This window comes from Chiroxiphia lanceolata, chromosome 5 (genome assembly GCF_009829145.1).
Source record: "Chiroxiphia lanceolata isolate bChiLan1 chromosome 5, bChiLan1.pri, whole genome shotgun sequence".
In the NCBI taxonomy this organism is placed as follows: Eukaryota; Metazoa; Chordata; class Aves; order Passeriformes; family Pipridae; genus Chiroxiphia; species Chiroxiphia lanceolata.
The window spans coordinates 48645375-48917985 of NC_045641.1; the positions used below are offsets into that span (position 1 = coordinate 48645375).

At 44.9% G+C, this 272611-nt stretch overlaps 43 protein-coding genes, 3 long non-coding RNA genes and 1 pseudogene across 59 annotated transcripts in view; 30 read left to right on the top strand and 17 right to left on the bottom strand.

Moving 5' to 3' along the window:
- Nucleotides 1–1248: 1248 nt before the first annotated feature.
- Nucleotides 1249–9814, bottom strand: PDE6H (phosphodiesterase 6H). Of its 3 annotated transcripts, none has more exons than XM_032688319.1 (5): nt 8702–8847; nt 8175–8332; nt 4971–5157; nt 4664–4704; nt 1249–3793 (listed from the first exon to the last, which is right to left on the bottom strand). In XM_032688319.1, exons 3-5 carry the CDS (start codon nt 5108–5110, stop codon nt 3717–3719), a joined length of 258 nt encoding a protein of 85 aa, XP_032544210.1. In that variant the 5' UTR covers nt 5111–5157; nt 8175–8332; nt 8702–8847; the 3' UTR covers nt 1249–3716. The 3 variants fall into 3 exon arrangements, with proteins under 3 accessions (XP_032544210.1, XP_032544213.1, XP_032544211.1); XM_032688322.1 differs by having other exon boundaries at nt 8170–8332; XM_032688320.1 differs by lacking the exons at nt 8175–8332; nt 8702–8847 and adding an exon at nt 9754–9814.
- An 11216-nt stretch (nt 9815–21030) lies between these two features.
- ARHGDIB (Rho GDP dissociation inhibitor beta) lies at nt 21031–29847 on the top strand. Of its 2 annotated transcripts, none has more exons than XM_032688760.1 (6): nt 21031–21324; nt 24920–25108; nt 25664–25747; nt 26619–26695; nt 28200–28263; nt 29054–29847. In XM_032688760.1, exons 2-6 carry the CDS (start codon nt 24931–24933, stop codon nt 29251–29253), a joined length of 603 nt encoding a protein of 200 aa, XP_032544651.1. In that variant the 5' UTR covers nt 21031–21324; nt 24920–24930; the 3' UTR covers nt 29254–29847. The 2 variants fall into 2 exon arrangements, with proteins under 2 accessions (XP_032544651.1, XP_032544652.1); XM_032688761.1 differs by lacking the exon at nt 21031–21324 and adding an exon at nt 24099–24215.
- On the bottom strand, nt 22092–23149 carry LOC116787280. Its single transcript, XR_004357238.1, has 3 exons — nt 22929–23149; nt 22532–22783; nt 22092–22445 (listed from the first exon to the last, which is right to left on the bottom strand). It is a non-coding gene; the product is annotated as an uncharacterized LOC116787280 (long non-coding RNA).
- Nucleotides 29848–30534: 687 nt separating the features above from the next.
- Nucleotides 30535–48331, top strand: ERP27 (endoplasmic reticulum protein 27). Its single transcript, XM_032688762.1, has 7 exons — nt 30535–30628; nt 30838–30938; nt 33592–33729; nt 37142–37255; nt 40340–40465; nt 46959–47156; nt 47820–48331. The coding sequence occupies exons 1-7, from the start codon at nt 30535–30537 to the stop codon at nt 47859–47861; spliced, it is 813 nt and encodes a 270-aa protein (XP_032544653.1). The 3' UTR covers nt 47862–48331.
- Nucleotides 48332–64507: 16176 nt separating this feature from the next.
- MGP (matrix Gla protein) lies at nt 64508–70598 on the top strand. Its single transcript, XM_032689425.1, has 5 exons — nt 64508–64595; nt 67222–67370; nt 68152–68187; nt 69285–69360; nt 70221–70598. Exons 2-5 carry the CDS (start codon nt 67310–67312, stop codon nt 70357–70359), a joined length of 312 nt encoding a protein of 103 aa, XP_032545316.1. The 5' UTR covers nt 64508–64595; nt 67222–67309; the 3' UTR covers nt 70360–70598.
- A 2677-nt stretch (nt 70599–73275) lies between these two features.
- LOC116787693 (osteocalcin-like) lies at nt 73276–80262 on the top strand. Its single transcript, XM_032689515.1, has 4 exons — nt 73276–73419; nt 75301–75336; nt 77187–77256; nt 78849–80262. The coding sequence occupies exons 1-4, from the start codon at nt 73353–73355 to the stop codon at nt 78976–78978; spliced, it is 303 nt and encodes a 100-aa protein (XP_032545406.1). The 5' UTR covers nt 73276–73352; the 3' UTR covers nt 78979–80262.
- A 1891-nt stretch (nt 80263–82153) lies between these two features.
- On the top strand, nt 82154–85691 carry ART4 (ADP-ribosyltransferase 4 (Dombrock blood group)). Of its 3 annotated transcripts, none has more exons than XM_032688488.1 (3): nt 82154–82698; nt 83976–84702; nt 85544–85691. In XM_032688488.1, the coding sequence occupies exons 1-3, from the start codon at nt 82609–82611 to the stop codon at nt 85672–85674; spliced, it is 948 nt and encodes a 315-aa protein (XP_032544379.1). In that variant the 5' UTR covers nt 82154–82608; the 3' UTR covers nt 85675–85691. The 3 variants fall into 3 exon arrangements, with proteins under 3 accessions (XP_032544379.1, XP_032544381.1, XP_032544382.1); XM_032688490.1 differs by having other exon boundaries at nt 82154–82689; XM_032688491.1 differs by having other exon boundaries at nt 82154–82476.
- A 105-nt stretch (nt 85692–85796) lies between these two features.
- Nucleotides 85797–94363, top strand: SMCO3 (single-pass membrane protein with coiled-coil domains 3). Of its 3 annotated transcripts, none has more exons than XM_032688494.1 (3): nt 85797–85825; nt 90801–90851; nt 92573–94359. In XM_032688494.1, exon 3 carries the CDS (start codon nt 92587–92589, stop codon nt 93262–93264), a length of 678 nt encoding a protein of 225 aa, XP_032544385.1. In that variant the 5' UTR covers nt 85797–85825; nt 90801–90851; nt 92573–92586; the 3' UTR covers nt 93265–94359. The 3 variants fall into 3 exon arrangements, with proteins under 3 accessions (XP_032544385.1, XP_032544383.1, XP_032544384.1); XM_032688492.1 differs by lacking the exon at nt 85797–85825 and adding an exon at nt 86682–90307 and having other exon boundaries at nt 92570–94363; XM_032688493.1 differs by lacking the exon at nt 85797–85825 and adding an exon at nt 86682–90307 and having other exon boundaries at nt 92573–94363.
- Nucleotides 94364–97357: 2994 nt separating this feature from the next.
- WBP11 (WW domain binding protein 11) lies at nt 97358–108052 on the top strand. The gene is made up of 12 exons (XM_032688487.1): nt 97358–97482; nt 98591–98708; nt 99512–99543; nt 100168–100261; nt 100645–100841; nt 101687–101820; nt 102496–102695; nt 103498–103692; nt 104226–104327; nt 105117–105434; nt 106072–106254; nt 106938–108052. Exons 2-12 carry the CDS (start codon nt 98645–98647, stop codon nt 107369–107371), a joined length of 1953 nt encoding a protein of 650 aa, XP_032544378.1. The 5' UTR covers nt 97358–97482; nt 98591–98644; the 3' UTR covers nt 107372–108052.
- Nucleotides 108053–110943: 2891 nt separating this feature from the next.
- LOC116787003 (histone H2A) lies at nt 110944–111440 on the top strand. The gene has a single exon (XM_032688214.1). It carries the CDS (start codon nt 110965–110967, stop codon nt 111352–111354), a length of 390 nt encoding a protein of 129 aa, XP_032544105.1. The 5' UTR covers nt 110944–110964; the 3' UTR covers nt 111355–111440.
- A 2034-nt stretch (nt 111441–113474) lies between these two features.
- On the top strand, nt 113475–114308 carry LOC116786994 (histone H1). The gene has a single exon (XM_032688206.1). It carries the CDS (start codon nt 113510–113512, stop codon nt 114164–114166), a length of 657 nt encoding a protein of 218 aa, XP_032544097.1. The 5' UTR covers nt 113475–113509; the 3' UTR covers nt 114167–114308.
- Nucleotides 114309–115534: 1226 nt separating this feature from the next.
- LOC116786995 lies at nt 115535–116135 on the bottom strand (annotated as a pseudogene). Its single transcript, XR_004357128.1, has one exon. The product of XR_004357128.1 is annotated as a histone H2B 1/2/3/4/6-like (transcript).
- A 2960-nt stretch (nt 116136–119095) lies between these two features.
- On the top strand, nt 119096–119496 carry LOC116787015 (histone H4). The gene has a single exon (XM_032688228.1). The coding sequence runs from the start codon at nt 119123–119125 to the stop codon at nt 119432–119434; it is 312 nt and encodes a 103-aa protein (XP_032544119.1). The 5' UTR covers nt 119096–119122; the 3' UTR covers nt 119435–119496.
- A 445-nt stretch (nt 119497–119941) lies between these two features.
- Nucleotides 119942–120418, top strand: LOC116787013 (histone H2B 7). Its single transcript, XM_032688226.1, has one exon. The coding sequence runs from the start codon at nt 119974–119976 to the stop codon at nt 120352–120354; it is 381 nt and encodes a 126-aa protein (XP_032544117.1). The 5' UTR covers nt 119942–119973; the 3' UTR covers nt 120355–120418.
- Nucleotides 120419–120471: 53 nt separating this feature from the next.
- Nucleotides 120472–148866, bottom strand: LOC116787389. The gene is made up of 6 exons (XM_032688956.1): nt 148432–148866; nt 133324–133333; nt 132030–132046; nt 130127–130546; nt 121031–121470; nt 120472–120981 (listed from the first exon to the last, which is right to left on the bottom strand). The coding sequence occupies exons 1-6, from the start codon at nt 148715–148717 to the stop codon at nt 120646–120648; spliced, it is 1509 nt and encodes a 502-aa protein (XP_032544847.1). The 5' UTR covers nt 148718–148866; the 3' UTR covers nt 120472–120645.
- On the top strand, nt 132388–133136 carry LOC116787002 (histone H2A-IV). Its single transcript, XM_032688213.1, has one exon. The coding sequence runs from the start codon at nt 132522–132524 to the stop codon at nt 132909–132911; it is 390 nt and encodes a 129-aa protein (XP_032544104.1). The 5' UTR covers nt 132388–132521; the 3' UTR covers nt 132912–133136.
- LOC116787021 lies at nt 133932–141133 on the top strand. 3 transcript variants are annotated; one of them, XR_004357131.1, is made up of 4 exons: nt 133932–134268; nt 134571–134675; nt 137599–137636; nt 139185–141133. It is a non-coding gene; the product is annotated as an uncharacterized LOC116787021 (long non-coding RNA). The 3 variants fall into 3 exon arrangements; XR_004357129.1 differs by having other exon boundaries at nt 134574–134675; XR_004357130.1 differs by having other exon boundaries at nt 133932–134264; nt 134574–134675.
- On the top strand, nt 144623–145168 carry LOC116787016 (histone H4). Its single transcript, XM_032688229.1, has one exon. It carries the CDS (start codon nt 144648–144650, stop codon nt 144957–144959), a length of 312 nt encoding a protein of 103 aa, XP_032544120.1. The 5' UTR covers nt 144623–144647; the 3' UTR covers nt 144960–145168.
- On the bottom strand, nt 145819–146253 carry LOC116787020 (histone H3). Its single transcript, XM_032688235.1, has one exon. It carries the CDS (start codon nt 146248–146250, stop codon nt 145840–145842), a length of 411 nt encoding a protein of 136 aa, XP_032544126.1. The 5' UTR covers nt 146251–146253; the 3' UTR covers nt 145819–145839.
- On the top strand, nt 147115–157602 carry LOC116786996 (histone H3). The gene is made up of 2 exons (XM_032688207.1): nt 147115–147525; nt 157590–157602. Exon 1 carries the CDS (start codon nt 147115–147117, stop codon nt 147523–147525), a length of 411 nt encoding a protein of 136 aa, XP_032544098.1. The 3' UTR covers nt 157590–157602.
- Nucleotides 153912–154506, bottom strand: LOC116787005 (histone H2A.J). Its single transcript, XM_032688217.1, has one exon. It carries the CDS (start codon nt 154426–154428, stop codon nt 154039–154041), a length of 390 nt encoding a protein of 129 aa, XP_032544108.1. The 5' UTR covers nt 154429–154506; the 3' UTR covers nt 153912–154038.
- LOC116787010 (histone H2B 1/2/3/4/6) lies at nt 154730–155256 on the top strand. Its single transcript, XM_032688223.1, has one exon. It carries the CDS (start codon nt 154756–154758, stop codon nt 155134–155136), a length of 381 nt encoding a protein of 126 aa, XP_032544114.1. The 5' UTR covers nt 154730–154755; the 3' UTR covers nt 155137–155256.
- Nucleotides 156370–157293, bottom strand: LOC116786992 (histone H1.10). Its single transcript, XM_032688203.1, has one exon. The coding sequence runs from the start codon at nt 157259–157261 to the stop codon at nt 156596–156598; it is 666 nt and encodes a 221-aa protein (XP_032544094.1). The 5' UTR covers nt 157262–157293; the 3' UTR covers nt 156370–156595.
- A 12248-nt stretch (nt 157603–169850) lies between the features above and the next one.
- LOC116787017 (histone H4) lies at nt 169851–170578 on the top strand. Its single transcript, XM_032688231.1, has one exon. It carries the CDS (start codon nt 169864–169866, stop codon nt 170173–170175), a length of 312 nt encoding a protein of 103 aa, XP_032544122.1. The 5' UTR covers nt 169851–169863; the 3' UTR covers nt 170176–170578.
- Nucleotides 170579–170980: 402 nt separating this feature from the next.
- On the top strand, nt 170981–171631 carry LOC116787001 (histone H3). Its single transcript, XM_032688212.1, has one exon. The coding sequence runs from the start codon at nt 171124–171126 to the stop codon at nt 171532–171534; it is 411 nt and encodes a 136-aa protein (XP_032544103.1). The 5' UTR covers nt 170981–171123; the 3' UTR covers nt 171535–171631.
- A 4232-nt stretch (nt 171632–175863) lies between these two features.
- LOC116786998 (histone H3) lies at nt 175864–176338 on the bottom strand. Its single transcript, XM_032688210.1, has one exon. The coding sequence runs from the start codon at nt 176307–176309 to the stop codon at nt 175899–175901; it is 411 nt and encodes a 136-aa protein (XP_032544101.1). The 5' UTR covers nt 176310–176338; the 3' UTR covers nt 175864–175898.
- Nucleotides 176339–177563: 1225 nt separating this feature from the next.
- Nucleotides 177564–197898, bottom strand: LOC116786997 (histone H3). 2 transcript variants are annotated; one of them, XM_032688209.1, is made up of 4 exons: nt 197759–197898; nt 195811–196345; nt 192825–192839; nt 177564–178163 (listed from the first exon to the last, which is right to left on the bottom strand). In XM_032688209.1, the coding sequence occupies exons 2-4, from the start codon at nt 196137–196139 to the stop codon at nt 177851–177853; spliced, it is 657 nt and encodes a 218-aa protein (XP_032544100.1). In that variant the 5' UTR covers nt 196140–196345; nt 197759–197898; the 3' UTR covers nt 177564–177850. The 2 variants fall into 2 exon arrangements, with proteins under 2 accessions (XP_032544100.1, XP_032544099.1); XM_032688208.1 differs by lacking the exons at nt 177564–178163; nt 192825–192839; nt 197759–197898 and adding an exon at nt 197127–197483 and having other exon boundaries at nt 195630–196345.
- On the top strand, nt 178289–185962 carry LOC116787022. Of its 2 annotated transcripts, none has more exons than XR_004357133.1 (3): nt 178289–178389; nt 179627–179758; nt 181261–181553. It is a non-coding gene; the product is annotated as an uncharacterized LOC116787022 (long non-coding RNA). The 2 variants fall into 2 exon arrangements; XR_004357132.1 differs by lacking the exons at nt 178289–178389; nt 181261–181553 and adding exons at nt 185241–185281; nt 185875–185962 and having other exon boundaries at nt 179734–179758.
- LOC116786990 (histone H1.03) lies at nt 187143–187898 on the bottom strand. The gene has a single exon (XM_032688201.1). The coding sequence runs from the start codon at nt 187879–187881 to the stop codon at nt 187201–187203; it is 681 nt and encodes a 226-aa protein (XP_032544092.1). The 5' UTR covers nt 187882–187898; the 3' UTR covers nt 187143–187200.
- On the top strand, nt 193285–193668 carry LOC116787018 (histone H4). The gene has a single exon (XM_032688232.1). The coding sequence runs from the start codon at nt 193289–193291 to the stop codon at nt 193598–193600; it is 312 nt and encodes a 103-aa protein (XP_032544123.1). The 5' UTR covers nt 193285–193288; the 3' UTR covers nt 193601–193668.
- On the bottom strand, nt 194232–194831 carry LOC116787007 (histone H2A type 2-C). Its single transcript, XM_032688219.1, has one exon. It carries the CDS (start codon nt 194811–194813, stop codon nt 194424–194426), a length of 390 nt encoding a protein of 129 aa, XP_032544110.1. The 5' UTR covers nt 194814–194831; the 3' UTR covers nt 194232–194423.
- LOC116787006 (histone H2A type 2-C) lies at nt 197791–198386 on the top strand. Its single transcript, XM_032688218.1, has one exon. It carries the CDS (start codon nt 197809–197811, stop codon nt 198196–198198), a length of 390 nt encoding a protein of 129 aa, XP_032544109.1. The 5' UTR covers nt 197791–197808; the 3' UTR covers nt 198199–198386.
- Nucleotides 198387–198954: 568 nt separating this feature from the next.
- LOC116787014 (histone H4) lies at nt 198955–199350 on the bottom strand. Its single transcript, XM_032688227.1, has one exon. It carries the CDS (start codon nt 199332–199334, stop codon nt 199023–199025), a length of 312 nt encoding a protein of 103 aa, XP_032544118.1. The 5' UTR covers nt 199335–199350; the 3' UTR covers nt 198955–199022.
- Nucleotides 199351–207816: 8466 nt separating this feature from the next.
- LOC116786993 (histone H1.01) lies at nt 207817–209381 on the top strand. The gene has a single exon (XM_032688205.1). The coding sequence runs from the start codon at nt 207837–207839 to the stop codon at nt 208494–208496; it is 660 nt and encodes a 219-aa protein (XP_032544096.1). The 5' UTR covers nt 207817–207836; the 3' UTR covers nt 208497–209381.
- A 14-nt stretch (nt 209382–209395) lies between these two features.
- Nucleotides 209396–209910, bottom strand: LOC116787019 (histone H2A-IV-like). Its single transcript, XM_032688233.1, has 2 exons — nt 209830–209910; nt 209396–209724 (listed from the first exon to the last, which is right to left on the bottom strand). The coding sequence occupies exons 1-2, from the start codon at nt 209908–209910 to the stop codon at nt 209521–209523; spliced, it is 285 nt and encodes a 94-aa protein (XP_032544124.1). The 3' UTR covers nt 209396–209520.
- A 48-nt stretch (nt 209911–209958) lies between these two features.
- Nucleotides 209959–210730, top strand: LOC116787009 (histone H2B 1/2/3/4/6). The gene has a single exon (XM_032688221.1). It carries the CDS (start codon nt 210256–210258, stop codon nt 210634–210636), a length of 381 nt encoding a protein of 126 aa, XP_032544112.1. The 5' UTR covers nt 209959–210255; the 3' UTR covers nt 210637–210730.
- A 6671-nt stretch (nt 210731–217401) lies between these two features.
- On the bottom strand, nt 217402–219711 carry LOC116787008 (histone H2A-IV). The gene has a single exon (XM_032688220.1). The coding sequence runs from the start codon at nt 219206–219208 to the stop codon at nt 218819–218821; it is 390 nt and encodes a 129-aa protein (XP_032544111.1). The 5' UTR covers nt 219209–219711; the 3' UTR covers nt 217402–218818.
- On the top strand, nt 219365–220069 carry LOC116787011 (histone H2B 1/2/3/4/6). Its single transcript, XM_032688224.1, has one exon. The coding sequence runs from the start codon at nt 219543–219545 to the stop codon at nt 219921–219923; it is 381 nt and encodes a 126-aa protein (XP_032544115.1). The 5' UTR covers nt 219365–219542; the 3' UTR covers nt 219924–220069.
- Nucleotides 220070–221374: 1305 nt separating this feature from the next.
- LOC116786999 (histone H3) lies at nt 221375–221929 on the top strand. Its single transcript, XM_032688211.1, has one exon. It carries the CDS (start codon nt 221407–221409, stop codon nt 221815–221817), a length of 411 nt encoding a protein of 136 aa, XP_032544102.1. The 5' UTR covers nt 221375–221406; the 3' UTR covers nt 221818–221929.
- A 12755-nt stretch (nt 221930–234684) lies between these two features.
- On the top strand, nt 234685–235461 carry LOC116786991 (histone H1.10-like). Its single transcript, XM_032688202.1, has one exon. It carries the CDS (start codon nt 234685–234687, stop codon nt 235354–235356), a length of 672 nt encoding a protein of 223 aa, XP_032544093.1. The 3' UTR covers nt 235357–235461.
- A 456-nt stretch (nt 235462–235917) lies between these two features.
- LOC116787004 (histone H2A-IV-like) lies at nt 235918–236343 on the bottom strand. The gene has a single exon (XM_032688216.1). The coding sequence runs from the start codon at nt 236305–236307 to the stop codon at nt 235918–235920; it is 390 nt and encodes a 129-aa protein (XP_032544107.1). The 5' UTR covers nt 236308–236343.
- On the top strand, nt 236293–237518 carry LOC116787012 (histone H2B 1/2/3/4/6). Its single transcript, XM_032688225.1, has one exon. It carries the CDS (start codon nt 236642–236644, stop codon nt 237020–237022), a length of 381 nt encoding a protein of 126 aa, XP_032544116.1. The 5' UTR covers nt 236293–236641; the 3' UTR covers nt 237023–237518.
- A 2804-nt stretch (nt 237519–240322) lies between these two features.
- LOC116787475 (histone H2B 1/2/3/4/6) lies at nt 240323–241377 on the bottom strand. Its single transcript, XM_032689103.1, has one exon. It carries the CDS (start codon nt 240939–240941, stop codon nt 240561–240563), a length of 381 nt encoding a protein of 126 aa, XP_032544994.1. The 5' UTR covers nt 240942–241377; the 3' UTR covers nt 240323–240560.
- On the top strand, nt 241240–241775 carry LOC116787474 (histone H2A-IV-like). Its single transcript, XM_032689102.1, has one exon. The coding sequence runs from the start codon at nt 241276–241278 to the stop codon at nt 241663–241665; it is 390 nt and encodes a 129-aa protein (XP_032544993.1). The 5' UTR covers nt 241240–241275; the 3' UTR covers nt 241666–241775.
- LOC116787473 (histone H1.10-like) lies at nt 241471–242832 on the bottom strand. The gene has a single exon (XM_032689101.1). The coding sequence runs from the start codon at nt 242830–242832 to the stop codon at nt 242197–242199; it is 636 nt and encodes a 211-aa protein (XP_032544992.1). The 3' UTR covers nt 241471–242196.
- Nucleotides 242833–259734: 16902 nt separating this feature from the next.
- APOLD1 (apolipoprotein L domain containing 1) lies at nt 259735–262964 on the top strand. Of its 2 annotated transcripts, XM_032689421.1 has the most exons (3): nt 259798–259825; nt 261572–261701; nt 262025–262964. In XM_032689421.1, exon 3 carries the CDS (start codon nt 262030–262032, stop codon nt 262768–262770), a length of 741 nt encoding a protein of 246 aa, XP_032545312.1. In that variant the 5' UTR covers nt 259798–259825; nt 261572–261701; nt 262025–262029; the 3' UTR covers nt 262771–262964. The 2 variants fall into 2 exon arrangements, with proteins under 2 accessions (XP_032545311.1, XP_032545312.1); XM_032689420.1 differs by lacking the exon at nt 261572–261701 and having other exon boundaries at nt 259735–259825.
- A 4621-nt stretch (nt 262965–267585) lies between these two features.
- Nucleotides 267586–272611, top strand: part of DDX47 (DEAD-box helicase 47) — an 8197-nt gene continuing 3171 nt past the window's right edge. The window contains exons 1-8 of the mRNA XM_032689242.1: nt 267586–267708; nt 268300–268393; nt 269850–270038; nt 270738–270809; nt 271324–271442; nt 271957–272028; nt 272151–272267; nt 272429–272575. Of these exons, the coding sequence (XP_032545133.1) occupies nt 267622–267708; nt 268300–268393; nt 269850–270038; nt 270738–270809; nt 271324–271442; nt 271957–272028; nt 272151–272267; nt 272429–272575 (897 nt within the window). The 5' untranslated portion in view covers nt 267586–267621. The remainder of the gene's footprint in view (nt 267709–268299; nt 268394–269849; nt 270039–270737; nt 270810–271323; nt 271443–271956; nt 272029–272150; nt 272268–272428; nt 272576–272611) is intronic.

Here is a 272611-nt window from a genome sequence, read left to right on the forward strand (position 1 = left end):
AAGCATCTTCAGATCTCCTGAAGAATCCAACTTACACTGAAGGTTTAGATTTTTTTTAGTTCATTTATTTTTTAATTTTTTTATTTTTAATTGAGATTCCTGAGGTGATTTAGATACTGGGTGGGGAGGGGGGCTGTGAAAGCAATACAAGTGCTTCTCACTTTTCCAAAGGTTTATTCTCCTTTTCTTGCAGAGATTTGGGTTTAATTAACTTTCTCACTAGAGTCAGAAACTGAGGTCAGTGTGGATGGGACTCTAAAGTTGCAAGAAGATGTTTTTCTGGCTTTCAAAGTGTTTTTGGGAAGGGATTTATAAAAAGCCCCCACAAAGTCTCTCCTGGACAATTCACATTTGTATCTTATAGGACAGAGAACATTCAAAGACAAAAGATTTTCAATTGGACATTCAGTGATGAGTTGCAAGAAAAAAACTCCAAAGACGGCACAAAAGAAAACCTTTCTAAGACTGAGACTTGACAGCATAACACCAGGAGGCAGTTGAATTTGACAAACTTGAAACCCTTATGAACACTTAGAAAGTTCAGCAATGGCAAGAAGCAAGAGGAGACAAGTGTTTGCATTCACATTTGTCATTTTTTGCTAGAGGGTAGAAACATGCTGATGTTCAGTTGCAAAAAGAGTCCCAGAAGAGGTAACTGGCCAAAAGATTTCAGCCCTAAGGAAACCATATGCACCACTTTTGGGAGAACACACCAGTCATCACTCAGAGAAAAACGGTTTCTCAGATGTTATCAAAGTCAGTCTTTATTGGCTATTGTTTGGAGATAAATAGCTGGTTTTCTCCAATGAGAAGTGATGAGTGACTTTCCGAGCTTTCCTCAGGAAAGTATTTCAGAGTGAAAAGCTAAGTCATCTGCCTTTCTCTGGTTATATTTTTTAAGCAAGTAAGACTACATTCCTAGGATTTTTAAAACATTTTTTTGTTAATTTTTATTCCTTTTGACATGATTTTTATAGTAAAAGAACAGAGAATAACATATTACAATGTATACAGACTGAAGTCCTTCAACAAGATACTTCTAACACATTTGCTTTCTTGCACCATAGCTATCTCTCACTGAAAAATGGAACTTTCAGGAATTATAAGTCATTAGAAAAAACTCAGGACCTCAGACAAAACAACTGTGAGGGTGTTTTAAGACTCCTAAGTCTCAAAATTCCTTACAAGTAAAGGAATGAAAGCAATCCCTATTAATGAATAGAAATTATTTTTAAAATAACTAATAAACTGTGTTGACTCAAAGCATCCATCTTCTGATACAGCTCAACAGCCAGGCATGAGAGCTGGGGTGTGTGTGCATTCTTGTTGGACTCCTCTAGGAAGGAGAATGGAGTAGTTCTCTGATGGGAACTAGGGATATGGCAATTAGATGTGGAACTACACCAGAACCCTCCCATTGGCTCGAAAGCGTCAGTTCCTAAGCGTCAGTTCCCGGATTAAGGAGAATTTTGCTTTTACTCCAGTATTTTCTGACAGAGTATGTCACTATCTTTGGCCTGTTTTCCCAAGGCCTAAGATGAAAACAGAGGAAAATTTTCTCCTCTCATTGTTCTCCTGCTTAAAAAACCTTAAAAATGGGGAAAACGCAATGATAATAGAGGCAATCAGCTTGCAGGATCCAAAACTGGATCCAGTGGGTCTTTTCCCAGAGAGAAGAGGACAGACTGAGAAGGTGCAGTAAGGATCATATGATACAGGATGGCATAATTTGAGGGAAAGCATGAAAGCATTGCCATAGGAACTACATCTAACTACAGAAAGAGAGGGCTAGCACATGAGCTTGGAAAAAATGAAATCAGTCCCCTACAGTAAAAGCTAAATAAAACATAATCTACATAAAGAACACTTAGAGAAAGAAGAAAAGCACTAAAAGGTGAGAAAGGCAGGAGAGATTGGAAGTAAGTGGAAAGGACAGACTGCTTCAGGAAAATAGCTGTGGGCTGCAATTAGCTAAATGGTACATGACTTCTGTGCTGTGAGAGTGTTGCGGTTCTGAACCACTCTGTGGTTTACTAGTGTTTCTAATGGCAGGAGTGCTGAATAATGAAAGCTGTACTCTTGACCGCCAACAGGAATTAATTTCCTTTAGTTTTTGGTGATGAAGCTATATTTTAACCAAAAGCGGCTAGCTTTTGTTTCTGGAATAACAGTAGCAGATAACTATAGCACTGCCATGGATTTGTAGTGATGCTTTATGTGTGGGGATCAATCGTTTAGACAGGATTTGCTCTCCTCTTCACAATCACTGCTTGCTCCCATGAACATGTTCAGCATAGGAAAGATAAGATGTGGGGAGGCAGTTCTTATGCAATGAGGCTTGTCAAGCTAAAGGCAATGATTAAAAATTTTATCTCCTCTTATGCATATTATGTAGCTACAACAAACCTGCTCCTTGCCTACAAACAAAACAAAAGCCTTTCCTGAATGGCAGGGCAGTAGGGAATCTTGGTGCCTTCCCCAAACATTTAAGTGGTTATGGGTGCCTCGCCACTCCTCAGCATTCAGGCTACCAGAGACCAGGAGATACAGATCAATAGCGTTAAGTGGATTCACTCCGTGCTTGCCTGCATGTACTCATCCTACCCTTCTTTTGCCTCCTCACTTGCTCTGCTGTTACCTCTCTCTGGGGGCACCATTTGCCTGCTTGTCCAGACAAGCTCCAGAGCTTGAAGTTGCCAGAGGAAGAGAGAAAAGCCTTCCTGCTTATGGGGGGCAGTGTGAAGGGAGACTTGTACCACGCTAAATACAGGGAAGAGGGAGCAGTTAATGCAATACCATCTTCTGCTGGCACAGTCTGGTGACAGATCATAATGATTCTCTCTCTTCCTAACCAGCAGCAAGCATGTCCTGGGGAGCAAATGTCTCATGTAAGTATGTGTGGGCATGGGGACAGTGCAAGTGTCGTACAGGGCATCCCATCAAAGGAGAGGAAACACAGCATCATTTGGAGTGCTGCTTCTTTGGAATTGCAACCAAAAAGGAATGAATAATACGATTAATTCACTTAGCTATTGATCTCAGACACACACATTTTCACTTAACATTATTATAACAGCCAGACTTTCATGGCTTGTGGGCAGTACAGCAGATACAGCATTTGCAAGCCCTTATCCCCATTTGCTGATGAGGTAAATCTTAGCAGCACATTCCTTATGGTGAACCCCTGGGGAAGATTCTCCTATGGAAAGATTGACTAATACCTGGACTGGTGACTCTAAAGCTGTTCTCTACAGATGTACTCTCAGCAAATGATTGGTGGCCCAAATAACATGGAGACCTACCCATGGAAATTCTATATAGAAAGCTGTCAGGGAAGGAAGGAAGAAAACAGAATAGGCTTGATATAATTAGATCTGCACACAATGTCTCAGCTAATCAGGGACAAAGTTCAAATACAGCCTCCCTGTATCTCCATAAATATTGAATATCTATGACAGTGAGAGAGGAAATAATATAGTGCAGGGAGACATTAAGACATTTTTCATAGTTTCATCACATGGAACATGAGGTCTGCTCAGGGTCCCAAATAACTTTGCCAAATTAATCTGCAAAGGACGTTCTCATAACTAGCTCTTACAAAACCACCCTGCCCATAAGTGAGTGGATGCAAGGGCCAAAAATAAGTGTCAAAGGTGGTGAAGACCATGCTGAAATCTGTGGAGTCACCAGGTGACACCAGTAGAGATGCTGACACATTAGATGATCCCAAACTGGGCCAGCTCGTGCAGTTCCAGATGGCTGAAAGCTTCCCATGGGCAAATCACTGTGATATCTGCAAAAGAGAGAAAATTAGAAATGAGTTCTGGTCCCTGTATTCCTTGTATTTATTTTTTATTAAGGGAAAGGCTGATTTATTCAGGAAACATTAAGAAGAATGAGACTCAACCTGAAGGTTAAATGAGCAGCTGAGCATTTCAAACCTGATACTACCTGTCAGACCAAACCAGATCAGTGTATTTTTCTCTCTGTGAGAAAAAGCAAGCCAGCATTTCCTACAGTCTCTTCAGTGACTATGTAAACTGGTGTAAAAATTCATTCCAATTATGTGGTCTCTACTATTCTTATAAACTACCTGTAACCAAAATGTGATCTCCTTGAAGATGTGCAACTTTAACTCTGATGATGAATAATTTGTTCTACTAGTTCTGTAACTCTCTTCTTATCAATACCTACAAAGCTCTGACTGGCTACAGCTCATCCAGTGCATGTTTCTCAATCCCAGATGGGTACATAAAATTCTTAAAATTAGGATTCTGATGACAACACAAATACTTAACCATCTGGGATTTAGTTCCTGTGATTTTTGGTATTAATAGCTTGGCATTTAGCATTTCTTTGAGAACCTCATGCTGCTGAAATTCTTAGCTAGAGTATTAGCAGAAAACAAACAAGCACTTTAACAGCCAAATGTGAGTATTGAGAAATTGAAGCATGTCTAAATGGCCTTTCTGTCTAGTAGTGTATGAGAGCATAAGCATGAAGGTGGCAGCTTGCGGAGGTAGTACTAGCCTTCCCTGGTGACCCTGAGAGCTGCAGAGAAACCAGGGAAAAAAAGAGGTCACCCTAGAATCCTCTCTCATCATTAAGTTTGTCTGCACTTGTGTTAAAGCAGGGCACGACAACAGCATCCTGCACAGCTTACCTGTGCCCAGTCCCTCCATGCCTGGGATGTCATCTCCAAACCTAGGAGAGAAAAGAGCAGGTAAGGAGAGAGTTTGGGCCAGCAGCAAGGATAGGGGAGCTGCCCTGAACCCCCAGCCAAGGAATGAGAATGGTGGGTGGGCAGCAGAAGAAGGGAAGCAGCTCTAGGTTGAAGAGCTGATGGCACCAAGGGGCAGGAGGAAGCCTTCTGGCTCCTTGCTTGAGCAAAGATGGTATTGCAGAAGCCCAGCTTAGAGTGGGGAGGCACCCAACTAGCATGGTTTCTTCTCTTTCCAAAATTCCCTTACCCTCTTACTCCTTTTTTGGGAGGCTTGCTCTTGAACTGCCTTGTCTGTCTCTGCTTGAACTTGGGAGGCCCCTTGCGTGGTGTGGTGGAACCAGCTGGAGCATCTCCAGTGTTGAGGGTGGCAGCTGGGGTCTCACTCATCACTGGGCTGTGTGCAGCAGGCACGCACCTCTCTCAGATCCCTCTGTCTGCAAGATAACAGCAAGGACTGACACAACACTGTGCTTATCTCTGCTTATCTCTTCTAGGTATCAGTAGTCAGTTGACAGAATTATGGAAAATATAATTGTGACAGGATTAAAGTTAATGATATTAAAGATAAAGAAAGATTGTAATGCATACAAATTAAGCAGGGTAGCACTGCCTTTCATCTGGCATGCTAGAATTAAGATGGCAAATGAAGAACACTTGAGCTGAGACCAAAAATCACTTAATCCCACAGTGCAATGACTTGCAAAGTCATGGGGACTCACACCTTCTTTTGTCTCAAACACAGCTGAACTCTTGGAGACAGGTTGATGCAGCAGCTTGCCCCACAGTTTTGGTAAAATAGAAAGCTTAATGCTGATGTTGTTTGTTTTCTAGTTAGCCTTGGAATAGCAGTGCTGATGTTTTTACTGACTAGGAACAACAAAGACACATGCATGGCTTAGAGAAATATCCTGTCTTTGGGAATGATCATGATATACTTCACCTTTTCTTATACCTGTGCCTAAGCACTATCTGATGAACACTGATGGACATGGGATGTTGAGCTAGATGGGCCCTTTATCTGGGTGGAGCTGCTGTTAGAGTTTCATGATTGTCAATACCAAACTTATGGGAAATAGCACAGAATTGTTGAAAGATTATAGAGAAAGCTAAGGCTTGGAGACAGTCTTTTATGAAGAAGTTAATTACGCAGGATTTAGCAGAGTATTTAGAAGAGTAACTTTCCCCGGGATGTGGCCATTTTGGTATTTTTGAAAATTATATTACATATGCTGACCTCTCTTCATGACACTGTACATGAGCCAAGCTCCACTTCACAGGGGCTAAACAGTTCTTAGGGAGCAATTTTTGTTTGGGAGACACCTCTCCTGCCTTAGAGGGCCGAACTGCTGCACTCTGAACTTTTTGCTTCCTTCCCTGAGAAGACAGCAAAAAGTCTCAGAAGTGCCCAAAGGGGAGCTTCCAGCCCTTCATTAAATTTTGTCTAATTAGTATGGTAGAATGGTCTGAGCAAGTGTATTTATGGATAAAAATAAATGCAATTTTTTTCTCCCTTCCTTGAAGTCACGTTCTTCCTCACGACTGCTACATATCTCCTATCTCCAGGTGTTCGTCCCTGTGCATCCAGGCTGATGGAATTGCTGATGGAATTAACTTCAGGATTTGGTACTAAAGACTAATCTCATTATATCACCATAGTACTCTGGCTTAATCCCAACATCACCTGCCGCGACACTCGGGACTTTTAATCTCAGAACTATAAATGCCATCAAAGATTTTCTTTTCCTTAATCTAAAGAGGGATCATGAATTTGACTGTCCAGAAATAGCCAGAGTGCTGGAAAGCAAAGCCTGAGATAGAAAGAGAAAGATCATCTGAGCAATCTTCCTGTGTCACTTGCACATCAATGCAAGGTGAAGAGCCATATTTCTGTATTTGTGGCAGTCTAGGAATACTTCACCCAGGACATCTTTCCATCTGTGGTGGCAGAAGGATGGTTCCAAATGATAGTTCTTCTGTTGCTTGTGGTCAGGCTTCTGTCTCAGCTGTAATATCCCAAGCAAGAGACTGGACAGGTTCCAGCAGCCCCAAATGGAGCAGCAGATGGTTGTGTCTGCAGCTGAAGTATGCACAGATGCTATTCCTCCGCAAGTAACACAACGCTTCCTAAGCACACGCTGTGCCCACAAACACAGGGATCAGCTCAAACTGTAGAAGTTACTTCTTTGCCTTGCCATCTCTGAAACACCTGAACAGTCTCCCAATATTTACAGCTTTATCCCCCCAGCAGGGTGTTAGGACAGGCAAACAGTGTCGCCTTCATCTATTACAGAATGAGATTGGTGGTGCAGTGATAGGTATCACCTGGACTGCACTGCTGGATTTCATCCTTGCTGGTGATGAAATCTTTTGACTCACGGTTTTTTAAGGCCAAACTGAGAGGTGAAGGCACTTTGGCTCAAAAACAAAGACAGAATTTGGTGCCTCACTGTTACTCAGCATGGGAGAAATTCAGATGGTACTGCCCTACAACAAAATGCTTTGCATCAAAAAATTGCTTCATTTTTAGCACGTCTGCTAATGCCCAAAGTATATTATTATGCTGCTGTCTCAGGTACAGTTCTCATTGGTAGGTTGTCTGTCTGCATTAGATACCCTTCCTGTACTACAAGGCACACGCATCCACTTTTAAGCACCATGTCAATCTGACATCAAAGATACCTAGCATCCCTCTCAAGGGCTACTCCCAAAAGTAAAACAGAAAAAACCCCCCAATTAACAGATTTCCATCCCTTAGGACTGACATCCAAAATTTGCAAGATGCATTTGAGCTCCATCTCCAACTGAATTCTTGCCCTGCTTCACCAACCCCTGCTGTCTGCCAGCATGATACCTTAATCACAAAAATGTCTTTGAGGGTCCACACCTTGTCCCTGACCTTTACTTAACAGACAAATAGCTAAGGGGAAGATTCAGTACTTGGAGTTTCCTTTTACCCCAATCCAAACTAGTTGTATTCATCTACCAGCTACTCAATAACCCAGGATTTGATAGGAAAAATTATCTGCCCAAATCACACTTCATCCTCTCTCACCTGCATGAATTCAAAAAAGAGCACTCAATGAAACTTTCAGTAAGGGACAATTCTAACTTCTCCCTTACTAACTTCCCTCTACCCATTCTCTCCATGCATCACTAAAACATTTGACTGAGGATGGAAAGCAACCTTAATGCCACAGAACAACCATATTTTGCAGTAGGAATCAAGCTGCTCTCTCACCACTGAGCTAGTGGGACTCACTTGCCATTGTGCACAGTCAAAGATTTCTCCATTCATGCTGGAATGGGCCCTGACCCACAGCATGGAATCTACCCCAGTTCCCACATCTTGGAAACCAACTGCCCCTACACACAGCCAGACCAGCACCCCAGGATCACAGATATGAAAGAAATGCCAATAGCAGCTTCTTCACAGCCTTTTGTCTTACCGTACCTGGTTACTCGAATAGTCCTTGGTATCAGATCAAATGTTTTGAGTCTCCTCTAGATCTCTGCAAGTGCTATGATGATTCCTCCCAGTGCTTCCTTGGCTGCCAGATCTCTTTTGCTTCTGCCAGCACTGGGGTGCAGCTCCTGGACAAGAGCTGATGGCTGTGGATGCAAAGGCTGTTGAGGCATAAGATCCTCTGCCATGCACTTCCTCTGCCCCCTCCTCTAACAAGGTGTTACTTAATTGCCCCTGACAGCAATTCTGCTCAGATCAGGGTTTAATCTTCTGGGCAAGAGCTTTGCTTGCGTGGGAATGCTAATTATACCTAATACACATTAATGGGCTTATCTCAGTTGCATCAGAAATCCCACCTCTAGGTTGTTGTCCAGGTTAATCATCCTTATTTTAATTTTCTTCGAATTTAAAGGGGCTTGAATACTACTGACAAATGCTGACTCTTTAATCTGCCCTGTCCTTAATCTAAGATTCTCTGTGGAAAATGTCCCTGGCAGATAATGTAGATGCCTCACTTGATCTTCTTCAGACAGTTTTGGTGTAGGAACTCATCTTCCCCTGTCCAAAACATTCAAAAATACAGACTTCTCCATGTGTGCTTGTCTTATGCTGTCTCAGGGGTGTCAGACACAGAACCTCCCTGAGCCATGGCACTCCATTCAGGGATACATGGGAAGTAGACAGCAACCAGGAGGAAATACCCTTGTTTGCACATTCTTTTTGATGGACTTCTTGCATGCTCAGCTCCCGACCTCATAAGAGCCACTAGCATCATCCTTGCAGGCAGGCTTTCAACAGGAAGTATTGTATCCAGTGTAAGATGCCTTTGAGGAGTCTCATAGCTCCAGTCTCAGTTGCTTGAGCTTGCTAATCATAGTGATGGAAAAAGTCCACACAAGTCCAGCCCTTTCTGCTCCTGTGTTTTACACAGGATCTCAAACCCTTCATTCTAGTAGCTGTTTTAAGACCAAGAACAGGTGAAAGAGAATGCACTCTGAAAGACAGAAACTCATTCAAAGTAGAACTGTATTCCCAAATGGAAATAATTCAAAAGACTATCCTAGTTGAAAGAAGGGATTCAGTAACACCAGAGGTATTACATCACAGGTTACAAACTCCCCACTGATGTTTCCTGCATGTACAGCTGGGCAGCACAGCAGGAAACACCAGCTGCCTGTCCTAGCTGCTCCTCAGGAGCCCCCCGATGCTGCTCACATGTAGGCTCAGCAAGTTGCAGACACAAGCCAAGGGGGTTCCAGGGAACCCTGACCAAGGGGTGCCCAGCATGGGAAAATAAGCAGCCTTGCAGAGAACAGAGCTGCTTGTACAGCCAGGAAACTGAGCTCCAGCACCTGCCCTAATACTAGAGGAAACAGAAAACAAACACAGAAGAACCAAAACTTCCTCTCCTAGCTACTGGATCTGTTCGTGCTCTCCAAGTTCAAACATCCAGATTTTCTTCCCCATAGGGTTTTATATGGACTTTTCTCTCCCTTCGGTTTTGTAGCCAGTTCCTTTTTCATCCCCCTGCCCCCCTTACTGATTAGAGCTCCTGGAGTACACTTACATTACCAAAGGCTCCTCTTCCAAATCATTCAACTCCTGTCCTGCAGCCTGTGTAGAAAGAGTCTCGAGGTGTCCTTTCTCCTCCAGATATACCCTGCCACCAGGTGACATCAGGACATCAGTCGTGGGCGGGTGCCTACGTGGTGCAAGGAGGTGGGGGGAGCACTGGAAGACCAGCACTGTGCAGGCACAGCTCCGGCAAGGTCTAGGGGATCAACAGAGCCTTGGCACACTCCTGAGGGATGATGTACCACTTTCTGCAAGAAAAGTGGCTTCTCTGGAGCTCCTGGGGTGAGATCTCTGGAGAAGCAAAGAGAAATAAAGAAATAACCTGCCCTTTGAGCAATGCTGCTGCTTGGGAAAACACACACACACACACTCGTGTCTGCAAGTGTCAGAGTAGGAAGGATTTGGTCCTAATCACCCCCTATCCCTCCCCTGTGCTGGTGAATGCCTGGAGAGGTTTCCAGTAAAGTTCTCGGCAATGCTGCAAAGGTGAAGACACACCTTACAGAGCAATGTATGCAATCAACCCAATGTCAACAGCGCTGAGTCTGCTCAAGGGAGTCATAGGGAATGCTGCTGAGATGCTATGCAGGGTCTTGGTGAAGCAGCTGGAAAGGCAGGGAAAGAAGGGGGAACCTTTGTGTTGCTCGTGGGTGGCCAGCCAAGGGGGTGGCCTTTCACCTCTGAGACCCAAGGTGCTGGGCTGAGGGTAATAGCTAGGTTGCGTCTGGGTACCAGTTGCATTGCTACTGTGAGGATGTTGCTGAGAAAGGGAAAAGCTGGTGCCTCAGCCCATACTCCAACCCAACAAAACTCCATGCATGGTAATGCACACTATTTTATTGAGTGCTTTGCATCTCCAATGTATTTTAATAGCCTTTTGTAACTGCCTGAGAGATCAGTGTCAGAGATGTAGAAATAGTCAGCAGAGAAAGAGTCAGAATGAAAAGAGAAGATCCAGAGTCCAGCAAAAAGGTGCTGGAAGATCATCCTCAGCTGTAGCAGCATCTCAGTCATGGACTGTAACTGTCTGGCTTGAGGCATAGTGACAGGGTTAAAAATCCTGTGGTGCCCTTGGTTCTGGCAAAGCACCTCTCACTTACCCTCGTTGACCATCCAGCTCACAACATGAGATCAGGGCCAGCAGGGTTGAAAATGGTCCCAGAAAAGGGAGTAGCACTAGTAGCATCAGAGCTACAGGGTGCAGAAGGAAACCAAAGTGTGGGTTTGTGTATGATGGATGGGATTTGTCTTCGGGTGAGGCGGGAGGAGGGAATTTTGGAGCAGCCATGCCAGCCAGGGGTATGACTGTGTGTGACCAAGAAGGGACAGGCTCTCTCTGATGTGACAGACCCTGGCAGTGGGCAGCAGTCCAGCACTGCGCTGGTGCTGAGCTGAGGCCTGTGGCCTTTCAGATGGTTGAAGTTAGACAAGACAAATCCTTCAGTGAGACTCTTAGCTTACATTAAAAAAATCGATAAGGTCCTAGCCCTTGAGTGGGAACTGAGAAGCCGGGAAGTAAATCCTAGATGTAGCCGAGAGCTTTCAATCTAGCAGAGAGGGAGCAAACACACATTCCCACGTGTTTGAAGATGATTACAGAGCTTTCAGAAGCCTGTGCAGTAATTTCTGGGCACAGGAAAGAGGACGGGGGCAGCATCGTGTTGGCATCCTCTCTTCCCTGTGATGACTACAGCTTGTATACAAATGCTTGGAGATTGATTGCACTCAGCCTCCTCTGACAGCAGAAGTGATTACTGTGGGCAGGGACCTGCTTGTGTGGATATAAAGAGGTGCAGCCTGCTGGCAGCAGACTGCACTCCCATCCTGGCTGCTCATTCCCATGCCTCCATCTGCTGCAGCCAGGTTTCCGGGTGTTCCTCCTCCCCTTCTGCTTTCTATGTAGGTAGCGTTGCTGGGGAAATCATCTCTACAGCCCTCTGCTCCTCTTTTCTGAACCTTAAAAATTTACACATGTTCAGGCTGTTTGTTTTCAAAACACTCCTTTTGTTCTCCTGTTTTCCCAATGAAATCTGTCTCATTTCTCTTTGACAAAAGCGGATGTGTGGGAAAAAAATTTCCATGGTGTCACATGAAGCTATTTTTTTGCCACTGAAAAAACATGACAGAAACTCCCTAAAGGGCCCCACTTACCATGTTCTTATTATCAGGTCTCTCTCCATACATCCTCTCTCTCTCCTTTCCCCTCAAAAAGTAGGTGGCATTTGCTTTGCAAATGTGGGTGCCCAGCTTCTTTTCAGAGCAACAGGCACCTGCTTCTTGCTCACACCTGGCTTCCACACCAGATGGATGACAAATCCTACTCAGGGACTGAGTACCTGATCCCTGTCCCTCCCTGCTGAGGCTTTTCCTCCCTTGGCCCCAGAAAAGCCAGTGCCGTCCTTTTTGGACATGACAGCTGCCATCTGATCCAGACCAGAGCTGCACCAGAAGCCAGGGAGTCCAAGGGGTTAGCAGGATTGCAGTCCTTGTGGTCTCAAAGGAAAACTCATGAGCTTTGTCACCTCTGGCCAGATTATTTCCTATTCCAAGGAATCACTTAAAAAAACATCTCCAAGGTTTCTGACGCTATTTATGAGCTGGTGTAGCCATGGAAACTGTAGTTATACCAGAAATAGCAGCTCACTTGAATGACAAAGAAAACACAAGTTTACAAGACAGTGATTTTTCCAGAGGCTGGCTGAGCTCATGGGACTGTGGGAGGAAATCCCAACTGAGGCACAGGGATGTAGTTGATGAGGGCTGTGGCTGGCGTGGGCCACAATAACTGTTTTGAAATGTATCTCTACAAGCTTGTGCCAGATACTTGGGAGACTTTGCGCCTTATTGATAAAGCTTTATCACTTGCCACACAGATACACCTGACTGGAAATGAGCAGAGAATTAACCAGGCATCTGCAATTAAACCTTGGTTTCTCTCCTGCAGACAGGCAGCATACCAACTGCTTCTGGATCTCTGGTGAAAGGACCATTGTAGGACCTGGATTTAGAGTTAGATTGTTTATTGGTCTTGTAGAAGATCAGAGGTTCTCATATCAACAGCATTTTTGTGAAAAAGTTGGTGCAGTAAGATACCTGCAGAAGACTTGCATGCTGTAATCCTCCTCCCCCAGTGCCGATCATGTTTCTAAGCTGTATGCTGTTCGTGCTAGTGAAAAAAAGAGAAACAGATACAGAGGATTGAGCTTTGCCTGGCACAGATATTTAGTTGTTGGAATACATGCAAATCAGCCCATCAAAGATGCAGAGAAGGCATTCTCATTGAGAGTTTTATTGTTTCTCCTTCAGGAAATCATACACAGCTATTTTGGTGTCAGGATTAAGTATCTGTAACAGCCTGCAATAAACTGGGTGTGTTGACTTTGGGAGTCTGTGCCTGCTGCTGGATAAAAAGTTACATTCAGTGTCCCGGAGCTCAGCTTGCAGAAGAGCCTGGTCTCAATATTCATTTCTACTCATGCCCTGGAGGCTGCTCTGGCAATGGGGCAGAGATTAAAGAGCCTGAGGTCTGTTTTTCCACTGCCAGGGCTCTAGAGAGAGAATTCCATGATCAACTTTGAGAAAAGGGTCCTTTGAGGAAATATAAATCAAGCCATAAGGTTTTGCTGAACTATCAGCAATGGCCCTGTCTGTGCTGGAAACTAGGCAGCGCTGGGGATGACTAAGTCCTCAAGCCAAATGGCCATTGTGAAGATTTTTTCAAGAAAAAGGAAGTCCCTGCTTTTCTGATTCAGTCAAGGGTGCTCTATTTGTGAATGTCATAACATCATTACAGGACCCAGGCTTTCATGCCCGAATGCTTTAGGACATTCTTAGCCTTTTTATATCAGATGATATAAAATTGTGTAACACTTCATTAGTTACTAGAGAGTTAAATTTTCTTCTGAGTAGTGAGCCTAGCCTTTCCTGGAACAGATAGTTGAGTCTTACCATCTCACACTCACAAGACTGCCATGTTAGTATGATTTTATTAACTTACAAGAACTTTTCCCTGATTGGGATAAATAAAATGAAAATCAGAAAGACTTTTCTTTTTTTTTTTAGATAACACTTTTCACCTTCAGATCTTGAAAGAGAGAATGAAGCTTTCATCATCCTTATTTGTAAATACAGAAGCTGATTCACAGAAAGTTGATAGACCTGCAGATGAGACTCAGACACCCAGACATCTGCTGTGGGGACTGATGTGCTTAGCCATGCAGCACAAAAAGCTCAGTCCTTTATAACTGCTTTGTGATTCATTGTTTAAGAGTATCCCCCACTCATTGCAGAGTTGTCCCATGAGAAAGCAGTATCATTAGTGAGCATCCTTTCCATGCACTAACTTTGCTTAATGTCTACATCCAGGCTGTTGGTAATGACACAATGGGACTGAGTTTGTTACAACATTTTAGAAAGCATGCTTTTTTTCTTGTTTTTACTCTGCCCACAATTAAAATATCTTCTTTTTCTTTTGTGAGATTATTTTTGCTCCTGAATGACATTTACAGAACAAGCTCAACATTATTATACTGAACCAAAACTTAGCATTTTCTCCTTCTTTTATCAAACCCAGACAGTTAATTTTGTTATCTATGTGACTGCCATAAATCAGAGCATGTGGTTGCTCTTAAAAATGTACCTGAATCACACAGCTTCCACAGTATTGTCTCAAGGGTCTTATTTAGATTTTTGTTTTTCCGTAATTGATTCCTTCTGTATGAATGACATGCCATATACCTGCGAACAGTGATTAAACAGTCCATTAGCACTCTCTAAAATGATCATACATTGAACAAAACACAGAAGTAATACTGCCTTGTTAAAAAAAAAAAAAAAGACTTCAAGAGTGTCTTTTCATTTAAATAGAAATCATATAATTCTAGACCTTTCTTCTTCTGGGTTAAGAAGAAGAAACTGTACACAAGTCAGCTCCAGATGTCCTCTTTCCTGACAGCTCCTTTTCTCATCTTTTTTTTTTTTTTTTTTAAAGATCAATTCTTTCTCCTTGGTAACCAGCAGCCCAATAAAGGAGGACTTTTCTAAACATTTTGGTAAAATGTTTCTTTCTTCTTCTTTTCCTATGACTTTCACATCATGCAACAGACATATTCTTCTTTCCTCCTCCTACCACAAAAAAGCACTGCTGTGCAATCTCATCCAGTTCAGTTCTTTGTCACCATTATTAAGATTTTTTTCATGTAACAGCTGAGGCTTTCAAAAAGAAATGATTGCTTCTGGGGAGCATCTCACACTCTCCTTGGGAACATTTGACTAATGGGCAAAGGAGGCAGATCTTCCTGCTCCATTATCTTGTCTCTTGGGTGGCTGCTCACCTCCTAGACACACAGATGCTAAATGCTCTAGCTGCCATGTGATAGCAGATCCCTGATGGAAATAACTGTGGGAGGAGAAAAGCCAGAGGATGAAAATCTGAATCAATTTTTTAAAAAATGTATCTTCTCCTTTTATTGCTCAGGTGCATTGCAAGTACTAAGCCTTCTGTCCACCCTCAGGATCTTGCAAATGTGTAGAGCTTAATGTTGTTTGTTTGTTTGCTTGTTTGTTTGTTTTTGGTTTTGTTTTTAATGGCATTTCACTGGCAGATTCCAACCTTTTTGTTTAATTTAGATCCTCTACACTCTTGCTTTCTACTGGAGGTACACATCTTTATAAAATGCATTCAAGCTTCTTACTGGGAGGCCACTAACAATATTTTTGTGTCAAGAACCTGTAATTACAGCTTGCTTCCTCGTCCAGTCAAGCATCATAAACACATCATAGACTAAGTGAACTGTTTAGTAGCCATCATTGCATGTGGGGCATGCACTTGGTGCACAAAGGATGTTCTGGCAGTTTTGTATAAACAAAGATTTATTTGTGGCACACTGATAGCTGAGGGAATGCTTTGAATGTAACGGTGAAAGTTATTTCTAGAGAAAAATGAAAACAAAGGAAGAGGACAGTGAAAAAGGGAAAATTTCCCCACTGGCCGGCTGGGAAGGGCAATGATGGAGTCCAGTAGGACCATCCTCCTCTGAGAACTCTCTCCAGTGCAGCAGGTTATGACAGTTCAAATGATGAATATGATGATTTCTCGCCATGTTTTCCCTTAGTCTGATATACTTTTCATCAAGACCCACTTAAACTCCTATTGGTTATTCCTGGTTGTGATTCTATTAGCTCTGGGAGGAGAACGCTCATCATGGGTAAATGCTGCACATTCATTGCTTGTTGAGCTTCTGTGAATATATAATATTGGATAATATTTACTGAGAATTTAAATAGCCGTTGGCTCTTTTGTTGAGCACCACATTTTTTTTCCTCTTTTATATACTAAAATTTACAAAACAAGAAAAAAAAAGGAGTAGGAGGAAGAGCAATTCTCTCACCAGCTCTTCCATGAGAATCTGCCATAATAAGGTTGTGGGGGTTTGCAGAGGCAAGGCTGTGAGAGCAATAATATGAGAACAGCACAAGTGCAATAAAAGAAAAATGTTGCCACAGAAACACTGGTAATTACTGTCTCACGGCTTCAGAGAGAGGTTATATAGCTGCAAGGAGCACGCCCTGAGCACTGCCTTGGTAAGGAACAAAGGCACATAAGGCACCCACGAGCTAGGTGGAGTCTGGACACAGCCTGACAAGGAGACATGAATTCCAGTATCTAATCAAGTTCCCTGTCAAGAGTAGTGTTTAGCACAGGAACGGCATGGTGCAGCTGGCAAGGGAGATTTCCTAAGGTCAGCAGAGGAGGAGAGGATGGCACAGCTCTCTTCCTAATTTAGTCCCAGCTTCGGATCTGGCTGTTTCAGAGGAAAGTAATAATGCAGGGAGGAGCGCTTGAATAACTACCTCCTAACACCCTGACTTGTGATCAGCTTAGAAATGAGATTTGATTACACTTGCTGAGATTTGACCTTACATAACCACCTGTTTTCTGAGAGGTCCTAAAATAATCCAGTCCTCTTTCAAATCCAGCTCTGGTGGGTGACTTCTCTAGGACACGTCCCTTGGATAATGCTGAGTTCTGCCATGGTATCTGCTGAGGGATGGAGAGCAAAAGCTGCTTTCTCCTCTGTGGGGCTCTGGAGTGCAGGGGACGCAGAGAAGACACCCCTGCTCCCTGATAGCAGGCACCTTCTTCCCCTGTCCTGTCACTTACCCCCTTCCAGCTGCTTAGCTCTCCCTCTCCTTCACTGAGCTGCTCTGTCCATCTTCAGACTTTCTCAGGTTAGCCTCTGAAGGAAACTGGCTCTGTTTTGCCCCTACTCTCTCACCCCCGACCAAATCCTTTTCCTTCCTCTGTCTTCTTGTTCCTTGCTTCCTCAGGAGTGACATGTGAAATCTTTGCACACCTTCAGTCTTGAGATGGGTGTTATGAGATTAGCGCTTTAACAGGCCTGAAAGCTGCTTAGACTACTAAATCTTCAATCTTCCCTCCATCTTGCAAAGAAATCACTTCTGGAGGAGCTGGAGAGATGGAGCACACAGTCATTTTTTCATGGGTCAGCTCTTCATCCATCTGAGAGCCTTTGAGTACTGTGACTGGGTGGTTTGAAGAGATTCCCATTGGACTGGGGTTGGGAAGCCCAGCTAAACCCGTACCAGGGGCTCTGTGTTGGCACCTCAAAGTGTCTTCTCCTTCCTTCCTCTCCCTGCTGAATATTGGCTCCCTTGCCTGGCACCTTGTCTAGCCTCCATCCCTTTCCTCCCTTCCCACCCCATCATCTGCACACTCCTTTGCAGCTCTTTAGGAGGAGTGAGTGGCACAGAGTAAGAAGAAAACGGGCACCACTTGTTCTAGGCACAGCACGATCAACCTTAGGAGGCTGACTTTTAAAGCCAGTCATGGGACAACGTGTGCCTGTATTATTCAAATGGAGAGAATTCATGCTTCATTGTCTGTATCCCCATTTATCTCACCTAAATGGGAGGCAGAGAAGGCAATGCTGGGATTACCAAGGAGTTGGGTGGCACCTCGTGATGCAGTGAATGCCCCCTCCTATGGCAGAGAAAGGTTTTGTGTCTGAGCTCCCTGATCTGTCACCTTCCCCCATTCTCATCACCTCGTGACTGTCTCAGGAGCAGATTACCTCCTCGTGTCTCTGCAGGGAAGAGGATCTCTGTGTGTAGTGAGGGACACCATCTGGGGACATCTTCTAGGGACCAAAACCGACACTTACCTTGCAGCACCCGTTGACATGAATTTGCTGCACAGTGAGGTTGTCTTCCCAGCATATCACCTGTAGCCTTTCTGGAGACTATAAAAAGCTTGAGGAGGAGGCAAAACTCATGACATTGTCAGGATTCATTAAAGAGAAATCTAAGTTAATAACACTATGTATTGAGTTTAGTGAAAATGCAAATTAGTAGTTCCAAAATGAACTGGTTTACAAGAGCAGCATTAAAAAATATTATACTGTTGATCCTCTTAAAATTACAAAAATGGATTCCCTACCTGTACTGAAATCTCTTCTGATTTTTCCCCTCAGAGCTTCCAGCCTGGGAAATTTCACTCCAAATTAGGCAGTTTTGGAAATTACAAGTAAGTGAAAGTACAAGATTCTAAGAGGTGAAGTTTTTCTGAACTAGTCACTCCTAAAGGCTGTAAAATAATTCTGTTCCTCAAATGCAGCCACCTGTTCGACAGAAGATGGCGATGACATTTAGCAGCACAAAGCTGCAATATACCATCACTTTAAAAAATTCAAATCCAGAAATACTGGACTGATTATGGCTGCAATCCAAATTCAAACAGGAAAAAATGCCATACCTAGTTCTTTTTAATCTTATGGTTTTAAAAAAAGTCAAGATTTTTTGTTTCCAATAAGGCACTACAGATATATATGACTGCTGAGAATAAAGGCTGTGTAGTTGAAGGATATGTTTTTAAAAATTTGCATAAGCTTTTTGAAATAAGCTTAGTGGTTTATCAGACGTATTAATTTGGTCAACTAATTGTGATCAGTGGGGTAAAAATAAGTAAGATTGAATCATAATATTTTAAGTAGAACATATTATTTTCCAACTAAGAACATATTTGAGACTTTACCATGTTTTTTGCTACAAAGCAGGCACACTCTAGCTGTTGTCCTCGCCTCCTTCTGTCATAGAAAAAAGGAATTGGCTGTGGTTGGACAACGTCTGCCAAGAGATGATCTTCATTGCATGGCATCAGTTTGTCAGAGATTAAATACTAGGTTGTAGAGATTTGCTTTCAGTGATGTTCTGCTCCAGCGTGGTTCAAAACCTTCCTTTCTTCCAGCAGAGCAGTGACGTGGTTCCCCAGCAGGATGCTGGGTATGCTGACCCAAAGGATGATGACTGGCTTCTAAGTTCCCATCTGCTCCACATGGTGCGTATCCGACATCTACAGCTCTTTCTCACATTGCTTACCAATAGGGAGATGAAGCACAGAGCAATGGCATGATTTGCCCCTGATTACATACTGACTAATTTCTAATCTAGGACTAAAATCTATTTCCCCTGCATGCTAGGCAGACGTGCCCATATAGGCTGAGGGTACATACATACGGTGGCACACAGCTATACACCCCTATGCCTTTATGCATATTTGTGGATATACTGGTCTTGATTTCTGCTCACATGCATTTAGAAATAGTGTGTAAATAGCTACAGAAAGGCACATGCAGTCTGGTGTTTAATTAAAAAGAAACCCACAAAAGAGACCAAGCTAATCTCAACTATGCCTCAGCAAGAATGATCACCATAATGCTAGTTATGATTGTACTGGTTTCGCTCTACACAGCTGCTAAACCCAAGGAAATTTCAAGCCAAGCCATGAGTGAACAGGGATCTCAACCCACACCTCCTCCCATCTAAACAATTTTCTGATCTCCCAGTATGAACTGGGAAGTTTGCTAAAGTCAGAGTGTTAGTCCAGACAGCAAAGAAACCCAAGACAAGCACTTGATGTACAAGACTCAGTGGCTTCCTCAGAGCTCTCCACAGTTATATCCAATTCTTCACAGCTTTCCCAGGCCAGGACTGTTCACATGAACAATATGAGCCACCATGAAGTGGCACTGTAGTTGAAAGAATTTGCTCTGCCCTTTCCCCATCCCTATGCCACACAGCCACTTCCCTGGTGCTGGCATAAAGGTTTAGCCACATTTGTCTGTTATGAACAAATATTGGGAAACCTATCTGATTGACAACTCACTGGTATATAATTATGCATTTGCTTACATGTTTTTGCCCAGTGCCGTTTAAAGTCATCTCACTGCTGTATTCAACTCAGTTTTCTTGTGCTGGCCCATGGGGAGGGTTAGCGTAGGAGTGAAAAAGAGCAGAAGAGAACAAAATTATTTCTCTTGATCATGAAACTAATTCATGGAAGCTTAAAACGCTTCTCCGGCTGTAGCCCCTGCTAAATGGAAATCCACTGTCAGACAGACATATGCTCTGTTTGTCCCTTGAAATGCATGAGCTAAGAATCATTGTGCAACCCATAGCCTAAATGAAAGCAACGTCAGGCTGGGAGAATCAGTCCCCTTCCTCTGAGATCTGTTTATACCCGAAGAAGAGCCCTTTCACTCAGTTGTTTGCAATCTTTAAAAATTTGTGTACAATAAATGTTTTCTAATGGACATGTGGATCCCGGGCAGTGAATTTAAGCCCATGGACAATAGATTTGCTTTGCTTATTTTGCTTCTGTAAGTGCATTAAAAGCAGTGTATCAGTCATTGCAGGTCCAGATTTGTTGGTTGCAAACCAGTGATCTAATTTGCTGTACACCAAGGACTGTGTATGCGAAGGATTTATGTGACTGAAGAACTAACTAAGTGGGCACTGCGGGAGTGGAAAAGAAAGAAGAAATCTGCTGATATTTCAGAAAGGAAGAGGTATAGAATCTTTTGGATCATTTAAGCAACCCTGGGAAACGAGAGCTTGTTCTTCCTAAGGTAGCTGATCTTTGAAACTGCTTGTGTGAGAATGGGTGGGAGTTGGGAACAATAAACTGATTTAAGTGCAGCAGGTAGCAGGAAAAATGAGATTCATAATGACCTCCATTTGCACTACCCCTTATCTTCCCACGTATGCAGGAATACACAGCCTGATTCTCCGCATATTTTATTTGGTATAAATCAGGGCCAGCTTTTGAAATCGACCTTAATTACACCAAGAAAATAAACAAAACAAAAGCCTGCGGCGAAAAACAAAGACATACCCCCCCTCTCGCTCCCAGGCACAGCAGCCCTCTCCGAGAGCCCGGAGCCGTGCACGGGGAGCACTCCCGCGTCCCTGGCCGGGCTCTGCTCCGCAGACAAAGCCCTGTGCACCTCTGCGCAAAAAGAGCGCAGCGCGGCGCCGAGCGGGCGGGAGCGCAGACAAAGCGGGGCAGGCGCCGCAGCATGCGGGGCCGCGCAGCGCTTCCTCTGCGAGTGGGCTGCTGCCGCGCTCCTTTTTTTTTTTTTTTTCTGCGTGTGAGTGTTATTTTTTTTTCCTCTCTTCACCAACTTCCTTCCTGCTCCAACTGCCAAAGCTCGAGGCTGAGCGCTGACAGCAGAAGAGGACCCCAGCCGCAGGCGCCGCTCAGTCGGTGAGTACGAGGGGCGGGCAGGGGGGAGCCGCGCAGGGACAGCGCAGCGGGCGCACCCCCGGCTCGCTCCTCGCTGGCGCCGTGCAACTTAGCGCCTTTGTTCCCGGTGGCTGGCGCCGATGCCCAGTCCTGCCCGGGGAGACTGGCAGGGCCCTGCCAGGACCCGAGGGGGAAGCCTGTCCACCCGAGGCTCCGCGCGACGTTGGGGTGGAGGGGCAGGGGAAGGAGAAGCGGCCCCGGCGCCCTCGGGGTGGCGGCGGATGTATCACTGCGGGGTGGTACCCGCGGTCCCCGGGCAATGGGCGCTCTTTCTATCCCCGCACCCCAGAGGGGGTGAGATGGGGGCGCTGCTGAATCCGGTGTGTTTCTCCCCCATCGCGGAAAATTACTTCCTCCCTGCTAAGCCCGCTTCCTGGAGATAAGCTCTTGGTTAGCGGATGGTTTGGAGCAGTGATACGCAGAGGGAAGGCAAGTGAAATGCTGCTCCTGTGACACCCCTTTTTGTGCTCCATGGCGGCATGGGGGGGCGAGGAGGTGCCCACCATCCACCCTGTCACTGGCCCCTCCTGCTGCAGGTGCGAGGGCAGCCACCCAGCCACGGCACAAGCAGAACTCAGCTGCGAGACGCGTGCACCCCTCGTCAGGTCCTCCTTCGCCTCCTGCAACCTACTGTCTCTGGCAGGCATCCCTAACCCTTACCCTCTCCCTGCTGTTTCATGGGTCCTGCCAGGCCTCAGAATTGCAGGTGATGCAGGACTGTGGGTTGGGGCTGCAGGAGCACAAGAAAAATGTAGCAGAGCAAGACAAAAACCACAAAGATTTCTCCTTGTGTAGAGCAATATAGGGTTAATTTTCTCATTTTTAATGAGCCTCCTGGCCTGAATGGGGGGCTCTATCTTAGTCCTTGGCCTGGGCAGTGGCACAGAAGCTCGTGGACTGCGGCAGCAACATGCTTTCTCTGGGGAGGCGCTGGTGTCTGAGCCCAGGCACGCGTCTCAGCTTGCAGAGGGGACCAGCTCCAGAGCTGGAGCAAGTAGAGGCAGAAACAGTTGAGATGGGAGCTTTCGTCTTGGCCACCTTCTGCCTGGGAATTTGGCAGGAAGGTAGGGTCAGGTCCATGGCTTCAGGAGAAATGACAGAACGGGGTCTGATCAGAGCCATCCTGAGGTGCACGTGAGCCAGGAGTTGTTCATCCCAGACAGCCTACCTGGTCCTGTTCCCTGCAGGATCTTACTGTTGGTATGACAGGCTGTCTGTCCATCTTTCTGGGAGGTTTTCAAAGTCTAAAAGCATTCCCTCTCAAGTGTGCCACCCCCAGAGGGTGGCGAGGAGAGACTTTGTGTCATGTATGATGCAAAGGGAAGGTCTGAGGGGTGAGGAGCAATCAGTCCTGACTCTCTGCCTTTTCTCTGCGTGTAGCCAGAGATCTCTCTTTCCATCTCCTGGGTCTGTCCCTCTCCTATGATAAACCACAAGCTGTGGATGGGGGAGGACAGGGGCAGACAGGCAGGCAGGCAGGCAGGCACCTCTGCTCTGTGCTTGTAGTAGTGGCAGATGCAGCCTGCTATCATGAGAGAGCTTGGGAGAGTTGAAATTACTGAGACCTGCAGCTGGAGCCCAAGTGGAAGGTGACACCTGGCAGTGGCTGTCATGGCTCATCACACCCTCTTCCTGTGCTGAGTGTGGAATGGCACTGAGGGGACTGTGAGGCTTTCTAAGGTGACTGTGCTGAGGTCACAGAGTGGTGGGGCATGTGTGATCATTGCTTTCGTGAGAGAGCTTTTGGTTTCCTTACTCGTGAGGACAAGCTCAAGGGCCTTTCCTATGGTATTTAGGTACTTCACACTCCTAGAGTTGGGTGTGAACTCAGTCCAGGTTATTCAGCTGCTAGGACCTGCTTTCTTTCCTGTCCATTTGAGTTGAGATTCCCTTTTATTTCCCACCTGCCCACTCTGCACTAGTTTTGCACTCATCACAAAATTGCAAAGTTGTCTTGCAATAACCATTTCCCATTAGCATGCCCAACTGAGTCTTCTTGTTCCTGTGCTGCTCAGTTTTTGTAACATGCCTCTGTCCCTTTGTAATATGCCAATATATCACTCCTTGATTATTTTTTCCCCCCATTACAATTACTCTGGGAGGTGTACATATTACTCATTGTTGCCTGATTCACTCACTCATGGCTAGGCTTCGCGAACGAAGATTAAGGATTAAGGTGTTGCCTGATACCACTTGCTGATTCACCCTGAAGAGTTGCCTTTTTTTTTTTTTTAATATTTCCTTTCAGTTTTAAGGAAGGAGAAAACTATCCCATTAGCTCCCGATTTAAATTTTGGGAGCAGGGCAAATGTTAAGACCACAGCTGCAGAGAAGGATGAAGGGTTTGTTTGGAAAATTGCAAATAAGCAGGCAAAAGGGGAATTTTTGGTAGGGACAGCCTCAAAGAAAAAGTTAATATAAGGATAAGTGGAAGTGAACTGAATGATCTGTGTAGCTTGACCAAATTCCCTTGCTGCCAAAGATCAAGTAATGGCTTGGTCATTTGTGACAATTGCCACTGTAGTGGGGCACCGCTTTGTTTTTCAGCCTTTCTCTGAAGAGTGGGAAGGTGGCTAGGACAATGTGGCTGGCTCCATGAGGCAGGCAGCTAACTAAGGGTAACCTGGCATAGCACTGCTTACCTCTCCTGCCTGTCTCCTGTCTCCCCATCCCATACCCTGTTGCCCATCAGTTGATCTTTATCTGCTGTGGTTGCTATTTGGGATGCCACCCAAGCAGTTTTGCTGCCCTTCTGAGTTCAATAGTGCATGTCCCAACCATACTGGCTGCGTGGTTGCAGGCTCCAGCTCTCCTACCTCTCCTTTGCAAGAAGCCCCACTGAAAAAACACAGGTATGCGTGGCTGCTCTGTGGTCATCATCATGCTTCCTTCCTCAGGGGGAAAGAGTCCTGATCAGTACCTGAAGGGATCTGTTCCTGGGAGCACAGGGGATGCCAGCAGATAGACTAGGGGGTTCTCTTCCTTGAGAGCTTCAGCTGACTTGCTAATCTAAGGGAGTAGCTGTCAGGTATTTGATCTTTCTGTGAAATGTGGCTTTTAACCCATTATGAGAGGGTGAATGAAACATCTGTCCCTGCCTTTATTTGTATATCTCTGTGCTCCAGTGTGTGGCAGTGACTCTTTGTGCGAGATAGCTGACGAGCACTGAAGCCTTGTACAGTGGCTTGTAATTGCGGGGTTGCCGGCCACAGCCATGCTGCAGAGTGGCTGTAAATCACTCTGGTTTCAGCCTCTGCTCCTGCACCTCCTCCCTGGGAGGGAAGAATGGTGTAAGTGCGTGTGCGCATGGTGCCTGCAGGGAGAGAGGAGCGGGGGTAGAGGGGGTTTGTGTTCAAGCCAGAATATCAGCACAGCAGTGTCGGGATTGCAGCTGATCACCGTCGCCATTTGCCTGTAACAATCCTGCTGCCTTTGGCACTGGGTGTGTGCTTGCCTAACCCGGAGACTGAGCCACACTGTGCCCAGAGTGACTGCCCCTGGGGACACTACCCTGTCCAGAGCAATCTCATTGACTGCCCCCTCCTCTGCTACCCAGACCAAGTGACCATGACTGAGAAGACCCAAGAACCTCATGTGGAAGAAGATGATGATGAGCTGGATGGGAAACTCAATTACAAACCTCCTCCCCAGAAAACCCTGCAGGAGCTGCAAGAGTTGGACAAGGATGATGAAAGCCTTGCTAAGTACAAGAAGTCCCTGCTGGGAGATGGACCTGTGGTAGTAGGTAGGCTGGGGCACACTGATAGGGAGGGACTGGGGAGATGTATCACAACAGTGTGCTGTGGGCATGAGGCAAGGTTGCCTCAAAGAAGAGGGACCTTGTTTGACCAGGGACACGCGCTGCTTCTGGTGGAGGACTGGGGATGGACAGGTGGAGAGACGCATGTAAAGGAAGCAGGGAAGATGCTCTGAGCATTAAGAGTAGGATTACTGGGGAGTGCTGGCAACAAAAAGGGACTTGTGGTGGGAGGTGTGTCAGTCTTGGAGGACTCCTGGGGGGTTAGGAACAGGAGGGAACCAGCCTATGCTGAAAGGGAGTCTTGTCTTCTGCAGTGGAAAGACATCCTCTAGGTATTGAGATGGACACCAGAGGGATCCATGTTTAAGGACTGGGGTAAATGTGTGGTCCTATTGTGCTAAGAGAAGCCTGGCGTTACTGGGTGTTCCATGAAATGCAGTTTCTGTGTGGGAAGGCATCCCTGTTTCTTCAGTGTCATTCCCCTGTGATTATATTTAGTTTTGCAAGCTGACAGCTTCCCCCTGACTTTCCTACCCGCAGACCCAACAGCTCCCAATGTGGTGGTCACTCGACTCACTCTGGTATGTGACTCTGCTCCAGGACCGATCACTATGGACCTTACAGGTAGGCACAGGCTCTGTCCTTGATCATGAAGGGGAACAAGTGAAGGCCCTGGCATGCTTTAAGTTAAAAGGAAGTTTGTCCTTGGGATGCTACAGTGGGCTTTAGAGGAACTCTGAGGGCATCTTTACCTTGTTTCTTACTTTAAAGTATCCACATACGAATAAAAAAGAAGGAGGTGTAGCAGAGGAAAATATCAAGGGTCTTTTTCTTCATCTAGACTGCTCTAGGAGCTGGGTTTCTCCTCCATCTCTGCTTACTTCCTTTCAATGAGACCTCACAAGCACAAGGCATGTGCATGCATTCGGTAACAGGCTGTTTTGAAACTTCAGAATCAAGCAATACTGCAGTTCCGGCTCCTGAGAACATGGGGAGAGAATCAGGCTTCACCTTATATGGGCTTTTCTGAAGAGAGAGGAAGCTGGGCTCAGAGAGGCAGAGAGGCTTCCTGTTCAACCAAAGCCACACAGAACCCTGCAGAGCCCAGGCAGCCTTCCAAGCTGGGCAGGAGCTGTGAAACATGCTCCACTCACCCAAGACAGGGCTGGGCATGGATGGAGCATGCACACACTCCTTCAGGTGCCCAACAACAAGTCTATGCATAAACATCTTTATGTATGTGTGCCCAGACCTGTGTTAGTTTAGGCATTATCTTCACAGATGTGGGCACAGACACGTACGTACAGCCAGGCATTTCTGTGTATTTGGTCTCATGGTGCAATTGCTTATACAGACCTCCATGTACTCATTTTGCAGGTGTTGCCAACCTTCAAACAGATGCTGACCTCCAACACCAATCTCAGCCCCATCCTCCCTCCCACGCATGGTCTCTCCTTGCTGTGACAACTCTAATGGCTTGATCCTCTCCTTACAGGTGACATTGAAGCACTCAAGAAAGAGACCTTTATATTAAAGGAAGGAGTGGAATACAGAGTTAAAATCCACTTCAGAGTGAGTTGTTTTCCTTCCTGTTGCTTCTCATCAGTTGCTGAAGCCAGTCAGCAACAGTCTATCAGATAACTAGTGCCAGGCAGCATGCCTTCCCAATAGCTGGGCCCTTGTAAAGCTTCCCTAGCTTCAGGTGTTGTTCTACCCAACAAAGGAACAGCTATTTCCAGGGAATTACTTCTGTTTGCTCGCCCCTTGGAGGAAATTGATTTCTGTCCACTCACACTGGTGAACAATAAGTGGTTTGAAAGCCAGATGGGTAGTTTTGGCTGAGTTTGATTTGGCTTTTTAGCCACCAGAAAACCTTTACTTCACACAAAGTGGAAATGGACAGGGAGGAGAAGACAAGAGATAATGGCTTTTCATGAAGTACTGATTCAGTCAGTGTTACTGGGCTTCATGTACACATTAAAAGGATTTTTAATATTGTAACATCTGGCTGAAGATAGCTGAGTTCTTCTGAGTCATGCTATACCCAAAAGGGCTCATTTCTCCTTTCTCATTAACCAGTGTGTCAGCCATTTCTTCTGTTTGCAGCTGAAAACAAAACTTGGCCACGCTGCAGCGTGGCATCCAGCACTGAACTGATCATCTCCACAAATGTTTGCTTCAGACAAAGCTAGGCTTGGCAGAGAAGGCAAAAATGGAAGGAAGGTAGTTCTGAGGCAGACAAGGGAGGGTGTTAATATTTTGGGTTTTGTAGGGCAGATTTCCCTTCTCCTCCAAGGTTTGCTCTCTCAGAGATGAATGTCCCCCGATGCTGTCCCTCGAGACACCTCCACCTCTCTTTTTGCTATGAAGTGTTTCCATCTGTATCTGAGCCCCGTTGACAGGATATATCTGGAGCCAGACAGGTTATTCTAACTCTCTCCCTCAGTCCCATGGCTGGTAAGAGCTGGCATCATGTGAGTTCTCCCCTATGATATAAAAGAATCTGTCCATCTTGTTTCCAGATTAAGTAGTGTACACTTCAAGAAGGCAGTGTATGCTGGAAGGGAACAGCAAGGGATACATCCAAGCTATTGATGGGAGGTTTGAGGAACGATTATGAACAAAACTCTGTCCCTCTGTCTCTTGAGGAGAAGCTTGCCAGCTCCCCATGGAGCTTAGAGGACAGCTGGCAGTGCTCAGCTAATCTTGCCCACCCATTTGTATTGGAGGGATGACTAGTTACCCACGTATGGTTTTCAATATGAAAATTGTTAACTGGGAACTCCCTGCTTCATTTTTCTTTGTCCTCATCAGCCTGTCTTGAGAACATGACTGATGTGCTCCAGTCAGCTTCAAAGTCAGGCAAAGGATGGAGAAGTGCAGGAGATGCACAGAGGATGCTGTTGGTCTCCAGGTGCCTATGGAAAAGTTGTATTAGTGCTCTCTACAATGTGTCCTGTTCTGAGCCTCCCTGCTATAGGGAGTCAAGATGGGTATGTCTCTAATGAGAGGGAAAATCAGCAGATACAGAACTAAAACCCTTCTCCTGACACTTACTTCTGGTAATTTCTTTTAGGTAAACAGGGACATTGTGTCAGGACTGAAATATGTGCAGCACACCTACCGGACAGGGGTGAAGGGTGAGTAAGAGTCCTTCATGCCCTGCACACCAGTGCTCCTACCTCTGTGTTCCCTCTGCTCAAAGAAGTGTTCCTGCAGCTCTTGGCTGGGATAGAGGCTCCCTTGGTCCCAAGTCCCTCCCTGCAGGTGCACCTCCCTGCCGTGCAGGAGGTGACTTCTCAGCAGTATGCATAAACCTTTGTTGCCCAGGACAATTGTTTCTTGTCCCATGTGAACTCAGTATGAACCAGCTCTGCTATCTGTGTGCTAAACTGTCTGCAGCAGCAAAGTCTGCAGAGACTCTGCTTAGACAGTGCTTGCCACAGATTTCTTCTCCATACGAGCTCTTCACCTCCCCTCCACCTCTCCTCCTCCCCAGAGGAAAGCCCCATTTTGCACACACACATCCCACAGGCATTTTTGCATGCAACCACCTCTAAGGCTTCAGCATCCTGTTCAGCACACATAAGTAAGTGGTGTCTTCTCATCAGGAAAGAGAAGTAATGAGGAATCAAGGTAGACCTTGAGCTATATGCTGTGTGTAGTCACTCCCTTCTAGCAGCATATAGATGTGACAGGGTATAGACTGAGTTGCCTGTTCACCTGCCCATCCACCCATCTTATCCTTCCAGCTGTCCTTATGCTTCACTAACTCAGTTTCCACCAGTTCTGCTCCCCTTTGCTGACATGGACTGTCCCTTTCTCTCCCATCTTCTCTCTGCCTGTGATCTGCACTTATGCTCATGGCTTCTTCTCTCTTTACCATTCCACATCTGAGGGACTCATCTGCTGTGGATTGTTTTCTCCTAGTGGACAAAGCCACATTCATGGTTGGCAGCTATGGGCCACGGCCAGAGGAATACGAGTTCCTGACACCTATTGAAGAGGCTCCTAAGGGTATGCTGGCTCGAGGCACCTATCACAACAAATCCTTCTTCACGGATGATGACAAGCATGACCATCTCACCTGGGAGTGGAACCTGTCCATCAAAAAGGAATGGACAGAATGAGTTCACCCAGTTTGCCTTCCCCCTTCCTGTCCCCTTGCCTCCTGCACCAGTCTCCAGGTGGGCCATGCCCACCACGCTGCTCCTTCCTGCCACCATGGCTGGCCACAGCCCTGGCAGCCCTTCGCATGAGTGCTGGGGCTCTGTGCCAGCCTTGGTCAATGCACAGCCCTGCAGGCGGCCTTTGCTGCTTCTTCTGATACACTGAAAACAACCCAACCGTTCTCACCACCGCCCCATCATGACACATAATGGGTTAAATTGGGAAGCATCTCCCTCCCTCTCTCCCAATGCTTCCTCCTGTCACCACCATCCCTCCTGTACCAACTCCGGTCCCGGAAGTGCCTTTTCTAGGAAACAAGATCACCTGGCAGGGCAGACTGGTCCCTGGAAAATCCCTATCTTGAGTTACACTTGCCATTGTGCTCTGACTCATTGTAAATGGTTACTTACCTCTCATGATGGTCTCCTGGTCTGTATCTGGTGCCCTACCCTGTTAAAATCCATCCTTGTGCAGGCAAAACCAGTCAGGGGGAATGCAGCTAGTTGCTGTAATAAGACTTTGGTGTCCCAAGAATAAAACCAGTTTCTTTCTTCTTTTTTGCTTGAGTGTCACTTCTTTTCTAGAGTATGTTTTTCAGTTATATGTATATGAAGAATACATTATAGGAAGGCTTAAGAGCATATTTCAGCAGGGAAATAGCCCTCCTCCTTCAAAACATCAGCCTTACTCTGTAAGCAAATTATTTCAGAACTGTTTCCTTCAGGGATTTCATGAATCCTTTGAATCCCAAAGTCTAGGCTGTGATAGGGAGTTAGACAGCCTCCACCTCTCATCCCAGATGGCAACTGAATGAGCCAGGGAGCTATAAAATAGCCTTCTCATGTTTAACACCTGCCGTAGCAGCTGTTCCCCAGGGCTAATGCAAGAGCTCCAAGTCCCCGTGGCTGGCCTGCTGGGACACAGCACTTGGAGAGGGATGTTCTTACTCAGCTGGGGTGCCTGGTCACAAAGGCATGGGGCAGCCGAGATGTCCAATGCTGTGGATGAAGATGTACCAGTGGCAGTGCTGGTGAAGCTCTCCAAGGCTGGTGCCTACACAGCAGGGAGGGGCTTTCTCCAGCCAGGCGGTTATCCCAGGAGCTGAAGGCTTTTCCCTGGGCCAGCTGCTCCTTTCCCACTAACCCCAGGAGCGGCTGTGGGCCCCCGTAGCAGCTGACGTGTCTCTTGCCAAGGAGAGGACTGGAGCGGGTGGCGTGGTGAGGAGAAGGCAAGCTGGTACCATGGGCACGTCTGTCTTCCTGTGTCTCTTTGTTTTCCTGCTTACCAGATGCTCCCCATCTGGATGTGCTGGAGATGTTGACTCTGCATCCCACAGTAAGTGAGCTTTCTTCCAGGCTCAGGGAAACACTGGGTCTGCTGCAAGGAGTCTTCCTTATCCAAGGTATGCACAAACATTGTGTTGAGCTTGCAGGAGAGGCGTTCAGGTGAGTTTGTAAGGTTGGGATGCTTGTGTGTATGTTGGGGGAGCCTCTTTGAGCTGCTCTTTGTGTACCCTCTGCCCAACCCTGATCTTTCCTCTCCAGGCACAGCCAGCACCACAGAGAAACCTGTCCTGTTAAACAACATCGCAGATGCTGAAGCCTTTGTCAGTGGTGCAGAGGTGGCAGTCATTGGATTCTTCCAGGTGTGTTCACAGCACCTCCCCTCTGCCAGTTGTGATCCCTACCCTACACTGATGACAATCTGGGGCTGGATGTGGTGTGAACACCTGCCAAAGGCAGCTATTGTCCCGAAAGGTGCTGGAGCTGTGACAGGCATGTGGAGGGATTAGGTGACATGTCACAAAGGGAATACAGGAATTATGGTCTCTGTGTGGAAAGGGAGATGGAGTAAGGGAGGAAGGTGAAGGAGGTTGTAGGAGCCTTGGAGCAGGAGAAAGGGAAATGCTGCAGGGGAAACAAAGCAAGAATGTGGGTAGCATAGAAACAGTGTTAGTGAGGGGTGAGTGGGAATGTCAGTTTTTTGCTGTAGTCAGCAAAGACAGAGTAAGGCACTGCCTGTGTGATGGGGCTGAGGAAGCTGTCTTGGAGCAGCACTGGTGAGGGTCCTCTGAAGTCCAAGATGGCTTGAGCTCAGGCTATAACCTCCTCCTAGGGAGGGTGTAGGCATGGTCTTTGTCTCACTGCTTCGTTCCCCAGAATATCCTTGAGATCTCTGTCTCTTTTTTTATCTAAATTCAATTGAATTCAAAGGTGAATGATGGGTACAAGCCCCTTGCCCCCTGAGCATGCATATTTTTCCTCAGGAAATAAGACAAAAATATTTATTGAGTTAGAGCACTCTAAAACAGAGGCCTCTTTGACAGGATACTTATTACTTTTAAGGTCCTCAAATTGCACCTTTTTCTGCCTTTTCTTTGAGCTCTGCTCTTCTGCTGCCCACACACTGCCTCATGTCAGAGAAGACTTCAGGCTTTCAAAAACAACTACTTCTGCAAGCACCTTCCTATTTCTGTCCTGTGCCAGAGGACAGGCCTGGGCTGGAGGGCAGCTAGGGAGGGCATCATGCCCTCGGAATAGTGCACTGACATCTCACATCCCAGCACAACTGTAAGCAGCAAGTGCGTGAGTGCTGGAGGCTTATGCCCCAGGGGCCTTAAGCACTGATCACAGAGCGCCAGCCTCGAGTTCAGTGCCTGCAGGCATTTGGAGCTTCTTGGGGGTTGCTCTTGCAGCGCTAAAGCTGTGCAAACCAGCGAGGAAATCTACACACACAGAATGAAAGTGCTGAGACGCCTACTTCCCCCAGGGTAGCTGGCTGGGCTTGTGGCAGGGCTGTACCCAGAGCCTCCTCCTGAGCTACAGCAGGGACATGGCTTCTTTTGTCTTGTTCCACAGTGACCTCCCTCCCGCTGCAGGGTTTCATTCTTCAGAGCCAGACAGGAGGCTGCTGCCGTATGGCCCCAGCTGCCAGGAGCACGAGGCTGCAGCCGCCAGCTGCATTCAATGCCTGAAGCACGACAGGGCTGCATTTGAACAGTAGATATGAACAGCAGATAAAGACGTATGTGTACCATGAAGGCTTGGCCCTCTGCCTGAGGGTATATTCATCCAAATAATGTCCATGTTCTGTGTTTGCCATAAATTATTTCTCTGCTGCAGCCTTTCAATTCACTGCAGTATGCGGCTCGGCAAGCTTCCCGTATAATGAGCATGGCCTCCCTGACTGGGAACAGCATGCCATGGTGGAAAAACAGCACACTGCTCCAGAAACCCTGCGTGTCTGCGAGAAAGGGCCATGCTTGGCCTGATTAAACCCCAGCTTTCTCAGGAATGCTCCAAAACTCTGGGAGATTATTCCCACCCTAGGCTTTAGTGCTCTTACCAGAGTAATGTTGATGTTCTGGCATTTCCAAAACAGGTCGCGAGAGATGACTTTCTTTGGAATGAACAAAGAATTTTGTTTTCCATTCACTCTGGGCTCGCAAACAGCTGAGCTGACAGTTCAAACTAAAAAGAAAAACAAACCAATTTCCAAGCAGAGACCATGTTTTCAGAATTTATATCCAGTAACAGAAATACATCACTGAAAAGTCGCGAAGGGGAATAGCAAGGGAGGCTTTAATATAGGCTAGGGCTGTAGTTAATGCTCTCGCTGCAAGAAAGAGAATGGACCTCAAATTGCTGAGAAATTGCACATTTCTATCCTTTGATATAAGCTGAATTAGCCTGAATTAGCTACTTTTGAAAGGATAGATTTAAGATATCTTTTTAAAAGGAGACAGGACACTGATAATGCAAGGCGTTCAAAAAATTGTAAACCCCTGACTCTAGAATCAAGGTTAGCTTAAAAATTGTGGGGGTTATATATTTATTTTACACACACACACACACACACACACACACACAATTAAATGTGCTACATCCAGATTCTGGGTTTGTCCCCTTCCTTTTGAGAGCCTAAGGGCTCTTCACTGTCTTGGTGTGTTCACCGTGAGCGTGGGCAGCGAGGTTTGGGAGGAGTGCAGGGCAGGGTGCACATCCTGCCATAATTAACTGCAGGCCGTAGGTTGGGACGGAAGGGGCGCTTGGCACCGCCGCCTGCTGACGGCCCCGGCAGAGTGAGGTCGGGGGCCGGCGGGGCAGGGGCTGTGCGGTGACCCCCGCACCCCGCCGGCCCCGCAGGACGCGCGGGGGCCGCTCGGGGCCGTTGTGCCCGCGGCGGCCGGCAGGTGTCGCTGTCGCTCCGCCCCGGGCGGGCGGCGGGGTCGGGGAGTGCCCGCGGGGGCTCCGCCCGTCACCGCCCGGCCCTTCACTGCCCTCCCTCTGCCTCCGCAGGAACCGGAGAGCGCCGAAGCGTCCCAGTTTCGCCTGGCGGCCGGCCGGATCCCGGAGGTGCCCTTCGGCCTCAGCACCAACCCCGCCGTCCTGTCCCACTACGGCGTCTCGGCGAACACCGTCACGCTGTTCCGCAGGGTGCGTGGGCACTGCGGCGTGGCGTGGGGCGGGGGGCACACACAACCTCGAGCAGCTCCCGGGGAACACGCTGCCAGGCAAAAAACTGTTTCTCAGCGTGAGCACTCTGATTTTGGGGCTCCCTCGAGTTGGCATGGGTGAGAGGGGCTCTAGGACAAGCACTTTCAATGTGCCCGCAGTCACGGCACAGAAGGGAGATCTCTGGGAGGTACTGGTAAAAAACATTGAAGCTGCTCACCTCTCCTTAGAGCAAGCCAAAAAAAGGCTTGTCGTTGGCAGTCAGGCTGTCTGCCCACCTCAAAGCACATCGGTATAGCTTCCTGCCCCAAAGAGGGCTTTTGCTTTTGGTTTGCAGAGTGCCCGTCACTGAGACCTGGAACATTTATCACATCTGATGAGACTCGCCTTTTTAAGTGTTTGCCCTATGGATCTGGTTCAGCACCCAGTGCTCTGCAAAGAGCAATGTCTGTGTTTCTGCATGACCTGCCTGGAGCTTGGCGTTAACTTGGATGGGCTTTCTGTAGTTTTGGAAAGGGTCCTGAGACACATGAAAAGTGTCTAGAGCCCATGTTACAATGGATCAACACAGCAGGCTTGATATCAAATCTTGCCAAGTGTCACTTCAGGCAGGCAAAGCTGTCTCCTAGCATACAAAACTTTTCCATCATGACTGAAAACAGATCCAGCTGGGTCTCTGCAGTTACAGATGCTCTGCCACCAAAAGAAATCCCAAATGCTCTTTTCTGCACTGTGGTTTGCAGACTTATTCCCTAAATGAGCTTTGGTCATGGACCCATTAGAAATGTTACTATAGAGTTTCTTAGGTATGGAGACTGTGCAAGATCAAATTTTTGTTGACCCCACTGTATGTGCTGGTGCTTCACTGTAGCTATGTTTGCTGAAATTTAAGGAGACGATACTGGAAATGGCCACGTACTTGCTTCAAGAATACCAAGAAAAGCTAAGAGCAAATGTTCTACTGGTTATATCAATTTCCTTGTGTTGCCCCTTTTCACACAGGCATGGCTCTTGAGGAGAGGTAGGTATATCTGAAGAGCAAGGGGGCCCCAGGTAGCACAAGAAGTCCTAAGAGCCAGTGAAGTGTTGTGTCACCAGAGCTCTAAGTGCATCGGGTGAGGAGAAATGGGGACACACTACATGTTATAGGGAAACTAAATATGTCAGCTTGGCCAAGTTCTAGATCTAGGTTGTACAAAGATTGGACAAAGACAGTTTGTTCTCTGTTCTTTCTCATCATTTCCTGCACTGTGTTTACCACTGGCATTATCCAAATAATTCAGAAAGAATGATCTAAGAGTGAGCAATAGGTAGGCAGGTCCTTTTATTTAACCATTTATTTACTGTGTGTAGATGTTGCAATTTCTAAGGAACACCCTTTTCAGTTTTGGTTTTTAGTCATGGTGGTTTTCTTCCAAAAGTACTGAAAACATCCTTTGTTTTCGTGCTGTGGCAGATAGTGAGGATGACTGCATTGGAAGAGTGTTTGATAAAAGAAAGTGTTTGGATTCTTGGAATTTAATTATATTGAATATTCTTTGTTTGGAATCCAGTTTTTGTGACTGAACTCTTGTTTAATAGAAAAAAAAAACAGCCAGGAAAATAATACACTAGTCAGGTTTAAATGTGGTAGACAATTCACTTGTCTGATTGTCAATTTTTCTTAAATTATCAGACACATTATTTTTCATTTCATCTTGTGCTGGATAATGTGTAGGAGTTAGCGGTCAGAGATAAAAAGGAATTTTAAAAGAACGGATACAGGAACTTGGAATCAAATACTCATTTGAACAATACAAAGATGCATGACCAGGATAGAAGTGAATCAGAGGTGTAAATTAATTTTTTCTTTGCTTTTTGCGGAGTATGAAACACTTGTAATGCTTAGAAGTTTAAGTCATAATTACAGTAGTAGGAGGGACTGCTGTCAACTGGTGAAGCTTCTCTGCATATAGCGTAAGGAAACTGATTTATTCTAGTGAGGAATCTGGCCTGATGGACCTAAAAAGAACATAATTAACAGATGCTAACAACGTAATTATATGGAGTGATAAAGACATTTTGACTACAGCTTCAACTATTAGATGCAGGCTATTTTCCATCCTTATTTTCTTAAGAACATAAATGTTGGGTGCAGATTCAAAATGTTATTATCCCAAAATGGAAATCAGGTGTTTTCAGAAGCCCGTGAAAGTCAAGAGAAGACTTTCTGTAGAGTCCAGGGTGCTTTAGATTGGTTCCCAAGGCCTGTCTGATGTCACCTGCCCAGGTGTTGCACTGTCCTGATCTTACTTACTTGAGCAGAACTACTGCTTCATGTTATGCAGAAGGAAAATCTGAGAGCTATTGGGCCACACAGTCTGAAAAGCACCAGCCTGAGTTGTCATACAGGGCGGGTGATTGATATAAAAGACCTTGCCAGTGACCACAGAACAGCAAAAATGACTTTAAATGTCTGCACCCCACAGGAAAAACTAACACAAACACTTTCAGACGTTGTACAGATGTGGGGAATAAAATCTGGAGTGTGCATATGGGTCTCTCCTTAGCCCCAAGAACCTCATCCAACATGTGTATCAATGGCCATCAAATCCCAAACTTTAGTCCTATTTCATGCCAGGGCCCAGTGTCCCCATGGCTTAACTCAGTCACTTCCTGTGCTGGTACTGCACAGGAACTCTGCCCCTAAACTCGTATGGTTTAGCTATCATTCAATGGTTACCTGCTTCTTTTGTGTTTACCAGGTCATGAAAACCTCAATAAAATCACATCGTTTTGGGATAAAGGAGTGTGGAAAGATATGCGGCAGGATGGATTTTCCTCTAAAGCTAAGACATGCTGGACTTGATTTTTTTTATTTTTTTTCCTGCTGTGCTGGAAGAAAAATCCTCTTTTTATTGGAGAGATTTCTTACTTGCACAATGTTTCCAGGAATTCCATACAGGTCCATGCCAATGTTTATTACTTGTAGAAGAAACAGACTAAGCAGACAAAGACTTTTTAAAAGGGATGTAAAGCCAAAATCTATGTGAGGAGCTAGGCTATTTAATGAACTCTTTCCACAGTGCCTAGAATACTTTGTCAGCTAATCCTCCCTCTCTCCAGTGCAGCAGAAGGTGATAATGTAGGGATGGCTGGAGTCCTAAGTGATGAGTTTGCCTTGTACATGGGACACTGAAAAAGGATGGAATATCTTAAAGTGCAGGCTGGCCTCTGTAGGTTCTAGACCTCCAGAAGTGGTGGTGGGGAGAGGTGGGAATTATGTTGTAATGGAGAGAGGATGGCAGTGTCCCAGAGGGTGGGTGCGTCTGTGAGTGAGTGCCATCAGTGCCTCTGGAGGGGGCGCTGAGATGAGAGGACAGCTGTGACTGTAGGTGTCTTTACATGTCTTCAGGTAGACAATGACCGGAGGGATCTGGATATGAACAACAAAGATGTTGATACTGAGAAGATGACTCGTTTCGTTCGGATGAATGACCTCCGCCTGGTGACAGAGTACAACCCTGTGGTAATTAGCAGCTCCCTGCAGCCCTCACCCTTGCACTTGGCTTTCTCATGGATGTCCCTGGGCCCAAGAATTTGCATACCCAGATGTGTGTAAGGGTGGATGGGGTTGAGGGAGCCGTGCAGCTTCTCCATACGTGGCCTGGAAGCAGATGCTTTGCTGGAGTGTGTGGGTGGGGTGGGAAAGGAAGGGAGTCATGGCAGTTCCTTTAGCCTTCCAGTAAATTTGGGATGTTGATGAGCAGAGGGCTCCATTCCTTACCACTCCTGCAGGCAGTGCTGCTTCCTCACATGGACATTTGCCATGTTGTGCCATGCCTGCAGACTCACCTCAACCAGAATCTCCTCTCTTTGGCTTAGAAGCCTTGAGAAACATGGAAACTCAAATGACCCACTCCCAGAAGGTAGGCTTTTCTTCCTCACTCACTGGACAGGGTTTGATGTAAGCCTAGATATTTGACTGCATATTCAAGAGCAGGTTGGAATCTTCCCAAGCAAAATTTTTCACATCCCCTCCATCCCTTACTCCAGAATTCATCTGTTCAACAACAACAACAACAACAACAACAACACCCCACACCTGCAACACACACACACACACATACACACACAAACACACACTCACACACACTCACACACACACACACAAAATCAGGCTTAGGATGCTTCCATGTTGGCCATCTTCTCTAGCTCACCCATCTGACTGCCACTGGCAGGGTCACAGTGGTCCTCCCTGCTGTAGAGGGTGACCAAGGATTTAGGCTTCTCTGAAATCTCAGCAGTTCAGGGGGCTAACTGCTGTGGAGTCAATAGGTCTTAGAAGCCCCAGTGGCTGCAAGGCTGAGAATTTATCATTGCTGATGGGGTATTTTGTGGCCTTCTGGATAGCTACAACAGTGCTGACTAGGCTCATTTTAATCAAAGGAGAATGGCCCAACCTGTTTCAGAGCTATACCTTTTCAAGTTGATCCCAAGGATCATCTAAGAGAACTGATACAATATGCATTTCAGTCACAGCCTGCAAGTAGGAGAGCTTTTTTCTTTGAAAAGGTAAAATTTTTGTTTCCACAATGAAATACTGTTGAAGTTTGTCTTTTTTTCTTTAATAATAAAACCCAAAACAAAAACAAAACAAAACAAAACCCCAAAAAACACCTCCCAAAGAAGTGGATTTGCTTTCTCATCTTCATAAGCGATGTGAAAAATGCATTTTAAAATAACAGAATGTTTCTGGGGACTGCTATATCCTGCCCCACTCTCCTCACAGCCCTTTGAGAGCACCCAGGTCATGTTGGTGGGGATGTTCTTGATAGCTCTAAAATTGCCCAGACCTTCTTAACCTTTGGAACCTCCGTTGCATCCGTTTGTAATTCATTAGATCATAAGTCTTTCTTCATGTGTTTCTGCTGATGCTTTGGGTTCTCACTGCATGGTGTCCTGTTTGGCACCCAGGCTATGTCCCTGACCGAGAAGTCATGAGCTGTTCAGCTGGTCCCCTCCACCCTGACTGTCAGTGCACAAGTTGTTAGGTTTTTCTCCAGACACTCTGGAGTGCTATCAAGGTGCTGCAATTAACAGTGCCTCCTGCAGTCTCTGGCCCAAAGCCCTCCTAGCTCCCCTAAGGTAGCCTGGGTTTTTGTAAATATTTTTTCCCAGTGCATATGTTGTTTGCATCCAAGAATGCTGCCGGTCAGCAGAGGATGGGGTCACATGGATTGCACCGAGTGCTGCCAAGAGTTTCACTCCCCATTCTGGGGCCCTTACTGTTTCTCTTCCATATTTGAGGCATTATTAGGCAATGCTTACCCTGTGGGCTTACCAGGAGAGTCAGATATGACCTGACCATGTTGATGAGCTCTGCTAATTGCTCTTGCACAAAGTTGTGTGGACAAGCACACCTTTGTGTGGAGCTGCGGGAGGACCTGCTGCTCTAGCCCTGTCCACTGTCAGCCCAGCCTTGTCATGGCCCTTGGTGCTGTCTGACTTCACCCTCACCTTCCCCCTCATCCTCTCCCATGAGGTTCCCTAATGTTCTCCAGCCTTATTTTGCATCCCTTTTACTCTCCCCTACCTCAGCTGTGCACCAGCAGAGGAGTGAAGGAATACAAAATGACTGATAAACATTAGGCTAACAGCAGAATCTCGTCTGCCAAAAACTAGATGCTCTGTAGTGCACTGCCTTTGCCAGCATGCACTCCCTGACCCCTTCCTTGTTACTCCTGGAGCCTGTGGAAACTTTCTGCTCCTGCTGGCCGGGAGCTGTACAGTCTGTGCCTCTGTGGTTTTGGTGGCACGGGGGAGGCATCAGGTCTGGCCCCGTTAGTGTTTAATTTGAGGGAGAGGCTGCAGGGCTGCAGGAAGCAGATGGAAGGAGAAGTGAGATGACGAGTGAGTGAGTTCATCGAGATGGTGCGGTGGCTTCTTGGGCAATGCCAGCCCTGCCTCCTCACAGAGGGCCAGTGTGTATTGATTGCCTGCTTGGCCCTTGCCTGGAGCGAGAGAGAGCTGGCTCCAGGTCTTCTCTCACTGTGGGACTGCCAAGGCAATTTTAACCCTCAGCACTCTGGAGTGCCCAGGCCCTGGGGTTGCTGAAACTCTGGACTCATTCTCATCCCATGCACAGACTAACACTAAAGAAAGGAAGTAAGGGGAGACACCAACCTTGACACAACAAATCCTTCCCACTTTCTTGCTTCCGTTTCAGCTGGATGCTGGACCTCAGGGATTTAGAACACCCTTATATTCACTGTTTGCTGGCCTTTACTCTCCACATCCTTGCTCTAGTCTTTAGCTTGCTTTATATAGGCGGTCCCCCTACCTAATCACTAACTTGAGGACAGTGGTGAACCCTTGTGGTCTTCAGATACTCATTTTAGGAATAAGCAAAATCAGGGGATTAAGTGCTTCCACAAAGAACCCAGAGTGGAACCCTCCTGCTTTGAAGAAACCTGTCCTGCTTGTGATGTTGATTTGCAAAGAAACCTCAGCCAAGTCAGGAGGACTGATGTCCCTCTGACACTGCATCCAATACAAATTGAATGTTCTCAACCTCCTTGTCTGTATGTGTTCTTCTCTCTGTGATGGGCAGACATCAATAGGTGTGATGCAGAGTTCGCTCCAGTTTAACCTCCTCCTGATCACAGACAAGATGTCCCCAAAGCACCCTGAGCGAATGCGCAAGTTTCGGGCGGCAGCAGAGCTCTTCAAGGGAAAGGTGAGTCCAAACAGAGACAAAGAGGAGTTCTTAGGGAGAAAAAAAATACAGTAATTTCTGCCATGAATGGGGAGGGCATAATCTCCTCTGTACATTGTGAGAGCAAAGATCAAGTAGCAGGAAAAGAAGATTATTTGGGTAATTAAGTGGAGGAGTCGGTTCTGTTCACCTTTTGCCAGTTTACCTCCTTGTGGGGAAAATATCCTCTCTATCTTGCTCCTCTTCTCTCTTGGTGGAACATTGTGTATTTCATTGCTTCTGGTCCAGTTTTGTTCCCTTGTACTGGATGATGACAAACAGCTGCTCTACTTCAGTCTGGCGACGGTTGCATTCCACTGATGTGAGAGGTTAATTTGTATATACAGCACACAAGATGCCAAGGAGCCTTATGTAAGTGACCAGATAGCAAATAATGTCAGTGCTTCTTAACCCTTAGACTTCTGGTTGGATCCTGTTGAAATGGCTATTTTAAAGGAGTTGGAAGTGGGTTTCTTGAATTTTGCACACTAAGGCGATGAGATAGATGGGATGTTTGAGAGAAATTTTGCCTAGTTCCCATCCCTTGTATACAGAGCTCCCCGAATAGTAAATCAACCCATGGCTGATTCTCTGCCAAGCAGCTGGATTACGGAGGAATTTGTGTCTGGGGAACAGAGGAATGAACCGGCAAGCAAAGGAGAATTTGGAGCAACAAGAAGGCATTTGGGGAAGATGGAAGTGGGCAGAAGATCACAGCAGTGAGGCCAACTGAGCTGACAGGCAGGCAGAGATCTTCCTCTGAGAAGCGTGGAGCTGGAAAGAGTTGGGGTTTGATAACTAGAACATCTGCATGCCTCTTTTTTTGGCACTAAATGGGCAGATTAGAAATCAAGTATATCCTCACCTTCAAATTCTGGGGCCATCTCAGGACCGTGCACTCCCAAAAGTCTTGAGACATGTCTATGGCAGGACTACTTTGGACCTTGCCATCTTCCCTACCCATTGGCAAGAGACTAGGCAGAAACTTTGCATCAGAGTCAAAAGGTCCCTTTAGAAGGGTTTTGCTTTGGTGAGAATGTAGTGATAAAAACCCCCTCATTTATCTGAAAAATTCTATTCATCTCATGTGAGATTTTTGTTATATTAATACTATTGTCACTGTCCTTCATGAGCAACAGTCTGATACAGGTCTCCCCCAAGCAGCTAAGTCTTCTAACAAATTGCTGTTTAGCACTGCTATCCTTTGCTGATGCAGCTGCATCTAGTTTTTGTGATATGCCTAGATCTGAGAAAAGGGGAATAATTTTCCTAGAAATACTTCACAAAACATTGGATAAAATGTTGTACTGAAGTCCAGATAGTTTATGAATTTTCAGCAAGCCAAATCTAACTTTTTTTTATTCGTGCAGGCGAGTTTCCCACCAAATCAGTCTAGAAGTTTGCCCGAGTAAAATATAAAGAATAAAGATGTGGGAATTTGACTAATTATTTCTGCTTTACTGCAGTGTTACTGCAGGACACAGAGATGAAAATAAGTTGTTTTTCCCGAAGGAATGGCACTCTGAGGAGTAAACCGTGTTTTGAACTGCCCTCTTAGAAAACAGCAAGAGAGCTATGATCCCTCTGTTTGGCTTTCAGATCTGGACAGCAAGGAGTAAGCAGGGTCATATGCCCATTTAGGTTTGTCTCCATTGTTCTGTTATGTAGAAAGACATGAATTAGTTTGTGTGTCAGAAGCAGCCACTGCATAATACCATGATAATCTCTGCTAGCTAATTTTCCTAAATGGAGTTGTCTGTTGTCAGGACTACCAAGTTAACTGAGGTTTACTTCAAAACAAGTAAAGAATTGAGTAGAGTTTGCCTTTTTGTGGCTTGCAGATTGTCTGAGAATTAATGCAAGATTATTGACTTGAATTTTATTAGAGATTACCAGTGAATGATTCATATCCTGTGGGACAGTGGTGGAAGGCTTGCTTGTGCTGCAGGGTTAGTGCTGTCAGTAGTTTGAGCAAGGAATCATTGCTGTGGAGTGGAGAGGTGTTCAGGCTGCCTGTGAGCATGTACCACTGTATAGTGCTTTACAGCCAGAGTGCCAGAACAGAGTGGGAACGCTTGGTCTGTGTTGCAATTTCTCTACAGGCCAGTGCAAAACACAAACAGAGCCTTGAGAGGGTTCCCAAGCAGGAGAAGGGGTACCTATCCCATCACACATCTCTGTTGCCATCTGATGGAAGAATACTCCTTGTCATTATTATCACTAGTGGGAGGGAAAAGAGAAACTTGTTGCTTGGATTGATGGAGAGGTGAAGAGGAACTACTGCTGCTGCTGAGTGGCTGACCCCAAATAGTGAAGAAAATCAGGGAATCATGGAATCATTTTGGTTGGAAAAGACTCTTAAGATCATCAAGTCCAACCAGTAATGGTGATTCACTTGCCAGTTCCTGGATTATGGTCTTCCTTTCATCTCTGGTTTATGATCTTCTCATTCTTGCCTGAGAGGAAGCTGAGATTTTCAGCTGGACGATCCATGAAGCTGTATGGTGAGGACTGTTATTTGAAAACAACCTGAACTTCACCCTGAGCAGCAGTGAGGGCCTGAAGGCAGTCTAGATTCCTCTAGATTTTATTGTGGAACCTGGATGCTGTAAAATGCTGGAGAGGAAAAAGCAAATGGTAGATGATGCTAAGCCAGCATAAGCTGACAACAATAAGAAGAAATATGGTAGTTTTCTAGCAGACTTTGAGAAACAATTGTGAGTGGATAACAGTGAACAGAGTTCAGAGCACTGCAGCTGCAGGAGTGAATCCACCAGCCTTCTTGGACGGATCCCACTGCAATCAAATACATGCTATTTTAAGAAAGTACTGCCAAGAGTCCAGGTTTTCTACTGGAAAGAAAATGTCAGGGTTTGCACTGCTGGGCCAAACTAGCATAATAATTTTCAGTTTTCTTGCTACAGGATCAGAGTATAGCATGATAATTACAGCTGATGTATCTCATGGGTATTGGCAGAAGTTTCAATAGGGTGATGTTGGGAATAACAAAAGCAGCTTTTGCTGCAACTGATGCAATTGGTTTCCGATGTGAAAATGTTTTGGGTAGAGATGTTTGCAAAGTCCCTTTTAATTTGTATGTTGGTCCATTTAGAAATGGGTTCTGAGAAACTCCTGAGTGTCCTTCAGGACTTCTTCCATGGAAATGAAAAGGTGATGCCCTTTCTCTTGCAGACAGTCATCCATGCACTTTTTATTTTTCTTATCAGACATTACTGTCTCCAGAACTGAGAGAGATAATATTTAGAGATGCCTCTTTTAGCAATAAACAGAGGAGCCTGTAAATATGGATTTTCTATGTCACTTAAGATATCTACAGTAAAGTTGTTTCTACACTTTTTTTTTTATTCAAGACCGATGTTTTAGTTTTGCTTTGATGCAGTTTGTAAGCTATGTAAGACATTATTCAAACTTCAGAATTGATCTTTTTGCTTATACAGTCTTCTCCAAGAATGACGACTGCAGTTCTCTGAAGTTCAAAGTCAAACACTGGATATGAGGCTTGCTCATCCTTCCTGTTTATCTTTGTTAGAAAAAACTAAGCAGTGTTAGATTGGTTTTCAATTAACTTTAATTCCTTGGGCAATAACATCATTCCATATCTTAGTATTTACTAGGAACTTGATGTTCTAAAAGCACTGGGCTAGGAATCAAGTTGTCAACACACCAAAACAGCATCAGTGTACAAATTTTCTGAAAGAGAGCTTATCGGAGGTGACAGTGCAAAGATAATATCATGTGTGGAGTAGAGAGTTTGTGTCAGGAGTTCGTCATCCATGAAGGATATCCATCACTGCCTGTAGCAGCAGACCTCTGAAATAAGGCAAGAAGTTTACCACAAAATGAAACAATTTCATGGAAATAATTTCAGAATGAAAAAAAACTCAACCAATTATTATACAGGAGAGTATGAAATGGAAAGTGAACTTTCTGTTTGGGATGGAACTAACTGGTTTCTAGCAATGATAAAAGAGTTGCAACTATAAGTGGTATTTTTGTTTTGATGAATTATAGCTTTGGTGAGTTGTCTGAGCAAAGGTTTTAGGCTCCTTTCAGCACTGATTGAGAAGGACAGCCATATCTTCCCTTCCAAAATAGGTGGAATAAAGTGCTTGTCACTTTATTGTAGAGGTTACCTAAATGGCTGACTGAGACAAGGTTAAGATCTGGATGGCAGAGGTTGGGCAATATGAATCTTGCCTCATGGTCATTATAATTTTCCATGATCACTGCATTTATTCTTTATGAATAGAGCTGGATGGGAATCTCGGAATAAAATAAATTCCTCAGTTTGTGTGTTTCCATTTGCTTCTGTAAGGAAGAAGGTATTTGAAATTCTAAACCCCAACCTTTTTATTCTTTTATTCTTACTCTATTTTTTGTATTCATGGATAAAATGTGTACAGCTTTTTAGTTTTTGGGGTCTTTAACAAAGACTGGAAGCTTGATAAAGTGAAGAATATTGACTAACATTTATTTATATTGCCATTTTAAAATGTTATTCATCTGTTTTAAAGGTGAAGGAGGTTTTGTATAGAAAATGGCACCATTTATGAACCTAAATATTCTAAATGCTAACCTCCTGTTTAACATTTGACTGAAAAGATACGGTTGTCTGGGGAATCTTTCATAGAGAAAACCAAAAGTTTGTAAATGAACTGCTGAAAATGTGGTACCATTTCCTGTATCAACCCCCTGAAAATGCTTCCTCTCCAGCAATGGCTTCTGTTTCCAGCTTGCTGGTTGGAAGGAGAGCTCTAAAACATTAAGTATGGCTGTTCCATCTGAAAGCCACTTAGCTTAGGTCCTTAGACCTGCGAACTTCAAATTTGTGACCATTCTTTAGCTTGGTGTTTTATCCTACAAGAAAGATGAATTAAACACTCTGAGAGGAGTTCCCCACAACCTGTCTGTTCACTAACTTGTTTCCCTTGGGGCACACTTGGCTTTTGAAAGAGAAATTGCAAGTGGTAAATATCACATATCCAGTGCAAGTATTGTTCCTGTTTCTGTATCTCTCTGTATAACTGCAGTTAAACCACACAGCATCCTAACTATCCTTCCTTTCCATAGGCTGTTCCCTAGGAAAGTTTCCAGATTTATTTCCTTTTTTTTGTAGAACATAAATTTAATAAAATATAGAACTGGAGATTTACCAAGTTTATTTTTAGAGAAGACAGCAAGTTTTGAACTAACTTGAGTGTTCTTCATTGAAATGATAGAAAAACATGAGTCACAGCCTGGGAATTAGGCACATCATCTTCACATTACAATTCTTTTCTTTTATTAAACTCTTCTTTTTTCTTGTGTCAATTAAGTCATAGCTTTGTCCAAAAGTACATTGAATATGCTAGCCAAACAGACTGCACAGGAAAAAAAGGAGATAAAATGACACATGCTAGCTGGGTGTTTATTTCATTGACTTGGATCTCAACTGCTGAGGGATGCTATTTAATGAGGTCACTGATTAAATTGTTTCATTGATGTATTTATTTTCTTTTATAAAATTTATACATAATTTTTGTATTTAGCATTAATAGATAATTTAGCAAAGATTTTTGAGATAGCTGTATATTTTATTGGTAATATTTCAGATTCTAGAATTTTAAGTTTATGCTAATTCCTACTGCACCTCTACAATCTAGGCTGAAACTTAGCTTTTAAACTGAAATCATGGAGTTGATCACCAATTATGATAAATTTGTACTGTTGAATCATCCCAGAATAATCCTAATCCTTGGCTTGATCTTGTTCTCCAAGACTATCTGGGAGCACAGAAAACTATAGGTCATTCTCATCCTGTCTTATTCATTATTGGGCTTCTCTCCCCAGGTCTGAACAACCCTTCACTGAGTTGGGCTGTATGGAAGTTGGTGTCTTGACAGCAACTTCTGTTTCCCAAATGATTGCATCTTCATTTATGTTCACTGCAGCTAACTTAAATACATTTTTTGTGTTTGGTGCTTTCATCTTCTTATCCTTGCTGTCCTGTACTTCACTCCCAGGTTCTTGCAATTGAGTTTGATTCTTCACACACCAAAACATTTTCTGCCGCTCTTGGTCTTGCATGTCTGTGAGCATCTTATGCAAATAACATGCAAGTAGAAGAGTCAACTTCTTTGATATGTGCTGCTAAGATAGGACATCTTGTTTCCTTATCTATTAAGAGAATAGAAGTGGAGACTGCCTTCCTGTCATACTGCAGATATATTTTTAAAGAAGGTGAAAGAAGACATTTTGGTTGGTAGTGTAAGTCTGGACTTGATAAAATACAGAAAAACGCACTGCATGGAGCTGCTAGATTGTGGCAGAGGAAAGTGTTGCTCTAACAGAGACAGTTTTCTCAAACTCTTTTATAAAAAAATCACTGTTAATCTTCATATGATCACTGTTTGGGGATCTGTTCTCTCTCTCATCTTTTGTTTTTCTCACATTTCCTTTCCTGTTTCCATCACAGATTCTCTTTATCCTGTTAGACAGCAATTTGAAGAGCAATGAACCAGTAGTGTCATACTTCCAGCTGAAGAAGTCGCAGCTGCCAGCTCTGGCTGTATTCCACACCCCAGATGATGAGCATGATGTGATGACTGTGGATGAAATCTCCATTGAGCGTGTGCAGGACTTCTGTAATCGTTTCATACAAAGAATGAAGAAGGTGGGTCCTATATGGGAAATCGGCATCTTGTAGGATGATGCTGTTGTTCACAAGGGTCTTGAAGAAGATGACTTCGGTTTCTTGAACTCCTTCCCATCCCTGCCACCTTCTCTTCCACATACATTTGCACCTGAATATGAGTAAAGCATTAGATCTAGGGCAGAACAGAGATGGATATCTTTGCAGAGCCTCTTTCTTCATCTACAACAAGAAGATTTCACTGACCTCTGAAGGTCTCTGTGAAGCATCTATCATATAGGAAAAGCAGCTGGGGAGACAAAGTGAAGGGTGCCTTTGAATGCTGAGAATGGGATGGTGAATGGCCGCATATGAGAGTGGGTGAGAGAAACAATGGCATGGATAGGAATGAAATCTATCTGGAAGGCTACAGAACAGAGTATACAGATGGGGGCTTAGGACTCTAGTAGAGGTCTCTACTGGGAAAGGGGCAATTTAATCTCCATGTTCATTCAGTGTTAAGAATTTTCTCTGTTAAAATTCATCTTCCTATAGCACAGAGGTTTTGTGTTGTAAAGTGGAAATGAGATAGGCAGGGCAGTGGCACAGACAGCAGAGGGAGGCATTTGAGTTATTTTCCTTTTATCACTATGCTAAGAAACCGAGTAACATCAAAACTGATTCCATGCCTCTAATGTGTTTTAGAAAGAAGACGAATCTGAGAAGCCCCTCAATGAGGAACTCTGATTCTTTCTCAGCCAACAGGATGACTGTGCCCAGAATCATCTTATTCTGGTGTATTAAGGGTTCACTTCACCCTGCAGCTCGACAATTTCTGAACCGAGTTGGTCATGTATTCCCATCACCATTCTATGTATATATATGCTGTCTATCCTCTCCAGAAATCTCTTATCTCTTCTCATTCATTGGCTCCAGTTCACTTCTTTTCAGTACTCCAGTACCTTTGGTATTGTCTTACAATATGTCCTTCCATGCCACTCTTTTGGAACAAAGAGTGGCGTAGCAAAATGGTAATATCAGAGGTAAAGCTAGTAGTTCCCAGGGATCTGTTTCCCTCATTCTCTTGGCTTTTGGTGATATGCTGGGATCCACTGTCAGCCTTTCCCGACACTACAAATGGATTGGTTGCATGATGTCACATGAACTTTTCCATTTATTTTACTAAATAAAGCAGAAAGCCTGAATTTTTACTCAAATATGTTGTTTCTCACTCCTCTTGTCTTTCACTTGAGGATGAAGTCTCTGTATTTCTGAGTAAGCTTAAAAAATCTACTTTCTCTGAGTTAAACTTAGGCTTAGCAACCAACCAGGTTGACCTTGGCTGGACACCAGGTGCCCGCTCAGCCTCTCTATCACTCCCCTTCCAGAGGGACAGGGGAGAGAGTAAGGTGGAAAAAAGGAAACAACTCATGGGTTAAGACAGTTTACTTAAAGCAAAAAGCAAAGTGAAGCTTGCTCGCACAGAAGCGAAAGATAGCAGGGTTTATTCTCTGCTTCCCATGAGCAGTGATGGTCGGCCACTCCTGAGAAGCAGAACTTCAGTATGTGTGATGGTTTCTCAGTAGGCAGCCATTAGACAATGAATGCCCACCCTCCTACTCTGTGCCTTAGCTTTTATATCTGAGCTGACATCACATGGTATGGAATATCCCTTTGGTCAGTTTGGGTCAGCTGGCCTACTTGGGTCGCCTCCCAGGGTCTTGCCCTCAACTAAGGAAGGAATGTTACGGTGTTAGTGCTGTGCTCAGCAGTAGCCAAAACACCGGTGTGTTATCAACACCCTTCTAGCTGCCAATGCAGAGCAAAGCACTGAGGGCTACCATGGGGAAATGAACTACAGCTCAGCCAGACCCAATACAGATGATTTTGAATTCCTGGTTTTATACTAGTCCTAGAACGTGCAGGGCTGTGTCTCCTGCCAAGAATCCTGCTCGCTTTCTCTCAGTTGGAAAACTGCTGCTTTTTATGGCTATAGCTTGTTCCTCTCTGGGAAGGGTTATATTCCTTCCTCTGCAGTATGGTAAAGAGGGAAGATCTGCTGCAGAGACATCTGCGAGGAGTCCTGGCATTGTAGATGTTTCCAGTGTCATGCGTGTCTGTGGTCCAGACCAAACAGTGTGGGGGGACTGGCCTACTGCACAGGTGTCTGAGGTACATGTCTTGGCCCTGTGTGAGCACAACAGCTGCAAGAATTGGGCACAGCGACGTGACTCTTCCTCAGTGCTGGAGGGAAAAAACCCAGGACATGAATGAAGCTCTGGTTCTGCAAACAAGCCTGGGAGTAAGAGCAGTGTCCCCAGTGACTGTGTTCACTGTGTACACAGCTAATTATAGGGATAGCTTTTCATGAGCTTCATTGTGTACACTGGGGAGTTTAATTCCCTCTGCACCTTGCAGAGCTCTGCACCTAATTGACAACCTTGGGAGCCACAAGGACACCAGAGGAAAGGCCTCCTCCTCCTCCTCCTCCAGCTGTTCTGTGGGACTTGCACAGCATGGACAGTCCTAGAGTGCTGGGCACAGATGTGCTGGTGGTGGAGTCACCTTAATCCCTGTGCTCAAAGGCTTCTGCAATGCAACTTTGGTGGGCTTAACCACTGCAGTGGACCATTTGAGGGAGAAACCAGATGCACAATGATGTTTGTTGTTTCATTTTTTGTTGGGTTTTTTTTTGTCCAGTCGTGTTATCTCTGACCTGAATTTGTGGTGTACGTGGCCCAGATGTTTTGAGCTGTCTGGGGGACCTGGTTTGGTTTTCAGTGGGAGGAAGTGCTAGATGCAAACTGACAGAGGGCAGGATGAGGGGGTTCCCTTTGCCCTCAGTATTTTGGAGATACTGTGATGTGAGAACCTCTGCTCTGCAGCAGCACCTGCACTCAAGGGACATTCAAAATACCTAAGAAAACAGCTGAGTCTGCCTAAGAGCAAAGTGAGGCTGCAGAGGCATGTGAGAGCTGCTGTCTTTGCCCCAGGGAACAGGGAATTGGGTTGCACTGTGGATGATGCAACTTTGCATTCATCTTTGGTGAGAAAGGATTTGAATGCCTCCAGAAGCAGAATATTACAAAGACTTGGAGGTTCAGCAAGGGGACAAACATTTTCATTGTGTGGGGCATAAAATAAGTAAATGTTGCTTAGAGGTGAGGGCTGGGTCCCAGGGGTGCTCCCCACCTATATTCCCCAGGCAGAAAAAAGCTGCCAGGTCCTAGTGGCACCATTCAGCTCTCTTGGGCACTTCTCTTTGGCATTTGCAAATGCCCTTGAGATGCAGATGTTTATGTTACAGCCCTCTCCTCAGCATTTCCTACTGGTTGGTGGGCTGTTTCCCTGTGAAGTATTCAGATTTCATCAGCATCTCTTCTGGATATACACATCCCTCAGGAGTCTGCTGGGTCATGTATGTCAGCAGGCAGCAAGGGACTTGAGGGATGAGTTGATGCTGAGAGTTGCTGCTCTTCTGTCTCGAAGTCCACAGGGCAAGGCTCAGTTCTCTGTTGCTTTATTCCTCTCTTTTCCAGCAGCTGATGCAGTGCCAATGCCAACTTCATGTAAATCATACTCATCATCAGCTTGAGCAAGGCTATTTGGGGAAGAGGGGCTTTAACAGGATACATGTGGTGCATCAACTGTTTGTTGCCATCTCTCACTCCTGTGCTTCAGCATAGAATTTTTCTTCCTTTTGTGTAGTATGGGCCCAAACAAAAGTCTGAACACTGCTGAATGTAGGGGATTTAAACCTCTGAACTAGCCCCCATGTGCTGCAGGTTGAAGCAAGACTTTCAGTGTGAACGTTTGCCCTCAGCTCCAGTTTCACTTCACACAGAGTTCTGGATCTGGCTGTGAGTGTCTACTGAGCTGTGGGGAATCTGACAGAAGAAGGACCAGAACAACCTTTGCACCTACACTGAAGAAGAGGAGTGGGCACTGGTTTCTGTATGTGAGTCTGTCTGGTTAGCATTGCTCCTGCTCTTGAAAGCGGCCGGGAGATGCTGAGAGCCCTCTGACTGCCAGCATGAAGGGAAAAGACATCTCACAGGGCATGCATCCCTCCTCCCTTATGCATGCAGAAAACAATCACCAGCACAAGGCAGGATTAAACCTTCTTCCTTTCTTCTAGGGACTCTGCTAGGCATCAGGACTCTGCCAATTTTACTAAGCAATTTTAAAATCTCTCCTCTATTTACTGGAATACATACCATAGGATGAGCTTTATGGTGCTTAAGTCAGATCCCATCTCATGCACATAACTCCAGCACTGAGCTGGGCCTAAGTTCCCAGGAGTGATGATTTAGTGCAAGATATGGTAGGAACCATTGTCCTTCTTATAATAAAAGGAGGAAGTGCATGACTGTCTGACACCTCTGTTTACAAAATCACGGAATTGGTAAGGTGGGAAGGGACCACAATGGATCTGGTCCAACCTCCCTGCTCAGGCCGGGTCATCCTAGAGCACATGGCACAGGACTGCATCCAGACAGTTCTTGAATATCTCCTGTGAGGGAGGCTCCACAACCTCTCTGGGCAATCTGTTTGAGTGTGTAGTCACCTGCACAGTAAAGAAGTTCTTCCTTATACTCAGGTATAAGGAACTTCCTGTGTACCAGCTTCTGCCCATTGCCTCTTGTCCTATTGCTTGGCACCACTGAGAAGAGCCTGGCCATATTCTCTTGACACCCTCCCTTCAGATACTTACAGATATTGATAAGGTCCCCTCTCAGTCATCTCTTTTCAAGGCTGAACAGGTCCAGCTCCCTCAACCTTTCCTCATAAGAGAGATGCTCCTGTCCCTTAATCATCTCTGTTGCCCTCTGCTGGACCTGTTCCAGGAGCTCCATTTCTCTCTTGTACTGAGGAGCCCAGAGGAGTTTGTCTGGAAGGAAGCTGAACCAATAAATCTGGGCAGCAATATTAGAAACAAATCCTCTCTTGCGGGTGGACAGATCACAGGGCTTAGTCGTGCTGCACCTTGGCACAGGATGGGTTCCCCTCAGTACCACTAATGGCAGCCCACGGGCTGGCAAAGAGGTGGGGACAGTTGACACAGGAGGAGGAAATATTGTCTGAAGGATTCAACTGGGGAAGTGGTTTGCAGGACCGTGAAAGAGGAGAGCAAGGAAGAGCCAGAGGCTGATCTGGGAGAAGGAAAGGACTTGCCCAAGGGGGAATGTGGCCAGCAACGGGTAAGGGTCAGTGAGGGAAGGTGCTGGATTGGTACCACAGAGAACTGACAGTGATGAGAACATATAAGTGTTTTTTTTAGGGCTGTGAATCAAATACCTCTTTGACCCATTTTGGCTCAGTCATAAAGGAAACTTCAGAGGAACATTCTCAGTGGAAAAACCTGCAAAACCACAAGATGCACATTGAATAAGAGAGTACTTGTTCCCCCATTTGAATTTCTCCGTTCTCTGCTAATGTACCTAAAAATCCAGGCCGGCAGCTTCCACGATCTGTAAAGCAGCATATATTTTCAGGTTAGAGGAAAGGCCCATGCATAACTGCATCTCTGCCTGCACCAGGCCTCCACATATGACGGCTGTGCGGAGTTGCCCGCTGTATCACAGCTGCAAAGAGCACCATGTCCTCCCCACCCCACGTTCCCCAGGGCTTAAGCCATTGAATCCTCCATGGATCACAGTAGCCCCTGCAGAACCCCATATCCTGTCCACATACAGGTTGAAAAGTCAGACCCATCCACTTTCCAGCCTAAACACATGGATTGTTTGTGCACTCCAGGTTTCTCCCTATCCCTGTATTATGAGTATTATATATTCTTCATGTCTCCCACCTCCCTCTCTTCCTAGGCCAGAGCCCACATTTCATTACCCTGTTAGGGGCTTAGTCTGACTCTGTGCCACCTATGTCATGTGTTTTGTATAATGTCTACATCACAAGCATTATTTCTTGCCTTTTATCTAATAACTGAGGCACTGGTAGTATTGCTATCTGTACCTTTCAGAGAGGCTGGAGATAGTCCATCATTACTTCCATAGGTACCAGAAGACATAGCATTGGTGCAGTCCAGTGCTATGTGGGCAACTGCAGACACATGTGAAATCTTTGGGTCTGCTAATCAACTATCAGAAGAGCAGGATGGGATCTTAGTTTTCCTGGGATTTGTTTTGTTGCTGCTAATCACTGGAAGGAATAAATTGATCACCTTAAGAAAAAATGTTCAGTCTGTTTTCTTATCCACTAAATAATACAGGGCTGTATGCCCGAAAGGTTGTGTTTTAAAATACAGATATGATGTTTTCAGTATAAATCTGTTGTGCTCTAAGTATTCTTTGGCATTTTGAAATTCAATGTGGGTGTTGATCCTGGATGTATCATGACTTCCTATTGCAATCAAGACTTTATTTTCCTTGGCCAGATTTTTCTGTTCTTTGGCTGAGAAACAGAAGAGACAGACAGTGACTTACCCCAGATTGTTGATGAAGCCCGTGGGCAGAGCTGGAGAAAGAACCCAGATCTTCCGCATCCAGATCTCCTGGACTTTAGCCATATGGCCACACTTTCTCTTCATTCTCCATCTCCCTGTGACTCTCAGTGGCTATTTTCTTAAGTTGAAATGGCAGCCTTTCACCGTGTATCAAAGGTTGCCTTGTTTGGTTGCTCTGCTTTGGCACACCTGAAGCTTATCAGATTTGGATAACTGCTTTCTCTCCATCTCTCACTCCTTGCCAGTGAGATCTGTCCTCCTGCACAAACTGCCGTATCCTTTTGGGGGCTGATGGTGAATGTGCTTCCTTTCCACATGGCTTTCCCAAAGCAGTTGTAGTGTTTTCTTGGATCCCTGGGCATCCTGGATTTCAGACCCCCATCTTGTAGCAACATTTTCAGGTTTTCTGCTCTGTTGAGATTCTAGCAGTAAAGAAAATATTATGTTATGTAGATATTAGGAAGATAGATTTGCATAGTAAATGTTTTAATATTATTTTAAATAATTAGCAAATATTGGAATATTATTCTATTTAAAATACTTTATTGCAAAGATACTAAGAAGATATCTTTACATAATCAAGAAGCGTCTATGGCAGGTGAGACGAAAATGTGAATGAGCCCTTGCTTGGTACATTTAAATCTTGGCAAGACAGTAGCAGAAAGGAAGGTACTGTTAAAGTGAAAGGCTATTTTGCATGCTATAACGGAAGTAGTAATGCTTATATCAAATGATTAACTCTCTTTAAGTGTTTGCCAGTCTTCTTCTACAGACCCATTCTGTCCTCCAGGAATCTGGATGCTGCCATGGTTAATGGCTCTTCCAACTGCTTCCATCTGGCAGGTTCCTAACCTGGAAACAGCACATCTTTGGTGTCTCCCCTGTGACCTGATAACTCACAGCCACCACACAGGGACACAAAGTACTCTGGAAAGAAACACTGCTCCCAGAGAGGAGTGGAGCAGGCAGGAATAGAGGGACCTAAGAATCATCCTGTTAGGTTTGTCCTCAGTATCCCAAACCAGGGGCTCTTCTTTCTGCCTTGATTTCTGTTCAATAACTTGGAGACTCTCAGTGGTACAAGATACTCCACATGTCCCCTCTCAGTCTACAGGGTAGGGCTGGCTCTAAGTGCACCCTCCTCCTCCCTGCTGGCTCCCTGTCTCTGTGTGAGTGACAGGGCTCTCTGATGCTGGCATGATTTTATTTCTCTTTTTCCCCATCCCATGCACTGAAGGCAGCTCTGTCCCAAGCATAACCTTGCTGCTCCTAGGGGAATGTGTTTGTCACATTGCACCTGCCCCAGGCACTCCTTTTAAAGAGAATAAGAGAGAAACACCCACCAGGCACTCTCCATCAGAATGGTGATAAAGCAAGACTTCAGTAACACAAGAAAATGGATTAGCTGCCTTGCCCTAGGGGCCCTGTTCACCTTCTGAGTCTTGAAACTGGTATTTCAGAGGAGTCCTTCTTGGCAAGACTGGCCTTTTGATCTAGGATAATAAACCCCTTCTTCTTTTAATAATAAAGATAACTGTATCCAGGACATTTCAAACTTGAGAAACTGCTTTACCAGCATTTTACAAGATAGGGTGGGATTATTTCTGTGGCTGTTCCTATGGAAATGAGGTGCTTTGTATATCTGCTTGTCCTGTCCCCACTTTCAAATGATCAGACACACCCATAGCAGGGCAGTGGTCTCTAATGTATTATGGTACTCCTGGTTTTTTGGGACTAGGTGTTGGGCAGAGGGGGAAAGTCCCAAAACCTGCATCATTAGCTTTATTATGCTAGGGGCACTGTAGTCTTTATCATAACATGCCCTCACATCGTTGCTGGGACCTTAACAACCCCAGGACGAGCTGCTTGGGAGCTGCTCCTTGCTCCTTACCCGTTGCCTTGAATGGCACCGGTGTTCTCCAGCTCATTTCAGTGCCCCCTTCTTGAAAATTCATGCAGGATTGTTTATTTTGATTTGGGATGGGTTTATCTGAACATCTGTCCTTATGCTGGGAATCCATCAAGCATGCAAACCCAAAGCTCCTGAAGTAGTTCACTTCTATTTCTAGCCAAGACGATCAGCCAAAGACTTGGTGCTGCTTTATTTATGTTTAATATATTAAATCTGTCTCTGTGAATTTCTCTGTGACAGACAGACATGCCACAGATGGGCAACATGTGTGGGAGGGAAGTCTGTTTCTGGACAAGCACCATCCCCCTCTGCTTCTCCCCCAGCCCCACCACCCACTTAGCAAATTCCCAGGGAACATAATTCCCAGGTCACTGACAAAAGCAGCAAAAGCTCCCACTGAGAGCAAGAAGGAGAGGGCTAGGAGGAAAGGCAAGGTTATCTGTCCTAAAATGCTCCCGAATGGAAAATGGAGACACCAGGGTCCTGAGATGGGACTCAGGGAATCAAGACCTCAATTTGCTTCTTCACTGGTTATGCAGCTGCTATTGGTAACTGCTTTGTTCTGTCATTTGGGCTTTGTTGTGCATGTTCCCTCTGCCCCTATCCCCAGCAGCTGGGGCCACTCTGTGAAGCTTTCCTGGCCGTGGCACCCTCCTGCAGGCTCCTCCCTAGGGCCGAACAGGGCCTGGAGCAGTTGGGAGGTGGCAGTGCCATATCCGTGGTGAAGGGGACAGACAGCCTGGAGAAGGGGATGGGGCTGGTACCACAGTGTATCCCACTGGCCATGTGGGGCAAGCATAGAGAGGAGAGGAAGTAGAGTGGGATGGGGGGAGCTAAGGCTGGCTGTGGGCTGTTTTATAGCTACTGTTATTCAACCCTGTGGCTGAAGCATGGTGGGCAGGTGCAGAATGAGGAGCCTGACCTCTCTCCTGCCCAAGGCTGCTGTTCCTGTGTTATGCTGCTCTCCCTGCAGTGTTGGAAGCCCAGTTCTGGAACCAACACCAGGCTCGACTTGGTCGTGAACATCAGCAACTCTACACATAGAAAAGGGCCAGAGGTATACTCTGGGTGTCACTCTGCCTTTTGATTCAGTTTATGGACAGCAAGGCAGATCAGGTCAAAGAAATGTATGCTCAGGGAGACACATAGGCATGCAGCTACTGTGGGAGAAGCTGGGGTGCTCAAATGAGTGGTGATGGACATCAGCTTGGGGAGTGGGGTTTCGTGTCACCAAAGGAGTAGCTGCAGGATAGAAGTGCAGAAGAAACCCTTCCTGGGGCCAAGCAACTTTTCAGGGAGCTCACACAATTCATCCGACTGCAAGAATAAAGGACAGCAGCCACCAGGCAGATAGGGATGGGCAGGAAACAGCCTCAACAGTAAGATAGCAGGAACATTTTTCTCAGAAGCAGCTTCAGGTGAACTTTGTGCTGCAATGTTGCATGTTGCATGGAGGAGGCAGAAGCCTGATCTGAGATTTCAGGTGCTTGTTGTCAAGAAAAAGAGAAGGAGCTAAAGCCAAGCCCTCAGCTGTCACCTCACCCTTGCAGATCTCTCTTTAGTGGCAGTACAGAGCTCCTCATAACACTTCTGTTTTACTTATGGTGACCCTCTACAAAAGTGCAAACCCAGTGAGATAAATTATATTCTTATGTTCTTACTAACTCAAGATCTCCCCAGATAAGTTATAATGACAGCAGATTTCTGTTTAGCAATCCACTGTCTGCAATAGTGGATGGGGTCAGAAACAGATCATCATTAGAATGATAGCACAGAGGAGCCCAGAGAGATCAGGTAATACAGAAGAGCTCCAGGAGCTGAAAAACAGAGTGAACTTTGGACACCTGTGTATCATCTGTCATCACCAAGCCCCAGGCTTGGGAAGGCCAGGCAGTGATAAGAGTCCTTGGCTGAGGAAGGTGCTCCTGCCAGAGAGGCCTCTTCTCCTATGGAGAGGTGAGGACAGGTATGTAACCACACATCTCTCCCTTCTGGGGCTTGTACAGCACTTTGCACAAGCAGAACCTTACTCCTAATGAGGTACCAGGGTGACTCTAAAGAAATTACTGTCCTTACTGCAGTCCTTACTGGAGTTAGCTGTTCATTTCAGGTCTCAAAATAGACAAGGGTCTTTTTAGGAGCTAGTGAATATGTTTTATTTATTGTGTAGTACTGGTATTTTATCTACTGGGTCCTCCAGCAGGTTCACTAGTTTCTCCTCCAGTTCTCTAGTGAAATGAGCATCAAGAAAGAAGACGCCTACCTCAAAGAGATGAAGTGACAGATAGATGGTTGGCCAAGTAACATGGGGGAAGGTGTGTTCTACAGATGTGTACGGATGTTTGGTATATAATATATGCACAGCAGAGATTCTCATTCATTGTCTGCTGTATGAAAATGTATGGTATTAAAGAACAGTGTCATTAATCTTATGCTTAGCCAGCCAGCAGGGTTGTGTACCCAACATCTGACTCATGCAGTGTATTTTGCTGATAAATGTACAGTAACGTTTTCCAGTGCAGGCATTGATATAGGTGGGAGACAGTGAGAACAGAAATCCCAAATAATACAATCTGGTTGGTGACAGCAAGTGTTGTAAGCAGATCCTATTACTGGAACAGAGTGAGGAAAGCATTAGTTATAACCCAGGAAGGACAAAAGTGTCTTTGTTGGCAAGAATATTTTAAAAAAGAATATTAAAAAAGAATCTTTTAAAAAAGATTCTACCATGGAAAAAGCTCTATGCAGCTTCTAGGATTGATACATGCTTTAAGTCATATGTATGCTTTTATGTGATTTTTGGCACCTGTATTGAGTCTTAATATGACATCCTTTATCATGGATGTAGAGAAAAAAAGATAATTTCAGCAGAACAGACCAAAACTAGCTTTGACCAAGCAAGCGAAGGAAAATGTTGAATCCAAAAGCGTCACCTCATGCCTGCAGCGCTGGAAGTGTCACCTCATGCCTGCAGCACTGGAGTCACTCATTTTCTTATACATCTGTCCTGGGTTTCCTCCCACTACCTGGCTAAAAAGACAATGAGACAAAAGGGAAAGAGTTCTGCTGGGATTTTAATGATATGCTAATCCAGGTACCATCAATGTGTGCTGTTGTTATATCCCTTATGCCTGCCTTCCTAGTGCTTCCACACCTAGAACTCTTCTTTGTTCTCCATTTATATTTTTTTATCACTTCCTTTATAATTTAAAGGAATTTATGACCACTAATGACCCTGGCAAAGTTGTGACTTCTGGAGTCCAGTGCCATTTTAGGAAGAAGGAAAAACTAATCTAAAAGATCTGATTTATCATAGAATCATATAGTATACTGAGTTGGAAAGGACTCATCAGGATCATCGAGTCCCACTCCTGGCCCTGCACAGGACACCAGAGGAATCACACCATGTGCCTGAAAGCACTGTCCAAATGCTTCTTGAGTTCCTTTTATCTTTCCTTCTCCTTTTAAAATTCTTTCCTGCTTTATGAGAACACAAAATTTCTGGATACAAATAATCAGTTGTCAAGTTTAATACAAATAAACAATAAGTACATATCCAAAGAGCATATAATTAGTGTGTGAAATTCATTGCTAAGGAAGGTCGTCAAGTTGAATGGTTTGACTAGCATGTGATGTTAGCAACATTAATATAATTTGTAGTTATGCACAGGAGGATAAGAGTAGTCAGATTTAATGCTTCAAGAAATAAGAATGTCTTTCTTCTTGCCACAAACAGCATTTCACAATTAGCTGGGTATTGTGCTTTTCCCCCCACCCCCTAGCATTCCTTTTTACTCTATCAGATATTGACAACACAGGCCGAGGCCAACACCAGGGGCTTGATGTGTCACAGAAAAAGTTATTTACTTACTAGAGACAAAATTTATGATCCTTTAGATACTGAACTCGAGATAGAACAGAGAAACATATATAATACTGCAGGGATACTTGTAAATATTTCAGTGGCATCCTGCATTCAAGACAGATGGAACACAAATATTTCAGTCCAATCTTGGCTTCAAAAGGGCAGGCAGATTTAGGATCTAAGATGCTATCAAAGCTTGTGCTGAAAAAAAAAGAGGCATTGCTGTTATTTTTTTATTTACCAGATGGATAAGAAGAGTGCAACCACAACTGCTTTCTTATCTCTCTACATGTCTGTACAGGAAATAAGGCGGGTAAATCTCATCTGATCCCAAAGAATAAGTCAGGTCAGGACATTTTTGTGTTCATGTGGTGAAGCAAGGGAAATGAGGGTGGAAAAGGAAGAGAGATTTCTGCTGCCCTTTCCCGTAAGAGTACAACCCAGAAGCATGCTCTGTTTATATAAAGTTCGAACCTTTTGCTCGCTCAGTTTTTCTTAGGATACCTGAAGTACAAGCAATTCTAGTTACTTAGATGGGTTATTTAATCCCTACCCAAGAGCCTCTCCCAATTTTTTCAACAGCCAAATAATATTAACATTATCCTGTGTCTTCCTTCCTTTCCGGACTGAAAGAGAAATATGCTGATCAGTGTATGTGAGCACATGTGGGTGGGTGTGGGTGAAGCCAAAGGAAGCAGCAGAGTTAGCTCTTAGCCCAGAATGTTTTGGTTACTTTATTCAGTGAACTGAATAACCTTGGTCTGGCTTCTGTGAAATTTTAGTCTTCTGTGCTCATGAACTTCCTATTGCCAGTAATCTTCTTTCATTGTTTCAGCCAAACACAGCTGTTCTGGGAAGTCCTGGCCAAACAGAGATAGTCTTTAAAGTAACTCAGTGAATCCCATGAATGGTGCTGAGTATTGGAATTGAAGGCTTGAGCCAGGCTCACTTTTTTGCAGCAAGCAGAAATGGAGAGCAATGAGCTTCCATTAGGTTGTACTGCTGACTCCAAATACTCCTGTATTCATACCCAGACTGCGACTTTTCTAGGATATTGGCCTTCATTTTGAAGTCTGATGGATTACAAGGAGTAACTTTGAGGATCACAACTGCATAGACCATGGCTGTGAGGTTTTATCTGGACACTAATCTCTGAATTTCAGTAGATTAAACATCTGCCACCAACAACATAATACAGTGGCCAAAAAAGTCCTCAGTTTACCAACCAGCCAACGAGCCAAACCTGACAGCTCATCAACTGTAAATTTCTTTTTATGGTCATGACTAATGTGGAGATAGGACCAAATTCTGTAGGCCAGTGCAGGTAGAAGAAGAATTGTCCTCTCACCCTCTGTCTTTCTTCAGGGAGGAAGAATCTGGGCCCCTTTATGGTATTTATTTTCAGTCCTGCTCCTTGACACTGGGATACTGAGCAACCCGTTGTCCCAGAGCCCAGAGTGACACCCTTCAGGCTGCAGGTGTACTCCACATCCATGGGCAGGAGAAAGTCACTGGAAGTCATTACATAAGATGGAAAGGGGAACTTCTAAAGTGCACCTTAGCCCACAATGTTGGAGAAAGCAGGGAAGAAAATAGCTGTGAGCTGGTATGGGAACCTTCCCCACACACAGGAGACTGACACTGACTCTAAGCTTAGATGGTGGTTTTCACAGCACTAAGATATGGATTCACTTTGTTAGAACCAATACATATTTTCGCACTGGAAACTTTTATTTTTGCAGAACGTTGTAATGCTGGGGGCAAAATTTTTCTCAGGGAAAAGGTCAAGACAGGTTTCAAATATATGTGTTTAAATATTTTTGAGGAAAAAACTCACCACTTACTTTTTATGAAATTACTTTTTTTCCCCATCCCCACCACTTATCTGTTATGAAATTACTCTCTTCTCCTCATCTCATCATGGAAATGGAAACTAATAATTTCAGTTATTTTGCAAATAATGTTCGATTGCTGTGAAACTAGATTTCTCCTGTTTATGTGCTTCCCCGTTCTCTTAACCTTTGGAAATTTTTCAGTCTGTTCTTGAAATATGTCTTTCCCAGGTTGAACTAGCATTTGAACTAGTTTTAGGGTTAATTTCGGGTAGCTGAGTAAGTTTGCTGCCAGAACTAACACACGTTCTGATATGTATATTGAGTTCTTTAAATGTCTGAAATGCGTTCTATTTATTTTTATTTTATAGTCTTTTGACTAGCTTCTGTGTTTAAAAAACATCTCTCTTTCTAAAGCTTAGTGTCAGTATGCTAGTTTTCAGCACGATTTATTCCATGAGGTTGTTGACTTTAATTAGATTGTGGATACTTGGACACTCTTACTTAATGGCTCAATTATACTTTCTTCTTGGATCAGTTCCGAGGTATTACTTAGGACCAAATGAAAAAATAAAAATAAAATCTTGTTTTCTCATGTGCTGTAGAACTAGTTGTTCTAAAAAGCACTTGTTTGTCATGTTGAGAAATCTCTTCCTAAGCCATAGACTTTATGGTTGCTGACTAACTTCCATCCTGAAACATAGGATTAAGCTTGAAAAGGACTGTCCAGATTGATGAGTCCAGTTATTTGTTACTCCAGGGTTTGGAAACCCTGCTCTGTTGCAGAGGTGATAGGGTTTATTCCCTTACTGTAGTGCTCAGCAACTCTGCTGAAGTCTTCCTATCATGAGCTGGGCACTAGGTGAGGGACACATAGATATGGATCATGGCCCTAAAGACACAGAGTCTGGAAATGAGATTTATCCTAATCATGAGAGCTGCAGACTCTGAAACAGCCTCTGGAGGGGTACTGGAAACAGAATGTAATTGCTAGTTCATTGTCCTGCTGGAAAAGCCTTGTGGACAATGCAGGGGTGGAGAGGCTTGGTGCTTCCCACAGGCTATGGTCTGTCATTTTGGGTGTGAGTGCAAATCACCTTGTCTTGTTAGTCCTCATCTATAACACTTCCCACTGAAATTATTCTTCCGTGAACAAAGGTGACCTGGGCCATACAGAGGGATCCTGCTGAGTTCTCCCTGGCAACTTCTCCAATGGCACTAATAGATGCCCATCTCTGCAGGCACATTCTCAGTAGACATATCAGAATCAGTATTCTGTCATCAACTTTATGATTGTTGGTTCATACTTGTTCCTTTTATTAACTGTTTACTTCCAGTTTTTGAGCTTTTAATTTACAGTAGGATTCTTTCTGCTAATCCCAATGGAAGACCTTGCCTTTGTGCTGCTGCATATTATCCTGTTTCTATTACTGCAGCTTTCAAGGTCCTTCTTTTCATCCTGTATAAGCTCTCATGCCTCCTTTTCACTGCTGTTGCTTTCTTGCTTTGTGTTATTGACAAAATTCCTCAACAAATATTCCTTTTTAAAGCCAACCATTAATGGAAGTATTCAGTAAAACTAGTCCCAAGAGAAATTAAATTAGTGGTTTCTCAACATTTCTCTTTTTCACTGCTTAAGCTTCCACCCCATTTGTCTGGTTCCTTACCATCTCACAGTTTTGGCTTTAATGCCCATTTTCTCCAACTTAACTAAAAGTTTGTCAGATGGCACCAGGGCCAAAGGTTTACCAGTACCTAGGTAGATGAGGGTGACCAGATCTTCTGATCTCTTTCAGGGTGCAGCATGTCGTAGGGCCGAATATTCAGATGACCCTGATGGGTGGTAGATTAGGACAAGAAATGTCCTCCTGTTTGCACAGCTTTTCAGAAGTGGTTCATGATTAAGTGTCCTATACCTTGGAAACAGTTCAAGGTTGATGTTCTCAGGCTCTGAGGACCAATAGCTGCTTGTACGAGGACACGAGTAACATGGTACCTTGTTGCCACGGAGAAGTCTGAACTTTCCCCAAACTCATAGAGCACTGTAGGAGCTAAAGAGATGATCATTGGACTGTTCTCTGTCCAAATGTTTGGAGGTTCTTTAACTCCACGCATATGCTATCATTTTCATTTTGCAACTGAGACTGCACATCAGACCACACTTGATCTTTTTCTGGACCAGGCAAGCCACACTCACCAGCTGTTTAATTAATGAATAATGTGATGGGTTTTATTTCTTAACTTCCCAAACCACTAATTTCTGCAGCTGGTCATCCCTCCATTAGATATTACAATGAAGTTCTTTACTGTGAGGGTGGAGAGATGCTGAAAGGTGTTGCCCAGAGAAGTTGTGAATACCCAAAGACCAGGGTCTTGTGCTGTCTGGATGGGGCTTTGAGCAACCTGAGCTAGTGTAAGGTGTCCCTATCCATGGCAAGGGAGTTGGAACTAGATGATCTGTAAGGTCCCTTCCAGCCCAAACCATGCTATGATTGCACCTCTGCTGAGCTCAGTCTCTCAGTCTATGCCTACCCTTACTTAGGGACTGGACCTGCCAGCACCTTTGCTGAGCATGCACCAGGCATGGATTTCTGCTGAGGGAGGGAGCACTGCTGCAGGTTGCTACTCTCATGGGTTCAGCATCCCAGTGTGGTGTCTGTGTGCTCTACATGCACCATGTGCTAGGTGGTGCAGACAGGATTAGAAGCCCAGTAGCCCTGTCCAACAAGTACATGTCCTAGGCTGTCCAGCACCGTTATGGGCCTGGTGTGAACGGAGAGGGTGCATCTCAGGGGTTAAGTTTGTGTAAGCCAACTCACAGGGTTTTGTCACTTTGGGGTTTTCAGAGCTACATCAGAAAGCAGACACCTTTGTTACGTGAATTTTCAGTCTGACATTAGCCTGCCACTAAGAGAGGGGATCAGACAGTTGTAAAAGCAGCATGAAGAGAGGGGGAGAAGGCTTCTGGCTTCCTGTTTCCTGTGGAAGAATAGGTGCCCTGGCTAGCAGTATGGCTTGAGCTAGAGCACAGAAGGGGAGGAGGGGGTGGAAGAGGGAGGGTCTTGCAGCGAAGACTGGAGCTTGCTCTCAGATCTCTATCCACTCACTGCTCCTAGGCACAGAAAGGTAACCTGGATGTGGCTGTGCCCCCACTAGTCCCTGGTGTCTGCTCTGGCTCTCTCCCTCTTGGCTCAGTTCCTTGAGGTTGTTGATTTCCTGGCTGTGAGCAGAAGGTATTTCTGATGGAGAAGGTGGTACCCTTGGGGGTGGATCAAGAGTGGGAGAGGGGAGGAGTCACTGATTAATGCTAATAAATAAAAGGTCCCTTTTCTTCAGTCCAGGGTTCAGGACAGTAGAAGAGCTGCACCGCCAGACAACAGCTGCAGGCTGGCAGGGAAGCAACACCTTAGTGAGTATGCAGGGACCGCCTTGCTTTTACTGGACAGCTGCTTGTTATTATTGCCTTGCTGGTGCTTCACAGCTGCAAAATGTTAGGAGTGGTTGCTAAGGCATGCGTATAACGTTGTGAGTCTCCAATCCAGCAGTAGACAGATCAGGGCTGCTTTTTTGATTCCCCCTTTATTTGAGGGACTGCAGAGATTTCCCTGGCATGTGCAGGTGATTGTCTTAGCTCCCTTCTCTGCTTCTAACCTGTGGCTGCTTCTAGAAAGCAGAGGGATTGGACTCACTGTCTTGCATGGTATGTTACCTCTGGGGCAGCCCACTATTGCTGGGGAGGGGAGATGTGTGCTGGGGAAGTATGGAGTTCAGGGGGAGTATAAAGGAGATGTACTTTTGCAAGAGAAAGCATTCCCCGAAGGAGATTTGTTGGTATAGGGCTGTGTTGCTGGCATGTTCACCCTTGAAAAATGTATTGCCTCTGTGGTGAAAAATGAAACATTTGGGTTAAAGTGGTGTTTGTGGCTCTTCTCCTGTGGTTGATGCAGGGTATGCTCCAGGCATTCTGGGATCACATCCTCTGAAATGGGAACAGAGTCTTCTAGGGAGCAGAAAGCTCTACCTTGAGTAAAGATAAATAAAGAGGGTTTGGCTGGAAAGCATGTTGGAGTTTCCCATTGTGCAGCAGTACTTTCATTCCAAAGTACTCCCAGCATCTCCCTCTCTCTGCCCCACTATTTTCCCACTGGGGTCCCTCCTCCAGTCTCTCCCTCAAATCTCCCTTTCTTAGTAGCTCCTGTACAAGACACTTGGGAAATCTATAAAATCCACATTCAACAGTAAGTCCAAAACTATGAGCTCTAAGGAATGAAAACAATCACAGAGCAGATATTTTCCTTAAAGAGGCTGGAGTGGCAGGGCATGGAAGGGGAGCATAAATGTCTCGGTTCCCTTCTGACCTTCTGTGTATAGCAGACGTTTTTTCCCTTAGTTTTCCTCCTCATTTCAGGCTAAGTATTGATGGCACAGGACTGAGGTGATCTCTACATGGGATGGGATAATGGGGAAGAAAAGCAATTCTATCTCTTTGATCTGTAGTTGAAGACCCTTCTCAATTTCTCTCCCAGAAACCAGAGGCTTCAGGAAAGGGCCATGAGTTTGGCATTGAAAGGCTAAGTTGTAAATATTAATTTAGTGAGGTTAAAAGAGTAATCTTTTTTCCACTGAAGTTTCACTCCTTGCTGGTGAAGGGTTAGGCTCTGGCTAGCTGACCCTATAGTTCTTGGCTGTGTTACCTGCAGTGTGGTTTCACGGATTGGCCTCTGAATGTAACAGCAGTGACAACACCACAGTGGTTTGGGGAGAATGTCCTGCACCCAGAGTGCATTCGCTCTGTACCCTGACAGTGAAGAGATCCTGATGCCTGCATGGAGAAAACAGGTGGTCATCACAGCTTGGATCACAGTTGAGAATGGTTCCTATGCCCTAGGCCCATCCCCAGGCAGTGTGCAGGGTCCCAGGCCCACCACTGCCATTATGCAAGGGCTGGCAGGCACTGGGTACCCACTTTCCCTCCCTACCTTTCCTGTAGCAAACAACTCCTCTTTGCCTTTCACCCAGCAGGGATGGCCACCTCTGTAATTCCTTCTTTCTTTCACTCCTTTCTACTTTTCCACAGAGCTGCTCAAGAGTTGAACACTCAATATTTTGTCCGTCTCTGCTGTCCTTGATATTGTCCCAGGCAAAGTCTTGAGTTGCTTAAAAAGCAAGGTAATGCTGCCAGAGACTGCTGGCCTTGGAGATTTGTCCCAGCTGAAAAGCCTTTCATTGACATCTGATGTCAGTGACTGGTGGAGCAAGGACTGCTAGTGCTAGACCAGACAGACATCAGTCCTGAGAGATATGGTTACCTCTGCCTCCACCAAGATGTCCTTCCTTGGTCTGGAAATGGAGTGTAGCATCAGTACCACACTGAGAGCCCTCTGAGAGAGAATTATGGGTGTCATCTTAATGCAAAAATGATGATCCCTTCGGCAGAAGGGATTTGTTTAGGTTGCTGCTTGTTACTCCTGGAGCAATAAAGTAGGAGACAGGAAGGGGCACTAGGATTGTGTTCCTCCTCTGATGACTGGTGGGCTGGCATCACAGCAAGGGCCACTGGAGGGAGGGGCACTGAGGGAAGCAGGAGTGTTTGAAGCCTCAGTCTCCACATCTCCATCGGCAAAGCTGACAAAACAGTTTGGGCTGGCTCTATCCAGATGGAATATGGTGGGGGCAAAGAGGGCAGATCAGAGGAAAAATTAGAAAGGCAAACATTTGCATTTGGGGTCAACACGCACCTCTGCCTTTGGACCCCTGGCAGTCTCTGAAATTCCTTTTCTGAAATTCCAAAAGCAGGCCAGCTTTTATGAGTGTGAAGTGCTAGTGACATGTTTGTCTCTGGATTATGGCCCCCAGCCCTGAGCTGGGAGAGGAAGGGGGATGCATTCCCAAAACTTGATTCAATCTGCTAATAGAGGATGTTTTGTAATGGCTCCCTAGAGAGTGTACCAGCTAGCCATCGTCTTGCCCAGGCCTTTCATAGGCCCCCTCCTAACTATGTTTTCTTAATAAACATTCCACTGCTAATTTTGCAGTCAGCCCAGGATCTCCAGCTGCCCTCAGTGGGAAGAAAGCAAAACACAGCAAGAAAGACAGCGAGAGATTCCTCCCTGCACTGGCACAATGCGTACTCTCATCATCCTTACGTTTCTGGCTGTCTTGGTGATGGCTGCCACTTGCTATGGTAGGTGACCTTTATTACTGGGTAGAATGATAACTCCAAACCTGCAGATATTTTTGGGTCTGTTCAGATATTTGTTATGTAACTTTGTGTCTTCTTTTCTCTTAACCTAATCTCTTGCCTGCTTTGTTGCCCTTGCGTCAGATCCTCCTATTCCTGTTCCAGAGCTGTTGGCTCCAGTCACTGGGATTTGTGGTCCAGGATGCTTCAGCCCCTTCCTCTCTGTTCCAGCTCACCTCACAGACTGCTCCTCTTTTTGTCCTCTTGTTGTCTGGACTACAATTAGAGTATTTATTCTTAGTTATTCCTTGTTAATAGGAAGATTTCCCTTTTTTCTTTTGTAATGTTAGCCCCGTTTTCCTGTGAGGCACACAGTTCTGTACTGGTGGAATTAACATGCTGCTTTATCCAAGAGTCAAGTGTATTTCACTGTGCTAATCCATTCCCTGAGAACACTTGAAAGCTTTGAAGGTAAGCATGTGTCATACCCACTGTAATGTCAGGAACAGAAAGTGAGGAACCATTCTTGAGAATCAGACTGGATGACCGAGCACGTCTGGAAGTCCTGACTAAAACACCACATGGCTCCATATTAAACTCCTGAACACTCTAAACTTGAATAAATTCTAGGTCACACCTCTGGTCCCTTTCTCTTCCTTTTAAACAATACTTTAAAACCTGGCTTCTCTGATTTGTATGTGTGTTCTATTGATCTGCAGAGTGTGAAAGACCGGTTCCTATCAATACAGTGTCTTACCACATGTTTTACTCTTTCTTTCCCCAGAGTCCCAAGAGAGCATGGAGTCCCATGAGCATTATTGTAAGACTGCTTTACTATTTTCTTGGGTTTGAAATGTGCTACAGATGTGCCCAAGATCATTTCCTTGTACTTTGCTGTAGGGATTAAACACTCAGCCCTAGGAAACTGAATTTACTGGGAGATGGAGTTTCAGGATAAAAAGGGAGAGATATATCAGCACGTGTTCATACCACCATTTTGCATTGAATATAATGAAAATTGGAAAAGAAAATTGGCAAACAGATCTTAGGTGTCTGTTGCACGTACCAAAACCAGGTTAACTGACACTAGAAAAGGACATTGCTCAAAAAGCTCTGGGATGAGCATGGAAAGAGGTACTGCAGAAGCCAGTTACAAAATTTATTCTCTCCCAAGGACAAGGAGAGCCTTGCCTAAGCGCCTTGGAAGCAGGTGGGATGTATGGGTAGGAGGATCCTTCTGCTGAAAGAGAGAGTGAGTGTCACAGGAAAAGCATGAAAGGGTGGAGAGTCTCACTCTGGAGCAAGCAATATCCTGGAGAGGTTAGAGCACAGATGATGGACCAAAACTAAAAAGAATTTGGACATGTAGAAGAAGGGCTTCACAAAGCAGATATTTAGAAGCACAAAGGCACATGTGCGAGCCAATATCCACAGACTCCTGAACTCTGCAACAGGACTGTGATGTTTCTCGAAAGTGAAACTTTCAGTGACTGCCTAACCTTGGAGGCAGAGAGAATTACTCAGCCCTTCCTGTTTTTACCTGTAATTTCACTATTCTTGTAATTCTGAGTGTGCTCAGACTTCCCACGGTCTGTGCAGCTTGGTGCCTACCTCTTCTTCGCCAAGCTCCACTTACTTGGAGGAACTGTGGCAGCAAAATCACAGTAGCATTCCCCTAGGTGACTTGAGTAACAGCAGAGCAAGACCAGCATGTGCACTTCCATACAGGCTGCTCCAACCACAGTGAGAGCCTGTGCACGAACCAGTGGGGGCGACAGGAGGGAGTTTAAAAGGTCCTGGGTTTCACTGTGCATAGGAGGGCAGACAGAGGCTGTTATGAAGGTGAAAGCTAGCTTTTGTTGCAGTCTGGCATTGAAAAAGTATCTCTCTATCCTGAATAACTACTTGCCTTCTCAGATCCCTTCATCAACAGGCGAAGGGCCAATGACTTCATACAAGCTGACACGAGACTAGGAGCCATCACTCAAGAGAGGTATGTTATGGACTAAGGACACTGAGGATGGGAGTGGGGAGAGGTTTCTCCTTGCCAAGCCCAGGCTGGTACCAGAGGTACCAGAAGCCTCAGTCCCTCTCTCAATGTGAGGTATCCCTGAAGTCCCCAGTCCTGGGAGAAGTGAGAATTCAGATAACAGAGAACACATCCTTTGGTTTGGGGACATGTCATGTTCTGGGAGGACTCTGATTAATTCTTCTAAAGGAAACACGAACAGAAGGAGAGGGAATGAGTGTGGGATGATCAGAAAGAAAGCTCAGTTTGAGATCTTATTCTAGTCTTCAGATCTCAAGCAGAACTTGCAAGACCTTTTCTAAATCACAGGGCCATCTGAGGGCCTCCTTGCCTCCTCTATAAAATATGGATATAGGCAATTTCATGCGTCATGCAAGGCTTGTGAAAATTAAGACTGAAGCACAGAAATCATCTCTTAGCGAGGCATCAAAGCAAACCTCCTCAGTACCAGGTGGCCCCTTTGCAGGGTGTTTTAGATCTTTGTTCCATGTGTGGTTTTGGGGAAGAGCTGAAGGGAATAGGTTGAGGTAGGCTGCAAAGGGAGGACCCTTCCTCAGACTGAGGCAGGAGCCATTCCCCTCTCCCTACCACCTTACTTAGCCCTGAAATAAAAGATTACCTGAGGAGGCAAAACATTCCTGCTGTAGTCACGTCACTGCCTGGGTGTAGTAAACACAGGAGCTGGTGTGCCAAGATCTTTGTAGCTGTATAATGGACTCTGGTGAGGGACCCTTAATCCTGGTTGGGAGCTGTGGTACAGGAAAGGGCTGTAGGCAGATATTTGGGATGACAGCACTTACCCCTCATCTCTCCTGCTTTTACAGGATCAGGGAGCGTACTAAGGCACCCCATGAACGTCAGAGGGAGATCTGCGAGGACTACTACCCTTGTGAACTGTACGCTTATCGCCATGGCTATGCTGCTGCTTACAAGCACTATTTTGGGAAGAGGAGGACTAAGTAAAGGATGACCTGCCCCTATCCTGGGGCCTGGAGTCCAGGGTATCCTCCCAAAAAATGCAATGGCTCTGAAACATATTCAGTTGCTTGTGTCCTTGTATGTTATCCAGCCTGCTGCTTCTCTCCCATGTAGCCATGGATTCCTACACCGTTGTAATTAGTGCTGAGCTGATGTAGCAGAGATCAGAGTGAGTTCAGGATGTGGGTGTTTACTACACAATAAATTGCTGGTTTGATACTATCTTCTCATGAGTCAGAGTATTTTTAAAGGGGGTGTGTAATTTTCCATGAAGAAGCTGAGTTTGTTTATCATAGATTGTGGGGAAAAAATTACTACCTTGCAATCATAAGAGTTTGAAAGGATCTACAGTGTTTTTGTTGCGGGGTCTACAAGTTGCTTCTTTCAGAGGTCACTGGCCAATCTCAGCTCCCAGTCTTAAGCCATCTTATAATGCTATGGTGTTCAGAAGGCACTTTTTGAAAATTAAATCTGTAATATCTTTCATCAGTTGGGAAAACAAAATTTAGAAGGCATCTATTTAATCTTAAAAATAAAGTTAGAATGAGGGTTGATGACAGAAAATGCCTGTAAGTTTCTTCTTGTTTATCCAGTTACCATCAGGTCATGATGTAGGGTACTCCTGTAGAAAGGAGTGTGTGGTTCAGACTTAAATCATATTTCCTTTTGCAATCCCCTTTCAAAACCCTTACTTCCACTTGAAATGATTCCGGTAGCACTAGAAAGCTACAGAAACCAAAGGCAGAGAGGGGTCTTGGTGGCAAAAAAAAAATAAAAGAAACCCAGGTTTTGGGGTCAGGCCCAATTTTGTTTGTATAGAACAATTTAGTTTTACTGTTCACAAATCATTTGAAACCAAGGTGTGTTAACCCTGTGCACTTGTTACTGAGCACCTCCTGGACCACTGAGGAGTGAGCATGACTGCAGTTGCGTTGTCACCACCACCAGCACCAGGACACATTGCAGAGCCTGTCCCCAGACCAAACAGCACCAGTGCTGACATGCCTGAGAATTCAGTACTGTTCTGGGCTGGTCAGCAGACACAGCAGCTGGGACACTCCTTGGTGTGTGATGTGTAGGGGACATAACATCTATCTTAGCTCAGCACAGATGGTTTGAACATTTACACCTCCAGGCTCACACGGGCACCTGCAAATTACAGGGAAAGGTTCATGACATGCTATCAAAGGCTATGAGGTGTAAAGTATCAAGCTGTTGACTAATCTGTGAAATAAAGTCTAGAGCCAAATCTACCTGGCACATTATAAATATGCATCTTCTTCCAAAATGTGCCTCAGAGCTTTGCCAGCTTTGAAATTGAACCTTTGGAAAGAAATGCGATTGATTTATTTATTGAAAACCCTTCTGATAGGAAACTCCATCCTGCCAGTTGCTAAAGTTTTGCCCAGGGGAAAAAGTGAGAGATAAATGCATTTAAGGAAAAAAACCTATTTGGGTTAGGTATATTCACACCCACACTTGCTCTGCATGTTCCCAAGGAAGTAAATCTTATAATCACCAACTGGAGCAAACTTGCATACCCTAAAATCAGCAAGTCTGCAGTGTCTGAGTTTGACTTGACACTGTGAAACTACCAAAACAGAAGACACAGGGCTTGTGCTGTCTGAGTCTGTGTCCAGAAATATCTTGAGATTCCAACCTCCAGTTGAGCAGTATAAATATTGAATAACACCGGAGATTTCTGTGGGATCTCATTAGTGTGAGCAACAACTTAACAGTTTTAAGAGACTACATGCTGGTTAGAAAGCTTGGGAAAAGCTCGGAGGACAAATAAAGCTGTTTGGATTACTCAAATTGTATATTTATTTATTTATATTATTTCAAGTATTCATCTGGAAGCATAACTTTCCTAGAATACCTTTTATTTTTAGATATTTATTTATTTTTAAACTGTTGCTCTTTTGCTGGAATAATACATGTACAACAACTTTTACTGGAAGTTGTTAGTATATATATTCATCTTTCCTGGGCTGTAGAGAAGTTAACTTTGGGTTTTTTTAATCCTGAAAGTTCTGTAAGATAAAAGACAGTGTTTCTAATAATTAGCAAAATCCCTGATGGCTCTGACTGCCCTTCGGAGCCTTTTAAACTGTACTTCTGTAAACCTTGGAAACATCCCCTGCATATGGGTCTGAGAAGGACTGGATAGAAGGTGGAGGAAGATTATGATTCCTGTGCTGTTTGTGGGACATGGCTTTGGGAACTTGCATAGTGGGTTTGGGAGTGTGCGGTCATTGATAGATAGGCTGTAGAAGAGTCCATGCAAGGCTCTTGATGTACCAAGCAACTTTAACCATTCAAATCCTGAAGAATAAAACACTTTTAGAGTCTAAATGTTTATTTGATTTTTAGACAAGAAAAGCCAAAATAAAGCTTTGAAACTAGGAAGATTTCCAGGAAGAAAAAAAAAGACCCTCCCTCAAACTAGCTTCCAAAGTTCTCAGCAATATAAAAATCTCATCTCTCCAAAGTGATTTGGTGAAATTGTGAAACTGTCCGAGAATCTAATGTGTTTGCCCTATGCAAACTGTTTTACAGGTTTCTTTACCTTCAGGGGAATGAGTCAAGGTGGGGTGGGGAGAAGGGTCACTACCGGGTGTGCCTGGTATCTCTCCTGCCTTTCCAACACAATTGAGTGACTCTGAAGTTTATAAGAAAGATGACTTTTTTTTATCCAGTTGTTTTTCTTCAACAGTCCCATTCAAAACCTCTGATAAAATCTTCTGGAAATGCCCCGAGTACTGAGATGGATGTCAAAATGACTGCCAGGATCCAGTATCCCCTGGCCCAAAGGACGGGCTTTGTTTTGGAGTGCAGACACAGGAACACAAGCCAGATCCCTGATCTTTCCAAGCAATCACAGGATATAAACTGCTGCCCAAAAGCAAGCCACGGAGAACTTCAGTAACCTCCAGGAAAACTCTGAGGTTAGAGAGACTAGCACAGCCAAAGAAGACATGAGGAGTCTGCTGGCACTGCTGATTGTGACTCTGGCCCTGGCAGCACTCTGTTGTTGCGAGAAAGGTAAGGGGACATCTTCCCAGGAAGGCTCTTTAGATCACTGCTCAACCCTGCAACTTGCCACCAGCCTCCCTTTAGTCTGGGAGAAAAGGACAGCTTTGGGGGGGAGGAAATGTACCACCAGTCATTGCACAACTTCAGATCTCTGCTAGAGAGACAGAGTCAGGGATGAGAGAGGGCTTGAGAACAGAGAGACCCATCTTTTGCCAGACACTTTCTTCCACTGGTCAACACCCACTCACCCCCCACCTCAGTTGCTTATTGAATTGCAGCAGAGAACTTGAACATTTTAATATGTTTAAGAATTAAACAAGTTTATCATTTGGGTGAAGTGGCAAAGGTATGCTGGATGCTCACTTTTGAGTAAGACGGTTGAACTGCAGGCAGATTTGTGTCAGCCATAGGGAGAGGATTTTGTGCCTTGCCAGTCCTGGAGTGCTGTAGGATCACAGAGATAGGCACCAAGTCAAGCTTCCCCCTGCAGGTAAATGTGGGATGTGGAGAATTGGAGGCAAATACACCTTCCTATTCATGTTTAAAAAATGTACTTGTCCCATTGAAATGAGCACGTCTCATTTGAAGGTGATTTAGTGATGGTGACTGCATGATGGAAAGATAGTAATGTAGTGGCAGCTCTATAATTGATGAAGAGAGAGGGAAGAGGGGAAAGATCTGAAAAATGAGTGCTTTCCTTTACATCAAAAAATGAAGCTGATCAGGAGATAGGTCTGTGTTTTCCTGTATTACCTCATTAAGATTTAAATTCTGTTCAGTCCTTGGCATTGATATTGTCATGATTCAATTCTGGCAAATATATTTTTTTAATCAGAGTTTTTCTTCTGTCAGTCTCTTTCTTACTTTTTCACTCGAGTATATATCTGCCTTTTTTTAGTCATTATTATATTTCAGAATGCTTAATGGCCTAGGAGTAACTCCTAATTTTATTTTATTTTAAATCAAAGGAGTGCATACATTGCTTAAAAATAGAACTACACATAACACTTTTCACACAAATTTTTTTTTTGGCTTTTTTTTAGTGTGGGGTTTTTTGGGTTTTTTTTTGTGCTTTTTGTTGTTTGGGTTTTTTTTTTGGTCTCTAGAGTCCTCTTTCTGCCCATAAATACACTTGTGCCAAATACCTGGTAACTTGGGTGGAACCTACACTATTGAAAAAAGATATGGTGAAATAGTGAAAGAAAAAAAATTGTGAAATAGGGCAGTGTGTGAGACCCCAGGTTAGGAACTCTTAGAGGATGCTTTTCTTGGATGTTTTCGGGGGCATCAAGGATTAAGTTCAAGACTGAACACAGAAATATTGTGTGTAAATTGCTCTTGAGAAGGTTGGTGAGCCAGGTACCTCAACCTTGTGCCAGAAAGCTGTGAGGACAGAGTTGTTACTAATTTTTTGATCTATTTCTCTTCTCTGTCAATGGCTTGTGATTTCCCCCCAGAAGAAATGTATCTTTTCAAAGATAGAGGAGACACTAAGCTATATTCATGTTCTGTCCAAATTTGGGGTTTGTTCAAATGGTCCCCTAGTTCTAGTTGTCCCTACTCTTAGCAAGGGCGGGAAGGGTGAAGGAGGAAGGTCTTCCTCCTCCTTCCACAGTGATTATACATCTCTTGTGTCATTTAACCTGTCTCAGAGGAAGCTGAAATTAAACAAATCCAGACATAACGGATTAATTTTGCCATTATGGTGGGTGTTAATAAATGGTGGGTGTTAACAAAACCCTTCTGGGAGAAACAGACCTTCTAGGCAAGTGGGGGGAGCCGGACCCAGCTAGTTGGTGGTAGGATTCAGTTACAGAGTACAGCAAAGGAGGATAGTCTAAATCAGCCCAAGCAGACTCTTTTCTGTCTGTCTGTCTGTCTGTCTTCCAGATCCCAAAGAGCCTTCAGGATCTCTCAGCGCTGACAGTGAGTATATCATTGTGACTGGTGCTCAGCTCTATTCTACTGCATCTGCCTCCTTTTCCCCCTTTGACAGGTTCGAGGGCTGAACAAGAACCATGCTGAGTCCCTCTAGCTGTTCCCTTTTTGCTCCCTGAGTGCTGCAGTCCCTGAGGTGCAGCAAACAAGGGGGCTGCCTTTCACACATGAGCAGGTGACACGAAGGAGGTCAGTGTCCCTGCAGGCCAGCATTACTCTGGGTGTGCCAGTGTCATAGCCTGCATCTCCACAACCCCTGAGCAATCCCCTGGCAGCACATGAGTTCTGCAGCTTGTTAGCAGCTGGATGCATCTACCCTCTGTGAAACTGGGTTGTGTTGGTGGAGCAGCATGGCCTGTTACCCTGCTCAGAGCTGGCTTTATAGACCTCTATCCAGAGTGATTGCTGTATCCCCAGATTTTTGAGAGAGTAGAACCTGCCCATGGCAAAGGGCTGTGACATCCCTGCCAAATCCCACAACATGAAGGATTTGCAGTTCCTCTCATCCGTCACCTGGGACATGGGGATTTGCACACCTTGAGATGTTCACAGGTTTTGCAGCAAGCTGATCCTGGCAGAAATCTGTATGGAAAATCCCTTTCGTTCTCCCCGACTCTCCTTTCTCACATTTTAAAGGATAACATTGCTGCTGAGGAGCATGAAAGCTGGTATTTTTCCAGTGAGCCAATACAAACACAGATTGGGAAAGAGAAAAAAAGAAGTGTAGAGAGTGTTCAGGGAAAGGTGGTGGTTTCTGACAGCTCATTAACTGGCAGTTTCTGTGTAGTCAGTATTTTGATTCAGACTAAACCTCAGCTCACAAGAGAGGGCATACCTCTCACCTCCAAAGAGAAACACAGTCGAACATTTAATGGGGACAAGGGAAGGAACAAACTTCCCCATCTCCCCACAGGCAGAGATCTTAGATTCTTCTTCCCCCCAGTGACAGCAATGATTGACATTCCAGTTTCCATGCTGAAATGAATATTGGTGTGCAGCTGCCTGTGTTGCTGCTGTGCCAGCATTTGTGCACACCTCTGCTGGTGTGGGATGATCCCGTGGAGCGAGGCTGTGCTGTGATGACCCTGGATGGGGATGGGGAATGAAGTGCTTCAACCTAGTGTTTGTGGGGTGCTTCACAGCACCATAGTGTTTGCACAACCACGAACCAAGGCAGCCAACAAGCAACAAGTAACGGTGTGTTAGTGTAGAGCAGGGGCAAATGCTGTCATGGCTGAAAGGCCTCTCGTGTTCTCCAGGTCCTGAACACTGGGATCTTGTGTATTTCTCTCTGGGTGTATTTCTGCCTGTGTGATGTTTACCGTCGCTATTTTGTACTCTTTACCTTTCGTGGAACCCTGTACATTTGAGCATTGGTGTTTCTGTCTGTTGCTCATGGCTTATTGGAAGCATTTTAAGGTCTGGTTGTTGGTATCCCATATTACTCTCAGTTGAATCACAACATAGAAAGAAAGCCAAGACTGAAGTTAAGCAGGTCAGGGAGAGAGGGTGCCATTCTCTTTTCTCCTTATTCATATTTTATGCCTTCTGCACATTTGCTGTGGATTCAGATCATGCTGTATGATAAGGGAATGGAGTTTATGACAGAAAAAGCCCTTGCCCCATGGAGATGTGAAGGCTGCAGCAAGGAGAGATCCCAGCTGTTGGGTTTTCAGCAGATAGTGGGGTGGGGAGAGATGAACAGGCCATTAGAGTGGTTTGTAGCAGTCATCCGCTTGTGAAGAGAGCAGACTTTCCATTTTCAGAGGTTAGATTGGTCTCTGTGTTTCACAAACCATGGCCCTGCATCTCTAACCTGCAGTGTTCTCTCTTGGTAGGCATCAAGATTAAAAAAGAAGTTGCCAATGCCTTTGTGAAGAGGCAGAAGAGATCCAGCCTCTATGAACGGTAATGACTCAGGAGTCAGGCTGACTGCTGGACTCTGTCCCTGTTCTGAAGAGGGGGGGGAAGGCAATAGGACAGGACAAGGCATTATTTCGTAGTACATCTATGTTATTACCTCCACACTTTGGAGGAAAAAGGCTGTAGGAGACACTCAGTGATGGATAAATGGTTCTTTTTTCATTAATATCCTTTGGAGAGCTCATAGCTGGACTCCAATATTCCTCCCAGGGAGAAAGACTCTGCTAGCTGTCCGGGCTATCCATGGGGACAGAAGGATACAAGTTAGAAGCTGCTCTAACGTACAGGATCATCAGAACCAATTTCCAGGAAAATGAGAATCACAGAAGCTTGGTCATTGCCTCTGGCTTCCTACAAAGGAAGCACAGCTCTGTTGCAGGAATAAGGCTAGATCGGATTGGCTGTTCTTTCTGAAGCTGTAGATCATACATCTACTTTTGCAGAAATCCCAGACATAAAGATTTGGAGAAATACTAGCTATTTGAAAAATTTGAGGTAATGCAAGGGTGTTCTTCATATATTTCCTGGGAGGGTTTGTTAAGCTACTCTCCCGTGTGGGCCTTTGGAAAAAGGATTTTTTATTCAATCCATCTTTGGACTGAAAGGATAATGCTGTTTTTAGACAATAGAAGATTGGGAGGCCTCATCTGTAGAGGAAAGGATCACAGTATTGTAGCAGATGAACGGGCTGATGGTGAAACCTGCAGTGATTAAAATCAAGATGAAATTCAGTAACAGCAACTGTACTGTCTGTACCAACAACCCCCTTACAGGTGGGGCATTGTAAAAGTAGCTTCTGCTCTAAGCATTAATCAGGAAGGACAGAGGCAGACAGACATCCTGGTGTATTATTCGATAATGAGATAAGGTTGATCCAGAAATATGAATTCGACAACATGCAATGGGGTATTTCTAATATAGAAATAAAGTAAAAATTCATGAGGTAGTGGTGGGACTTCTGTGATGTTGTGTACAGTCTTCAGGAAAGATTAGTCAAATCTGGAAGAGGAGCTAAGAAGGGCATCCAGAGCTGAGACTAAAAGATTTGGGCATGTTTAACTGGCAAAAAAAAAAAAAATTAGCTGCATGGGGCTAGTGTTGTTGTCTACAACAGAAGTGAGGATGATGAGAGAAAAGTGATTAAACTAAAAGACAATAATAGCTAGTGGGAAAGTAAGTAGAAACTGAACAAAAATAAATTCAATCAGGAAATAAAAAATAAATATGTAATAAAAATAAATAATACTAACAACAAAAAATATTCCTGGGTAGTTGGGGAATGGGAATGAAGGCAAAGAAACCCTCAAACCCTAACTGCTTCTGTGGTCTCCTTTGCTGATAAAACTTGCAGAGCAATTGCTTTAAGCTGAGTTCAATCTCTTTTTTTTTTTTTTCCCCAGCATTGATTAAGTAGCCTGTTTGTATGTACGTAGGTAGATATTTAACTCAGCATGAGCAATCCCCTGTTGGGGTACCCTGGAGAATCACTCCTTTCATGTCAGTGTCAGGTGTGTGAACCATTTCCAATTGCATTGACTGAATCTGCAGAATGGTATCTCTGTCTTTGTCTACTCCAGGTACTTCGAGTATTATAAAAATCCAATGGAGCAGATGCATGAGCGCTGTGAAAACTATCCCCCCTGTGACTATCTCTCTGACCAAATAGGATTTTCCTTGGCCTACAACCGTTTCTTTGGGAGATACTAAGGATTGGAAGGTCTCTTCATTTGTTTGGCTTGGAACACTCTGAGCCCCACAAGAGAAAGAAGGTTGTGGGTGGAAGGAGGGAAGGGAAATATCCAAACTGGCATCTACTTCCACTGTCTCCTTAACCAGCTGGAATGCAAGGCAGTAATTATCCTACTTGTTGAGCTTACATTAGCTTTCTTCCTTTCATCAAAAACAGTCTCTCTTTAGACATCTCCTGTGGTATTTTGAGCTTCACCAGAAGACTCTGTCTTACCTCCTTCCGTCTGAATCCCCAGGACACAATAGGTGAAAAAAATGGTGATTGGTCTCAAGAAAACTATTGCATGCCTTAGAAACAAAACTAGACCTCTTATACTTTTCTGAAAAATGCAGGGGGATTATAGAAGAATGTCACAATTATGATGTTGTTACACAATGTGCGTAAATGTGATGGATCTGATCCTGGGATGCTCACTGGGAGGGAGGAAGGAAGAACAGCTGCCTCCTGTTAGAATTACTGGAAAGTTCAGTATTTTCACATAGTATAATCACACTAAGTATGCATCACACTAGGATCACTTTATAAAGACAGAAGCGCGCAAATACTAATGCATAGACAGAAATCAGGTTCTGGTACATTCTTCTGGTTATTCTGTCACAAAAATTGCCCATATAGCAACAACAAAGAAATTCCAAAAGGAGTGTTTAAGGAGTGTTTCCTCCTTTTAGATGAGCTCTTCCATTTGTACACTGAATTCGGTGACTGTCTGTAAAAAGCAACTTGGGAATCTCTTGTTGTTTGTGGGGTTTTTTAACCAGTTTCTGGTGAAACTGAACATACCCAAGCAGAACAAAAAACCAACCTGTTTGTCTCTAGTGCTATAGCATTTATGCTTGAAACTAGAAGTGTCTAAGCAGCTAAAAAAAAAGGGTTATGAAATAAACAAAAAGAAAATTGATTCAAGAATGGATTGAAGTTGGTCAGCATTTCATTTATTCAAGACAACTTGTATCTAAATATATATATGTAATGTATGTGTGTATTTATATACGTATTATCTTCCCTCTGCACTACTTCATTCTGTCCTCTGGTATTAATAGTATACCTTAGCACTTTCTGCACAGCTTCCTTAATATGCTCTGTCAGCTTTCCTTCCCTGAGAGGTAGATGGCAGATCACATCTCCAAGGACAAGGACTGCTGATCCTCAGGAGACTGACAGAGATCAAGTCTCTGGTTACATGTAAGCTGGTGAAACCCTCCTCAGCTGCAGATTGCAATAAACACTGCTTATGTAAAGCAGGTCGGTGTGCTGCTTCTCTCTGTTCCTCTGTACAACCTTTACCTGTGGTTAAAGAGGTGCCTGGAAGGTACAGCCTGCTTTTGTGAACCCTGAGGAGCAGGAACCCGGTGCATGAGTCTTCCTCCTCCCCTCCCGTGTCCCAGTGTGAATCAGAAGTGACTATATCGAAATTCAGGTTGTAGTTCCAGCACTCTGTGATGCTGAGGGAAAGGAGGGCCAGGCTTTTCCTGATTCACCATCTACCCAGTTCAGTGTTTTCCTGAGAGACCTAGGCCTGAAGTAAGGACACAGGATAAGTCCACAGAGATGGTTGCCAGAAGGAGTGTGAGCATCTTGTTTGGCAAGCTGCTATGACTTGTACCAGTTATGCTGATCTTGGCCAAGGAGAAGACACTTAATAAATATCTCTGCATGTCTTGGTCAAACACCTGTGACCTGTGACTGGTTCCTCTATTGGCATAAACTGATGGGGCTTCACCGCTCACAGCAAAACTCTCCTCTGAACACCATCTAGTAAAAATGAACAGAGTGCTTATTGGAAGAAGTGAAATTTTTGCTTGGAAAAATACTAGAGAGATTAGTGAAATCCTAATGTCTGGTGTAATAATAAAATAAGGATTTTGTTGTTGTTGTATGGTTTTGCTAGCACAAAAAGTTTCCTGCCTATGTTTGGATCATTCTGTTAGTTTTATATTTTTTCTCTCCCTTTCAGTAAATATTTTTTTCAAGCAAGTTGTACTGGGAGGCCTCCATTACGTCATCTACTTTGTGTCACCAGATCCCTACGTGGGCTGAAGTCATGACCTTTGGGGATCCGAGTGCACAGATCACATTACAAATTTACTGCTGAAATGGAGGAATTCGATTTTTGCTTGGTTAATGCAGCTCCAAGTCTAAGTTCTGCTACAAATCTTCTGCTGCCATCTTATGGCCATTGTATTTATTGTATTTAATAGTACACTGTTTCTTCTGAAGCGTTTGAAAATGCAAATTCAGTGGCCTTTCTTCCTGGTTCCCTTCAGACTAAACATACACTAAGAGATCAGAAGGGAAAACCTGGGACATAATCTGCAACTGGATTATATGCAGCTGCATTGACATCTAAGCAGGGCTTTTTATCATGATTGCCAAGCTCCCACGGGAACACATCTCAGTTTATCTCTGTTTTATCTCTACATAAACAGAAGAGGAGACGCCTCAGTTAATTCACAAACCCTTCTGTGAACTCACTTTGAGCCGTCAAACAACCACTTTCTGAAATCAGCCCAAAATAACAGAGAAATTCCAAAAAGGAGAAGTAGGTAGTCTTCATCTATCACTTTGTATCATTCTTCATGCCATCATTTTATGTCCCCAGTGGCGACAGATACTGTCAGCAGCATCAGCTGCTTTGGAAGCAGCCCAGTGTGAGACCTTTATGTCGCCTCTCACCCTATTTCAGCAATATTTGGCAGATGCTCTCTGTCCACAGAACCTAAGCATCTGCACAAACATCTCATCTCAGGAAATCACGCTATGACTGGAGGTGCACCTCTCACCCAGCCTATCACCAGCAGGCCATGGAAAATGGTTTTCACTTCTCTGTGATCAGAACCAAGGCCCTGACAGCTCTTGCCTGTTTTTCCACAAAGAATAGTTATCGGAGGCCATGGGGCTTTGGAAGGGAATAACTCTCTGCTGTTATTTGGAAGGGGTCTGGAAATCAGCTGCTAGAGAGGGGTTTGACTCAGTACAGAATCTGCATTTGCGCACTCATTTTGCATGTACCCAATGTAAACAGTCCAACAAGGTGGACTGCAGTGGTGTAAGGGTAGGATTGGTAACGCAAGATTAGAAACCAGGGGGTGATAAGGAAGAGAAGGACAGTTAGGTTATCTCTGCTTCCAGATGGGATCCCAACCTACCCTGCATTTCTGCGTTGGCTTTATGAAAGCCAACTTCTTTAAAAGGGCTTTTTAAGGGCTCTTGACCAGGGAGTACTCATCCTGACACATCACTCCTCAGAGGACAACTGCCTTAGACTTCTCCAAGCCATGATTTTCTTCCTTTTTGCAAGAACAAGAACACCGGATACCTTGGAATTAAAAGAGCTATTAAGGTGACGGACACTCGCATCAGCTGGAGTTGGTGCAATCAGACCTTTCCTTATGGATTGTGGGCACACTTCTACCAGTAAATTGTCTGCTTGGATGATTAATGACTTCTGAATTGCTGTAAGAATCTGGTGAATGATCTTTGGTTGAAGAACTGTCACCAAAACCTGAGTGCAAATTACAAACTGCAGAATTTTCCAATTCAGGAAAAAAGGGAAAGCAGCAGATGTAAATGACCTCTTCTTGAACAAAATGTTCTTTCCAGTGCCTTGGGTGGACTCCAGGAAGCCAGTGCAGCTGGGCAGCCTCCTGTTGCTGATCTCACAAATATTGGTAAAAAGGGTAAATGTTCTTTATTTGAAATGGTGAAACTGCTTACCTCATTGAAATAAGTTTTTAATTTTTTCCCATTTGAAACAGTTTCTTTAAGGAGCTTTTAGTTAATTTTTAACTTTTCTGCTTTCAGTTCTTCTGTTCCATTTCTTACCTGTCCTAATTCTTTTAACCACTTGGTTGGAAGTTTCCTCTTGTTTAGAGCCAGATGGTTTCCTACAGTGTGTTTATGAGTAGACCTCATAGTCTCCTCTCCTTCTCCCACCTGTCTCAGCTGAGGCTCTGACAAAAAGAGTGTGTTGTTAGATGGGACGGTAAAAATATTGTTCTGTGTATTTTGATGGCCTTTTGGCTTTCCCTCAAAACAATTATGATATTCAATGAGAAAGAAATTGAATCCCTGCACAGTTTATGGGCCAGTATAACTTCAGAGGCTAAGAAAGGTGTCAGTTTGGTTACATGTCTAGGATGAATATTTGAGATTAAAGTGAATATCTAGCTACTTGTAGAATTCAACTATCAACTGACTACAGCACTTGACTAGTCTACTAGGTGATCAAAAAGCAAAAGGAACAATACCATAACTCGCACAATTTCTTAGATCTTATTACACAAGGTTTTTATTAATTAGAAATGCTAGATACACATAATTAGCTGGTTGTTTCATAGACAGAATATATTAGAGGTTGTTTTCCTGTTATAGCACCTAGTTGTGTGAATCCTTACTCATGTTTAATGTTTATTTACATGACACGTCCAGCTGGTCTCACTGAGACAAACGGGATGAACAGAAGTTTTGTCACACTGCTACTACATTGTCCTTTACATTATTCCCTGGAGCCAAAACATGTCCAAGAGATTTGGAAGGACAGGAAGAAGAAATTCACCTCTGAGTGTTCAGGTTACACTGCTCTAGCACATTGATTTGCTTATTCTTTCCCTCTTCAAAACCACTTAATAATCCTGGGCAGAATATTGATATAAGTGGACCATGGGTCTGTCCTACAGGCTTTATACCATCACCCTCTGAAGAGTCAACTCTCCTGAAGTTTTTAATGTGACTGATCCACATCAAATGGCATCCTGACTGGCATTTGACTGAGGTGATGTATAGGTGATGAGGTTGCTCAGAAAGGTCTTTGCCTAAGTTGCCTACCTGCCTTGCTTGCTCTGCCAGTGATGACAAAGCAGCGAGAAAAGGGTAGAAAAAACTTGGCTTGCATTTATAGAGATACACAAGAAGTTCATACTTCTGATGCTAATCTTAATTTGGTTTTATGTTGCAGGCTATGTCCCACATCCTGATGGATATGGCTCTGAATTCTTTTGATGACCAGTATCTGGGGTGCAGAGAGGAAATGATGGAAGAACTGGAGCAAGGTGACTATTTTCAAAAGGAAATAGCTGCTAACAAGGACTATTTGAACCTCTGGAAGAAGGCTCAGGAGGCTTTGTTAAAAAGCCCTGTAGGTCTTCTGAGGGAGATGCATGACAGCCATGCCATAGTCCTCATGGCTTACACCATGAACTCTTCCCTGCACTCTCAGCTGAACTGGGCTACATCTACAGCAGGAATCTCTCCAGAGCACTACAGACACAACTTCAGTTTCAAATATTTTCACTTTTACCTAACAACTGCTATCCAGATAATGAAGGAATGGCAGAGCAGCAAGGAAAGCATGGGGAAACGTAAGTGCTACCAGGTGCACAGGGGTGTAAAAGACTTATATATCGAGGCCACGGTAGGCAGCAGGGTGCGATTTGGCCGTTTCACTTCTACCTCCCGCCTCAGGAGTGAAGCCCAGAAGTTTGGGAATGAAACTTTGTTTACAGTGACTACTTGCCTGGGAGCAGCTATGCAAGGCTTTTCTTACTACACAACTGAGAAGGAAGTCCTCATTCCCCCTTACGAGATATTTCTTGTCAAAAGCTTCATTCAGACACAGGATGGTAACCGACTGCATCTTCATTCTGTGGGGAACTACAGCAAGTACCACTGCCAGCTGGTGGAAGGTATTGTATACAGCCTCTTATACGTGGTGGGGGCACAGGACAGTCTGGTCTCCACTACCCCAAGCAGCCCTCACCAGCTGCACCTACACAAGGTCACACTCAAGGGCAAATCTGTAGCTTGCCCACTATATTCACCTACGAGAGCCACATGATCCAGATTTTACCCATTTGCTGTGAAACCTGGGAGAACCCCACAGGTCACTAAAGATGAAGCCACCTGATACACATCAGGTCTCAGGGTTCTTTGCAGCCTCCATTTGTCCCAGGTGCCTTTGCAAGGACGTTGTAGGACTCACGCATTTGGGTCCCCAGTGTTCTTATTGCAAAGGCAGGTGAGATTTGCTGGCAGTTTGAACCCAGATATTTATGCTGGTGGTTTGCAAGGCTGCTACACTCCCAGCATCAGGACTACTCTAGTCCACTACCACTTTGTGAAGCTACTACTTATCTCTGTCAAGCTGAGGTTAGTGTAAACAAACTATTGGTGCTTTAGCTGTGATCTCTCTCCTGAGACAGAAGGGAGAAAAGGTATCCTTTGGCAAGGAACACACTGAGTTTCCTGGCTATAGGGATAACTCTGTGCTGGAAGACCTCATTGGGCCTGTTCCACATCTCCATCTTTCTGTAAGTCCACCACCAATACTGGACTCTTGATTTTGTCTCTTTGGAGGGTAATGTGTCAATGCAATCTTTGAACTTGAAACAACCATTCAGGAACCAAGCCAAAGTAGTAGATATAGTTGAGAAAATGGCTTTTCTGGGCAAAGGTTGTGTTAGTAAATGCAGAAAGCTTTAGGAAGTGAAAAGAGTCCTAAACACTTCTGTCTTGATTTTTTTTCAGCTTCAAGATGTAAGAACAGTGGTTCCACTGCCCTCGCCTCTGCCATTCTTCCTAGCGTGGTTGCAGTTTCTATGTGCTTGGCCCACAGTCTTTGGTTCTCTGGCTGCATCCAGCTGTATACTTGTGAATAGCAGCCAAGAAGAGTTCACAGGCATTCAGTCTCTGGAGTTCCTGTTGCTACAGAAGGTTCAAACTTCCCTTTGCTTTCAGCTGCAACTCCCCAGCTAAGACTGGAACATTCAGTCTGGTTCATCAAAACAGATATTCCCTGGACCCATTCAGGTAGGAGGAAAGTTATCTATGGCCCTTCTGAAGATTAAGTCTGGGATACCCTTCACTGTAGGTAGCTTTTCCCTTAGGCATTCAGGAAAGACACACAGGGACTTTGGACCCTTTATTTAGTACCTTTATTTTTATTGAGAAAGAGTCTGTCTGTGGGTTGTGAAAGGCACCACAGTGGTAAAATCAAGTGGGTAACTGTGCAGCCTTGCATATCTCCTTTGAGTGCAGGGTCCCAGGAGACAGTAAAATCTGTGGCACAGCAGTTTTTTCCAGCTGCATGATGCCATGCACCAATACCACAGCTCTCATCTCAGGCTGACTGTCTGCATCTCACACACAGGGGACAGAACCATGAAGCTGTGCTGAGACATGAACTTACCAGCAGAGAATCACAAGACTTGTCTTCATCTTGTTCGACTTTAAAATTCCTTTTGAAAAAACCAGACAGGTCCTGTGTTCTCTAGTGGCCAATAAATGCATGCTGGTCATTTCACGTTGAAATGAAGGATAGTCTGTGGAGTCTTACTACTGTCTTCACGGGTGTTGAATATGACTGAGATTTGTTTACCTGCTTTTCTACTGTGCTGTTCTGAGTAATGTCTAATGCTGGAGGTTGAATCAACATCATAAATTGAAAATGGAACTTCTGATTTAGCTATAGATTCCTCTCACTTTTATGCATTCATTTGGCACTTCTGGAGCCTTAAACACCCAAGGCTTAGAGCTATGGAGTTCTCCTATCTTCAAAAAATAACAGTGTGGAAATGATAAGGAATATTTTTTGCCTGCAATTCCCCTTTCCAGCATGCCTTGCTTCTTCACCCCTGGTCCTTCAACCCTACTGATGCTAGCCCTGGGCTGAGGCTATGGTCAGTGGGGTTATCTTACTGATTTAAGAAGACCAGTCACGGTGGTTTAACTTTGCAGTGGAGTCATCAATTGAGCTGAAACTCACTGACACATTTCACAGATAATCCGAGCTTTTAGGTACTGATGGTCTTGGCAGGAAGCTGGAGTTCAGTATTCACTTCCCTGTCTGAAACAGTAAGCAACAACTTATTGCTGTTATCCAAAAAGATCTGAATAGAACAGGACTGCACAAGCTGCTGGTCAGCTGGCTAGTCAAAAGTAAGGACTGCCAAAAACACCTATATGAACTGCTTGACTCTTGAAGCAGCTCCATATAAGCTTGGTGCTCCCATTTCCTTGGAAATCTTGCAGCAAGGAATACAGAATTTAGGTACAAGAGAAATATTAGCATTAGAAATGTAGACACTTAAGGAATTTGGATGTCACCAGGTTTTACCGGATTAAAGGGCAGATCACTGGGATGCAGGCCTCAACCATTTTAACAAAGGCTTGGAATCCTTCACAAGGTGGCTTCAGCACCCTGAAAGCTTCCTCTGAGTAGTTAGCTGCTGTTTTCAGGCTTTTTTTTATGGATCTGTGCTCTTGAGGGATAGGCTGAAGGAAAACACAAAGTGAAGAGGAGGATAGAGAGCCAAGTCTGAGGTGTTGCGATGTTCAGCTCGAGGAGGAGCTGCCTTCTGTGGTATTTGGTGTTCTCATTTTGTTGCAGCATTTTCACAATATTGGCATAGTCTATGAGAAGTTCTGATCTTGAAGGGACAAGACAGGTGAACTCAGTAACTCTTGAATAGCAGACTCTACTGCTTCAGGGAAATTGTCATGTTTCAACATCACTGCAATAGATGCACTGGTGATGTTTTCTAGTGCCCCCTTGTAAATCCCAGAAAGTTCCTTTACTGCAGCAGTCTTGTCCTGCAGGGAGGTGATAGGACCAGGAATCTTAGCCACAAAGTGTGGCCGATGCTTTCCTGTACATCTTTGTCATCTGTTTCCATGGTGACTTGCATATCTCTCAAAGCATTGACCAAGAGCTGCAGCTTTTCTTTAATGCCGAAGTGTTCTTTCACATGATGGGGAAGCTGGTGCGAACTTGCACATTGAAGAGTGAGAATATTGTGTTGGTTGAAGTGACATAGACATACATTGCCATGCAGATTCCGGCAGACCCTGAACAGCCTTTTTTTATTACTATTAAAGCCAAGGTGGGTTAACGTTTCTGGAGTAGAATCTGACTCTGAAAAGCAAACAGAAGTAATACAGAAGATGTTAATACAGTGGAGTTGCAGGGGAATAAAAGTGGATATATTTTTGACTACATTTCTGAAACCAATTGTGCAAATTACCAACCCACCTGACGCATCCTTCTCCAAGACATTAGTTAGAAGAAAACACAGAAAAAGCTCTTTGACAGCCTTTTCAGGAGTCTTACCAAGCAGGCCACTAAAATGTGATGTAAACAGCTGCAAGTGTCATTACTCTTCTGGCTGCAGGAATTATGACTTTGACCTTCAGCATGCAATCTTTAAAGTAAGAGAAGTGCTGTAGATGAATTATGCTTGTGTTTTGATGTTTATTGGTAAATTTGTGTGAGTCCTAGACAACAATCTACTTTACATCATCCTTAGAACTATAATCCTTCAGTTTGTATATACTGGTGGGTGTACACAGAATTAAACTCATATTCTTGGGAGGAGGGAGTAAACACAGCAAAATCAAATGCATGACATTACATTCAAGAGACAAAGCAATTGAAGACTGAGTAATTCAATATTTTGTCAGGCTACAGTGCTCTGAGAAGTGACCCTTATCAGTCAGTTCATACAGCAACTAGATGATGCAAGCAACCCTTGATAGGTGGAAGCACAAAACATTCTCCTTGCTTGGGGTCCCATCTTGATGCCATTTAGTCTGCTAAGAAGTTATGCCCTTCTGCTTGCACCTAAAAATTCTCCCAAAGCCAACTGCAGATACAGTCCTGGAATAGCATGCTGTTGTTTTTGCTTGAGCCAGACTTCTTTAAAGCCAGACTGGTTGCAGCTGGCACAGATATTGCTGTGGTTAGATGTGCAGATAGATGTGTCTTAGCAGTTGCAACTTCCCATCCCACTGTATACTTTCAAAGACTTTTTTCTCAGAGCTCAGTTCAACCCTCTGCCTTTTCCTGCATTTCTTTCCCATGGCAAAAGTAGTCTGATATTTTGTGAAATAACAAAATTGATTTTAGCCTCCACTGCTGTTCAGAGCTGGATGTGGGTCTCTGCACCACTTCTTCCATTCTCATGGCACCAGAGACCTGGCAAATTGCAGTAAAAAAGGGTGACAGACACTCCAAATAAAGTCTTTCGCTCAAACTTAATAGGCCTGAAACAATAGCTAATAATTTTCCCTAAAGACTCGAAGTAAAGCAGAAACAAAACTGCTTGCATACTTTTCAAATTATTTTCTGTCATGTTCCAAGTGATAGAGGCTCTAGAAGAGAAGAATTTGCATCCATTGCAAACACTGAAGACATGAAATCAGTTTCCAGCCTATAGAATCAGACACAGAGGCAGTTACCAGCCAGATCAATTCAATTCAATTCAGTCCAATATCAGAAGATATTCAGGACTACATGGCATCCTCAGTTAAAAGAATAGGAGTCACAATTAATTGACGATTCCAGAATTGTAGTAGTTAAATCATTTAATGTTCTCTCTCAGCTCATCTTCTCATGCCTACAGCTCTGACAAGAGAGTTTGGCACTCTGTATTCATCTGGGTTGAATACAGCAGCTCAGCTTTCAGATGAAATCAAGTTAGCATCACAGAGTATTCATTATATGCTTGATTTTATGCTTTCATCTGAGAACTCAACTATTCTCTAGAGGGGAAGCAGTATTCCTGACCAGACTCCTGTGGGCTGCAGGTCCACCTTTCTAAGGATCAGAGCATGAAAGATGTTTTGTTTGGTTGAAGACAGAATTACAGCCTCATCTTGCTGGGACAGACAAAGCCTGTTTTCACTGCCTGTGGTATCTATTTTTCTGTTTTTGTGGGACTGTTCAACTTTTCTTCCATAATTCACAGATATAAAAAAACCAGTCATTGTAAAAACTCATTATTTCAAGACATAGTTGCAAACATGAATATTTATATTTCTAAACAATAGAAATTTATAAATCCCAATGAAAAACTTAATCCTGTGTCTATTTGAACAAAAAGTGCTGTCCTACACCTTTTGTGTTTTGAGAACAGAAAGTAACACCATCCCCTTTCAGCCATTTCTGTAGGTACTTGTGAGGGTACCTCTGTTAGGAGGGATTTGTGCTGTACCTATTCCCTCCAGGAACAGAAGGTCTCTGGAGGATCTAACAATTGGGAACTAGCTTTAAGTAAACTGAATTCTGTTAAAATTGGAAGGAAGGGGAAAGGAGGAAGAAAAATAGATGAATCTGGGTAAACATCACACAATAGAATTAATGACAAGCAGGCAGGCAACAGGACGGAGCTGAAGCCCAGCCTCCGGATCCCTAACTCATCACATGCTGCTGGAAAACACCAGACGAACACAGGGGAAAGAGGCTGAAGTTACTGTCCCATACACATTTCATCAGGAGCATTCAGACAAAATCAGGTAGGCACTCTAAATGTTTAATTAGAAAAGTTTCTGCAGAAAATCTCCCTGGAGCCAGAGAAATTGTCAGAAATATATGTGGCCTGCCTAACTCTAGAAAGAAAATGTAAAAACTAGCAAAAGTGAAGACTAAGAAGTAATCTTAGCATTAAGAGACATAAAATCTAGAGCAGCTATAAGAACCTGAAATAACCATACGTAAATAATAGAAGCTAAAAGTCTCCTCCACACCTGTCTAGAATGTGAAATGTTTGCTGAAGTGCTATTCCTTCTGAAGCATTTTGTCTTCTCAGTTTCTACAAATAAGTAAAGCAAATTACCTTACAATAAAACACTAGTGGAGTAGAAAGGTTCTAATATCACACTGAGTCAGAGAGCAAGTCAGTGGTATCCCTGAGGCAGGAGTGATATGAAATCATAGCTTGCACTGACATGGCTTTATGTTTCCTGAAAATCACAAACCTTTACAGTATATGTACTTTGCTCCCTACAGCTTGAAGAAAAAGATGTGTTAAAGAGTTTAATCTCTTGACAGAGCTACAAGGTAAGTGGCTGACAGAAATGCACAGTACTGTGCAAAATATTGTGGGAAAAAATCTCTTCAGACTGGCTTATATTTCAATACTGAGATTAAAAGTTGGCAGGGGACTGTTGAAATCATTCTGGTTTTCAATTGTGACTTTGTGGGGGAGGGTGTGTTTAGTAAAATACAGCTGGGTCAGTGTCAGATGATTTGCAGTTAACAGATAGTGCAAGAATTACAAAGGACCAATATGGCACAAAGGCATCTTTTTAAGAAGAAAAATCTAGGTAGTTCCCTACACATAACTATTTGTAGTTCTAACTGTGATATGTAGGCACCAACAGCAAGAAGAGGTTTATCTTGGAAAAATGCAAAGCACTTGCCACAAAAGTGGCCCAGATTTGCAATAAAGGGCTGAGAACATAAAAAGTACCAACAAAGAAATGAGTCAGCCTACTCATTCATAGTTTGCCCCTGTTGCTAAGATTTTTGCATTTAAGTCAAAACCATGCTAAAGCATTTTCACTTTGCAGCTGGTGATGGGGTCAAAGGGAAGTGGCACTGTGTTGTTTATGGAGTCTTAGTGATGAGGAGTAACTCCATGATCACTGGGAACTCAGTCTCTTTGGACTCTGTGTATTGACATGCAGGTTATGAAGAAATATATATTAAATATGCCCTTTTGTTGGCAAACCAGCAACAGCTCAGAGAAGAATGGTGACCATAAAGATTAGACACAAGGGGAGTTAAATTTTGTGCTCTGGTCTGTACAGTGATAAGAGAGGGCCAGATTCTGCTCAGTTATGTCCTAGGAGCTTGGTGAGCATCTGCAGACATTGGCTCTGCATGAGACACCCTGGGAATTGAGGGAGTGAGGCTGTGCAAGCAAGGCAAGCTGCTCCAAGGCAGTCTGCCATCAGAGACAACCTGGTGCAGGTGCACCTCATGGTGCTTACACAGTGTGCTGAACGTCACAGGGCTGTCTGCAGTGGTTTGACATTCAGAGTGAAAAAACAATGGGAAATCAATTACAACAGGTGAATAAACAATGAGGGAACAGGCTAAATATCAGGGAAGGAAATACAGTGGGAAATGTGTGTAAGGTGACATAGGTTAGGATAGGTTTATCATAGATAATTTTACTGTTCTGTATGAATTCCCAAGGGTAGGTTTATTAGTAGAAGCAAAGAGTGCTTATATAGTAACATTTTCTCTTGAATGTTAGATGAAAAAAGCTACACCAGCATAAAACACCCTTATGGTGATACAGACCATGTCCACTCCACCAGTCATCACAGTTGCTGAAAAATCAGATGCCTCTAAACTGAAAAAACAGGCTGGTACAGAATTGTGCCTAAATCAAGCCTTTAATTTTCCCAGCTTATTTTAGATTTTGCTGATTAGATGAGATTGTTCCATTTTTTAGTGAACTAGTTCAGCTTCTATCATCTAGGTTCCAATTTCAGTTTCAATCTTCAGTTTTCAGTAAACCATGTTCTATTTATGCTAATTACATATTTGTTAGCTATTTTTGCTGCTCTGAGTATACCCAGTGTCTTAAAAGGTCCTTTTCCAATTATTTGTCTAAAGATCCAAACCAAGAATTAAGATTTGTAAGATATGCCTTGAGATTTGACCTGCTGAGTATAAAAAGAACCAGTGAGGCAGAGACAAAGCACATTTTACTGCTACAGTTATGGGTGTTGAACAGAGTAAAAGATTTCTTTTCTCTCTTGAAGTAGCCTTTTTCTGAAGAATGGCATTGAGCGATCTTCTTTACCCAGACAATCCCAAGAGAAAGCAAGAATTGATCCATTTGCATCAGAAATTGCTTGAGTGCATGTCCACAAATTTCCGTGCAACAAATGAGCTGGTTGGAGTGCTGAATGAACACCTGGGCTGTACCATTTCCCACATTCAGATGAGAGAGAGCAGCACTGTCAAGGAAAACTGTGACATAATCATTCAAGTGATGAGTGAGATTCAGCATCAGGTACAGAAGATTGATAGTGACATGAAGGAAAAGCTCGAGCCAGTGCTGTACCAGAAGCTATATGATATCAAAGAGCCTGAATTGGAGAAAATTGCAATAGCCCAGAGAGTTTTTTCCATTATTCTTGGAGAAGCAACTTCAACAGCTGGGATGGTAGCTGTCAAACTTCTTGGCTCCAATCTTCTAACTTTCACTGTGAGCAAGCTCATCGGTCTCCTTGCACAGATTGGGGCATCTGTTCTTGGGGGAATTAGCATTACCATTATTGGCCTTGGCATTGAAATGATCCTCCATGCCATCCTGGGAGCTGTGGAGAGGAATGAGCTGCTGACAGCTGTGAGAAGCTACGAGAAGCACCTGGCTGAGTTTAAAGCAGCCTCAGAAAAGTACCAGCATGCCATACATGAAGTGACTTCTTTGGTGAGACAACAAGTTCAGTGAATGAAGTCAGAGTTCTCTCTTCTCCTGTGACAGTGGCTGCAGCAGCTATGCCTGAAGTAACCTTTTTGATTCATTATCGCAAATGAACTATTGATGGCTTTTTTTTCTTATTAGTGGCAGCAGAGCAAGAGATGTGACAATTTTGGGAACTGGCAATGAAATATATTAATAGGAAACTGGCTTATAGGTGTTTTTGGGAGGCAATGTTTCAGATACTTTGTACCTTTCCTTCACTATTTTCTGGAATGCATTGTAGATAGCCTTGAACTGTAATTCATACTAGTGGCAATAATACTCACTGCTGGAGCAGTGGTGGTGAGGAGGTGTGATTTTTCTCTATGTTTCTATATACATATACATATATATATATTTATCATATACAACATGATGGGAGAAAACAATTTCAACAAGGCAATCCATGCCAACGTCTGGAGGCTTCATCAGGACAGCTGTGGTTGCCAAACTCTTAGTGTGGATTAGTGCTAAATCTGATAGACTGGATTCCCTGTTCACTGAACTACTTATAAGGACTAGCTGAATCATATTTAGCTCCTATTTCCTGTCCCATCCCTGCCTAAGGAGCCAGCCAGAGATCTTTAAATAAACTCTAATCCCAGTAGATTGGCAGGTAAGAGAAGCCTGGGCCAACAGGTACACACACACAACCTGGCCCCACAGCTGAGAGAAACCAGCTGCCACGTTCCAGGTGTGCCTGGCTGTGAATAACCTCTTATGCTTGTTAATGCTCTGCTCCTACAAACTCACAGGTAAAAACTTCTTTGCAAAGCTGCTGTTTTGTTGATTGAAATGGAATAATACAAATGTACAAGTGCCTGTAGGATTGCAGCCCTATTAATGCACTGAAGTTATTTTCGAATGCTTTACCCAGTCCCACTAATGTGAGACTGCCAAGAGTATGCTCAGATTCTTCATTTCACAATATGCTACCAAATGTCCTTATTTTTTGGATTTTAAAACAAAAGCTGGAAAGAAGAACATGATTTGTAGTCTCTTGCTCTGATTTGCTGTGGATTGCTTTCTTTTGATTTTAGAAAAAAAAAGGTAATTTAAGATTTAATAAAAATGTGCATATTGTAAGACCTTTCTTTTCTGTACTTTTTTTTGTTCTGAAAACCCAACCTTAAATCAAATAATGAAAATATTAAAATCTTCATTATAGATGCAATTTATAAATTTTATAATTTTTTATATCCATGATAGACTGATCTAGTTGGATTGTGTATAGCTTCTTCTTTTAGTACCAGCTTCCCCCAAACTAAGAGCATGTTCAAATTCATACATGTTTGTTAATATTCAATATTAGCAATAGTAATTTATTAATAACTAGATTATGCCTATGAAAGTAAAGAAATGGGTGAGATTACAAAGGGGATAAAAGCCTAAATAGGCTGTACAACCCTTCCATTATGGGGTTCTTTTTTTTTCCCCCTCCCCCACTGGTCTCACTTTAATCATCTTTTCTGACTCCTCTTCGTTTTTGTGCTCAAAAGCCACTAGATGGCGATGAAACTGCTAGCACTCAACAGCTCTGCCAGCTCTGCCAGTCATCGGGGAAAAGTCCAGGCTTCAGGAACACGGGTGGGTGCCAGGAACTGAGAAACTGAGACCAGCACAAGCCGCACACTAGGCTATGTGCATCAGGAAAGGCAATTCAGAGGAGGCAAAAAGCGCTGCCTTGCGTGCATGAGATATTGTGGCGGATGACATGGTGACCTGAGGCATCGTTTCTCCAAAACGTGACGTTTTCTGTCTCCTGACACAAGTGGCACTCAGTTTAGAGGCACTTGTGTAGAGGCAAGAGATTGTCAATAGGCAGAATAGCAATATTTTAGTGTTGGAGAGGTAGGAGTTCCTGGCACCCGCTTTCTATGTGCAAATGTATGTTCTAAACTAGGAAGAAAAACCACCAGCTCTTTGTGAGATTCCCAATCACTGCTGTACAAGAATAGTGGAGTCAAATAAAACTGAATCTCTTGTATTTTTCAGGCAGTTTGTCCACATTTTCTTGAAAGCAAGTACTAAGCAGTGTCAGGGGAAGTGGGATACACAATGAGGAACACAGAGATATACAATTTCTACTCAGCTCTATGCATATCCTTGTTCCTAGTGGACTTAAAGGAAAGCAGGCTTCCCCACCACAGAATTAATCCCTGCTCTCTAACTCTCTGTCCAGCCTTAAACTTGGTGCTCCAAAGGTGTCATAACCCATCTATTGATGTTTCTTCTCTACACTCCTTGGAGCTGCATCTTGGTGTGACAGAAGTATCGAGTGAAAAATGTGAGAGAACTACTGTCCAAGTCAGCAGACACTTTTGGGAGAAAGCAGTCACAGCTGAGGCAGCACCTTTGTCCCCACTGAGCCCAGTGTTCCCATGACAGAAAGCCCCAAGCTTTGCAAGGTGCAACTAATCTTCAAAAATTCAGCCGTCCCCCTCTCCAGTGACATGGTGCATGACAGGGATGTGCATGGCCACAGCTTTACATCACATCCCCTCGAGCATTCTCCCTTTGCTCAGGCTGCTGTTCTGGACAAAGGATTAAGAATTAAAACTGTGATATGTGTGTTCCAAGTCAGAACAGCCTCAAGGAAGAAAAGAAACTAAACCAGCTCAAGCCAGTCTAAGCTGCTTTCGAACTTGTGTGGAAAAACAGTATGGTTGCAAGCAAAATCTGCCCTGCAGAAAGTTCTTTCTGGTAACAAGAATAATGTAAAGAGAACAGGCCAAAGAGGCACAAGGTGGGGATGACTCTGCTCTGTACATGGTTAGCAAGACTCCCTAGGCACTGAGAGCTCCTGAAGCCTTGGCTCCGAGGATTCTCCTGGACTAGCTATCTGCTAACTTGGATTTTGTGCAGTGTGTGATGGATGTTGGCATTATTACGATACACAGCTTATAGTCTTTTACCCATCCTGCAATGATCCTTCATAAACTTCCAAGTTTGCCAACTGAGATTCCATTATCTGAAAACCTGTAACAACATTGTCTTGCGTGGCATGTTCACCAGGAGCGGGGCGGTCTACAAATCCTGCTCAGAGCTCTGACCACCTCTGTTCCCAAGTGCTGCCTGTGCAGAGAAAACTGTCCTTCCTACACCTCTCCCTGGCATGCTAATTCTTTAATCCTACACCTATATTTTATTGCTTGCACCCTGATGTTTCATGTATCTTTATCCTGGTTCTTTGTGTGCTGTGGACTTTTGCTAGAAGTTGTACTTTGGACAATGACGCAGAAGAGCTCCTACAAGGTGTTCCCCAGCCTCACCAGTTCACCACAAGGGGAGCTGCAGGAAGAGCCAAGTAACAGAGTAGCTCCAGTGGTCCTTGATGGGACCAGACTTTCTCCTGTTCCCTTAGTACAGCCTGAGCTCCCAGATGAACGTCATCAGTCACTTTTTCCCAGTAGTCCCGTGGAACGGCGGCTTGCCAAGGATCCCAAGAGAGGGATGCCAGCCCCGCTCACAGGGCAGCAGCGCTGCCTCGAGGCCAAACCCTACAACAAACCCATGTGACAGACCTGAGGCTGTGGGCAGCTCCCTCCTGCTCCCGCAGCACTTTGCGTTTATTCCCCATGGACAGAGAGTTCTCACATGCCCTTTGGCTCTGCCTTGTTTCAGGGCGGGGGTGGTGGGCACTTTGTGGGATCTCCCCTGGAGAGTCCGGGAGAACAGCGCCCTCGACGACCACGTTCACAGGCCTTCCCTTCTGTCCCTATTCCCTTCTGTCCCTATTCCCTTCTGTCCCAGTCCCTATTCCAATCTATTTCCAGCACTGGCCTTGCCGGCGTAGGGCTCTCTCACCCGTATCCCTCCCGAACTCTGTCTTCACCTGCTCTCAGGGCTCGGCTGGCTGGGCACAGCCTGTCTCTGCCCCTGTCCCTTTCCCTATCCCTATCCCTGTCCCCGCCCCTGTCCTTCTCCCTGTCCCTATCCCTGTCCCTGCCAGTCCCCGCTCCAGCCCCGCCTCCTGGCCCCGCCCCGGTCCAACCACAGAGTCGGAACCTCCGAGGGGAGGGAGGGGCGGCGGAACCATAGAGTTGGGGCGGCCCCTTCCGGAGCCCAGTTCCGCGCGCAGCCACACGGTGCCGGGGCAAGATGGCGGCGGAGCCGCGCAGGCGGGCGCGGGGCTGAGAGGCCGCGGGGCTGAGAGGCCGCGGCTCCAGCGGGAGGGAGCCCGGCCCGGCCCGGCCCGGCAGAGGGGTGAGAGCGGTGGACGGTGCTGGGTTGCGAGGAGAAAGGAAGGGAGGAGAAGGCGGTGGTTTGCGCTCCCGCCTTCTCTTCCTCCTTCTGTCGGGGGAGGAGAAGGGAGGGCTTTCTACCCCGTTCCTCAGTGGCCAAAAAAGTCAGAAATTTAGTGCTTGATTTTTATTTTTTTTTTTCCACCTTTGTATGTTAACTTGTTGCATTGAAACTCTTTACTTTGAGTCCTAAGAAGATTTGGGATCGAGGTTTCAGAAGTTTGTTCTCTTTCCCTTTACCCTTTAAATGGTAGAAATGTGGGAAATACGGGGTGTAAATGTAACTGCTACCTCTGTGTGGTGAGCTTCCCACCTAAAGAAATGATAGCGTCTTGCAAAAAAACCCCAGTATTTTGTCAGGCAATTAGGAGTGGAGGTAGAGGGAGAGCAAAACTGAGAGAGAAGAAACATAGTTTCTGTAGTTTGAACGCTTAGGTAGTCATCTGTAAGGTGAAGAAATGTCAAAAGACAGGAAATAATCTTTTCCAGAATAACCCTTTCTTTGGTCATCACAACACAGCTTGAAATAATGCTGATGGAGACAGAGAGCACAAGTGGGCTCTGGGGAGGCGAAGAAGACATGGATGTGTGCAGCACACCTGCTGATGGATACAGTGGGTACTGGGGAGGGACAGCAGTGGCAGCTTAGAATCTGAGGAAGGGAGGAGATTTGGGGGGAAACATTTGCGACAGAGGTGAAAACTGGAGAGCTCTCGTGAGAGTAAATGAGAAGCTGAACTCTGATATGCTCTTAGAAAAATAGAATATGTGTTTCTGCCTCCCCTGCACCCCTTCACAGTGTAAGCACAAAGCTTCTTGGTTTGCCTACTAGTGTGAATAATGACAATTATCAATTAGTTTAAAATTATTTCTTAGTGAAGTAGTAGTAAGTAGGTACTTAGTTAAATTAGTAGTATTTAATTAAAGTAGCATGAGCTCGGAGTTGGGTGTGAGGACCTTGCAAGTGTTTGAGCTATTTGAGGGTGCAACCTCAGTGCAATGAAGAGAAGAGAAATAATCATAATTAAGCTTTCAGTGCATAGGACCTGAAACCGTATAATCTTTTCCAGGTCTCTTCCTATTTTTTAAGTTCGTTTTTTTGAGGCAGAAGAAAAAAGATCAAAATGGGGCGGAGATCTACATCATCCACCAAGAGTGGGAAGTTTATGAATCCCACCGATCAGGCCCGTAAGTATCCATAAAAGCTAAGCAGATGGGAATGGGGGGTGCCTTTGAAAGCAGATAAAAAGCTTTTTCTGAGGATAAGATCCTTGCTCATGAATCAGAACTGAGTGTCCCTAACTTGAAAAACATCTCAGTTTTGGCTGAGAAGGCTTCTTGCTTTCATGCTGTTGCTTCTCTGAGTATTTCTCTCTTGGTTCTCTCTGTGGTTATCAGTTTGTATTTAGCTGTTAGTTAAACTGCAGGCTGCTTCCTGGGACAGAGTTAATCTGACTGAGATTGGAATTTGAGGAACATGTAGGTGTTTTGTAGGTGCTCTGGTTAGATGAGGGAGTTGTTTTAACTGGTTTTTTTGCTTTTGGTGACATGTCAGATGTTATCAAGTCTAAGTACATAAAGAAAATCTAGACTTACATGGTGGAAATGCTTTATTTCAGATGCATACTCAAAGCCTAGATATTTTTCGAGTGTGTTGTCTGTTGACTCTGTTTCAGCTTCTGTGCAGCAATCTTTTCATGGTTGCACGTATTACTATGACTTCTGTTGCCTGTTGTTCTATTTTTTGTATGGAAAAAGTTCTACTTCTGGAGACCTGAAGACTGCAGTATCTCCTTTTTTTTCTGTATAAAACACTTGAAACAGAAATCTATTTCATGCTGTATTTCTCTCTCAGTGGGAAGTTGAGTTAAAGTTACAGTCTTTGAAGATGAGTGAGCTGTTGAGAAACAGCACTAGTCTTGATGAAGGAAAGATTCTTCCATTTGATTGTGTCTTTCAAGTTGTTATTTTCTTTTTCTTTCCCCCTCTAGGGAAGGAAGCTAGGAAAAGGGAACTAAAGAAGGTAAATAAAGAGATTGGGAACATTTAGTTGGCATTTTCTGTACTGTGTATCATGTTTGTGACTGTAATGGGCTGTGGCTGATTACTAGACTACAGATGTTTTGGTTGGTATCCTAAGATTGACTTTGGAAAATACTATCCAAACAAGTAGTTTAAGAAAACAGAAATCCTGTTTTGAGTAAACATGTCTCATCACCTGCTGGTTTTTAACTTGTAATTTTTTTTGAAATATTATTGTAAGTAGTTAGGAGTAAAATTAAAAAAAACAAACGAAGCCAGCAAACAAGCAACAAGCCCAATACAAAAAAAAACAAACAGCAAATAAGCCACCCGAGACTCACACACTTTTTAGCATTTTACTCTATTTTGTCAGTTGGTTATTGTGTTGATTGTATGTGTCTTAATTGAATGAATTATAGTAGCATTTGTAATTATCAAGATAGTGGAATTAAAATTACCAGGAGTTTTAGTTACCTTTGCTTCTGATTTGTGCCATGGTGAACATTTGCAGGGCATTTTGAGGTGTGTTTTTTTTCTCCAGACTGGAAATATTGAGAAAGGGTAACAGATGTTCTATGTCTTTCTTCTGTGACACTTTTCTGATCTGCTTGATCTCTGATCTTAGAACAAAAAGCAACGAATGATGGTACGAGCAGCTGTACTGAAGATGAAAGATCCAAAGCAGATTATCCGGGACATGGAAAAATTGGATGAGATGGGTGAGTAAGAGGTCCCAGGTGTTGGACTTAGGCAGTGGTTCATGTAGATGTATGGCTTAGTTTTAAGGGATGACTGGGGAGACTAAATAGAATATTTCCTTTCCTGTTAGAAGGGGGGATGCTGTTAAAGCTGGAGATTAATTACAATTTAAGGTGATGTGGTGCCATCAAAAAGGACCTTTTTCAAGAAGATGTCTGATAAAAAGAATGAGTAGTGTGTGTGATATAACTTAGAGTTGAAGGAGAGTGTTGTCATAAGGCTGAAGACTTCCTGAAAATAGGGTTTGAAGATGTTTTTGCTTTGAATTGATTTCATTCATCACAGTTGTGCAGTAGAGTAATTTATGAATTTTTTTTGTCATTTATTTACTGTCTTGGATCAGAGTTTAACCCAGTACAGCAGCCACAACTTAATGAAAAAGTGCTGAAGGATAAACGCAAAAAACTCCGTGAGACTTTTGAACGTATCTTGCGGCTCTACGAGAAAGAGAATCCTGACATCTATAAAGAGCTGCGCAAGTTGGAAGTGGAGTACGAGCAGAAGAGATCACAACTCAGCCAGTATTTTGATGCTGTCAAGGTGATGCTTAATATATTTCAGTCCTGTAGCTGTTGTAGTGTTATTCTCTTTGTCTGCTCATTAGGTGGGACAGTTACAAAGGAAGGAGGTTTATTAGAGACCAGTGCCATGTAGCCCATGTGAAATACTTACAGTAATTTGCACAGTACCTCCAATTAGAGCATTTCAGTGAGGACAGTTTGGCTGTTGTCAAGCCACTACTTGTCTCTGATATACTGATCTCATTCAACATGAAAGGAGGAAAGGGAAATTTATGTTGCAAATCAACAATATCAGCATTTTGTTTTCTGTATTAAAGAAAGCAAGCCTGTGAGTGTGCAGTTGATATATCTGTGAATTTCTGCTAAATCTGTTGCTGAAAATAATGAGAAGCCTTTGGCATTCTTTTAAAGATCTTTCTCTAACATTCTTCTCTGCTGTATTCTAGAACATAGTGTTGTGCAAATACAAGGATCTGTAAGACTTCTTGGTTTTTTTCCTTTGGAATATGCATCAGTGGGGGATTTGTGCTTGCTGAGTACTCAAAAAATACAGCCATACTTGTCTACAGCCTCTTAGTTTTGGAGACTGAAGGTCTAAAGGGAAATAGAAACATGAATACTAAAGCCTTTTATAAGTGCATTGCATGTGCTTTGTTTTGCATTGAAAGCTTTTACTGCTGACACTTTCCCAAATTTCTTTCATAGGCTGCTGCAAGATAACATGCCCTAAGAACAGACACCTTTGACAAGTGATAGCAGGTCCCATGTGTTCTGTCCTCTCTGAGGTAATGAGGTTGTGCGGTAGCTTCTATGGGAGTAACCCGTTCTTTCTCTCTTTTTTTTTTTTTTACCCCTCCTTTACAGAATGCTCAGCATGTTGAAGTGGAAAGTATCCCCTTACCAGATATGCCTCATGCTCCCTCCAACATCCTCATACAGGACATTCCCCTTCCAGGGGCCCAACCACCTTCTATCCTCAAGAAGACATCAGCCTATGGGTAAGTGGAAAAAGAAACTTAGAGGGGAAGCACTCCTGTTACTGGGAAGGAGCTAGGGGCAGAAGCAGAGGTAATATTGACTTGCAGAAGTCATGAATTTGGAACCAAAGTCCTTTTTAATCTTTCCCTACTCTTACAGGTTTTTGTTTAAATTCATTTGAGTTAAATACTTTGCCTTCTAGTTTTTGGCTTTTTGCATATCGGTAAAACTTAAAACCCTGCCACTTTGAACATCAGTGCCCCTTAAATTGCCATATGTCTGTTCTTTTGTCCTGCTAGCATATTCAGTTTATATGAGTAGTTCGTATAAACTCCTAGTTTGCTTGTTTATTATTTTTTTTCATTCTACTACTAGTTTTTTCTGTTTCCTTCTGAATAGCCTTCTGTTTTCACCAACTCTGTGATTACTTCATTCCTCTTCTGTGGTAGGATTCAGTCTTTGCTTTTTTCAGTGTTCTCTTCAGTTGCTTTCTGAGAAGCTTTTGTCTGATCTTTAGCAGTCATGTCTTTGTATGAGGTTGTAAAGTCCTCGTGTCAGATCTATACTTTCTAAATGTTCACGTTTCTTTTTAGAAGGCTGCTGTGCAAGCAATGATGCTAAATAATTCTATTAAGGGCATGTTTGCTTTTGTTTGTTTGCATTCCTACATTTCTCATTTCCTTTCTTATTTCCAGACCACCAGTTCGGTCCATTTCTGTACTTCCTCCTCCTGGGCTTGGTGTTCCACGTTTACCTCCAGGCAGGAAGCCCCCTGGACCTCCACCGGGGCCACCCCCACCTCAGGTCCTGCAGATGTATGGCCGTAAAGTGGGTTTCACCTTGGAAATGGCTCCTCGAAGGAGAGAGGAGGAGATTTCTTACAGTTCTGAAGCAGGTAAGAACTTTCCTGTTACTGTCTGGAGTTTTCCTTGACCTGTTTTGCTATGAATGTAGTGTGCCCTAGACAAGGTATTCTCTTGGCAGTATGGGTGTTAGTACTACTCGAAGGGCTTTTCTTAAATGAGTGCACCTCTGAGGTGATTCTGATATATTCATAATATCTGCAGTTTTGTTTACTAGGTATATTTTTAAATGTTGAAAGTTCTAATTACATTTTTCAGGGGTTTTTTTTCTGTTAGGTTGCACTGACTGGATATATTCCCATGTGGTCTTAACAGTGCTGAAAGACTGTACATATTATCCCTTCAAAAACCCCAGCTATTCTCAGAGAATTCTTCCTTTTAAAAAACCCACCAAATAAACAAAAATCCCAGACCAACCCACCTCAAACCAAAATCACAACAACAAAATCTCCAGCCAACCCTGAGTGTGCATTTGCTAGGAGAACCTAGGTCCTCCTTTTCACACAGTTGCTGTATCATCCTTAGAAACTTTTGTGAATGTATGGATTAGCTTTATTTCATGCCGGAAAGCATCAAAGTATTTCAGTGGTGGGCAGTTGCTGAATAGAAGTTAGTGAGTTGCAGTAACAGTTGCCAGTTAACCAGCATGCTAATAGGAAATCTTATAAATACATTCTCCAAAATATTCTTTCAGAATATGTGCTAAGCAGTAAAGGGATGACAGTTTGTCAGTGCTGTTGTTAGGGGGAATTTTCTTACTGTAGGCATACAAAATGTTCTTTCACAGCAGCGTATCTGGATTTTATGCATTTCCTAATACTTTGCTTTCTGCAGGACAGCGAGGGCATGATGATGATATGTCCAGCACTAGTGAAGATGAAGGTTATCCTGAGGATATGGATCAAGACAAGCATGATGAGAGCAGCGATGATAGTGACAGCGATAGGTCAGATGCAGACAGTGAAGGCGAGGACTTCCTGCATCGTGACAATGACAAGGAGAGGGAAGGTGGTGAAGAAAAGAAATCAGGTATGGGGGGGAACTTAAAGATTGGGTTTAATTTTTCAGAAGGAAAACACTACTTGGTAGAGTTTATCTGCTCTCCTGACATGATGTGTGTGTGATTTATTTAGTCAGCTACTCTGTTCTAACTCACCTAAATTCCAGCTGAAGGATTTTTATTAATAGATGAGTCAGAAGGAAGCACTTCTAGAATGGTCTAGAAGTGGAGCAACTTTCAGATAAACCTGTTTTCTTAAAAGTTGAGTTAGCTTATAGCTCGTAAGCCATTTTTCACCTGAAGGATTGCATTGGCAGGACACCCTACAAAATTAAGCCTCAGTATAAAATATGCTCACTTGCTTGGGGGAGACCAATTGATAAAGAATACTAGGCTAGCAAAACTTCAAATAGTTAGGAACACCAATGTTAACTCTTATGTAAGGAGCATCATTATGTTAGAATGATACGTTATCCATAACAGGTGTAGACGTAACTCTATCTGATTTTTATTATTTTCTTCCTACGTCCTACCACCCTTGTCCATATTTTGGTTTCCCCAGGTCATAGTGTCCGGTTTGCAGACATGCCTGGGAAGTCAAGAAAAAAGAAAAAGAACATGAAAGAACTGACTCCACTCCAGGCCATGATGTTACGAATGGCAGGTGAGTAAGATGGATATAGTATGAGGTGATATGCCATTATAGAGTAAACATTTTACTGTCTGATCTGCTTAGAGTATCAGCTGTGGTTAGGTATTTGGTTTTGTTATTTGTTTGGGGGGGTTTTAATTTATTTTTTGTTAAGTACTTTATGCACTGTGCATAGCAGAGCTGAAGTGAAGAGTAGGAATTTACTGGGTTTTTTCTTCTCAACCTTTTCTTGCTTAACTTTTAAACAATTGCTAAAATGAAATATGAACCTATTGGTGAAAGAGAAAGGGTAACATTGTGTGCTCAGCCTGTAACCTGCAAGGGTTTGTACTCCTTAAAAATACCCTTTTACTGAAATAAGTTAACCAATAAAGATTATTTCTTGTTTGTTTCAGAAAGAAACTCCAATATCTTTCAAAGGTGTGGAAGTTTCTTTTACATGGGGACTGTGTTTATTTTGAGACTGTGTCTCCAACCCGCTGTCCCTGTTGCCTTACCTCCACACAAACTCCCATAAACCGTAGATCAAATAGCTACAGTTTGGTTTGGTAGTAGAAGCTTCAGGTCTCACAGGAACAGATAGCTCTTGTTCTCAGAGCTCTATCTAGAACAGTGATGATTCTTCTATTATTATTTTTTGTTTATTTTCATTTTCTGTTTAACAATAAAATGTGGTCAGATGTCTGCCCTTTGAAGTAAAGTGTATCTTTCTCTTTCTTCTTCTTTGTGTGCTCAAGATTCTTTGATGTTCACAAAGATGTTACGTGTAGACAGATTTTATAACTATATGCCCATATCCAGGTCAGGAAATTCCAGAAGAAGGGAGAGAAGTGGAGGAATATTCAGAAGAGGAGGAGGAGGAGGAAGAGGAATCGGAGTCTGAAGAGGCATCACAACAACAGCAGCAGCAACAACAGCTCAGTGAGGAAGCTCTGGCAGAGACCGGGTCATCTACTGCAACTTCCCAGACACAACAGCAGCAACAGACTGCGCAGACTGTTCCTCCAACTCAGATACAGGCACCTCCTATGCCTGGGCCTCCTCCGCTAGGACCACCTCCAGCCCCTCCACTGAGGCCCCCAGGCCCACCCACCGGCCTTCCTCCTGGCCCTCCACCAGGTGAATACTTGATTTACTCTGGTTTGAAGGATGCAGGCTCTCAGTACTACGGGCAGTGGTATCAGTTTGGGAGCTTTGAAGCTGCAGAACATGTTGCAGATGGAGTACACGTGCCCAGTGTGGTAATTACTGAGGCTGTATGGTCTGTCAGCAGTCTCTTGATGCTGTACCTTGCTTTTGAGGCATCAAGCTCCTGTAGCTGAGTCTATCTGATGGGTTCTGTCTTTGTCAGAGGCAACACAGGCTGCAGCAGAGCCAGTGTGTGAAGTGGAGTAAAAGAGCAAAAGTACTTATTTTTAGGCCAGAAGAACAATGAAATGCCACAGAGGAAAGTTTTCTAGCTGTTTAAATTCTGACAAACTCAGCTCAGTAGCTGTTTTCAGTTACCACTTCATTATGTGGGGAGGAGTCTTTTTTCCAAGTAGGAGAAGATACTATTTGACTGTTATGAAGAACCTTTAACTCTGTAACTGCTGCCTCTTTTTGAGATTTTTAAACATTCTATTTAATCTGGCAGCTGGCTAATACAGCTTTCAAGTTGCTGTTGAAGACCTTTAGTATTAGCTGATGACATAGTTGCTGGGGTATTTTTTTAACTATGAATTAAATTTCTCTTTCGTTGTACGCATGCTTTCAGGAGCTCCTCCATTCCTGAGACCTCCCGGCTTACCAGGATTGCGTGGGCCTTTGCCTCGACTGCTGCCACCAGGCCCCCCACCTGGACGACCACCTGGTCCTCCCCCAGGCCCCCCACCAGGTCTGCCCCCAGGTCCTCCTCCACGTGGTCCTCCTCCTCGTCTGCCCCCTCCTGCTCCACCAGGTAAAGTGTTCTGTTTATTTCTGTGCCAAGTCTCTTCTTGCTTTATTTTCCCAGTTTTTGCTGTGGTTATCAAGCTGGTGAGTATAATTGGTGGCCAGTTAACCTTTGTTCCTGACTGTATGGCTGCGTAGTGCTTTATGCTGTTACCCTTTTCTGTGTAATAACAACAAGTAAGTGCTGTGTATAGTTTGGTGGCAAGAAATCTATCCTGAAAAAGGGAATTTCAGAGTTTAAACTTTTGCTCTGCTGGACTCTTTCTGAGTAAGCTCTGCGTGCTATAGTGGTTTTCCAATAAATGAGTTGAAGACTGGGATACTTATTTTTTCTGCCTGGGTCAGACATTTCTGATGACTGAAATTGCAGTGGGATGGATCGTCAAGAAACTTTTATTTTCAGATTATAACTTTGAAATTTGAAATGGAGCAATAAACAAGCTCCTGTTGCTTTCAGAGTCTGAAGAGCAGCATTTTCAACCCAGCATTTGGTGCAGGGTTGAAAACTTTTTTTTTTTTTTTTTTTACATTTTGTTTTTAAGCCAGTGCTACTGCATCTTGTTGAGGGTTGCTTTGTTTTGGTTTTCTTTTTGTTTTTTTCTTGGCATTCTGAGCCTGTGCACTTTTTTTATGAAATAATTTAAAATTCCCAGGTGTGGAGACAGCTCACGGTTTCTTTTCTCCTTACAGGTATCCCTCCTCCTCGCCCAGGCATGTTACGGCCACCTCTGGTGCCCCCACTAGGACCTGCCCCACCTGGGCTCTTTCCACCAGCTCCCATTCCAAATCCTGGGGTACTGAGCGCCCCTCCCAGCTTGATTCAGCGCCCCAAGGCGGATGACACCAGTGCAGCCACCATCGAGAAGAAAGCCACGGCCACGATCAGCGCCAAGCCGCAGATCACCAATCCCAAGGCAGAGATCACTCGCTTTGTGCCCACTGCCTTGCGAGTGCGCCGGGAGAATAAAGGGGCTTCGGCTGCCTCCCAGAGAAAACAAGATGATGAGCCTGCCCTCCCGTTAACCAAAGCTGTCCCCAAGGCTGGATCGTCTGCCCCTATCTCTGTACAGACAAAGGATGATGTGTATGAAGCCTTCATGAAAGAAATGGAAGGTCTCCTGTGACCTGTCATAGTCCTAGTCAGCTTTCCTGCCCCTCTGGACACGGATCAGATCACTGTGGAGGGAGGAGAAGGGAAAGTCCTCCTGCAAGCAACGAAAGGGCTCACGTGACAGGGAATAGTTCCCTACCCCCAGGTTAACTTGCCAGTGTGCTGTGAATAGAGACCGCTACAGATGGGGTGTGGCTGGGGACCTCCTCTCAGAGCTAGAGCATTTCCACTTGGTGAAAGGAAATCACAGTAAAGAAGGCAATGCTGCTCCCCTGAAGTCCTCCCCCTTCCTTGGAGGGAGATAATGATACTCTGGGGAGGGGAGCGTGGGATAGAGGGGTGACTATGCTCTGCCTGAATCCTTACACACCCCGAATGCTCTGGTGAGGGTAGTGGAACAGGTTTTTAAGGAGCCAGAAAAGTGTTAGCAGCATTTCATACACAAATGGTTGTCCAGTTTTTGTTTTCTGTACTGGTTGTTTTTTCTGTAAATATTTTATAATCATGTTTTTTAGTTGCAGTGAGGTTGATGAATCATCTTTCTTCCAGGGTGGTCAGGGAGGTAATTTGTTGCGTATACTGTACACTGGAATTTTGCACCCTATCCCCTTTATGGTCATCTTGATGGATTGTCATCGGCTGGGGAAACTTCATGTTGTCTTATGAAAGACAATAAATGTTCAGTGTATCAAAATACTGGTTTCCTTGTGATTTGTGTAAAATTAGCAGGCAGGTGGAAAGGAGGGAGAGTTCTTGGCTGGCCTTGAGAGACAATAGAGGCATTCTGAACCTCAGGAAAGAAAAACTAACTACATTGTAAATAATACATACTTTTTTTTTCCACTGAACTTCTACTATATTCTTGTTGTTTAGTTCCTAAACATCCCTTTCAACCTCTAGCTAGTAGCTAAGTAGTTTCTAGTAGCCGATAGCATGTAGAAACTGAAGTCCTGTAGTATTACTAATAATTACAAAATGATTTCTTCTATATACTCTTATTAAAAGGTTTGCTTCATATCAAGGCTCAGATAACCACTGGATGCATCATGGACAGGCTACCAAGTAAAAATTGGTTAACAGTTTTAATGTTGAGATTAACAGATAATTTTACTTGTGGATAATATTAGTATTAAGATACCAGACTAGCATCTACCATATTCTCTATGTGGATGAACCCTTCTCTGTTGGGGTAGAGTGAACACTTACCTGTTGCTGTACCCATCCTCTTCTGGCTGAGGCAAAAGGCTTTGAATTTGCTACATGTTAAATGCGCTCAAAGAGGGGGTTAAAGAAGGTGGGTAATTTCCCTCAACTGAGAGACCTCTAAGATGGCTTTGGGGTGTGTGTGGAAAGGGGAGGTGAGATGGGAGTATGTACTTATGATGGCACTGGTCATGGACACAATCATGTGATGCCATCTTTACTGCTTCAGAACAGATGTTCTCAGCTCAGGACTACTGGTAACATAGGCCCAGGCCACCTCTACTTTTTTTTTTCTATTGTGGTGATATAGGGTTTGGGATTCTTCTCTGTAATACAACCTCCATCTTGTGCTCACATTTTTCATCTGTAGCTCTGAGTAGTGTTCACAGAATAAGAAATGATCATGGGGAGGAAATGGGCTGGGAAGGGGCCGAGACACCGAGCAGTGATGTGACTTGCCCAATGCACCATTGAAGGTTAGTGACCACATAAAGATGGAAATAGAAAACAATGCCTAAGATGAATCAATTCATTATAATCCATTGAATCATATCATTAGGCAGAGATTCATCTGAAATGTTATTAAACCCTCAGAACAGGGACCCGGATTTAGTTACCCGGAAGTAAACAAATAGTGACAGTACTTTGTGTGTGCTATGAACAACTTCTTATTTTGCTTTGTTTGTAATCCTGCTGCAGCTGGCGTGCCCTGTACAGCTTAGATCAGAATTCCTGTTATTGTACCCTTCTGGAAAGAAGGATGTGCTTCTCTCTTGATCTCTGAGTTGCAAAGTTTAAATGCAATCTTTTGGGGGTTTAGTGTTTTTGTTTGTTTTTATTGTTGTGGGGTTTTGTTGGAGTTTTGGGTTTTGGTTGTTTGTTTTTGGTGGGGTTTTTTTGTTGTTTTTTTTTTTTTTTTTTGAAAGGGTATCATGGATAGCCTGGTGGGAGTCATGTCTTGGTCCTTGCCTGAATCTATTACAATGGTAGCACTCAGGGTAAGTAGCACAGTCTTGCATGCACGTTACCCCACTGTAATTTTATGATACCCATATCATAAGATCTGTTGTGCATTAAAAAGAAAAACCATTTAGAATTAGATTTAGAATACAAAAACGTCAAGGAATGAAGATGGGAACAACATAAAAAAACCCAAACAACCAAGTAGCCAGAATTTATGGAAACGAGAAAGCAGAATCCCATGCTATGGGGAAAATGGAGGAAGAGCCTGTTGTACAACACTGGTGTAACAGAAGGACGTGATTAAGTCCACTATCTGCCCTTGCTCACAATGTATGGAACACGAATCTCTTTATCGGTAAGACAGGGCTAGGTCATACCGGATAAACATGCTAAATGTTCAGGAAATCACTTCAGCTTACAGGTGCAGTGAGCTATTCTCCACTTTCAGTAACAGTGTGACAGCCTGACTTCTAATGCTCTTCAGAAAAGCCTTGCAGTTATTGTGGCCGATTTTAGAGTCTAAACTAAACAGAGTCTAGTTTAGAAAGCAGACATTGATTATTCTATGCAGGGTACAAGGTGGAGATTTCCACAGATCAAGCACACCAAGCAGTAAAAAGTTACATCTTTCATACATTAAAATTTACATGAACCCGCCTATCTAATAAATATTCTCCGCCCACCTAATACATATTTATGTATGTGATGTAATATTACGCAATGCTTGAAACACAAAGTGCTTTTCTTTATTATTTGTATTGTAGAAGTTATTTGACGACATCAGCACGTTTACAAAGGGTGAGAAGACTCAGCCTGGAAACATAATTCAGCTTGAAATCATCAATACTAGTTTGATTACAGCAATATTGGAGTAATCCCTCTCTAATATCAGAGAAACCTCCTGTATTACGTGTTCCTGCCTGGTGTCTACACATATCGGCAGTGCTGGGTTCCAGTTGTTCCTACTGAAACGAAAGTTTCTCTTTTATAGTAATAATAACAAATTTTTAAGGCAGCCCTGCAGTAGCACTTCTGAGGTTTAAAACACAGGACTGTTTCTAAAACGACAGCGATGGTTTTAGCAGAGATGCCCCCGTTTCCGGGAGGAGGCTGCGCGCCTCTGCTCTCCCGGGGCAGGCGCGGACACGTTTCCCTAGGAGGCGGGCTCACGGGGCGCTCGGTGCCAGCGCTGCCGGTGCCGGGGCGGTCGCGGGGCGCGGGCGGAGGTTCGGCCCGGCCCGGGGGCGGCTCGGCCGCCGGCGACTCCCATTGGGTGGATTTGGATCCGCGGCGCCATTGGTCGGAGCGGGAGAGAACGCGGCGCAGCCAATCGACGAGCAGAGCGAGTCGCGCGGGGAAGCTATAAGAGGGGCCGCGGGCGGGGTGCGGCGGCACGTGATCACGTCACTTCGAGCGGCAGCGGTAGCAGCGTCGGGAGCGATGTCCGGGCGCGGGAAGCAGGGCGGGAAGGCGCGGGCCAAGGCCAAGTCGCGCTCGTCGCGGGCCGGGCTGCAGTTCCCCGTGGGCCGCGTGCACCGGCTGCTGCGCAAGGGCAACTACGCGGAGCGGGTGGGCGCCGGCGCGCCCGTGTACCTGGCGGCCGTGCTGGAGTACCTGACGGCCGAGATCCTGGAGCTGGCGGGCAACGCGGCCCGCGACAACAAGAAGACGCGCATCATCCCCCGCCACCTGCAGCTCGCCATCCGCAACGACGAGGAGCTTAACAAGCTGCTGGGCAAGGTGACGATCGCGCAGGGCGGCGTGCTGCCCAACATCCAGGCCGTGCTGCTGCCCAAGAAGACCGACAGCCACAAGGCCAAAAGCAAGTGAAACAAACCTGAGGAGCGCTCCCACCTCAAAAGTAACCCAAAGGCTCTTTTCAGAGCCACCCACTTTCTCATTAAAGGAGCTGTACATCCTAGCAAAAATTAAACAAAAAAAAAATCTCCCAAGTAGTTCCCCCAAAAGCCTAAAACAAAAACAAGTCCAAACCAAAAAAATGCCACCCCAAGCTCTTTATTTTTGCTCTTCAAAACGAAATAAAATTTAAAAAAAATGTAATGTCAATTGCTGGTAGATACATGCCAAAAACCGAGATTTGTGTCATGTGAAAGGAATCACTTTTCTCGGGGGGGTGTGTGAAAAAGATGAAGTTTACTAATACTGTGTGAAAGAACCCACAACCCCATCAGGCCTCTTTTTTTCAGCTCATCCCTATGTGAAGCTCAGGTAACTCACTGATGTCTTGAAAAACAGCCCTTCCCCTCTAAACAATCTTCAGGCTTACAGACTTTTTCTGGTTTCGTTTTCTGGTGTTTTGGTTTTGTTGTTTTTGTGGGTTTTGTTTGTTTGTTTATTTATTTTGTTTTGTTTTTGTTTTAATCAATGGGCATTCTGAATTATCAATTTTTAGTTATATTTTTATTTTTAAAAAGTCTTTGATCTGTGAGACCATTTTCTGCCTCAAATCTGAAAGTTTGAGAATAATTGGTAATCACACTGGGCAGGCAGTTTGAGGTGAAAAGGACTGTTACCAGTTTCGATTCTACCTTATACATGGTGCTGAACATTGCCATAATTATGTTGAAATAGAAACAGGAAATTTCTGTTATTGGTCAAAACCCATATTTTAATAATTATCCATTTGAAAATATAAATTACTGGAATCATAAATTCTAGTATCACCAACAGTTACAATAGCAAGAGGCAACAAGGAGTTTATAGGCCTTTGGCAAAACAAAGGGTTGTACTCACTAATTAACATACCAGAGAATTCTTCTTTTAATTCTCTGTACTCAGAAAAATAATGTGCATTTATTTTGGATTGAAGTGTGGTCTTGGCAAAATGCAGCTGAAGAGATGGTCCTCCTCTTGCTAGCACAGCCAGGTGTTTCAGTAAAGCAGATACATCAGCTGGATAGGCTGTTTTTAATATTACTTCCAGTGCAGGAATCAGTCACTGAACAGTAAGAAAATGGAATATTTAGGAATCTGCCGTGAAACAGGAGTCCTAGTGGATCACTTGAGCATGTTTTATTGTATAGAAGTATGGGAAAAATCAGCTGCAGCAGTGTCTCCTTAGGTAACCATGACTCAGATTTTCACCAATCAAGCTGTATCAAAATAAAAACACTGATGAATTACCAAGTGTTAGGCCACTGATTATGATTATTAACAAAAACTGGCCGTGTTGAGTTCTTATGTTACCTAATTTAATAAGAAATTAAGTATTTCTGTAGCAGAGCATGAGGGAACCATGTCTGTATTGTGTACACTGAGCAACACAGTACAAGCTGCTGTGCTGTAAAAAGTCATCTCCTTCTGGGGCATGAACAACCCTTCACAGGACTTTAATCTGCTTCTTGCCTTGCTGCATAATGCACTAGTTCAATTTATTTTAATTATTTTGAAAGAAGTGAAGTATTTTGGACAAAGGAGCTAATTTCTAATCCATATTCAGTGCTCAAGATGAGCCTGTGTTACTTCCTCCTCTTTGAAATCAATTTGTGACTAAAATATTGATTCAAATTCCTGTTTTTCAGTTTAGATTAAGAGAAGACCCTTTAAAGAATATTAAATAATTACTTTGGAAATTTAGTTCCCCACGTCGCGGATTTTATTTAGAAGGAAAAACAAAAGTTTCTGTCTCCCGAGGTCTGTCCAGGTCCAGGACTCAGGGTTTATCGCCTCTTTTTTAGCTCACCCGTTGCCTCTTCGAAAGGAAACTTTGCCGAGGGGGACAAGAGTCTTTCTTTTCCACGCCTCTGCGAACTGGAGGGGGGTCGGTGGCAGAAATTCTGATAAAAACAGGCTTTTTTGGCTCCTAAGAAACACAAAATGAGCGGGGAGAAGGGACCTTTCTGCCGTGCATCGGGGCGGGCTCTGCAACGCACCAATCACCGCTCGGCTCCGCTCTATAAATACGAGGCAGCCGAGGAGCTCCAGGCCCAGTGGTTTCCCGTGGATCGTGGACGAGGCTGACGCGATGTCGGAGACCGCGCCTGTTGCCGCTCCCGCGGTCTCTGCGCCCGGCGCCAAGGCCGCCGCCAAGAAGCCGAAAAAAGCAGCGGCCGGCTCCAAAGCCCGCAAGCCCGCGGGGCCCAGCGTCACCGAGCTCATCACCAAGGCCGTGTCCGCCTCCAAGGAGCGCAAGGGGCTCTCCCTCGCCGCGCTCAAGAAGGCGCTGGCTGCCGGCGGCTACGATGTGGAGAAGAACAACAGCCGCATCAAGCTGGGGCTCAAGAGCCTCGTCAGCAAAGGCACCCTGGTGCAGACCAAGGGCACTGGCGCCTCCGGGTCATTCAAGCTGAATAAGAAACCGGGTGAGACAAAAGAAAAGGCAACCAAGAAAAAGCCGGCAGCCAAGCCCAAGAAGCCGGCGGCCAAGAAGCCAGCCAGCGCCGCCAAGAAGCCCAAGAAAGCAGCAGCCGTGAAAAAGAGCCCTAAGAAGGCTAAAAAGCCGGCGGCTGCAGCGGCCAAGAAAGCGGCCAAGAGCCCCAAGAAAGCTGCAAAGCCAGGCCGCCCCAAGAAGGCAGCGAAGAGCCCGGCCAAGGCAAAAACCGTGAAGCCCAAAGCAGCCAAGCCTAAGGCAGCCAAGCCCAAAGCGGCCAAGGCGAAGAAGGCGGCGCCTAAAAAGAAGTAAGGTGACAGAAGAAATTAGGAGTCCACTCATTGAAATAAACCCAAAGGCTCTTTTAAGAGCCACCCACTCCCTCTCAAAAAGAGCTGAAACACTACGGTAAATCACAGCAGCTAAATCTTCTAAAGGTTTAGCAGGAGTTTATACGGAATAAAGATTTAAGGTTTTTGGTTACGTGCACGTTCGGTACAGCCTGCGTGGGAGACCCGAACTTCCCTAAACAGGAAGTGTGTCCCTACACTTCGGGGGCCCTGCGATTACAGCGCCGGTCGCTCCGCCCCCTCTTTGTTGCCCGGCGCAGCCCAGATTCGCGGGAGGCGGCGGCCCAGCGAGCGCCCTTCGCTCCGGTGCCCGGGGGGGTTTGAAAGTGGCGCGTTGGGCCGTGATTGGCCCCGCACCGCCCAGCCGGCCCCGCACCGCCTCCCCGGCAGACCCCGCCTCCAGGGCGGTGACCTCCCGCTCCGCCGCCGCTGTTGTCGGTGCCGGCCCTACGCCGGGAGCGAGTGCCGGTCGCTGGGTGACGCGCGGCACCGCATCAGCCCCCGCTCGTCTCAAGGGTTCCAGGGCCGGGGAGGGCTGGGGGAGGTGGGGAGGGCAATGGACCAGGGATGGGGAAATGTGTTTTCGACGGCAGTTTGTGCAAAGCGCAGCTCACAGCGCTGCGGCGGGGCGGCAAGAGTTGCGTCCCCACACTACCATCCTCCCCAGTACCTTGCACGTCACTGATGGCCCCCGTTTTTTGCTTTTCCGTGCTTTTTTTTTTTTTTTTTTTTTTTTGCTTTTGCTTTTTTTTTTTTCTTTTCTTTTTAAAGAACCAAGTCCTGCATAACTTTGGACGTCGGTGTTTTAAACGGGAAACCCCTTCGTCAAGAAAATCCTTCCCTGTTGCCTAATCGAGTGCGGAGATCCTTGAATAATAAAACTGCCAGCACTGGCCGGGGCAAAGGGAGTTAAAGGGTACAAACGAGGAAAAACAAAGAAAAAGCTATTAACACGCCTGAAAAATTAGCCCACCGAGACAGAAATAATATTTTAATTTACTGATATAGCGGAAACGCTCATTAGTTGATAGGATTTTTAAGTAAAAGGAATTGAAACCCTTAGAAAATTTAAGACCTTCACCTACCTTTCCCCGCAGGACTCACACTTGGAAATATTGCTGCTTTTTAGTCCAATTCAAGTCCAAAATGAATTATGTTTACTAAACTTTAAACAAGCAAGTTCACTCTATATGAAGAGCATAGGTCACTTACACTGAGCCCCCCCTTCCCGTCGAAAAATTAGTAGATACGTTTAAACGTGAAGAAACGAGTACCTGATGTACTACTTGCGTGCAAAAGAAAAACCTATTACATACCTTCCAGTAATAGCAGTGATTCAGCCCTTTTATTTGAAAAAATTGGTGGCTCTTAAAAGAGCCTTTGAGTTGAAAGTGACGGTCCGAGACGCCCTACTTGGAGCTGGTGTACTTGGTGACAGCCTTGGTGCCCTCGGAGACGGCGTGCTTGGCCAGCTCGCCAGGCAGCAGCAGCCGCACGGCCGTCTGGATCTCCCGCGACGTGATGGTGGAGCGCTTGTTGTAGTGCGCCAGGCGCGAGGCCTCGCCGGCGATGCGCTCGAAGATGTCGTTGACGAAGGAGTTCATGATGCCCATGGCCTTGGAGGAGATGCCCGTGTCGGGGTGCACCTGCTTCAGCACCTTGTACACGTAGATGGAGTAGCTCTCCTTGCGGCTCTTCTTGCGCTTCTTGTCGCCCTTCTTCTGCGTCTTAGTGACCGCCTTCTTGGAGCCCTTCTTGGGCGCGGGCGCGGACTTGGCCGGCTCGGGCATGATAGCAAACACTTCCTGACTGCTCTATCGCACCGGAGTGCCCGAGACCGCGATTGCTCCCTTATTTATAGGGGCCTTATGCAAATCCCTGGTATCAGAAATCAGCGCTTCCATTGGACAGAGCGTCAGTGACGTCACCTCTCACACACGAAGTGCTTCGCTATTGGTCCTTTTTAAAAACCTCGCTACTATTGGACAATGATTCAAATTTCACCAGCCAGTAAGAACGAGCCCTTTCGATCCCACCGTCCGGCGGCGAAGGTCGGCCTGTGCCGCCCTCGAGGTTACCCGGAGCGCTCGGACCGTGTGTCCCCCGCGGCTGCCAGGGCACGGGTTCGTACCGACCAAATGTGCTTATCGGCAATTTCTCCAGGCGAAAAAAAACCCCAAAACTATAGAAAATTGCAAAGAGGTTTGCTACTGTTGGGTGGGTTTTTTTTTCCCTTCAAGTAGCAGCATACCTTCTCATAAAAATCTGCTTTTCTAACAGCCACGAGATAGATATTAAAGGGAAAAAAACGAAACCAGAAAAGATAGAAGGACTGTGGAACACAAACACATAATGGTATTTCAAATTAATTCTTTTGGCCCACAGAACATGGTTTCTTTTTCAGCACTTTAAATGAGATGGAAGTTCTGGTTTAATTTGTAACGTGAAATAATGTGTATTTCTTTTGAGATGTAATAAATACTGGATGGTAGTATCTAAGTTAAAACCAAGATAATCCTAGAAATTAAATGTGCTCTCTAATCTGTAGTTTGAATGTATAATGGACCAGAAATTCCAGCTGTTTTATTGTTAATATGACTTCATTGTGTAAGGAGAAAGCACTGTTTAGACAGAATATATGGGGAATTAATCTAGGCAGTTGTATTTCTCTCAACAGTCTAAAAAAACCTCTTCACAAAACGGAATAGTTGGTACTCCTTAATACCCTGTCACTCATCTCACTTCAGTAAGAATTGAGTTTCCAGTGATTGACCAAAGCTTTGGAGCATTGAAAAGAAATAATAATGCAGAATCAGAAAATCTAAGTGTGAAGGGAGGGAACAGAGAAAAGATTTCATCAGCAGCTCTAGAACAACTAAAAGATGTCAGAGCTTGATGGAATCACCAGCCTATGTCGTGTTATGAAACAGTATGAATTGTGGGACTCTGTCTCGTTCCCCTGGATGGTTTATCTCCTCCACGTGAACATGTGCTACAGGCTGACAGTTTTCTCCTGTTCAGGTAACTGTTCCAGCTGGAAGTGTCCAGGAAGCAATAGCATTTCATAAAGGCAAAGCTACTGTTAGTGTTTTGCCAGTGCAGCTCCTGGGTGAGCCCTACACAGATTTTTCTGGAAAATTCTCTTTCTTATTCTGAAATGTCATGTCAGAAAGACAATTCTTTTCTCTCTGTGATTATTACCTAAATAGGCTCCATCCAAAAAATGGAATTTTTGAGTAGTATCTTGACATTAATATCCCACCTTCTGCAGTCTCTCCAGTCAGAAATGCTGAAGGACAAATCATCTGATGAAGAAGAAGAGCCAGAAAGTTATGTATTTTCTTGGACTTACAGAGTGCACCTGTGAAAAGCAGAGTACACCCAAAAAACAAAGCAAGAGAGAATATTAACCAAAGTAAACAAGCAAAGATAAAAATGTAGACTTTTAAGCATAGTAGGATAAGCAATGGAAATTTAGATTGATTTCTGAGCATAATTTCATTTTGGTCTGGTGTATTCCTCTGTGTGGAACACAGAGAAAAGGACCAAGATGAACTCTCAGGAGAAGTTATAGAATGGCTAGATCATCAGCAGGAGACACTTAGCACATAGCACTAGGGATAATTACAAATATACTGATGATAAGGCACAGCTGTCTAGCAGTTGTGATTATTTGGGAAGATTTCTGAAGTCCGTGATGAACCTTAGAATCACATTTGAGAAGCTGGGTTGCAATGCTGCAGGTTGGTACTGTAGATCTTTTAGTTATTGAGATTAAAATATTAAGCCTAATTGCCTTTATGCTTCATACCTCGCTATTTATAGCTGCAAGTTTTCTAGTTTTCTAAATTGTTGAGTGTTGCTATCATCTAAAAACCTTATAACTCCTTGCAGGAACATATAATATATGGGTCATATTTCTACAGCATAAACTAACTGTACTGAAAAAAAGACAAGATGCAAGAAAAAAGTAGGGGAGGAAGTAAACATGCATTTTCAAAAACCAAAAAGTAACATCTGGACACTTGAAACTACTAAAGATGATTAAGATGATGCAACTCATCAAAGCGTTGTGTCCTTCTTTCCTTGTGAATGCAGCTGTAGAACTATAATAATAATAAATACCGCTTTTCATTCAAAAAGTAGCATTATGTGAAGGAAAAAACCCAGCAAAAGAAATAGTTTAATATGTATCAATAAAGAGTTAGACTATGAAAATGACAAAACACCTGTCACATCTTTAAAAGCACTTGAAGCAATACAGGTTTTTTGTGGGTACATCAGACAAGGGACACAAATCAATTCTTTCATCAGGACGTCAGTCTCATAAACACAAGGCCACGTGATAATTAAGTCAGAGACGTGGGACACACAAAAGACTTTCCTCCCTGCAAAAATAATTTTTTTCCCTCAAGGAAAAAAAAAACCACAAAACAACAAACAACCCCCCCCCACCTTACTACTTTTTCTCAGCTCTCGGTAGTAAAGGGTGGATTTCCAGTAGTACGGGGCCCACCGCGCCGGCCCCTCTCGGCTGCCCGGCCGGGCCCTTTGTTGGGGCTCAGCGCCGGCAGAGCGCGGGCGGGACGCGGCGCTCGCGGCCCCGCCGCCACAACTGGCCGGATATTGCAGCAGCCCTGTGGCCGGCGAGAGCCCGCTCCCCCCCGGCCCCGAGAGCGCCGACGGCGGGGCCGAGAAGCCGGGCCTTGTGTCGCGGGCAGGGAATGACTCCGCCCGGATCCGCTCCCGCGGCCCCTCCCGAGCCGCGGCCGCCCCGGCCCTCTATGGGAGCGATGGCGCGAACGTCCCGCCCCGGCCCTGCCCCGCCGCAGTCCTCAACCAGGTCGGACCGACAGCAATATACAGGCGCTGGGGCTCTTTTACTCATTGCAACGTTTGCGCGTGGACGACGAACAACATGTCCGGCAGAGGCAAAGGCGGGAAGGGGCTCGGCAAAGGCGGCGCCAAGCGCCACCGCAAGGTGCTGCGCGACAACATCCAGGGCATCACCAAGCCGGCCATCCGCCGCCTGGCTCGGCGCGGCGGCGTCAAGCGCATCTCGGGGCTCATCTACGAGGAGACGCGCGGCGTGCTGAAGGTCTTCCTGGAGAACGTCATCCGCGACGCCGTCACCTACACCGAGCACGCCAAGAGGAAGACGGTGACGGCCATGGACGTGGTCTACGCCCTCAAGCGCCAGGGACGCACCCTCTACGGCTTCGGCGGCTAAACTCCAGTCACTAAAATTACATCAATAAAACCACTAAGGCTCTTTTCAGAGCCACCCACAAATTTCACAACGAGAGCTGTTTATTACTGATTTTTGAGCTAAGGTTGCGATAGACTTACTGTGAAAATGTTCTGGTTGTGCAAACCAAGAATCAGCCATGTAACACAAAACAAAATTTCTGAAGGTCCAGAAAAATCAGCTATATCAAAATGTCCGGTGTGCTAAGATTAGAGGCGTTACATAATTTCACTAATAAACGTAAACTCAAGGCAGCAATTATTGCGTACTTACATAATTTTGCTATTTAAAGCAGTACTGCCTTCACGATAACCGCAAAGCACAACAGTACAAATGCAGCGCCTGAGCTGTGACAGTCACAGAAAGGAAGTGCCTGTAATTACGTTGTATTTTTTACTCCAATAGGAATGGAACAATTACAATCCTGTAATTTGCATAACGCCGTTATAAATAGGAGGGGGCAGGCGCCATTTTCGATGTTGTTGAGCTACAGCGAAAAGGTTGGAAAGAAAACGTTAGGGATGCCTGAGCCGGCGAAGTCTGCTCCAGCGCCTAAAAAGGGCTCCAAGAAGGCGGTCACCAAGACGCAGAAGAAGGGCGACAAGAAACGGAAGAGAGCAAGGAAGGAGAGCTACTCCATCTACGTGTACAAGGTGCTGAAGCAGGTGCACCCCGACACGGGCATCTCCTCCAAGGCCATGAGTATCATGAACTCCTTCGTCAACGACATCTTCGAGCGCATCGCCGGCGAGGCCTCGCGCCTGGCGCACTACAACAAGCGCTCCACCATCACGTCGCGGGAGATCCAGACGGCCGTGCGGCTGCTGCTGCCTGGCGAGCTGGCCAAGCACGCCGTCTCCGAGGGCACCAAGGCTGTCACCAAGTACACCAGCTCCAAGTAGAAGAATTTTAAATTAACCCAACGGCTCTTTTAAGAGCCACCACACTTTCCTAAACGGAGCTGTAATTGCTAATACACTATGGGGTTTTATCTTATAAACTATGTAATGTATGCAAACAAGAGTAAATAACACGTTCTATTAGAATGTAATATCGTACAACTGCTGAGTTAGCAACTTTTCATTTGCATCCACAATCTCTGCAGTAACAAACAGCTCTCTTTGTAAAATTTGTGGGTGGCTCTGAAAAGAGCCTTGGTGATTTTAACAATGACTTCTGCGACTTTTTTGAGTTTAGCCGCCGAAGCCGTAGAGGGTGCGTCCCTGGCGCTTGAGGGCGTAGACCACGTCCATGGCCGTCACCGTCTTCCTCTTGGCGTGCTCGGTGTAGGTGACGGCGTCGCGGATGACGTTCTCCAGGAAGACCTTCAGCACGCCGCGCGTCTCCTCGTAGATGAGCCCCGAGATGCGCTTGACGCCGCCGCGTCGAGCCAGGCGGCGGATGGCCGGCTTGGTGATGCCCTGGATGTTGTCGCGCAGCACCTTGCGGTGGCGCTTGGCGCCGCCTTTGCCGAGCCCCTTCCCGCCTTTGCCTCTGCCAGACATGACACTGCCTCCCGCAAGGAACGTCTAACACTTAAGGCTCCCTGGAGCAGCACTTTATTTCCCCAGTGCCGACCTGGTTGAGGACTGCTGCCGGAGGCGGGGTCTCAGTCGCAGTCCCCGCCCCCCTCCGGGCTTCCCGCCGTTCGGTGGCCGAGGCTCTTTCCCGGCTCTGGATCTCAGGCGCGCGCGGCGGTTCCGCCTCTGCCGGGCTGGGCCGGGCCCCGCACCGCCCTTCCCGCAGCGGGGTCGCGCTGCGCTGCCCCTGCCCGCTGTCAGCCCGCGCGTCCCTTTGCTGCTTTCCTGTGCCATTCCGGCCGTGTCCCCTGCGCGGGTGACAGTTCCGCGGCAGCGCTGCCTCTCCGCCGGTACCCGGAGCAGGGGCGGCGGCGCTCCCTTCCCCGTCCCTCCCCGTGGGTCTGCGGCAAAATCCGACCAATGCGGGACCGCGCTCGGCGCTCCCGCCCCGCCGCTGCTCCCCGCCGCTGCTCTCTGCCCGCCCATCCCGGCGTTTGCCTGTGCATTGGACGCTTTAAGTGTTGCTTTTAAATTTTTTTGTTATTAATATTTCCTTCCTAGAGACCTTCCTCGGGTATATTTATATAATCTCTCTCAGCCTTGTACACCTCAACCTACAGCTTCTTTCTGTTACTAAGTGCTTCTACTCAGTTACTGCTACTAAGTTAATTTAAGTAACTAAGTTGAGTAAGTCTGTTACTAAGTCTTTCTTGAAAGGGGAGGGGAGGAAACCCTCAAGCCGCGTGCTAAGAGCAGGGAGGTGTTTTTTTCTGTTTTGTTTTGTTTTTTTTTTTGTTCTTGTTTGTTTGTTTGTTAAATGTCATGTAGAATTTTCTTCCTGTGGATTTAAACGTGAAAAGTTCAGCCGTTTTGGCTTGTTTGTTTCCTTGGGGTTTGTTTGGTTGTTTTCTTTTTTTCCCTCACAACACATGCATACACACATGCAAACACGTACATATTTATCTGTCATACCCTTTACCCATCAAGCATATTTTTGGCCATTTCGAGGATAGCTGAGAGCCTAAAGAATTCTTCTAAGAGGACAGACAGGTAAGGAAGGCACCACAGGTTACATCGTTTTCTGGGAATGCTTCCTGCTGGGGAAGTATGCGACTCTGCACCTTAATGGAAATTAAAACCTATTACGATTCTCTATTACACTAATATTTGGGTTATCCCCTTGCTAAACACGTGCCATTTAAAATAGGAATGCTACTCATATTTTTAACTGTCAACACTAAAATATAGATCATTGTTCTAATGTTACTAATTTTCCTAGATTAAGATATATTTGCTCAAACTAATAAATTTTACTTCCTGACACAGATACTATTAAACTAATTTATACTGAGAGTAAACAAAATTTCAAAATAAAAAAAAAATGTTTGGGCCATTTTCCCTTTCTTCTTTTTAACAGCACAATTTCCCACAAATTTTTTTTTTATCTAAAGATAATTTATTATTATCTTTTTATTTAACAGAGCAATATTGAGATAATCATAAATAAGTCTTCAAAAAGTGTGAAAATGAGAATTTTCTAAAGAACTTTTTAGGGACTTTGTTTTGATGTGATTTCTGTTTTAATTTGCATTTAGTCTTCATATTGTGAGAACTCAAAGCGTTATGAAATATAAGCATTATAAAACATTATCACTGGCATAATTTTGTGTGAGATCTTTGAAGAAAGAGAAGAAAAAACAAGGAAGTGCTTCAGTAACAACAACCCCATCTCCCTGCATCCTTCTTTTTTATTAATAATAATGGCTCACACATTTTAGCATAAGAAATTTACCTAGTTCTTTCCATTTGCCCTCCTTCCCTTATCCCCTCAAAAGTTTAGTAGATACATGTACAAAAAGGAATTTGCTATCTTTTTAGAAGATAGATTTATCTAAATTACTTTTTCCAAATGCAGAAACATAAGACAACAGGTTTGATTTTGGTTAGTTTTGTTAGGATTTGTTTTGTTTGTTTGTTTGCAAGCTTGTTTGCAAGCTGTTGTTATCTTTTAGCTTTTTTTCCATTTCCGTCTTCACCAAATATCTTTGTTCAAAACTCTCCAGCCTTCTTTCATGAAACTGTGTAAATATACTGAAAGAATCTATTTTATAAGTTAGGTAACTGCCTGTTTTGGAACTGTGACTACAGCATTTAGGGATGTGTCATGGTGCATCTGATTTTTATTTTTCCCTAATCCGAGGCCCTCTGTGCTTTTCTGCTTAGTCACATTCTTATAAAGTCCATTAGTCAGTCTTCTCTTTGATTCCTACATCTAGAGTCTCCTACAATAGTGATTGATCCATTAGCATGTGTGTATCATCTTCCAGTCAGATAAGCCTCTTACATTCAGAAAGAAAAAGCAATTATCAACTCCAAAACAGAAACCAGAATGTTAAGTAAAGGCATCATTAGGACTGATGGATAAACAAGAGTTACAGAAAGGTATGTAAGAGGAGAAGGAATACAATACCATCCTTTTTGCAACAGCGAACACCGGGTGGAGCCTCATGGAGGGTTTCAGGAAGGGTCTGAGAGCTGTGTGGTTTCAGATGCCATTCAATGTGCTGAGATCTGAACATGGGGATATGGGTGAGAGTGCCTGTCCTATGTGGTGTAGTAGTTGAGTTCTGCCTGTCCTATATGGTGTAGTAGTTGAGTTATGCATCTATAATGGAACAGCTGGGTGAATTAGTGGGGACTTTTAACTGTACTTTTAGTTAAATGGCTAATAAAAAGTAACTCTTAAACATTATTTATAATGTGCTCCAAAAAAAAAAAATCTCCACCTCCAAAACTCTTGAGGATAAAAAGTATTAGTATTTGAAAGTGTTCTTAAAATACATCCTATAGAAGACCTTGTAAAATACTGGGTATTTTGAAATACTTCTAATGGAGTCTTAGTCATTCACTTCAGGACCATTAAGCTAGATAAATCTCATGAGGATATGTTAAGAACTCCCTATGCTTCCTATTTAAAGATCTCAAAGTCACAGATCTCTGAAAACATATAATATCTGCATATACACACACACACCCACCAATTCAGTCCTCACAGCATGTAATCAGTATTGACTACTTCATGTTAGTCTGGCTGTTCGTTTTATTGCTGCATAGACTGTATCTGTGCAGCTGCAAGGTGAACTCAAATTCTGCACATACCTTCCTAAACAAACAGCAAAACAGCAAGAACTGGCAATGTTGCTGACTGTTAAAATTTTCAGGCATTGGATGCAGAGGTGAGGTGACACATCTGGTCTAGTGAAATTTCTGTATTATATTGGCCAAGATTGAGAACACCAAAGCAACCCTGAAGCAACAAATGCTGGCAATCCCCTGCATTTTCTTTGGTGTATGTATAGTTATCACTCTCAGACTTTTAAAATTCTCTCTTCTGGAAGTGAACTAGCCTGAACCCATGTAAATGATCTTCATTTTTTTCCCAAACATGTTTGTTTCTCCTAAAAACAAAACCAATAATCTGTTAGATGACTCTGCCTGGGAGAACTGGTGGGAAGATCAAAATTGGCCCAAATAAGGAAAATAACATTCATTTCCAAAAACCAGCACCATACTTCATTTAGGAGAAGGGAACAAGGGGTGGATGGTAGAAAGCTGCCATAACGTTTTATTTCACAATATAACTAACTTGAATAGCAACTAGAACTGTTTATGGCTTAGAACTCCTTTAATCTCAGTGTGACAATGATTTGGACAATGAGCTCTTTGACTGCAGTAAAGCATACAGCAATTCCCAAATGCTACTTATCATTACACTCGTGCACTGGAGATCTTACCTGCTTTTCATGGACTATCAGTAGTTTAAATGAATCTGGGAAATGTTCAAACCTCAGCACATAGAATTGACATCTGAAACACACAAAGATTTACATTTGACTGTCAGCTGTTCCTGAAAGGCTGTGTCCCAGAAACAGGTCTGGGGGGGGGTTGGGTTTCTGTCGTGCTTCTTACATCATGCTTTAAGATCTACATCCTCATGTTCATTACAACATTGACATACTGCATGGAATCATATGGAACACTTACAAAAAAGTATATCATGAGCCCTCTGGATCAATTACTTACCTATTGATAGCATCACAGGTTGAAGCTCTTACAGGCCAGAATTTTGTAAAGCTTTACAGGTTGTAATAACTGTGCTTGTAATAACATACAAATCAAAAATCCAGGTGAAGAGAGAAAGGGGGTGGTCGTAAATATATCAAATATTCATGGTATGGCGCAGGCATGCAAAAAAATGTTGTGAGATCTTCAGAAATATATTGTCTTGGGGGAGGGTAGAAAGTAGAAACAGAAGCAATAAGGACATAAAGGATATTTGATTAGGTTTTTTAATATCTTGAATACATTTAAATTCCACATGAGAAAAAGAACAGATGACACAGCATAGCAGAGTACAGACTTTTCTGATTGTAAAGATGGAATGATCAAGCCCAGTAAAAAAGTATCTTCACAGTACTGTGCTAGCAAAATCTCAGTGCTTAGAGACAAAAGAGTGTGAAAGATAGAAATGGAACTGTAGCCATACGGTGTCGATATATGAAAACTTGAAAAAGCACACATGAGAAAGGTGTGGAGGGAGCAATGTTGGGGCAGTGTTGTGCTCCCCTTGACAAGCTCTTTGGAGCCCCAGTGTCCCTGCAATTCCAGGTTTGTGACTCTGAAACCTTACCCTAACCCTAGCCCTAAAGGCAGTCGTCAGCTAACATCGAGGTGAGCAGCACCATGGATGGCCTAGATGGGAAAGATGTGGAAGGAGTTGTATTGGGGCAGTGGCATGCTCCTCTTGGCATGCCTTTTGCAGCCTCACTGAGTGTGGAGCTCTGAACATTAACGCTGACCCAAAACATAGTGGGTGGTCCAGATGAGAAAGGTGAGGAGAAAGCAATGCTGGGGCAGTGCCATGCTCCCCTTGTCATGCCTTTTGCAGCATCAGTGTCCCTGGAGCTCTAGGCTTTGTGGCTCTTTGAACCTGAAGCCAAACCTAAAAGCAGCTTTAGACTGAGGTGCAGGGCACCGTGGGTGGCACAGGTGAGAATAGTGTGGAAGTAGCAATGTTGGGATATGTCTTTTGCAGCCCCAGTGTCCCTGGAGCTGTAGGATTTGTTTCACTGAACTTTTTCCATTATTGCAGCTTGGGGCTGAGGCCTCCAACCAGTTGGGCTTACATTTTTTATGTACAAATGGTTTTAATTCAAACTTGGTTTGCATTGTTTTTATATATTATGTTCCTCTAATTTGTTGGTTTTTTTTTTTATTACTAGTCCCTTTTATTGCTCTATCAGCTTTACTGAGAACAGAGCTTTCCATTTTCTGCTGCTTCATGGTCTTACAGAGGAAATTTTATTAACTGTGTTCTTCTTTCTCCATAGTCTCATGAAGTACTAGTGGCTTAGCACAAACAGCTGAAGTGGTTGTTGCATTAGGCCACAAGAGCTGACAAAAAGAAAAGTTTTTGTTGAGAAACTACTGTTGCTAATATACAACTAGCCAAAAGAAGAATGAAAAAGGTAAGGAAGGACTAAAGAAACAATTCCAAGGACTGAGATAATGTCAGACAAAAGACACCTACACAGCAGTTAAAAGCAATTAAAAAAAAAATAAAAATCAAGAGACAACTGACCAGGAACAAGTGATGGACTTAAGTGGAGTGCTGGGTGGTACATGTGTGATTGAGGGATAATTTCTGGTGTAGTGGTCACTCTCCAGATCCACCCAGCTCAAGTTGTAAGCTGAGAACTAATAAAAGACAATTTGGAAACCTTCACTTAGAAGAGTGCATTAATTAGCAGGATCCTAGGATCAGACCCAATTGTTGTGGCCAGTACAACTAAATCCATGGCAACAGTATCTGACAAAGTACTTTCTGATACATAATACGAAATCTTAAAAAATGTTCATACTGTTTCAACAATGTTGTTTGCACATCTGCAATCTGAAACCTGCTTATATCTAGCTTGAAGGTACAACATGAATCAAAAGTGGGAAAGAAGAGAGAGGCAATGATGCAGCAGGGCAGTACTGGCCAGGCTTGTAGGAGAGCTGAGGCTGGCTAAGCTCAGACTTCACTGCTTGTGATTACTGAAGACTGTAACCAATAGGTGATTCCACAAGAAGGATTTGCAAATGAAAACATGTTAAGGAACTATCTTTGCATACTGGCTTGAATGGAAACCACCACCATATCACCTTTACAAAATACGTACATTACAATAGGTAGTTGAAACTAAAATCTCATCTCTTTTTCATATGGATATATCTATTCAGATTTTTTCAGAAACTAATAGGTGCCAGGCAGGACCGATTCAAATATTTTGGTTCTAGAAAGATACTTTCATCAGACCTTCTCTCATATATTTCTGATGAAATGAAGTATTTCACTAGGACCTCAGTAGCTATGCTGTATCTTACCCATTGGACTGTCAGGAAGTATATTTTTCCATGCAGTGATTTGAATTTGAGTCAGTTCATCCATGGAGGATGGCTAAAGAGCCCAGAACAGTCTTAGCCAAGTATGTTGCTGAGCATCCAAGATCACCTGTAAAAGCATCTTACCTGAGTACCACCAGCAATTTACAAGTCAATGCCCAGCTGGTCAACACACAGGTCTTGCTCACATCCAGCTTCTACTTGGCAGCATCCATTTATCTCAGGTTCTCCTGCAAAAAGCACAGAAATGCAGCTAAATCTTGCTGGCACAAGAGGAACCTCCACTTTTATTCTCACTTTGAGTTATGAAGTCTTGCACTAAGTCACCTATGTGTAAATTACACCCTTTTATAATACACCCCAAAACTACTTCAGACTTAGACATTATAATTTAGGGTTTATATGAGCTCTCCCTTCCTGAAAAAAAATCACTGCACTTCTGTTTTTTTCTCAGCTGATGGGAGTGTTAAGTGTTTTTTACAATTCAAGCATGCAACTCTCTGAATGAATCCCAATAATACTTTATTTATTAACAGGCTGAGATCTCAAAAAGACTAGATAAAAAATGGGAGAGATTAAGGAAAAGAAAACCTGTTTCCCCATCTCACTCCTCAAAAATAATTTATATCTTGCACATGGAAAAAAAAAGCACATAATTTTTGACCCAAATGTCAGTATTTTGACCACTGGCTTACTTTTAATTGATTTATTGCATTTTTGATTATAAGCATATGTAAACAGGTTCAGATTAATAAAAAAAACTTTGTCTATGACAGTAATAGGAAATGAGTTTGTTTTCACTAAAATTCATTCCTGTAATCCCATTGGTATTCTGCTCAAAGAAAACAAAAATCTGTTCTGAAAAATACAAGTCCTATGTCAACGAAAAAATGTGTGGGATGAATAAATCAGAGCAGAGACTTCTTAATCCTCAGAGCACTATTCCCGATACCTTCCCCCCTCCCTTTTATCCCTCCGAGGTTAAGCATCAGAAAATGGCTGAAAGTGAGAAAACAGGAAGAAAGAAAATGGTGTGTCGAGGCACTTGATTGGTCAGATTTTGCTGCAGAGTCCAAGTTCCTGACACAGAGAAAGGAAAATTCATAAGATGAAGCGTATCGGCAGTTAAGAGAGAACTAAGGCTCTTGCAGTTTTTACGTTTTTCAGAAGAAATATTTCCTCTAAGCAATTCTCGGGGACTCTTTGTTTCCGAGTTAAAACGAGGGCTGTGTTCAACTCAATCCAACCGCTTCTTAAAGGCACAGGTACAGTTTTGTAGCAGAGAAAAGGGCATTACTTCCAATAATTCAATGAAACGGGAAGGTCTCTAAATTATATAAAACGACCTGCAGTATTAAAACAGACAAACTAACCAAACCAGCAAACAAAACAAACACACAAACAAAACCAACAAAAAAACCAGAACAACAACAAAAAACCCCAAACAAACAAAAAGGCGAAGTAAAATCAGAAATTATTTTGGAAATGTATATTTTTCAGTCACCAACTGTAGATCTATCAAACAGGAGTGCAAGGGGATGTGCAACTGAATTTACAGTCAGGGAAAAATCTGTTTTCCAGGTAGGATCACAAAAATCACTGAATACAACAGATAAGGAAGAGTCTCCATTTAAAAATAATTCTAGACTTGACAAGTTTTTAGTCACAGATACTCCTTAGAAAACACTTCCTCTGTGGTAACTTCAGAAAATCTTTTCGGGAGCCTCAACAGTGATAGAGAAAAATTGATCTAAACTGACATCTCTAATAATCCATACAGGATATTCAGAAACATTAAGGATGCCACGAGCGTGTCCTAGAGAAGATACCAGGAAAAAGCACAACTCATAAAACGTGACTCGCAGAAAATACCCTTGCCTTTGCCCTGCCCCAGCTCTTTGGAAATACATTTATCTCGGAATAAATGTGGGTGTTTGAGAAGGGCTGAAAATGCCCGCGAGACGTCTCTCACGACAGCAATACTCAACTAGGAGTGATAAAACACTGGAAAAACTACTGACCAAGCGCCCTTCCAGAAAAGGCGGGAAAGGACTTCTTGCAGCTTCCGAAAAAAACCAAGCCCCCAGAGTCTTCCAAAAATAACAATAGAAAAATGTTTGGAAAGGAAAACTAGCCGTAACGTTACCATGAGAACATAAAGTATAGGCAGCACAGCAGAAAGCATTTACAATAAACTTAAATTCTCTAGTCGTCACCGCAGAATTCTGTAAAGGTCCACCCCTTTATGAATTCAGGCAGTTTGTACGGAAGCTTTACGGACGCGCAGCCGAACGGATAAAAAAAATACATATTCCAGCGGGGTATCTTCCCCTTCAGAAAAGGAAGGCAAATGTAGATTACAACATTTTCCTTAACAGCCAAAATCTAAGTATCTGGGAAAACGTGTAGAAAGCAATATCCACCCTGAACAAAGATTTGTCCTAGGACAATCACCTCAGCACACTATACCGTTTAATGCTGAAGTCATGATTTAACTCCCTTGACATGTAATTAATTTATTCTGTTTAGTACTTACCTGAGGTGTCAGATCTCGCTTAACGTAAAGCCACTCGAAACACAGGAAAACACACTACTTCCTATGCATGACTACGAGTTTACAGCTCTTTTTAGTGGCCATGTGGTGGCTCTTAAAAGAGCCTTTGGGTTTTCGATGGTCTGAAAGATCCGTTTGATGAAGTTTAAGCGCGCTCTCCGCGGATGCGGCGGGCGAGCTGGATGTCCTTGGGCATGATGGTGACGCGCTTGGCGTGGATGGCGCACAGGTTGGTGTCCTCGAAGAGCCCCACCAGGTAAGCCTCGCTGGCCTCCTGCAGCGCCATGACGGCCGAGCTCTGGAAGCGCAGGTCGGTCTTGAAGTCCTGCGCGATCTCGCGCACCAGGCGCTGGAAGGGCAGCTTGCGGATCAGCAGCTCCGTCGACTTCTGGTAGCGGCGGATCTCGCGCAGCGCCACCGTGCCGGGCCGGTAGCGGTGCGGCTTCTTGACGCCGCCCGTGGCCGGCGCGCTCTTGCGGGCCGCCTTGGTGGCCAGCTGCTTGCGGGGCGCCTTCCCGCCCGTCGACTTACGCGCCGTCTGCTTCGTGCGCGCCATGTCCTGCGGAGCAGCCCCTGCACTCGAGAAAGCAATCCCTGTGCAGGAGGCAGCCGCGGGGGACTCTATTTATAGCCGTCCCCGCTCTGTGATTGGCCAGCGCGAAGGCAGACCTGGCTGCCATTGGACAGGGGGAAGGATTCGAAAAGCCCGCGCGGTGGGAAGGGGGATGGGCGGGAGCAGCTGCCGGTCCCCGCTCCGCAATTCCCTCCCTCCCTCCCTCCCTGGAAGCGACCGCACTCCCTCTTCTCATCTCTTGCAGCTCCGCCCGGCGGAGCGGGGCCGGAGGCAGCAGGACGCGGTGCCACAGCTGTAACCGGGCAGCGGAGTTTTCACCCCGCAGCAAACGCTTTTATCGCGGCCTCTGCTCGGGACAAGCTTCCCTCGTAAAGGGAAGGATTCAAGTTCCCTCGCAAAGGCATTTTCTTAAAAACAGCCTTCCCTGTGCAACCCAAGCAACCTCAAGTGTGATAAAGCGCTCACCTTTGGTGATTTTTGTTGTTTGGTTTAGTTTGGTTTTTTTTTGTTTGTTTGGTTGGTTTGGGTTTTTTAAGTGTCCCTTATTTTAACTTGTAATTTCCTATTATGTTGTCACTTAGAAACCCTTTAATTCTGCCGCGCTTATGCTCCATGGGATACAATAAAAGGTACGCCACTTCCTTATGAAACCTGAGGAGCTAGTGAATTATACTGTTCTCTATTCCGTTTTTACTTCTGCTGTGCTTGGAGGCATAGATTTCATTAAACATTCCCTTACAAATATCACAGACTAATCCCTAAAGACTGTCCTGCGTAAACAAGCTGCTTTGGCTTGCAGCCAAGTCACTTGAGGATGACATCTAATATTTAAAGGGGACAACGATATTTTATTAGGAAAAAAAAGTACAAACTGCACTGAGACAATACTGTCATTGTAAATAATTAGAACAGATATAAATACTCTTAAAAGGAAGAAGGAAAACTAATAGCTTTAAAACTCGATTAGGTGCTTAGCATTCCTTTTATAGACCTGGCAAACAGCCTGTCAGAATAGGACACTCACAAGACGACCCAAATCTTTCCCGGTAAACAGGATAAACATTTTTCCCTACTATTTTAACAACATGTCCTAACCCAGGAACTAAACCACTACCAATTACAAGTACCACTCACCGAAGCCAATTAGTGTGACAGACTCTTTTACTGAATATATGGGTGGCTCTTAAAAGAGCCTTTGGGTTGAAAGTGACGGTCCGAGACGCCCTACTTGGAGCTGGTGTACTTGGTGACAGCCTTGGTGCCCTCGGAGACGGCGTGCTTGGCCAGCTCGCCAGGCAGCAGCAGCCGCACGGCCGTCTGGATCTCCCGCGACGTGATGGTGGAGCGCTTGTTGTAGTGCGCCAGGCGCGAGGCCTCGCCGGCGATGCGCTCGAAGATGTCGTTGACGAAGGAGTTCATGATGCCCATGGCCTTGGAGGAGATGCCCGTGTCGGGATGCACCTGCTTCAGCACCTTGTACACGTAGATGGAGTAGCTCTCTTTCCTAGTCTTTCTACGCTTCTTGTCACCTTTTTTTTGGGTTTTGGTGACGGCTTTCTTGGAGCCTTTCTTCGGAGCGGGAGCGGATTTAGCTGGTTCCGGCATTTTACGGCTTTGTCACCACCTGTCCACCGCAGGAACGACGTAAATACAAAGGCGGCGACGCCCGTATTTATAGGGACGGTATGCAAATGATATGACTCGACGGTGCTCTTGCCTATTGGACAATCTGGGGCCGTGATGTCAAACCATCGAGCGTCTTCGATTGGTCGCTCTTCCATCTGCATTCCCATTGGTTAATTCTACAATCCCTGCCTCCGCCAATCAGGAGTCCCACTGAACCCCGGAAGGAAGGGATAAAAACGCAGAGTGGGACCTTTTGCCGTATTTACTCCTTTTGCGCGGCGCTCTAAGGTATTCTGTAGGGTATTATTTTTATTTCCTTTCTGTTTTGTGCTCTCTCTTTGCTGAGGCATGTCCGGGCGCGGGAAGCAGGGCGGGAAGGCGCGGGCCAAGGCCAAGTCGCGCTCGTCGCGGGCCGGGCTGCAGTTCCCCGTGGGCCGCGTGCACCGGCTGCTGCGCAAGGGCAACTACGCGGAGCGGGTGGGCGCCGGCGCGCCCGTGTACCTGGCGGCCGTGCTGGAGTACCTGACGGCCGAGATCCTGGAGCTGGCGGGCAACGCGGCCCGCGACAACAAGAAGACGCGCATCATCCCCCGCCACCTGCAGCTCGCCATCCGCAACGACGAGGAGCTCAACAAGCTGCTGGGCAAGGTGACGATCGCGCAGGGCGGCGTGCTGCCCAACATCCAGGCCGTGCTGCTGCCCAAGAAGACCGACAGCCACAAGGCCAAAGCCAAGTAAAGTTCTCCAGATAAAATAACCCAAAGGCTCTTTTCAGAGCCACCCACATCTTCCTAGAAAGAGCGGGAACGCTTGACCCTACAAACACATGCTGTTTGACATATCTGAAAACCTTAAATGTCAAAGGAAGCTTTCTGAAATATAAACTTTCTGTGTATTTTTAACTTTTGCTGATCAGTGTAGTTCTCTGCATTTTTCTTTAAGACATCCATGTTCTTATGTAAATGTGCCTCTGTTTCCCTTTTTGGGGAAAAAAAATAATTAAAGGTATCTATTGCGATTGAAATCGGTCACCGCAGCATGGTTTGAGAAATGTGAACTAGGCCAAGGGTGTACTCTCTGCTTGTCTCCCCATGGATTCAGTGGGTGGGAAGCACCATTAAGCTCGGTGGTGGTAGGATGGGGCGGGGACGGGGGCCGTCCTTGCCAATCCGACTGGAATGCGCGGTTTTCAAACCAGAGAGGGATTGAGCCCCCTCCTCTGCCAGTGAGCCGCTGCTGTCCCTGCGTTGGGGTGGAAAGGTGTCGGGGTGCCTTATGCGTAGTGGTTGCTGTAATTTTCTGCCTTCTGAGGTTGTTTTTTTTTTCTTGTTTGCAATTTGGGGTTATCAGGGGATAGTAAGAAAATGGTAAGTACTTCAGTGGGATGCTGTCCAGGACAGTTTCCAAAGGGTGTGTCAGGTATTCTATTTAAGTGATAGATAATGATGGCGACTATCATAATGGAGTTAAAGCAAAATAGGCTGGAGTGTGAGTTCATATAGAAGCACTATGGAAACACACACAGGAAAGGGGGTCATCATGTACCAGTCTAGACTTGAACTGATGTTCCAATTCTTTCTGTTTCATCCTGGTGGTGTTCAAAAGTGCTCTTGGCATATTTCTGCAAAAGTTTCCTTTACTTATACGGTACAGACCCCTGGGTACTGTCACTTTCGTCTTGGCCGAGCTCCTCGGTCCCACCTTTTTGGGTTTCGTAGCCTTAGTTGCCTTTTTGGGGCCCTTGGCTGCTACGACCGCCTTGGCCTGCTTGACTGCGGGAGCCTCTTGTGCTCCAAAGAGGGGGACACGGCCTTGATGACGCGGGAGTCGCGGGCTCTGAAGTCGCCGCATCTGGCTTGAGGATCCCGAGGTGCTGGGGGCACGTAAATCAAGATACTACGCGAGAGATCGGTATTTGCAGGGAGGAGCCTGTCCGCCATTGGTGCCTCGGGGAGTCCGCCCTGCTGGGGCACAGCGACAGCTTTTGTCCCCTCTCTTTCCTCTGAACACGTTAATTTTATTTCTTTTTTTTTTTTTTTTTCCTTTTCTTCTGCTGTAAAGAGCACCGCTTCTCACCTTTGTTAGGCAGATGTAGGTAAAAGAGGCTTTTACTTCCTTTTTATTCAGTAATGTTTATTCCGGAAGAAAATCCCTGCCCGAAGGGGAAGCAGGAATGCAACGCGGGGAGCTGGGAGCCTCAGAATGAGGCTTTCTGAGAGCTGGGGAGGATGTTTTCTTTGTTCTTTAAAACCGTCCTTGAGAACTAAAAAAGGAAAACTCCGCAGTTGTTTGTTTCTGCTGTTGTTTGGTTGGTTGGGGTTTTTTTTCAGGGTTCTGTCTCAGGAGGCAGAGAAATGAGCCACTGTGCCATTGTGTTAATGGAAAATGTTTTTCAAGCAGAGAGAGATAACGTAGGAGTGCCCAGCTGAAGTCTTGCTTGGAAACAAGATGAGAAAGGCGGGACTGCTATCAAACGGTACAAGATTTTTGCACAATTTTCAGGTTGGTTTGGGATTTTTTTTTTTGATTGGTTGTTGGTTTTTTTTGTGTGTGTGTGTGTGTTTGGTTTTTTGATTGTTATTTTATCTTTTATTTTTTATTTCCCGAAATAGATAGAGGATTTTTTTTTTAATCATCTCTGTCTTATTGAAAGAAATTGCATTAGGTGTTAATCACCTGCTATTCAGAGCTGGACTTTGAAACAACGTTAACTGCAGGACTTTATTAGTAACTATGCTGAAATTTGAGGCTAGAATTAGTTTTAAAACACTTAAGGATTTTTTGTTTGTTTGTTTAATAATCTCAAATTTTCTGTATTTAGTATATTTGGCAAAATAGCCTTCTATTGGTGTATATTTAGTATGGGAGGAAGAGATTACGTGAGTCTAAAGCAGGGAATTGATTTATACGAGGTTCTGATTGGGCCATTTGAAAATCCTGAAACAGAGGCCTCCCAAGTTTCATTTTTGCCCTTGAAGACACAGTGTGAGGAGGGAGCATTTCTTTTCAAGAACAATGCTCATACTTTCTTCTTAGACACTTCAGTATGTCTGTTCTACTTCTCTTGGAAATTGGAAAAGAGGTGGCTGGATTTGTTTTGTTTTGTTGTTTGTTTTTTTCCCCTCTGATTTTTGAAAAATCATTTGAAAACACAAATATTCTAACAGTTTTCAAATAAGATATGAGCAGATTGGAATCTAGTCTGAAGTGTTTGTATTGTTTTTCTATTATGTTCCTCATTAAAAACTAGTTAAGCTCAGTATTGTAATTCATGAAGTTCACCATTTCCTTCTCAGAACTTTCCAGCCATGCTTCCCCCTTGAGATGGTGCTTATAACTAGCTCGGTTTCCTTATACAGAAATTTATAAACAATGTTCTCTCTATCCCACCAGTAGGATTTTCATGGCGGGTTTAAGTATGTTTCTATTAGTAGAGGAAAACTGATAAGTTTCTGTATATTAAATCCTTTTTCCTCAGCTAAATTACACTGGAATGTTTTCCTAGGATTACTGCATATACCTGTTTCTCCTGACCAGTCATTCATATTTAATGTAGAAAGGCAACTTGTTCTTCTACTTCGGGTGACTGCGCTTGTTAGAAATGAACACGTTCTGTCTGCATACCATAGTTAAAGAACAGGGTTGTATATATTGAAATAGAAGAGAGAAATGTACTATATTGCCTATTTGCTTATGTGGCAGATGAGAGTTAAAAGTGTTTTCTTGAAAACCACAATATTTTATTTCATTGCAGATGCAAAATTTCCCTTACCAAATTTCATTTCAACTATTAAGCCAACCTAAATTCTCGAAAAGGGTAAAGTCTTTAGATTTAAGAACAGTGCATCACAGATGCTGGTGGTCACAAAATAAGTGTTTAATGACATACATGACACTAATTTACTGTTGAATTTTAAGTCCACACAAAATATATCCTTATGCTTTAAAGTACTAACTGTAGCATAGGTAGTGCAATCTGTCAGATGACTTGCTCCCATGAATATTATTCACCCTGTAGTTATTAAAAAGCAACTCTCTATTTTTCAAAGGACTAAAACATAATATGCAAGACAATATTAAAAAAAAAGGAAAAGAAAAATAAACTACACTCAGTTACAGAAACATTCCCAAGTATACTGAGAAACAAGTTTTTAAAAAGTAAAGTGATAGAAGAATGTTCACTCTTAGGCTTTTTCATAGTCACAATACAGTGTGAGAAAAAGTCCTTAGATATTCTTTTCCTTCAAAAAGTCTTATTCACGTTGTTTTGGTTTGTTTTTTGCTGGTTTTATTTTGTTTGTTTGTATTTGAAAAAGACTGTCTATGCTTAATTTTTCTCTAGTGACCTGATTGAGGACAGAATTGAAATATTGTTCAAGCTCCTTTGGTAGTAAAAGTCTTAGAGAAAACTGTGATTTTATTTTTTTTTCTCATGAGAATTTGCTTTAGGCTAGCAAATTTACCAACAATGTAAACAAGCTAAAGTATTTACATAGGTCAACAAACATGAATGGAATTAATTGCTTAGTACCAATGCTATCACCATGATTCTGTAGGCTCCTCCTTGTAAAACTTATTTGAACATTTACATCACATACTCTATGCAAAGGTTCAACTTTTGTAGGTCTTTTATTAAATTACTCCCAAATTTCTTCACTCAAATTTTTAGTTTCTTTAGTACCTTTTGCAAACTTCCATAGCACACCAAAATACAATAAAGTAGAAATATCCTACAAATCTGGTGTAACGTTATAGAAACCATTTGAATAATACCATGAGTAGTTTATTTTTTATGAACACTGAAAACAGACCTGCTTAGAGACCAAATGAACTTTTTTAAAGAAAAGGTTATTGTGTGTTTCTCTCAAATACATAGTGCAGGATCAATTTAGATTTTGGTAAACACGAAAGAAATCCACTAGTCTCCATTCACACCATTTTGGAGGTATTCCTGATGCTCAGGAAGTTTGTTGGAAAGTCTAGAAACCAATTGCACTGCAGCTATGGAAATGCAGCAGAAAACTGTTTTTCTGCAGGTCACAATAAATACTCTGCGTGTATCTAATAATAACAGAAAAACAGATTGCCGTAAACCCTAGCTAAGTCCTCCTGTGTCTTTGTCTTTGCATCTTCTGAGATCCTTATCGTTACCATGGCAAGCTGAATCACGGGGAGGGCTGATCTCTTCGGGGCATTCCGGTTCAGCTCTGGTGCCCAGCAGGGAAGTGGGGAGGGGTGCCCAGTCACGACCCGCCTGGGCTGCAGCAATTTCTGACCAATCCTGCCCGGGAAGCAGCTTACCTCCCTCTTCCCCCTCCTCCTTCTTCCTTTCCTCTCTATCTCCCTCTGCTTACCTTCTCTGCCACTGCTTCCTGCCCCCTTCGCCTGTCCCTTTCCGAGTCATTTTTGTTTTGTTAATCTGCAGACAAGGAAGATGAATCTGCTGGATGATACCACAATGGGGTGATAAGCCCCTCCCTCTGGCTGTTGTTAAAACCAGCCTGCGTTTTGAATTCTTCTGGTTTCTTCTATCAACTGCTAGTTTGTATTTTTTGACTGCCATTTATTTATACTGTGGCTGCTGCCCAGACTAAGGGGAAAAAAAACCCAACCAACCAAACAAAAGCCAAAAAACCCCACCACAAAACCAAAACAAGGAACAGTTGGGATGTTCCAGCTTGCTCTGACAGAAAATGTTATTTTGATTCTGCAGGCTTCACAGCTGAGAGATGGATCATCCTATATGATAAAATACTTCTGTAAGGGGACCATGGTCATTAAATCCTTCCCTCCTTGTCCTTTCTGTCCTAGAAAACTTGATATATGGGTGCATGGTACAGAAACAACCCTGCCATACTAACTAGGCTGATGCAGACAAACCTTTTTTCCTCTCCAGATGTCGTGTCTATATAACACATCTTTGAGAGTTTCATTGTTTCAGGTCTCTGCACTCCGCATACAAATGATACTGCTTTTCACTTGTAGGGAGGGATTTCAAACAGAAACCAAATCCTCTTCCTAAAGATATTGCAGCTTTTTCCTGTCATGGAATTCCTCTGTTGCCTTCCCAACTATTTACTAAGAGAACCATGAAAATACCAGCCCAAACCAGGATGCTAGCAATTTGGAAGCCCTGAAAAAAAATAGTTAAGCACTTGAATAGGATTTTTTTTTTTTTTTTTTTTTTTTAGGGGAAGTCGTTTTGCTGTTATTTGGTTGGGTTGGGTTTTTTTGGAGGGGGGGAGGAGAGGAGGAGCCAGTTTTTTGTTTGGGGTTGGTGCTTTTATGGGGGGGATTTCTTTGCTTGTTTTTTTTATGTTATCGAAAAAAACCAAAATCAACCCTCAGGACATGTGTGTAATTAAATGGACCAGTTTATGAACAATTTACCACAGGCATTAGCAAGTGCTTTGCTTGTGGAAGCAGCTATGTAGTCTACAATTGATTTCTATAAAGGAGAGGGATGGCACCAATCTCGTCTTTCCACACATCATCTTCATCTTTTTTCTTTGATTTGGAAAATGCCTATAGAGAAAAGGAATCCATTTACTTAAGGAAACTGCCTATGAAATTTAGCATTTCTGGTTTCAGTAACCTTTTGGTTTATAACTAATTTTATAATTAGATTAGACCTCACTAAATGTGATAGATTTAACCACTGACCTTACAGATAGTAAAAATAAGCAAGAACATCTTCAACCAGTAGTGGTCTCTGTTCTGAAAGTGTCCTAATATTCTTAGTAAAAAAGCCATTTTAGACCTTAAATCATCTTTATCACTTTTCTCAGAATTTTTTTTACCACTTGCATTTATTTGTTTATTTATGGGCCAGAAATGTGTACCCTACTCAGGGTGCAACTATTTCACACAATGCTACAATGGTAATAGGATACAATATCCTGTTTTACTGTCCCTTCATCTTCTGGTGATTCTTGACATTCAAGTTATTTTCACTGAAGTACTTCTGAGCATTGAACATGTTCGTTTTAGTTATTTATTTGTTGTTTTCAGATGTGGGAAGAATTTTTTATTAGGATCAAACTGGAGGGTGCAGTAAAAGTGGAAGATTGTGGTGAGACAGCTTTGAAGACTGAGTTAAGAATCAGGCACAGGGGAAGGACAAGCAGTAAAATTGAAAACTGTGGTTAAATGAAAGTGAACAAATGAGAAGACTGAAATTTATTGTTATTTAATGACATCCAAAACACCTAAAGATGGAGCGCTCGAGATGTTTATGCCGTAGAGGTCATGGCAAGTTCACTGTTGCATATCAGGAAAATAAAGATTTTTTTTGTTCCTCACCAAAAGGATGGTTGGATTTGCCATCATCCGTTATGATCCAGAAGTCCAAGTCCATATGTCTTTATGGGTGGTGAGGTTCTAATTAGTTGCTAATCTTGTGTGTGTGCAGACTGCTAACTGCTGAAGGACCTTGTAGCCACAAGAAGTTCATACAGAATAGCAGCAGCACTGGATTGTACTAGCAAGATCAGTAATTACTATACATACAGAAATTATAAAGGTGAAAAAATATTACCTTGTAAATAACTTTCTAACTTTCTTTCTCCTATGTGTTGTTGTTTTGGTTTGGTTTTTTTTTTGTTTTGTTTGGTTTGGGTTTTATTTCAGACCAAATTGTCCCTTGTCCATTTCTGTGAATTTGGGGATAACTAGCAAGAGTTATTGAGGGTTTCTGCATAAACACATCAATGCATGAAAAGGTAGCACTTAACACTTCAAAGCATCAGTAGTTAAAAAGTATATGTATGATTTTGATGTGTTTTTTGAAGCCCCGTCAGAGATGGACACACTGTGACTGGATGGGAGCTACCATGATCCATGATCCATGCTGGTTTCTGGCTTCCACCTAGAGAAGTGCAACCGTAACTATACCAGCTCTGGCCTTCAGCACACAGTTGTAAGTAGAGCCTGGAAGCAGATGCACACACTGGAGAAGAAATCCTACTGTGCCCCGAGGCAATCAGATCCATGGGGAGCAGCCACTCCAGGTGCCAGGTGCATCAGATTAGTCCAGGTGAATGAGAATGAAAACTAGGACTGAGCTGACCAAGCCTCAGTGTGGCAGCAATTTAGGGGCACGTTGGGGTGTGAAATGTGTGATTCTCCTTTATATTGTGGGTCTAACAACCAGTCCTACTGGGGCCTGTCTTCAGTATCCTGGAAGGTGGCCTGTGCAGAGACTGACAGCTTGGAGTCTCCCTGTAAGTAGGGTGCACCAAGCCTTGATTTTACTTATGTTGTAATTAACGGATTTGTCATGCAACTTTCAAAAATATTTGCTTTCCTCCATGAAATTAGACAAATTCTAACAATATTTAGTCATGTTGATTGTCACTCTAGGCAAAAATCCATCTCTATTTTTAGTTGAACTTGTGCATTTCATGTGATAATGCTCTGGGATCACTTCTATTTCCCTAGGAAGATGATGCAAAGAAAGATGATTGCTTTCCCTCACAAGTGTCTCACCTAAATGAAGCAGCACATTTATTACAAGCTTTTGCTTTAGGAGGTGAAGCAAATCTGTATCTCCAATTTTCATTATATCTATCATGATACTTTTAGCTAATTTAAAAAACATACCACAGAGGCTTAAATTTTGAAACTCACACTATTTTAACAGCCTATTCAAAGGGATGGTTGTCTTTTGGGAAGGATGGGAGTGTTAGAAGGAATGTCAGGATGAGAGATTGAAAGCTGATGCAGAAGGGAATAGGAGTGCTAAAATCTCCTGACACTCCTAGAGTGGGCAAAGGAGTAGAGTCATTCTCTCACTCATTCCTGCCATCACTCAATCTGTTCCTTCACTCAAAATGTGCCATGACTGCCTTCCCACATCATGGGAGACAGCTCTGGGCTCTTCCAACTCATGCTGCCTGATCAGGAAAACATTTTGCTCTTCTCATACTGTTTTGATTGATAGGGAGAGCTCATTGTAAAAATTAAAAAAAAAATAAAAATTATTATTAATTTGTAGTCCATATACTCATTTCTTGCTTCTGAGTAACAAAACAATCCATGCAGATGAATCACCAGGAGTAAAGGACAAACTCTGACCATAAAATATGAGAGTGGCAATAAAATAAAAGGTGTCATATTGGGAAATGAAGTGTTACTCCAGAACTGAGTGAATTTGAATTGCTTAGAACTCCTCCTTTCTTTTCCATAACTTTGAAAGGTTCAAGTTCCTGTAAACAGGTTTTTTGCTTTTCCTTTAGGTTTAATTTTGTTTCTTTTTCAGGAATGTCCTAATACTTCAATAGCACACACACTGTTACTTTGTACCTACAGCCACCAGTGAAAAGCTTAGAAAGATACCAGACACACACACTATGCTAAAATAGAACCAAGAAAATTAAACTGCCTGGTGTGAAAAAGATAAATTTGGATAAGCATTACTTGACTTGAACAATCATGAAATATAGAATATTTCCTCAAATAACACAAACACACTGTAATGCACCAATCTAGTCTACGTACCTGTACATCGTTGTCATATCTACAAGGGTTCTGTGTAATACTGGTCATAATAAAAATTCATTCATTAAATAATCTGTGGGGTTTTTTTTCTTTGAAATTGAACTATTGCTTAGGTTAAGAACAAATTACATTAATATCTGTTTTGGTTCTTCCCCTGAATTGTCACTCTTAAAATGTAATGGACCCTGGATAAGGATAAAAAATTGATTACTTGAAGAAGTCTAATGTAGAGATGATCAAGAAAATATGATGCAGAAGTAAGCAAAGGTTAAATTTAATAGAAAAAAATATTAACTGCCACACAAAGAGATATAGGGAAATAAAAAACATCAAGAAATGAATGGTAAAAAAGATTGCAACTTTCTGGCAAAGTGTCAATCAACAGTGGGCATGAGAGGTGAACAGGGCAGCTTGCAAGGCTCCCTGATTCCACTGATGAGGGAGTGAGCAAGGGACTGCATGGTGCATGGTTGCTGGCAGGGGTTAAACCACAACATCACCATAAATGGGGGGGGGGGCTTTATCTGTCCTAATAGCATCATTAAGGTTGATATCAGAAGATAAATATGTCCTTGTTTTAGCTGTAGAACTAAATCATGTGATATTAGTAGATATAAATTGAGATAAACACTACAAAGATGGCCATCTACATATGGAAATACTTATCAAAATGGTGGCTAAGCATAACCTGAATTAAATAGCATACATACCAAAAGGCCTACAAAGAGAGAAAAATAAATCCTAAAGTCCCTGTCTTGTAACATCCATTCCTCTCACACCTCCTGAGAAAGAGAACTTTCAAGGAAAAATGATGAAAAATGACAAATAAGAACAACAAAAAAAGTGATAGCTAAAATGGAAAAGTATGTGAAATTATCAAGCTAAACCTTTTCACGTTTAAGAAACATTATACAGTAATGAGCATCCATTTGAAACAGGGAAAAGATGGGAACGATGAAACAAAATAAGAAATAGCTGACCAATTTTAGTGGGTTGACCTTGGCTGGATGCCAGGTACCCACTAAAGCCACTCTGTCACTCTCCCTCTGTAACTGGACAGAGGAGAAAAAAAACCAAACAGCTAAGGATTCATGAGTTAGGAGCTGGGAGAGGGCAGTGACTGATTACCTTCATGGGCAAAACAAGACTCAAAGTGGGGATAGTACTTATTTATCACCAACAGGATAAGAGCCAAAGAGTGAGAAATAAAACAGTCTTAAAGACACCTTCCCTTCACCCCTCCTTACTTCCTTGTTCTCCCTCTTCCACCCCAGCGGTGCAGGGGGATGGGGAATGGGGGTTACGGTCAGTTGTTGTTTCTGCTGCTAGTCAGGGAGAGGAGTCCTTCCCCTGCTCCCATGGGGTCCCTCCCACAGGAGACAGTCCTTGATGGACCTCTCCAGCATGAGTTCATCCCTCAGGCCGCAGTTCTTCCCAAACTGCTGTCCCGTGGGTCGCTCCTCCATGGGGTGCTGTCCTTCACAAATGAGCTGGACCGACATGGGTCCACAAGTCCTAACTGGGAAAAACCTACTCTAGCATGGGCTTCCCTCTCCATGGACTGCAGGTCCCTGGCAGGACCCTGCTCCATCTTGGGCCTCTCACAAGGTCACAGCCTCTTTTGGATATCTGCTGCTCCAGCATGGGCTCCTCCATGGGCTGCAGGGGCACAGCTGCTCCACCATGGTCTGCACCATGGGCTGCAGGGGTCACAGCTCCTGTGCCTGGAGCATCTCCTGCCCCTCCTTCTGCACTGACCTTGGTGTCTACATTGTTGTTCCCATGTTCTCACTCCGCTCTTCCCTGGCTGAAATTTTTTCCATGCAATGGTCTTCTGTTCTTAAATATGTTATCACAGAGGTGTTACTGTTACTCCTAATTGGCTCAGTCTTGGCCAGTGGCAGGAAGTCTGTCCTGGAGCCAGCTGGCATTGGCTCCATGGGACAGGGAAATCTTCTAGCAGCTTCTAGCTACTAGAGGGCTTCTAGCAGCCCTCTGCTACCAAAACCCAGCCACAGAAACTCACTACACTAATGAAAAAAAAAAAAAATGCACAAAAAATGTGCATTGTACACAGGTATAACTTACCAGGGAAAAACTCCTGCCAAAAAAGACATGATAAGTAGTAACTGTATGGAATAGCATTTATTTGATGATCCTTCAAGAACAAGGTAAAAATACCTCAAACATAAATTCATGGTAAATTTAAATAACAATTCAGACAGAAAAAGTAGAACTGTGTGTGCGCATGTAAGGTTTGGAAGCTTTGAGGACTTGCAGCACCTGAACGGACTCGTAGAGCCAATAGGCACCTCAGCACAAATCAACAGCTCCAGAACACGTATTGTTCAAAAGGTAGTATCATGTGAAGAAACAGCAAAAGTTTTTTATTGTTTCAACAAAGTAAGACCATGAGAATAATCAAACACATGCCGCATCTTTAAAAACACATGGAGATATGTAGTTTTTCATCGGTCCATCAGCAAGAGACAAATTAACTCCTTCATCAGACCTGACTCTCACAGGCAAAACAACGCCGTGTTATCCTTAAGTCGGAGACACAGTGCACGCACAAGACTTTCCTTCCTGCAAAAAGAAGTGAACGTGTCGCCCTCACGGGGGGGGGGGGGGAAAAAGCACCTTACTACCTTTTCCGAACTCACGGTAGAAAAGGGTGGATTTCCTGTGGTACCGGACCCACCGCGCCGGCCCCTCTCGGCTGCCCGGCCGGGCCCTTCGTTGGGGCCCAGCGCCGGCGGGACCGCGGCGAAAACGCGGCAGGGGCGGGTTGGGCCCCCGGGGGCGGGGCCGACCCTGCAGCGCGCGCGGCCCCTCTGCCCCTATGGGAGCGGTGGCGCGAACGTCCCGCCCCAGCCCTGCCCCGCCGCAGTCCTCAACCAGGTCGGACCGACAGCAATATACAGGCGCTGGGGCTCCGTTTTTCATTAAAACGTTTGCGGTTGATCGAGACGCATCATGTCTGGTAGAGGCAAAGGCGGGAAGGGGCTCGGCAAAGGCGGCGCCAAGCGCCACCGCAAGGTGCTGCGCGACAACATCCAGGGCATCACCAAGCCGGCCATCCGCCGCCTGGCTCGGCGCGGCGGCGTCAAGCGCATCTCGGGGCTCATCTACGAGGAGACGCGCGGCGTGCTGAAGGTCTTCCTGGAGAACGTCATCCGCGACGCCGTCACCTACACCGAGCACGCCAAGAGGAAGACGGTGACGGCCATGGACGTGGTCTACGCCCTCAAGCGCCAGGGACGCACCCTCTACGGCTTCGGCGGCTAAACTCGATTCCTGGCCTCGCTTACGCTTTTAGAACCCAAAGGCTCTTTTCAGAGCCACCCACAAGTTTCAGGAAAAAGAGCTTTAATCGTTGCATGTGTACGTAGTTGTTATACTTGCGGTTAAATTTGTAGGCGGAGATAAGGGAAGGGACTTCGCTTTTCTTGACCGGGGGCTCCCTGGGCTCAAGAAAAAAGCAGCCATGGCGGTTACATCCTGTATACCCGCACTTTGCTTCCCACACTCTCCTCCGCACACAGCACAGGTCCTCTTTGGAAAGGGCAATGGAAAGTACAGACAAAGGTGAGAAAAAGCGAGACGTCGGGAGCAAGCGCCGGTTTGCAACAGCCGCTCTCCCGGCACCACCGTTGTAGTCTGAGGCGGGAAGGAAGCTCGCGAAATGGCGGCGCTCTCCAAGTCTCTGCCAGTCGGGGGGCGGGACAGAGCGGGAAGGCGGGGGGAGAAGAAAAGCTAAGAACACTCGATAGCGTCCTGGGGACTGCGGAGCAAAGAGGCTGCGAACCCTGTGCTGAACAGCCTTCTCGTACTCCCCCCCCTCCTTGTAAGGATGCCTTTTCTGCTCCAGGCACCGCTCTCGGCTGCACACATCACCTCAACCCCTCTCCCCTCCTCCCGCGCCGGCGGCTTGAAGCGTGTACCGCAGAACCACTGACACACACCGGGCGGCAGGGGAGGGCGGGACTGGGCGCTACCGGAGGACCACACACCTCCCCACACCCCTCGTTATCCCAGAACCGGCACGTACAAGCGCTTGGTACAGGCTGCCCGTGCCTGATCCATAAGAGACACAGCTCTCTCCAGTGGTCATGTGGTGGCTCTTAAAAGAGCCTTTCGGTCTGGTAGTGGTGGGAGGGTAGAAGACTCAGGCGCGCTCTCCGCGGATGCGGCGGGCGAGCTGGATGTCTTTGGGCATGATGGTGACGCGCTTGGCGTGGATGGCGCACAGGTTGGTGTCCTCGAAGAGCCCCACCAGGTAAGCCTCGCTGGCCTCCTGCAGCGCCATGACGGCCGAGCTCTGGAAGCGCAGGTCGGTCTTGAAGTCCTGCGCGATCTCGCGCACCAGGCGCTGGAAGGGCAGCTTGCGGATCAGCAGCTCCGTCGACTTCTGGTAGCGGCGGATCTCGCGCAGCGCCACCGTGCCGGGCCGGTAGCGGTGCGGTTTCTTGACGCCGCCCGTGGCCGGCGCGCTCTTGCGGGCCGCCTTGGTGGCCAGCTGCTTGCGGGGCGCCTTCCCGCCCGTCGACTTACGCGCCGTCTGCTTCGTGCGCGCCATAACAACAGAGCTCCGGCCCGGACCGCAGCGAACGACGAAAAACTGTACACTGGTAGGTGGAATCGGCACCACGTCGCTTTTATATCCAAGTCCTGCCCGTTGATTGGCTGATGGGAACGGCCGAGCTCATTGGGCCAATTTGAAAACCCCGCGTTACGCCGCTCTTGGCTCCTGCATACTTAGCTCACCACAGGCTCCTTTGGTCCTTCTTTTCTTCGGAGGCCACATTTCTGATCTTTAAAACTTGGCTTAAATAACTCTGCCTTTCATCGAGATAATTCTTCTCATACAATTCCCAAGAGGAGACTGCTAGCGAAGCTGGTTGAAAATAAAACATATTTCTCTAGAATTATCAGATTTTTGGGGGATGTGGGTATTCACTGAGATTTTCGTGTCTATAAAGCAGGTCGCTTATATTTTGTCGTTCTATATTTTTTAGGGAAATGTTTCCAGAGGAAGTGAGTGCTTTCTGTGCAATCCAAAACAAACTCCCCTACGACTTCGTTTTTTTGTTCTTTTCTTTTACCAGTTAAGGTAATACAAGTAATTACATTGTTTACTTAAAAGACAGCCGGCAAGTGCTATTCAGATTCTGAAACAACTTGGGAGGTAAAAAAGCATTAGAGGAAAACACAGTACAAATTAAACATTAAAAGATGATGGGGTTTCTTTTTAGAAAAGAAAGACGATTAAGTCCCTGTGCACAGGGTTGGTGTTCGGGGCGCCTCCAGCTACCGCTGTTACCCAATTGTATTCTCCTCTGCTTTGACCAATCACAGGCGGGAAGGCGGGGCCGCAACGCAATATAAGGGGGTTCGCAGTTGTTGTGGTGTCCGCTTGAGGGGGGAGGAACACTGGGCTAGAATGGCGCGCACGAAGCAGACGGCGCGTAAGTCGACGGGCGGGAAGGCGCCCCGCAAGCAGCTGGCTACCAAGGCGGCCCGCAAGAGCGCGCCGGCCACGGGCGGCGTCAAGAAGCCGCACCGCTACCGGCCCGGCACGGTGGCGCTGCGCGAGATCCGCCGCTACCAGAAGTCGACGGAGCTGCTGATCCGCAAGCTGCCCTTCCAGCGCCTGGTGCGCGAGATCGCGCAGGACTTCAAGACCGACCTGCGCTTCCAGAGCTCGGCCGTCATGGCGCTGCAGGAGGCCAGCGAGGCTTACCTGGTGGGGCTCTTCGAGGACACCAACCTGTGCGCCATCCACGCCAAGCGCGTCACCATCATGCCCAAAGACATCCAGCTCGCCCGCCGCATCCGCGGAGAGCGCGCCTGAGTCTTCTACCCTCCCACCACTACCAGACCGAAAGGCTCTTTTAAGAGCCACCACATGACCACTGGAGAGAGCTGTGTCTCTTATGGATCAGGCACGGGCAGCCTGTACCAAGCGCTTGTACGTGCCGGTTCTGGGATAACGAGGGGTGTGGGGAGGTGTGTGGTCCTCCGGTAGCGCCCAGTCCCGCCCTCCCCTGCCGCCCGGTGTGTGTCAGTGGTTCTGCGGTACACGCTTCAAGCCGCCGGCGCGGGAGGAGGGGAGAGGGGTTGAGGTGATGTGTGCAGCCGAGAGCGGTGCCTGGAGCAGAAAAGGCATCCTTACAAGGAGGGGGGGGAGTACGAGAAGGCTGTTCAGCACAGGGTTCGCAGCCTCTTTGCTCCGCAGTCCCCAGGACGCTATCGAGTGTTCTTAGCTTTTCTTCTCCCCCCGCCTTCCCGCTCTGTCCCGCCCCCCGACTGGCAGAGACTTGGAGAGCGCCGCCATTTCGCGAGCTTCCTTCCCGCCTCAGACTACAACGGTGGTGCCGGGAGAGCGGCTGTTGCAAACCGGCGCTTGCTCCCGACGTCTCGCTTTTTCTCACCTTTGTCTGTACTTTCCATTGCCCTTTCCAAAGAGGACCTGTGCTGTGTGCGGAGGAGAGTGTGGGAAGCAAAGTGCGGGTATACAGGATGTAACCGCCATGGCTGCTTTTTTCTTGAGCCCAGGGAGCCCCCGGTCAAGAAAAGCGAAGTCCCTTCCCTTATCTCCGCCTACAAATTTAACCGCAAGTATAACAACTACGTACACATGCAACAATTAAAGCTCTTTTTCCTGAAACTTGTGGGTGGCTCTGAAAAGAGCCTTTGGGTTCTAAAAGCGTAAGCGAGGCCAGGAATCGAGTTTAGCCGCCGAAGCCGTAGAGGGTGCGTCCCTGGCGCTTGAGGGCGTAGACCACGTCCATAGCCGTCACCGTCTTCCTCTTGGCGTGCTCGGTGTAGGTGACGGCGTCGCGGATGACGTTCTCCAGGAAGACCTTCAGCACGCCGCGCGTCTCCTCGTAGATGAGCCCCGAGATGCGCTTGACGCCGCCGCGCCGAGCCAGGCGGCGGATGGCCGGCTTGGTGATGCCCTGGATGTTGTCGCGCAGCACCTTGCGGTGGCGCTTGGCGCCACCCTTGCCGAGCCCCTTCCCGCCTTTGCCTCTGCCAGACATGCTGTCACTCGCTCAACCACAAAGGTTGTAGCGAGAAACGGAACCCCAGCGCCTGTATATTGCTGTCGGTCCGACCTGGTTGAGGACTGCTGCCGGAGGCGGGGTCTCAGTCGCAGTCCCCGCCCCCCTCCGGGCTTCCCGCCGTTCGGTGGCCGAGGCTCTTTCCCGGCTCTGGATCGCAGGCGCGCGCGGCGGTTCCGCCTCTCCCGGGCTGGGCCGGGCCCCGCACCGCCCTTCCCGCAGCGGGGTCGCGCTGCGCTGCCCCTGCCCGCTGTCAGCCCGCGCGTCCCTTTGCTGCTTTCCTGTGCCATTCCGGCCGTGTCCCCTGCGCGGGTGACAGTTCCGCGGCAGCGCTGCCTCTCCGCCGGTACCCGGAGCAGGGGCGGCGGCGCTCCCTTCCCCGTCCCTCCCCGTGGGTCTGCGGCAAAATCCGACCAATGCGGGACCGCACTCGGCGCTCCCGCCCCGCCGCTGCTCTCCGCCTCCACTCGCGCGTAGCTGGCGGAGGCGCCTTTCCCGGGCAGCGCTCCCTTTGTTTTCTTCGGCCATGGCCGTTTCGCGTTTTCTTTGTCTACCCGGACACTCCCACAGCTGTCTTCTCCTCCGTGCGGTCTGGGGGGGCTGGGCACCGAGCGTTTCGCGCTTTTATATCTGCACAGAGCGACCTGCAGGTCTGTGCGAAGGGAAGCAGGGAGCGAGGTCCTAAACGGCAGGGAAAATCATCAGTGAGGGATTTCGGTGGGGAACATTTGGGTCTGAAACTCCTTGAAGGCAACATGGAGGGGCTGTTTGGGGATGCGGAAGGGACCGTCCGCCCACCCTTTCAGCCCTCCCCAGCCCCGCAGTACGGTTTCGGGGGCAGCGCTGGCCGCGGGGCGCTGGGCTCGCTCCCGGCAGTTGCCAGGCTCCGAAAGAAGTGTTCACTGGCATACATCGGGATCCAAAAAGCGAGAGAAAACATTACGGATATCACCAGCAGATATCTGTATGACATTTGAAAAATGAACACTAACGAAAGATTTTTTGTTCAAACGAAGAATCCAGAAATTTTGCCGTTTGTTTCACACTGTTGTGAGCAAACATCTCTACATGCTGCTTACAGTATGTTGGACTGTATTCATGAAGTGAATGAATAAATACTGACTGAGTTGTAAGACTGCATTTCTAAATTAAATGTTAAGATTGTAAATATTACTATAACTCAGAATAGAAGTAATATGGCTATGGTACTTGCCAATTTTTATGTTATTAGTATTTTGCACCCTTCAAACTTGTCTACTGTTTAAATTTTTTTATATCCTTAGAAATTTGTGCAGTTGTTTATTTAAAGTTATTCAGGAGTATAATTTACAGAACCCTGGCAACGTTTCCAGAATATTTCTTGGCAGAAAGTGTTCCCTAAATTCAGGGAGAAATGAGATTGAGATAGTTGTGCATTTGGTTACAGGTGTCAAAATGTACAAATCTTGTTATGATTATAATCACCCCTGCGAATCCCTTCTCCATTCAAATTGTTATTTTAAACAATTTAAAGAATTGCCACTCATATGTACAATAGGAGCAGCAAACATAGCTTTAATTTAGATTATGTTTGCTTTTTAACTGAACAGAATGAATAAACACTAGCTGGAAGATTTCTCACTGGTGGACCTGCCAGGCTGGTGCCTAACCTTACCATTTGGTTCCACAAAGTCTGCTTTGTTCTTTATACCTGAAGATCCGTGTCTAGCTCTGTTTCCTGAGGCGGTTATAAACAACATTCTGAATGCTAAAGAAAGCCTAAAAGAATTACACGAAATCTTTCAGTATGTCAAATAATAATTTCTTTGTAAGTCTTTCCAAAGGCAGACTGAGGATCATAGTATAACTTTTCCTTCTAGCATTATAACAACTGAAAGACTAGGAAAATCTTCTTCCATTTCTGGCAGAAATGGGTGATGAAGAGGCTGAGACTAGTAGTTTACAGTAATTAAAATAGTTGCAACCCCCTTTCCTTAGTATCTGGAGCACATTAGATGTAATTTAATGTCACGCTTTCTAGAAGGCTGCCTTGTCTGTAGGTTGGTACAAGCGCACACAGATGTTTCCCGGGTGTTTCTGTTAGTGACATTAGTCAGTTCTCCCATGGATCAGAGGATTTTCTTAGGCAAAACTAACTAAAGTGGAAAGAAACTTTTCCTGCTGAACATAATCCCTAATGAAGTTGCTACTACTTTTGATTGGAGACAATAATTTTTATTTGGATCGAAGTTTAGGATCCAATCCTCAGACTGTAGGTACTACATTTTCCTCATCAGTTTGGACAAACGGCATTAGGGGTTAAACGAGAACAGAACCTTTGCAAAACTCAGCTCCATTAAAGAAATAATATAAAAATCTGTAGCTTTTCAAGTGTGCATTAATTAGGACAGTTGCCCTAGTTCCTCATTAAACTGCAATGAGGAAATTGCATTTGTTCATTGCAATAAAGCAACATCTTACCATGACTTACCATTACATCAGTGTGTTATAACCAACTGCAAAGCTGCTCTTAATTTTCTTGAGAGATTATATCCCTATCTGTATCTGTTACAAGTGTCATAATAATTATAACAATATGCAAACTAAAGTAATGCAAGACCTTTTCAGTAGAGTACATTATTCCTAACATTATAAGCAATATAGATGAAAAAGAGTAGAAAAAGCCCTTCATATTTTTAACTATGCAATTCTCAGTCTTTTGATATAAAGACTGATATTACTGAGTTATCTCTAAGCGTGACTGTGATCTATAACATTTGAGGGAGCTTGGTTGGAAGGTTTTTTTCTTTCATCACAAGTTCTTTAGAAGGTGGAGGTGCACTGGAATCCAGTGACACAGCTAAGCCACCATATCGTATGGATTTCCTCTTTCCTACTGTTCGTTTTATATGAGAATGAAACTGATTTATTTAAACTTCCTTCACTGCATTCCTTCATCCAGTGCAATTTGCTTGAAAGCTGTGAGTCTTTAATACCAGTAGATTTTCCAGCACTCTTTTGTGTTGTGTAATCCATCTGATTTACAGGACTTTTACTCTGAGGCCTCAGCAGTGTGCTGGCAGCACAGGGTTCACAATTGGTGAAACCACTGGTACTTAAGAACAGAACTAGGGAGTGCTAAGGAGTGAATCTAAGTATCACAGAGGATGAAACTACAGTTACTGGGGTGAGCAGACTAGTGAGTAAATTAAGAGGTGTTTGGAATGAAATTCTGAAGCAAATAATGAATTTCTGGTCAGATGACATAAAGAATTTGGAGAGATGTGCTGGATTTAGATCCACACTCAGAGGACAGGGCCCTCCCCTGTGACACCGACTCTGATTTTCACATAAAGGAGTTTGTTTGCAGAGAAATCTAGCTCCTGGATACAGATACCCCCACACCATGGCCTTTCTCTGGAATTCCAGTTCTTTGATTTAGAGGTGCATGCTTGTGGTCCAGAAAGCCAATCATAACCTGGGCTATATCAAAAGCAGCGTGGCCAGCAGGTCGAGGGAAGTGATTCTCCCCTTCTACTCTGCTCTCATGAGACTCCGTCTGGAGTTCTGCATCCAACTCCGGGGTCTTCTGGTATAAGCAAGACACAAATCTATCAGAGCAGGTCCACAGAAGGGTCACAAAAACAAGCAGAGTGCTGGAATACTTTTCTCATGAAGAAAGGCTGAGAGAGTTAGGCTTATTCAGCTGGGGGAAGAGCAGGTTCTGGGGAGACCTTGGGACTGCCTTTCAATACAGAAAGAGACTTTTTTTCAGGCCTCTAGGGACGGGAGAAAGGATAATGGCTTTAAAGTAAGAGGGTACATTTAGATTGGACGTAAGTAAGGATTTGTTTTTCATCGAGGGTTGTGGGACAGTGGACCGGGTTGTCCAGAGAAAATGTGGGATGCCTCATTCCTAGAGGATATTCAAAGTCAGGCTGGATGGGGCTTTGAGCAACCTGGGTTAGTGGAAGATGTCCTATCCACAGCAGGGATGTTGGACTAAATAATCTGTAGTGGTCCCTTCCCACCCAAACCATTCTACGATTGTAATCTTCTGACACACATACATTTGGAATCTGTTCTGGAAACTAAAGATAGAAGATTCATGCACGTTAAAGTAGTTTTGATTACCACTGCAGTTATTCAAGAAGAGAAGTGTAAGGGCCAGGACATAGGTAGGTGCAGCAGATGAGGACCAATAAAACAACATAATGAAAACATTGCAACCCTAAATGTGTACACTTACAAACAAGACCCTTAGGCACAGATACCATCACTATATCAGATAAGGCTGGTTCTCCAGCAGCTCTCTGTTTTTCTCCACAAATTATCTCTGGTGTCTCACTTTAGCCATGGCACAATCCTGTCGAAAAAGCCTCTCTGCTACATCTTGGGAGTAGCAACGAGAGGCAGAGTGGGAGTGTTGCCCTCCTCCAAGCCCAGAGCATTCCTCCTCCCCAGGGGATGGAGAGCAGAGGTGCTGCACAGATGGGACCTATGGCCTTAAAAGTGTAGTACAGATTGTCAGTTGCAGCTTCTGGGAATATCCTAACAAGAGGAAGCAGATAGACAGTCTTTCTCATAATTTATGACAGTGAATATAAAGAGATTAAAGGTGGTGCTTTTGGATGATACTTGTGCCAGCAATATAGAAAATTTAAGCAATACTGCTCACTGCAAACTGATGTAACAAGAGGAATAGCAATGCAGAGTGAGGGAATTTTAAGGGTAGAAAGAGTGGAAAGGTGCTACACTATTGCTTTACAGTGAAGGTCTGAGTAGTTAAAAGATCCAGATCAAAAAGAGACATTTTCCCTAAGGCATTCCTCATGTTATTTCTAAATAAAATTAAATCATAAGGAAGCTTTACATCTTTTGAAGAACAGAGGCCTACAAAGGAAATGAAGAAATAATTTCGTTATTGGTTATATGAGTTTGGGATGATCTCCAATCTATCGTCATGCTGCATAGCTTTTTCCACACCCTCCCTATTCTTTTAGCCACCCTCCCATACTTTTACAACCTAAGTAGCCTATGAAATCATGAAAGTTGAGCAGAATCAACATTAAGATATAAGTGCTTTACTCTTACAAGGAAAAAAAAAAACCAAATAATTTCAAACCGATAGTATTTTCAACAGAAAAAAGGGAGAATTAGAAAGCAAATGTATGACCCCTCTTCTGTAAAAAAGTTTAGACAACACAAGAGCACATTTGTAAAGAAAGTAACACAACTCTTTTCTGACTCTGTGGGTGGCTCTGAAAAGAGCCTTTGGTTTAAAATCTCGTGCTAAGTCTGAGTAGCTTTGCTCGCCGAACTTATTTACTTTTAGCTTTATGGCTCTCAGTCTTCTTGGGCAGCAGCACGGCCTGGATGTTGGGCAGCACGCCGCCCTGCGCGATCGTCACCTTGCCCAGCAGCTTGTTGAGCTCCTCGTCGTTGCGGATGGCGAGCTGCAGGTGGCGGGGGATGATGCGCGTCTTCTTGTTGTCGCGGGCCGCGTTGCCCGCCAGCTCCAGGATCTCGGCCGTCAGGTACTCCAGCACGGCCGCCATATATACAGGAGCTCCAGCCCCCACCCGCTCCGCGTAGTTACCTTTCCGGAGCAACCGGTGGACGCGACCGACGGGGAACTGCAGCCCGGCCCGCGACGAGCGCGACTTGGCCTTAGCTCGAACCTTGCCTCCCTGCTTCCCGCGGCCGGACATGCTTTAAGCGCCTGTCACAAAACCGGATTTCACCCTCAGTACCTAAACCGACACTATTCTACTGACGCAAAGGAGCTTCCCCTTTTTATCCCTTCCCTGGGTGGGATTGGCCGCTGGTGATTGGTTGGAACCGGTCACTGCTTAAGGAACCAATGAAAATGCGGATCATATGTTGACCAATCGGAGGCAAAATCGCGACCCTTGCGGTAAGGTCCAATCGCATTGCACGGTTGGAGGGCCCAAATTTGCATAACCGCTCTATAAATAGCGCGGGCTGCGGCCATTTTGCTGCTGAGTTCTCTCAGAGGGAGGAAAAGCGCCGTCAAAATGCCCGAGCCCGCCAAGTCCGCGCCCGCGCCCAAGAAGGGCTCCAAGAAGGCGGTCACCAAGACGCAGAAGAAGGGCGACAAGAAGCGCAAGAAGAGCCGCAAGGAGAGCTACTCCATCTACGTGTACAAGGTGCTGAAGCAGGTGCACCCCGACACGGGCATCTCCTCCAAGGCCATGGGCATCATGAACTCCTTCGTCAACGACATCTTCGAGCGCATCGCCGGCGAGGCCTCGCGCCTGGCGCACTACAACAAGCGCTCCACCATCACGTCGCGGGAGATCCAGACGGCCGTGCGGCTGCTGCTGCCTGGCGAGCTGGCCAAGCACGCCGTCTCCGAGGGCACCAAGGCTGTCACCAAGTACACCAGCTCCAAGTAGGGCGTCTCGGACCGTCACTTTCAACCCAAAGGCTCTTTTAAGAGCCACCCACATACTCTCTAAAAGGGCTTTACACTGTAGTGCCTCAGTCTTCAATACGAAAATTGTATTAAGGAACGTTAGACACAATTATAAAATAAATGTTCAAGCAGTCATTGTAGCTTGCAGTGATAATTAATCCATCTCTGAAAACCTTGAGTTACAACTTTAAATTAATTCCATTGTTTTAATCAATAAAAAAACCTTCAATTTTTTTCCCCAATAACACATTAAACTCTTTCTACAATAACGATGTGACCGTACATTATACTTCATGTTCCATCAAAATTAAGTATTTTACATAGCTTCCAACCATATAGCTAAATTAAATGAAAATAAAAAAAATTAAAATAATCAACTCTGATCACTTTTTACACTTATGTCCTGGAATAGTATAAGCTTAAACATTTGACCTTCTGTACGAGAAGACAGGATCATAAGGCAAGGACAAAAAGCCTGTGAGAAGCGAGAACAACTGAGAGGGGGTAGACGCTATGGGAGGACGAGCTGTCCCGGAGCGCGGGGACCCGGAAGCACCGGCAGGCGCGGAGCCAGCACGGGGAGAGTTCCGTGCGCCCCCGCCCCTCCCTTCCTTCCCCTCCCTTTCCCCCCCTTGTAGCGCGGGCTTTTCCAAATTTCCTAATCGCCCAATGAGCGGCTGCGGCATCTCCCATCAGCCAATCACAGGCGGTCCCAGGGCTGCGCTCCCCGAGCCGGGGGAGCTCCGCGCCCGCTCCCCCCCTGCGCTGCCCCGGGGCTGAGCCCCCCCCCGCGCTCCGGGACAGCTGCCCGGCCGAGCTCTCGTCGCTTCGGCTGCGCCGCCTCGAGCTCGGCAGGGTGCGGAACAGGAACGCTGGTGCCTCCCCCCCCTCCCTCCCCGGCGATCTCCTTTCTCGAAAAAGCAGGTCGGTCAAGTCACGCAGAAATCAGGACCTGCCCCACGGCAGCGCTGGCAAGCGGAAAGGTCATTACCAAGAAAGCGGAGGAGTCGTGCTGACAGTTCCCTGCTACAGTCACTAAGAGGTGTGGCAGTCGCATCCATGCTATTAGAAATCGCGCTGATAAGAGCAATGAAAGAAACCTCCACGCCCCAGAAAGGTACCCGCCTTTAAGCAGTCCCTTTAACACATACACCCACTTGCGGTGCTCAAAAAAAAAAAAAAAAAAAAAAAAAAAGGCAGCCTTCAGAAAGCGTTTTCGCAGGGAATGTAGACTTTATTTTTCCAAGTCTTAGCGTAATCACGGCCGGAAGTTCAGCGTCCCATCCACTCCCCAGACAAATGTCCCACACGGATAGTGGCGTGTGGACAGCTCTGCTGCAGGCACGGAGCTCAGTGACGGAGTGTATCAGCCCTTTTGGGGACAATAGTAGGTGGCTCTTAAAAGAGCCGTTGGGTTTAAGTATTTCCACTTCAACACTTCATTTCTTGGGTGCTGCCTTCTTTGCCTTGGCTGTTTTCGGCTTGGCTGCCTTCGGCTTTGCTGCCTTTGGCTTCACCGCTTTTGCCTTTGCAGGGCTTTTCGCTGCTGCCGCCGCTTTTTTGGGCTTGGCAGCCTTTGTCGCCTTTTTGGGGCTCTTGGCTGCTTTCTTGGCCGCGCTGGCCGCCGGCTTCTTGGCTTTCTTGGGGCTCTTCTTCACCGCCGCCGCCTTCTTGGGCTTCTTGGCGGCGCTGGCGGGCTTCTTAGCCGCCGGCTTCTTGGGCTTGGCTGCGGCTGTTTTCTTCTTGGGAGCTTTTTCCTTCACTTCTCCAGGCTTCTTGCTGAGGCGAAAGGAGCCGGAGGCGCCAGTGCCCTTGGTCTGCACCAGGGTGCCTTTGCTGACGAGACTCTTGAGCCCCAGCTTGATGCGGCTGTTGTTCTTCTCCACATCGTAGCCGCCGGCAGCCAGCGCCTTCTTGAGCGCGGCGAGGGAGAGCCCCTTGCGCTCTTTGGAGGCGGACACGGCCTTGGTGATGAGCTCGGTGACGCTGGGCCCCGCGGGCTTGCGGGCTTTGGAGCCGGCCGCCGCTTTCTTCGGCTTCTTGGCGGCGGCCTTGGCGGCGGGGGCCGCGACAGCGGGAGCGGCGGCGGGAGCGGTCTCCGACATCGCTGCAGAGACTTCTTCCTAATCAAAAGAAAGTAATTGGGCTACAGTAACCCCGATGCCTGAATTTATAGCGAAGCGGTGATCTGTGATTGGTGCTTTGCAGAGCCCGCCTAACTGTTAGCCAGGAAGAGCTTTTCCTCCTCCGAGTCTGTGTTTCTTCGGAGTTATAAATTCATATTTTTTGTAAAACGAGTGCTGCAAAATCACCCCAGTTTCTTCGGAGAGTGAAGGGAAGACAGTGGACTTTCATTCGGGAGAGTTTCTTGCTGTTTGGACCACAGATGAAAGAGAAAAGCTGTTTTTAACCCCGCGTTGTGAAGCCAGAAAGACCCCGGGAACGGCAAACTTTTGTTTTTCCTTCTAAATTAAAATAAAACGCGTAGATAAAAAGTCTCCCCAGTAATACAGGCTTATTCTTTGGGGGGTTTTCTCCAGCTTAGGATAGAAACCGAGTGTGTAGCTTGAGTATTTTTGTCGTAAATTGATTTCAAAGGGAAGGAAGTAACACAATTTCATGGCTGAGCTTTGAATATGGATAAAGATTCGGCTCTCTTAACCATATCTTTAACTATTAAGGATACAGTATTTCAACAGAATTTCTTGTTTTGAGAATGTAAGAAACCTTCAGAGGAATATATATACTGTTGAAAATTGTTTGGAACTTGCCAGGGCTCTGCTTTTTTTTGTGTGTGTTGTTCTGTAAGTGGATAGAATGATTTTGATATTTTTACAAATAGTCAGTTTGCAAAATGAAGCTCTTAATGCCTAGTTAATGCATATGAATTCCAAATAAACTACTAGTTTAACGCTTTCTCAGGTACAATAGTATATGCTATTCTTTAAGATTTACAAACTTCAGAAGCAGGTTTGTAGGGGAAAAATGTCTCACAGGTATAGATACACTAATATGTATCATATGCTACTTAAACATTAATAGAGCCTACTGAAGCCCCGGTTCTCACCAAACAAATTAAATACTGTGGAAATATGGCCTTTGTGAATAGAATGCTTCGCTCTCAATATTACCTATAAATATTTGGACACTGAGTGTTGAGGTTTTGGTGTTGGTTTGTTCTGTTGTTGTTGTTGTTGTTGTTTTCCATAAGTTTCACATTCCTCCTATTCTTTTCTTTAAAGGAAAAGGAAAACACTTGTCAATTTAGGGTTTCACCCAAATCTTCAGAGTACTGAAATAATTTTAAGACATCCTCATAAATCAGAATCAGTTTTAATTATCATAATCCCACTAAAATATTAAGTCTCATAAAGTGACAATAGAAATTGATTAAAACTTTTAAGGACTGCTATGGATTGTTTGGGCTAATTTTTTATTAAATTAGAACACAAAAGCCTCGATTGGTTTCTAATTAAAAAGAAGCCAGATTTTTTCCCTTGGTTGCAAAAAACAAGTAAAGATCAAACTTAATATTTTACCCCACTGTACTTTGTAAAAATTTGGCATACAAAGTGTCAGTGGCTGTTTCAGCAAAGGAACATGGATGAATTTGAGGTTTAAGATGACATCAAATATGTTTTAAAAGGCCCTGGTGTGTATTTTGATATATTGAATGCTAAAGGTACAATATATTTGATAGCAAGCAGTTTTAGTTGAAAGGAGGTAGATTAAAATGGTAATTATACATGAGATACCTTAGAACTACAAGTAAAAAGAGTGAACCTTCACTTTTTCATATTCTCTTTTATTTCTATTTTCATTTTGTTGTGTTTGCATGCAGGCCAGACAATAAATACTTTGAAGGAGAGGAAGGGAAAAGTGGAGATTGGGAAAAATTAAGCTTGCCAGTACTTCACAGTAAAAAACAGACTGAAAAGCATACTGAAGTGGGCTGTGAAGTCTGCCACACTTCTTATGAACATGACATCGTTCCCACATAAACAACTAGACCAAATCCACGGTAACCACAGATTTTGAAAGCTCAAGGTGGCAACCCAGATTAACAGTATGAATATGTTTGAGAGATATAAAAGTAGTTGGCTGTGGTAGGATGAGGGCATTATGCTTACGTTCCAGTTTGGATGAACAAAGACAGCCATAAAGCAAAATCTGACTGTAAGTGATGCAAAAGAGAGAGCCTGGAAGTGCTGTCATCCATCCAGGTCTCTTAAACGTGATGTAGGTTATTCCGAGGATAAGGACAGCATGAAGGTTAATGTGCCTTAATCTCTGTATCTTTGATAGTTTAGTGTTAGAGCTCTGTAGCTCTGGTTTGTTACACTTGAAAATGATCAAGAAGCTGGGAGCAACTGGGAGTGGACAATAACTACTGATGCAAGAATGCAGCTGTAGCCTCAGGGGTGCATCCTCTTTACACATCCCTCACATTCACACATTTGGGCAAGTTTCCCTTCAAGCTTGCTTTTAGTAAACCTGTTCTCAGTTCATCAAGAGAGGGGAGGTTTCCTCTCCTTCCCCCATAAACAGGATGCAGGTTAGAAAGACGGGAGGTAGGATGGGAGAAGAGATCTCAGATCTTGCTCCCTAAGTAGCTCAATCACTAGAACTCCACCTGCAGTGCACAAGGATTGCTGTCCCTACTCTGGCAAGTTTTAAAAGGTCAAAGACGTCTCTGAATGGTTTTGGGGATTTTGTTTACCTTGTTTTGTTTTGGTTTGTTTTTGTAAGGAAAGCATATGAAAAAGGTTGTGAAGGTCATTATCTAAGAATTTCAAGGGTCAGAATTTAGGGCTTCTCTCACTTTTAGTTCTGAGTTCATCCCTGTAAGTTTTCACGTCTCCTACTCCCTATTTTGAGTTACACTTCTGAAGTCCTTTGCTTTTCCCTAGTAGACTGAGACACTGGAAGTCTTGGCAGCTGGCCTCTGGCATTTTGTGTCAGCATCCTTTACTGTATCTTTTCCTTAACCACCACACTGACTCTCTTCTGTACAAAGAATTATCCCTGGCCTACTTCTGAGCAGAGAAAATGTTCTTAATTTTACCGTCCATTTCTGCAGAAGGTGATCTTTTTATTTTTAAAGAGAGGAGCTTTAGGGATATGAGGTGCTGTGAAAAGTGGAGGCTTTTTTAGGGTTCTTCCCACACTCCAGGCCAAGCAATGACATTTTCTAGTTAATATGTTAAAACAAAGTTATCAAGAGCTTTGAATAATTTTCAAGTTTGCATTGCTGGAAATAGCTGTTAAATGCAACACTGGACCACAATGACAGTTCTCCTATTTTAGAGACTGATCATTGCAGATAGTAGTGATATTGCTGTGGGTGTTTTACCGATAAAAGAAAAAGACAAAGCAAAACAAGCATTCGAGCACATAATTTATCAAATCAGTGGTAGATTGTGGAACAGTTTTTCAACCAGACAGAGAAATTTTCTTCCTGTCAAACAAAATTACTTAAAAATTAAAAAAAGTTTGGAGAGTGGGCTGGTAATAAAAATTGTTTGCAGTTTTCATGTGAAGAGAGAAATATTTAAATGTGACTCATTTAATAATTAATTTCAATTAAACAGCATTTTTCAGTATTCTCCCTGATTTCCTTTCCGAGCACCCTGTACAAATGTAGGTTCTCTTTGCCTCTTACTTAGGAACTCAAATAAATTTTTTATCACCTCTTTAAAAGTACACCCAGAACATAGCATTGTTTCCATGCATCATCACACAACATGCCCTGGCTTCCTTGCCTGGCTGGGTAGGTGTTAGTGCAGATTACAGAAGAGCCTAGAAAATGACAGAGTATTTTCCAATGCAAAGATCTTCAAAAATAGTTCACATATAATACCAGAAGTAATTCCTAAACCTGTATAGTAAAGAAAATACTTAACTTTTTTCTTTTCAAGACAGGAGCTTCACATGGAGGAAAAACAGATTGGACATTAGAAAATAAAGGCAAAGAATACATTCAGACTGCAGGAGAAGAGCAATCCAGATAAGCTGATCAGCCAAATTTAGCTGAAAGCCTTCACTCAATTATAATTACTATAGTTAGGACAGTGAAGATACAGAGAAATTGCCAACTTTTAACTATAGCATGCTATCCTCTTCACAAATAATAATAATTTTGCAGACATTCAAGTAATCACTCAATATTAATAATAAAAATACCATAACAAGATCAAAAGACATTAGTCAGGTCTAGCATGATAAAACTGTACTGATGATACTGATTCAGCAATTGCAAAGTTTTTGAAGTAGGGAAGATTCAAGGTGTCAAAGAGTTGTCAGTAGTAAAGAAGCCTGTATCTTTTTAGTTGTACTTCAACTAAGCTAACAAAAATATACTGACATTTATTTCAGTGTTAGGGCAATCACATCTCCTAAAAAAATACCTTGTCTTCTAATCTAACCCCTAATGCAATAGGGTCTATTGCTGTGATCAAAGAAGGAACATCTAGAAGAGGGAGACAGTAAAACGTCTCTGGGGAGCAGGTTCTAAAAAATTATTTCTTATGTTTAAGTAAAATTTCCTGTGTTTCAGTTTGTACCAATTGCCTCTTGTCCTGGGCACTACTGAGAAGGCTGATCTGTCTCCTTTATTCCCCCTATAAGGTATCTAAACACATTGATAAGACATTCCTCATGTGAGAGATAGTCCAGTCCCTTCATCATCTTTGTGCCCCTTCACTGGTCTCACTCCCATTATGTTCATGTTTCTGTTGCACTGTGAAGGCCAGAACTGGATACAACATTCCAGATGTGTCTCACCAGTGCCAAGTGGAGGGATAGAATTATTTCCCTCAGTACTGTACTGCACACAGTACTTCTCCAGGTTAATTTGTGAAGCCTATTAGATTAACCCTGAATGGCACTCCCACGACTTTTTCAATTTTGGTAGCTAAATAAAGACAGCTTCAAAAAATACTGTAACCCCTCACACAGTCCTTAGCTTCAAGGCTTGTCAAGACCAGTTTGAGCTACCCCAATTTGGTTCAGTGATTGTGCTATATATGATTGAAAGATATGTTAAGGCTAGTTAAAGTCTCAGCAAAACTTACATCTCTACACTCTGGAGTGATCAAAAGGTGACTGATCAAAGAGGTGACTCTCCTGCCTGACATAACTGCTAAATATGTGATAACGGGCAAAAAAGGATGGTGCATTTTAATGAATCATCCCCCAAATCTCCTTGTCTGCCCATAACATAACAGCCTAAATCATCAAAACATTTCTTCCAGCTTCTGAAAGCCTTATGATCAGAGATCCTCTTATAACCAAATTTTACTTCTCTTTACCCATACCTTTGACCGAGAATTATCATTATTACAAGTAGTGTTACTGTACTTAGAAATCTTGATTATGAGCAGGATTCTGTGTTACTTTGTTCTGTAGACCAATTACCTTTGTATTGTTTTCAGTTGAAGATAAAGGGGAGAAAGATAAGTGCAGAAAAACGAAGAAATATAGGGATCTACGTGCAAAAGTGTGGAAATGTAACCCTAGCTGTAACTTCTACAGAGTGCCTGGAAAAAGCTGAAATGTGGTTTCTGAAACTTACCTGCTGTCTGTTCTCCCAGATGCACAGCATAGTCAAACCATAATTCTTTTTTTGGTGATGTAGTTTGCAAATGCTGATTTGGTCAGAAATGTAAATTGAAACTAGGCCATCGATAAAAAAAAACTATGTCCTCCCCCTTCAGTGATACAGTCCACATTATCAGATGTCATTTCCTAAGCTTTCATAGGTAATTCTAGCCTTTCATGCTGAGTGAAGGGAAATAGGATGCTGAAAGCTTTCCTGGGATAGTATGCCATAGACACATCTATGTACTCATCTTGTGCAGCCTTTCTTACTCTTTAGGTATCTAAAGAATATGTCCAAGAAATAAGCACATAATTAGGCATTTTGGATTACAGATTAATGCATTTCTCAGGTTTACAGACTCAGCACACCCTGGGATAGGAATGACTCATGTCGAGTTTTACTAATTATAAGCTCAAACAAATTCAAGGAAGATATGAATAAAATCAAGAATTTACAATACTCACACATAAGGGAGGACATGAAAACCATTTTTAATAGGCTTTCTCCAAAACTGACTTTAGAAAGAGTCTCAGTAGAGGATGCAATGTTTTCCTCGTGCTGGCTGATATATTGCAGATTTCCTCTCTGTTTCATTTTGTTTCATTTTATTTCATTTTAGAAAAGTATTTGAAATGAAAGTATTAATCATGAAAACTTGGTGTATCAGAAACACCATCCCTTTCAGGGTAGAAATTTGTATTTAAGTGTTTGTGATTGTCAACTATGAAATTAAAATGCAGTGTCAAACTGCAGAGTTCTGCAGGCATCAGTCCCAGGCCTGGTATAATTTTATTTATAATTTGGATTTTAGTCTACATAGCTTGTATATAAGTACTGTGAGTACCAACAAACAAACAAATGCTAAAACAATTGAGGACATTTTATGTATTGAAAAATGCCTGATAAGAGACACTATCTCCAAAAATAAGTTAGACACTTTACCCAGAAAGAACTATCAGTTTTGTAAATATTAAAAATATTTCAGAACTGCTACTGTCAGTAGCAGCCGACAAGCACCTGCGTGGATCAGGAATGGTGTAGTCCCACTTTGAGTTTCAGGCCTAGTTTTTAGTAACAAACTTCAGGTAACGAGAAGCGAACAATAAGTCAATACACAGAAGAGACCAAGAGTAATTGTAAGATGCCTAAAAACTATTTCATAATGAAAAGGCATGTTCAAGTCCTCTGACTGAAAAAGAAGGTTGAAAAACTGAAGTTTCTTAAACACTTAAAACATGGCGAGAAAAGAAGTAATTTTTCCTCATTATACGTTGTAGAAAATACAGAAACTGATGGTCTTTGAAGCAAGTTAGCAGTAAGGAAATAACTTCTAATATGGAGTAGAAAATGTTGTATGGAATGATAGCAGAGTCCCCAAGAATCAGTGTGACTGAGTAACTCTCAGAAATAAAATGGGTTCTGTTGACCTGATAATGGATGGAGGCCGACAAAAATTGCTCATGTCTAAGTACGGGTAATTATCACAGAACTATTGATTAGAAAGTATCTGTGTGGACAAGGGAGGAGTGCTGTGTACAATACACTTGACATTTAATGATATATTTGGAACCATCTCCATAGCATTTTCATTTGGAATCAGAGGGACTACGGGCAGAATCCACAGGATGTTAGATATTTGAAAATTATCTGTAGCACAGGGTCACAGAGCTATATTTAACAGCTTAGTGTCTGCAGGCAACCAGTAATCAAAATAATGCCCCAGGGCTGATATTACTTGGTGTTTTCTGGAACAACCTGGGAGATGAGAGAGAATGTACATTTAACCTGTGAGGATAACACCAAGTGAGAAAGGGTAGACGAGTCAAAAGTAGTCAAAAGGACTTTAATAAATCTGAGGTATGGGCCAACAAAAACCTCATGCAGTGTGGCAAAGAGAAGTACCAAGTTCTGCAGATGAAGAACAATAGCCACTTGCATCAGGGTTATGACTGGTCTGACCTTGGACAGGACCTGGACATTGTGGTGACTTTCTCAACTGTTGTATCCTTAAAGACAAGCCTGCTTCTTTAGCCGGAGCATAACCACAAATAAATCCCTGGGAGTTCCAACTGAGGTTTTTGGTTTTCCAACTAAGTACTACTGTAACAAAAACAAAGCATAGCAGTAGTGTCTGGACACACCAACACAATGCACATCACCATTTTTCAGACTTGGCTTTCTCCAGAAACACACAGCCCAAGACAAAATTCAATAAATTCCTACAGGGATGCCCACATTAGATTCACTACTTGGAAAACTATGCCCCAGAGAGACCATTTGGACAAGGCAGTACTTCAGCTGCTATTAAATATTTAGAACTCTATAAGAGTTGGTAGAGTTCAGCTGCAAAACTTACTGCCCAGAGCAGCTCTGTGTGAGTGGAGCTGCTCAGTCTCAGCTGTGCAAAAAAAATACGTTGCTTAAAATGCTTTCTTGATACTTTTTTCTAGCTTAATCAATGGTCAGTGTGTCATGAGACCTGTGCTGCTTCAAATACCAGATTAGAAAGCAGAGTAAGGATTTGAGAGAAGCAGTCATGTGTCTGTTGTGGTTGCCAAGTGTCTGGTTTGCTGTGTCTCTACCTGAATGCAGGAGCAGACTCTCATGGTGTGCTACAGAGCTCTGAGTTCCACAGGCCACCCTGGTTCAGGGAAACCACCCAGAGCACTTGTTAGAGAGGTCCTTTGGTGTCTTCTTGGGAGAAGCCCAGGAATGCCCTGGGCATGCCCAGGATTTGCCCAACATGGCTACCCTTGCCCCCACTTACAGGTTACTGATGCTGTCCCTTCTCTCTATGTCCTAAGAAAAGCATTACATGAAGAACTAGGTATCTTATTAACTTCTCAATACTCCAAACCTGATCTAGGAGTTTCTCCATGGACCTCTTCAGCTATACTAGCTATTCAGTGAGCCTGTAAGACTGTAGCTTGTGCATGGACTGGTAGGGGTGAGGCCCACGCAAGCCTTCTCCATGACAGTCACTCAGACAACATGGCCATAAGAAAATTTTTGGAAGAATTTGCCTCTGTGTGGATCATCTGATCTGTGAGCCACTCTCTGTGAATGGGAAACTGCATCCTCAAAGGATGCAGCCTAAGCTACTGGACCACGACAGAGGTCTTTTCTTGATTTATCAGTCCCTGTGTAGTTTCTGAATTTGGCAGCAAGAAGGAGGTTGAAAACAGTCCAAACCAGGGCTGCAGCCCAATCTCTTGTGTCTCTGACTGACAGGAGTGCTTAAATAAAAAGGTGAGAATGGGGCTCTCCACCTCTCACTTTCTCAGTTAGAGGGGAAAGAGGAAACATTAAATGAGTTATAAAAGTACCAATCATTAAAGCAAATTTGTGACGCTGTTTGCTAGTTTTGCTTAAGCAGCATAAAACGGTTTTGCAACTATGCTGCTGCCAGAAGATTCCTTCCAAATGGCAAATCTACACACACAAATATTGACTCAGACCTCAGTCTCAAAATGAAAGATTTCTGTGCATAAAAAATTTTTTACCAAACTGGTGCGGGCTGGTCTATTTTGGTTAACAACACTTTGTAGCGTGGTTTATGTGCTGAACCGAAGGTGGAGTATATGGGCACAAGGATACAGAGAACAAGGACCTCAGGTGTATATTTAAAAACTTAAAGTCTGCCGAAGAAGTCAGATCTTGTGCAGTTTCCAGTCCTACACAGATGTAGAGACAGGTCCCAGCTGATCAGATCTCCATGCTGTAGAGGCTGAATACTCCTAAGTTCTTTCAGATATTACACATGAGGAGAGTTTAATGTTTAATCCCAAATTTTCTTACTGAGCATACTTGACATTACGCTGGATTTTGAATTAGCAGAGGGATACAGCAGTGTACTGAAATTGCATCGCAAGCGTAATAAAGCATTTGCGATATACGGTTGAACCACAGTAGAAATGTGATTCTCATTATAGTCTCTATATGCTCGATGTCAATGCTTGGCCTCAGTCCCTGTGAAGAAATATATTGATTGAAACCATCTCAAGGCCATTGCTCCCTTCAAACTTTTCCATTTTGTCCAGTTTTTGTAATTTGTGTTGGACTGAGCCACATATACATGGCCCACCCTCCCTACCCCCTATTTTAGTCTGGTTTGCTCAGAAAGATGTCAGTCTGAGGGAACCTGATGATTCACTGGTGCAGCTGTCTTGTCAAAAACCATGGTAACCCTTCAGTCTCCCTGGTGTTAAGATACATGCAGTTTTTCTTTACAGTACATTATTTTTCTTTACAGAACATTATTCCTCCAGCTCATTGTCGTTTTGCCCTTCTCCTGTGGGTGTGCGCTGGTCTGTCAAAAGTGCCCACGTTTTTAGTACGAGGGAAGAATTTATTTCTTTCCTCCAGGTGGTCTGGATGAGATCTACTATGTGTTCTACTTGGCAGATCAGGAGCATGCAACAGTGCAAAGCAGGGATCTGTACAACCTGTCTCAGTCATAAATGACAGATTGCAATTCTATTCTTCCTTTGAGAATGACAGAGAATATTTTGAAGAGAGAATGAAGCACCAGCTGCCAGTGAGTGGAAAAGAAGGAATATGAAAAACTCTCCAATACAAAATTCAAAACTACTAGTCTGAAAACTTGAATATGTTTCCAGAATTTTATTCATATATATTCTTAAATTATAATGTGTGACTTTATTTTTTTGCGTAACATTGATCTAAACTCAAACCTTGAAGCTCTAGTAACGTATAATGAATGATTTTTTTAAAGTCACTATTAAATTAATAACTGCATATTCTATTTACCCATCCTGAGTTTATGAATACAGACACAATACCCTACAAGTGCCCTATCTTGAGGTAGAGTTTAGACACATATTAAAAAACATCACATTCATTACCTAGGGGATATCAAACCAGAGTACAAGCAAGGGATCTGAACACTTACAGATGGAAACCAAATAATGAGAGCAAAAAACCCATGGGAATACACAGATAATGTTCTTAGTACACTAGAGACTTAGCCTTCGCCTCTATTTTGCAGAATTATGTCTTGATTCCATCTCGTGGATTTGATTAGACTAGATATGAAAAATGAACAAAATTTTAACTACTATTGATTGAGGACTGCCACTAGTAAGTATGGGTTGGAAAGCAGAAAGGGAGGTATATTGAAATTTGGTGTTCTGGTGCTAGTATGGCTCTACTAAATGAAGAAAAGACAGTCAGAATTAGAAAAAAACCCAATTAACCAATGAACCAAAACCCCAAACAAACAAACAAACCCCTCTTCTGGAATTCTTCTTTAAGTTAGTTACAGCAGAAGAGGCTTGAATTTCTTTACTGTTTTGTGACCTGACAGTTCAGTATAAACAAGGACTGTAACCAGCATAATACATTTTTTAAGATCCAAAATCATACTCACTTCATACTCATACTCATATATATCATATAATCATACTCAGCTCACCTGTTCACTCCTCTCAGGAAGATCTTAGGACTATCCAAAGTCTAAGGAGACTTCACATTATATAGATGCATTCTTCTGCACCTCTGCAACAGGAAGCAGTTTCTACAATGTAGGTAGAAGCTGTGAATGGTTCTGCCTGGTGAATGACAGTAACTGATCAGAAGAGTGCAGTGGGAGTTGCTTCGTATTGAAAGAGGGGATAAGCAGAGATCCCCATGTTTCTTAATATACCCCTTTTCTGAAGCGATACAGATTAGATAGGGAGAAGACAATTTTTATCTAAATCATAATTGTTGTCTTTGTCTCAAAAAACCCACCCACCCAACTAACAAACCAAAAAACACCCCCGAAAAACCATAGATTTGATGTTGACCATGCAACCACCTGAGGACAATATTAGAAACAATATTTGAAATGTCAGGATAATGAGCTCCTCTTTTATGCTTTTATTATGGCCTTAGAGAGCAAAACACTTTTTTGGTTTCATGATAGAATGCAATTGTAATTCCATCATTATTAAACAGACTGAGGAAAGCTGCTTCTTCCCAGTTTGGTTTCACAATAGAGAATCTACTTATTGTATGTTCTAACATGGTACAGTTTAAAAAACTACACAGAAATTATATTTGCATTTCATACATAAAATGACAAAAGAAAATAAATAATAAACTTTTTTTTTTTCTGGGAAGAAAAAAGGAAACATTCTTTAGGTGTTAGTCTAGCAGTTATTCCAGCTCAGGGTGTTCTTACAATGTGACATTTTGAACATCCAAAGTCAAGGATTGCTCCTTGCTTTAATAAATAATGATTCAGAATCTCCTTTGTTTAAAGTATAGACTTAGATCCCTTAAAAAAAAAAAAAAGAAAAGAAAAACAGGTAAAGAGCCAAATGCATGGTCTTCTGTCAACAACAGGATTTTTTTTTTTTTACTAATTAGGGAGCAGAAATTTAGGTCTCCAGTTGTAGTAAAGAACCTTTGGTAAAAAAATTAAAAAATTACCCCACTGCAGTAACTGGAAAGGTGCAAAACTAGCAGAAGTCATAAAGTTATATAAGTTTAGCATTATAAAAAAGTATTCTATCACACTTTCTGGTTAATATGTGCTTAAAGACACAAAGGTACTTATGTAAAAATTGAAGATTTGAGAAATGGGAGGTAGAAATGGAAATAAAGAAACCAATATATTACTTATTGTGGAAAATTTCCTAAAACTGGTAAGAGATCTGAAATCATTAAAAATTCTGTAGAAAAGTTTACAGCACTGTGAACACAAATAAACCAAAAGTATCAATGATCAACGGCACGAAAATAATGATAATTGAAAGCAATTCAAACCAAACTCAGCTCGTGCAATAAAATAAAATACATACACATACAAAAATGGTTTATACAAATCTAAGGAGAGAGAAAAAAGCTTTTCAATTGTACGAACGTGTATCTCATCTAAATTTTTTTTTGGGGGGGAGAGGTGTGGTGGTTTATACTGTAGACTTTGCAGCTCTCTAACAGGTTGCAGCAAACGATGTGTCGTCATCCTCACGGAGACAGGAAGAAGTGGTGGGAACTCCGCCCCTGCGCTCTGCAGTCCTCAACCAGGTCGGACCCACGGCAATATACAGGCGCTGGGAGTGATTCCGGCCGCACAGCCGCTGCAGCTGAGCGAGGGACAGCATGTCGGGCAGAGGCAAAGGCGGGAAGGGGCTCGGCAAAGGTGGCGCCAAGCGCCACCGCAAGGTGCTGCGCGACAACATCCAGGGCATCACCAAGCCGGCCATCCGCCGCCTGGCTCGGCGCGGCGGCGTCAAGCGCATCTCGGGGCTCATCTACGAGGAGACGCGCGGCGTGCTGAAGGTCTTCCTGGAGAACGTCATCCGCGACGCCGTCACCTACACCGAGCACGCCAAGAGGAAGACGGTGACGGCCATGGACGTGGTCTACGCCCTCAAGCGCCAGGGACGCACCCTCTACGGCTTCGGCGGCTAAACCCAACTTTTTGCTGCCGAATCACCTCGAGAAACGAACCCAAAGGCTCTTCTAAGAGCCACCCACTTAAACTAAAAAAGAGCTGAGTTGCTTCAAAGCTGGTAAAAAAAACCGGTTTTAAACTAACGTATAAGTTACAATTAGTTTTTGTCGGTTATTGTTTTAAGAAAAATTCTTTGTTAATCATTTCTTGACTAAATATTAATAACGTTTCGGGGGCCCATCTTGCATAAAGAGAGGAGGGGACATAGTCGTTCTTTTAATATAGGTTTAGGACCTTTTTTTTCAGGTCTCTGTAAAAGCAAAACGAGTAGCAAAGCACTCTAAACTTCGAAGTCCTGATCCGAGGTGACCTGTTTTAGAGGCATGTCATCTTTTTTTAAATTAAAATGGTGGAAGTAGATATGTTTACACTTTAATTATGTTAATGTCTATTGTGGTACTTTGTGGGACGTATCATGGCTGGTCGCTCCTTAAGCCTCTTAAAAAATTAAATACCGGAATGATCCCGTTTGTCCTCTGAAAGTGGCCTGTAGGAAATCGTCCATTATTCTTTGTGCATTCGGTGCGCTAAAGCTTAGGAAAGTTTCTTCTTTTAATTAAGCGTTTAACAGAGCATAATTTCCAATTATTTCCTTTTTGAACACTTTCCCCTAAAGGTTTTATTTTCGTGGTAGGCTGTAAAAATCGTTATAAGAAATAGACCACACTGAAAGCAGAAGCGGCAGAGGAGGGGGGGGGAAGTAGAGAGGCCGCGCGCAGGCGGCCGGTTGGTGAGGGCGCGCGCGCGCTTTTCAGGCGGGCTTTTCGAATTTGAAAGTATCCAATAAAAGCGGAGGATTCTTGGCAGCCAATCAGGGTGAGGAACGTTCTATAAAAGCCGCCCGCGGGAGCGAAGCGGTTTTATTGTCTCGCTGCGGTCTGAGGGGTGACTCGTCTCACTGAGTGATGGCGCGCACGAAGCAGACGGCGCGTAAGTCGACGGGCGGGAAGGCGCCCCGCAAGCAGCTGGCCACCAAGGCGGCCCGCAAGAGCGCACCGGCCACGGGCGGCGTCAAGAAGCCGCACCGCTACCGGCCCGGCACGGTGGCGCTGCGCGAGATCCGCCGCTACCAGAAGTCGACGGAGCTGCTGATCCGCAAGCTGCCCTTCCAGCGCCTGGTGCGCGAGATCGCGCAGGACTTCAAGACCGACCTGCGCTTCCAGAGCTCGGCCGTCATGGCGCTGCAGGAGGCCAGCGAGGCTTACCTGGTGGGGCTCTTCGAGGACACCAACCTGTGCGCCATCCACGCCAAGCGCGTCACCATCATGCCCAAGGACATCCAGCTCGCCCGCCGCATCCGCGGAGAGCGCGCCTGAGTCTGCGGCCACAGGTTCCGTCTAGATGATCCTGAACATTATTCCCGCACCCTAAAGGCTCTTGTCAGAGCCACTACATTGCACAAGAGAGTTGAAACGGCTTTTTTCATACTTTGCTACAAGTTAGGGGTTTTGAAGTTCTTATTGGTTATTGCAATTCTAATGATAACAGCTTTGTAAACCCTCCTAAGTAGTCACCTTAAACTGCTGTATTGTTTTGAACAGTGTTTAGTGCAGTTTAAGGTGCCTGGGAATGCCCATTTAACTATAGAGAATAAGTAAGCTGCACAAAAACAGTGATGTAGAGATAAAGAAAATGAGAAAAAGCAACACTACTACAGACAAGTTACACCCATTTTTCTCTGCACCCTTTCCACTCCTGACATACTACTTCCTGTAAAGTACTATGTTTGCCATAATTTTTGTTGAGTAGAGCAGCCTTTTACTTTTAAGCATTATGGAAGGCATAACCTGAGTTAGTATTGGAAGACAAACTTCGAGTTTCAATCAGCTTTTTATTAACCATTATACACTTATTGTTTTTTTGACTATGATGTACCAAAGAAATTTTAGCTGGATATGTCAGCCCTGCCTCTCACATGAATAAAACAGTGCTAAGATTATAAGCTTGATGAAAGGAATAAAAAATGATAAATTATTGTCACTTATGTTCTTAATTTTTTTTCTGTTATGACTGTGAGAAAAGGCTGGAGAAAAGGACTAAGGACAGTTTGGAAAAGGCAAAGAGAATCTGGTGTTGATTTTTGGGAAGTCATTCTGTTTTTGAAATACCTTGAGAGCACTGGCTCAGGAAAAGTTTTTGTGGCTTTTACATGGTGCCAAATCAACGAAGGGAAAGGAAGAGGCTGTCAAGCTTTTACACCTTTGTAACTAACGGGAGAGCTGCAGCCAAAAGGCTTATACGATTTTGGTAATCGAAGACAAGGGGTTTATGTTTGATAAGAAGAAAACTGAGTCAGTAGAAGAAAAAAAAATCATGGAATCAGAAGGTCAACACTTAGGAGAACTTTGTTGATTCAATAAAGTTTTGTAGTCAAGAAATTACACTTGACCTTTAATTCAGTTTTAGTTGTTCAAGGCTTGTAGACTCTCACCGTTTTATTATTTTAGAGAGGTAAGTTTTCTATTAATTCACAAATAAACCATCCAGATTCCTACGGATTTTGCTGCTTTGTTGTCCCAATATCTTTTTTTTTTCCCTTGATAATGGACTCTGGCCTATCCAATACACTTCTGTAAATGTAACCAGCCAAATTGGTCTGAAATTAAAATTCACATACTTGAGTATGGCATCTGGGGGAGTCTGTAAGAAGTTTCATATGGTGTGTTTCTGAAACACCGAAAAGGACGTAAACATGGTATATGTAAGAAATATTTATAACAGAGTGATGTAGGTATCAAAGTATATACACGTACATATATGTACATATTCTATACCTGTATACATACCTTTATATGCTCTTTTTTCCCTCAAAAATTTTAGTTCTCAAATCCTTCCACCTCTGTCTCTTTCCCAAACCTCTCTGCCTCAGCAGCACCTTTGTTTTTCTTTTTTTTTTTTTGCAGTTCCAACAATATGATATGGTATTTTGAATGGTAGGAACTACTTCTCAGTTGGACTAGATGACTGTTGTGAGTCTCTTAAAGCTGAAACTGTTCTGTTCCATTCATCCCTTTTTAGATCACAACTTGCATTGTAAGGTGACAATTTTAGGCCTCTGAAAGCAGCAGTGCTCATGCAGGTATAGCACAGAGACTGTGCCTATAGGTTTAGTTTAAAAGAAATTATATTATTATAATTTTAAAATTAACTACTTTTCAACCTACGCTCTAGGACTTCAGTAGGCTCCATGCTGATACGAAATGTTGTTTCACACTGGCAATGTATTATTAGCTGAAACAACTTACCTTTGTAACTAGGCCCTACTGTGAGGTTAGCAAAGGTAAAAATGGCTAAAACCTCAGAGTTGTTGCAATTAGGCTGGGGTCACTGGTGCCTACTTGTAGTGCACACACAGGCTCTCTATCGTCACTGATACTAGACTGGAATCTGCTCTCAAAAGCAAATGAAGAAATTCTTCATCATGACTGAAAATTAATTAATATCTTGTCTGTGCTATCAGGTCTTGTATCAGTGCTATCTAGTTAAATTGCTAAAAGGGACTGGGAAAGATTTTACAGTATTAACAAGGTGATACTTGTTAGAAATAAGACAGAGTTTCTTTATTTATTTTTTCTAGTTAGCTTTAAATATGCTCGAAGACAACTGAAACAGAAGGAACAAGGACTGAGATTATGCTTTTGTTTCTGCATTTGTCTAACTTTTAAGAGTATGTGGAACTTTTATGGCCGGTTGAAAGGTTTCCTTCATTCCCCAGGCTGTAAGTTAAAATTCTCTTCTTACATCATGCTGCCTAATCAAACAAGGAGAAATGTTTGTCATGTTATACTATACAACTTAAATTCCAAAACCTGCAAATATTTTCTTTCTTATCAGTTAGTCTTCTTTTATTTCCATTCACTTCAAACTCAGAAAAAGTTTTAATTTACATGCTAAGGAATAGAGGTGAAATGTATCTTGAAACAGAGGTGAAATATATGATAAAAAAAAGTAAACATACTGTTCAATACAGACTGCACAGCCATTCCATTCAGCACTTGGTAACACTGCAGCTCTGCTTTCATTGCAGCTTGATTCCAAAATAAGGCCATGTAGACCAACAAATTCGTTCAGGGGGATTTATGTGGGAGGAAGGAAAAAAGAAGCAGGGAAAAAAAAAAGAAGACTGAACCCCTGAACAAACCTTAATCTTGTCTGTTTGTTAGACTCAGTGAGTCTTTACACTTTCTTTTCTCATCTACCCAAGTGCCATCTCTGACAGATTGTGTCTGTAGTGCAGCATCTTTAAGCAGGCAAATAATGCCCAGAAGCCTCTAATGAAAACAGGTGACCACTCTGGCTTCTAATAGCAGCCTTCAGCACTCAGGGTCGTTGCACCCCAGGTACCAGATGTGTTTGCAAATAGGGAGAAGACAGGAAGATGTTTCCCAAAATAAGAGAAACATCAGCTACATATGAATCTGTGTTATGAATCTGAGGCCTAATTTTTACTTCCTAATTTAATTCTCAGACTCTTGTTAGACCGATCTTGTCTAAGTAACAATTTGAGCAAAGGTGGGTTCTTGGAAATTTGAAAGCTGCATGCATATACATCTATCTTTCCAGATACTCATGAAGAATCCTAAAGAACTGGCTGCAGAAAACTGACAACTCAGCATGTCAGATATTGTTATCACTGCTTGGAGAAGTGCAAGTTCAAAGACAAATACATTTATATCTGTTATTGCAAGAACACAATTTTCTGCTCCAAGATTTCTATAAAACTCTTATTAAAAATACTCTCCTCCCAAAAACATGCTCAGAAAATACATAACCTTTTTCCGACTGTTTTTATTATTATATGGCAACAAATCTGGACAAACACAACAAGTTATTCCTGTCTACAGTACTTTTCGATCAGTTTCTTGACCTTTTCAGGTGCTTTTCTGTGCTACCAGAAAGAAGCCTCAGGTGCCCTGTGTCATCAGCATGGTAGTCCCTCATTTTGAGACCAGCCTCAAAACTGGTTTATTGAGGTGGATATTCTTGCTTCTGGCATTAACAGTGGTTTGAACAAGGTGGAAACCCCCTTTAAGACAATCTGTTTTAGCCAGGTTTGACGGTAACAGTTCCAACAAGCCACAGGAAGTTTCTGCTCTTGCTTTAACCCAGCCAGCCGCAGAGTTTAAGGTGCAGATTTCCTGAGCACAGGGGGCCCTCCCTGGACACAGGCCTGACCCTATCCCCTCCCCACACCCACCGTCCTTCCACCTCCCTTCTCCCTCAAAGCTGTGTAAAGTCCAGCATTGTCACAGGGATGTAGAACCCTCCATCCTGCCTCAGGCTGTCTCCTCAACCCCTCTTTAAGTATCGATCTCTCATTTCAACCCTTCGATTTGTCTCCTTCCCCCACCCAGCATTCATAAAGCACCTGTTACTCCCCTTTAGAATCTGCAAAGTACCGCGGGTGCATTGCAAACCGGGAAATATTAAGCCTTGTGGGATTTATTAAGGACAATTCTTTATATGCAGGAAGCAGTAAAATAAGATGGGACAGAAATAAGAACTGCTGGACCTCAGAACAAGAGCTTTCAGCCTGAAAATAAATGTTAAAACCCTGATCGTTTGAAAACACACAGCATTACAGCCCTTTTTATTGACTTGTGTAGTGGCTCTTAAAAGAGCCTTTGGGTCTGTGTGAGCTGCCTCTGTGCCTTGCCGGGAAAGGGCTGCGGCAGGAGACTCAGGCGCGCTCTCCGCGGATGCGGCGGGCGAGCTGGATGTCCTTGGGCATGATGGTGACGCGCTTGGCGTGGATGGCACACAGGTTGGTGTCCTCGAAGAGCCCCACCAGGTAAGCCTCGCTGGCCTCCTGCAGCGCCATGACGGCCGAGCTCTGGAAGCGCAGGTCGGTCTTGAAATCCTGCGCGATCTCGCGCACCAGGCGCTGGAAGGGCAGCTTGCGGATCAGCAGCTCCGTCGACTTCTGGTAGCGGCGGATCTCGCGCAGCGCCACCGTGCCGGGCCGGTAGCGGTGCGGTTTCTTGACGCCGCCCGTGGCCGGCGCGCTCTTGCGGGCCGCCTTGGTGGCCAGCTGCTTGCGGGGCGCCTTCCCGCCCGTCGACTTACGCGCCGTCTGCTTCGTGCGCGCCATCGCTCCCCGCTCACGAACCCTCCGAACAAGAGCACCACCGCACTGCTACAGTCGCTCCAACGCCTCTATTTATAGAGCCGCCGCGTCTCTGATTGGACCACAAGAACGCGCTCTCATTGGCTGCCGTGTCAATCCAGGCCGCAGCCCCTCGGACCCTGATGCCGGTCCGTGGCCTGGGGCGGGGCGGGTATTTCAGGCACTGCGCTCGTATCCCCTCTGCTTCGACTCTGCCAGTCTCCTGGGGTGATAACAAAAAAAGGAAAAACTTACTCCAGTGCTGTAGAGAGCTCTTTCTTATGCTAACGGGCACGTTATCCCGAAAGTCTCAAAGGAAAAACCGGCTGTTACCTCCAAATACAGGCGCTCAAAGAATCTAATAATGCAAGTTCGTAGCTATAACAAGTTGTACAATGTATGTAACAAGCTGTAACAATCGAGATCATATTTTAATGTTTTCCTCCTCTTTTTTCCTAGTTTTTCTATTTTTTTCCTCTAGTTTTATTTTCACTATGAAATTCTGAATGAGAGGCTTTACATATCACCACGTAAAATCGTGACTTTGAGACTACTTAGGCAATTAACTTTTTATTATTTCCAGTGAAATTAAAAGCTTAAGGAATACGGTATCACTCTATTATTTAGTTTGTCTCTGCTCATTAAGTTTGTGACAAAAGCAGGTTGTGACCGCGAGTATTTATCATCATTTTTGCAGGTGGCAAATGATCTCCAAAGGTTTTAGGTAAAGTTGAAATCCTGTTCTTTTCCCTTCAGTGATGAAGGAAGTATAACAAAAATACTTTAGAAGTGAGTCCCGGGCTGAGTGTTCTTCCTATGCAAACTGCTCACACATGTCTTCTATTGACATTTTTTTTTTTAATGTGTTTCTAGGGTCATGATTTGGTTTTATTGTCCTGTCCCCTCCCAGCCCTTTCCTTCCCTCCAAAGCAATAAAAAATATGATCTCTATAAAATAATATTAGATTTACTCTGAGATTTCTTTTAGAAATAAACCATTTGAAATGGAAAGGAAGTTTAAAAAATTAGAAATATAAGAAAACGTTTATCTCAGAGCAAGTTTTTTATTTTTCCCTAGCTAATTGGTTTACAAGTATCTACTTGAACAAAAATTTTGAAGTACAAACCACTAAATTGTACTTCAGATAGTTGTTTAAGTTGGGGAACACTAAAAAAAAAAAGTAGGCTTTCAGTTTTGACTAAATAGCACTCGAAGTGATTTTTATTGGGGTACGTTTCTAAGAGAATTTGGAACACACAAGGAAAAGTGCATCTTACACAGCAATGAGCACTTCCCCGTCAACAGCAGTTACACATTATACAGCAGGTGGTTAATCACAACGCATATCAGTGGTATTCCATCACTAGTATTAATAATCTTAGTAAATTGGATATTATACACTTAAATTCAATTACCGTTTTCAATTTAACAAGTTAACACAGCTCTTTTAAAGGAAAAAGTGGGTGGCTCTTAAAAGAGCCTTTGGGTTCGTTTCTCGAGGTGATCCAGGAGCAACAGGTTGGGTTTAGCCGCCGAAGCCGTAGAGGGTGCGTCCCTGGCGCTTGAGGGCGTAGACCACGTCCATGGCCGTCACCGTCTTCCTCTTGGCGTGCTCGGTGTAGGTGACGGCGTCGCGGATGACGTTCTCCAGGAAGACCTTCAGCACGCCGCGCGTCTCCTCGTAGATGAGCCCCGAGATGCGCTTGACGCCGCCGCGCCGAGCCAGGCGGCGGATGGCCGGCTTGGTGATGCCCTGGATGTTGTCGCGCAGCACCTTGCGGTGGCGCTTGGCGCCGCCTTTGCCGAGCCCCTTCCCGCCTTTGCCTCTGCCAGACATGCTGTCCCTCGCTCAGCTGCAGCGACTGTGCGGTCGGAATCACCCCCAGCGCCTGTATATTGCCGTGGGTCCGACCTGGTTGAGGACTGCAGAGCGCAGGGGCGGAGCTTGGGTCTCGCTCCCGCCACCTCCTCTCTATCGCAGGACCCGTGAGCACAAAGGTGCGGAATTTTTGCGAATTTCCTTTCCCCGCAGCGCAAGCGGTTCGGTGTTTCTGCCACTTTTCGGTGCGTTCGACTTTTGTTTGTTTTAATTTTTTTTGTTGTTTGTTTGGTTTTGGTTTCTTTTTTTTTTTTTTTTTTTTACAGCAAAGTCATCGTGTTGTGTATAATAGTTTATATATATTTTTAAAAATAATTGATGTGTTGTGATCATTTAGAAGAAAAAGCTCACTCATAGAAAATTATTACAGTTATTGATTCACTTAAATTACGTTTTGATTTTTTCACTATAACTATTTTCAAAGATTCGTATGTCCTATGTATTTCAATTTCACCAGTTTACATAGATTCTTGTGTGTGTGGCTTTACTGTTTATATAGTTACTGCACACGTTTTTTAACGGATAATCTTGCAGCAAAGTCTGTCCAATCATGTTTCAGAGAAATTCTACCCCTCCTTGATTTTTTTTCTCATCTTCATTTCCCGTTCTCTGAAAGTTGTCTGAAGGTGAGTTTAGCAGTAAAGGTACGCTAATCAAGAGTTTACATGTTTCAGTTTCATTTTTAAAAGATAAAACGATTTTTTAAACTAATATTTTTACAGGATTTTCCACTGCTGTGGTGGCAAAGACAAGAATGTGGCTATTTTTAGAGACATTGAAAAATTAAATACATAAAATAAGGGTGGTCTAGTACTTGTGGGGTAGGTATTCAGCTCTGGATTTGCTTTCTTTAGCAGAGGAAAATATTATGAGACTTTTCTGTTGAAAACAAGTATTTATCAAAAATCATTCAGTAGATCGTTTTTGACCTGAAAATTTTTGGAAAGGGTAAAAAAACTTTCCAACATTGAGCATTTGCTGCCCTCTCATGGACATTTTTTGTTTGTTTGTGTGGGTTTTTTTCCTACAAGCTTGGCAGCTTTATGTAACATACACTTTCATAAAGGTAGAACATAAAATTAAACAATAATCAACCTCTATCTTCACACAGATCACAGGTACAGATGTTGCATCTGTTAGCAGAGAAATTAGTGTTCCAGTGGCTCCTCACTGACAAATGAAAATAATGTGGTCTGCCATGTCATTCATGCACAGTTTCTTCAGCACAGGTCCAAAAGAAACCCAAATGGGGCAAGACAAATACCTAGACTCCAAAGGAGACATCCTAAAGTTTCAAACCAGAAACAAAGGCCCTGTTCCACAAGGAACATGACAGCATTCTAGATTGGGCAATGGAGGTACTTTATTTCCAGAGTACAGTGGGGATGCCAAAGCCAAGTTCATGGTGTTCTCTCTCCTAAGGCCAGTTTGCTCTTTTCACGGGGGGAATTTCAGGGACCATGACTGGACTGCTGCGGAAGACCAGGCTACCATGACAAACTGGGCACTCCATAGTCATTTCCTCTGTCATTCCCGGGAGATTTTGACGGTAAGGTAGGTATGCCCTGCACTGGTAAGGATACACTTGGTGTAACATTTCCAGCTGGCTTTTTCACTCTCTGTGTACACAAACAAATCCACGGGATGTTACGAACAAAGTAGTTTAGTACTGGCTGCTGCAGAGCTGCTTGAACCTGCTCTGCCATGAAAATCCAGTTGTTCAATCTGCTCAATCAGACTTCAGGGACTCTGTATCAAGGGCCTCTCCTGGGAGTTATTACCACTTGCAGATATCTGCCATGAGGTTATCAGAAAATTCTGGGCTTCACCAAATCACATACCTATGCATTTTTCATAAGCTGTCCAGCTCTGCAAAGCTGAATTTTTGTTTCTGCCTTTTTTTTTTTTTAAAGGGAATGAAATTAAGTTAGAGCCTCATAGTATAACCCTCCCCCATAATGAGCTTCTTCTGCCCAAGAATCTGTGACTACATATAATATTCTCTGTCTCTTGCTGTCTCTCTCCTTTGCAAAATATCAGAACAATCTGGAAAAGGATTTTTTTAAAAAATAATAGATACATGCTTCTCCATAGCATTTCTTTAAACTCATGACAGAAATACAACTAATAAAGTGAAGCAAGTTTGGAGCTGAGTTCCCTCTCTTCTTCCCTTCCAGCTGATTCTAAAGTATACATCAAATATCATCTGGTGTGCAAGATCAGTTCAGTGAATTAAACTGGAACTTGAGATCCATAGAATTATTTGCACTGTAAGGGACATTCAAGATCATATAGATTAACCTCTGTGTTGCATTAAAAATTTGGCAGAAAATTAACACCCTTGCATTCTAGCTGGGCTTAAGTTCTGATTACCACAAATTCAGCACTGTAAGCCTAGTAGTGTTCAATAAGAACTTTCATGAGCACAGATTCAGAAATAGTGCAGTTTACGATCCAACACTACAGATCTGGTTGCATTCAATAAGAACTTGTGTAATCACAGATTCAAAAATAGTGCAGTTTGTTGAAGCAACAGAAATACTGATTTGAAATCATGGCCAGGCTTCGTGAATGAAGATTTGGGAACTGATTTGAAATAGCTATTGCTAAATGCACAAGCTGTGATAGAGCTCCAACAAGAGCAATAATATTGGGTTAACCTGGATAATAATAATAATAATAATAATAATAATAGTGTGCAGAAGCTTAGCAAGAAGGCCTCCCCACTTAGGAGGAGAGAGAGGAGAGTAACCCATTGATGGTCTCCAAGGTTTTTTTTTAGGGTCTTCCTCCTAAGTAGGTGAAATTTCTACCTTTCTTATATACAGCACATTCTTATCCCACTCTCCTCCTATGTATGGCGTGATCTAGGTGGAGAGTTAAGTAATATAATCATATATGTGGTAACACATACTTCATTAAGTTTATTAGCATATGTAGTAGTATGAGTTTTAATAGTTAAATGACTCCTTATCAGGCAAAAATTAGGTTTTTTGGCCATGTGTCCCTCAAAGTTCAGATAATATGACTTTGTTCTATTCTGCGTTGTTTCTCAGAGCTAAAGCAGGACCATCCTGTCTCCACAAGAACTCCTCCTTCAATCAAATCATTCTCACTTGACGGCAGTGATACATACCTCCATGCACAAAGATGACACAGAAAGTACACAGCCTAGGCCATAGACAGTAAGATACAGCCCTTGCCTCGGTCCTTGGTCAACATCCCACACCCTTGTGCTGTGGGTAGGGACTTCTTTTACTAGATCAAGTTTTCAGTGACTGATGTACACAATAATCCTATTATTATTTTTCAACATTTCAAATTTTCCCCGACTCCTGGCAGCCCAATCCTGAACTCATTTAATGGGAAACTCTCCACTCACTGAGGTTTCACTGATGTCCCAGCAGAAGGCCTGTAGGAATGATGAACAAAACTCACATAGGAATAGAAATGCAAGAGATCACAAAAACCAATCTGCAAAGTGAAAGTCAGAATAAAACACAACTCCAAATCTAGGAAGAATTGTTCAAAATTGAGTAGGGAGAGTGAATGGGAATCTTAGGAGGAGTCACACTGATGACTTTATTGTGCTTTGACAACCTGTTCTGATGAAGAGGGATTTCGAATTCCCACAGAAAAAAAAAGTGGTTGGTAACTCCCAGTGCCCAGCAGTAGATTGGGTGCATTGTGATCTAGATAGTAAAAAAGAAATTTGTGGAAGAAAAACTATGTTGTGTAACCTTGCTAAGTCAAAGCTGTCTGGTTGAAAAGTGGTTCTGTATCTGAACTGAAGCTGGCCCAAATCTGTACCAACATGCAAGCAGCAGAGAACAAGTCTGGTATTAATGCCATTCATATTGTACTCTTACTTTTCCAAACTCCACACTGGTTGTCCCCAGGTTCTGTCCATACACTATAGCTGTCTCTCCATTCTGCTCCTTCTTTTTGAGAACCTGTAAACTTAGTCTTGAAATGTACACAACATACATTTCACAATTTATTCAGCCCAGGATACTATGAAGGACTTTTTCTCTGCTTTATTCATCCGTCATGGGTTAACCCCAGCCAGCAATTAAGCACCATGCAGCTGCTCACTGACTCACCTCCAGAGAGATGAGAAAAATGTAAAAACTTGTAATTGGAGATAAGGACAGTTTAATAGGTAAAGCAAAAGCCATGCACACAAGCAAAGCAAAACAAGGAATTAATTCCTCACTTCCCATTGGCAGGCAGGTGTTCTCCAGGACAGCAGGGCTCCATGACACATAATGGTGACTTGGGAAGATAAAGGCCATCACCCTGAACGCCCCCTTTCCTTTTATTTCTCCCCACTTTAGCTGCCTGAGCATGACACCATATGGTCTGGCATAACCCTCTGGTCAGTTGGGGTCAGCTGTCCTGGCTGTGTCCCCTCCCAACTTCTTGTGCACCCCCTGCCCCCTCACTGGTGGGGTGGTGCGAAAAGAAGAAAAGGCTTTGACGCTGAGTAAGCATTGCTCAGCAATACTGAAAACAAGCCTTTGTCATCAACACTGTTTCCAGCACAAATTTGAAACATCTTTCTGCACAAACTAACATTGCTCAGCGTTTTATGCAAGACCAGCTTCCAATTTTCTCAATCAAATGCAGAAGGTTTTTTGGAAACTATTGGAGTACTTTCACTTGAAATAAAACTTCTGCTTTGGTGTTTTTAAGAAATGAGCCTCTAAGAGAGACTTTTTAATAATTTTTCAAAGACATGCTGAGGCCATGCTGAATAAACTCTTACTCTCACATGACAACAATGACCATAAAAGATACAGATACAGAAGAAGCACAGGAGTAACATAACTCACTAACAGAGAACAAGGATGTAAAGAAATACACACATGAAAATTACCTGGTTTTGTGGCAATCTGACAGACAACTGGGCTTTGTGGTGACTAATGCTGATGAAAAATTCTGTAACCCCATCACAGACCTGCTCACCGGTACCAAGTAAATTTATTATTCTGTGAATGACTAACTTAAACAGAATTCTTGGCAGGTTGCTAACAGTCTGTTCTGCTATTTTTAGACCTTTTTCTAACTCACTGATCCATTTGACATTATTTTCTTTCTCCATTTCTACTTCCAGTGATAGAACACTGTAAACTTTTGATATGCACATTTACTCAGTAAGTACATCTGTGAAATAAATAGCTGACCCTATAGAAGAGAAATGCTGAACTCTTCTTTTTTGACCTTCCTCCTCATTTTGCGGCATCTTAGCATTTAAAATCACAAAGCAGATCCTTTTGTTTTCTGTCAAAATATGAGTGCCCACTGTCATTCTGGCTTGGTTTTTTTTCCTCCTATTAAACCACTTCCTCTTTCACCATCAGCAGCTCAGTTCTCTGTGTCAAATTTTTGCACAGAATTCCTAATCAGCCTGGTTGCCATCCCATTCCCAGGTGAGAACTATTCACAAAACAAAATATGTTTTCTGCCTGAGATCCTAAAGCTCTGTTTTCCCTATCACCTGCTTTCCAAACAGTTGTACTCTTTAGAGTCTCTAGTATAAGTAAATGTTCATGCAGTGAGGGCATTGCAGAAATTTAACAAATCTGCTATTCATCTCAGAATATCTGTTAGTCTGAGTACTTTGCAAATGTGGAACAGTCTGGGCACATGACACAGTGGACATAAGTAGTTCAATAAACAGAGATGTTCTGTCAAATAATACAGAAGTCTTGATGGCATCTTATTTTGGGATATTAATGCAACTACTGAATGTGGTAGGAAATGTCTGGAGAAGTTTCTACTCATTGGTTCATAGAAAAGACATCCACCTAGGATAAGTATGGAGATAAAGGCACGATGAGCAAGGAAGATGTTCCTTGCAATAGGGAATGTGACCAGTTCATCAGTATTATAAGATAACAAAATCAAACATTAGGCCACCTTAGTTGTTTTGAGGTTTGATTTTTCGTTATGAACACGTCTCAAGTTCTTTTCAAGCTGTCCATCTTACCATATAGCACATCTTAGAAGATACTGAACAGAGCTCATCTCTTTTCCTTCTTTCCCCAGTATCATAGGGCATCTTAACATGTTTGACAAAACAAATTAATGCCCAGATGTCCAGAAAAGACGTCATAGAACAGTGAGATGTGTTCCCTCTTCACTGCAATCATAAATCACCTATTTGAACCCCAGTTCAGCAAGTTAATTAGAAATTTGAGGCATCACAGCAAAATTTTTTCTAAGGATATCAACTTTTCTTATGATCAGAATAGGAATCTGCTTGAGAGCTGGAGAGAAACCTGCTGAAGGTTATGTGTGGTCCTGAGGGGCACACACTAATTGGACATCATGGCAGTTACTTGGTAATTTAACATAGGCTATTTCTAAAGGGAGAATCAGTCTGGAGTTTTGCACACCTATCCCATAGATAAGATGAGATGGCATTCACAATGCTGAGGGGTTAAGAATGAGCAATGATGAATCAGGGTTACAGATTTATATGCCAGCGGTGCAACTGGCATAAAAATGACATTACACTTATCCCTGCAGTATGATTTTTCTCAGGCCACTCTTACACTTAGTCACTACCCTCCCTTTTTTTAGTAGGAAGAAAAAAATCCAATAGGTATTTATGCTATGCTGCCCAAACCAGCTTTACAAGTTTAACAGGATTTTTTGGTTGGATGTTAATTTTGTTCCTGTACTGGACACTGGAGCCTAAACAGCCAGTATGTTCAGTGTTCCTGCATACATACACACTTCCTTTCTGGAGTGTGGAACAATGTCTTCCATAATTTAGCAGCTATCTCCAGATAAGAGCAATAAAGTCTATTCAGCTGGAGCCACAGCTATATACTCTTTGCCTGTAAAGGTATTATTGTACATAGGCCAGTGCTCTCCACCACCACTTGTGTTCAGTAATGCACTAATTTTCTAAATCCCTTCTACTGCAATATCTGAAGTGTGTAACTGCTCCAACATAATTGTATAAATACAAAATAACTGTATAACTACAGTTATAACAGTTTGAGTTTTCCCTCTTACCTGTCAGAAAAGGACCAGCCTGATGTCTCCCCAAAGTGAGCAGCGAGGGTAAATTGCAACTGGCTAAGACTGAACTTCTGTCATCACCTAGACTTATCCAGAGGCCGAAATATTTATTCCAGTGCTGTCCTGCTGAGTTCAATTCAATTAGAAGGGATGTGTGTGATATGGTTTTGCCCATGTGACTATAAATGGGTTTTGCCTTTTCAAGCTCAGCTTTAAGAATAAATTAAACATACCACGTTTACTACAACAATATACATGCAGTTTGACCATGCCCAGTCAAAACGCCTCCCCTGTAGTTTCCCTCCCAGAAATAGTGGTAGCAGGCTGGAAAATTGCAGTTGACCCACTCTCTTTGGGTCAGTGCACCCAGCCGGGTGAAACCCTTTGAGAATTAGCATGTGCAATTCCTGACATCCTCCACTAATGCTAACTATGAAAGTCTGGTAGGCACATCTCCACCCCAAACGGGAGCCCAGGCAAGTGAGCTCAGGAATTCAAGTGCAGTAAAAGCAAGGGAGGGAGAGTATGGCTGAATTGTTGAATAAAGTACCATAAGAAGGTGGCAAATTCACCTAAGTTTAGTACAGCGCTAATAAAAGCACTTATGGAAAATGAGGGAATAACTAAACCTGCAGGAACCAAGAGCCATGCCCTGAGAAGCAAGAGCTGGAGAACACTACAAATGAAACTACAAACCCAAAGAACAACTTTGCTTGAACTTTGAGCTCATTAACATGGTAAGTACCCACCCCTAGACTATAAGCCTACTCACATAAGCCCCTTCCTCATAGAGCATGTGCACTGTATCTTTAAACAGAGACAAGAGAACACAAAACCAGTGACTACATCTGTAGGTTGTTACGTATACAGAAAATAACAGCTTTTTATTGTTCGAATTCCATAAAAATGAAAACCTGGCATACTGGAAGTGTACTAGCCTTGTGGATATACCACCTAGAACCCCTCTCTGCATTGATATGATATAAAATCAAATATTTCGACTCTGTATATGGCTTGCATGCCAGCTGAAGGAACCCATATTTAGGAAAACAGATTCATCGGGGAAACGAGGCCGTTCCAGGGTTAGGGGGAGACACGAGGGAGGCTCCGACCCCCGCGGGGTTCCTACCGCGCCCAACGCCGTCTCCGAGCGCCTCCACTGACGAAACGAACACTCAGCTGAGAGCCGAGCCCGGCAGCGCCACGGCGCAGGAGTTTCAGCACCGAAGTGGAGGACCTGCGGGCAGCATCAGGGTAGCTCGAAACCTCCGCGCATGCCGGACCCCCTTCGCCCTACAGTTTCCAAGGGAGGAAAACTAGACTGGAAGTGGAAAAGCCGGGGGGAGCGGGAGGCGGGGAGGAAGGGAAGAGACGTACCAGGAAGTTCTTAAGCCTCTTCCGAGTGAATTCATAAAAGGTGAAACGCCTTTTTAACCTGAAAACTGCTGGGCAGTAGAAAAGCCCAAGAGCGGCGGCCAATCTTTACGCAGCGCGGGCTTTTCGAAATCTGTCGGTCTCCGGGGGCGGAGGGAGGTGCTTCCGAATGCGGCTCTCCCGTCTCCAGGCTGATAGGAGAAACTACACTGCCAGCCCTGCTCCCAAGAGCCGGGACGCCGTGAGCGCTGTTTAACTACCAACGGGGGCTCCGGGCTCGCACCTATTTTTTGCGGATAACGGGATGGTATTTGCACCAACGCCAGCGGACTTTCTTGAAATAAGCTGTGCTGCGGTGTTGCCCAGCACCTGTGAAAAACAAGAGCGCGCAAATTTATTACCGAGTCCACCTAAAAGTAAGCAACAGAGAAAAAAAGGTTAAAATTGTACGCGCGCGCGCACACACCCCCACACCCCTCCAGAGATGTAAAAAAGAAAAGTTTCAGCTCCTTTTGTGAAAACTTGGGTGGCTCTTAAAAGAGCCGTTGGGTTTATCTGCAAGGCAGACAGGATTTTTTCCAAACCATTTATTTTTTCTTGGGCGCTGCCTTCTTTACTTTTGCTGCTTTCGGCTTGGCTGCCTTCGGCTTTGCTGCCTTTGGCTTCACCGCCTTGGCCTTAGCAGGACTCTTCGCTACCGCCGCCGCTTTTTTAGGCTTGGCAGCCTTTGTCGCCTTTTTGGGGCTCTTGGCTGCTTTCTTGGCCACGCTGGCCGCCGGCTTCTTGGCTTTCTTGGGGCTCTTCTTCGCTGTCACTGCCTTCTTGGGCTTCTTGGCGGCACCGGCAGGTTTCTTAGTCGCTGGCTTCTTCGGTTTGGCTGCGGTTGTTTTCTTCTTAGGAGCCTTTTCCTTCACTTCTCCAGGTTTCTTGCTGAGGCGGAAAGAGCCGGAGGCGCCAGTGCCCTTGGTCTGCACCAGAATGCCTTTGCTAACGAGACTCTTGATTCCCAGCTTGATACGGCTGTTACTCTTCTCCACATCGTAGCCGCCGGCAGCCAGCGCCTTCTTGAGCGCGGCGAGGGAGAGCCCCTTGCGCTCCTTGGAGGCGGACACGGCCTTGGTGATGAGCTCGGTGACGCTGGGCCCCGCGGGCTTGCGGGCTTTGGAGCCGGCCGCCGCTTTTTTCGGCTTCTTGGAAGCGGGAGCCTTAGCCGGAGCCGGGGCGGCGGCGGCGACATCGGGCGCAGCGACGGGAGCAGTCTCGGCCATCCTTCCTTGCGGGATCCGGGCGAACAATGGAGGTAGCGGCGCCGCTGCCCTTTTTATAGCAGCGCCGCGCGCGCTGATTGGTGCGCCGCGCGCTGCTCCACCGCCCGCCGCCGCACCCGTTGTGTTTTTTCCCGGTCCAAAAAGGACTTTTTCCTCACGAAATTTGCTGCCGATGCACCCCGTTTCTGCCCGAGAGGAGAGGAGGGAGTCTGTCCTACAAGCTAATGGAGTTTCCCACTGGAAGGAGCAGAAATGAGGGAAACGCGACCGCTGAAACTTAGCAGCGTGAAGCCGCAGAGACCTCGGCAGAGAGAAACCTTCTGTTTTTATTTTAAATTAAAATTATACCATGGGCTAAATGGGCACAACTGGCATGAAATCTTGTTCTTTAGAAGGTTCCCTACAGAGCAGGTCAAAAACAAGGTGGCTTGGACGGTTGGTCTCACAGTAAATTGATATTAAAGCCGAGGAAGTAACACAGTTTCGCCCCATGGTCCCAGGCGCGGATGCAGAGCTGACTCCCTCGGCTGAGCCGCTTCCCTCCGAAATCATCCCTCTCAGTGTCCCTTCAGCAATCCCGTGTCTTAGCTAACGCCCTGTGGGGAGGCGTTTGTGCTTTAGCTGCGTGTGTGAAAGTCGATGTTATTTTCCTTCTGCTTCGGTATTTCATTGGAACAAAGCTCCGACGTGTCCCCTCTGAAGACTGGTGTTTCTGTCATTGCACTTTCAATGTAATCTTAACGAAGTCGCATTCGTTTGTTAAATTCAGGAGTCACGATGGTTGCAATTGCAGTATATAACTTTTTTGCTTCGCTTGCAAGGCCATGTTGCTTTCTTTTAAATACCATTTAACAGTCTGCCTGCAGTAGTATCATGTTTCATACACTAGATATCCGGGCTACCACCAGCTCCTAAAAACATGTAAACAAATATATTCAGGGCGAAAAGTAAATGTAAAAGGGCAAATGAAATGTAGGTAATAGAGTTCCCACTATCTGGGACTGTGAAAATAAAAAAACACAGTAATGTGAGCCTTTGTGAACTGTCATATTCTTTTCTAATTACCCGTGTTTAATTGAAAAATCTAAAGGGCTTCAGTCAGATCAAGTACCAGTAATTTGGAATACCAGGGTTTTTTTTAAACCTCTGTTTGAAGGTAAATGTTGAAAAAAAAAATACAGCTTAGTGAGGTCTCTTTCAGTAATCTATAAAACCTATAAAACGAAGGTAAATACGTTTTAGATTATGTGGCTGTGATAACGATCATGACAAAACTGCAAAGTGTACTGCAGGACTGTGATTGTTTATTTATTAAACACGGAAATGGGAAATTATGTTTAATGCCCCTTTAATCTGATGTTTATTACGCATACTGGGGGAGGATTAAGGTCCTCAGTGACATTACTGATTGCTGTATCAGAATGCTGACAATGAGGAAAATATTTTTTTTCTAAACTAGTAGTAGTAATCCCATAGGCACAAAGAATAGAGAGTTCAACGCCTCCCAGAGGCACTGGAGCTAATATTTTGTAATTCTCTAGCCCACTGATATCTATATATAAGTAGTTTGTTTGTGTCAAGCTATTCATATTTAATGGTAGCTTTTCGTGAATTCTCTGGACTTGTACAAGGAGTACTGTAATCCTTATCAAACTTTGAAAGACTCGTAGTAATCTTTTTATTTTTCCCTAATTCCTTCAGACAGAAACGGATTCCAAGATTCCTGGAAATATAAACAGAACATCAACTTTTTTCTTGGCTTTCATTGTCATGATATTTTGTTGACTTACTTAGAAACTGAAGTGTTCAGTGATCTGGTGCTGGTGTCTCAAGCCCATCAGTCCTTCATGTAAGATATATTACTGAACATTGGAGATAATCCCTACCCACCATGTGTGAGAGATTTGCTACCAAGAAAGGACAGATTGGTAGTATCAGGCTGTGGACGCGTATAGGTAAAAAATCATTATGATCTCCTCTACAATGCAGAGCAAAACCAAAGATGGGCATAAAACCAGAACACAGGAAGGGCAGACTTGAGCGTTGATGCAACTCAGAGATAATTTACCTCTCTGGCTTTTTTATTCAGATGTATTTTACTTTTGGATGTTCAAACAGAATATCCTAGAATCATCCAAATATTTGTATTTTAATCCAGTAAGTAGGTTTTAATTTCTCAGCCACTGTAGATTAAAATTTTATTTTTACAGCCACTATAAAATATAACCCAAAACAGAGAGCAAGTGCTCAAATTAACAATTTGGTGCAATTAACACAGGTATAGCGGGAAGGCTTCTCCATACTTTGACATTCTCCTGTTTCTTCAGGTAGAAGTTGTATTTGGGTATCATCACTCCATTCACCTTCCCTTCATTCTCTGAATCAGTAAGTGTCAGTAGTAATACTGAAATATTTTTTAAAAATGTTGTGACTTTCCTTCCAGGAAATAAACATGTTTATGGACTAGCACAGGCTTTTGCAGAGATTCTACCCAGAGGTTTTTTTTAAAGATGAATAGAAAAAAAAAATTTAAAAAAAGGAACCGTCGAGAGGAAAATGTGATGGGTTCCGGTTCTGCATTAAAATCCCACACCTGCTCTGGATGAATTCAAATTTATGCAGATTGTTTACCGAAACCAAACATTTGCCCTTGCTCCTATTCCAAAGAGGAATGGGGTAGGTAGTACCAAATGATTGGTCTCCCGTGTTTTAATAAACAATTTCAAAGCTGATGCCAAGCACAGGTGTCCTACTGTTCAGTAAATCATGAATCACTGATTCTTTCTGCTTCAAAGAGTCATAGGCTCCCATTGCTTTCCTCTGTGGCTACTGACATTTATTTTCCTGAATGACTAATTAAAGTCAAAACGTCCTATAATAAATGTTGATTCAGTATTTTCAGTATCCCATGTGTAAATGAATAACAGATAATTTCTTCACCAGGAGTTGCGGTTTCCACAAGGGTGAGGCTCTTGGTTTGGTTGTAGGGCAAGTTTATTTTATTTGTCTGACAACTTCTGCATATAGGGCAAGGTTCATCATGGGTTATGGACTACAAAATACTCAGAAAGTCTGTATTCCACATTTGAAAGACATATCAATTTTATTTCTTTTTTTCTCATGCAAAAAATATGCCTCATTGTCAGGAAATAGATCAGTGTTTAAATCACAGGAACACCATTCAAATACAGATGAATACTATTTCTCTGTCTTCCAGCCTTTGTCCACTAACACTCTTGGGAAGATAGAAACCCTGCTGCTCAGCTTGAAGAAGCTCAAATGGATTGTAACTTTTCATTTTTCTTTTTCTCTCGGGTGGAGCAATAGCAGTTTCTGACACAGCATGAGACCTAAAAGCTGCTATTGGAGCTGGCAAAAGGATGAGAATGATAAGAAGGGTCGTTTTATGCTTAGTCAACAGTATAGATCTACTAACAAGCATGGGTGAGAAAGAATCATTTTCCAGGACACAGATTCCCAAAGCTGATTGAAGAAGGATGTGACCTACAGTGGTCTTGTAACAACCATATTAGAGCTCCTTCCTGAATTGTAAGGGTAGGATGGGAATGAGGCCTTCTTGTCCACAAGCAGTTATTGCCCTTTAGAAACTCCAGATATGGCACAAGCAGATAACATTCTGGTATAGTGTAGTGAGGAAAGTCAGGAATGTTTGCAAAATTCCTAACCCATGTGGAATTTTTTTAATTTTCCTCTATATAGCAAAATCAGTTCATAAAATTCCCAAACTCCATTGATAGCAATTAGCAGAATTCCTGTTACTATGTAACAGCCCAAGCTCTGAGGGTTTAGAGGCATACACGGGAACAAAGCCCAGGGCAGCCACTTCATACTGATTTCTGCTGTTTGCTGCAGATAGGGGGAATTTGAAATGCAGTTTGCAGCTGCCATGCTCACATTTCGCATGTTCAACAGTAATCCTCACTGATGAAACATAAAGAGGTCAACTTAGTGTTCGTAACATACAAATCAGAACTTCATCCGCATATAAAATTATTTTTGTGCAGATTTTCTGAAAAAAGCAACAACCAAAAGAAGCCCCCCAAAACCCCCAAAGCACCAACAAGCAGAGACCAAAACAACCCATCAAACAAACCGCATTGAAGAAAGCAACCAGATAAATGCACAGACAATGGTTTCCATGGTGATAATTTATGAAGGAAAGAAGCTGAGAAGAAAATTGCAAAAAATATAAATGAAGATAACCTAAACAAACAGGTAAAACGATTAAGAAAAATTATAAGATATGCTTTCAGAATTTTTAACCAACAATTAATACCATATTTGCTATAGTTAGCTAGTGGTTTTATAAATTGTTAACAGTTATTCATTGTCTTCTAGGCTATATTTTTTTTTCACATGGAATGCTACTTAAAAGGGTTCCAGAGCCTATATAGGCCCCAAACTGATATCTAAAAAGGCAAAAGGGAGAAAGAATAATAAATTGGGCACACTGTTTCTGACAATTATATTCTGTACCTGATTAAGTTTGGTTTTAAAGTATTGCCATGTAAGTTCCCACTATACAGTAAGCAGCAGCAGAAGAACTAGAGAATATGAGTTCAATGATTCAATGCCCCTCACAAAGGAAAATAAAATGAAACCAAATCCTAAGATCTGCACCTATTTTTGGAAATAATCAGTACCAGCAAAAGACAGGCTATTTATAAAAAAAACCTGACATGTGAAAAACGGATATGTTGTGCTGCAGGTAAAGCAACACAGTAAAGTGGAACATATTCATTATAAGACCAAAAGACCAATATCAATTGCAAGACAAATGTATGCTCCTAACACTTAAGTAATCTCGTAAAAAATGCAATTTAAAAATGTTTAAAGAAAATTATATAAAGCCCAGAAGATGGCAGGAGAGGGTAAGATACGCGAAGTCAAGGTAAGTGACTCGGAACACTTCCTCCCAACACCGTACCGGGATAGCGCTGCGCAAACCAGCTGGAAAGGTCCGGGGGACCCCCCGCAAGAATGGCGGAATCCCGGCGCACGGCCGCACAAGGCCGCAACACTCTACGGCACCTGAGACTGTTCAGGCCGGGTCTAAATCGACTCGTCAGGGGAAGCGCGCTCAGAATATCATAGAAAAGTCTACAGGCCGTTGACGCCCCCAAAGGGCAAGACGCGAGGAAAAGCGATTCAGTGGGTTGAGGGGGGCTGGGGGCCTCGGAGCGAGGCGCAAGCAGAGAGGGAAGTGGGGATTGTGGCGGAGAAGCCGCCGGGGCCCCGGGGCGGCGGCCGAGAGCAGCGGAGGGGGCGGAGGCGCAGGCCCGGCCCCCGCCCGTCGTGCCCGCCCCTGCTCCCAACCAGGTCGGATCCCAGCGCATAAAGGGCGCCGCGCGGGCGGCGGCGGCCGAGAGCGGGTAGAGGTGACAGCATGTCTGGTCGAGGCAAGGGCGGGAAGGGGCTCGGCAAAGGCGGCGCCAAGCGCCACCGCAAGGTGCTGCGCGACAACATCCAGGGCATCACCAAGCCGGCCATCCGCCGCCTGGCTCGGCGCGGCGGCGTCAAGCGCATTTCGGGGCTCATCTACGAGGAGACGCGCGGCGTGCTGAAGGTCTTCCTGGAGAACGTCATCCGCGACGCCGTCACCTACACCGAGCACGCCAAGAGGAAGACGGTGACGGCCATGGACGTGGTCTACGCCCTCAAGCGCCAGGGACGCACCCTCTACGGCTTCGGCGGCTAAACCCAACCTGTTGCTCCCGGATCACCTCGAGAAACGAACCCAAAGGCTCTTTTAAGAGCCACCCACTTTCTCTTTCGAAAGAGCTGTGTTGCTTGGCTGTATTTCTCTTTGCTCGTCCTTTGTTTTTCATTAGACTCCTCCTCATGCTCTCTCTCCGCCTCGCCACCCCCCCAACCCCCTTTTTTCATGTCGGGCTGCAGCTTCTAAGCGGCTTAAGAAAAAACGCCCAAAACCCGGTTATGGCAAAAACGCCCTCCCCCAAGAAAATAATCCTTGTTTTCCTCGTCACCAGTGTGTTTGACGGACACGGCAGGGCTTGTGAAGGAGGGGCTTGATCACTTTTCAGCGGGCGGCGCTGCCGGCAGCCCTGGCCCAGACCCATGTCCAGCGCCGATCGGGTTAAGCGCCCGCGCCTTTTCCAAAAGCCCGCGCGGACGCCGATTGGCTCCGTCCGCCACCTTCCTTGCTCGGCAGAGCCCGCGCTCCGCTCCCGGGACGCTCGTCCCAGCAAAGCACCGACCCCCCCAGCCCCGGGAAAGTGAAAACGGAGCTCTCGCCGACGGCGGCTCACGACCACAGCGGAGACCGCCCGGCCGCGACTGAGCTCTCCGGCAGAACCAGCCCGGCGCGGCTGCACGAAAGGGACACATTCCAACCCACCCGCCACGCACGCACCCAAAAGCACACACAAAGACTAAGCGCCCCCGTCAGCCCCCCCGGATGCACGATCCGCAGCATCTCAAGCTCTTTCTCGAGGCTGTGGGTGGCTCTGAAAAGAGCCTTTGGGTTCGCTTCTGGGCTCGGGACGCTTTCGCCGCCTGCTTTACTTGCTCTTGGCTTTGTGGCTTTCAGTCTTCTTGGGCAGCAGCACGGCCTGGATGTTGGGCAGCACGCCGCCCTGCGCGATCGTCACCTTGCCCAGCAGCTTGTTGAGCTCCTCGTCGTTGCGGATGGCGAGCTGCAGGTGGCGGGGGATGATGCGCGTCTTCTTGTTGTCGCGGGCCGCGTTGCCCGCCAGCTCCAGGATCTCGGCCGTCAGGTACTCCAGCACGGCCGCCAGGTACACGGGCGCGCCGGCGCCCACCCGCTCCGCGTAGTTGCCCTTGCGCAGCAGCCGGTGCACGCGGCCCACGGGGAACTGCAGCCCGGCCCGCGACGAGCGCGACTTGGCCTTGGCCCGCGCCTTCCCGCCCTGCTTCCCGCGCCCGGACATCTTCCCTGGCTCGCTCCGCGACAAACTCTCACCCTACACTACACCAGCAGGTGAGTGACGACCGCCCTCAGCCCGCCGCTCTTATATCCCCTCCCTCCGCGCCGCCGCCGCCTCCCGATAGGTCGCGGCGCCCGCCGGGGAACGCGCAGCCCAATGGCGGAGCGAATCTCGTTCTGACCAATCGCGGCGGGCGCAGCGCCCAAAGGCTCCGCCCGCGCTCTCCGCGCGGCCAATGACGAGGCGGCACGGGCGGGACTCAGAGCGCGCGGCCCCGCCCGCCCAGAACGGTCACTCCCGCTCCCCTCCCCCCCCTCTCGCGCCACCGCCGCCACCGGGCCCCGGGAGGGTTCGTTCTCCCTCGCTTTTCTTTGCTTTAGTCTTTGAAAGCCGCTGGCATGCAGAGGACGGGTTGCGAGGGCGGAGTTGCAGAAACAGAGGGGAAGAGAGAGACGCCCTGCCTCTGTCAGTGAGCGGGAGAAATTAGGGGAGTCAGGATAGGCGGTACACTCGTGCACTCCGGGCATTTTCCCCGCAGGAGGATCGCTCCCCTTTTTAGCACCGCGGCACCCCTAAGTTTTCCGCTCTTTCAAAACTTCGGACTTGCTGAAATTGCAACAACACGGCACTTCACTCCCGTCTGTACCCCTAACTTTAAATGAACAAAGGATAATACTTCGACAAGGTCTCCCTGCTCACTTAATGACGTTATGTAATTTCCTTCACTGTTGTGCGGTTTTCTTTTTAGTAATTCGATAAGTTTGGCAGGAATACTTGGAAAATTACTATAATTAGTGGAAACACCCTCAGCTTATCGCAGTGTCACAGCCCCTTTTATTGTGTATGTAGTGGCTCTTAAAAGAGCCTTTGTGTTGGTTAAAATATTTTTTAAAAGAGGCGGTATTGTTCTGTTCAGTGTTAAGCACGCTCTCCGCGGATGCGGCGGGCGAGCTGGATGTCCTTGGGCATGATGGTGACGCGCTTGGCGTGGATGGCGCACAGGTTGGTGTCCTCGAAGAGCCCCACCAGGTAAGCCTCGCTGGCCTCCTGCAGCGCCATGACGGCCGAGCTCTGGAAGCGCAGGTCGGTCTTGAAGTCCTGCGCGATCTCGCGCACCAGGCGCTGGAAGGGCAGCTTGCGGATCAGCAGCTCCGTCGACTTCTGGTAGCGGCGGATCTCGCGCAGCGCCACCGTGCCGGGCCGGTAGCGGTGCGGCTTCTTGACGCCGCCCGTGGCCGGCGCGCTCTTGCGGGCCGCCTTGGTGGCCAGCTGCTTGCGGGGCGCCTTCCCGCCCGTCGACTTACGCGCCGTCTGCTTCGTGCGCGCCATGGCTGCAAATCGAAAGCTGGGAGCTGCCCGCAGCAGCACTACCGCCCTGCTTCTCTTCGCGGGCTATATATAGCACTCGTGCCTTCTCTGATAGGCAGATGGGTACGTGCTGAGTTTCATTGGTGGATTCAAAGTTTAAAACTCCCGCCATTGGCAGATACCGCCTACTCTTCTGCGTCTTTGTTCTTGCTGGATACTTTATGTTCCTAAAAAAAAAAAAATCACAATTTTAACATCGTATAATGCTTTGATTGGAGGAAACTGGAAGACTTAGTTTTATTATTAACTCACAGAATTTCTTGTAACTATGAAGCCACACAATATCTGGAACTTTAGTGAAAGTTAATAATTTGCCCTTCCTTTATTAAACCACTTTTACTTCTTGTAAGTGTGAAATTCTCGATTTAATTTTAATGGATATATTTCTGCAGAGCTAATAATGACAACAAGCTGTTGAAATTTATGTTTTGATACGTTCTGTATGTTTCTGTAATATTTTAACATAACAGAGAGGGATGGCAGCTGGAAACCTGTATTTTTCAGAATAAATATGAAAGAGATTTTAAAAAACATATATTTATTTTTAAAAAATGAAAAATATTCAGATCTCTTAGTTCTTATTATTAATATATTATTGATACTTTAACTTATCAGCTCTATGAGGAATTCTGGACCATAAGATAAGTCTAGGATTCAAAGGCTGTAACTAAACTTGTAGAGTTTGAGTGCAGAGTCAATGTTCAACTACTGTCCCTCACAACGTGGGGAGGGGGGACCCGAGAGGGGCTGCTACCTTTCCCTTCTCCCTATAGCCCTCCAGCACCTTTTTTGCACCACTCACTGACACAGCCAGAATGTCTTTCTCTTCCCCTCTATTTCCACAACACAACAGAACAATACCGTCTGTTTTAAAAAATATTTTAACCAACACAAAGGCTCTTTTAAGAGCCACTACATACACAATAAAAAGGGCTGTGACACTTCGACCTTGTCGAAGTATTATCCTTTGTTCATTTAAAGTTAGGGGTACAGACGGGAGTGAAGTGCCGTGTTGTTGCAATTTCAGCAAGTCCGAAGTTTTGAAAGAGCGGAAAACTTAGGGGTGCCGCGGTGCTAAAAAGGGGAGCGATCCTCCTGCGGGGAAAATGCCCGGAGTGCACGAGTGTACCGCCTATCCTGACTCCCCTAATTTCTCCCGCTCACTGACAGAGGCAGGGCATCTCTCTCTTCCCCTCTGTTTCTGCAACTCCGCCCTCGCAACCCGTCCTCTGCATGCCGGCGGCTTTCAAAGACTAAAGCAAAGAAAAGCGAGGGAGAACGAACCCTCCCGGGGCCCGGTGGCGGCGGCGGCGCGAGAGGGGGGGGAGGGGAGCGGGAGTGACCGTTCTGGGCGGGCGGGGCCGCGCGCTCTGAGTCCCGCCCATGCCGCCTCGTCATTGGCCGCGCGGAGAGCGCGGGCGGAGCCTTTGGGCGCTGCGCCCGCCGCGATTGGTCAGAACGAGATTCGCTCCGCCATTGGGCTGCGCGTTCCCCGGCGGGCGCCGCGACCTATCGGGAGGCGGCGGCGGCGCGGAGGGAGGGGATATAAGAGCGGCGGGCTGAGGGCGGTCGTCACTCACCTGCTGGTGTAGTGTAGGGTGAGAGTTTGTCGCGGAGCGAGCCAGGGAAGATGTCCGGGCGCGGGAAGCAGGGCGGGAAGGCGCGGGCCAAGGCCAAGTCGCGCTCGTCGCGGGCCGGGCTGCAGTTCCCCGTGGGCCGCGTGCACCGGCTGCTGCGCAAGGGCAACTACGCGGAGCGGGTGGGCGCCGGCGCGCCCGTGTACCTGGCGGCCGTGCTGGAGTACCTGACGGCCGAGATCCTGGAGCTGGCGGGCAACGCGGCCCGCGACAACAAGAAGACGCGCATCATCCCCCGCCACCTGCAGCTCGCCATCCGCAACGACGAGGAGCTCAACAAGCTGCTGGGCAAGGTGACGATCGCGCAGGGCGGCGTGCTGCCCAACATCCAGGCCGTGCTGCTGCCCAAGAAGACTGAAAGCCACAAAGCCAAGAGCAAGTAAAGCAGGCGGCGAAAGCGTCCCGAGCCCAGAAGCGAACCCAAAGGCTCTTTTCAGAGCCACCCACAGCCTCGAGAAAGAGCTTGAGATGCTGCGGATCGTGCATCCGGGGGGGCTGACGGGGGCGCTTAGTCTTTGTGTGTGCTTTTGGGTGCGTGCGTGGCGGGTGGGTTGGAATGTGTCCCTTTCGTGCAGCCGCGCCGGGCTGGTTCTGCCGGAGAGCTCAGTCGCGGCCGGGCGGTCTCCGCTGTGGTCGTGAGCCGCCGTCGGCGACAGCTCCGTTGTCACTTTCCCGGGGCTGGGGGGGGTCGGTGCTTTGCTGGGACGAGCGTCCCGGGAGCGGAGCGCGGGCTCTGCCGAGCAAGGAAGGTGGCGGACGGAGCCAATCGGCGTCCGCGCGGGCTTTTGGAAAAGGCGCGGGCGCTTAACCCGATCGGCGCTGGACATGGGTCTGGGCCAGGGCTGCCGGCAGCGCCGCCCGCTGAAAAGTGATCAAGCGCCTGCTTCACAAGCCCTGCCGTGTCCGTCAAACACATTGGTGACGAGGAAACTAAGGATTATTTTCTTGGGGGAGGGCGTTTTTGCCATAACCGGGTTTTGGGCGTTTTTTCTTAAGCCGCTTAGAAGCTGCAGCCCGACATGAAAAAAGGGGGTTGGGGGGGTGGCGAGGCGGAGAGAGAGCATGAGAAGGAGTCTAATGAAAAACAAAGGACGAGCAAAGAGAAATACAGCCAAGCAACACAGCTCTTTCGAAAGAGAAAGTGGGTGGCTCTTAAAAGAGCCTTTGGGTTCGTTTCTCGAGGTGATCCGGGAGCAACAGGTTGGGTTTAGCCGCCGAAGCCGTAGAGGGTGCGTCCCTGGCGCTTGAGGGCGTAGACCACGTCCATGGCCGTCACCGTCTTCCTCTTGGCGTGCTCGGTGTAGGTGACGGCGTCGCGGATGACGTTCTCCAGGAAGACCTTCAGCACGCCGCGCGTCTCCTCGTAGATGAGCCCCGAGATGCGCTTGACGCCGCCGCGCCGAGCCAGGCGGCGGATGGCCGGCTTGGTGATGCCCTGGATGTTGTCGCGCAGCACCTTGCGGTGGCGCTTGGCGCCGCCTTTGCCGAGCCCCTTCCCGCCCTTGCCTCTGCCAGACATGCTGTCGCCTCTGCCCGCTCTCGGCCGCCGCCGCCCGCGCGGCGCCCTTTATGCGCTGGGATCCGACCTGGTTGGGAGCAGGGGCGGGCACGACGGGCGGGGGCCGGGCCTGCGCCTCCGCCCCCTCCGCTGCTCTCGGCCGCCGCCCCGGGGCCCCGGCGGCTTCTCCGCCACAATCCCCGCCTCCCTCTCTGCTTGCGCCTCGCTCCGAGGCCCCCAGCCCCCCTCAGCCCACTGAACTGCTTTTCCCCGCATCTTCCCCTTAGGGTGTGGCGAGGATGCACAAACCGTGTTTTTTTCTGATTGTGTGACAGTGGCACTGCAAAGAGAACTGGTGGTCTTTAGGCTACCGTTGTTAGGACCACTCTGAATGTCTCCGTGGTTCTGAGGTCAGATGGGAAGGACTCGATGTACTGGGAACCATCTGATATAAGAATTGTCAGGTCAACTTCATGGCGTTCTGGTAGCAGGTGCCTTATATGCTGTGAAGCATAAGGATAATCATGCCTTTATCTTCCCCTCAGACCAGAAAGAAATGTGTGTTTTTCTAGAAGCTGGCTGTGCCTGACTCAGAGTATTACATGACTGGAGAATTCATATAGGGCTTCTTCAACACAGACCTGGAGAAGACCCTTTATTGTCTATCCTGTTTCTCTAGTGTTTCTTCATAATAAATCCCGGACATCCTGGTGACTTACAAAAAGCGTTATATTTCTGTCAAGGTCACTGCTATTACTGGATGAAAATTAATCAAAACTGGCTATGTCAGCCATGCACATGCTTTTAAAGGCTTGGCACAATTATCAATGGATACTATTTCTTTCATGGAATAAGTTTTCTTTTCACAAGGGCATGTTGCAAGTGATAACATTTCTCTCCATTATTTTGGTATAACTTCATGACTTGAAAAATCATCCTGACCTCAATCCATACCTCATTTCTTCTGTCTATCCTTGCAGTCCTTCATTTTGTAGCTAAAGGCCCACTGGGACCATGAAATTAACATAATTCCAATATGGAGGATTTGCCTGTGTTCATCGTGGCCAAATATACACATGATTTTTCACACAGAGACAGAGGAAAGCCCTTTAAGATGAAAGACTGGGGGAGATCTCTGAATTCTGGCAACCATTTGTCTTGTTGATTCTGGCATTTTTTCCTGCCTCAGTCACAGTGACTCCAGGAGGTTAGGTCCATCAGAGTGGGGTCTAAAAGTGTAATGGTGAAGTAATTCCTCTGCAGCATCTTTCAGCTCAGATGTTTTATATAAGAGCATAACAGCCTGGCCCTGAACGCTCATGATTCCTTTATAGCTCTTCTTTCAAATGACTTGTCACTCACTCTGCTTTACTTATATTATCTTCTCTCTTTACCTACAGGAAAGGGAATTCAGTTCACTCTCCTTGCTGGTTGCCATTTTGTTCCACTTCATGCATGTTTTCCAGCACCATTTTATAACACACACACACGCTGAGGACAGTTCACCATGTATTAATGAGATTCTCCTCTATGAAAGGGATACATATAATATACACGCCCATCACCCATTTGTCCATCTACCACTCCCACTGTATTTATTCCTCGACCTTTTATGATTTGTAATGCCAAAGCAAAATCTTAAAGCATTAAAAATGACAGATCTTTTGTCTAGAGAAAGTAACTGCTAAACACAAAGAAAAAAATCCATTCAAGGCTCCCCAGTTCAAAGATGTCCCCTCTGACTCAGTGAGTCCCTGGTCTACAAATCACTAGGACCTAAGGGACCATTTTGATGAGATTAACAGACATTGTTCTTACCATCTTTATTTACTGGCATCTGTCACAGTTGAGATATTGTCCCAGGCTGAAGTTTCCAGTGAATTACTCAGTTCTTCCAGTGTTATGATCATGTGTCCAGAACGCAATTCAAAGGGCAGCAGAATATCAAGGTTGTCCTGCTCATATTGCCCATTAGTTTCTCTACACTCTGGATCCCTGATGATATTACTAACTGCAGAAACAAGTTCTACTTGTTCTACACTGTGTATTCTTCCTCTGACCTCTCCCAGACTTACAGCTCATGTGTTCCCAACACTAGCCCAATAGAGTTAGTGTATCTTTCAACGTTAAAAAGGATCATAACCAGCTAACCCTGCTACCCGAGGGAGGAGGTGACCAAAACAAACAAACAAACAAGCCCACCAAAAGACCAAACCAGAGTTAAGATCATTCTCCACATAAGAATGACAAGCACATATTGTAAAATTAAAAAAAAACCAAACAAACAAACAAAAAAAAATCTAAACCCAAATAGATTTCAGGATTAAGAACCCTCCTTTTTTTTTTTTTTCATTAGAGTCAAATGCAAACAAAAGTTCCTGTCTTCATCCATTGATGTGGCTGACACTGATAATCTGTGAAAGCCTTTCCATGTACTCAAGCATGTTAAGGCCTGTTTTCTTCTCAAGAATTAATAAAAGAAGCACTGATTACACTTTTGCCTCCCCTTAGGTTTTGGTTCTTTTTTCTCCCCCCCCCCCCCCCGGAAGTTGTTTATTAAAAGGAACATGCATTAGAACTGGACAATTAATATCAGAATTACTCAAATGTTCACCCTGTTGATCAGCAGGCCCTTTTCTCAACAGCTTTGAGTAATTTGGGCTATTAAGTTTCCTTGTACGTGTCTCCTGTTGCAGTTTGAGCAAACCCAAAACCCCAGTTGTTTTTTCTTTACTTACCACCTCTATACAGGTGGATACTAGGTGATCCCTGCTCCTGGCTGCTCAGTGCTTACCTTGTGTGCTAGTCTGGTTGACCATATAATTAAATATAAGGTGTTACAAACTACAAACCTCAAGCAGCACACAAAAGTTAACTTTGTTATTCTTTTCCTTATTTCAAACCCAAATCAACAAATTCTTGATTGCATTTTCAGTTCCAAAGCAGAAAAAAACCTGTGTCAGGAAGACCAAAATTTAGTTTTAATATATTCATTATGGAAGACAATCATTTCTGGGATCAGATCACACAAGGCAAGTTGTAGGCAAAATAGGCAAAACCTATTCTTCCTGAATGTGCCCAAACTGTATACATATAGGTTCACGAGCCTGTGAAGCCAGATTCCTGACTTCACAACTGTTTGATAGCAGGAGTGCTGAGTGACTGGTCTCATTTATATACTGTGGGGAAATTCAGGCACTAGCTGGCCCTTCTAGTGCCCTTGACAGTCTGGATGACATACTAACCTGGGATAATGCAGCTCTGGCACCAGACCATGGGCTGCACAGCACCAAAGCATGAACTGTAAAAACATAAGCTACAGCAGAACACAAGCTTACACAGTGAACAACTCTTCAAAACCTTCCTGTTCCCTTCCATGGGAAGACAGTCAGCTTATATAGCTGGTACCCAAATACTACCTTGCAATACTCCTTCTCTAGAAAGATGGTACAAACAGCCTTATCTAGAGCCAGTACCTGCTTCACTTTTACAGCTCTGATAAAAACTAGCAAGGCAGCACCATTTGAGGGCACCTTTGCATGGTGTGTGACAGTGCTTTGGCTCTAATTGTTGGCTAAAGTCCAGCCTACATCATGTATGAGTGCCACCATCATTGCCTGTGCGGCAAAAAATTGGATTGCCTACCAACGCAAATGTACCTGGAAGCACGTCCCATCAGCATCTGGGGGGTCAACAGCCAGGAGATGGCAAATTGTAGATCAGCTATACATGAACTCTGTGCCCAAGGACACTTTGTCCCTCATAGTAGCAAACACATTGCTGGCTGGAGAGGGAAAAGACATTTAGATTGGCCACATTGCTCCCTCCCTCTTACCAAAAGTCAGAGATGGCCCTGGCAAACCAATAGGAAAGAGCGGAGGGCAGAAGGCATGCAGAAGTACTAGGGTGCTGTGGAGAGGAAGAATGAGTTGCTTAGCTCCGTGAGAGCTGCTCACTGGTCTGAGCAGCCAGGATTCAGTGCTGATGAAGATGCTGCTATGAAAGGACAGCATGGTGGCACCCCTCCTTGGAGAAAGCAAGGCACTCTCGATTCAGGAGGAAACAGTTTTTTTGGGGAGCTATAGCTGATGGAGCTTCTGTTGGTGTTGCTTACCTTTCATGGATACTTTGTCTCAGGGCTGGAGGTGTCCTCAGTCATTCACTAATGACTACATTCAAACAATGCCAGGGTGGTCCAGAACACAGATTGTCAAATATCTTGGGTTAGTTTTAGAAGACCAAATTACATTAAGATATAAATAATCCTATTCTTTAACATATGACTGACTGAGGACCTTTTCATTGTGCATGAGAAGAGTAAAAATGTGTTAACTTTATAAACTCACATATAGTAAAGAAAGGCCCATATTTCCATATGTTTTTCCTTGTTAGCTGTTCTCAGAAGGGTTTTGGCCCCCTGCATTTTTGCTGATTATTTTTTTTTTCTTTCCCAGGAAGAATATCCTTCCTAATGCCTCCTAACTATGGACATATCTAGGTTTTGGACTATAGTTTTTCAATTGCCAAATGACATGCCATGGCAATGAAGACAGGAGGCCTCAATAGGTGCCCCAACCCTTAACCAAGGGTACAGGGAGGAGTGTTCAACATTCCAGGAAGCTGAGTCTACAAGGACAGTCATCCATTGTCCTTCCCTGATTTGTCCTGCTCCCTACAGATGTTCATCCATACACTGAATTTAAAAAGCCTCGTGTGACCTCAGCTCACTTCGGAGCTTTAACAGCAGTAGCAGCTGCAACATTAGTATTAAGTAGGCAGAGACCTGTTTTGCTGAGCTACAACAAGTTTTCAGTTTGGTAGGTATCACTTTAAAATTCCTTAGCTACATGTTAAAAGTTGCTAAACTGTGCTGGCTGGTTGGATCACACAAGTCATTACATTTGTACCTCAGATGAAGGATGAAGTCACTGAGGGCAAGTAAGGCATGGGTGTAACACTGTAATAGGAGTGTAATCACGGTTGAGGGAGCATTTACACCTCTTTCCTGTGGAACATGTAATCCCGAGTGCAGCACATAATATAAAGGCGCTCACCCAAATCTCTCTGGGAAATTGCCATTTGAAGCAAGGAGAGGGACTATGGTGCCCAGATGTAACAGCTGTACATCCTCCAGCTGTCCAAGAACGACTGACCACAGCACTCACCTATATTAGGTAGAGCAGCCCATTAGCCACATTTGTGTGGCCGCTCTCGTGCTAATGCCTCCTAACAAAATTGTTTGAGAACAACTGCTGTGCTCCCTCTCATTATTGCAAACATATCTAAATATTACCCAGAGCTTATTTTCTTAGGAACAAGTATTGGCAGGTCCTAAACTGGAGATGGGAATGTTTGATAGTTCTCAGGTGTAGCGCCAGTCCTTGGCTGTGGCTTATGTGTCTCCTTGCTTATGCCAAGAGGTCTAAATATCTCAATATGCAAAAGTTGGACAGACCTGGGTATCTGCAGGGAAGCAACATGCAGACAGGGCTCAGATTGCAATCTTTTGCAGGTTTATGATATAACGTGTCCTGCTGGGGTGTCCATGAGGTGAGAAGGATTGAATTCACTCATATGAAGTAGGCATTACAGTGGCGCTTTCCCCAAAAGTATCTCTGGAGATCCTGATATTACTTTCCTGCTCTTTTAATGAATAATGAAGTCTACTTCCCTCCAGTTCTATTGGGAAAACCAAACTGCCTGTAACAGTCTATGTGATGTCATCTTAATGAAATTTTTCTACAATATCCTGTATCTAAATCAGGATTATTTCCCTTTCTCATTTGCTCAGCTGGAGGTGAAACTCCTATTCCTGCCTTTTAGGTAATCCTTCACCACATTTTTCCTTTGTCTGAGTACATCTGTTAGTTCTATCTGAACTATCTGCTTACATTGCAGAGCAGCTCTTTTTAAAATTGCCAAATACACCTTGACTTTCCAAAATATTGGTCCTGCATGTATTTCTTTCACATAGAGAAGAATATGTGTTCCAAGCAGAAATTCAACAATATTAAAGTTATTTTATGTCTTTTCTGCAAAACCATTTAAAAAAAAAAGATCCAAGCTTCTCTCTGTGTCATAAAATTTCTGAAACTTAAATTTATTTTAAGATAGTAGATTGTAACTGATGGAGATCAGAAGCTGATATGCATATATTTAATGGTCCTTGTTGAGAATGGGAAAAGGGTAGCAACTGCTGGGAGAAAAGCCAGGCAGAAAATTGGAATAGTGACCATTTTAGCCACCTCCATTTCAGCCACCGATAAATGTGAATCAAAGCTCTGTGAAGCCACAATTGAGAGATGGAAAATTTACAATTCCTCCAGCAGAGGTTACTGAAGTAAATGTGTTCAAAATAACAAGAATAAGCAGCAGTTTTTCATTTTGCTGATATGTCACTTACGGTCTATGCTTTTCCACTGTCTATATGCTATGAAGTCTCTGGACAACTGTTAAATCTCATAGCCTCACAACAGTTGCTACCTTATTACACTGTGCAGTCAAATCAATGGAAAGTTTCGGTCATTTATTTACAAACATACACAAGATAAAGGCTTAAAAAACACATATATTTTACTTTAATTTTGATAATTTCTAAAGGTATATCTACAATATCCACATCCACTCCAATTTGTTTAATCCTTGTATCCTTATTTTGTGTTACACAGTATTAACAAAGAGGTCCTTGAAAGTCACAATTTGATTAGCTCTTCTCTAAATTATCTTCCCATTGAAGCATTACAGAACTCAGGTGCACTTTTCCTGCAATGTTTTTTTTCCGGTATTTCATTCTTATGTGGTGGAGGTCGCAATTTTTCCCTTCATTGCACTTATTCATAGTTTCACATTCTATGAAACACAATTTTACAGCAAACTAAAATCTTTCATCTTATATACGTTTTTAGTATTTACAAAACAGTCATTGTAGATAAAACCATGCGATGGGAATAGAATTACACTTACCGAAGACTACCTATTCATACAATCTGAATTTTTTGTTGCTAATGTGTACTTAAATACTGTATTCACATTATGTGTTATATCTGTTAATACGAAAGGGTTGAGCTGTAGTGTAGTCTTTGTGATTCTTAAATAACTACAAAAGGTAATGATAATATGCTTTTTTTTTCATAATTGGTTACAGATTAATGAAATATTCCTCAGAGCTCTGTTCTGTTCGGCATATTACCCTGTTTTCCACCAGATATCACTATTGATTGAATCCTTCCTGGTTCTTTATGAACGACCTATGGCCTACCTCTCCCCTTGTTAAAACTCAGGTTATCACAAAACGCTCTAGTTTTTATCATGAAAGTATTTCCTTATTTCAGTAATTACCATAAAATGCACAAGGAATAATTAGGTGGGTTGTATTTAGAGTGGGAAGAGGATTCAGAATTGGCTTAAGGTAAACCTTTGTGCATACACAGTCTGTGAGATGGGTAAGAAAAATCCAAACAGTCATATAATTTTAAATTGTACTACTATTAGAGAAAATACATAACAAGATAACACTCTCTGAGGAGGAAGAGCATAATTACTAAACTGCTATGCTAGTCCTTGCACATCTTAAATTACCAGAGAAACAAAGATAATTTCCATAAATATCACCAGAAGTTTAGGAGATTGCTTTCTTCTACAAAGCTGCAGTTTTGTAACATCAGATATCAAATGACTATTTACTTGAAACTAAAATGCAACATGAAAAGTAAATAGCTTGATTTACTTACTAATTGGTACAAAAATTCATATAAAACCAAGCAAACAAAAAGAAAACACCCCACACAAGGCAGTAGAGTAAGTTTGCCTCCCTTGTACTGAAATTCCAGGACGTCAAAATAAGCCAACTGTGTGTTCATAAATCTCCAGATATTAATAAATTGCTTATGTTTCTATAAAAAGTGCAATAGGAGGCTGTATGAGACACTATTTCACTAGACTTTAGCGTTTTAAGAGGTAAAACACATGGTCAAAGGAACTGGTTCTTAATCCATATTCAGAGCTGAAAGAAGAGTTTGTGTTACTTCCTCCTCTTCAAAATCAGTTTAAACTGTCAAAATAGCTTTAAATCGGAAGATTTCAACTTTGACCCCAAGAAAACCCTCTAAAGAATCAGACTGAGTTGTTGCCGTAACATTTATGTCAAAAGGAAATTTTTAATTTGCAAGGAAAAACAAAAGTTTCTCTCTTCAGAGGTCTCTCGAGCAGCAGCACACGGGATTTATCGCCTCTCCTTTAACTCAAACCGCGTGTTTGCCGCTGGAAACTCTCCCGAACGCAAGTACCTGCTCTTCTCCTCCCTCACCGGGGAAATGGGGCGATTTGGTGGCAGAAATTCCGAGGAAAATACACTTTTGTTGGTCCAAAGAAACACAAATCGAGCACACCGAAGGGCTCCCCGGCCGTGCAGCGGGGCGGGCTCTGCAACGCACCAATCACCGCACGGCTCCGCTCTAAAAATACGAGCATCTGACCCGCGCCAGCCCAATTGTGTTCGCCTGCTCCGCAGAGGACGCCGCCGCGATGTCCGAGACCGCTCCCGCCGCCGCCCCCGATGCGCCCGCGCCCGGCGCCAAGGCCGCCGCCAAGAAGCCGAAGAAAGCGGCGGCCGGCTCCAAAGCCCGCAAGCCCGCGGGGCCCAGCGTCACCGAGCTCATCACCAAGGCCGTGTCCGCCTCCAAAGAGCGCAAGGGGCTCTCCCTCGCCGCGCTCAAGAAGGCGCTGGCTGCCGGCGGCTACGATGTGGAGAAGAACAACAGCCGCATCAAGCTGGGGCTCAAGAGCCTCGTCAGCAAAGGCACCCTGGTGCAGACCAAGGGCACTGGCGCCTCCGGCTCTTTCCGTCTCAACAAGAAGCCTGGAGAAGTGAAGGAAAAAGCTCCCAAGAAAAGGGTACCCGCAGCCAAGCCCAAGAAGCCGGCGGCCAAGAAGCCAGCCAGCGCCGCCAAGAAGCCCAAGAAAGCAGCAGCCGTGAAAAAGAGCCCTAAGAAGGCTAAAAAGCCGGCGGCTGCAGCGGCCAAGAAAGCGGCCAAGAGCCCCAAGAAAGCTGCAAAGCCAGGCCGCCCCAAGAAGGCAGCGAAGAGCCCGGCCAAGGCAAAAACCGTGAAGCCCAAAGCAGCCAAGCCTAAGGCAGCCAAGCCCAAAGCGGCCAAGGCGAAGAAGGCAGCGCCGAAAAAGAAGTAAACTATAATACCAGAAGAGTCCTGCTCTACATATTTTGTTATCCAACGGCTCTTTTAAGAGCCACCCACACTTTCCCTAAAGGAGCTGAGGCACCGAGGTCGTCCATAACCTGCAGCAGGGATCCAGTAATTCGTAAGTCGTCAAGAGGTCAATTGTGTCTTTTTTTTTTTCTCCCTAGGATTACCGAAAGAAATGCTAACGAGCACGGTATAACGCCGCGGCTTTAGGGAAGTGTAGACTTTTTTTTTCTCCGAGTAATTAGTTTGACTACCAGGAAGCAATGTTAAGCAATGTTTTGTAATGATTTGATAAAAAAAAAAAAAAGGATGTATGTTTTTTTAAAAGATGTATTTTGTAACAAAATAATGCAATTGCCAGGCACGCTACTACTGAGCCATGTCTAATCTATTGTATTATTTCTCTTAAGGTGTCTCCTTAAATGCTTTTGTTTGTCTGGGGGAGGAGGGGAGGGTTTCTTTATTGACACGAAAATAGCCCTGAGCTCTCCCAATCCTTTTGTTCCCGCTGAGAAAGAAAGCTTGAAGTATTGAAAAAGCCCGCTCTGACCAAGGATTGGCCAGCGGAGAGCCCGGCCCGCTGGCCCCCCCTTCCCCCTCCCTCCCCGAACATTACGCCTCTTATCTCTTGAACTGTATCAGCCACTCTCGGAGAAGAAAAAGGCGGAAGAGGGGGGAGGGATGGGAACTCTCAACGAATAGTGTTCCCATGTTCTCCGACACAGCAACTAAACGGAAAATATCCCATACCAGGAAGGAATTTGCATGGGGAGGACCTTTTGGCACGCCTTTGTTAACGAAAACCTGGAAAGCGTTGCTACTATCACCAAGCCAAAAATGCTGTTAATAAATATGGAAAAAGACAAAACACGGGTTGAGTGATTAATATAATTTGGCATAACTGTGGTACGGATAACTGAGCTCTCTTATGATTTTGTGGGTGGCTCTGAAAAGAGCCTTTGGATTATTTTCTCCGGAAGAGACAACGTGCCGCTTTTCCTTTTTGTTTACTTGGCTTTGGCCTTGTGGCTGTCGGTCTTCTTGGGCAGCAGCACGGCCTGGATGTTGGGCAGCACGCCGCCCTGCGCGATCGTCACCTTGCCCAGCAGCTTGTTGAGCTCCTCGTCGTTGCGGATGGCGAGCTGCAGGTGGCGGGGGATGATGCGCGTCTTCTTGTTGTCGCGGGCCGCGTTGCCCGCCAGCTCCAGGATCTCGGCCGTCAGGTACTCCAGCACGGCCGCCAGGTACACGGGCGCGCCGGCGCCCACCCGCTCCGCGTAGTTGCCCTTGCGCAGCAGCCGGTGCACGCGGCCCACGGGGAACTGCAGCCCGGCCCGCGACGAGCGCGACTTAGCCTTGGCCCGCGCCTTCCCGCCCTGCTTCCCGCGCCCGGACATCTTCCCTGGCTCGCTCGCCGCTTAGAACAACTCGCAGCAGGACAGAGCAGGCAGACGGCGCTCCCCGTCTACAGCCCCGCTTTAGTACCTCGTCTCTTCGCTGATAGGCTGAGAAGTAGGTCTCGTCTGAGCAGCCAATGACGAGGCGAATCGAATTCTGACCAATAAAACCAGGCTATTGAGGAATGATGATGCCTTGTATTTTGCCCAATGAGAGTGAGCAAGGCTGATACTTCATTTGCATAAGGGGGCTATAAATAAGCACGAAGTCGGTCACCGTCACTTCGCTTCTGGACTCGATGTGGAGCTGTTGTAGTGATTTGTGGGAGTCGCGCGTTCGCAGCCATGCCTGAGCCGGCCAAGTCCGCACCCGCGCCCAAGAAGGGCTCCAAGAAGGCGGTCACTAAGACGCAGAAGAAGGGCGACAAGAAGCGCAAGAAGAGCCGCAAGGAGAGCTACTCCATCTACGTGTACAAGGTGCTGAAGCAGGTGCACCCCGACACGGGCATCTCCTCCAAGGCCATGGGCATCATGAACTCCTTCGTCAACGACATCTTCGAGCGCATCGCCGGCGAGGCCTCGCGCCTGGCGCACTACAACAAGCGCTCCACCATCACGTCGCGGGAGATCCAGACGGCCGTGCGGCTGCTGCTGCCTGGCGAGCTGGCCAAGCACGCCGTCTCCGAGGGCACCAAGGCTGTCACCAAGTACACCAGCTCCAAGTAAATAGCTGCTAGAAATACTGTATAACCCAAAGGCTCTTTTAAGAGCCACCCACTTTTTCAAGAAAAGGGCTGTACAGTCAACTAAGAACACTTTAGTTTCCTAGTGTGGAACCTTATCTTTCAGTTTTGGGGAGTTTGTGCATGCCACTTATGGCTAGTTCTGTTAACATACTGCTTTGTAGTTTAATGTGTTATTGAACATAAACTAACTTGGCAATAAATCACTATAACTAGAGGCATTTTTAACTTTTCTCAAGGTGATACCACTTTTTGTTAATCTATGGTTCTCTTGCAATATCGTGTTATATGTGAGCAATACCTCACTGATGTCAGGGTTCATGTCATGTGTTGTAAATTAAAAGTCTGAAATATTTCTGCATTTTTTTTAGCCAGGAAAATCAAGATTATTACTAATGGATTCTTATACATGTGCAGCATAGCTATTGTAAGATCTACCATTTGATGGTGCTCAGTCTTTGGGGTTTTTTGGTAGTTTTTATGATAACAGAAGTAAGAGGACTGCAGTGCACTGCACTATAAAAGTATTTATGTAGTAACAAGTGACATTTATCTTAAGATGTTACCAATAACCCAGTGATTAAAACAAGAAAGAAGTACTTTCTACAGTCTTTGTCTCCTACAGTTGTCTTAATTATTATACAGTTCATGTGAATTTTACAGTAACTTGCCTAGCTTCTCCCTATGACTGCTTGAGGTTCCCCTTGCAATTAAAAAAAATATGTGAAATTCAATACTTTTTATACATATTTGACCTTTCCTGCATTTATATGTCATTAATCGTATTAAAAGTATTAAATATTAAGAAACTAGGCTCTGTGGGCTGACTTAGCAAGCTATCAGTTATCATATAGCTACTTGTCAGGCTCAAACTACAGGTTTTTAGAATCACTCCATCACATTCTTGGATAATTAAATGCTACCATAGGTGCAGATCAAAGCCATTATCACTTTTCAGCTGGGTCTGAACAATCTTGAATTTCAAGTATATATTGTGAACTTCTGAAGATACTGAATTCATAGAGGGGCTCAACCTTCCTAGTAGTGACTGCATGTTGTTTGGTAGTACAGGTAATGAGACAGGCACCAGGTCTCTCAAATCTGACATCTATTACCTAATCAAAGTTAATTTCAGCTTGAAGGTTTATGGGGACTTCTCAGATTGGATTTCAGATATCCAGTGGGAATTGGCATCCTCTGTACTCCATACTCTTCTTCAGCAGCTCGAAATGGCATTTTAGACATCTGCTCACCAACTGCATTACTGCAAACTCTGGAACACAGGTTGCATATTCTGGGCCTCTGTATATGTCCAATGCCTAAGATTAATGAACCACAGTATATTCCAATCTCTAGGTTTTTATAAGGGCACCTGGCTCACTAGAAAAAGACTCTAGAAAAGGATTATATCATATGAGCACATAAATACATTCATATTTAACATGATAATCACCAGAAGAATTTTACACTGGCTATTATTCTCTATAATCAGTCATGTAAAAGCACCCTAGTTCAAAATACAGCTGTCACAGGGCTGCCCTGTTGCCTAGGTTAAAATAGAAGCTTGGTGGTGCCTTTTGGACTCCCAGCTCATAAGCATTCCTATTGCCTTTCCTGTCTTTATATGGTCCAGGTTACACACTTCATTAACATAGCTGTCATAGAAATTTCAGGGATTTTTTTAATAGATTGTTTCAGTATGGGAAATTGTTTCTAGGCCCATGAAACTTCACTCAAGAAAATGAAATGTTGCTATGATTGTTCCTTTCAATTTCAGTATCAATGATAAGGCAATATTAAGGGACTATAATGTGAACATAGCATTTGACATCAGATCTGGTTGTAACATAACCCTTATTTTTCTAACAGTGCTGAGAAAAAAGTATCTGAACTGACAAAAAACAACTAACATGGAAATTTTTTGTGCTTGTTCTTTTCACCAGAGGTAAAAGCAGTAGGATTTGAGCTCAGCAAAAATAACCAATTCGATTTCATGTCTCAGGAGAATGTGAACTTTCAAACATTCAGAACATTCAAACCCAATAATGCAAATAGTGTGAATATACATATATTCACACATATACAGGGTGTGAATATGAGATCACATGGCTGCTTATTTTTCCATCATTCATGTTCTTTGCTGTTCTTTCCTATTTAGTTCAAAGCAGTGCTGTTTGTATTCTTAATTCCACTCTACAGAGATGACATCAACAGCAACAGTAAGATGAGAGTGTTCAAATACATTGTCCTGGTATAGCAGGAATTATGCTGCTTCCACTTAGACCATGTAGGAATTACGTACATGCCACCTCTAAATGGCTCCTGCCCTAGGTTCCCGACTGAAGATGAGTTTCCAGTCCACTGAGTAAATGTAGTTTATTTCTCCAACATGCAGAGCAGCTAGAGCTGAGTGTCTTCAAAGGGGAAGCCTCTGCACCAGATTGCAACACAAATTATACCTGTACCACTTATCACCTGATCCCCAAATTCAATAATTTAATTCGTGTTGGTGTTCCCTTGATTTCCTGTTGATCTTCTGGTCACTGGGTTGGTCATCTGAAGTTTTTTCATTCTCTTCAGGTTATTTCCATGATCTTTCTTCATTCTGCTTCTGTCTTGGTAATTTCAGCTTGTTCTGTGTTTGTGGCATTAATTATATAAAAAAGTTTAGGCTCTTATCAGCTCTTGTACCCTAAGGCTTCAACTTGTTGAGCTTGCAGTGATAAGTAAGGCTATTAATCCTAACAATTCTCAACACTGGGATGTGCTAGAATGCATAATCTTTAAACAGGCCCTTCATGTTGTATTTTTATCTACCCTCCATGTTTGCCTTCAAAATACCTCTTGATTCACATTAACTGAAATATAGGGTGTATCTGCATTTGGTTATGCAAAAATTTTTGTCAAAAAACTTTTTTTATACCATCACTTTTTTGTATCTTAAATTACCAGAGTTACATTACAGTTTAGTACTGTAGTGAATAACCAGCAATAAATAATACTGAAGAACAATATAACCAGTACAAAATTTCTCGTATCTTATTTTTATCAGAGTAATAAAATTAGTAGCATTCCTGGAAAATTCTCTAGATCACCATACCTACAGTAAAATTTATTTATATTCATTGTCATGTTTAAAAAAGAAAACCAACACCCTCTGCTTTTTATTTCTACAGAAGTGAAATACACAAAATTTAAAATATAAAATTTAAAAAATATATAAAATTAAAAAAAAATAACTTTATTCTCTAGTTAACTGATTGAATAGTGAATTAGAAATTAGAAATAGGTGTCATACACCTGATCCAAAACCTGACCAACTGTCTGTAGCAATTTTCTACTGCTTCACAGTTTTGGTTGTGGTTTTTTGAGTATTTTTGTTGTTGTTGTTTCTTTTGTTTTTATTAATGGAATAAATCAATATCTGCTCACCTGCTTATGAGATCAAATTCTTTTTCCTAATGGCCACAGATTATAACAACTTGACACACAGGGCAAATTATTGCAATGTTACTGTCACAGAGACTTTCTTTTCCAGTTTTAATATAAAGGAATATATTTTAAAATAATTAGTATTGTAGGAGAAAGTGTTGACTGCAGCTTGGGAAAAATATTTGGTCTTACACACATCCATATATAATGGTTTTGGCCAGTAATGAAAATGTGCCCAGTTCAAATTGCAAATGAAAAAAAATTGAGACTTTGTGTTCCGAAACCTGGTGTCAGGGTTAAGCCGTTCAGAGCACAGCACAGCTCAAGACAGGACACAAATCTCACTGGAGAAGAGGACTAGAAGTAGACGGGAACATAGCTGGGAACTTCTCCCTTCCCATCTCATACACTTACAAGAAAGGAAGAAACATTACAATGAGCAGGAACAGCTCTTTCCTCAAAGACTGGCGTCACAGAACAAGAGGCTTATGTAGGTAGAAAGGCCTTTTAGGCTTTAAGTTTCTTTCATGGATACAAAGAACTAAATTATTTGACAGCAGCCCTGATGAAGTGGTTGTTCCAAAAGCATTTCTTGTCAAAAAATGATAATACATATTAATCACAAATGTTCATCCTTTCATTTCTAACATTGAAAAGCTCAGGAAGCAATTCTGGACATACTTGCATTTCAAAACTAGAAAATAAGTTGCTTGTGTGTGAAAGGAATAACAGAATAGCTTGTAATTTTAATCACTAATAAAATCCACGATCTTTCTGTATTTGTAGTTCTACTTGTATTTTCATGTAGATGTTTTACTTGCAAAGGTTACAGGAAACTGGAAAAAACAATTCCTGAAATAAGAAGAGAGCACACATGGAGAGTTACATCTGAAACTTGGACCTCAGATAGAGGAAAGGATATTGACCTACCTTTGTGCAACATCAGATCTGTGAAGAAATATACACACCTCCTGTAAGCCTCCCTTTTCTTTTTGTAGCAGGTAGCAGCCACTACAACGTTAAACAATCCAAACATTCGACATGATCAAGTTATTTTTGCCTTATGCACTTGGGACACAGCCAGGTTAGTGTCTTTAATCATCCTGCTAGGAAAAGAGGACAAGAATTACCATAGGCATGACATAGCCCCAATCTTTCTACACATAGAAATGTCTTTAAACAGAGCTGCCTCCACCTGCGCTCCAAGCACCAGCAAACCAGACTGACTGCATCACAGGCAAACCCGGGTGCTTGGACTCAGCTGAGCTGGCTCAGGAAGCCAAATTTACCTGAATCAGTTCCACTCTCTACGTGTGGGGACTTCTGAATACCTTCCATAGGTACAAATCCTACGAAAGAAGTGAAATGGTCACATGGATGTAAAGCATATTTAGCTGCTGGAATTTTAGCCTTAGCCGATATTTAAATGTCAGGCAAAACCTCATGGGATGTGTATGTGTCATAATTCAGACTTATCATTGCAGCTTCTAATTGTGCATTTATTGACAGGTTAAAAATAAAACAATGATGATTTCTAAAATATTGATAAAGGCAATCAGGGTGATTAACACTTCTAATAGAATTAAGACAGGTAAGTCACCTACTCTTTTTGCTTTCATTTTTACAGTGTTTTCCATCTGAGAACATTTGCATGGAAGATCGTATTTCTCAGCGGGATATGGCACAGTGAAGACATCAGGTGAACAACAGGTGAAGACAACAAGAAACTGCAGAAGAACTGTAGTTTATTTACAACATTTTTCTAAACTGAATAATGTGTACTCTTCCATTTTACCTACAGGCTTCTTTATTGACAATGAAAGAGTTAAAATACTTTAATTGGTGTATGGGGGGGGAAGTGAAGAGGAAATAGATTGCTTCTGGATTTAAAAATCTAATACCCCGCTCTGCTCTTTCAGGAGGTATCCAAACCTTTTCTTTGCCTTCTCCCCACTGTTCCCAGAGGACTCTTGCAGTGCAGGGGGGTTGGAGGAGGATGCAGAGCAGCATAACCCACTCAGTCCCCAACCCTTGCAATGCCCCCATTCCCCCTACAAAGTCCTTTTCTGCCCAGCTCAACACCCCTTCCTACTTCTCTTCAAATTGTCTCATGTTACCCTGCTCTCCCTCCTTCCACTCTTCTGCAATGGACCTTGTCTCCCTCCTCCCAGAGGCAGATTAGTCCTTGAATCCCTGTCTCTGGCACTGGTGTGGGGAGCAGGAAAATACAGTGCTTGTCATGGCCAGACTGACAAACCTGAAGAATTTCATCACCACTGGAGAAACAATGGGTCCTGGTGGGAACAGTCCACTCTGTTATTCACCCCCGGCTGCATTTATGCTTCAGCTGAGCTGTCCTCTGTTAACATGCCCGAATGAAACTCGTGTGATTAAAGAACATGGAAAAGCCAAAGTGCTCAATAGGTGTTAAAAGGCCTGTGAGTGTTTTGGTTATTTTTTTCTGGTTCCCTCTCTCAAGGAACAAAACACACAATGAAGAAAAAACAAATAAAACACAAATTCATATGTGATTCATTCATTTCAATGCACAGTTATCTTGTCAATCCAGGGGCCACTGCGCACTCCGCCATCTGAAACTGCACAAGTACCTCTTTCCTCAAACATGGTGGGAGAAGATGGATGTGTAGTAGGGGGTTTGGGTGGGGGGTGCAATGTCAGTGGATGGGCTGTGTGAGAGCAGGACCTGCTAGTAGGGACAGGAGGGGAGTGTGAGTGATGCACTGCCCAGAGAGTTGTCTTATCAGAGATGCTAAATGGGTCCCAGGAGGCAGTTTTCTCTTTTTCTCCTTCTGATCAGAGGTATTTTCACATTCCTCTCCCATTCTGCTGATATAAAATCAAGTTATTATCAAAGAAATATCCAGATATAGGTTATAGGAGGCTACCAGTGTTCACAACTGCACTGTTAGGAAATACATATATTTTCAAAACCAATCTCCTTAGTTACCCCAGTTTCGGTAAACCATGTCTATAAAATATCTTCCCAGAAGTGTCTGGCTGTACAATATACATTCAAGGCCCTGTGACCCTTCATAATTTAGATCTCATGTAGCCATGTTTTTTTTGGCTTTGTTTCCCACATGTATAATTCAAAACTAGAACTATGTAATGACTAAACTCATTCTTCAGCAGGGAAGAAAGAGGAATGACTACAAAAATAACTATTAATACTATATCTTCTTGACTATTACCATTGTATAGTTGGTAGCAGAGCATTCATTTATAAGGGAAAAAAACCCATAAAATTGTTCTATTGAAAGTTTATGCAGTCTACAAACTAAAATTTAAATCCACTCACACAACAAGATAACGTACCCAGGGTTGTTCATAGGAGTCTTTCCCATTGTTTATTACAATCTGATATGTAGATGAGAGTTTCATTATGTAGAACACAGAGGTACAGATAGGAGTGTAAACTTTCTTCCCTTGTAGAGGGGTGAATATATCACCAACTTAATTTTAGGAAAATTAAACTCAGTAAACATCAGGCCCAGAGATATGTCAGTTCACACCTCTCCTTTTCCCTAGACTGGAGGATAGAGCTGGGGAACACCACAGTCACATTGAAAACTGCTCCTGTTTCTCCAGTGCCATGAACTGCAGAAGAGAGCCCCAGAAAGTCAAGAAGCTGTCAGGCTTCTGTGGCCAAGAGCTTGCACAAGACCACAAGAAAAGCCACGCTAAAGCCAGAAGTAAATCAGAAGCAAGCAGGGCAGCACCAAAGCAGAGAAACAAACTTTTAGCCACATTGTGCCCTGCTGCATGGCAGCAGCTTTTCTAAGAATGACTCACTTTCTCCCAAAACAAAGTGTGACCTCGAAACTCCCCATAGTACATGGAGAAGAGAGTGTGGATTCAGTGAGTAGTGCCAGCAAAATGAAATTGAGTGTTTTTGCAGTTGAACGCAGTGACTGTCATCTTAATGGGACGTCACATCAGATGAGAACACTGACGACTCTTCCCTGCTTGAAACCTTTCCCTAGTGCTTTACAATTAATTCTGCCAAGGAAAGCCAGTGGGATTCTTGCATACATGATGGTGTTAAAACGCAGCAAAAATGGAAATCAGTCAGAAGCCCGAGGCTGGGAACACCCCTCATGTTGCAAAACAATTGGTTCAGGGTCACTGCCAGGACTTCAGTGATTGTTTTAGGGCTTAATTTTTCATGTGCATGCTTTGCTTCCCTTCCCACTCCCTTTTCCCTCAGTTTGAAACATGGAGGCTACTATTTAGTACTCTTGAACAGTAATAATATAGAATAATATTGACTTCAGTTAATGTTGCCCTCTAGTAAGTACTGCACAGAGCATTTAAAAGAAAGCCAGAGCTGATTGGCTACAGGTGTAATGTTTATCCTAGCCACAAAAAACATAATTGCTACTGCTAACAGATTGAAAATATCCACTTTACAAAAGCAGAACAGTTTACTGAATAATTAGAAAGTCCTAAAAAGGCAACAACCAACAAGATGAATCTTAGTGGGGAGCACAATTTCTTTTAAAAATATAAGCATCTACTATTAAAGCAGGTTTCCCACAAAACACAGATGGGAACAGAGAATAGCATCACTAAAATAAAGCCCAGAAAAAAAGGCAGCTTACATGTTTCTGCCTCAGTTCACTAAAGAAAACCACAATGACTCAGCCCTTTACGACCAAAGTGGGTGGCTCTGAAAAGAGCCTTTTTGTTTCTTGATTACCCTTAAAAAATATTTACTTGGCTTTGGCCTTGTGGCTGTCGGTCTTCTTGGGCAGCAGCACGGCCTGGATGTTGGGCAGCACGCCGCCCTGCGCGATCGTCACCTTGCCCAGCAGCTTGTTGAGCTCCTCGTCGTTGCGGATGGCGAGCTGCAGGTGGCGGGGGATGATGCGTGTCTTCTTGTTGTCGCGGGCCGCGTTGCCCGCCAGCTCCAGAATCTCGGCCGTCAGGTACTCCAGCACGGCCGCCAGGTACACGGGCGCGCCGGCGCCCACCCGCTCCGCGTAGTTGCCCTTGCGCAGCAGCCGGTGCACGCGGCCCACGGGGAACTGCAGCCCGGCCCGCGACGAGCGCGACTTGGCCTTGGCCCGCGCCTTCCCGCCCTGCTTCCCGCGCCCGGACATGGCAGCCACTCAGCAAATCGGCGCTCGCTCCGGAGCCGCAAAAGCCTCGATAAGTCCCAGCCCGGCCCGCCCGGCGCCTTATATACAACCCGGGCGGAGCGGCAGCGCCTGCTCCGATTGGCTGCAAGAAAGGAATCGTTCGGCAGCCAATGGGAAGGCGAATTCAGAGGACGCCAATGGCAAAGCCGGGCGCGGGGGCACGACGGGAAGGACAACCAATAGCGACGCGCCGCTGGGAACAGCACCGCTATAAAAGCAGCTCCCGCGGCCTCTTCGCTGTCGTCGGTTCTTTTTTTCGTAGTTCGTGTGTGCTGAGAGTCGCGCGTTCGCAGCCATGCCCGAGCCGGCCAAGTCCGCGCCCGCGCCCAAGAAGGGCTCCAAGAAGGCGGTCACTAAGACGCAGAAGAAGGGCGACAAGAAGCGCAAGAAGAGCCGCAAGGAGAGCTACTCCATCTACGTGTACAAGGTGCTGAAGCAGGTGCACCCCGACACGGGCATCTCCTCCAAGGCCATGGGCATCATGAACTCCTTCGTCAACGACATCTTCGAGCGCATCGCCGGCGAGGCCTCGCGCCTGGCGCACTACAACAAGCGCTCCACCATCACGTCGCGGGAGATCCAGACGGCCGTGCGGCTGCTGCTGCCTGGCGAGCTGGCCAAGCACGCCGTCTCCGAGGGCACCAAGGCTGTCACCAAGTACACCAGCTCCAAGTAAGCTGCCTCTGCAGCCCCCTCGTGCCAGATCTCCTTGACCCAAAGGCTCTTTTAAGAGCCACCCACCTTTTCAATAAAAGAGCTGATACTGGTCTCATTCTATGCTAGCCCAAGTTTTTTTCGGGAAAAAAGCAGTAACAGTGAAATCAATATAAAGTATAAGGAAAGCAGGCTGTCACTTGCTTGTAATAATGTGTTGTGTAGCATCTGCCTGAGCGGAGCAGAGAACGTTCTCAACTCGCTAAAAAAATCCGAGGGAGCCCCCTTTGGTGTAGTGTGGGGGGCGGTGGGTCAAACAATAATCGAACGCTCTTTCGGTCTCCTAAAAAGCCCCAAACAAGTGTATCCTGGAAAGCCGGTGCGTGTTGTTTCCTCGTGAGGTAAGCCAGCGAACGGCCGTGTGAATCGGGGACAGCAAAAGCTCAGGTGGTTATAGCAGACGCTGTCAGCTTGTTTTTAGGTTATTTTTTGAGCAAAAAGCTCGAGATTGAGGCGCTCGCTTCCCCTTCCGGGACCAGTGTACGGACTCGAGGGCGACCAGAGGAAGCAAAGCGCAACGCTTCTCGGCGCTGTCGTCCCCGACCTGCGCAGCCCCGGCCGTGGCGGCGGGCACAGGCTCCCCGCCTGGCTCTTCTCTGGCTGTCGCCCACTTCTCCCTCCACCGCCCTGTCGCCCCGCGACCCGTCAATGCCGCCGCCGCCGCAGGGGCTGGAGCCGGTCGGGCAGAGCCGGAGCCGCGCGGCCGCCGGGCTCGGTCGGACCTGGGTGAGGACTGCGCGGCGCTTCCCCGCCGCCGGGCCGGGGGCGGCTCCCGAGGGGGCGGTGATTGGTGGCGACCGCGGCCCTTCCCCGCTTGCCCAGGGCGCGCTCGCCGCAAGAGAACCGCGGCTTAAACCCTGGCGGGGGAGCAGCCAGGAAAGGTTCGTCTGGCGCGAACAGTCGGCGGCCACCCGCGCCTTCTGTCCTTCTGCCGCGGCCCCGAACCCACCGCGGCTACTGAGCGGGAAGAAACAGCGAGCCCTCAGGGGAGAAAGCGGTTGCCGACGGGAGCTTGACCAGCGGTCCCGATGCGGGGGGCGGGCGAGAGGGGGAGCGGGTTGGCAAGCGGGTTGGTTCCGGTCCTGGCCTACGGTGGTTGCCGCCCCCCGCCTGCCTTCCAAACGACCGTTCGTGGCGGCGGGAGCCGGCGCTAAAGCGTTGCAGAGAGCCGGCAAAGAGCGAGCGGCGGCGCCGGGGCGGGCGGGGGGAGGTCGGGCCGGGCCGGCGGCCGCGGGGAAGGGGCGGGGAAGGGGCGGGGGCAGGGCGGGCTCCCCGCGCGGGAGGCGCGAGCTTTTCCCGGGCTCGCGCGAACGGTCCAATGGCAGCCGGGCGGTCTCGCGCGGCGGCCAATGGGCATGGCGCTGCGCCTATAAATAGCGCGGCAGCGCTGCGGCCGCTGCAGTGTCTTGTCCGTGTGGCGAGATCGCGGCTGATTGTGCGGAGGGATGGCGCGCACGAAGCAGACGGCGCGTAAGTCGACGGGCGGGAAGGCGCCCCGCAAGCAGCTGGCCACCAAGGCGGCCCGCAAGAGCGCGCCGGCCACGGGCGGCGTCAAGAAGCCGCACCGCTACCGGCCCGGCACGGTGGCGCTGCGCGAGATCCGCCGCTACCAGAAGTCGACGGAGCTGCTGATCCGCAAGCTGCCCTTCCAGCGCCTGGTGCGCGAGATCGCACAGGACTTCAAGACCGACCTGCGCTTCCAGAGCTCGGCCGTCATGGCGCTGCAGGAGGCCAGCGAGGCTTACCTGGTGGGGCTCTTCGAGGACACCAACCTGTGCGCCATCCACGCCAAGCGCGTCACCATCATGCCCAAGGACATCCAGCTCGCCCGCCGCATCCGCGGAGAGCGCGCCTGAGTCTCCTGCCGCAGCCCTTCCCCGGCAAGGCACAGAGGCAGCTCACACAGACCCAAAGGCTCTTTTAAGAGCCACTACACAAGTCAATAAAAAGGGCTGTAATCCTGCTTTATGATTGCCATAGGTATATTATTGTTGTCAGCTCTTTATTAGTGTTCTGCATATAAACAATTTTTTGGAACCCATAAGTGTTTTAATTTCTGTTGCTCTGACATGTCTTGGTAGTCCTTTGCACGTACTGAAAAATAATAGGTACCTTTTAAACACGGTATGTGACAGGACTGAAACCTCCAAGCAAAATTATTTACATCCTTGAAACTGTCAAACCTGACAAAAATGGAAGGGAATACATATAAAGACCTGTATCGGGTTGGCTAGGGGTAAAAGATGGATCATGCACTCACTTAATGTTCTCCGGTGACTGTATCATCATTTCCCCCTTCACTCTTCTGGTTTTGTTTCTGCTCCCCCACCAAGTGAAACTGCTGGTTTTATCAGCACTACAGCTTTTTATATATATATGACGGAACCACAGGAAATTTCTGCTCTTGCTTTAACCCAGCCAGCCGGAGTTTAAGGTGCAGATTTCCTGAGCACAGGGGGCCCTTCCTGGACACAGACTTGACTCTATCCCGTCCCCCCACCCACCGCCCTTCCACCTCCCTTCTCCCTCAAAGCTGTGTGAAGTCCAGCATTTTCACAGGGATGTAGACCCCTCCATCCTGCCTCAGGTTGTCTGCTCAACCCCTCTTTAAGTAATGTATCGATCTCTTATTTCAGCCCTTTGATTTGTATCTCCTTCCCCCACCAAGGTGTTCATAAGCACCTGTTATTCCCCTTTAGTATCTGCAAAGTACCGCGGGTGAATTTCGGAGAGAAATATTTAGCCTTGTCAGGCTTATTAAGGAGAATTCTTTACATGGAGGAAACATAAACGGGGACAGAAATAACAGCAGCTGGAACCTCAGAATAAACCTTTTTAGCCTGGAAATACTTTTATAACTGTAACAGTTATAAAGCAGGATTACAGCCCTTTTTATTGACTTGTGTAGTGGCTCTTAAAAGAGCCTTTGGGTCTGTGTGAGCTGCCTCGGTGCCTTGCCGGAGAAGGGCTGCGGCAGGAGACTCAGGCGCGCTCTCCGCGGATGCGGCGGGCGAGCTGGATGTCCTTGGGCATGATGGTGACGCGCTTGGCGTGGATGGCGCACAGGTTGGTGTCCTCGAAGAGCCCCACCAGGTAAGCCTCGCTGGCCTCCTGCAGCGCCATGACGGCCGAGCTCTGGAAGCGCAGGTCGGTCTTGAAGTCCTGCGCGATCTCGCGCACCAGGCGCTGGAAGGGCAGCTTGCGGATCAGCAGCTCCGTCGACTTCTGGTAGCGGCGGATCTCGCGCAGCGCCACCGTGCCGGGCCGGTAGCGGTGCGGCTTCTTGACGCCGCCCGTGGCCGGCGCGCTCTTGCGGGCCGCCTTGGTGGCCAGCTGCTTGCGGGGCGCCTTCCCGCCCGTCGACTTACGCGCCGTCTGCTTCGTGCGCGCCATCCCTCCGCACAATCAGCCGCGATCTCGCCACACGGACAAGACACTGCAGCGACCGCGGCGCTGCCGCGCTATTTATAGGCGCAGCGCCATGCCCATTGGCCGCCGCGCGAGACCGCCCGGCTGCCATTGGACCGTTCGCGCGAGCCCGGGAAAAGCTCGCGCCTCCCGCGCGGGGAGCCCGCCCTGCCCCCGCCCCTTCCCCGCCCCTTCCCCGCGGCCGCCGGCCCGGCCCGACCTCCCCCCGCCCGCCCCGGCGCCGCCGCTCGCTCTTTGCCGGCTCTCTGCAACGCTTTAGCGCCGGCTCCCGCCGCCACGAACGGTCGTTTGGAAGGCAGGCGGGGGGCGGCAACCACCGTAGGCCAGGACCGGAACAAGGCGTCGCCGCCCACGCGCGCCTCGCGCTCGGCCTCTTGCCAACCCGCTCCCCCTCTCGCCCGCCCCCCGCATCGGGACCGCTGGTCAAGCTCCCGTCGGCAACCGCTTTCTCCCCTGAGGGCTCGCTGTTTCTTCCCGCTCAGTAGCCGCGGTGGGTTCGGGGCCGCGGCAGAAGGACAGAAGGCGCGGGTGGCCGCCGACTGTTCGCGCCAGACGAACCTTTCCTGGCTGCTCCCCCGCCAGGGTTTAAGCCGCGGTTCTCTTGCGGCGAGCGCGCCCTGGGCAAGCGGGGAAGGGCCGCGGTCGCCACCAATCACCGCCCCCTCGGGAGCCGCCCCCGGCCCGGCGGCGGGGAAGCGCCGCGCAGTCCTCACCCAGGTCCGACCGAGCCCGGCGGCCGCGCGGCTCCGGCTCTGCCCGACCGGCTCCAGCCCCTGCGGCGGCGGCGGCATTGACGGGTCGCGGGGCGACAGGGCGGTGGAGGGAGAAGCGGGCGACAGCCAGAGAAGAGCCAGGCGGGGGAGCCTGTGCTCGCCGCCACGGCCGGGGCTGCGCAGGTCGGGGACGACAGCGCCGAGAAGCGTTGCGCTTTGCTTGCCCTGGTCGTCCTCGAGTCCATACCGGGGGAGAGAATGTGGCAGGCATCCATCCCTGAACACAGAATGACATTTGGAAGGGGAGTCGGTTTCCATTGCCGATTCCACTAGATGGAAAATGCTACCCTGGGCCAGCATTGCAGAGCAAAAATTCTTTAATCATCACATTAAATGTGAATAGGCAGATTTCATTGCAGTTCTGCTTGTACTTCCACATCAAATAGGGCTCTGTTCTCACAAGGAAAACATACTTCTTGTTTGGACATTCTTTCTCCCTTTCGCTTTGCCAGACTTGAAAGTGACTTGTTTGGGGATTTCTCAAAGTCTTGCCCTCCACACACGGGTCTTAATCCCTTCAGAGTTGCGTTCAGATTCAGGCTTTACCTTACATGTTGTGCCTGTGCATCTCTGGTTCCATGGGCTTCACTTTCCCAGCTTGACCTCATCCCGACCTCATCCCAGCAGACTTGTCCAGTGATCCAGGGCCGTGTCTGTCCCCAATCACTATGACCATCCCTCTCCCATTCCCCACGTACAGGTGCTGCAGGGCTGTGCCCTTGGTCATGGCATGGCCCTTCATGCCCTGCTGACCCCCTTGTCTCTCAACTCACTCAGCTTCGCAAGGCAGGCCCCTCCTGCAACTCCTCACAAACTTTGGTGAACACATTTCTTCTTTTAGAAATATGTTTAATGAAACTAAATTAGATTTAATAAAGAGTCTTCTCTTTAAAATAGCCAGCATTTACACATCTGTCTTCATCTAGTGTATTAGTGATGATAGCACAGATATGAGGATTGAAGTAAAAAACTTTTTCTATCTCAACGTGCCATCACTTTCTCAAATAGCTGATACTGGGAAAATATCAGGGCAGTCTCCCCTTGAGTTGCATAAAGAGGACTGATAGGAGACCCTATCAATGTATGTAACTATCTGAAGGGAGGGTGGCAAAAGGATGGAGCCAGGCTCTTCTTGGTGGTGCCAAGCAGCAGAACAAGAGGCAGAAACTGATGCGCAGGAAGTTCCTCCTGAATATGAGGAAGAATTTCCTTACTGTGCTGGTGACTACACGCTGGAACAGATTGCCCAGAGAGGTTGTGGAGTCTTCTTACTGGAGATATTCAAGAACTGTCTAGACACAATCTTGTACCATGTGCTCTAGGATGGTCCTGCTTGAGTAGGGATGTTAAACCAGATGATCTACTGGTGTCCCTTCCAATCTTTCCCAGTCTGATACTGTGACATACTGCTGACACAGTTCAACAGTACATCTGCTTCTACGAATATTGGCTTGAAAGTGTTATAGGTGTCAATAACAGTGGCTGTCAGTCTGTTCTGACTGTTCTATCTTTTCTTCCTCTCCTTCTTCTGTCATTCTTCCTATCCACCTCAGTCATATGAAGGTGCCTCCTGCTTGTTATTCTCTGCAGTTGCTACATACCCACAATCTCTCATCCCCACTCGCCCTCACAGAGGACTATTTCTTCCTCACAGCATATGAGCAATGTCTGTCATTACTGAACATGTAGCATCAACCTCTTCCCTGCCACATCAAATGTCCAGATGCCTGATTTATGACATAAATTGTGGGTTTGAGCTGTAGTAACTCAGACAAGAATTGTGCCAAACATTACTATGGTCAGCCTAGACAGACAGGAGAAGCTTAGGATGGGTATTCTAAAGCACCAGAGAAGACAGAATATTTCTTTGTCCAGCTAAATAGAGAATAGTAACCCCTCTCACTACCTTGATCCGTTGTCTGGGTGAGATGGACAAAGGAGAGAGCTAGTAGAAGAGGTGACATAGTGATGCATCATACCTTGAGGAGATAAAGGCACCCAAGGGGACCAGTGAATCAAAGCTGACCACCCGCCTGAAGTGTCTGTATACCCAAGTCATAGTTGGCAGCATCCTGTAGGGAAGTAGATGCTGGTGGTTGCCCCAACACTTTCATCTGCAGTGATCCTACCAAAAGGTGGGGCAGCAAGGGTACTCATGAGCCAGATTAAGAGAAGGAATTATCAAAAATTAGATATGTCATAGATACATCCTACTGATTTTTTTTATCTCATTCTGTGAATGAAACTTACTTACTCTGTGAATACTGGCCTGCATGCAGAGAAGCTTCCAGAACAATCTACAAGACCCATAATGTTTTTTTTATTATTATTATTGAGGAAGGAGAAGAAGGAAACAGCAGTTAAGGACTGTAACAAACAAACAAAGTGGCTCCTGGGAGCAAAAAGCCCACTATGACTTCCTGGGTATCTCCTAGAAGGAGAGAACCACAAGCTCCTTCTGAAATGCATAGGTCTTCCCAACCTCAAAATGCCTGGGAAGGAGTCCTAGACATCAGCTTTCCAGTGCCTCCACTCTCTTCTCAGTGCTCACCTGCAATGCTCTGATGCTCATTTATCATAGCCTCCAAAGAGATAGGGTACCTCAGATGCCTTCCACATTCTGAAGTATTGCAGTGAATTGCCCTCTTCCCATCCTTGTAGTATTGCTTTCCACCATCAATTACAGGTCTTCTGAGCCAGGGCACCAGACAGCTGGGAAGTGACTCGGCCACTCAATCTCTGCCTGTATCACTTGCAGTTTACAGATGGTACAGGACAGTTCAGTTCTGCAACAAGGTATACCCTCTGTAACATTTTACTTCATCTTGACAAATCAGACTCACACCACAGTAGAAGCCAGGCACAAGTCAAAACTAAAATTTTGTTCTCACCATCTTGAAATGCAAATGAAATCTCAGCCATATGTTGCAGTCACCTTTATTCACGCTGTTTGTGGAGTGGATGGCCTAGGAAAGAAAGTGCCACTTCCTTCCCCAGAGGAATCCTCAGTGGTAAGAAGTTGCTCTTTCCTAAAGCACAGAGCAAGTAACAGCAGTCCAGACATGCTGGACTGGGAGACCCCAGGTAACATGCACAAAGTGTGCAGCAGCAAAGGAAATGTCACATTCATGTGACCTTTTTATTAAACAACTAATATATAATACAAATTAACCCAGTAAAGTAGCATTTTCATATATATTCTATTTATATCACATTGGAACATTAAATACTAACCAAGAAATTTAATAATTTGACAGATTGATTGATTGTTTGATTAATTGATTTGAACTGATTCTTGGAATTATCCCTGAACTGAGCTCAGAAGTTATCAAAAACTCTGTGGTCTGGAATTATCAAAGAACTATTTATCTCTTTCCTTGAACCAAAATAAAACTCTAAAAAAAATCTAAGTATTTTTACAAGAGATTGAGAGAGAAAGAGAAAGAATGAAAGAACGAAAGAAAGAACGAAAGAACGAAAGAAAGAAAGAAAGAAAGAAAGAAAGAAAGCAAGCTGTATCTATGGATCCCTTTGTAATACCTAAATTTTCTGCCTAATGCCTACCATATCTCTCATCATGGATTTCTTATTTTAAGAGATTACTGTTCTATCTGGGGATTTCAAATTTCTATGAATACAAAAAAATTTTATCATGAGGAAAAGCTCTTTGCTGGAGACTGAACAGTATGCAGTTATACGTCCTTCCCTATTGAGACATCAACTTTTTTTACTCATGTAACGTGTTGCAGTTTAGAACATCATGATAAATCCATCATACATGGACAAAAGATATCTTTCAAATCATCCAAAGTCTGCAATTACATCAAGGGCAGATTTGAGTTGTCCTGAGTGACTTGGTGACTTTACTTACGTTTTTTATGTACCTGGAGCACCCATAAACCAGAATTAATTTCACTGCAGAACATATATAAAGTATGACAGCTCAGGAAGGCTTCAGGAAGGCCTCGAGAAAATATTGAAGTTACTGTGCAGCCTTAGGCAGCCCAAGGTGAAAAACTTGTTAATGGAGCTTTGCAGCTGTAGGCTTAATGCATGACTTTGATCACTCTGTCTGAAGTATGCACGTATATGCTGCAGTCCTGCCTCCTCAGCTACATCTGTGAGATGGATGTCTCCATATATCCTCCAGAGCAACAGTCGTAGTTCACTAAGTGAAATTAATCCCAAGACTGGAGTGTTGCAATTGATGGCTTTAAACTGTTCAGAAGGGTCAGGAAAGAAGGAAGGTGGGCACAAGTTGTCCTCCATGTAAAAAAATGGACTGATAGCACAGAACTGTCTTGGACAAACAGTGATGAACAGCTGAGAACTTCTTGGTAAAAAAATTAGACGCCAAATCAACAAAGGAAACCTCATGGTTGGTACTTACTACAGGCCATCCAATGATGGGGAGGAGGATGTTGATGAAGGTTTTCTTACTTCAGTTACAGGCTGCATCATACTCACAGGCTCTGATCCTGCTGGACAACACCAATCAACCTGGTATCTGCTGAAAAAGTGGCACTGCAAGTTGTAAGCCATCCAGAAGGCTTCTGAAACATGCTGCAGATAATTTTTAAATCCAGGTGAAATAAAGTCCAACTAGAGGAGAAGCACTACTTCTGTTACAGTACAACATTGGTTGCTTAACAACACAAATTAACTAATTGAAGAGGTCAAGAATGGTGGTAACCTGAGCTGCTGCCTAAGGCTAAACCCATCAGTAACTTGAGTTGTATGGACCAAGCAAAGTGTAAAGACAAGACCCTTAATTTAGTAGAGTAAACTTTCAGTTGTTTAAGAAAATAGGGGATGGGACCCCCTGGGAAACTACCCTCAGAGATAAAGGAGCAGGACAGACCTGGAAGTTATTTAAGGACATTTGTCTTAGAGAATAGGTGTACTTGATTCCCACATGTAAGAAAGCAGGGTAGGAAGGTAGGAGATCAATATGGCTGGATAAGGACCTTCTGATTGAACTGAGGTGCAAGAAATAAATGCAGAGACAGTGGAAGCAGGGGCACATACCCAGAGAATAATGCAGGAATGTTGTCCAGGTGTGTAGGGATGGAATCAAAAAAGCTAAAGTACATCTGGTACTGAATGTGGCAAGGGATGTGCAGAATAATAAAGTTTTCTGTAGGTACACTGAAAAGGAAGACTAAAGAAAATGTGCCCCCTATTAAAAAAGACAGGAGATTTAGTGACTACTGACATGGAGAAGATTAAAGTACTCAACAAGTTTTTTGCCTCAGTTTTCACTGACAGTCTCTGTTTCCCATCTCTCACATCCCTGAACTCAAGACATAGACTGGGGGAACAAAGTCCCTCCTATTGTAGGAAGAGTTCAGGTTCAATACCATCTAAGGAACCTGAAGATACATAAATCCATGGGACCTAATGGAATTCACCCCAGGGTCCTCAGGGAATTGGTAGTGTAGTTATTGTTCTGTATCTTCATCAATAATATTGATAGCAGGATTGAGTGCACCCCCAGCAAGTCTGTGGATGACATCATGCTTAGTGGTGCAATTAATTCACCGGAGGGAAGGGATGCCATCCAGAGGGACCTTGACAGGCTTGAGGAGTGGGCCCCTTTGAACCTCATGAAGTGAAACAAGGTCAAGTGCAAGGCCCTGCACCTGGGTCAGGGCCATTCTAAATATAATTACAGGCTGAAGGATGAACTGATTGCAAGCAGCCCTACAGAGAAAGACTTAGAGATATAGGTGGATAAAAACTTGGACATGAGGTGACCATGTGCAGCCCAGAAAACTAGTTGTATCCTGGGCTGCATAAAAAGAAGCGTGGCTAGCAGGTTGAGGGAGGTGATTCTCTTCATTCACTCCACTGACACCTCACCTTCACCAGGGCCTGTAGTGACAGGGCAAGAGGCAAGATTTTGTGGTGAAAGAAGGTAGATTTAGATAAGTTGTAAGGAAGAAATTTTTCATTATGGAGGTGGTGAGACACACTGAAAGAGGTTGCCCAAAGAAGTTGTTGATGCCTTCAGTGGAAGATTTTGAAGCCAGGTTGGATGGGTCTTTGAGCAACCTGGTCTAGCGAAAGATGTCTCTACTCACGACAACAAAGTTGGTCTAGATAATTTTTGAAGGACTCTTCCAACACGAATCATTCTATGCTTCCATAGGCCATAGAATGGGCCATAAGTCACACAGGCTCACAAAAAGGACCTTCCCGAAAGCATTTATCCATACCAGAACTGGAGAAAAATGCATCCCTGAATTCCTGACTGAACTTTGGGAAAGTTTCATAGAATCATGCAATCATAGAATATGCTGAGTTAGAAGGAACCCATCAGGGTCATCAAATCCAACTCCTGGCCCTGTGCAGGAAACCCCAAGAATCCCACCATATGCCTGACAGCATTGACCAAGCACTTCATGAACTCTGTCAGATTTGGTGATGTGACCATTTCCCTGAGGAGCCTCTTCCAGTGTTCATCCCCTTGTAAGGAAGTTGAAGACCACATGAGGTCTCTCCTCAGTCTCCTCCAGGTTGAACAGACCAAGTGATCTCAGCCTCTCCTCATAAGTCTTTCCCTCCAGACCCTTTACCATCCTCATGACCCTCCTTAGGATGCTCTCTAATAACTTAAAGTCTTTCTTATATTGTGGTGCCCAAAAATGCACACAATATCCAAGGTGAGGCCACCCCAGTGCAGAGCAGAGCAGGACAATCCCCTCCCTTGACTGGCTGGTGATGCTTTGCCTGATGCCCCCAGGATACGGATGGCCTTCCTGGTTGCCAGGCCACTGCTGACTCATATTCAACTTCCCATCAACCAGGACCCTCAGGTCTCTTTCTGCAGTGTTGCTCTCCAGTCTCTTGTTCCTTAGTCTATACAACCAGGATTGCTCCATCCCAGAAGCAGAATCCAGCACTTGCCCTTGTTAAACCTCATATGGCCGGGGATTGCTCATCTCTCTCATTTGTTGAGGTCTCTCTGCAAGGCCTCTCTGTCCTTGAGGGAGTCAACAGCTCCTCCCAATTTAGTGTTGTTGGCAAAATTACTTAATATTCCTTCAAGTCCTGTGTCCAAATCATTAATGAAGATGTTGAAGAGAACTGGGCCGAGGATGGAGCCCTGCAGAACCCCACTAGTGACAGGTCACCAGCCTGATGATACCCCCTTCTATATAACCCTTTGTGCCCAACCTGTGAGGCAGCTGCTCACCCATTACATAACATGGTTATCCAGCTGTGTGCTGCATATTTTGTCCAGAAGGATACTGTGTGAGACAATACCAAAAGCTTTGCTAAAGTCCAAAAGGATTACATCTACTGGCTTTCCTAGATCAACTAGATGGGTTATCCTGTTGTAGATCCTGCACAACTTCAGGGTCATCTGGGAGTTGATCATTCTCACAGTCATGGTCCTCCAGCTCAGGACATTGAGACTCCCTTGGTCCATAATCCATGTTGAAGGCAGAGGCAAAGAAAACATTAAATGCCTTTGCCTTGTCTCTGTTCCTGTTTGTGAGGTGACCATTCTCATCCTATGACAGGCTAATGTTACATACTACCTATTGCCATTAATGTATTTGAAAAAACTCTTTATTGTCCCCCACATTTCTGGCCAGCTTTTACTCCAGCTGAGCTTTGGCCACATGAATTTTGTCCCTGCAGTGGCAAGCAGTAACTCTATTCTTCTCATGTCAGCTGATCTTGCTTCCGCTGAGCATACACCTTCCTTTTTCACCTTATTTCCCTGTTCAGCCTTCTGCCTCATCTGCTTGACTTCTGACATTTAGGAATTGCCTGCTCCTGTGCCCTTAGGAGACAATGTTTAGAGAGTGATCAGCACCAGCGGGCTTCAGCACCAGCAAAAATATTTCCCTAGGGGACTTTACTTGCTTGTTCCCCAAGCAGCCTGAAGTCTGCTCTCCTCATGTCCTGAATTCAGGTTTTGCTGGCACTCTTCCCTCTGTCAACAGAGCTCCCGAGAGACAACAGACTTCCCTGTGAGTTGAGTCCAGTGTGCACATCAGGCCCTCTGTTCCCCTTTCAGCAGAGGTGGCCGTGATGCAGAGTACAGTTGGTGTTGGTTTAGGAGTCCCCTCTGCTCCAGAAGAACTTTCGCCCACCTCATCAGCTGTCTGGCCCTCTAGTTCCAGGGACTCATACCTGCTGTATAAGGTACCAGTCCTACTTGTTTTTAGGAGAAGGAGGAGGAGGAAGCTTCCTCCTGGTACATCACTTCTAAATATCCCAGTCCACTGTATTTAATAAATATTCTGTTACTGGAAGGATCAAGGAAATCATTACCTGTGCTCCTGATCCTTCAGTCAATTGCCCCAAGGCCAACTGGTATTTAATAAATGTTCTGTTTGCCTTTTTTTTTTCTTTTAGGAAAAATAGGGGACAGAAGTCATTCTCGTTTTACTGAGTACATCATTGTACAAAACTTCATATTAGGAAAGAAAAGGTTAAGATCTTTTTTCTTGACAATAATATTTGAAGTAATGAATTTTTTTAAAATAAATTCTCCATTAAATTTAAGGAATTAAACTTATTTCTCCTTCCCCTTCCCTTCTCCACCTGGAAACATTTACAAGATCTCTTTGCATTTCCTTCTTTGTTGAGCCTAAAATCAACTGTCTGTGGTTGTGAAAAACAAAATTTAAAAGTCCATGTAGATGGCCAAAATTTGGGACAACCAGGAAAAGGAACTTTTAGGAAAACATATAGACTGCTCCAGGACTGTGCTACTACATCAGTGTTTGAAAGAATGACAGAGGTCTAGCCTAAGCCCAGGAAAATGCATTTGCAAAGGATCAAAAGAATTTAAAGGTAAAGCTACTAGTGGAGTGACTGATGAGTCAATAGAATTGAGTAAGATACAGAATTTGAAGGAAATACATATGCTACAGAACTATCACCCAGAAATTTCTCCCCGATTGTGTGTTCTTCCCAACAGATTCACTTCTGTGACAAGGTACTTCACAGCTCAAAATTCACAGTGGGTTCAGCAGGTGAAACTACTGTGAAATATAGCATCAGAACAAATCAAAATCCACATGATCTTCTGCTTTTATACTCTCTCATATGATGTTATTCTCCCGTTTGCCTTCTCTAGAAAAAAGGCCTCTGAAATGCCACCACATCTCTTGGAAGTCTCTCACACTTTAGGTGCACCCCACTCATGATAATCCAGTACCACTGACAAGTTCTGAAAGCTGAACCCCAAATCATCAAAACTTCACAGGACAGCATGTGATATCACATTATCAAAAGATAAAATGAAAGAAGCCAAATTACTGCATTTATAATCATGAGACAAGAACAAGGGTCTCCTATTCTTTCCCACAGTATACTACGAATGCTCAAACATGACACTTCTCTATCCAAGTCATCCTAAAAAAAAAAATCATTTTTATGTGTATTCAATTTATCCCACATCATAAAGCTCATGCATTGGAAAAAGCCATGCCCTTGCTTCTGTCAGCAGTTTTGAGGACAAAATTGTTTGATTAAGCCACTTGATTTATATTATTTTATTAAAGAAAATCCTGCGGGTTTACTTCTATTTTTCATAATGAAAACATGTACACCATATTTTGATTTTATTTTGTTTTTCTTTTTGTGAAATTGCTTTTTCTGGCTAACAAAATTCCTGAACTATAGTGTAAAAGTAAGCACACAAGTAAAGTCTCTTAAAATAAGAACATAGAAATGAATATGTTTATCTACAGTGCTTCACCAAAAGAAGCATTCTGGAGAAAAAAAAATGGGGGTATAGTTAATTAAAATATTAGTACGAGGACTCCAAAAACCGAGGGAAACAGAGAAAGAACTTCTATATGTTATTATGGGATTTTGAATGTTCCTGATGATTTAAGAGAGCTGCTTTTCACATTGATGTTTCTAGTGAAAAACATCTTTCCTTTAGTTTTGATCAGCTCCTACTAGAGCTAAGAAGGGAATTATGACCAAAGGTTTCATTATTTTTAAGAGATGAAGCTGTGTTATGGAAAACAACTCATAACCCAGATACAGAGCCGAGTGACTATCTTGTGTTACTTGCTTCTTTTTAAAGCTCATTTATGCTAAGACGAGGTCTCCAGATTACCCCCATTTTGAGCCACCTTGATGAAAAACCGTCTCAGGAACATGTATCCGCTGTAACTGTGACAGTGCTGTCAGAAGCAAAGTTTTAATTTAAAAGGAGAAATAAAAATCTCACCGTCCAGCTCTGCGTGCAATCCCCAAACTCGGGGATTATTGCTTTGCCTGAAACTCATTTCAACTCTCAGCTAAAAGAAACTCCGCAAGACAAAACTATTTTGTCTCCGCAGCAAGAATGATAAGAAACAGGCCGCCGCAGTCGGAGTTTTTTAACGAAAAATACATTTTTTTTGGAAGGAAGAAACACAAGTCGAGCGGCAGGAGCGGGCGGGGGGCGGGGCGGGCTCGTGAGCGCACCAATCAGCGCCCGCCGCGCTGCTATAAAAGGGGGCACCGCCGGTGCTGCTGTAGCCGCGTCCGCGCAGCATCGTCATGTCCGAGAGCGCTCCAGCCCCGGCTGCCGAGGCAGCGGCCGCCGTCCCGGTTCCTGCAGCTAAGGCTGCCGCCAAGAAGCCGAAGAAGGCGGCAGCCGGCTCCAAAGCCCGCAAGCCTGCGGGGCCCAGCGTCACCGAGCTCATCACCAAGGCCGTGTCCGCTTCCAAGGAGCGCAAGGGGCTCTCCCTCGCCGCGCTCAAGAAGGCGCTGGCTGCCGGCGGCTACGATGTGGAGAAGAACAACAGCCGCATCAAGCTGGGGCTCAAGAGTCTCGTCAGCAAAGGCACCCTGGTGCAGACCAAGGGCACCGGTGCCTCCGGCTCTTTTCGCCTCAGCAAGAAACCTGGAGAAGTGAAGGAAAAGGCTCCCAAGAAAAAAACAACCGCAGCCAAGCCTAAGAAGCCGGCGGCTAAGAAGCCCGTCGGCGCCGCCAAGAAGCCTAAGAAGGCAGTGACAGCGAAGAAGAGCCCCAAGAAAGCCAAGAAGCCGGCAGCCAAAAAAGCAGCCAAGAGCCCCAAAAAGGCGACAAAGGCTGCCAAGCCCAAAAAACTGGCGGCAGCAGCGAAGAGCCCAGCGAAGGTGAAGGCGGTGAAGCCGAAAGCAGCAAAGCCGAAGGCAGCGAAGCCGAAAACGGCCAAGGCGAAGAAGGCGGCCCCCAAGAAGAAATAAGGTCCCTGTGGAAGAAAAGTCGTCTATCGCACTTAAAAACCAACGGCTCTTTTAAGAGCCACCCAAATTTTCTCGAAAAGCGCTGAAATAAGATTTGTTTTCAAATAGTTTTGGTATAGTGTGTTGCGCATGAAACCCCACGAAGCGCGTGCTGTGATTGCACCCTGAGATGTTGCATTAATCGTTACCTTCCGACAAAACGTACAATCCTGTGGATTGTGGATAGCTTCAGGGCAGCTTAAGTACTCAGCTACTTAAGGACGCTTAACAGTTTCTTTTCCGCAGTGTGCTAGGCTACGGTAAAGGGGATGGAGGGTTTTCCCTAAGTGGAACAGATGGGAACATCACTAACAGAACAGCTTGTAAACGGTGTTCCTGTTAGAGCATTTAACGAATCAGTCATTGATTATAAAACCATTTAGGAAGCACTACTGACGTTCGCTAAATATTTTTCAAAATCGCTTAAAAGCAATTTAGCTCTTTAGTGATGCTGTAGGTGGCTCTGAAAAGAGCCTTTGGGTTTCTGTTGCTTAAATTTTCCTGAGCGTTGTTCTTCGGCGCTTACTTGACTTTAGCCTTGTGACTGTCGGTCTTCTTGGGCAGCAGCACGGCCTGGATGTTGGGCAGCACGCCGCCCTGCGCGATCGTCACCTTGCCCAGCAGCTTGTTGAGCTCCTCGTCGTTGCGGATGGCGAGCTGCAGGTGGCGGGGGATGATGCGCGTCTTCTTGTTGTCGCGGGCCGCGTTGCCCGCCAGCTCCAGGATCTCGGCCGTCAGGTACTCCAGCACGGCCGCCAGGTACACGGGCGCGCCGGCGCCCACCCGCTCCGCGTAGTTGCCCTTGCGCAGCAGCCGGTGCACGCGGCCCACGGGGAACTGCAGCCCGGCCCGCGACGAGCGCGACTTGGCCTTGGCCCGCGCCTTCCCGCCCTGCTTCCCGCGCCCGGACATGGCAGCCACTCAGCAAATCGGCGCTCGCTCCGGAGCCGCAAAAGCCTCGATAAGTCCCAGCCCGGCCCGCCCGGCGCCTTATATACAACCCGGGCGGAGCGGCAGCGCCTGCTCCGATTGGCTGCAAGAAAGGAATCGTTCGGCAGCCAATGGGAAGGCGAATTCAGAGGACGCCAATGGCAAAGCCGGGCGCGGGGGCACGACGGGAAGGACAACCAATAGCGACGCGCCGCTGGGAACAGCACCGCTATAAAAGCAGCTCCCGCGGCCTCTTCGCTGTCGTCGGTCCTTTTTTTCGTAGTTCGTGTGTGCTGAGAGTCGCGCGTTCGCAGCCATGCCCGAGCCGGCCAAGTCCGCGCCCGCGCCCAAGAAGGGCTCCAAGAAGGCGGTCACTAAGACGCAGAAGAAGGGCGACAAGAAGCGCAAGAAGAGCCGCAAGGAGAGCTACTCCATCTACGTGTACAAGGTGCTGAAGCAGGTGCACCCCGACACGGGCATCTCCTCCAAGGCCATGGGCATCATGAACTCCTTCGTCAACGACATCTTCGAGCGCATCGCCGGCGAGGCCTCCCGCCTGGCGCACTACAACAAGCGCTCCACCATCACGTCGCGGGAGATCCAGACGGCCGTGCGGCTGCTGCTGCCTGGCGAGCTGGCCAAGCACGCCGTCTCCGAGGGCACCAAGGCTGTCACCAAGTACACCAGCTCCAAGTAAATAGCTGCTAGAAGTACTGTATAACCCAAAGGCTCTTTTAAGAGCCACCCACTTTTTCAAGAAAAGGGCTTTAATTTCTACGTTTCTCTTGTAATTTTAGTTGTAGTGTTATCTGATTTGCTTAGTGATCAGTGTTCAATTCCAACGATTAAAATAGTTCAGTATTAACAGAAACTGCATCTAGATCCTCTTAGTGCTTTTTACACTTGTATCTTGACTGCTATTTCTGGCAAGGTTTACCCTATCTGTTGTGTGTAGGCTGCTTCAATTACCAGCTCTTTGTAAGGCACCCCGGCTGTGCCATCCACATCTGCTTGCTGTTAAAGTACGTTCTCTCCCCAGCTCCGGCTGTTTTCAGCCCTGGTCAGTCCCTTCTCCCTGTTCCCATACCATGGACATGTTTTCAAAGACATATACATGCCAATATAGCTTTTTTTTGTTGTTGTCCTATATTTCGTTGGTCTTTCATATCTGGGTAAAAAAGATCTATTAAATATATGCCTTAAATGATTAATAAAGCTGTTTGCTAGTATTTCGTTTTATTATTCTAAGGATCCTACTAATAGTTTATTTAATGTCTTCAGAACAAAATTGCATTCATGTAAAGTGATTTCTTAGCCCCTGCTGCCCCCTTACGGGGGTTTTTGAAATTTCGGTCACTTCAGGTTTTGCAGCGTCGGGCCCTCAGAAATATACGAAAAACTGCAATTACTGATGGAAAAACTGTTTCCAAAGGATACTACACAAGTGGAACTTAAAAGACCTAGAAAGACATAGAGGACTGAAAAGTTAACTGACAGAAAACACAAGCGAATAATCACTGCAAATGAAAAAGTTGGTGGCTCACAAAAGAACCACAGCCTGGCAGCCACGCAGACCCAAAGGCTCTTTTAAGAGCCGCTAATTGCACAATGAAAAGACCTGTAGCGCTGCTTTGAAACAACCAGGGTTTCGTAATATTTTGTAGACTGTAATGTTTGACTTTTATGGTCCCAGACCTTAATTTTTTTTTAGTGTCTCATTTTACTGAGCATCCTGCATATAAACAATTCTCTTTTATAAACCACTTAAGGCTCTAAATTTTCTTCTTTGCAATTCATCTGCAGTCCTTTGCAAATACTGGAGAGAGTAAAAGGTGCTTTATGGACACCGGATAGGGAAGGGAGACAAGAAAGGAGGAAATGTGAGGATAATAGTTTAAGAGAGATAAGCAGAGAGCCGCAGACAGAACAGAGAAATTTACATCCCTGTGACTGTGACTGTCTCGATACACCTTCGAGGAAGGAGATGGGGGTGATTAGAGAAGAAAGCCAAAGAACTCCGCACGTTTAACTCTTTGGCTGTCAAGTAAAAGCTGCAGCGTCTTAAAACTGTTACTGTCATACCCAGGACAATTAGAAGGAATTTAAAAAGCTCTTTCTACAGATTGAGTAGTAGCTCTTACACAAGATTGTCCTTCTTAAACTATTATACTGGCATTTGTCCACTTTTGACTTCTTCCTCCCATACCCAGTAACTAGCGATTTTAATAAGCGATTCAGCTCTTTTCGTTGTGCACGTAGGGGCTCTTAAAAGAGCCTTTGGGTCTGTGTGAGCTGCCTCTGTGCCTTGCCGGAGAAGGGCTGCGGCAGGAGACTCAGGCGCGCTCTCCGCGGATGCGGCGGGCGAGCTGGATGTCCTTGGGCATGATGGTGACGCGCTTGGCGTGGATGGCGCACAGGTTGGTGTCCTCGAAGAGCCCCACCAGGTAAGCCTCGCTGGCCTCCTGCAGCGCCATGACGGCCGAGCTCTGGAAGCGCAGGTCGGTCTTGAAATCCTGTGCGATCTCGCGCACCAGGCGCTGGAAGGGCAGCTTGCGGATCAGCAGCTCCGTCGACTTCTGGTAGCGGCGGATCTCGCGCAGCGCCACCGTGCCGGGCCGGTAGCGGTGCGGCTTCTTGACGCCGCCCGTGGCCGGCGCGCTCTTGCGGGCCGCCTTGGTGGCCAGCTGCTTGCGGGGCGCCTTCCCGCCCGTCGACTTACGCGCCGTCTGCTTCGTGCGCGCCATCCCTCCGCACAATCAGCCGCGATCTCGCCACACGGACAAGACACTGCAGCGGCCGCGGCGCTGCCGCGCTATTTATAGGCGCAGCGCCATGCCCATTGGCCGCCGCGCGAGACCGCCCGGCTGCCATTGGACCGTTCGCGCGAGCCCGGGAAAAGCTCGCACCATCCGCGCGGGGAGCCCGCCCCGCCCCCGCCCCTTCCCCGCCCCTTCCCCGCGGCCGCCGGCCCGGCCCGACCTCCCCCCGCCCGCCCCGGCGCCGCCGCTCGCTCTTTGCCGGCTCTCTGCAACGCTTTAGCGCCGGCTCCCGCCGCCACGAACGGTCGTTTGGAAGGCAGGCGGGGGGCGGCAACCACCGTAGGCCAGGACCGGAACCAACCCGCTTGCCAACCCGCTCCCCCTCTCGCCCGCCCCCCGCATCGGGACCGCTGGTCAAGCTCCCGTCGGCAACCGCCTTCTCCCCTGAGGGCTCGCTGTTTCTTCCTGCTCAGTAGCCGCGGTGGGTTCGGGGCCGCGGCAGAAGGACAGAAGGCGCGGGTGGCCGCCGACTGTTCGCGCCAGACGAACCTTTCCTGGCTGCTCCCCCGCCAGGGTTTAAGCCGCGGTTCTCTTGCGGCGAGCGCGCCCTGGGCAAGCGGGGAAGGGCCGCGAGCGCTACCAATCGCCACCCCCTCGGGAGCCGCCCCCGGCCCGGCGACGGGGAAGCGCCGCGCAGTCCTCACCCAGGTCCGACCGAGCCCGGCGCCGCGCGGCTCCGGCTCTGCCCGACCGGCTCCAGCCCCTGCGGCGGCGGCGGCATTGACGGGTCGCGGGGCGACAGGGCGGTGGAGGGAGAAGCGGGCGACAGCCAGAGAAGAGCCAGGTGGGGAGCCTGTGTCCGCCGCCACGACCGGGGCTGCGCAGGTCGGGGACGACAGCGCCGAGAAGCGTTGCGCTTTGCTTCCCCTGGTCGCCCTCGAGTCCGTACACTGGTCTCGGAAGGGGAAGCGAGCGCCTCAATCTCGAGCTTTTTGCTCAAGAAGCTAAAAACAAGCTGACAGCGTCTGCTATAACCATCTGAGCTTTTGCTGTCCCCGATTCACACGGCCTTTCGCTGGCTTACCTCACGAGCAAACAACACGCACCGGCTTTCCAGAATACATTTGTTTGGGGCTTTTTAAGAAACCGAAACAGTGTTCGATTATTGTTTGACCCACCGCCCCCCAAACTACACCAAAGGAAAGGGGGCACTCCCTCGGATTTTTTTTAGCGAGTTGTGAACGTTCTCTGCTCCGCTCAGGCAGATGCTACACAACACATTATTACAAGCAAGTGACAGCCCGCTTTCCTTATACTTTATATTGATTTCACTGTTACTGCTTTTTTCCCGAAAAAAACCCTGGGGTAACACAGAATAAATGAGAACAGCATCAGCTCTTTTATTGAAAAGGTGGGTGGCTCTTAAAAGAGCCTTTGGGTCAAGGAGATCTGGCACGGGGGGGCTGCAGAGGCAGCTTACTTGGAGCTGGTGTACTTGGTGACAGCCTTGGTGCCCTCGGAGACGGCGTGCTTGGCCAGCTCGCCAGGCAGCAGCAGCCGCACGGCCGTCTGGATCTCCCGCGACGTGATGGTGGAGCGCTTGTTGTAGTGCGCCAGGCGGGAGGCCTCGCCGGCGATGCGCTCGAAGATGTCGTTGACGAAGGAGTTCATGATGCCCATGGCCTTGGAGGAGATGCCCGTGTCGGGGTGCACCTGCTTCAGCACCTTGTACACGTAGATGGAGTAGCTCTCCTTGCGGCTCTTCTTGCGCTTCTTGTCGCCCTTCTTCTGCGTCTTAGTGACCGCCTTCTTGGAGCCCTTCTTGGGCGCGGGCGCGGACTTGGCCGGCTCGGGCATGGCTGCGAACGCGCGACTCTCAGCACACACGAACTACGAAAAAAAGGACCGACGACAGCGAAGAGGCCGCGGGAGCTGCTTTTATAGCGGTGCTGTTCCCAGCGGCGCGTCGCTATTGGTTGTCCTTCCCGTCGTGCCCCCGCGCCCGGCTTTGCCATTGGCGTCCTCTGAATTCGCCTTCCCATTGGCTGCCGAACGATTCCTTTCTTGCAGCCAATCGGAGCAGGCGCTGCCGCTCCGCCCGGGTTGTATATAAGGCGCCGGGCGGGCCGGGCTGGGACTTATCGAGGCTTTTGCGGCTCCGGAGCGAGCGCCGATTTGCTGAGTGGCTGCCATGTCCGGGCGCGGGAAGCAGGGCGGGAAGGCGCGGGCCAAGGCCAAGTCGCGCTCGTCGCGGGCCGGGCTGCAGTTCCCCGTGGGCCGCGTGCACCGGCTGCTGCGCAAGGGCAACTACGCGGAGCGGGTGGGCGCCGGCGCGCCCGTGTACCTGGCGGCCGTGCTGGAGTACCTGACGGCCGAGATTCTGGAGCTGGCGGGCAACGCGGCCCGCGACAACAAGAAGACGCGCATCATCCCCCGCCACCTGCAGCTCGCCATCCGCAACGACGAGGAGCTCAACAAGCTGCTGGGCAAGGTGACGATCGCGCAGGGCGGCGTGCTGCCCAACATCCAGGCCGTGCTGCTGCCCAAGAAGACCGACAGCCACAAGGCCAAAGTCAAGTAAGCGCCGAAGAACAACGCCCAGGGAAATTTAAACAACAGAAACCCAAAGGCTCTTTTCAGAGCCACCTACAAAGTCAGAAAAAGAGCCTGAATTTCACTGAAATTTGAAAAGCCCGCGATGCATTTTAAAATTATTTGATATAATCGCACACCCCCAGTTAGTACGAGCCGCAGCCCCGTGCTCAAACCACTCCGGGGGGGGTTGTCAGCGCTCTCAGGAAGCAGATCAGCCTTCCCGAGGCCGTACCCAATCCGTATGCCGTATCGGCATAAAGCCACCAGCGCGGTACTTCCCTCCCCTTTCTATGCAGGGGAAATTTGAGCGACCCTGAATCTTGCCGCTCTGTCTGGCCGTTACCGAAATGAAATGCCACTTGCACCAGCACACCACCATTCCCCGAAACATCTCCCTGCTGCCCCTTCCACAAAACAGCGGCAAACAGCATTTCAGCCCTTCTTAGAAAGCGTGGGTGGCTCTGAAAAGAGCCGTTGGGTTAAAGTGTGGAGAAAGACCTTTTCTTCCACAGGGGACTTACTTCTTGGGGGCTGCTTTCTTCGCTGCTTTCGGCTTGGCCGCCTTCGGCTTTGCTGCTTTCAGCTTCACTGCCTTTGCCTTGGCAGGGCTCTTCACTGATGCCGCCGCGTTTTTGGGCTTGGCAGCCTTTGTCGCCTTTTTGGGGCTCTTGGCTGCTTTCTTGGCCGCGCTGGCCGCCGGCTTCTCGGCTTTCTTGGGGCTCTTTTTCACTGTCGCCACCTTCTTGGGCTTCTTGGCCGCGCCGACGGGCTTCTTAGCCACCGGCTTCTTGGGCTTGGCTGCGGGGTTTTTTTTCTTGGGAGCTTTTTCCTTCACTTCTCCAGGCTTTTCGCTGAGGCGGAAAGAGCCAGACGCACCTATACCTCTGGTCTGCACCAGAGTGCCTTTGCTAACAAGGTTCTTGAGCCCCAGCTTGATGCGGCTGTTGTTCTTCTCCACATCGTAGCCGCCGGCAGCCAGCGCCTTCTTGAGCGCGGCGAGGGAGAGCCCCTTGCGCTCCTTGGAGGCGGACACGGCCTTGGTGATGAGCTCGGTGACGCTGGGCCCCGCGGGCTTGCGGGCTTTGGAGCCGCCCGCCGCTTTTTTCGGCTTCTTGGCGGCGGGGGCCGGGGCGGTGGGGGCGGTCTCGGACATGTCACCCACAGACCGAACTTCGGCGGCGGCGGCCGCGCCCCTTTTATATGAGCGCGGCGGGCGCTGATTGGCTCCCGCCGCCCCGCCCCGCCCGGCGCTCCGGACTCGCGCTTGTGTTTCTCGGGGTAAAATGGAATGGCTCTTTATTCCTTTATCTGTCACATCTTTCCTACATCTGTGAGGCCGTGGAAGCGGCTATTTTCGCCTGATGGTGTCCTCTCGAGAAAAAAGAGGCATCTGCGTGGCGAGGGGACAAGAAATCCCCAGTCCTGCCACTAAACGGACCTCGAGAGAGCGAAAGTTTTGTTTTTCTTTGTGAAAGTTTTGGTTTTGTTTGTGAGTCAGGAAACTCTGTCCTAATCTTTAGGGGGTCCTTTTTACATTTGATGAGAAAGCAAACAGAATCTCATTCTTTAAAACAAAATGATTTTTTAAGTGAGGTAGCACAAACACTCACAAGCTCTGCCACTGCTTCTCCTACAGAAGTTTGTACCTCTGACGACTGTGAAACACTCAGTTAGGGATATTTCTTTCCCGTACTTCCAAACCTAAAGTTTCCAGACTTTCCACACTTCTGTGCATGAAGTATTGCACAGCAGATACTTTATCCACTTCAGAATGGGCTACCTTCTCTGAAAGTCTCGGCTATTGTTAACATAGCAAAAGGCTCTCTAATATCAGTGGAATAATTTGGCACATGAAGGCCAAAGATTAAAAGGTTTCTGTCGGACCACAGAGCTTCATATAAGTCTTTGGCACACGGAAGCAAAAACACTCTAAATAAAGCACACAATTCTAAATCTGTAAAATCTGTTTGTGTGATTCACTAACAGGGAAAAAAATTGGCAGAAGTTGAATCTGCAAAAGTTGTGAAAGCATATTTTATTCACATTTTCACCCCAAGCTGGAAAGAAAAATCGCAATTTTTGCTCACTGCTCTTTTGCCAGGTTCCAGATCAAGTCACGGCAGTTTCTGTACATAAAAGCTTTGGCTGCAGCACAAAGTGATGCAAAGCTCTTTATCCATGATGACGTGACTACCCTATTAGCACTCATACCTTCTTATCAGCTAAAACTTTGTATATATCTTTGTGTCTCTGTCAGGAGTTCCCAATTCATTTACCTTGAAGTTTAATGGCCATCAGATAGTTTAACACTGTCAGATTGCTGGTTTTGTACCTGATATATACAAACTGCACTTGCACAGTTCAGGTATGATGCCAACCAGGTCCCTCAATAAAATGCAAAATCTATGAGTGGAAAAATGTCATCTCACTCCTCTTTCTCATTCCATCACAGGACAGTGAAATGAACCTCTTAATGATTTTGGGAGACCATGAATTCACAAAGTCCCATTCAGAAAATCTTCTATGGGCACTTAGACCTTTTCTTTTATAATTATGGTAAAAAAGACTTTAGGAAAATAGACACATTTTTCTCTCTCACTTATGTTTTCTTTAGGAAAATAGACACATTTTTCTCTCTCACTTATGTTTTCTTTCTAACTCTTCCTTTTCATTGAAGTCCCCTAGCTGAGAAGGTATGACTGAGGCAGAATGTGACTAAGACAGCAAATTCAGCAAATCTGGATCTGGGCTTTCAAAGCATATTGGAAGTGGGAGCAAGGTTGACTGGGAATATTATAAAGACAAGAGACTTGACTGTATCACATTTATTCCATGTAGTTGTAGGAATAAAGAATTGAATAGTGAAATTATTAACATCCCCTAAAGTTTCCTGAAATCAGGTGGATGAACGCATGTGTGCTCCATCCCATCTAGGTCTGGTAAAATCCCTGATGTCCTTTAAAAACTAAACTTGTTACAGTGTCTCTAAGACGAAGCTTTTTATACTCCCCAACTCTTCTCAATTACCAATGCCAATACTTGTGTTGGGACAGAATCCTTTCTACTTAACAATAAAAAAATTTCCCCCATTCTATGCAACTCTTATTTTACAAGACTAATAGTGCACCACAATAGCACACTTTCCTCCAATCTGTGACTTGATATTCTCAAGACTGTTCTCCTTATACACACGTGGTCAGCTGGAATACAGCTACATATTTAAATCCTGTATAGCAATGACAACTACAACACCAACCATCTCCAGAGGAGAAACTTCTCAGTGTATGCCAGAGCAACATTGCAGCACATTGTTGTAGTCCTTGTCTTACTCCACTTTTGAGTTTATCATTCTCTGTCAAATACTAAATGGCCATTTTGCAACTCGATGCTATTTTTTTATAATTATTTTAAGGGCTTTTACTTACTTGATTTTCCACTTCTATGTTTACTCCATTGTTCCCTTTCCTTGTGACCATTTCACATACTAGCAGTCAAGTCATGTTTATTAGGGGGAGGATGCAGAAGTATCAGAGAAAAATCAAGGCATACAGGGAGATCTGAATACAGTGTCACCTCATTCAGTAGTGAATATACAAGGACTGTGGTTCATGGTTCACCCTCCTCCCTCAAATACTGCTAGTCCTTGTGTGATTAGCAGCATGAAAACCTGAATTATACACCAGAGGTCATTATTCTAGTCATGATCAAGCTTATTTAAGATACATGGAAGTAGTACATATTTCCCTGCAATGCAGACATAAAAAGAACAGATAGGGAGGATGTTTGCTGGGAGAGATTCTCCCTCCCTCTTATGCATTTGCCATCACAATTACAGCAAGCTGTTCTACCTCGCCTTAGAAGAGGTGAACACCAAGGACAACAGGATCTCAGTGGTATTCCAGGCTGTCGATCTCTGCATGCACTGTCAGTACAAACAGAGATATCTGGTGAAAAAAAAATCTGCCAGCAAATCCTATAAAAAATTTTTTGCAGGTGCTATCAGTGAGATAAAGATCAGATCTGAAAGGTCCCTTAGAGAACTTCCCAGACAGTATGAAAAGTGTAGATTATTAAAACCAGTAACATATGCCTACTAACTTGCAAAAAGATATTGTAACCAAACTTAATGACTGCAAGGCAATAAGCAATTTTTGCAGGATTAGGGTAACTTTTTGATTATTACATGGCTCTTTTGTGCTGCTTAACCTGTCTCTAGGGGACAAAGCATAGCATCCACCACAGATGACATTACAAGTCTTAGGAAGAGCACCTTACAGAGGTTCCATGTTCAGCTGTTTGTTCTCATGCTGATGATAACTCTTCTTGAACTTTTTCTCCTATTCCTCCCCTTCCTTACGACTTTTCCACATGAACACTTAACTGCACTGCATTTATTCATTTCACATCACCATGCTTTTCCCAAACATGTAAACCCATTTTGGAAACAAGAGAACTGATAGTCACTTATTCAAAATTCTCAAAAATACAGTTACTTTAATCCTCCAGTTTTTGTCTGATTCATGTTTTCTACCTTTCTCCTGCTGAGGCCCAGCTACATGTGTTAACTCTTACCATTTCCTGTCAGAAGAAAAATGGTTCAGAGATGATTAATCTAATTTCATAAGGAAAAAAAGCAAATCTGTTCAAAATGCAATAGAATTTTTTGCTCATTTTAACTTCTAATATGCCACAAACCTCAGCTCCCTCCCTCCACACAGGCAAGGGCAGGATGTCAGTCTGCAGGTGGAATCAGGATCAGGCCTGGTGAGGGGGTCAGTCCCAGGCATTGGACTCCTCCCTGGTGCAGTGATACCATGGCTGGGTAGGGCTATAGGGAGCTTGATATTGGCCCTACTTCTGCACTGCAGAGGCAGGGGCTGATGGACCCAGGGGAGCTGGAATGGGGTCCTGGAACCTGGACAGGGTTGGGGGAGCCCAGGAGGTGCTGGGCAGGGACAGATAGGGCTGGTGGTGCCCTGACAGGCTGGTGCCTTCCCCTCTTTGGTGTAGCAGGGACAATAAAAGGCTTTCAAGGTTCTGCTTCGGCATCTCTCTAGATCCAGATAATACAGAGTAATTATATCCAAGTTGCACGCAAATGTTTGATTACAGTCCTAGTAGACAGAGACATAGATTTCAGTTGTAAGAAAACTCTATTGCCACTTGCACTTGTCATTGACGTTGGATGTAGTCACCAGGTTTAGGTTCAGTATAGCTGGAAACATTTCCTGCACCTCAGTTTAGTGACTCCCAACTCTTTTGTCATCAAACACATAAAAATGTGGGAATGGCTTGGCTGACCTTTTATAGGGCCCACAGTGGCTGGCTGGATCTGGAACACCCTTTCACCTTCATTTCATTGACCCTCACGGGGAAACACCTCAAGAGATTTTGGACTAGCAGCAGCCAGCTTCAGCTGCCAAAATGTCCTTCTAGATACCAGCGTTTCCAACCCCTCCAACACAGTAACAAGATCCAAAAAGGGAAAGTAGAAAGAGCTGTTTGTTTCGTCTTTCATCTGCTCTCTGGAGAAAATCCTTACCCCTAGTTTTGGTCTGGGTGACAATGTACAAGTCTACCTGGTGGGAACTCCCATCTTTTCCCATCCCACTCTGAACCATCATCAGGATGCCTTAGGCAATTTTATTTCCTCCAAGGCAGCTGGTCTTAAACTTCTGGCTGGCATGCAGCCCTTGGTGCTCACCTGCTCCCCATTGGTGCCCACCTTGGTCAAGCAGAGAATAACTGCCTTTACATGCTAGCTTTCTCTGATTAATCTAGACACTTAAGAACTGCCTTTCGGACCTGTTTTACCTCTTGCATTCTCTGACACAAGATCTGGGGGAAAGACCTGCTTGCAGAAGAGCCCTCACTGCATTTAAGCACCTCTGCAGCCCCCATGGAAAGATCCTGCATCACTATTTTTGTTCCTCCTTTACTAACCAAGAGCTTGATTCTTCTCACTTCTCTTCTCCCATCATCAGTGACCCACGATGCCCAAATACAATCTGCAACCCTCCACTTTTGCAGAGAAGCCAGGAAGATGAGCTACCACCTCATAAAAACAAGCTCACAGTGCCTCAGCACAGGTGGACAAACATCCTTGAGGGAGAAGAGATTGGTCCTTCTCCTCTCTCTGTGATTCCGGAGGGCGGGGATTGAAGATGATGTTCCCTGCACTTTTCCTAGAGCACACTGGGATGCAGAGTCCGCAAACAAAAGGAGGAATTTGGCAGAGATGTCCAGCAGCTGATACAGCCCTGAGCTAAGAGCAAAAATAGCTGCTGGTATCACTGCACCCGTGAAAACAGGGGAAATGCATGAAGCTGGGCAAGCAGGCATGTTCAGAGAAGAGCTAGTGGGTTGTTTTGTCATCTTATTTTTCAGCATATATAAGGTGTGTTAAGTAAAGTGCTTAGTTTGGGGAACCCTGAATACATCCATGTCTCCTGTTCCTTTTCCACTAGACTCCTCTGCTAGTTTCCAACTGATTAACAGATTCTAAGAGGTTTTTAAAAATTACTTGCATGAAGTAATATTCTTTCCTTATTGCTTGCATCTATTCAAATGAGAACTCCTATGACAGCTGTCCCATCACTTCAAAAAAAAAAAAGAAATTTTGTCCCAGGGGCCTTACAAGAGAAGGATTCCTGTTGGCCTACTGAAACCTTTTCCAAGAAATATAAAGAAAAGAATGCTATGGCATTGAAGGCTGATTTAGTATTCATCACATCAAGTTCTTTAGAGTCAGAAGTATGATATACCATTAAAAATGGAAAGTTTAACCCACCAGTCTTGAAAAGATCCAGAACAAGGCAATTTAAAACTATAGCCTAGTCAGTAGTACATAAGCTGTGCTAGCTCACAGGTAGCCTCAAGGAGCAAGCATTCATCTGAAACTAAGTCCACCTCTATGCACCATTTGTTTCTGCCTATGAGGCAATGAGCAGACCACCAGATTCCTCCTTACCTCTGTTTCCGTGCATATCAGGTGACAACAGCTACCTCCAAAGCTCATTGAAATCGCTGCAGAACAGCAAGAGATTGTGAGTTGTCTGTAGCTTCATGTTGATAATCAGAGGCCCTGCATCCAAACTGATGTAATTTTTGAGTATACATCAAGAAATGTGTCAGCCTCCATATGCTTCCTGAAATATAAAAGAGAAGTAGACAGCCTGATTACCAATGCCCACTTGCAATCTACTCTGCTAAAGAGGAGAAGACTCCTACTGAGGAAGAGATTTTAGGGAAAGAGACTACTATTTTCTTCATGATTGCTCACTGTGAGAAGACCCATCTACAGAATGGCTGAAGAAGGAAGTGTTTCAGGTGCAATGTTTGGCTTGTACTGTGGCTAAAAGAAGAAGGATGCTCATCTCCAGACATCACTCTAAAGAGGCACGGTTTTGCTTTAGGAGACCTAATCCATCTCCCTGACTGCACTGTGTTCAAGTAAGGGCCGATAATAAGGACATATCCACCCTTTCAGCCGGGTTCCAGTTCTCCAAGTCTGCAGGGCTGCTTCAAGTGAGAAAACATCTTTCTAGAGCTACACCAGTTCACTATAAAATGTTGTCACCTGATCTGAACAATCACTTGATCTCTGATGTACTGTAAATATAAAATAACACCCAGTCTGGAGGGGACCCCAGGATACTATAAGAGATGCTAGTCTCGTGGATTTGTCTTAAAATCTAATCAAGATTGCAGTTGGTCCTTAAAGACAGAGTTCACAAACGCTCTCCAAAGCAGGTTTGTCAAATTCAGAGCCTTGATTCAGGATGGACATAAAGGCCATCCCAACAGCCAAATATCTCCTGCCAATATGGAGTTTATAATGAATGTGAGCAATGGTAACTATATGACAAATGTTTGGGAGATACAGAAGGTCACACTGCAGCTCTGCTGCCTCTCATGTTAACTTACTGCAATGCTTCTCAGCTTCAGTGAGGCCTAGGACCACGAATAGCAATCAAAAGGCTCCAATTGGAGTGATGTGATTTACAGATCAAGATTGCAAATTATCTATTTTATCTATTCACCCCATCCCAAGCTGTAAGAGAAAGCATGGATTAAGATGATACTTAGTGGACGTGGCCCTCACATTGCATTTGTGTTGATATTCACTGAGACAAAAGCTTCTCTAAACAAACAACTGCGCCAGTGCTTTGGCCAGTCATATTCTCAGTGAATTCCATCATCTCACTGCTTATCCCTTTTTCCATGTCATTTAGGAACTTGGTAAAGAGCACAGATTTTAGTGCAAAGTTTTGCAGAACTCCCTGGTGACCTTTCCTCTATTTAGTCCTATGCTTTTTTCAACCTTCTATCAAATAACTATCGGTGATAGAATTTCCCTTTCATCCTGCTGCTGCTTACTTTTCCTCAAGGTCTTTCCAGAGAGGCTTTGTCAAAAGTCTTTGGAAATCCAAGCAGGTCACATCAAGCAGATCACCCTTCCACACATACTAGTTAACTTCATCAAAAAAAACTCCAAGATGCTTGCAAGACAAGATGTCTCTTTGCATGCTGCAACTATGCTGCCATTATTGGAAAGTCTGTATTTATCCAGGAGGCTGTTCTGACCCTCATTATATGTCCAAGAGTGTGTCTGGCTCAGCCAGGAGGCTTAGAGACCAGGAGACCCATGGTCTGAGAGGGTCTCAGGCAGGATTTTTTTCTGCTGTTGTGACAGATTTAGTATTTAGCTAGTATTTAGTACTAGCTCTAATTTTTAACTAGCTGATCTTCTAATCCCTTTTAGGACAGTTCAGTTATATTTTTATGCTTAATCTTCTAGGATTTATGTTCTTTTCTGTTTTCTTTATTCAGACACACAGTCAGCTTTTTAAATAAGCTTTCTTTTTCTCAACCCTCCCTCTTGTTATCAGTGTCAGCATCTCTTCCTTTTTCAGGCCTTTCTGGGTGGGTAGTAGCCTGTGTTCCCAGTATGGTAACTTCAGCCATCTCCACCCATCTGTCAGTATTTAATGCTTCCAGCTGTTCCTTTGAGCTTTTTTCCAAAAAGTTCAAGGTTTCCAAAGTGTTACCATGTCAACAAAATGTACCAGTGCTCCTGTCTTTTTTCCTAGGCTTCAAGCTCTGATGTAGAGACACTCACAGCACTGATTTTGTTCTCTGGCCTTCTCTTTGAATGCTAACCCTCCTGTTTTATGCTATCCACTGATGCATCCTTCTCTAGAGGTTACACCATTTGCTATATCTTGTCCTTGCAGACACTGTCCTGAAAAACGTCACCACTGGTTGCCTTTCCCCCACTCCTCAGTTAAAAAGCTCATTGTCAAACTCCTGCATGCTCACAGCCAGATGCCCATTTCTCTTTGGATCCAGATGAGATCCATCCCCCCCGTGCAGTGCTACATAGAACAAAAGTGTTCCCAACTCTTGCTGAATCTTTGCTCTCATCCACATTGTGAAACCACCATCTCCATCCATCCCTGGTTGCAAGCAGCATACTAGGAACTTTTTAGCAGCAGACGAGCATAGACATTCTGGTTTTCATTTTCTTCCCAGGGAACTTACATGATGCATCCAGAGATTTTCTCCTTCACTATGACACAGGTACTGAAATAGACCATGACAATGCATCCCTCTCTGGCTTATTCTAGGAGCCACTGATGTACCCTGTAAAGTTTATCTTCATGTCATTCCTCATGTGCTTCCTCAGAGCAGTGGGAAATTCCTCTGACCCTCCAGCCTCCTGGTGTTCTTCCCCACGTGTGTCTCAAAACAGGTAATTGGGATGGAAAGCTGGATGCTGGATCTAGAATGCATGCACAAAGGGAGGATGGAATGGGTGCTCAAAGGGCCCCATTGGTGATACTGCAAGGAACATGTGCTGTAGAAGAGGGTTCTGTATACATGGTGTGGAGCAAGCATAAGCCACAAGACCCTGTACGTGCATGGGAATGGTGTACTTCGGTCAGGCAGCTTGCTCCAGGGTTGTCTTTTGGAGCAGTCCTCCCAAGCCAAGTCAATGTGTCCTCTAAACTGGAACGGGATGGGGAGAGTGAATGGGACAGCTCATATGATGAGGAGACAACCTGAAAAAAAGCTATCTTAATAGCTAAATTAAACATGTAGCTATGTATAGCTTGTAAGGAGGTAAAGAAGAGATTGCCTTCCATACAAGTACCTCTTCTGCATAGTCTTTGTGTGGACTGTGATCCTGCTGTATGTACGAGTCAGAAGAGTGGTCCTTGGTAATCTAATTCTTCCCCAGTGCAATATAGGGTTTCCCTTTCCTCAGAGCTCCAAATGTCATGATAGACCCAATAGCCAGGACTCTCTTTACTGCTTGTATCTGGGATAGGTTAGAGAAAAAAAACCAAAACCAAAACCAAATTTATAAGGAAATACTTTTTTTTCCCCTCTTTTTTTTTCTTTTTTTTTTCTTTCTTTCGTTTTGGGGTGGGCTGGTTTTTGGGTTTTTTTATTACTGGACTGGTAAAAAGAGACATTACCTGCTCTTTGCAAAGGTTGCATTTGATCAGATGCTACCAGAAGAATTTGCTACACTTCCAAGCCTTTGTACCTCCAAAGGTACAACCATACAATTTTTAGAAAGTACTCTTTAAAAACCGCATGTGTTTGCAAACCACAGGTCACATAGCCATGCTCTGCACTTATGGCTTCTGCCAGTCATGCAGGGAGTATCTGCAGGTGCAGGGAAGCACATTCTCTCACAAGTTTCCCTTCCTCCCTTCCATGTCCTGATCATTTGTTCATGAGGGTGTAGGAAGTAGGCTGAATCCACCCAGGCCAAGAGCATCTGCTGACATCCCTTCAGGAGCACCAGGCAGCCGAGCACTCAGGCACAGCTCACATCCAAACTAGGAGCATGGGAGAAACACTGAGCTCCTGTCCTCATCATGTCCTCTCTCTGCAGCTGGCCAGCTTCCCCTCTTCTGGAAGCACAGGCTTCCAGACCCCTGGGAGTGGGGACTTGCTTTTGCAAGATCTCCCATTAGCAGATTTAGTACTGTGAAGATGTCCTTAACTCCATCATGAGACTATCACTCTCTATAAATTTCCCTTCAAAGAGTTTTATATTACTGACAGCTATTCTTTCTGATCAGATCTGGACAATGTGTAAAAAATAAGTCCTGGGGCCCTCACACCAGGCTGTGCCTTAATGTTAATGCTAAAAAAGGTACAAAAATATCTATCTGCCTTCAGTAAGGAAGCATTTCCCTTTCTCCCTCTGTCTAAACACACTAGCAATAAGTCAAAATGTTTCTGATTATACTTCCCAGCCCTGGTGGTTACCCAGAGGAATCACTTTGTAGCCATCATATTTTAAGAATGGAAGACCTGACCTGAAAATAAAAGTCCTGCCTTGACAAAAATAGTAACAATTTGAATTTGATTTGATTTGGTTTTTGGGGTTTTTTTCAGTTCAGATTCAGCCATTTAAAACTGAATCTTAGTCTCCCTAGGCTTAGAAGAAACCATTAGAACTGTGATGCAGTGATGTTATCCATAACATTCTTTCTTTGCATTCCCAAGTGCAGCTCTGTAAGTCCCTATAAGTCTGGCTTGTACATGTGCTCTGCTAATACTGAGAGTGTGACTGACAATTTGTCACTCACAAGAATGAGGGGGGACCACCTTCTACACAACTCTCAGTGCAGCACTGCCAAACCCAAGGACTTTGCTTTCCCTGACGCCAAATAGCTGTCATAAAGGTAACTCTGTGAAAGGAGTACTTTAGCTGAAAATAGGCAAGAGAAGACACTTCTTTATATCATGAGTAACTGTGAACTTCTGGTCTTTCTGTCCCAGGAGACAGTGGAGGAAGCTGATGTCAGCAGGGTCGAAAGGGACCAGAAAAATCCATGGGCAAGAAGGGCCCATTATCGAAGGGGACGGGCAGGGATGTACCACTGCCACACACAGTCTTCCACAACAGCATCTCCTGCTAGCACTGCTGGACAGCAAGGGCTTGTTTAAGGGACCATCTCTGGCCCAGAGCAGCCCAAGTATCAGTGGGACAGGATACTTGAAACTGGAACATAAACCTAACAAACCTGTGGGACATCGATCAAGGCAGGAGAGGGAAAAAGAACTGTTGTCTGTAATAAGTCACGTGTTATAGAGCAGGTGCATGGAAGAGATGGGCCGAACCAGCCTTTTAGGATGGCTGTTTCTTCTCCTGGCTCTAGAGGGCGCTTCAGAATGTTAATAAACTGTGTGAACCTCTAAAGAGGGCTGAAATTGAGATGCATCCTTATCCGAAGTTCAAGGCAACAGTTTTTAACTTTTCCTGGGCTTCTTTAAGCCCTTTTGTGTCTGCTATGATTCTACGGTGCCAGATGGGAGGGTTAATCAATGTAATGAATTTCGTAATTTTGTTTTCATCACAATGCGTTTTGTATTTGGAATGTTTCCTGCCAACCTTAATCCTGAAAGATTAACAATATGAAAGTAAGAAAAATTAAAAAGTAAACAAACAACGACAACAGAACAGCCAAACCACACAGACACACAAAACCAGGTCTTGCAAGTGTGTTAAAAAACTCAGAGGAGACCTGAAATATTTAAACAACTCCAGGATCTGGTCTTTCATCACAGCCCAAACCTTTCAACCTTTTGTTGACCTTCCCTCAAATGTTGAACCAGTTTCTGTACATACTGTGGCTAAACTGTCTTATGGGGAAGGAATGGAATGATGACAAGTGACTGTGACTACTCCAGGATAAGTCAAACCCCATTCATGAAATTTGTGGGATTTGAGTTGAATATTCCCAACACAAAGTCAGCATCATGGTAAAACTGGTATGGAATGAACATGCAGACCTGCAATGCAGCCATCATCTATCCAAATTACTCCATCTCCAACACCTAAACTTGATTACAAGTTCTCTTATCTAAGTTATTTTTGCATTTACAAAGGCCTATCTGTTGTTATGAATGTTAGGTATCCCTTTTGACCAGCTGCAAATGATGTACAATAGAACAGTTCATTAATTCAAAGAAGCAAGAGAAGAATTAAAAGTAAAAGCTCAAATTCTAATTCAAATTCTAATTCAAATTCTAATTCTGATTTTTCTTTCATATATTTAAAAATAACTACTACAGCTCATTAAAATAGTAAAAGAAGTTAAGTTTTCTTTACAAAATTTATCTCAGACAATGTCAGTGCACTGAGATCTCATATCATCTCATTATTTTTAGGGGTTTTTTTTTACATTTTTGGTTCACTATCAGAGCAGATGCTTTTTTAGCAGATTTGAAATAGCATCACCCAGCCACTGCCCAGGTAGCTGTCAGGGAAACACATGGGAATGTGGGGTGAACCCAGTCACTGTGGCTTTCTGGCCTTGGCTAGTGACAGGTGTAGAGATAGGATCAGGAATTTTCCACTGTGCAAATATCAGATGATGCCAAATCCAATTTTCTTGGAAAAGGTACATTTTCCTAGCCCTTCCCTCCACCACAACTGATTAGTGAATTGTTGATTGGTGCCTTCAAGTTTAAAGTTTTTCTAGGTGATCCCAAAGCTGACACTTGTTACCTCACCAAGAGCCATATCAAAGCAACTGAGAACAAGAACTCGGGAGAAAGAGACAGCAAGAATGTCTCTGTTAAAGATCAATAACCTGAACAGCAACCTGCCACTTGTAATAGGCAAATAGAAGAGCCAGGTAAAAACTTGGTCCTGTGCTGCCTGATGGAAACACAGACACTCTCGTTTCCTAGCTAATAAATACTGTATCTATCCAGTAACCTCTTATCCCAAGGCTTCCAAGACCAGTTTTGGGGATTTACACCTGAGTGTTTCCAGCCCATTTGTTTTCTTGGTGAAGACATGTTTTTGGTGGCATGCTTCCCAGCTGAGCTGCTTTTCTTTCCCGTTCAAACCAGGGTCCTGTGGGCACTGCCCAGATCCACCAGTACAAGATAGAGAAATGCCACCGAAGGCTCCCTCCCCAGGAGCTCATCCTCCTGCACCAGAGGACATCAACACTCCCTGGCAGAAGGAAGACTGCAGACCCGTGTATGAAACCAGTTTGGCTAAACACTGCAAGGTTCAGACTTGGCAAAGGGGAATAAGAAACCATAGACATGTGTGGTTCGTGTTCAGTTGCAGGACACAGGGATCATTCTAGCCTGGCTCCCTACAGAAATGAGGATTACAGAGCAGGGCTGTTGGTGGCTTTGTCAAGCAGTATCTTTTGAGCTTCCTAGGCAATCTCAGCCAGAATTTAAGAAAGCAGCCAAGGTTTTAAAGACACTTACTTCTTGTGAGTTTCGTGAATACAAATAGTTTAGTAGGTGAGAAGAATCCAGATTTTTTCTTTCAAGAGAAATGGTGCAATGTGAACTCCAGGCATCAAGAAGTCCACAGGAAAGAAGACACAAGAAACCAGGTTACCTAATTTCTACTTTTCACCAGCCTAGTAGGTTTCTTTGCAATTCTGAAAATATGGTAATGATTCTCTGTTTTCTGTAGTCCTTGAGGGAATGGGTAGTCAGACTTGCTTATTGTGATGCTGTTGCTGCCACTGCTAAGACACTGAACAGAGAAAAGTCCTTTAGCAGCGCTGGTCTCAGCAGAACCTGCGTATGGCTGCACTGACTTATTGGTCAGCTGTGCCACAGGCAAGGCTGGAGGCATATGGGCTAAGTGGGAAGTTGTGCATCAGAGAAAGTAAGTCTTATGCCATATAGCCTACACTGAAACACATAATTAAAGGTGACAAATGGCAGCATAAGCTGGTCTGTTTAAGTCCACTGCAGAAATTCAGTCTCCATGTCCAAATAAATACTTGATCTCTGCAAACACTGCTGGCAGTGTTTTGACAAGGCAATTTAGGATAGTATTTTTGTTACATGAATGCTTGCTCACAAAGCAGGCATAGTCAATGTACTTGACTAATTTTCTACTTCAATGGAACTAACAAGAGGTGTTCCCATCCCACAGGTTTTTTTGTTCCCCTCACCCTGCTCTGCTCTTTGCAGCTTTCTTCAAACAAGTCTCACATACACTAATGACCAGACCCCAGAGCAGCCTGTCTCATTCTGGAATGCTTTCAAAAAATTAATTTGGATCAATTGGTGAGGTTACTAAAAGCTGAGGCAGCCCTTTTAGTTCCAGTTTGCTTGCTTTGTTTAAGTTTAGGTCTATTCAAATTTCCACTGAATCTGAATTAATATATTGCTATGAAGAGTTAAAACTTGTCTTTGTTTCATTTGAAAAAGAAAAAAAAAGAAAATAAAAGACAGCTTTTAGCTCCAGGATGCAGCAGTTAAGGTTGAAAGCATCAAAAATTACAAAACTCCCCGGTTAAAAAGATGGTATTTAAATGTAAATTTACTCAAATTTTCTCAATTATTTGATCAAAACAATGTTAATAAAAGAAGTGTATATTTGAAACTCCAGCTTCAAATGTTTCACATTTGCATTCAAATGCTACATTGCAGTTGCTCCAAACAGCTTCAGATCAAACACTTCTGCAATATATCCCTTCTGCTGGAGAGAAAAAGAGCATAAAGATCAGTCCTTTCTGCCAAAATCCACTGAAAGGAAAAGAGCTGAGGCAATAAAACATCCTTCCTTCCCTTTTCTGGTCACCTGCTCCCACAAAATATCCTCATGCATTTCGAGAGGATGTGGCTCGATGGGAAAGGGTGGAGCAGAGGTACAAATTTTGGCCAGAGTTGTGAACCACCTGCTGTGCCCCTTCCACCATCAAGTCCAAGTGCTTCACAGGTCAAGAACAAAGCATCAGCAGAGGGTCTGGGTGACAGTGTACAGCAGGCAGGATGGTGAGGCTTCTACCAGCTTGCAGGACTGTGCAGTGAAGGTCAGACCCACCTTCTCAAGACCACTAGTCTTGAGATCCCTGATAAGCTAAGATTCACTCCAAGCAGGCCCCTGGGACCTACCAGTGACCCAGCACGTGCTCACATGTAGGCAAGTGCACGAATGGCACTAAAAGCCTTTCAGTCCTTGGGAGGTGCTCAGAGAAGGTGCTTCTTTCCCATCCTGCTCCCATTCCCATCTGCTCACCTTTGCTGGAGCAGGTCTCTTTAATTATCAGTGGGAGAGAAGACCGGCACTCTCACCAAAAGGATGTTTATGAGTGTCAGCAGGCACGAGAACAGATCACAAAACATTGTAGTAGGGCAACTCCCTAGGAAATAAAGTTTCTTATTATAATAGACGTTTCTTTTTTAAAATGAAGTTGATATGCGTAGCTCCTCATGTGAAATCCTTACCTTCTGGGGATGTACCTCATTGTAGGGGTGGATTATGGGTAAACATTCTCTTTAGATGGTGAAGAAGCCCGGGATGATTCCTGTGAGAAACCACACTAGGCTGAGACCAACATCTTGTCTTGAATGAGGTGCAGATCTTTCAGCTGGCAGAAAACTCTGTGAGGGAATACTCTAAAAAAATGAATTGTCTCTTCTGCACTCTAATCAGGTCCTTGCCCACACACTGAGCATCGCAGGAGTTTCTGGCAACATTTTGCAGCTGAGTATACTGAAAGAGGAGCACTGGGAAAGGAAGGAGAGGATCCAAAACTGTCATCATCTTAGGCTCATTCTAAACCTTTTTTTTCCTTTTTTTCATTATTTCATTTTTACCAAAACTCACTGTCCTAAGAAGGACATATCTGAAGGCACAGTTTCTAATACAGAGGCAGTTACATGGAAAAAAAAAAAAAAGCCACATGCTATTTGGGAATGTGTGAAAGAACACTCATGTCTATCAACTGCAAACCCTTGCCAAGGTAGATGGGCTCCAATTCAAGCATACGCTTGCTAAAACAAAGGGCAGGGCTAAAGTACAGCTTCCTTCAAAGTGTCAAACTCACCTTCCTGTTAACCTGCAGTAGGTACAAATTGTAACAGACCAATATTACATATTTAAGCACCTTCAAAACAATGCTTTCTTTTTTCATGTCTGTGACAGGTTGAAGTCACTCTTCAATGCTATTTATTTTTCATTCGTATCTCATCTCCTGCAGGTCCTCCCTGACAAAATACTTGACATACTGTTTCACAGTTATTTTAAGATGATCAAAAACCAAGATGCCATTGAAATTAATAATCCCAGCCTTCTCGTCTCCCTGTCTGTAGCCTCTCAGTTCTTGTCCCTTTTTAAGGTCAGCTCCAGCTATGCATCTCACAAATTCAACAGTAAAGCCTCACCACTCAGTGACAGCTACATAGCTTTCAGATTAGACAGGTTAGGGGAACCCTAGGGCACAGCCAAAGGTTCCCTGTTAACAGCAGTCCTGAAGAGTAAGAATCCGCCAAGTAGCAAAGTAGATGACCCATCTTCAAGCACAAATGAAATGTCGCCAGCACCACAGGCCCCCAGCACCACAGGCCCTATGTCAATAGACACATGCCACTTTGGTCTAAGGAGGGCTGCACTACTTAGTGCCATCCAAAAAGCTTTTCTTCCTGACTCCATTCAAAAATACTTCTTTGATTAAAGCCGGCCCTATGGTTAAGAAACAGAGCAAAACCACAGGGAGATCACTCCTTTTGCAGGATGCTGCATGTTTTTGTCTTCTGAGAAGGAGAAGGGTCTTAGAGCAACAGTCTTGCTGTGGAACTGCTTCCCTTTTATGGAGTGACTGCTGTGCTCCAGCTAGTCACACACACAGTTGTCTCAAAGAGCTTGGATTTTAAAAGTACACTGGCCTTGAATGGAGTAGCTGGCTGGCTGACAGCCCCACTGGCTCAAGATGCGTGGTGGGGGAAACTTCAGTCGCCAAGCAATTGGTGGCTCCAGCACAGAGTAAAGTCAGTTGCTATTTCAGGGAGAGGAAAGGCAACAGTTCCCTACAGGGAATGACTGCATTAGCTCAGTGCCAGGAATAGGCTAAGATTTTATTATTTTTTTTTCTCTTACACTTCAGGAAAAGCGAACACACAATGTTCATTCGCAGGGATCGTTTCCTGAACATGATGTGTGCTCGCTGTCCTGCAGGTCACTTTCCAGTGTGTCACATCCTTCTGCACAAGGGAGAACAGGAAATGGCAAACTCCCAGTATGAGGCAAAGCATTCCTGTTGCAGCAATTGGTCCGTGGGAGCTATAAATTGGTCTCCTCCAGAAACAGATCAAAATTTGTCTTTTGGGAGGTCAGCTGGAAACTGAAGGTAAGTTTGAACCAGTAATTTTTGGAGTCTCTCCGAGTACTGTATTAGGAAAGCGTTTGCAGGTTTTGGACTAATATATACCTTTATTATTGGGGAGATTTTTCTCTAAGACCTGGAGTTGCATTTATTTTCCTTTGTGCTGGTATAAATTAGTGTATTCAAAAGATTAGTGTATTCAAAAACCATGCATCACTACATGGTTTATGCTATATATTGAATGACTGTTCTACTAATGCAGTGAGATGGTCGCTGCTGTTACCTGAGAGAGTTCTTAGCAATTAAATTTTCAGAACAAATTGTTAAGAGGCTACAGGAATTGATATATTTAATGATCATCATATTGATCTGTTATTATGTTATTGGTGATACGCTCATTGTTCATTTTATTGCTGGTATCCATTTAAATTAGTGTTAGTTATTGTGCGTTCAGCTTTATCTCTCACCATGTGAAAAAATAATAGGATACTGCCCCCAGCTAAGAAAAGCACAATATACCAAGTGATTCAAATGGTCCAGTGATACCAAGAGAGACTGGGGTCATTTTCTGAAGGGCATGAGGGAAAGCCTTAAAGGATTCTGTGTGAGATGGATTAGGACAAGCAAGTAGAAGGGTGAAAAACTGCAGTGAGAGTTATATACTCATACACTTCAGGATGGAAAGTATTTATGACACAATGTTTTCTCCTTCTGAAACACTGGGATTCTGCAGAATGAAGCCCCAAGGACCAAATTATATAGTAAAACTTTGTGAGGGACCAGATACCTCCAATTCACACAGTACAGAAGACTTAGAAGTGAAAAAGTGACTGCAGCAATGAACAGTTTTGCTCAGTTGGCTCTAGGTCAGGGTCTTTCTGCTACAGAAACTTCTTTTGATTATAAGGGCATTACGGACTGCAAAGAGCTTTTTAGCCCTATGGCTAGACCTTACAAGGTGCAGAGGCAGCATAGCTCTGTGCACAATGCAGTGTTGTGAAGCACAGAAGCTCTGCTCCCACCAGATAATTGGTGGTGCTACATCACTCCTGTTGACTCCCTTGGCTCAGTTTCCCTCTAAACAGGGTTAAGGATGCTAGCTTCCTTTGTAAAGCATTTTGCAGTCCTAAAGCAACCTGAAAATGCTTATTGGAACATTTCTTTCTGCCCTTGTGACAAAGAACAAAGACAGCAAACAGACACCACCTAGTACAGAAACTCTGAAAATTCACCTTCTAGAAGGCATGACAATCTCCTGCTATCTTACCAGGGGAGGTTTGCCAGAGCCAGCAGTTTTCAAGCCTTTTCTATTCACAGGCCTCTGCATTTCCCATTTCCCCCATCCTCAAGGGAGTGTACACTAAAATTAGGCCTGCTTTTCTGATGTGCTCTTCATGAACCTTTTAAACAAGGTTCATAGGCCTCTCTGCTGCTGTCACTGGAGATCCATGATGACAGGTTGGACTAAGCACCAAAGAACAATGATTCCCATATTTGTCCAGACCCTGACGCCAGGTTACAATAGAAAAAAAATGCTGCAGGACCTTGAGTTATTTAGACTTAAAGAAAGGAAGGATGTTCACAATACCCATCCAAGGCATCAGTGAGCTGCTTACCTCCGATATGGAAAAGCCAGACCTTGACTCCTCTCAGCAACTTCCCTCTGTCCTCCTTTAATGGAAAATCACCCCTAAATAAAAACCTGGGATGGTGGCTTTTACCTCCTTAGAGCCTGACTTTTCTTTTAAAAGATGCCTTTGTATATTGCAGATCCTCTGAATCCCATCACAGGGGCTACACATTAGTTCTGGCAGCATCACTACTCTGGGCACTGAGTCACTTAATCTCAAGGGAATTTCAGTCCCCAGGGTTGGAAAAGATGTTTTGTATCTTCATACAGGTAATGGCAATAGCACCTCTGACCCCAGCCCTTAAGATATTTTAGTCTTCGCAGGGAACAAGAAAAACATGTAAAAGTTTCTCTGTCTGAAACTTACAATGGAATGTGTAATTAAATGTGCATATGACCACGTGTGTGTACGTGAGTGTGCGTGTGTGTAGGTGAGTGTGCATGTGTGTGCAGATGGAAAACCTTTCTTGTAGCTGGGTGAAGCAACAAAAATTTGGCTGGATGCCATCCCTGAAATGATAGTCCAGACTGAGCATGTCTCATGGGTTTATTTTGACAAAAATCACAACCCAGACTTCTCTTTTTCTGGACAGAAGCCATGGAGAGAAACAGTGCTGCCTTTCCGCAAGTGCTAGACCCCACACATCACTTCCACATAGCACTGCTGGATCAGAGGCGGAGGCTACGTGGCCAAATCGCTCACCTTCACAAGGCAGCTCATAAACTCAACAAGCTCCGCAAGAGGTCCCTGATTGCCAATGTCAGCGGGAGCACCCTGACCGCCGCAGGAGCTGCCACAGCCATCCTGGGGCTGTCCCTGAGCCCAGTGACGCTGGGAGCCTCTCTCCTGGCATCAGCTGTGGGTCTGGGCCTGGCCACTGCTGGGGGGGCCATCAGCATCACATCCGACCTCTCCTTAGTGCTCTGCAATTCTCGGGAGGTGAGGAAGGTGCAGGAAATTGCAATGACTTGTCGGAAACAGATGAGGGAAATCCTTGGTTGCCTGGAGTTCCTTCGCCGGGGGCAGGGTCCAGGAGACCCTACACTGTGCCAGTCAGAGAAGAGGGCCTCCATCTCGCTGTACAACTCCGTCTGCTTCATGGTCTTCTGCGGCTCCCACAGTTTCCTCGTGCCAGAATACACAAAGGAGGTCACAAAAGTAAGCCAGGCTGTGCTGAAGGCCAAAATCCAGAAGCTGGCTGCCAACCTCGAGACCTGCACCAGGGCAATGGATGAAGTCTGTGACCTTCTTGAGTCCAGAACAGAGCTTTCCCCATGCACAAGGGGACTCAACTTGGGTGCTAAAACCACTGCTGAGATCCAGAGACCATCCAGCTGAAACAGTGTTTGGCTCATACTAAAAATGGGTTTGGAGACATTACATTATTAATTGTGACCATTATCACTGCTACCTGTTGCTATGGTAAAATTTGTGGTGCTGGTGCACGAAGGTGCACACATCTCGTGTGCTTTATCTATATCTGAACACAAAGTCCTTCCTGATAGGAAGCTAAGGATTACACACACTCACACACACACACACACACACACACACACACACACACTCCCCACCAACTGACAGTAGACACCTGAATCAAGTTGGAGATTATGATGGACACATGGACTATGATGGACACAGCAGCAGATCTCAGAACCTGAAGGCTGGGGTAGGTGGATGTTCCTCAGACCCATGTGTCCCCAGCCATCTGCCCAACTCTGCTTCCCCAAAGCAGCAAAAAGAAGTGGGTCGGAAGGCTGATGAAATACCTGGTGCTGACTAAACCTGGTCTGTAAATAAGTTACGAATCCATGAGTGGTACAAGGACTGGGGTACCCTAAAAAGTCCAGCAGCTGCCACTTTCCAATAGAGTACAGTCCTATTACCAAGGTACATCTGGAAAGGCTGTAGGAAGAAGCAGCTTCAGATATGACAGACTGTATGGATGGTTCATCATCCTAGGGTGAAATAGCAGGGCCAGAATTTATCTCTTTTGAAGAAACCTCTCTAGACTGCAAATTGTGATGCTTGTGTTCTATTTATTTACATGAGATTATTTTAAGGTTTTGATATTGTATTTAAGGGTGTATATAGTTCTTTCTTTAAAACGGATGTCTCTGCTCCAAAGGAAAGCAGATGTTCTTATAGTGAAAGCAAGTCTGTGGCATGTGAGAGCAAGTTATCTGCTACTTGGCTGTGAGGGAGGGCAAGTCCCTGTAAGAAAAGGAAAGCATGACCTCAATGCTGGTAGTTATAAAATAGGTGAAACATCATCAACCAATGGCAACAGATCTTAGGAACCAAAATAGAGAGAAAAACAGGTCAGTGGCCCTGGGACCAGTCTGCCTCAGGACATTGGTAGAAGAAAGCAGTTACAAGTCTTGCAGCAGGAAGGGAAGCGTGGGTTGCTGTTACTGGTCTGAGCCAGAGCCCAGCTGTGACAAGAGCACAGCAGAGAGGTGGAGGTGCCATTCTCCATGCAGTCAAGCAGCCTGTGAGACCCATAAGGAATGAGGCAGCACTCATGGAGAACTACACATACTCCTAGCAATGCTTCCCAGGGAAGGCTTCATGTTAGAGAAATATATACTGGTACTAATACTCAAGAGGGGTGCAGAGGAGTAGGATGATTCAGTGGCAGAGCAGGAGCAGGAGCAAGGAGTGGGACCCTGTTTTAAGTGACTGGTCCGCTAAATATGCCCTTTGTGATTTTTGACCCCTCAGTATCTCAGTTCCCTGTCTAAAAATGGGGATAGTAGCACTTCCCTACCTCACAAAAATGTTTCTGGGACAAATATCGAAAAGTGCTCAAGTACTGTGATGATGGGGATCATGTCAGTACCTAGAAGAGGTACAAGGAAGAGACCCTGAAATTAGCTTGAGGCAACTAAAAGAGTTAATGCAGAGAGAACTTCACCTCCAAAAGCATGCCCCAGTGGATAAGGGAAGCTTCCCTGCACAGGCATGAATCAAAATGATCAGAAGAACCCACTATGTAATTCTGTAACCCTATGCAAATTCTTAGGAAGAGCAAGACTCCATCTCACGAAGCTTGAATCCTTGCCCTTTTTGTCTCTTATTCTCATTACATCAACATTTGTTTTCATACATCAGAAGAATAAAAGCTTTGGTCTCTAAGAGTGTGACTCAGATGCTTGTAATACCTGTGCCTGTTTACCAGAAATGAACACGTACACTGCTGATTCGATTAAATGAATATGAAGCACTTTTGTGTCAGTGTCTCTCTGCACTGGCATTCATGCTCCAGGCATTGAAGCCAGGGATCAATATGAGCAGTTCAGAAGGCAAGGATGAAGAGTGGGGTCATCAGCTCCATGCCACACACAGCTGGCATTTGTGTATGCGTCTGTATTTTTATGTTTGTGTGAATGCATATGCTGGTATGCACATTGCCCATGTACACTGTGGATGTTGGTCTCTGACATGCAAACACTGAGGTACTTCCATGTCAGCCCATAAGTATGTTTTTGGAGTGTGAACTGCACACTATGCAAAGGCAGACACAATGCAAAATTTTTCTTAATGCTTCAGCTTATCGCCAACTAACTCCATCAGATCAGTTACAACTTTAATGTGCTTCTGAGATGGCTGGTTTTATCATCACAGAGAAAATTATGTAACATATACTTATCCTTCCCGTTCCCTAGTTTTCTGGCAATGCAGTTTTGTCCACACAGGAAACAACACAAGAACAACAGCTCTGAATGAACCAATCTTATAGGCAGAGGGATTTGCATTTGATAGCTTAGAGCTTCACCAGGGCTGGTTTGCTCTGCTCAGTACAGTCCCACACTGCAATCGCAGCCACTGTTTCTGCAGCTGAGAACAAAGCAGATACTTTTGCTTCCATTCTTAGTCACAAAGGCAAACAATCATGCTTCTGTTCAGTTTTTCCCAAGGCTAATTGTTCACTCCAAGTCAGGATTTGGGTTGTTGCAGAGCCTGCTGTGCGAGTGTAATTGAGTTCAAGGTACCACATTCTCCTTGGCCAGGTCTCAGCCACTCCCCTCTCCAGGTTTGTTTGCTACAAAAATCCAAAGGGAGGCTCAGGCAGAAAGTGGGGCCCACGGGCTTGACAATCTGTAATCCTACACAAGACAGAGGAGCTGCGAGACTTAATTTGTTCCAAAACCTGTCCAGTGCTCTTGGACATCTTCTAAGCCAGGTGTTGCTGTGAATCTAAGGCTGCACTCTCACACTTAAGCTACACTTGATCTGTCAGCAGATAGGGCAGGAGGTGGTCAGATCCTCCTCACCAGAATATCCTAATAGCGTCTCTCTGGGCATTTCAGTGGGTAGATAGGACCAATTACCATTAACTGTGACCTACTGTACACACTGTCCATCTTATTATGCACCCCTCATGAAATAGCTGACACTGTATCCACACTAAAATTCGTCTGCTGCAGATGTTCCCACCCTGTCCCCCCCAAGGAAGACTGAGCTGTAACATGCAATAGATCTAGGAGTATATTTGGTCAAAAGCCAAGCTTAAAAGCCCTGGAGTGAAAATTTCTAAATCCTGTATAATCTACAGTGTCCTGTGCTGAAAAGCACAAAGAGGGAATTACTATTTAGAAGTTGCATATATATTTTATCACACATGAATGCTCCCAACAGCAGTTTAGGACAGCAGAAAACTCTCATTCAAACATATCTATTTACAAAAGGGAATTACATAAACTGGAATTTCACCAGAATAAAATTGCTCCACCCTGCTCCCCACCGCAACAGCATAATATTATATGGGCAATGAGTTCAACAAAGAATCACAAGCAGTGACTTCCTGTCTCATCCCTGACTCCATTTCCTGAGGCATCCCAGTGACCCTTACAAGGGTTCATGTCAAAGTACTGGCCAGGCTTAGCCTTTAGCACTAATGATATATAGCAAGTTCATAGCTCAGCCTGCTGTAATTTTTGAAACGTGGTCACAACTAGCATCTACATGGGGTGCTTATTGCTGTCTGTTTTAATTTATTATTATAAAATCATTGCTCCTGAGCACAGTGGGATGCAGAAGTTTCATTCCCACTCCTGCCCATGAATTGTTTCAGGTTTCCTCTCCTTTCCCTGTCACGCAGAGGGTTTGTTCATATCTTCTCTCACTTTCCGCATTGTTCTGGGAACAGAGGAAATGCCACGCTTGGAATCCAGTGACACATGCTCAAGTACATCAGCACTTCCACTGAGAGCACACCCAGATAGCCTTCCCAGAGAGAGGGAGGCCTGCTCAGACATTCAGTCATGAGTTTCATTTTGCAGCCAGCTCTGCTGTCCTTTTGAAGCCTGAGCTCTTGCATAGGTTATCTTTCATTTCCCTAAAACAAAGGAAACTCACCTAGCTGCAAGGTTGCCCTGCTGCAGTCAGCACTGGGACACAGATCAGAGGCTACACACCCAGAGCACATGGAAACCAATGAGCCCAGAAACTTCTATCAAGAAATGACATTTTGATGCTGTGTTCCCTGGAAGGTCAATAAATGCATCACCTTTTTCACCTCTCACTGTGCGCTTGCAGGCCTGAATCGCAACAGCAGTGGTCAAGAGAGCTGGGAGAGTGTTCACATCTACTCCTATGCCCTGATCTCTCATTTTATGCTGTGAGTTGCCATAGTTCACTTTATTTTGTATTTCTGGCACTTCAAAAATTCACACTGGCAATTACCATAAACAGGAAAACAAGTTGGGATAATGACAGTTCTTTTCTTTTTTTCCTTCTCTAGTGCTTCAAAATGTTTCATACCAGCGCTTCTGAAGAAGTTAATTTGCTCTTTATATGTCTTACATATGTAAGTTTATATATATTCTTGTATTTTTGTATATTTATCAGCTCCTTTTGCGTTGTTCTTTCCCAGCTGCAGAATGTGTGAGCACAGAGTACCATCACCCACTGCCTAAGCAGTGCAGCGCTGAGCTGCGGGCCTGAGGCTTAGCCGCTTGCGGTCAATGCCGAGCAGGAAGGTTTTCACACAGCCAAATCAGCGTGCCCTTATCCCAGGACAGGTGCCTGTAGATCCGTAACTCCCCCTTCCCCGGAGACCTCTCGGAGTTTAGGGTAAATCCGCCCGCTCCGGCGGGCTCTTTCTCCGGAACTACAAATCCCATCACACCCCGAGGAGGACTACAGCTCCCAGCGTGCTCTGCGCCGCCACGGCGGGGACGGTTCAAGATGGCCGCGGGAGAGGAGGAGGCGGCGGCGGGGACGGAGACGGAGTCGGAGGCGGCGGTGGAAGAGCTGCGGAGCTTCAAGGACCTGGTGAGGCTGGGACAGAGCCACTTCTGCGCTCGGTGCTATTCTCCCGTCCCGAGGAGCAGCGTCCCGCCCCCGGCGCGCAGCTCAGGCCGTGGGGAGCTTCCCACGCAGCGCCGTGTGCGCGGCGGGCGGACATGTGCGGTCAGGGCAGGAGGAGTAGGGAGTCACGCCGCCGACCGGGACAGGCTGGCCTTGCTGCTCCGATCAGCGCTCCTCAGGCAGCTGCAGTTTTGTTTTGTTAACTTGCCCTGGCGTTTTTCGTTTCCCGTGCCCTGAGATGAAGAGAGGCAGTTTTGTGTGTGTGTGTGTGTGTGTGTAAAGTTCCCTGTGTTAACTAGGGTAAACGGACTATTTTCTTCCTGATGACAGTCCTCTCTAACTGTTTTGAACGAATCCTATGAAGCTGCCGATGGAGGTGGGGATCACTGTGGGCAGCCTGACCTTTCAGATGGTTGAACTGGGGGCCTGATGGGGTTGGTTTGTGCTAGAGACAAGCTTGGCTCTGTTGCAGCATGTATTTAACTTTAGTCTGTGATTTAATTTATGTCTTCTTGGGGATGGCTGTTTCCCTTTTCTCTTTTCACTAATGTGCAGGGAGTGACAGATGTGCTGTGTGAAGCTTGTGACCAGTTAGGATGGAAGGTGCCAACGAAGATCCAAGTTGAGGCTATTCCAGTGGCTCTCCAAGGTGAGCAGTGTGCTTCTTTGATCCTGAATCAGGGAATGTCCCAGGAGCTCTATGTGAATGAATTTTGCTGAGTGAGAAGGGTCAGGGATGAGAGTGTCCCAGCTTCTTCATCATTGAGGATCTCTGTCTAGAGTCTTTGTGTTCGTTCTGTCCCCTACTCAGGTGGAGCTTGGAATACTAGTTTATCCTATAAAACTCCCTGCAATCCAGACTTTCAAGTGGGTACAAACATGATTTCTTGAGTGTTCACTCTTGTTGTGTAGTTCTGACACTCTGTGTTAAATAGGATTATTAGGAATTGTTTGAACTGATCATTCATTAGTCTGAATTGATCATTTTCTTTCTGAAATACCCGAGGATATGCAGGAAGCTTCTGATAGGTTTTGGACTGTGCCTCTTCTGATAGAGACCTACAGTGTGTGTGTGTGCATCTGAAACTGGAGATACCTTGGCTGATTCCGTAGCATGTGTGATCTGCTTTGCTGTGAGCAGGCAATTCTTTGAAATTAGATTTCTGTAGTGAGTCATAACCAAACTACAGTGACTTTCTCTAAGCATCCTGGAATTAAAAGAAAATAAATTACTGAATTCACCAAACATTTCTGCCTCTAGAAGTGTTTTATTTTAAAACAAAAGCCCCTAAAATACTGTGAAGCAGGAACAGAACAATGTAGCGACAGAATGGGAACAAACTTTCGGTATCTACTCTGTCCTAGTACTTAACTGTTGTCAGACTCTTTTATTCCACATATAAGGTTCTCTGGGGGGGAAAAAAGCCATAAAACCAACCAAAAGTAAGACTACACTCCTGAGAAGTTGTCTCCAGTGTCAGGCCTATTGGTAGCATGTTCTTCTGAGCTGTACAAGCTCAAGAGGTCATAATGGATTCTACTGATGAATTCCACCCTGTTGCCTGCACAATTTTTGGGCAAAGGACTTGCTGTTCTAACCCTTCCTGCTGTAAACTGATTTAGATTCATTAATCAACAGCACAATTGTACTTTGTGAAATGTGAGTTTGGTAGTGCTGTTGTCTTGTAGTTCCTGTGCCAAAGTATCAGACACTGGAGTCTGTTTCCTTGTAAGCCAGTAAACAGACAGCGTTGGACTAGAATATCAAGACAGAGCCATTAAGCTGTAAATTGACAGGCACATTTGAGACATCATAAAATAAAGCTTATTTTAAAGTTTGTATGAAACCCTGTATATTAGCAGTTTAACTAGAGAATTGAGTATTGAGACTGTAATTATTGTACAAATGTAATCACAGTCTAAAAATGCTTCAGAATTGCTCTGAAATTCTTTGGTTTGACCACTTGTTCTTTTTTACCTTGTGTGTCTTCCTTTTCTTCTCTGTCCTTAGGGAATTCTTGTGCTTTATTGTGTAGTACTTTAAAGGCTTCTTTCTCTGCTCTAGATGTGTAACAGTTTTTTGCCTTCCTTTCTGCTTCTTGTAGGCAGAGATGTCATTGGACTGGCAGAAACTGGCTCTGGAAAAACAGGAGCTTTTGCTTTGCCAATTCTTCAAGCACTGCTGGAAACACCTCAGCGGCTGTTTGCTCTTGTCCTCACACCAACAAGGGAGCTGGCCTTTCAGATCTCAGAGCAGTTTGAAGCTCTCGGATCCTCTATCGGTGTCCAAACTAGTAAGTAACTTACTAATATTGGACCAGTTTTCCTGAAGACTAAAGTTAGTCAGGTCAGGATTGCAAAGTTAAAAATAGAGGATTTGTATGGAGGGTTGAACAAAAAGTGAGAAAAGCTTGTGATGCTGGAAGACAGAGATCTGGTATCAGGTTTGCAAAAGAAAGACTCTATGGTCTTTCCTCAAGGAGGAATCTGCAGCTCTTCTGCATTTTATGTCTAAACAGTTAAAGATGGAAGTAGAAGAGAATGTTCTCAATATTAGGTTTGTGTCCAGTGAAATTGCATAGAGCTCCCTGCTGTAGTGTGATGTAGTTTAATATTTCTTTCAGACTGTCTGTATGGATTCTTTAGATACTCTCATTATTATTATTATTATTATTATATTACTACTAATAATAATAGCTTTACGGATATTTTTAGAATTTCTAGATTTTTCTAGCTGAGTTAAGGTGCAAGGAATAGATTCTGCCTGTGAAAATAAAATACCTGGGGCAAGTAAGGACTTAATTGTATGACATAAGAGGCCTGGGAAGGTCAGGTATGCTAAAATAAAGTGAATTCTTATAAATTCTCATAAAAATAAGTAGTCTTTCAATTGTACAGAGTTGTGGGTGGTGGGGAGTAGGAGCAAACACTATAGTGCCTGTGGCTGACTGGTGCTACACTGAGGGATTCTCTATATTCTGTTTGTCCTGCAGCTGTTATTGTGGGTGGCATTGACACAATGTCTCAATCTCTGGCCTTAGCCAAGAAACCACATGTTATAATTGGTAAGTTAATGTGCTGGGGATATGGAGTGTGAATATTATCAAACTGCAGTTACCCAAAGAGAGACAGCCAGAAGGTTTTGTTAGAGTACATCTTTCATTTGCTTTTGTCCTGAAATCTCAGTATTGGTTTGCTAATGTTTCTAAAGTATACACCAATAACTTTGTTGCTACAAGCTCATTCCAAAGCATTCCTGCAAGACCTCCCTTGGCTTGTTTTTTCATTCCCCTCAAGTATTTCAAATCCTGGTCTCATCCTTTGCAGTGTAGCTCGTTTACGGTCTGTTCTGTGTTGTGTTTTTTTAAGGGGAGGACATTCTTCTGAGAGTCTGACTCCATTAGTCTTATTTCAAAACACTCTGAAGATGTCCTATGAAAGAGTTATTCCCACAAAGCAATCTGCCTTTACTTTTCTTGAGCAAAGAATCCCATTTCTGTAATGAATGACTATCTTGCCTGTTTGGATTTTTCTTTTCCTTTGCTTTAATTCAATTTGCTCTCGTGATGTTGTTGGTAGCAACCCCCGGCCGTCTGGTTGATCATCTGGAGAACACAAAGGGCTTTAACTTACGTGCTCTGAAGTTCCTAGTGATGGATGAGGCTGACCGGATTCTTAACATGGATTTCGAGACAGAGGTAGGAATCTGCTGAAAGAGTTTGGAACACCAGATGAGTCCCTTTAAAATCGCTTCATACAGTCACATAGCAAACACTGAGCTGTTCTCTAGAAATTATGAGCAAATTGTAACTAAGATCTAATAGCTGCACAAAATTCTGTGGTGGGAGTAGAACATAGGAGAGTTCTGCAGAGCATTGCCAAGACAGTAGGAGGCATTTTGTCTCTGAAATCTACTGATTTCTCTGGAGTGCCTGATGTGGACGCAGTTAATGTAGAACACAATCACATACACATTCCTGCAGAAACTTTGCCTGATATTTGCACTGTTACTGGACTTCTGGAATTCACACTACCTAATTGTCAACAAGCTGTCAGCCTACACCTTCCCTTTAGAAGAGGAAAAATTTGTTCCTACTATATGTCTGCACATGCATTACTCGTCATGTGGATGATCATTATATTTGGAGGACGCCTGTGTCTTAGGTGCTCATAATATTCAGTATTCCCATTTCCTTATCTCTTTTTTTACAGGTGGATAAGATACTAAAAGTGATTCCTCGAGACAGGAAGACATTTCTGTTTTCTGCCACCATGACCAAGAAGGTGAGAGCAGAGTACTCTGCTTTAGTTCTTCCATCAGGCTATCCTGTTGACTAAACTGTATTAATACAGGTTTCTGACAAGATCTCTGTCCGTCCAGTGCTAATTTACATTGATCTTACCAGGTTCAAAAACTCCAGCGTGCTGCTCTGAAGAATCCTGTTAAATGTGCTGTTTCTTCCAAGTATCAGACAGTTGAAAAACTACAGCAGTACTACATTTTCATCCCCTCAAAATTTAAGGTAATGCCATTTCTATTTCTTCCCTTTTCTCGTTATGTCTTGTCTTCTTCTTCCCACATCTGCCCAGTATCTTGTCATCTTCTGTGGCTTAGACTTAGTCTTTAATGTTGCACATGTGATTATTTTTTTTTTTGGTAAATTCTCTCTCTATTTCGTTACAGGACAGCTACCTGGTTTATATCTTGAATGAACTAGCTGGTAACTCTTTCATGATATTCTGTAGTACCTGTAACAATACTCAGAGGACTGCTCTACTGCTCCGCAACCTGGGTTTCACTGCCATTCCTCTCCATGGGCAGATGAGTCAGGTATGGGCATTACCCCACAGAATGGAGCAGACAGGA

Bases quoted from the DNA above. Each gene is read 5' to 3' on its own strand.
- PDE6H (XM_032688320.1), bottom strand. From the start codon at position 5,110: ATGAGTGAGACCCCAGCTGCCACCCTCAACACTGGAGATGCTCCAGCT. The intron at 4,705-4,970 runs GTAAGGGAATTT...TTTCTCTCCTAG, and splicing joins CCCAAAAAAGGAGTAAGAGG to GTTTGGAGATGACATCCCAG. The intron at 3,794-4,663 runs GTAAGCTGTGCA...TCTCTTTTGCAG, and splicing joins CATGGAGGGACTGGGCACAG to ATATCACAGTGATTTGCCCA.
- ARHGDIB (XM_032688760.1), top strand. From the start codon at position 24,931: ATGACTGAGAAGACCCAAGAACCTCATGTGGAAGAAGATGATGATGAG. The intron at 25,748-26,618 runs GTAGGCACAGGC...CTCTCCTTACAG, and splicing joins GATCACTATGGACCTTACAG to GTGACATTGAAGCACTCAAG. The intron at 28,264-29,053 runs GTGAGTAAGAGT...GTTTTCTCCTAG, and splicing joins CTACCGGACAGGGGTGAAGG to TGGACAAAGCCACATTCATG.
- ERP27 (XM_032688762.1), top strand. From the start codon at position 30,535: ATGGGCACGTCTGTCTTCCTGTGTCTCTTTGTTTTCCTGCTTACCAGA. The intron at 40,466-46,958 runs GTGAGTCCAAAC...TTTCCATCACAG, and splicing joins CAGAGCTCTTCAAGGGAAAG to ATTCTCTTTATCCTGTTAGA. The intron at 47,157-47,819 runs GTGGGTCCTATA...AATGTGTTTTAG, and splicing joins TCATACAAAGAATGAAGAAG to AAAGAAGACGAATCTGAGAA.
- MGP (XM_032689425.1), top strand. From the start codon at position 67,310: ATGCGTACTCTCATCATCCTTACGTTTCTGGCTGTCTTGGTGATGGCT. The intron at 68,188-69,284 runs GTAAGACTGCTT...TTGCCTTCTCAG, and splicing joins GGAGTCCCATGAGCATTATT to ATCCCTTCATCAACAGGCGA. The intron at 69,361-70,220 runs GTATGTTATGGA...CTGCTTTTACAG, and splicing joins GGAGCCATCACTCAAGAGAG to GATCAGGGAGCGTACTAAGG.
- LOC116787693 (XM_032689515.1), top strand. From the start codon at position 73,353: ATGAGGAGTCTGCTGGCACTGCTGATTGTGACTCTGGCCCTGGCAGCA. The intron at 75,337-77,186 runs GTGAGTATATCA...CTCTCTTGGTAG, and splicing joins AGGATCTCTCAGCGCTGACA to GCATCAAGATTAAAAAAGAA. The intron at 77,257-78,848 runs GTAATGACTCAG...TGTCTACTCCAG, and splicing joins AGATCCAGCCTCTATGAACG to GTACTTCGAGTATTATAAAA.
- ART4 (XM_032688488.1), top strand. From the start codon at position 82,609: ATGTTCTTTCCAGTGCCTTGGGTGGACTCCAGGAAGCCAGTGCAGCTG. The intron at 82,699-83,975 runs GTAAATGTTCTT...TTTATGTTGCAG, and splicing joins CACAAATATTGGTAAAAAGG to GCTATGTCCCACATCCTGAT. The intron at 84,703-85,543 runs GTATTGTATACA...ATTTTTTTTCAG, and splicing joins CCACTGCCAGCTGGTGGAAG to CTTCAAGATGTAAGAACAGT.
- SMCO3 (XM_032688494.1), top strand. From the start codon at position 92,587: ATGGCATTGAGCGATCTTCTTTACCCAGACAATCCCAAGAGAAAGCAA.
- WBP11 (XM_032688487.1), top strand. From the start codon at position 98,645: ATGGGGCGGAGATCTACATCATCCACCAAGAGTGGGAAGTTTATGAAT. The intron at 100,262-100,644 runs GTGAGTAAGAGG...GTCTTGGATCAG, and splicing joins GGAAAAATTGGATGAGATGG to AGTTTAACCCAGTACAGCAG. The intron at 100,842-101,686 runs GTGATGCTTAAT...CCTCCTTTACAG, and splicing joins AGTATTTTGATGCTGTCAAG to AATGCTCAGCATGTTGAAGT.
- LOC116787003 (XM_032688214.1), top strand. From the start codon at position 110,965: ATGTCCGGGCGCGGGAAGCAGGGCGGGAAGGCGCGGGCCAAGGCCAAG.
- LOC116786994 (XM_032688206.1), top strand. From the start codon at position 113,510: ATGTCGGAGACCGCGCCTGTTGCCGCTCCCGCGGTCTCTGCGCCCGGC.
- LOC116787015 (XM_032688228.1), top strand. From the start codon at position 119,123: ATGTCCGGCAGAGGCAAAGGCGGGAAGGGGCTCGGCAAAGGCGGCGCC.
- LOC116787013 (XM_032688226.1), top strand. From the start codon at position 119,974: ATGCCTGAGCCGGCGAAGTCTGCTCCAGCGCCTAAAAAGGGCTCCAAG.
- LOC116787002 (XM_032688213.1), top strand. From the start codon at position 132,522: ATGTCCGGGCGCGGGAAGCAGGGCGGGAAGGCGCGGGCCAAGGCCAAG.
- LOC116787016 (XM_032688229.1), top strand. From the start codon at position 144,648: ATGTCTGGTAGAGGCAAAGGCGGGAAGGGGCTCGGCAAAGGCGGCGCC.
- LOC116787020 (XM_032688235.1), bottom strand. From the start codon at position 146,250: ATGGCGCGCACGAAGCAGACGGCGCGTAAGTCGACGGGCGGGAAGGCG.
- LOC116786996 (XM_032688207.1), top strand. From the start codon at position 147,115: ATGGCGCGCACGAAGCAGACGGCGCGTAAGTCGACGGGCGGGAAGGCG.
- LOC116787389 (XM_032688956.1), bottom strand. From the start codon at position 148,717: ATGTCTGGCAGAGGCAAAGGCGGGAAGGGGCTCGGCAAGGGTGGCGCC. The intron at 121,471-130,126 runs GCGCTTAAACTT...TCCAATGCACAG, and splicing joins CCGCCGCATCCGCGGAGAGC to GCAAACGCCGGGATGGGCGG. The intron at 120,982-121,030 runs GTCGGCACTGGG...CTTAAGTGTTAG, and splicing joins CGGCAGCAGTCCTCAACCAG to ACGTTCCTTGCGGGAGGCAG.
- LOC116787005 (XM_032688217.1), bottom strand. From the start codon at position 154,428: ATGTCCGGCCGCGGGAAGCAGGGAGGCAAGGTTCGAGCTAAGGCCAAG.
- LOC116787010 (XM_032688223.1), top strand. From the start codon at position 154,756: ATGCCCGAGCCCGCCAAGTCCGCGCCCGCGCCCAAGAAGGGCTCCAAG.
- LOC116786992 (XM_032688203.1), bottom strand. From the start codon at position 157,261: ATGTCGGAGACCGCTCCCGCCGCCGCTCCCGCTGTCGCGGCCCCCGCC.
- LOC116787017 (XM_032688231.1), top strand. From the start codon at position 169,864: ATGTCGGGCAGAGGCAAAGGCGGGAAGGGGCTCGGCAAAGGTGGCGCC.
- LOC116787001 (XM_032688212.1), top strand. From the start codon at position 171,124: ATGGCGCGCACGAAGCAGACGGCGCGTAAGTCGACGGGCGGGAAGGCG.
- LOC116786998 (XM_032688210.1), bottom strand. From the start codon at position 176,309: ATGGCGCGCACGAAGCAGACGGCGCGTAAGTCGACGGGCGGGAAGGCG.
- LOC116786990 (XM_032688201.1), bottom strand. From the start codon at position 187,881: ATGGCCGAGACTGCTCCCGTCGCTGCGCCCGATGTCGCCGCCGCCGCC.
- LOC116787018 (XM_032688232.1), top strand. From the start codon at position 193,289: ATGTCTGGTCGAGGCAAGGGCGGGAAGGGGCTCGGCAAAGGCGGCGCC.
- LOC116787007 (XM_032688219.1), bottom strand. From the start codon at position 194,813: ATGTCCGGGCGCGGGAAGCAGGGCGGGAAGGCGCGGGCCAAGGCCAAG.
- LOC116786997 (XM_032688209.1), bottom strand. From the start codon at position 196,139: ATGGCGCGCACGAAGCAGACGGCGCGTAAGTCGACGGGCGGGAAGGCG.
- LOC116787006 (XM_032688218.1), top strand. From the start codon at position 197,809: ATGTCCGGGCGCGGGAAGCAGGGCGGGAAGGCGCGGGCCAAGGCCAAG.
- LOC116787014 (XM_032688227.1), bottom strand. From the start codon at position 199,334: ATGTCTGGCAGAGGCAAGGGCGGGAAGGGGCTCGGCAAAGGCGGCGCC.
- LOC116786993 (XM_032688205.1), top strand. From the start codon at position 207,837: ATGTCCGAGACCGCTCCCGCCGCCGCCCCCGATGCGCCCGCGCCCGGC.
- LOC116787019 (XM_032688233.1), bottom strand. From the start codon at position 209,910: ATGTCCGGGCGCGGGAAGCAGGGCGGGAAGGCGCGGGCCAAGGCTAAG. The intron at 209,725-209,829 runs GTGGGCCGCGTG...CTGACGGCCGAG, and splicing joins GGGCCGGGCTGCAGTTCCCC to ATCCTGGAGCTGGCGGGCAA.
- LOC116787009 (XM_032688221.1), top strand. From the start codon at position 210,256: ATGCCTGAGCCGGCCAAGTCCGCACCCGCGCCCAAGAAGGGCTCCAAG.
- LOC116787008 (XM_032688220.1), bottom strand. From the start codon at position 219,208: ATGTCCGGGCGCGGGAAGCAGGGCGGGAAGGCGCGGGCCAAGGCCAAG.
- LOC116787011 (XM_032688224.1), top strand. From the start codon at position 219,543: ATGCCCGAGCCGGCCAAGTCCGCGCCCGCGCCCAAGAAGGGCTCCAAG.
- LOC116786999 (XM_032688211.1), top strand. From the start codon at position 221,407: ATGGCGCGCACGAAGCAGACGGCGCGTAAGTCGACGGGCGGGAAGGCG.
- LOC116786991 (XM_032688202.1), top strand. From the start codon at position 234,685: ATGTCCGAGAGCGCTCCAGCCCCGGCTGCCGAGGCAGCGGCCGCCGTC.
- LOC116787004 (XM_032688216.1), bottom strand. From the start codon at position 236,307: ATGTCCGGGCGCGGGAAGCAGGGCGGGAAGGCGCGGGCCAAGGCCAAG.
- LOC116787012 (XM_032688225.1), top strand. From the start codon at position 236,642: ATGCCCGAGCCGGCCAAGTCCGCGCCCGCGCCCAAGAAGGGCTCCAAG.
- LOC116787475 (XM_032689103.1), bottom strand. From the start codon at position 240,941: ATGCCCGAGCCGGCCAAGTCCGCGCCCGCGCCCAAGAAGGGCTCCAAG.
- LOC116787474 (XM_032689102.1), top strand. From the start codon at position 241,276: ATGTCCGGGCGCGGGAAGCAGGGCGGGAAGGCGCGGGCCAAGGCCAAG.
- LOC116787473 (XM_032689101.1), bottom strand. From the start codon at position 242,832: ATGTCCGAGACCGCCCCCACCGCCCCGGCCCCCGCCGCCAAGAAGCCG.
- APOLD1 (XM_032689420.1), top strand. From the start codon at position 262,030: ATGGAGAGAAACAGTGCTGCCTTTCCGCAAGTGCTAGACCCCACACAT.